This window comes from Mauremys reevesii, linkage group 2 (genome assembly GCF_016161935.1).
Source record: "Mauremys reevesii isolate NIE-2019 linkage group 2, ASM1616193v1, whole genome shotgun sequence".
Lineage (NCBI taxonomy): Eukaryota > Metazoa > Chordata > Testudines > Geoemydidae > Mauremys > Mauremys reevesii.
Window position 1 is genome coordinate 94,933,871 of NC_052624.1, and position 213,687 is coordinate 95,147,557.

The 213,687-nt window shown below is 42.6% G+C and overlaps 3 protein-coding genes across 16 annotated transcripts; 2 read left to right on the top strand and 1 right to left on the bottom strand.

Annotated features, from left to right (window-relative positions):
* The first annotated feature begins 5,612 nt into the window (after nt 1-5,612).
* On the top strand, nt 5,613-53,605 carry STK17A (serine/threonine kinase 17a). The gene is made up of 7 exons (XM_039526476.1): nt 5,613-5,943; nt 23,205-23,417; nt 38,432-38,576; nt 47,681-47,807; nt 49,199-49,247; nt 49,355-49,534; nt 50,547-53,605. Exons 1-7 carry the CDS (start codon nt 5,765-5,767, stop codon nt 50,878-50,880), a joined length of 1,227 nt encoding a protein of 408 aa, XP_039382410.1. The 5' UTR covers nt 5,613-5,764; the 3' UTR covers nt 50,881-53,605.
* A 7,556-nt stretch (nt 53,606-61,161) lies between these two features.
* On the top strand, nt 61,162-194,729 carry BLVRA (biliverdin reductase A). Of its 7 annotated transcripts, none has more exons than XM_039524695.1 (7): nt 61,162-61,225; nt 183,255-183,382; nt 184,970-185,089; nt 186,698-186,795; nt 187,318-187,425; nt 188,570-188,741; nt 191,244-194,729. In XM_039524695.1, exons 1-7 carry the CDS (start codon nt 61,163-61,165, stop codon nt 191,515-191,517), a joined length of 963 nt encoding a protein of 320 aa, XP_039380629.1. In that variant the 5' UTR covers nt 61,162; the 3' UTR covers nt 191,518-194,729. The 7 variants fall into 7 exon arrangements, with proteins under 7 accessions (XP_039380629.1, XP_039380630.1, XP_039380632.1 ...); XM_039524696.1 differs by lacking the exon at nt 61,162-61,225 and adding an exon at nt 90,936-91,059; XM_039524698.1 differs by lacking the exon at nt 61,162-61,225 and adding an exon at nt 128,302-128,347.
* Nucleotides 63,343-129,343, bottom strand: LOC120397945 (cytochrome c oxidase assembly factor 1 homolog). 8 transcript variants are annotated; one of them, XM_039524705.1, is made up of 9 exons: nt 129,092-129,343; nt 102,546-102,653; nt 101,886-102,010; nt 99,606-99,766; nt 99,384-99,486; nt 73,450-73,551; nt 69,466-69,617; nt 67,065-67,135; nt 63,343-63,636 (listed from the first exon to the last, which is right to left on the bottom strand). In XM_039524705.1, the coding sequence occupies exons 6-9, from the start codon at nt 73,541-73,543 to the stop codon at nt 63,540-63,542; spliced, it is 414 nt and encodes a 137-aa protein (XP_039380639.1). In that variant the 5' UTR covers nt 73,544-73,551; nt 99,384-99,486; nt 99,606-99,766; nt 101,886-102,010; nt 102,546-102,653; nt 129,092-129,343; the 3' UTR covers nt 63,343-63,539. The 8 variants fall into 8 exon arrangements, with proteins under 8 accessions (XP_039380639.1, XP_039380643.1, XP_039380642.1 ...); XM_039524709.1 differs by lacking the exons at nt 99,384-99,486; nt 99,606-99,766; nt 101,886-102,010 and adding an exon at nt 87,988-88,081; XM_039524708.1 differs by lacking the exons at nt 99,384-99,486; nt 99,606-99,766; nt 101,886-102,010 and adding an exon at nt 87,988-88,084.
* Nucleotides 194,730-213,687: the final 18,958 nt, after the last annotated feature.

Here is a 213,687-nt window from a genome sequence, read left to right on the forward strand (position 1 = left end):
TTCCTACAGAGAGCTTAGTCACCAGTTCCACAAATTATTCAGTTCAAACACTGTGCCAAATGAGTGGCAGTTTAGATAAAAGCTTCCACGCACGTCAAATAGTAATTCAGGAAGCTGGCAATAATGATGCAAATATGTGCCTAATGCTGCCACTTAATGGATTTGTGCATCTTTGTTTAAACTGCAAAGTGAATGTGAAGACTGACGAAATTGCTACAGTTGTAGCTGATAAAAAACCTAGTTTCCCTGCTGTCCTGAGACTAATGAATCAGCTCAATTTCAACAAAAAACAAAACAAAAAAATCCCACATCATCATAATCATATGGAATTGATTTTCAGATGTGGTGAGCACGCACAGTTCCACCTGAATTTAGTGGGAGCTTTGGGACTCAGGCCTTACATGTTGACAAGATGAATTCAAGAGTACATGGCTGAGGTACCTCAGGTTAGGATAACTATAGTATATCAATTTAGAAGAAATAAAAGAAAACACTTCTGCATACAGCATGTAGTCAGACTAGAATTTATAGTTGCAGAAGAACATACGGTGTTACATACAGTACTATCACTAGATTAAAGAATGAATTTTATTAACATCTGAATAACATGCTGAGTTATATATGCTAGAATAAAGGATACTCAAATATGCTTCAGGTATAAACTGATCACCACATTGGTCAGAGAAGGAATTCTTTCTTTCACACACTGTTCAATTGAATATGTTCAATACTGGAGGAGGAGGATACCCTCATCTGAAGAATTAGTCTACCAGACTGGAAGGACCGACCAGTGGTCTGATCTAGTCAGGCAAATTCTATGTTCCTATACAATATAGCTTGATCCACTTCTTAAGGGCAGAACTAAAAATAGGCTTTCACTTTGGTGCATGCAGACATAAATCTAAAAGGACAGTCTGCTAAACAAAGCTCGAGAGGCATTATCCTCCACTCCACTTCATTCTCTATTGCTTGCAGGCCAAGTACATCTCATAAAAAAGAATGAATTCCTAGAACATCCTACGCTGAAAGGGAAAAAATGTTGAACCATAAGACACTAATGATACCAGCAGAAACGAATGTTTGTCATGCTATCTGAGTGTAACTTAGCATAACAAGAGCTCTCCTCTAAATTATATGTGGATAAAGACTAACAGAGGCAAAAAAAAAAGAGGAATCACACACAAACTTTCTCACTGTGCAGTAACTGTGATCAATCTAAATATATCTATTAGTTAGCTTCTAAATGGATGAAGCTGTGTTCACACAGGCTGAAATTCACCCCTCTGAGGATGGCCAGCACAAAGCTTATTTATTCTACACCATTTGCATGCCACATAAGCCCTATTTTTTAATACTTAAGTGAGACTAAAGTGGCGTATAGGCCCTATGCTGGCCCTCTGCACAAGTATGAATTTCACTTATACGCTACAGTGCAGTTATATACTCCATAGTAGTACATCATGGCTGAGCCATCTACAATATATGCCAGTTGCTAGAGCTATTGTGTAGTGAAGTGGAAGGCAAATTGACTTAGTCAGTCCACAAGACAGTTAAACAAAATGGTTCTTCTGTTCACTGCCTTTCTATTCAGCAGGTAATTCTGATTAATGATGCAGCAAATCCATCTTTCTGTTACTTTAAAACAATGAACTTCAAACAGCCTTCTTTAGGCCTTTCCTACCATATGGTGGAGAAAGAGATAACCAAATTAAAGAATGGCAGGAATTGGAATTTACACATTCGGATGTATTGTATAGGTTTATGAAAGAACTCTGAGGTTTTCTGAATGTTTATCCAAACTGGAAGAAACAGTCTGAATCAAACTATGAAAAACTATATATATATTGGTGTATGTATCATAATGTCTGTAACGACACATAGGTGCTGGGACTACAGGTGTGGGGGGTGCTGCAGCACCCTCCTGGCTTGAAGGCTTTCCATTATATACAGGGTTTACTGTTTGGTTCAATAGTTCTTAGCACCCCCCACTATAAAATTGTTCCAGCACCCCTGTAACTACCCATGTAAAACAGCATATACAGAAAAAACACACACCTGTGTTTTGTACTATATAGAACAAAAGTCGTGAAAGAACCCACTGCATTTGTGAGAGGACAAATATTGACCCTACTCCTCTGGGCAGATTACAATTGAGGTAATTGTATTTTGCTTACCTACATTTCCCTTGCAGTTCCATTTAGAAAACACATGTATTCACTTCCTGTTCTGAATTGTTTTGTGGTGTTCTGTGAACTACTGGACAACTGCTGTTTTGGGCTGGTTTTCACTCCAAATATGGCTGCATTTCAATGACTGATGAATTGATAATTGTGTGTAGTATGTAACTGTTTACATTTGTAAAGTATTTGAGATCTTTCAGGATGAAAGACAAAATATAAATAGCAGATCTACTGATCCGATGGAAAACAATGCTGGGATATGTATGTAAACAGAGTTGGCTAACTAGTTTCATGGGTATTGGTTATCCTAAAATACCACATATAATTTAATAACAGATATTTGGAAATAAAGAATATTAGTGAACTGAATATTAAAGAGTATAGTAGGGACATATTCAACTCTAATTTCTACCTGCTGCATCAATAGTGAACAAAGGGTGTCAACATGGCTCACACTAGATCCTGCCTGCAAAGGACATGTTGGGCAAGGAAGGCAGGGTGGAATATACAATTTACTGTTCTTTAGAAAAGGAACAATATGGACCCTGTCTGCCCTATGCAGCCCACCTTGGCCATATGTGTTGTAATGTGCTCTATTTAGCTCTACCATTGAAGAGATGATGCTTTCATGTTCTGGAGTGGAATGCAGCCACTTGTCTCCAGAAATTAGGTGGAATGAACCTATTACACTGGTACTTTCCTGCTCAACACTGGCTACCTATTAGCTTTTGGGTGCAATTGGAGGGGTTGATTGTGATCTTTGGGACCTTAAATGGTCTAGGACCCTGTTTTCTAGGAAACTGCAACCTGCCTGAGGTGACAATAAGTAAAGCGGGAACATATAGCAAGAATTAACCGTTCATTTCTAGACGTACATGTTTTTGAGGTAGAAGTATTTCGGGGAAATAACACCACATTGTCTGGATGTTAGTTAACACCCTTAATGTGTACTTTCAACCTTAACAACTTCCTAATTAATAGTTAACTCCTAGTTTTTATTGCTTAATAATAATATTCTATCCCAATTACCATTTACACAAAATTCTGTGTAAGATAGGCACAGAAAATGTCAGTCTCTAATACAGCTCTGATTTCTGTTGCTTTTCGATTATTTTATATGTTGTTTTTGTAATTTATTTTTAAAATATTTCATTTTGCAACTCTCACTTGGCATTTGCAAAACTACTCAGTCATCGATTTGCTCACTCACCCTTGAATCATCATTGATCAATGATTGGGGTGGTTTAGAATCTTTTCCTATATGAGGGGCCATTACCTCATTAATCTTTTTTGCTACAGGCTCTGGATATTGGCAGGCAGTAGCAAAGGGTGTCTCTGTGCATTTAACAGAGACAAATGCTTTAGCAGTGTCTATTTTAAATGGTAGTGTCACAGAAGGTTTTTCTTCAAAATGTACCTAAAGCGAAATTGTAGCACTTAGGAGTCGTTAGGTAGGCTAAAAATGACCATTCCTCTAACTTCTTCCAATCATACTCCATTTCTTACCCACTAGACAACCACACTTCCCTCCAGGAGAAAACCCCAGTTTCTATAGAACTAGACAGTGAACTGGGACTGCCCTACCAAGTTAGAACATATTTAGGAGCATAGAAATTCACTTACCAGATCAGTCCAGTAGTCCTTCTAGTCCAGTATCCTACAATATACAGTAACCAAAAGCTTCACAGGAAAGTGCAAGAAACCCATAATGAATGATTATGGAATAACCTGGTCATAGCAAAAATATTTGCCTAACCCCAGAAGTCAGCGGTTTGCTAATAGCTGGAAGAAGGTTTATAACCCCTATATTTTTATCCTATTTAATGTAACTATATATGTTCTCATTATCCATATCAATATCTAATCCTTTTTAAAAAAGCCTGTTAAACTCTTTGTTTCAATGATGTGTGACTGTATCAAGTTAATCATGGATTGTATCGTGAGGAAAAAGTATTTAATATTAATATTAATTGTAATGTATTGCCTTTCAGTATAATTGGCTGTACCCTTGTCTTTGTACTGTGAGGCGAAGTAGAAGCACTCAAATTGCCTATACTAGCCAGTTTGATGTATCTGTATCACATCTTTTTAAACAGTCCTGATGTTTTCAGTCACTCAGTGTATGGAAGTCTTTCCATGATTCTAATATATATATATTTTAAATCTCTGATCCCCTTTTGTTTCTGCTGGAGCACGTACTCCAGTTGATCAAGTCCACTTTATGCCAGTGCAGGATATCTCTCCACCAGCAAAAAGCTGATTGAGGTAGCTCTGCTGCCCCGGTCAAACTGGCATCCAAGGAAGATGGGAGATGGCTTGTCTATTTAGTCTATAAGCTTTTTGGGGCCCTGTTTCCTATTATGCATTTGCACAGTTTAAGTAATAGCTGTAGGTGCTACTGTAATTAATATTTAGCAGTAATATGATATTCTGCCTTAATCCAAGCAGACAGGCCACAGTGAGTGCTAGAATCCACATATGCTGTGAGCTGCTCCTTTACATTAGTGTAGCATTAAAGAATTGCATGGGCTGTATTTGGCCTATTGACCTCAGTTTGACCCTCACATATAGCAAGCATTATGTTGCTGAATTACAGTTCTTAACAATGTTATCATGCAAAGAGGAATGAGTTGGCATATTTATTTTCAATACAGTTCTGGCTTGGTATTTTTGGCCAGGACACAAGCCCTGTTTTTTATAAACACACACACAGGAGTGCACATTCCATAGGTATACACATTACACACACAGCCTGGAGTGCTCAGCATGGAGCAACATTTCCAGCGCCACCAGCCTCTTGATTTTATCCCTAGTCTTGCAATATTTGGTGCTTTGCTTAAAGCCTCAGCTCCCGGAGTCAGGTGATTTCTAGGCTTCATGTTTTCAAGCCTTTCTCAGCAACCATGAAGGCTAAGTATCAAAAAGCAGAAGACAATAAGAACCTGAATTTTATTATAGTTTTCAGCTTTGTGACGTTTTAATCAGTTGAGGATTTGGGGATGTGGCTATGAGGGCCAGGAGAGGACACCAGGACTTTTAACAGGTGCAATTAGCCGCACTGTGATTGCATCTCCTTAGTGCAGGTGCTGCTGTGCCAGGGAGGCAGCTTGTGCAGGAACGGGCGGAGGCTGCTTGGGGGAAACGCAGCATTCTCGTTTGCTTTCATTGTAGTCCCCTGCGTGAACGGGATGAGCCCAGCAGGTGCAGGCGGGAGCCCAGGGCGAGCTGCCAGCCCGGGCTCGGGCCGGCGGCTGGCCTCCAGGCTGCGCGCGCGCACACGCACACACTACCCACCCTGAGCCGAGGCGGCGCGTGCGGGGCCCGGCAGGTGGCGCCGCCAACCGCCACTTCAGCCCGGCCGCTTTTTTTTTGGCGTCGCGGCAGCCACGCCCCCTCTGGCAAAGGTGAGGCGGCGAGGGGCGGGGTCTCGCCTCGCCCCGCCCCCTCCTTTCGGAGCGGCGCGTGTGGCCCGGCTGGCTCCCCGCACAGCTGCCCGCTCGGCTCCACGGCTCGGGTGCTGCTGGCTCGCGCCTCGACGGTTACCCGCGAGGACAAGGGCTGCGCTCGTGCCCCCGCTGCCCGCCATGAGCCCCGAGGAGAAGCCCCCGCCGGGCCGCTCCCGCGGGAGCCGGGCGCCACCGCCGCAGCCTCCCTGTGGCCGGGGCCGCCGGCGGGGCGGCTTCCTGAGCGAGATCCGCACCGCGATCCGCACCGAGCCCTTCCAGGAGCGCTACAGCCTCAGCCCCGGCAGGGAGCTTGGCAGGTAAGCGACGGGCCGCCCGACAGAGCGCCCCGCCCCGCTCCGCTCCGGGGGCGCCCAAGCCCCTTCCCGGCTACGGGGGCAGCCGGGCCCGGTCTGGCGGGCAGCGTCTCTCCCCCCAACGCCCCCGGGGAAGGGGTGAGGTCCCGGTGGGCTCAGGCGCTGCTGCACCCCCCGGCTCCGCTCTGCCCGCGCGGCGGTGCCGGGGCTCTGCCGACTCGCCCCCGATCGGTGCCACTGGCCTGGGCGCAGGTGCGGAAATGCTCCACGGTGCCCAGTTTGGGGCCGCTCCCGCTGGCCCCGCGATTGCCCCTGGTCAGTGTAGACAAGGGCAAGTCGTGTTGGGCGCTGTCAGTGCACGGGAGCCGCTCTGCCGCTCGCCGTTCCGGTGTCCCCGCAAACACGAGCCCATGCAAAACACTTCTCCTTAATTTACCTGGGGGGGGGGATTGTTACCTGAACTAGGTCAAATGTGACACAAGGAAAAAAAGACTATTTAAGGGAAGCAAATGGTTAGAGCAGGGAGGCGAAGGCAGTTCTCCCTCTCCCTCCCCCCCATGCGTTTCTCCTAGCGTGGGATTTTCACCACGCCTCAAAAAGAAAAAAGTTATGAAAAGTTTTATTCTGGAAGGTGACTCTTGAATTGTGTTCCATGTTTGTGGCTCAGCTCTTTTTATATCAAGCTTCCTCAGTGTACACATACATTTTGAACTTGGAGACACCGTCACATTAAAAATAACACTTCTGTCTGCAAGTTTTACCATGTCAGGGTGTTGATCATATATGATGACTGTCACTGAAAGAGATTAGACGGAGAAGTTACTTTCTTTCTTTTTTTTTAGTTGGCTTCATTTGACAGCACTCTGTGTAGTCAATGACACATTTGTTCCTGTATAGTCAGTAATCCTTTTGTTTGCCTGGGTCTTTCACACAGCAATAGGGAAGAGAAACACTTCCTTTGGAGGGAGGCAAAATAGATATGATTGTGATGCAGGAACACGTATAGTTGCTGTTAACTACTTTTTAAAACTCTTAAAATTGTCTAGACTTCAAGTTAACTTTGGCGTTTTAACAAATCCTAATTAATCAGAATGAGATCAGCAAAATATAACAGACTTAAATATCTATATAGGGAGAAGGTTTCTATATAGGTCTCTTTAATGTAGCAAAGAAAGGTATAATAAGATCCAGCAACCGAAGGCTGACGCTAGGTTAATTCGGGCTAGAGATAATGCCTAAATTTTAAGCAGCAGTAATTAACCATTGGAATAGTTTAACAAGGAAAGTGCTGGATTGTCCATCACAGAATCTTAAAATCAAAATCAGGTGTCTTTCCAGAAAGCATGCTCTAGTTCAACCATGAGATAAGGCTTGTGATGTTGGAGTTACATGGTGAAGTTCTTTAGCCTGTGTTATACAGGAAGGTCAGACTAGAAGATGATGATCCAGCCTGGCATAAAAAAATTATTAATTGAAGGTTAATGGGGCTTCATACCTTTTGCCCTGTTAATGGGGGGAGGGGAAGTACTGCAATAAACTTTGTATTGTATAGTTAGGACGAGCAAATCTGAACAAGATGCATTTTTACATAGTCATTTTCTGATCAAAGCTGTACTTTAAGACATTTTTTCCATGACTGCTGTGACTCTATATCTGAGATTTTCATTAACTGATCAAGTTAAAACTAATAATGCCTTTGTGGCTTTTTTTGTTCTGCAATAATCTGCAGAAATTTTGGTTCATACTGTCTCCTTTTCAACTCCACAAAAGTCTCTGAGATCCTTCTTCCTCATAATATAGAGAGATCATATGCTTGAGTTTGTAGATTTAATTTCTTAGCTTAATTCTGAAGATATTTTTTTAAAGTAGTGAAAAAATTTTAATTATTGGATCCTGAATTCAACACTAGCATATTCATAAAGAGGGAATTCTTGCTCACTGCAGAACAAATATAGTGAAATTAAAAGGCTCTTTGCCATTTGTGACCATATTGTTATTAGCATGCTTTATCATCAGTTTTTAAGTTTCATCTGTGTCAGTTCATAAAAGGTGTTTTGGCTCTGAAATGGAATGCTTATTTTTCTTAATGACTTAAGAGTATGGGTTTTTTATAACGCTTGTTAATGTGTCTAACAACAATTCTGCAGACGAATAGCAATCTTAGGGGCAAAAACATCCCTTGTGCACACAAACATGCTCTGTATTTTAATCCTTGTTTTTTTGAAGGGAGAATACATTAGATTTATGTGTTTCAAAAGATTACCTGTTCAGCTACTGGGTCAGGCAGCAGTCCCACCTTGACCAAATACAGTACGTGCTGGAATAAGAAGACTAGTTCAGGAAGAAATACCAAAAGATTTATCTGTTTTTGTGCTGCCTCCTTCAACACACAGATTGGCAAAGTTCAAGAATGAGAATGATTTTACTAATGTGAAGCTTTCCATATTGCAAGTACTGTTGACTTTGAAAGCAAATTTTTATGTTCAGATGTTTTCTGTCATCTTAAAACTACTTGAGCTGATATAGGAGACAGAACTGCATTGCAGACTTTATAGAAACTCCAAATCTTTTTTTGTATTCCCTTGATTGGAATGCTAGTGGCAGTTTGTTCTTTTTATAAAATTACACTAGCATGCAACAGGCGTTTTACTTGAAATCATGGGCACATGTATGGCTTTATTGTTAGCTCAATATTGTTAGCTCCCATCCACACATAAAAATCTCTAGTTTGAGTTAAGTGGGATCTTTGGGCATATCTACGCAATGCATTAGTCCACACCAGAGGGGTATAAATTCTAGTGCACACTAGCACGTCGTGCATTAACTGGCCTGTGTGAACATTGCTGATGTGCAGAAAAAAATCTTTACTGTGCATTAAAGTAGGACTGTTTAAAATGGAACTATATTAATGAATACTGGGGAACTTTTAGTGCATATCATTATACCTATCTGGTGGAGACACACCCTCAGACTTGGGGGTGGTGAGTTAAAGCTCCAACGATGCTGCTGCTGAAACTAGTAATGCAGTGGGGATGCAGCAGGATGAGCTACAACTTATCTGCTAATCAAATCGTTCTGTGCTGGTAATCAGACCTCTGTGGCTTCAGTGATAGTGTGGCAGTGTTTTGAAGTATGGTTGCTCTCACTGGAGGTAGGCTACCTCAAGTGGCGTAACATGAGTCTACTACCTGTTGCAATTAAGACCATTGTAATAGAAATTCCACTGTAAAATGGGGAGCAATATGCTTTTTAATAAGATTTCTTTGTAGAGATGTTAAATGGTTTTATAGCTATTACAGGTCTGAATACTTACTGTTTAGATTTTTGTCTCTAGCCCATTCTGTATTGTGAAACCAAAAGTATATCCAAAAAGGAAACATCAACCTTAATTTTCCTACAGGTTTGCTTTCTTATTTTGTCTAAAGTTCTTTTTAAAGGTTCTGACTTGCAGTGTTGATTTACATAGATCCTACTCTTTTTGTGAGGAAAAGAAGAGTGTAGCATCAGACTAATAGTACTTTTGCAGACAATAATATGCTTATTAAATTTCCAAGCAAATTTATACAATCCTTAAGTTCACTGATGTTTTCGTTAACTGGCCTGGAACTTGCCATGCACCAGATCAAAGCTCATCATCTGCTAATGTCAAAAGCTGTTCTGGCTTCTCAGATTGGTCAAGTGGTGTCCACCTGACACTGTGCTGCTTTCTCATCAGAAAGGCAGTTTATTTTAGTTCTTGCAATTGCCGTCAGAATATAGGTTTTCCCTGACAAAAGATGGAAGACATATGGGACTCTAAAGTTCTATTGATTCCCTCAGTTCACTTTTCTTTTGAATAAAAAGGACATACTGAGTCTCAGTTATCATGAACTGAGAATAACGGGCTGTAAAGAAGCACTAAGCAGGTGGAACAGCGTAATAAGGAAACTTGGTTTCACATTCAGGACATTTCAAACGTAGAGATGTGACTTTATGTGCAGACTGACACAGGCCTTCATGATAGTACCCAGCTGTATAATGAACGTAACCTATCCTTAATGTTGTGAGTCTCAGTTCTTAGTCTGTGATACTGGATGCTTATATGTTTGTGCCCCCCTCCCCCCCGCAATAAGAACTTGTAACTAGAACATATGCTGTATGTTTGCCACTTTTTTGTCTTATGTCTCAGTTACCTGAGACCTTCTTCAGACAAATATAACAGGTGTGGAACAGACTCTGGGGATGTGATGGACAGAGATGGCAATGGAGAGAGAAGTTGCTGGCAATTGGACCCATCCCTTGAAAAGAAATTCTGCCATTAAAACCTCCTTGCTAAAAACAGCCTTCTCTCTTGCCTGTAACAACAGAAAAAGTGTGGAGTGGGAGGAAATGCACGCCAGACAAATAGCACTTGTGATGAATTAATTCTATAGCTAATTTTATGCAGTTCCGTTCCTTTCAGACAATCTCTTTTTAAGCTTTCTAAAAGATGAATATGCTCATAGAAGTCACTATTAATACTGCAACCACAGTAGTGACAGGAGGTTTTGCAGATCACTTTGAGAAAAGATTACTTAAAGTAATGTCAGATTCTCTGCTGCTCCCTAGCAGAACCCATGACAACCCAAAATGTGGGTAAACATATGATGTAAAGCGTTCTTGCTTCATTTGCAATTACTAAGACTTTTTTGTTTCCTTTCTGTAAGCCAGGATGTGTGCCAATTTAAATAATGCTAATGATGGTGGTAGTGTGAAGAAGTGACCTTGGGCTTCTTAGTTGTCTGTTACTTCAGAGGAGAAATCATTTTCAGTTTGAAGTAGGATTTTTATTATGAAGATTGTGGGATAAAACATGAACTGTAGACTAAAAATTAGTTTGCTTTTAAACATGTTCTTTGTCATGTTGGAGTGTGGATGTCTGATTTTTTTTAACTTAATCAGTAATTTATTTCTTACCTAGTATTCTCCCCCAACCCCAATCTGTTCCTCTCTATCTTTAGTCATCACAATTACCCCCCACCCCAATCACATGGTGCCCTGAGCTATCACTTTCTCTTGGTTTGTCCCCTTGTTACTGTATTTTCAACAGTAAATTCACTTGCTTTTCAAGAATTCCCTGTTAAGACTTCAAAGTAAGACTTTGAAGAAAGGGAAAAGGAGGAGAATCCAACTTGGAGCTTGTCCAAACACTTGGTAATATAACACAATGCTTATTTTTTAAAAACCTATCCTGGTATATCTCTCTAAAAGTACAAATTTATATCAAGTTTCATAATATTGAATCAACTTAGATTGCCCAGCATGTTTTTGCTGGATCTTTGCTCTGGAGTTGCCTCACGCATGAATCTTATTAGTTGCATAGTAACTAGTTTTTAAGAATTATATTTGTAAACAGTCTAAATGTCTATGTAACCTGACCCTTTTAATTAAGTGATGCATCGGGTCTCTGTCTAGCCCAACTGTGCTGTACATATGTAGCACACACTGTGTCTTATTTTCCTTCTTTGTGAATAGTGACAAATGTTTTGGTTAATCTGGCATACCAGTATTTATATTAGACTTCCTCTTTGCTTCCAAAACAGCTTTTGTATGCAGGTCTGAGCAGCTTTTTGTGCTTCATGAAATCAGTATCTTGTTTTTCGAGAGAGATGAAGTATGACAAACTACTTTGGTCAAGAGTTGAGTGTGTGCTAAATTGTGAGTGGTATTCACTTTGTGGTAATTTGAGGAAAATGACACGCTGAGATTATACAAATTGTGACTCCAGCAGTCAGTATGTAAATCATGAGGATTAAAACTTTTTACAGGATATTAAAAGGATGTGCTATTAAAGGGTCAGATCCAAACCCAACGGAAGTCTTCCCATTGATTTAATTGATTTTTTGTCTCTGTCACAAATACCATTAGGCCATGCTAGGTTTGTTCCAGCAAAGAACTGATCTTTTGCTGCTGTAAAGGGGCAGCGTCAGCATGGATTATAACTACTTACTGTTGAAAATTAGTTTGCTGCAATACTTCATATTGTAACTGTGGCATTCAGATTTGTCAAGTTTACATGTCTTCATTTTGAGGCAATTTAGAGTCCTTTCCAGTGGTTCTCTAAACAAAGTTGCTGTCATTCATGATCAGAATTTAAACTTGAGAGCAGTTTTTACTTAACCGACTATATGTTTAACTTGTTATGACATTAGCTTTTTAAAAAGAACCATTGTGCATACATTACTTAGCTCTTTAGAATGTGCAGCCTTCTGATGCTCTCCACATGATTCCCATGGTACCCTTCCCTGCCTGTCCTTTGGTTTTTGTTCTTCCTTTTCTTCCCCTACCCCTTCCAAGCATGCTTTTGAGTCCATCTCAGGGTGCTTGGCACATTGTGCAGTATTTATTCTAGGCCCTGAATGGCCAGTTCCAAAGGTGCTGTTTTACAATGATCTTTTAAAAATAGATGTTGGTTTCAATCTTTTAAAATATTCTTAGCATTTTTGTGGGATTTTTTTTGCAATGAAATGCAGTTATGTTATTTTGTAGTTGAGATTTTGTTTCTTGTATAATCAAATTTATTAATGGTTCTATCAAGTAGCTTTGTATTTCCTGACACTCTGCATTTAAAAAACCATAACATTATTTTGACATATATATTAAATATGAAGAAGTTTCTCAAGAAAATACTTTGGGCCTCACAGTGCTTCAAAAACCCACATTGTTACTGTACATGTGCTTTTGTGAACATCTGGTCAGTCCCCTGTATTTCAGTTAATCTTTGCAAATGCTATCTTTGAGGAATAATGATGATAAATATAGCTTAGTAAATCAATGGTTGCAATTCAGATTTTTTTTTGGGGGGGGGAGCCTAAATGTCTGTGGTTTTTTATTTTGTTTCACTAAATTGATTTTGAATTAGCAATCCTGAAACTGAAATACTTTAGTTTTCAGAAGGTACCAGGAGTCCACTGAGCAGCTTGCCTTTACGGTACTGAATAAAGTTTTCATAAAAACAATACTTGATGCTGGAACATAATTGCACAGACCAGTGGTCTTCCTAGCCCAGTATGCAGTCTGAAAGTGATCAGTCCATTCCCAGATGCTTCAGAGAAGTGCAAGAAACTTCATAGTGAACAACACTGGAATAATGTGCCCTATGAGAAGTTTCTGCCAAACTCAGTTTAGAATTGTCTTGTATGCTGAAGAAAGAGGGATTTTTCTTTTTTTAATTGCTTATCATCTAATGCAACCGTAGCTGTTCTCATCCTTTTTACATATCTAATTCATTTTTAAGATCTTACTATATAGTATTTGACTCATCTCACCATAGTGTCTGACCACCCCCCAAGTTTTGTTTGGGGGGGGGGTGGATTTTACCTTCTGCAACTGTAAAGAGTAGCTTGAAACATGGCAGGTTTTTTTTTTTTTTAAACATGTGGGGGTGGGCTGGGGATAGCTAAGATTAAAGCAGTGTGTGTTGCATTTGGTTCCGAAAGCTCAGGGTAGTGTTAATTCTGCTTGTAGGAATTAATTCCATAGATCTAAGTCTATCTCATGACAAAGCTTTCTCTCGTGCTTTCAGTTCTCCTCCTGTTCATAGATAATTTGATATAGGTCATGGTCATGGGGAGAGATGCAGTTTCTCGAGGAACTAGGGTCAGGCCTGTGAGGAGCGGCTGATATTAAGATTGAGACTTTTTGAATTAGATTTTGTATTCATTGGAGCTAGTGTAATGAGTGAAACCCAGAGGTACTGTGATCATAGTGTCAGTTGCTGAGCAGATGGGCTCTTTCTCTTACCAGTTGAAGGTCTTAGGCTGTTTGCCTTTATTTATAGGTAGGATTTGCAATAATCTAATTTGGAAGTCATGAAAACATGATTATTGTGACCAGATCGGTTTGATAGGATAGAGCACAGTATTCTGGCCAGCTGCAAGAGAACATGGGTGTCTTTCACAATCATGGATAGCCAAGAGTACTCCAATGCTATTCACTGACTCTACAATCTTCAGGCAGATACATTTGACCAAGGAAGATGTCTCAAGACCTTGCCTTCTCCAAACATCTTCTCTTTTCTCTCTTGTTTGGGTTTAGTTTCAGCCAGCTGCTCCTCATCCAGGTATTTGGACAGCTGGCAAATAGTAATATTGACATCTGAGGCAAGGGAGAGGTCAGCAATACACAAACAATACCAGCTCTACACCTCAGCCCATATGTCTAACCAGCAACTTCAGACAAGTATTGAATAAGATAGAGGACAGGATTGACCCTTGAAAGCCTTAATAGGAGAGGACTCTGGACATGGAGAAACAATGGTCCAGCTCATCCTTTTTGTGTTTAGTCTTGGAGAAAAGACTAAGTTTCAATGATACCTTGGACAAACAAGTTCCATAGATTAATCATGTTTTTTGTGGAAAAGTATTTTATCTGTTTTTTTTTTTAAAACTTGATACCTTTTATCACATGTCCCCTGGTTCTGTTATGAGAGGTCTGTTTAAATAGGTCTGTTTGACTGCCTATTTAACATTCATTATTTTGTGTATCTCTGCCATCGCTTTTTAATTTGTTTCCTCTATAAATTAAACAGACCCAGTCTTTTCAATCTCTATCCATGCCTCTAATCTTTATCACCTCTTTTTGGATCTCATTTATTTCTTCTGTATCTCTGAAATACAGTGAATTTACACCCTTACCTGGAATACTGTGCCAACATTGACTTATCTAATTGCAAATATGAGAGTGCTCAATGCACAGGGGCAGTCAAAAAAAGCAGATATTTTCATCTGGGTACCCAGAATAACACAATAGTCTTGTTCCAGAGAGGTTAGAGGTAATTTTAAAAGCCACCAATATGTAGAAATAGTTCCTTCTGTTGTGCACTCACTTTCATTAGTCAACAATAAAGGTGCTGCCTATTCATCTAGCTTTGCTAGGTTCCTCTCAGGATTTCTTTAGTCTTCTATAGTCTGTCTTAAAATTATCTTCAAATACTTTATATATCTTCCTATATACCCTCATTTCCAGATTGTTTGTTGGTGAACTGGGGCATCCCACTGTTGTTTTGGGGTTTTTTTTGATAAGGGGAACATTTACTTTCCTTTTTGATGGGTGGTGGTGGTATGTGCTCCATATAACTGAGATCAGAAGATTCTTGCTAACCATATCCTTAGGTCCACACCAACCCCTTTCTCTTTGTGTCCCAAACTGAGGGCAAAAGGGGCAGTGCAAGACTGACCAGCTCTCCAGTTCTTTTCTGCTGCCTGTGGTCTGAGGTGGAACCTCTTCATTAGCTAGGTTCTGCATCTAACTGTAATTAACAGTAGTTTATATTTTTTATAGTTCACATAGTTCTTAATAGGGTTTGGTGGGTCTCTCCCTACCTGAACCCTTCCCCCTCCACATCTCCCCATGGAGTGCCTAGTTATTCCCAAGATCTGCGGGTTCTAAAACTGCGTGTCCTGCCCTCAGGCTTTCCTGGTCAGTGATGACCACCTCAAGTACCTCTACAGCACTGCAGCCCATTTCTGTGGGTGAAAGGAAATTATGTGTGCACAACGTTAATTTCTGCAAAATTCTGCATTGCGCAGTGGTGTAAGAGTGATAAAATAATTTTATGACATTGTAATACCTAATGTGCACATTAAAAATGCCACAGCAATACCTGGGGGGGAGGAGGGCACTGAAACTTGCAGCATTCTCGCAGCTTGGGGCACCGCTAGATCAGCCCATTCCCGGCAGAGAGGGCACTGCTGAGGGCAGGCCTCAACTCCCTCTACCCACCAGGCTCTGCTTCTCTTGCAGCTGGCTGCAGTGATGAGTCTGCCCAGGAACCACTGGATCTGCTGGAGCATTTGGATCTGCCCTGGCACCGCTGCTCTCCTGGCAGTGATCTGCCAAACTAGCTGCATTAGACAGCACCTAGTAACTGGGATCAGAGCAAGGCACACAATGCTCAGCCATGCGCATGCAAACGATCCCCCAGCCCACAGTACTCCACTTCCAAGGAGAGACAGCGGGGTGCCGCCTCCCCAAGCGAGGGGTAGATTGTGGACTTAACATTTAAACGATTAACTGATATAATTTTAATAGTTTAGATGGGGTACTCTTTTAAACGATATTTCCATCTCTATTCTCCGGTAACCTCCAAGTTAGGACAGGTATCAGAGGGGTAGCCATGTTAGTCTGGATCTGTAAAAGCAGCAAAGAGTCCTGTGGCACCTTGTAGACTAACAGACTCTACACCTCTGTAGGGAGTTCCAGAAGCTCACAAAGAGCACGATACCATTCTCCTGGCTCTGAAGGGCAGAAGCGCCCCAAAACCAATGCTAAGTGCAGGAGCTGAACTGTCCCCAGTACAGATGAGAGAATAACAAAAGTAGATTTCTCCTACTCTGATGGTACCAATGCACCATGAAAAGGAGTTGTTGGTACTGAAGACAGCAATGAGATGGCACCACTGACAGCACAGAAAGACAAGCCAGTCTGTTCACTTGCATCAGGGGATATATACGAGGACCCCAAGGACATGTCCATCTATATGGACTTGGAATCCCCAATTCTGTTGGAACCTGTTCTGACCAGGAAGGTCTCCACACCATTGGTCCAGAGCATGCAAAATAGGGAGAGCCACTCACCAGTACAGTCTACCTATTGGGGCATAATAAGGCCTCTGGCACTGACAGCGCCCTCCATAGAATTTGAAACTGCCACTGCTTCTGAAAAGTCAGGTATTGGTAGGAGATCATCACCACTCCCATAGAGACAAAGGATCAGTCCAGACAGAGAACCCAGAGTCTCATAGGCACCATCCTGATTTCATAAGAGCAATTGTGCACATGGAGACCAGTGGTACTCTCCTTCATGGTGACTGTCCCAGTTTCCATTTGACCCCTCAACCTGGCCTTACTGGAGACCATCAGATCCATACATGCAATATCTTGAATCCAGATGATCCCATTGGGTACCTTCGTTCGCAGAGAAGATCTTGGACCGCCTCAAGAACTAGTGGAGGAAGAGGAGGAACTAGATCAGGCAGAACCACCAGCCCTGTTGGGATTGTCATCTTCATCTACAGATGTGATGATTGTACTAGCCTCACCATTACTGCCTAGTGGTAACAGGCAACTTGAAGATTTACTGAGGAGGATTGCAAATGCATTCCATTCCTCATAAATTACTGGACATTTTCCAGAGGACTGGTACCATTAACGAAGCCATCTTAAAATCAGCCAAGACCATCTGGCACACTCCAGCCACTTGTGCCCCCACTCCAAAAAGAATGGAGAAGTACTTTGTGCCATCTAAAAGGCAGAATTTTTATTTATATGCCCTGCTCTGAATTCATTAGTAGTACAAGCTGTTACTGAAAGAAGTAGACAGTGTCTACCCCCCTCTGATAAGGAAGCTAAATACTTAGACCTTTTTGGAAGAAAAATATTTACTTTGAATATACAGGTTCGCATAGCAAATTACCAAACCTTAATGTCAGAATATGATTTTATTAATTATATTAAGTTTGAGGAATTCACTAGTTCCCACAAAAAGAGAGGCTGCAATTCCAAGCACTCATTGAGGGTAAATTGCTAGCCAGATCATCCCTTCAAGCCTCAGTTGATGCAGCAGATATAACATCCTTGATGGCAACTTCTGTGGTCATGCGTTGGGTGTTGTGCTACTGTCCCCCTCCAGGTTCTGACTACCCCAGTCCCAATCGACTGCGTCACAGGCACCACCAGCCAAGACACAATTTTGAAGATTTGATCGAGGGTCTGATCGACCTCCCCCGACAACTAGCGTATATTACACAACCTACCCAGATGTTTGGCCACCGACTATGGCCATTTTACCAAGAGTGGGCATCCATCACCACAGATCACTGGGTAGTGGAGATATAACTAGAATGTCCTATCATCCCCTTCATCTCCATCCCACCTACCCATCTGTCGTCCCCGTCCCTCTTCAGGGACCCTTCTCACAAGCATCTTCTATGACAAGAAGTAAACTTGTACAGCTAGGTACTGTGGGACATGTTCCAGTACAACACGGGGAAGTGGTTCTATTCCCACTACTTCTTGACTCAAAAGAAACATGGAGGATGGAGACCCATTTTAGATCTCAGAAAACTCAACAAATTTATACGTACCCACAATTCAGGATGGTCACGCCGACATCAATAATTCCAGTGCTGGAAGAAGGGGACTGGTTTTCAGCCCTCAACCTACAAGATGCGTATTTTCATATCGCTATACACCCTGCACACAGACGATTCCTACGGTTCACAGTAGGGAGAGACGACTTCCAATACAGAGTGTTACCATTCGGACTCTTGACAGCTCAGCGAGTCTTTACCAAAACCCTGGCTATAGTAGCAGCGCACCTACACAGACAAGGACTTATGATGTTCCCATACTTGGATGATTGTCTCTTGAAGGGTTGCACTAAAGCAGACACTTTTCCATACCTGAAGGTTACAAATAAATGAGAAGAAATCTACTCTACTTACAGTTCAACAACTAGAATTCATCGGAGCTTACCTAGACTCGATAGAAGCCAAAGCTTCATTACTGATGACCAGATTCTCCACAATGACCACTGTCCTGTTGGTAGTCACAATCAGTCTAAGGGGCTCTGCACGCACTTGCCTGTAACTGTTAGGACACACGGCAGCTTCTATCTTTGTGGTCAAGCACGCATGACTACACATGCGCTGTCGCCAGGGATGGCTGAGCACAGTCTACATACCACGCAAGCACAGTCTAAACAGACTCCTGTCACCACCACCAAAAGTCATACAATCACTACAATGGTGGCTAAACCCACACAGTGTGTGTGCGGAGTTCCATTTCACCAAGACCCAGCATCCATCCTGATCATTACAGGTGCCTCACTGATTGGATTGGGTGCACACTTGAACCAACACACAATCCAAGGGAAATGGTCTCCTGCAGAGTCGTTATTACACATCAATCTACTCGAATTACGAGCAGTTCAAAACATGTGCCAACATTTCCTACCGATAAGAAACAAATCGGTAAGAGTAATGACAGACAACGTAGCCTGTATGTTCTACATAAACAGACAAGGAGGTGCTTGATCTCGTTCCCTGTGCACAGAAGCCATAACATTATAGAACTGGGGCATTATCCACAATATTACCATTACTGTGTCGTACCTCCCGGGCCAAAAGAACACGATGGCAGACACGTTGAGCAGACAGTTTTCCCAAGAACATGAATGGGGGTCACCACACATTGATCTGTTTGCAACATCACAAAACTGCAAATGTCCAAGCTTTTGCTCACGAGCAGGACTAGGACCGCAATCACTAGGAGATGCCTTTGTCATTCGGTGGAACACACCCCTCCTGTATGCATTCCCACCGATACCGTTATTATCCAGAGTGATACACGAGATACGGATCGACAGAGCCTGGATCATACTGATGGCTCCGATATGGCCCAGACAGAGGTGGTTTCCATACCTGAACAGCATGGCGCTTTGACCCCGGACACCCTTCCTCTCTGTCAGGATCTTTTCTCTCAGGACGAGGGTCATGTTCTTCACCCGAATCTAGGAAAACTCCACCTGAAGGCCTGGCTCCTCCATGGCTCCATCTCGACAAATTAACCTGTTTGGAAGAGGCTAAAAAGGTGTTGCTAAACAGCAGGAAACTTACCATGTGTACCATTTACCTCCATAAATGAAAGAGGTTCTCTTCATGGTGTCACGCCAGACACATACCGGCACTTACAGCACCAATACATTCGATTTAGGAGTACATGTCGCATTAGAAACACATGAGGCTATCTGTTAGTTCACTTAAGGTGCACCTCGCAGCCATAGCTACTTTTCACAACAAAATACCGGTAGATGCACAAAGGCTGAAAACCGTCTGATTACAAAATGCTTCCTCGCAGATATTCAGAACATGTACCTGAAATCTGCAACCCTACACCAGCATGGGACCTAAAACTAGACCTCGGAGGCCTTACCAGAGCCCCTTTCAAACCACTTGCTACCTGTTCTCTACTACATGTATCAATGAAGATAGCATTCCTGGTGGAGAAATCTTTGGATCCATCTGTGTCTCAGTGGTGCCAGATACTCTGATGAAGAAAAAGAAGATACAATTTATTGCTCTAAAAGAGAGCTAGCTGACGCAGACCATGATCCTGAGTTTTCACCAGATGAGCACCTGGGGAGTGGCTTCTGCCTCTTCCCCTTCTGATGATGCTCCGCAGTTCTGTGACCTGGTGGATCGCATGACATCTGCATTGAATTTACCTTCAGTAGTAGTGGAGGAAACTCCAAGAATAGGATGTCATTACCAATTCTCCATGGTCTGCTGCAGCCTGTTCAGACTGTTAGAGCCACCCCTTCCCCTTGTTAGCCTATTTCCAAGACAGCAGACAAATTATATCAAATACTCTCAGGGGGTAGGGGGGTTGTATTTTCATACACATTCTATATATAATTTGTTGGTGCCTGCTGCCAGCAATGGTTGAGGTCTGGAGAAGCATATTCCATTCCTGCTGATAGAGAGGGGAAAGAAGATTGATTCCCTGGGAAGAAATGTGTTCTCTTCTTCCACTGTTAGTACTAGGGTGGCAAATTATTAAGCAGTTATGACTCACTATCAGTTCCACCTATGGGAAATGATGCTATTGTTTGTACAGGATTTGCCAGATAATAAAAGGATGTTGGCAAATGTGATCCAAATGGAGGGTCAAAATGTGGCTAAGTATGCTCTCAGGGTTTTGTTTGACACCTTGGCCTCTAGTTACTCAGAGGAGACATGCTTGGCTTTGCTCCTCTCTTCTGGCTGTGGATACTAGAATTAAGGTGGAAGATCTCCCCTTTTATAGGGATGGTCTTGTCAGTGAAAAGACATGAATGACTGGAAAAGCTAAAGGATGCAAGATCAATGCTCTGTTCTTTAGGCTTGATTCCTTCTACTCTTTCTTCCCATTATTAGAGACAGTATTATCCATAGACTTCCTTGATTTATTTCTTGTCAAATCACAGAAGACATCAGCAGGCTGTGACTTTCCAGAGCCACCAGAAGAAGTCGTTTTTCAAATCAAGTCCTAAATCTCAACGATCTACTTCCTCCCTGTCATCTTCATTGAACACCAAGCCTCAGATTTGATGTGAGGATTGAGAACCAATCAGCAAGGATCCTTCCCTTCCTCTGTTTGGAGACAGGCTAGTCCATTTTTATCAGCAAATGGAAGTTTATTATGTCCCTGAAATTACAGAAAAGGGCTATTGTATTCAGTATGAGAAACTACGCACTTTCAGTTTCCCCTACCTTTTCATTTTCAGGGAACCCTCTCACAACGCTATTCTACTTTCAGAAGTGCAGAAATTGCTCTGATAGGGGCTATCAGGGAGGTGTCCAAATACCTTGAGAAGTCAGGGGTTTTATTCTAGATACTTCGTAGTACAGGAGAAGAATGCAGGGGGTGGATGGAGGAAGGAGTTTAATCCAATTTTAGATTTTAAGAAACTTGAACAAATGTTTAGATGCTTTGGTTCTGTATGTTAATTCTAGCCTTCATAATCAGTTCATTTTAACTGTGGTTTAGTTTGCGACTCTTAAACAGAAGGATGCATAGTCTCATATTTCTGTCAGACAGTCATCAAAAGTACCTTTGTTTTGTGGTGGCAGGATGCCATTTCCAGTACAAGGTGCTCCCATTTGGCCTGTCCACAGCACCAAGTGTATTGTACAAACTGCCTCTCTGTAGTAGTGGCTCAGCTGAGAAAGCAAGGTATTTTTGTTTACTTATATCATACAGATGATTGACTGTTGAAGGCTGCTGTTGACAAAAATCTATTAAGCCACATCGCTTATACAATCACCCTTTTTTTCAGACCCGGAACTACTACTGAATGTCAAGTTGAATCCGTTGATCTCAACATTTTATTCTTAGGTGCCATATTGGACTCTGAAAAGCCTTTTTACCACAGGACAGGTTTTTTAAATAGTGCAGTATATTTTAAACTTTCAAATATGTCAGAACTCAAAGTAACTTTCTTCCTGAGTCTCATGGGTGCTACTACTTAAGTGAATCTCCTTGAGCATCTTGGAATTAGGCCAGTGCATCATTGGATGTAGAGATTTGGCTCGTTGACCTGAGACCATCTGCAAACGTTAGTCAATATTTCTTGAAACGTTCCGGACTCGCTGATGTGGTAGCGATTCAGAGCTAATGTCCTCAGAGACTTCCAGTTCAGTCCCCCTTCGCCATCAGTGAGGGTAACTTCAGATGTGTCAAACAATGGTTGGGGGGATAGGCACGTCTGAATCATCATACAGTTTGAAGATCACTGGGTTTCTTAGTAGAGGGGCTTGCACATAAACATGTTGGAGTTAAGAGAAACTTTGGCCCTCACGTTGTTCCTCCCTCACATACATGGGAAGGTTGTTCAAACAACAAATGGGGGTGCTCACTCGGTTAATACCATAGAAATATGCGGCCTGTGACGACTTACCAGAATTTGTGGAGTAGCCCCCCCAGCAAAAATTGTTGCGCACCTCTGCTTCAGGGGCTGATGCTAGATTTGATAGAGTAGTTCTTCAGTTTCTATTAAGTTCAGGCTCTGGTTCCTCCAGGCTGTTTTCAGCATTATTTATCAAACTACTCATAAGTGGGAATATGCAGAACTACTCAAAGCAGAAATTAAGGTCAGTTCAGTGTTCTTTGAGCTTGCTCTGCATACTCATACGTCCCCTCTCCCCCATCTTTTTGTTCTGTATTTCTGGCTTGGTGGAGGAAAGAAATGAGGTGGTAGAGGGCACTGTGCCTCCTTATATAGCCTTGCTTCAGAACATTCAGGGATGCTGGGTTTGGGGAGGGGACTAAGAGCACAAGCACTTTAGCAGACACTGCTTGGAGATGGTTCTCCCCGTTAAGCATCTTTGTGCGGCACACTACGTATAAGTGGAATATGCAGAACCATCTTGAAGAACTCTGGTTACAAATAAGTAAACTTCATTTCCTGAAATTGATGGATTTTTTTTTCTACTGAAGGGCTAAATTTTTGTGGATACAATATGGTACAGTTAATAAACTTAAAATATATTCCAGTTTGAGGTGTTACTAGTTCCAGCAGTATCCCCTGTTTTAAATGTAGGGAATATCACTGATACAGGGTAAAAACTCTACATTTGGAACATATTGTAAATGTTCCCACTGTAGTTTCTTTTGAGTTTTCTAAAATATTTAAAATTTGACTAGTGATTTTAATCCTTAAATTAAGGATCATCCATCTGATTTAATATTTTGCTTTAATTCCAGAGGGAAGTTTGCAGTGGTGAAGAAGTGTGTCAAGAAAGATACAGAAAAGGAGTTTGCAGCCAAATTCATGCGAAAAAGAAGAAAGGGCCAAGACTGTCGAATGGAAATAATCCATGAGATAGCTGTCCTTGAGTTGGCACAACGCAACCTTTGGGTCATTAATTTACATGAAGTTTATGAGACTGCAACAGAGATGATCTTAGTTCTGGAATAGTAAGTACTAATCTCATATTGTGGGGTCTTACACTTTTTTCCCGTGTGTGTGTAAGAGACATATTCCCACACTAATTTCCTGAATTATTTGCTGAAAGTGAAAAATCTAAATAATGTGCACCCAAAAGACAAGAATTTTGAAAACTGATATTTCCCTGCTGAGTTGCTATAATCACCTGTTTTTTGGATCTGGACGAAAGAATGATGAATCAGGAATCACAAGTAGTTTGTGGGATCAAGTGACTATTGTGGACTATATCAATTTCCCTAACCTAGTTGAATTTATAATTTATTTGTAATAGGTTACCCTGTTTGTAATATACTTTTAGCTGTGTGGTCATGTGATACATTATTTCATTAGAAAAATGAATATCATGTGAAGACACAAGACAGTAGATTCTCTCTCTCCTGGTAGAAATTGGGGTGGAAGGTGCCAGACATGTGCCTGCATTTTTCCCTGTGCTGACAGCTGCCATTGAGTGCTCCTGCTTATAGCGATGTACTTTTAACCACTGCCTTACAGCATTATTGCAGACAGGTTCCTAGAGAGAGCTGAAACTTCAATTATTTTTCTGTCTCAAGTGGAAATATGAACCTCTTACAGAAAAGATTTATTCATTGGATCTGCAAATCCATTTGGAGTCTCTGCCTCTTTCTTGCTAGTCAGACTGAACTAAAAGCTAGTCTGAAGGAAGAAGTTAGCAATGGCACTGTGCTTCAACTACAGCTTCCAGTTTGTATTCTGCCACTGAAAATACATGGCATCTTGAAGCCCTCCTATTGGAACAGATATTGCTGATGTCTTATTTGTAGTGTGTCTTCGGCACTGGATTGTTCTGCTAATAAGACTTTGGTTTTTTTTTTCCCTGTGCACCAGAGTAGAAGGCAGGTTTTGTGGTTAAGGCCCTAGGCTGGGACTCTGAGATCTGGATTCAATTTCCTGCCCTGCTACAGACTTCAAGTGACTTTCCTAATGTCACACAATTTCTCTGAGCCTTAGTTTCCCTTTCTGTAAATTGGGGGTAAAATATGTGTTTTCCCCGTGCTCCCTAGAAATTTTATCTGTTTAGACTGTAAACCCCTCAATGCTGGGGCTGTTACTACATGTATATACCCCACTTAGCAAAACAGAGTCTAAATCTCCAGTAAATTCTCCATCGGCTACTTTAGTACAAATAATAAAAATGTCTTCTGTTTATGCTCTTCCAGTAGGCTTATTCTAGCTGAACCAATGCTAGCTAAATAACTTGTGGTCTGGCAGTTCAGTCAAAATTTTACTTCTTCTGTCAGACAGTTCTAGCTCCTTATCTCCTTAAACACTAGATCAAGCAGTTTCAAACATAAGAATTCTTTAAAATGAGTCTTGTCACCTTGATGCTCAAGACAACTTCTAGTCTTTAGCTTTCTGGGCAAAAGTGAGAGCAGCTGCTTCAACAATTTTTTAAGATGGCTTGTCTGGCAGGAACAAAAGTCTGTGTTTCAACAGTACCCTATTGAGAGAGAACCTATCAGAAGTGTGGGCGGGGAAGTTCAGGATCAGACCAGTCTGAGTAACTTGAGACTCCTTTCATCTGCCCATTCTTCTTCCCTTTTTTCCACTTCTCTCCCCTCCCCACAAAAAAAAATAAAATAAAAACCAAAGTGTCAAAAGATGAATCTGCAGTGGCTGGAGCCTTTTTAGTCCTGAGTCTTTAATTATGTTAAAATGTCCATAGATCACTGCCAAAAAGGTGATGAAATAAATACTTGTTGCGGCTAAACTGCAAGAGTTATGGTTTCTCCCAAGCCTCTTGTGCCTCTAAATGCTCGTTAAATGACTAGGAGAGAATAGTTATGGTGCTGGCAGTTCCGAAGCCATTTACGTTATCTGTTGTTAGTATAACTCATTGCCTGCCTTGGTGAGAAGCCTGGTGTTCACGTTTCTCAGATTCTTGTTCATAGGCTAGAATGTAGATTATATGAAATTGTGTTCAGGACCTTACGCTTACCCATCCCAATACATCTGAGAAGCCCAATTAAATGGAAGAGAGGCTGTAGAAGATTAATAGGGATTTGTTTTTAAAATAAATAGTACCCTACAGTAGAACCTCAGAGTTACGAACACCAGTTATGAACTGAGTAGTTAACCAGACATCTCATTTGCAATCAGAAGTATGCAATCAGGCACCAACGGAGACCAAAAAAAGCAAATACATACAGTACAGTACTGTGTTAAACATAAACTACTAAAAAAAAGGTAAAGTAGCATTTTTCTACTGCATAGTAAAGTGTCAAACCTGTATTAAGTCAATGTTCAGTTGTAAACTTTTGAAAGAACAACCATGTTTTGTTCAGAATTATGAACATTTCAGAGTTAACAACCTCCATTCCCAAAATGTTCGTAATTCTGAGGTTCTGCTGTAGAATCTCATTATAATAGATATTTTCTAAAAAATGTCAACTCTTTACTTGCACTACAGTATGTAGATTGTCTATGGATTGTAATTGAGTGAGGTATAGAAAATTGGAATGGTGTCTGTATTTAGCTTATTGCCAGTGATACTTAAACAAAATAGCTAGTTTCAAAATTTGAATCCAACAGAGATGTGATGTATACTTAGACATCAAATCCAGAAGTAAACAATTGGGTTTTTTTGTGACACATGTAATACAGAACTACTGGGTTTTTAATAGGAGGAGTTAATACTTCATTACACATACAAAGCACATTTAGGATTGTAAACTACAAAAACACACTTCCACTGACTTCAGCAAATATATCTGGACACTTTTCTAATGTCAGCATGTTCCAGTGGCATGTTGAAACAAAACTGGTCTGAGTGTTAGTAAACTTATGACCTTCTGGATTCAGGGGATTAATAAACATACAGTTTTTCTCTGATGTGATTGATTGCCATGCATTCCATTTGTGTGGCGCTTGCTGCACGCTCTCCGAACATTTTTACCCTAGCAACTCTGGCAGGCCGGCAAACCCTTTTTAGGGCAGAGTACTGTCTCTATACACTCTTGTACAGCATGTAGTGAAATGTGGCACCCCGATCTTAATTGGGGTGGTTGGACACTACAGGGGGTCCCTGGTATACATCGGGGTTGCATTCTTGAAAAGGGCGACGGATACCGAAATGATGGATACTGGGGAATTTTTCCCGATAAGAAATAATGGCCTGCCCTACCTTGCCTCTTCCTGCCCAATTTCTGCCCCCTCCTCTGAATGTGCCCTGTCCCTGCTCCTCCCCCTCCCTCCCAGTGCCTTCCACATACTGGGGAAGAGCTGTTTCGCGGTGTGCAGGAGGCGCTGGGAGGGAGGGAAGGAGTTGATTGGCAGCATACAGGGCCACTGGCGGATGGGAGGCACTGTCAGATGCTGGCTGCCGGTGGCTGCTAAGCACCCAAAGAAAAAAAACACAAAAAGTGAAGCAACGGATATGCGGATCGGGACTGATGTGAATCAGAACATGTTCCCCCACTGATGAGTAACAGATATGTGAAACGAGATGAAAGGGAGACATGTACCAGGAAACCCTTGTACTGCAGTAAATACAAAAAAATCCACAGTATTATATATATGAATAAATCCTTGTATTAAGTGGTGATTTAAATTGTTTTCTGAGGGAAGAATATTTAGGAAATAGTCTCAAAAACAGTGCTATCTCTGTCATCTACTAATACTTTTGCAATGTCTTTGAAGGATGGGAGAGGGAGACTTTGTCCATATCTATAAATCCTTCCTTCCTTAAGTGGTTTTCAACAGCATTTTTTAACGCAAATAACAAGTTAGTTATTTTCATCAAGATATTTATAATGCACTTGTTGACATGATGCATAGGTGCACATTTATGCCTAACATGATTTAAATAGGATGTAATTAGTTTGTCTAATCCAGAAAAAATAGATTTGAGGTGGTATAAATATAAATGTCTAGTCCACTTGCTTTATGGTGGTGGCCAAAGTGTGACCTGTTGCTGCATAGTATTTCAACTTTCACGAGGATCCCAACAAAGTACCTAGTGCAGCTAGCTGTGAACATGTAGCATGAAAAATCTAATATTGTTTCAAGTTTAAAAGTAATAGGGTTCACCATAGTGGAAATAATGGTATACAGTTTTCATATTTCCATGTGGGATCTTCTACCAATGGGTACAAAGTAAACTGACACTCCCTCCTCTGCGGGTCTTTTTTTACGTGGAAAGCAAGGCTATTCTAGCAGTGGATAGTTTGTAAGCTCAAAAGCTTGTCTCTTTCATCAACAGAAGCTGATCCAATAAAATATTACCTCACTCACCTTGTCTCTCTAATATCCTGGGACCAACACAGCTGCAACAACACTGCATGCAAACAGATAGTGACAGCTAGGCTTAACTGCAGCCATTAAGTTCCAGTCAGGAGCTTCAGATTAATCACTGTGTAGCTTACACATCAGAATAGTTTGGCTACGCTGTACCAGAAACAGTAATATTATGACAATTGTATGTTATGTCAGTATGGAAATGAAACTTTCTAATTACAATACTCTGAATTATATGGCTCCTCTGGGTATATCTCTGCTACTTCACATTAGTCTCTCTCTAAACAACTGATTTTCTAGAAAATAATGTATAGAAAATATTTTTTGATATACTAGGTTGTGTTGGCTGTATTTAGACTAAACTTCTCAGACCAAGAACAATCAATATGTGCCTTATGTAGTATGAAGTACAGTCTTAGCACTTCATGAAGAATAAAATGAATTCATGAGACTGTATCTTTTTGCGGTGCAATACACATGAAGACTGTTCTTTGATATTAACCTGTGCATGATATTATGAATTCATTAAAGTTTAATGACAAAATTTGCATTGTTTTAAGACACTGATAGTTACATGACTGTAAAAGATGACATTTTTCTATAATTTGTCCTAAACACACCTGTGAATTCTGGCCTCAAATGCCGTCTTACATTTTTAACTCTATTTTTAAAGAAGTCAAAAGTAAATAAAATATCCCTTGTAGATAAAGTACAAAATTTTTTAAACTTAAAAGGAAATCCACTTTTCTACAAAGTATCTTGTAGAGCTATTTAACATTTGAAACTGCAGATTCCTTTTTTCTTTCTTGTGCTTGCAAGGACTCCAGTAGAAATATAAAATAAGTATGACACTCATGCAGCATGGTATTTAGGTTCCTCCTTATGTAATTTGTGGGAAGAAAATAAATTCAGTACTTTTTTCACTTAAAAACAAGGCATACTGCCATAGAACTGAAAACTTCCTGTGTGCAAAAAATAACCTACTACAATAAGTATGTACTACCTACTATAGAAGGTGACTTTTTTAATTCCAATACAGGGAACAAGGTAACAGTTGCCTCTGATATAGGGGTTCCAAAATGTGGTATGTCTGCCCCTGGGGGTATGAGACACATCTCTGGGGGGTACGTGGGAGAAATTGTGCAACAGTGGATTTTACATATTTATTTATTTAAATTTTCCTAATAGGCTACTCAGGCGAAGCTTTAAAATTCGGTGGGAATTTGTTATATAAAATACGGTAGTTAATTTGCTTCAAGATGTACCAATGAGAACACAGATATACAGAGATGCTGAGGTACAGAGCCCTCACCTCCAGTCACCAAACAGTGTGAGTTCAGTTGTCCAGCAACTATCCAGTCTAACTGAGTTCAGAACTTAGTCAGGGTTTTTTTGGTTGTATATGTCACAGTATAAATAGTGAAATATGGACAGATGGCTAAAGGCAAGTAGTGTTAAGATGAACACATAAAGTATCAGTAATGAGACGGGTAGGGGTACGCGAGCAGATGTTAGATTTCTAAGGGGGTACACAATCAGAAACGTTTGGGAACCTCTGCTCTAATATAATAGGATCATAATGTTCTTCCGCATCCTTAGTGGAAAGTCCAAGCGGAAGAGGAACTATAACATATCTTCACTGGTACTATAAGTTAAGCAGTAGCTGATGCTGCCTCCTTTATCTGATTAGCAAACTACATGAAGTGGCAGTTAAGGTTGAGGCAGGATACATTTCATCCACGCAAAACTTTAAGAATGGAAATAAGTTGTATGTTCTTTTCTACCTTCATACAGTCTACAACAATATTGACAACTAACATGAAAACTACTCCATAAGGGTTTCACTTCTACTTCCAGCAGGAATAGAGAAATGTCGGTTGTGTGTTGGGGGATGGGAATTGATATGACTAATGTGCCAGTCAGCAGTGTCCTGATGTTGGTATTTGGTCCCTGACCAAAATTTAGTTGTTTAGTAAAAATAGCAGGAGTATCTAAAAAGCTATTCTCCCCCCCCCCCCCCCAAGCCCTCAATAGTCTCATGGACGCCTGTAATCTGTCCCTGATTTTTACTAAAAATATCGTGTGTGTGTGTGTGTGTGTGGACAAAGAGAGCGATGCTGGGGCTTGCAGCTGCTCTAGCCCTGCTGTTGTTCCTGTACCAGGGGCTGACCCCTGCTGCTCCAGCGCCGGGAGGATGACCCAATCCCAGCTGCTGCTCTGGTGGGCCTGGGGACTGCTGCCCTAGAAGTAGTCCTGGAGGTCCTAGAAATTCAAATAATCTGTGACAGAATTTTATCCTTAATCATGATAATCTAGACCAGGGATCGGTAACCTCTGGCACGCAGCTCGCCAGGGTAAGCACCCTGGCGGGCCGGGCCAGTTTGTTTACCTGCTGCATTGGCAGGTTCGGCCGATGGCGGCTCCCACTGTCCGCGGTTCGCTGTCTGAGGCCAGTGGGGGAGGCGGGAAGCGGCGCAGGCAGGGGATGTGCTGGCCATGGCTTCCTGCCTCCCGCATTGGCTTGGGACGGCGAACCGCTGCCAGTGGGAGCCGCAATCAGCCGAACCTGCCGACGCGGCAGGTAAACAAACTGGCCTGTCCCGGTGAGATGCGTGCCAGAGGTTGCCGACCCCGATCTAGTCTAATCACCTGCACATCGCAGAACCTCACTCTCCTGTAGTAGGCCTTTATCCTCTGGCTGAGTTACTGAAGACCTTTAATCTTGACTCAAAGACTTTAAAGTTATACCATTTACTCTAGTTCAAACCAGTGGGTGAGCTATGCCCCACGCTGCAGAGGAAGATGAATCCTCTTACTTGATTTTCCTCCCATCAACATTAGAATCAGGTATGGCGATTACATGAGCATCTCCCAGCCGTCTTTCCCAGATTCCTAGTTTAAAGGTCTTTTAATCAATTGTGCCAGTTGTCGGAGAAAAACTCAGTTCTCGCTTTTTTTGTCATCTCAGAAGTCTACTTCTGTCCCTACTCAGATGGAATACGGTCCTCTGTCTGTGAATGCCTCCCAATGGTCAATGCCCTCCTTACAGCACCATTGCCTGAGCAGTCTGTTGATTATCATAATCTTGTCTCGCCTTTGCTCTCATCTAGGGACAGATAGAAAGCCACTGAAGATTACCTGAGCCTCCATTTCTTTAAGCATCTTCCCCAGCCTGGCGCCATCTTCCCTGATGCATCCCAGTGAGAATCTAGCAGTATCACTTATTCCAGTGTGAGGGACAATAAGTGGATTCTTTCCTACTCCCATTAAGGTCCTCTTCAGCCTCAGATCCAAATTCCATATCTTAGCTTCCGGCAGACAGCACACCCTTCAGTTTTCTTTGTCAGCTCTGGCGATAGCCTTGTTGCCCTTCTTAATAGGGAGTCCCAATCACATAGACCTGTCTTTTCCAGGTGTTGGTGTAATTCGCCGGCCTTCCCCATTCTGTTCTTTCTGGCTGCAAGTCATCTTGTCCTCTTCTTAGAGTCATTCTCTGTCCTCCTGGGGCTCCAAACTCTGGCTACCTCCATTGACTCTTCCCCTCTTCTTTTAGGATTAGTCACTCTTCTCTTCTTCCTTGCCTTCCCATCTTCTGTTACTGCTTGTATGTCTCCTTCATTTTGCACCTCAGCAAACCCGTTCCTCAGCTCTATTTCTCCTTCACTAGCCAGTCTTTTTTTCTGCCTTATTCTCATAATCACATGCTTCCACTGGCCACTTTCCTCATCCAGTAGTTTACCCTCACAGTTGAGTTCTTTACATAATTTCATTAATAAAATTACTTAATTGATCAAGACTGAAAATCCGTAATGGCAGATGTGTCAGGGAATGGAGGAAAACAAGACATATGCTTTGATTTTTTTGGCTCACTTTACTCACTAAGGTTCTGGAGCTACTTGGTGAGTTCTGTGCGCTGACCTGCAATTTAGAGTTATGCCATCTTAGCTGTTAAAATCTTGTTGACATTGGATCAGTTATTCATTTTGGAATGTTGACCTGGTGTTACAATTTCCCTTTTGGAAGGCAAGAGCTCTCTTTAGGGTGATGCCTGATCGAACAGGAAACAGGAGCTTGAGGTTGTGCCAATAAACCTTACTGTCTGGTCTGGGCTATGGGGAAGAATGGAGTTCTAGCCCCACAATCCTGCCACTGAAGATACTTGGCCATATCTGTACAGTTTTCTGTCTTGGCAGGGGCTTTTCTCCCCTGGAGAAAAATAGTTGATTTGCAGATTTTTTGCAAGAACAAGACTTAAGGGGGGCGCTCAGCTGGACAGGGATGATCTGATTCCAGTTGATTAATGGGACTAGATCCAAAGTTGAAACAAGTACGTGAATCTCATTTATCTGTATTGTTGATTGTAGGAGGGTACAAAAATCATCTTTAGGAACAGAAACTCGCTAATCTCTCTATTTTGAGGGGGGAGGGAACTACTGAAAAATAGTGGTGGGACAATTCTGGCAATACCTGGAATCCTCAGACTTCCTTGCTCTCTTTCACTCTAGCTTTTATGACTGGATATTTATATGGAAACTGCTGGCCTCATTCAGGCAATAGATGAACATTAGATCTAGCTTCCTTTTTATACTCTTGACCACAAGTGAGTGTTTGGATACTGGCAGAGATAGATGGAGTTGCTCTGGAATGACACACTTTTTCTTCTCTGAGAGGTCACCTACATTGGGTAGTTATCTGCAAGGCTCTGATGGACAGGGTACAACAGACTTCTTTTGTCTCCCTTCCTGTGAATTGAGTGTATGAGCCCACTAACACAAAATGAGATGGTTCGCATTGTGATGCTGTCAATATGCTGATGAAATTGTTTTTCATCTATTTTCTTTGGACCTGGATACTGTGATCATTCAGATTTTTTGCCCCTGCTGACATAGCTGGTTGAAGCTCTGACTGGATAAAATGTGTTGGTGGGCTGTGGGAAGTAACAGAAGTGATGCATGACTTCTCTATTGGCAGAACAAGATCTAATGGATGGAAGACCATTTCAGATTGGAAATAAGATGCAACTTTTTGCAGGTCAACATACTTAGAGATGTAGTCGATTCTTGAAAGCTCTTAAATGAAGATTGGATATCTTTCTGGAAGATAATATCAGAGGGGTAGCCGTGTTAGTCTGGATCTGTAAAAGCGGCAAAGAGTTCTGTGGCACCTTATAGACTAACAAACGTAGTGGAGCATGAGCATTCATGGGTGAATACCGACTTCGTCGGATGCATGTCACGAAATCTCATGCTTCACTACGTTTGTTAGTCTATAAGGTGCTACAGAACTCTTTGCTGCTTTCTGGAAGATACTCAAGTTTAACCATAGATTATTGAGACTGATCATGAATTATTGGGTGAAATTCTATTCCTTTGTTTTGTATGAAATCGAGACTAGCAGATGACAGTGATAATTTCTGTCAATTGCATTGTGATTGTCTATTTCAGTGGTTCTCAAAGTTCTGTACTGGTGACCCCATTCACATAGCAAGCCTCTGAGTGTGGACCCCCCCCTTATAAATGAAAAACACTTTTTAATATGTTTAACACCATTATAAATGCTGGAGGCAAAGCGGGGTTTGGGGTGGAGGCTGACAGCTTGCGACCCCCCCATGAAATAACCTTGTGACTCCCTTAGGGGTCCTGACCCCCAGTTTGAGAACCCCATGTCTATTTAAACTAAGGTTATTTTGCAATCTTGAGGTCATGTTGTATTCTTGGCTGATTCTGGATATCCCTGAATGCTCTCTTTCCTTATGCCATCTCATCAGATACAGACTTCCCCCAATTATATACTTGGCTCCATAATCTCCAGACTACTGCAGTGTGCTGTATGAGGTTACACCTAAGGAACACGCAGTAAATTTAGCTAGTATAGCATGCAGTTGCCTGCTTACTTCTAAGGGTCTGTCTCAAGCACTTATTGCTCAGCAAATCTACAGCATTCCACCATGCTGCGCACTGTCGACGTGGACCCTGCTGCTCTGTACCAAAAATTCTGAAGTGCTCTATGGCTGTTTCAGACTTTTAGTGAGCAGCAGCAGGGTCCACATGGACATTTAGTGGATGGCATGCTGGAGCACTATAGATTTACAGCCAAGCTTGTTGCACAGTGAGTGTTCTTGTAGAGACATATGCTAAGTGATGCGAGGCTCGTGGAGCACAGACTCGTGCGTTGTAGAAACAACATGGGTTTCCAGTTACCTTCCAAGTTAAATTAAAGGTGGCGTTTGGTCTGTTAAAGCTTCTTCTGGATCCTTTGCATCTTACACACTATCTCCTCCTTTGCAACCTCACTCAGGGTGGGATACTTGCATTGATGTTCCCTAAATTTGTAGACTTGAGGCCAAGCATTTCTTAGTGGATTGCCCTGTAATCTTGCATTGCCTTTACTCTCTCTTGTGCAAAAAACCAGAGGAGTTTAACTTTCTGAGTACATTGAGGCATATTTTATTAATTCAGTCTTTTTCTGATGGGATGGATTAAACACAAGATCTCAGTGTATTGTGAGTTAGGAAATGAGTTTAGTCCCTTTTTTACATTATTGTAAATTTTATTAAAATCTGATATAGTACACTGTTAAAATGTGGTGGGCGGAAAAGTAAGCACATTCCTTGGCTGAGTTTAAAGGCAAAAATGTTTTTGATCTGTAGCCACAATCGGTGATACCTTTAAATGTTTAGTTCTTCATTTCTCACTGTTAAACTGACTACATATTTACATTTTAGTAATGATTAGCAATAAGATCTGAAAATTCAGAAAAAGTACTGCTTGGTACTTGCTTTCATAAACAAGGAAGCATAGTAGAGGCAAGTGACTCCAACTGCTATAGCATTAATGTTTTGAAAGACTTGCCTCTTGAGTTGTACTTCCTCTGAGCCTGTTAGTTAGATTACAGGTGTAGCGTTGAAGACATAAGCATCCAAAACTTGTGCTCGTTACTCTTTTTTTTTACTCTATTTAAATTGTATGTATAACACCAGTAGATTCTGCTACACTGCGGTCTATGCTTTGTTTTCCCTTGAGCGTTTCTTGTGGAGGTAGATGAGGGGGTTGGGAGAAGCTCCCAAAACTGTAATTCCATAATGACTCTTCATTCAACAAGCTGCAATTTAAAAGGCATTTAGGTCCTTGAAGAGTAAATTTTGTTGTGATAAACATTTCTGTATGTTAATTGGGTATATGGTACTGTTCTTAATTATTTTTACCAACATTGAGTGGACTTAATATTGCAAAATAAGGTGTAAATCCATCAGTGCTTCTTTAAGTAATGATATTGTGATCTTGTTAATTCTACTTCACTTTACTGCTTTGAAACAATGACTTGCACTGTTTTGTACCAATAGAGCCTTTTTACATAGGAGAATAACTACCTGTCTAAATAAACCAACTTATGGGGTTACACCATGTCTATAGTGTAGACCTTTATAGTTAGGAACTGAGTACGCTTTATCCTTGGGGGGGGGGGGTGTCTTGCTTTAAATAGTGCTTTAAAGTCTGAGTGTAAAAATGTCTTACCTAGTGAAACCAAACACCCTCCCCTCCCCCAAATATATATATATATATATCCTGGAACATTTATTTGTTAAAGACAGTGAAAAGATTATACTGTCAATCTGAAACAAAGCAAAAAGACTTATCTCCTCCCCCACCACCAAAAATAGGATATACAAGATGTCCCCATTTGCTTCCATATCTCAGCAGTGTCTATATAAGTCGTCCTGTGTGTTTAGACCATCTGACTTTTGAAGTATACGCACATATACCTACTGAGAACCATGCATGGATTTCTCAGCTTTGTGTGGCCTACTTAAATTGTAGGAAAAGAAAAGGAAACTTTCTTGTTGGAAGTAAGAATGGGTAAATGTTAATGCTGGATTCAAGCAACTTTATTTTTATTTAGGCGATCTATAACGAATTCATTATACATAGATATATGTATGTGCAAATTGTGTGATGTTATAAATTAGCTATGATAATAATCTGACATTGCTGTAAATTTATTTTAAGCATACTATTGTTTTTGCTTCCAAAAAACTGAACTGCAGTCTAGCTAGGAAATACATAAAACAATGTACTGTAGTGCAGTTGGCACAGCTTGGCATGAATAGTCAGTAGACTTTTGTTGGAGTTCATTATGACATTGTACTTCTAATGACTTGTGACTGAGTTGGCTCATGGCTAGCAGACTGTTTTTGCTTAAGGGCATCGTTATGCTCACTGTGCCATAATGAAACACAAAACAGTCTTGCAAAAATTTCCCCTCTTGTATTTCTGTAAAGGGTCACTAGTTATTTTATTCAACAACACATCACAGTGTGTTTAAATTCTATCCAAATATGTCACCACCATATTCAGAGAGTGAATTGCCTGGAAGAAGTTGTCCTCTTTCTGTCCTCTAAAGAGCAAAAATTAGTATTCAAGAAAAGCTTTGTGTTAATTTTATAAACATTTCTGCTTCATATTTGCAACTGCTCTTTTATAAGACTTCTGAAATTATATAGCGTGTCCAAATTATAAGAGAAAATCCCAGCACATTAGGTTTTCATCAGATACTAAAGACCAGATTTGAACAAGTATTTAGGGACCTAAAGATGGAAATAGGTACCTAGTGTGATTTTTTTCAAAAGCACGTAGGTGCCTAACTTCCATTGTGTTCAACTTTTTAAAAGTATTAGGAATCAGGAGGGGGCTCAGTGTTCAAAAATGTATCTGAAGCACAAATTTTAGCTGGAGTCTTGAACTGCATCTTTACATGAAAATAGTGATAATTTAAAATGTGTTTTAAAATAAATTAGTAACCTCACTTACATGCCTAGCTGAACCTCTGAGGTACTGATCTGCACAAGCAAAATCAGATTTCAAATGTTTTTGTCCATATGGTTGCACTCATAACATTTTTTTGTTAACATAGTTTGCTTGTTTGTACCTTATTTCTACCAATTCTTAAAAAGGTGGAGGGGAGGGGAAGCAGCTCTATAACCAAAGAAAATTTGTAGCAATTGAAAACTTACTCCCCTTATAGTGGGCATGCCCCTCAGTGACTATTCAGGGGTCAAGTCCATTCGGGGAGGACTTGCAGTAAATCAGAGATCTTTCCCAAACATAACAGCAGATGGAGCTGACTTTTCTACTGCAGTGTGCTTACTCTGCTGCAAGACAGCCAAGTAACCTGACCTTTCTTGCTTTATTCCCCAATACATTTTTCTGTCTTTTGATTTGTTTCAATAATAAATGAGTTTCTGGGTTTTGTAACCTTTGTCAACCTTTGAATATTTTTAACCTATAATCCCACTAAAATTCAGCCATAGCCATAGTTTATTCCATCAGATCCTTCTAGTGTTGGCAAAATATGTTGCAAGTCCAGATATTATGAAAAATATGTAGTAGTTCGGCAACTTTGACTCAGGATGTTTGTAGTTTGGTATATAAGGTCCTCAAAACGTAAGGAAAGCCTAGACTCCAAAGGCAGTTCTCAGAAAGTGGTATAATTCTCTTAATTCCCCTCATGCCTTCTCTTCTGCAAATAACAAAACATCGGGAAGGTGCAAGAGCGTAGATTACTAATCATGCCATTTGTATTCCCACTGATGCAGCTATTTGTTGAGTGCTCTGATGCCCTTGGTACAATCAATCTTCATCTCAGAAGTCTGAGGTAGAAGGCATTTTTGATGTTTCTTAGTCTTAACATGTAAGTACTCAACAGTTGAGAAACTGGTGGACATAGTGTATTTGAGCCCATCGCTACAGGTGACCTAGAGATGTGCCATCAAGACTTTCCAGGGAAGGCATTAGGACTGATCAGTTCCTTATGTGTAAAGGCCCAATCCATCTCCCACTGAAGTAACAGAAGCCTCTGTATTGACTTCAAAAGGAAGTTGGCCTAGGCCTTTAATCTTCTGCAAAGCAAAGAAGTAATTTTTGAAAGAGTGGTCTTATGGATGGTGCTGATGAAAGGAAAGGAAATGGTGCACTTCAAAGGGTATGTCTACACTTCAAGCTTGGGGGTGTGAGATTCCTAGCTTGAGAAGACATATTCAAGAGCTAGCTTGCTAAAACTAGAATGTAGCTGTGGGAGCACAAGCAGCCAGAAGGGCTAGCTGCCCTGCGTACGTATCTAGCATCTCTGATAGACACTCATTGCTATTTGCACTGCTGCAGCAGTATTCTATTTTTAGCATGCTAGTTTGACAAGAGCTAGCTCTTGGGTATATCTTGAGCCTGGTGCATCACTGGCATTCCAGATTGCTCAGTCCAGTTGTGCATAAAGATTTTTTTACAGGAAAAAAACATAGAAAATGTCAATGGAGTAGAAGAACAGTGTTGTAAAACAGTAATTCCTTCTTCTTGCGTTCCATTGCTATTACACTGAGAAGACTAGAATTATATGGTATTAAGGATTTGTAAACACTTGACATTTTTACTTGATGTATCAATATGTAATTATCAGGGAAAATGTGAGCCTATGTACAAAGTTCATTCACTCACTCTTGCCATCTTTAAATGCTCAGACGCTATAGTGAGCATGCTGTTTGATATTGAGAGATGGTACCATGCTATTGAGAGAATTTGCTTGCCAAAATTGCTTGCTTTAGGTAAGCAGAACTTCATAAGGCTGATGTGTAAAAGTCATTCATTCTAAAGAACAGTAAATAGTACCATAACCAGAATAGAATGAAGATTTCGACAGTGTCATTTCTTTTGAAATTAAAATAGATTTTTTTCTTCCATAGTGCTGCTGGAGGTGAAATCTTTGACCAGTGTGTGGCAGAAAGGGAAGAAGCCTTCAAAGAAAGAGATGTTAAGCGGCTTATGAGGCAAATTTTAGAAGGAGTTTCATTTTTACACAGAAATAATGTGGTACATCTTGACTTGAAGGTAAGCGTGTTTACTTGTCTCATTGAGTATGTCCACACTGCAATAAAACACCTATGGCTGGCCCGGGTCAGCTGACTTGGACTTGCATGAGGATCCCAGAGCCCAAGGTCCAGCCTGAGCCCAAATGTCTACACTGCAGTTTTATAGCCATGCAGTCTGAGCCCTATGAGCCCAAGTCAGGTGTGACAGGCCTTTGATTGCAATGTAGACCTATCCATAGTTACTTGTTAATATATGCTGACTCAGTGCTATAATGCCTTACTAATGCTAATTTATAAATAAAAACAAAGTGTATATACGTCTATGTACTTCCCAAAGCACAAAATTCACCTTTTGCCTTACATGATAACTTTCTGAAAGTTATGTGCTTATGAAATATGGACCTAAAATTGCTAATATGTTATGCAACCAAACAGATGAAGTTTCTGTCTTGTTGTTAAAAACAAAACTAAGCTTCATGCAGTCTTCCCTCATTAAAGTGGAATTTAAGTATCTTTTCATGCTCTAGTAACATTTTTAAAAAGTAAATTAGCGTTTATAGAGACCTGGGTGACAGTTTGTGCTTTGTGAAATTTGGAAAAAATTGGTTAAGAGATAGTTAAAAATTAGTTGAACACAGCATGCTGTAACTGCACTGAAAATAAATTTACCATTCTACTATTAAGTGCTCACAAAAGGCTGCTAAGCAGCTGTACTTGGATGCATATGGACTGATGCATTGCATTATGATACTGCATTTGACAAATTAGTATTTTAAAAAACTTCAAAAGCCACTTAAGTCAACATTTGCCAACTGTTGCCATTCATTAAGCAGAGATTGAAGTACACCTCTACCCTGATATAATGCTGTCCTCAGGAGCCAAAAAATCTTACCGCGTTATAGGTGAAACTGTGTTATATCAAACTTGCTTTGATCTGCTGGAGTACGCTGTCCCGCTCCCCCCGGAGCGCAACTTTACTGCATTATATCCAAATTCGTGTTATATCGGGTCATGTTCTATCAGGGTAGAGGTGTGTCAACTGTAGTAACTGCTGGCTAAGGCTGACTTCAGGTTGAATAGTTCAACCATGTGATAAAACCTTGATTGAGATTAGGTTTCTTTGGTCAGGAAACTCATTTATGGTTCCCATGGCAATTTATAAGCTGGTACTTTTTCTGCATAGGTAGTATCATTTTGCATTACTATATACAGTCTGGTGCTACCTATTTATAAGAAGACTTATTTTTGTGGGAGTCTTAACTGAGAATTTTCTGAGTTTTCTGCACAATTTTTAATGATGGAATTCATTTTTCAATGATGGAAAGTGTTTTTTGTTTTTGTTGTTTTTCAAAATAAATACCATAGTTACTTGTCTGGTTTTATCGAGACTGTTGTGGTTGTTGAGCAATATAATCTTTAAGTACAGAATGATAAAATGCAGACTGTAAATGCAACTACTTGGCAAATCCGAATGTAGAACTACTATAAAACTACTTCCAGCCTACCCAGAAGTAGCCTAGTTACCTGCATTTATATATTATGCATTCTGATAGGCTTCACTTGTCTACTGTACAGCAAAATCTGATATAATTTGTTCTGGGGATAGCAGCCAAAAATGACAGGGGAGCATGAGAACTCATGAGAAGGTTAGTCAAGGATATTGTTGGGTCCAAGAGATCTTGCCATGTCAGACAAAGAATCTGTCCTGGCATACACTTGAATGAGTACCATGCTCTTTTAAATTCCTAACAGAAAATAATACATTTGATGTTGTTTTTTAACAAAATCAAAAGGAGTCCGGTGGCACCTTAAAGACTAACAGATTTATTTGGGCATAAGCTTTTGTGGGTAAAATACCTCACTTTTTCAGATGCTGGTTTTTTACCCACAAAAGCTTATGCCCAAATAAATCTGTTAGTCTTTAAGGTGCCACCAGACTCCTTGTTGTTTTTTCTGGATACAGACTAACACGGCTACCCCCTGATATTTTGATTTTGTTGACACCTGGCTGATGTGTTGCCTAACCTTTTGTCTCTGGGGAACTGGTTTGAGACTCTCTTTCCCAGACTCAGAACATGTCTTTAGTAATATCCTACAGTAGAATAACTTTAACTTTGCATACAATGTTGCCACACATATTTTACCAGAACAATAATGATCGGTAAATTATGAATGTTCTGATTATTCCTAACAAGGCATACTTTGTATGAAATTTATCATAATCTTGTAAAAGGATTGAACATAGGGGTGTACAGGCTGTCACACATACTAAGTTTTGAAATCTTCTAAAGCAAAGGAAATTTGATGACCTGATCTCAGTGACGTGGATGCAGAAACAGTGAGGCCACGTAATGTGGTTAAAGGTGGAGGCTGCATCTTATTTATTGCCTAACTGGCATAACTACCTCAAACTGGCTGGTACATTTGTTCCAGTGTGGGTCTCAACTGGAACCAGTGCCCTCTAACTCCTCAGCCCAGTCAAGGGACCCTGCTGGATGCCTGAGCCTGACCCACTTCCTCTCTTCCATGCCAGAAGCAGAGTGGTTGAGATGAGGAGTCACAGGCTGTGCACGATAGAGGCATACAAAATTACCATGCAATGTGACTACCCAGCCCCAAATCCCAAGCAGCTACTGGGTTACTTTAGGCTTTCTCACCACCAGCTGCACTGGAACCTGCCATAGTTACAGCAGTTGTAATTTAAATCCCAAATCAGATGCTGGATGGAAGGTGGAAAAAGTCAGTTGGCAATCTGCCATTTTTGCCATATGGGAAAATATGCTTTCAGACCGCAAAACTGGTGAACAGCCTAGTCCCCAGCATCATAGGAAATCCAGCAGACCAGTTTAAGTGTGGAAAAGGTGGAGCTGAACAGGGAGCAGACAATGGCTACCCTACCCAAGTAGCAAACTGTATCATCCACCAGATGGGAGCCAATCACCTGATCCCACTCCACCCCCCCCCATGGAAGTGGGCAGGATGCTCCCTAGAATCTGGCCCAGATGACCTCCCCATACCCTGTGGCACAAGAAAGTGTGGGAGGGGAGGTGGAGAAGACCAGCCTTCAAACAGCGAGGGTGAAGGAATGGTGGGGAACAAAGGGGAGAGGTCATGTGGAGCACTTCTTTAGCTGCTCCCTTTCGAAATCGTTCTCTTCCCCTTGCCACAATCTCCACTGCTCCTGGCCCCACAAAAGCCCCACCCCCAAATGGGGGTGAGCACCATGTAAATCGAACCCAAGTGAACTGGAACTTTTGAGACTTGTCTAATTGTTTATATCTAAGTGAAGCAGCAGCATAAGAATACTTTAAAAATCTCTAGTGTAAACGTCTGCTGATGGTTTGCGAATGCTGAATATTAATTTTTCTGCTATATTCTGTTGCTGCTGATCTTGTTTATCTATACCTTACTGCATTTTGTAAGTAATGCTACCAGCAGATTTAAGTCTTAAACTGAACAACATTGAACGCACAACACCATCCAGAAAACTAGTTTATCAGTTTAAGTAGATGTCTCACAATATTTACTATCAGAGATGCGGCCGTAGGGCTGTTTGATTTTGGCCAATCTGATTTTCTTTCTAAACCTTTATTCAGTTAATCTTTGGGTTTGTGTTTTTCGTCTACAGTCCATTAACTCAAAACTCTAATCCCAAATATAAAATAAGTCATCTGTCCCAACAATCATTCACTGGATACTTCTAGTAATCAGCAACAACTTAAAGAAACAGTTTCCTCGCTGATCTATCTTGTTTTTAGAGTTTTATAAGACTCATAAGGACTGATCATGTGAGTATATTTACACAAGATATACAATCCCTCTGTTATTTTTGCATGTGTAAGCATGATGATTGGCCATACACAATACAATTCGTTATGTCATAATGTGACAAATTATGTAACACCACGATGGGGGTTGTGCGTCTGAACCCATAGTGTGGCCCAATGGCGAGAGTCTGTGGGGCCAGCAATAGGGGAACGTGGGCCCTCCCTGCTCCATTGGGTTTCAACCCAGGGCCCTGTGAATGGCAGCTCAAATGTGTGGCCTAGGACCACAGGCGGATTAGTGAGTAGATAAACAAAAAGCAAGAATGCATCACTTATACATTTTAAGTGTATTTGAATTTTAATCTTCTAATATGCTTCTAGTAAACTCCTCTTTAGCATATTTTGTGAAAGTAATGAAGTCTTACTAACATGGATCCTTTTTACAGTCTAAGTCAAGTCTTTGATGGGGGAAAAGACCAATTTCTGACTCCTTTTTTGGAGAGCCCAATAATGTCTAATTTCATAATATTGGCCAATGAGCTCTAGGTTGGCTTTTAACCTAGCAAGGCAGTGTGTGTGACGATCCATTGACACCTTTTCCTTTGGATGGCAGTGGTTTCCTAAGGGCGTGCAGGATAGTCCATTTTACAAGGTACAGATCTGGAAATCAAACTTGAGTTCCGTTCACTGCTCTGCTCTTGATTACCACGTGCCTTTGAACTCTCTCTTCCTTCATCTCAAAAGTGGGAACAATAAGTTTATCCAGTAATTTAAAACACTCTGAGATTTATTAAGTATTACTCATTTATGTTGGCATTTGGGAGACTTGCTTGCACAGAACTTATTTGGCAAGCAATGTGTCTAACTCCGATGGCCAAAGGGTTAATGAATCTGGCCTAAAATGTTTTCCTTATCCTAACACTAGTTTCATTTCTTTTGTGTGGACCAAACAAAGAGCTTTAGAAAGATCTATCCAGCTTTTTGTGGTGGTTGACACCTCCACACTAGGTCAGACTACGTCCAAAAGAATTAAATCAAAGCAGTTGTCTATATGTGACTGTTATTGTTACAGTTTAGAAGAATTGTCTTCTAAGAATCAAGTTAAACTCCATTCAGACTAGTCTATGGTGCTGACAGCCTCCTTCAGACCATGTCTGTCCCATGATATTTGCAAGACTTCCACTGTGAGAATAAATGCTGTTGCATTTTACACTGTAGAAAAGTCTAACTTTGAGTTGGCTTATCATGGGTTCAGAGTTGCCACATTTCCCTCTTGTCCCACTGAGTAGTTGTCATATTCTGACTTCAGTAGAGGTTTTCGGCCTTTTTTTAAAAAGCAAAATGCAATGATGCTGTATGATTTTATTGACTTGAAACGAGAGTAAGTAAATTGGATCACAAACGTAGAATCAAGCATCACAGCATTGCTGTACTGCTTTTATTTTAATCTGGAGTTGATGCATAGGTTTAGGCTGAAGTTCTTTCACTCCCTCTCCCCTGCACCCCAGTCCGTTTATGTTGAATAAAAGAGCCAGAGTAGTTTATTTTATATTGGTGTTTGGTTGATAAACTTAATCTCTGGGTGTTGGGATGTTTTGGGAGAGGGGAATTGTGAATGGAGAAGCACATGGAAAAAAAGGAGAAAACGTAGGGAAGGAGGAAGAGAACCCAATCTGTGGAGGCGGCGGGAGAAGGGAGTAAGAAATGAAAACATAGGAAAAGATGCACCATTTATCTATAAGAAAGAAATGAGAAAGCAGAGTGAAGTCAGGAAGGAAAAAGGTCAAGAAATCCTCTACATGCAGTACCCTCCTTCATCCCGTTTATCTGCTTTTCCTGTAAGTGCTTGGGCACCTTCTTCTCTGCATAAAATGCCCTCCCCCAAAACCACTAGCAAAATTACTGCAGTCTTCACATCAGTGCTGCAACTCCATTCCTGCTATGCCTACCATAAAGTATCTAATGCAGTGGCTAAGCAAGTGGCCTAGTATAAATGAAAATTAATCAGTCTCTTAGAATGATCAGATAACTACATGAAACTCAAATTCTTAAGCCTGAATGCATCTCTTAGATAAAGGTAAAGCATTATACACATGTTGTAATTATCTCAAAAAACAAGCACTAGAAACTCAAGTTCACAAGGTTAAACTTAAAAGAAATTAAAAAATGTTAAGTTTGAGGCTATGAAGAAGAAATAAATTTTAATCTGGGACTATATGACTATTCGTGTATAATAGTATTTAATTATTTAGTAATAGCAAATTAGCAAATAGTAATGGCATCACTACAGGGTAGAATTAAGGTTATATTGGAACCCTACCTGCATTTCCATTCTTTTAAGCATAACCTGAACTCAGAATTTCTTGAGTTTGCAATGTGTGTGTGTTTACTCTTGAGTGAGTGATATGTAATCCACTTTATTGCCAGTTCAGTGTAGTCTTTAGCTAGGAATATCCTTGTTTTTTCTTTTGAATATTAAAAACTTCATAGATGAATGTGAATCAATTATTTCTAATTATTTGAAGATATATAGTATCAACATTTCAATCTCTGAACTTTTAGGGCCAGATTCACCAGTACACTTTGCTTTACTCTGCTGAAGCAATGCAAAGTGACCAGAACATACTGACTAGTTTTCTCCCAATTCCTGTACTCCATGTTCCCCTCCAGGCTCTAATTTGTACGTTGTTCAGGATTCACTGTTTTCCCTGAGACACCTAGGCTTATCTCTGTTTTGAAAGCGGGATCTTTGCTATGCATACTTCTAGCTTCACTCCCATTGAGCACAATAACGGTCTTCTCTGTAGAAGAATGTTATTCTTCAACCCCTGTCAAAGTAATTTTCAGGTACAAAAAATGGCAAATCAATAACTATTTAATCCTTAATCTTCAAATGTAACCAATGCACTGGATTTCAGAGTTGTAACCATAGGAGAGTTTTGAAGAGTCTGCATTATTCTGTTAAGACCCTTTGGCAATGGTTTGACGGGGTGCGTAATCTATTAAAAGGAGGGTTTGCAGGGGGTTTGGCCATTGGGGAGGGGAGCACTTGGTAGTGCGGGTATTTTTCACCTTGCGCTGGCAAGCTCTTCAGTGGATAAATCTTTTCAAACTCAATCAGTAAGTGCTTTAAATACAGAAAACGAGTTGTGGGGAAATTAGATGAAAGCATCTTGTAGAAAAGAGAATATATATATATAAAATTATTTACATTAAACTTGAATTGTGAATTAAGAGCAGACAAGGTCAAACTCAACACTACTTTATTTGCCTTAAAGAGCTCATACTGGGCTTTGAGAGAGCATCTGACTTCATTAGAAGCCAAGGGTGCCTTTTCAAAAGATTGGGGTTAATTGATATTTCAGTGAGATTTAATTAGAATTATGATTGTTTTTAACTTGTTTTGTGGGTGCATTTCATGCTGTGTAGCACAAATGGTATCTTGAGCAGTATAACTGTATCCTGTTATACTTATTTTGGCAACTATACCTCACTTACTAAAATCCTGATGACTCTTCTTATAAGGCTTACAGTTCTCATGAAACATTGCCAGTAAAAACTTCTCTCACTTAAATGTTGCCTTCTCTATTTTCCCTTTCATATAACAACTCAGTTTCCCACTAGGAGGTATGTCTAAGGCTATGTCTACACTGCAATCAGAGGTGTGGCTATTGCAATGGCTCTCAACCTCTCCAGACTACCCCTTTTAGGACTCTGATTTGTCTTGCATATCCCCGAGTTTCGCTTCACTTGAAAACTACTTGCTTACAAAATCCGACATAGAAATACAAGTGTTACAGCGCACTATTAATGAAAAATTGCTTACTTTCTCATTTTTTACCATATAATTATAAAATGAATCAATTGGAATATAAATATAGTACTTCAATTTCAGTGTATGGTATATAGAGTAGTATAAACAAGTCATAGTCTGTATGATATTTTAGTTTGTACTGACTTTGCTAGTGCTTTTTACGTAGCCTGTTGTAAAAGTAGGCAATATCTAGATGAGCTGATGTACCTCCTGGAAGATCTCTGCATTCACCCAGGGGTACGTGTACCCCTGGCTGAGAACCACTGGGCTATAATCTGTGTAAACACTGCTGAGCCTGCTTTTTTCCTAGCTGGCTTGAATAGCAGTGGCAATGAAACCAAGACAGCATGGGCTGTGCAAGCCTGTATGGGACCCTGGGGTACATACCTGAGTGGCTAGCCCATGCTACTGTGCTGCTGCAGCTTCCCTGTTGTCATTTGAGCTTGCTATGTCAAAGCTAGCGTGTGTACATCTACACGTGTTGCAGCCACACCTCTGATTGTCACGACATGGAGAGCAGTATATTTGTTTTTTTAGTACAAATTAGTACAGAACAAACCAGAATTATAAAACAGGCTCCTGTACAGTACCATAAGCTTCAATGTAACAACCTAGTGCAGGGGTCAGCAACCTACGGCACATGTGCCAAACGTGGCACACGAGCCGATTTTTGACGGCACTTGGGGCGGGCTGAGCCGCTCAGTCCGCCACAGCTCTGGGGTTTCCGCTGGGGTTCTTCATGGTCCCCTAAGACAGACTCCGGTAGTACTCAGATAATATTTTACTATGGAACTTTAATGATTACAAACATAATTTTCAAGGATGACACACAAGGAATTCAGTACTTCCGGAGAAAACACAAGTTTATCCAAGGTTAGCATTTGACTTACATGTTGATTCTTAAAGTAAACAGTCCAAGTGCCTGAAAAATAGGTGTTTTGTTTAACACTTTGTTCTTGTAGATAGTAACAAATTTAAATGTTCTAAAATAAAATGGTTTTTAGTTCTAATATCAAAAGCAGAATTGAGGTCAGTCACAATAGATAAAATTGCTGTATCTCAAAAGCAATGTTAGTCCAAAATAACTAACATGCTTTTTTTATATATTTAGAGTTGAAGACATTGAAATAAAAAATGGCTTAAAATGTCATTGTGTCTTCTAATAAATTAGAGCTCCACAGTAACAAAAGCAAGTACGTGATGGCAAAACTATTGATGGAGTTTCCACATATAGATGGTGTTAAACTGTAGGTACTGTTGTATTTTCATAAATATCCTAGGCTGAGAATGGCCGATGTTTGATTTCTCAGCCATACGGATACATCCTACTGTTGAAGTCTTCTTTTTCCAGTGTAAATCCTTGACTAATGGAGTCTTTAAAAAAAAAAAAAAATCAGGGCTTTTTTTTTTTAAATGTACTGGAAAATGCATCCTCTTTATTTTTGTGCTTAAAACAACAGTGCACTCCTACAATACTATAGTCAAGTGTAGGTTTGAGTGCTTAAAAAGCCTGGTCATTTGTTTGATTCTTTTGTTTTTCAGCCCCAGAATATTCTGTTAACTAGTGATTCTCCTTTGGGAGACATTAAGATAGTTGATTTTGGCCTTTCCAGAATACTGAAAAGCAGTGAAGAGCTAAGAGAAATTATGGGAACTCCTGAATATGTGGGTAAGTACAGTAGAACCTCAGAGTTGCAAACACCAGAATGGCAAACTTACCAGTCAACCACACACCTCATTTTGAACTAGAAGTACGCAATCAGGCATCAGCAGAGATAGAAAAAAAAAAAAGCAAATATGGTACAGTAACTGTGTTAAATGTAAACTACTAAAAAAAATTTTTAAAAGCAGTTTGACAAAGTAAGGAAACTGTTTCTGTGCTTGTTTCATTTAAATTAAGATGGTTAAAAGCAGCATTTTTCTTCTGTATAGTAAAGCTTCAAAGTTCTATTAAGTCAATGTTCAGTTGTAAACTTTTGAAAGAACCACCATAATGTTTTGTTCAGAGTTACAAACGACCTCCATTCCCAAACTGTTCATAACTCTGAGCTGCGTCTTTGGATTTGGATATTGTCTGGATGTAATATTTACAAAAGAAAGGGAAAAACCTTCAACTTTAGACAATCATATAAATTACTCTGTAACAATACAAAAGATGGATGCCTTTACCATTTATACAGGTCCAAATGCTAGAAGATCAAATGTTTCTGTATGGCATCATTAGACATTAAGAAAAGTCCAGTACAAATACAAGGCCATAAGAAAAATCTTAATACATTAAATTATAGCTTTACAATGAAATCACTGGAGCCACTTACACCCTTTGCCCTTAGCGTTTAAAAACTATAACTTGAACTTACACTGTCAGAATTATTTGGAAATAACTTATGTTCTGTGAGTGAAAGAAACATTTGTTTGCTTTGTTTGCAATCTATAATATGAGCTGGGAAATGGGGGGACAATTGACATCTGGCTGTAGAACGAATTTCCTTCTGGGAAAATGGCTTTTCTGCCATGTTCAGTAGTGAGATCCACACTGCTATTGGTAGCATACTCATTAATGCTCTGTTAACTGATCCTGGGCCTGGGCGGTAGAACCACAACGTTGATTTTTAGAACTGTTCACTCCACCACAGAGTTGAGTGTGCTTGCCAAACTGACACGATAGGAGGTAGCTTTGTAAAAGTCTTCTCTTTCCACAGGAGTGGAGCTACCAATGACCACTCACATTCTGAATCATTTTAGTAGCTACTAGGAAAGATTAGCCAGTCTTAGGTATGCAGAGTTTAAAAAAAAAAAAAGTAAAAATCAAATAATCGTAATCTATTATAAATTTTTAAAAAATTTAATTTGGTCCAGATTTTATTTCAAATATTCACGTCATATTCCAGATTATGCAAAATGGGTTGCATTGTTAAGTCTTCGAAATTGCCTAGTTTTGAATTGTAATACTGGCTTGTAAAGTATGACTTTGCATATAAATGAGTAAATATAGATTAGTTCTATTTTGAACAAATAGCGTATATAATAGAATATACTTTATGCTTTTTTTCATAATAGCGCCTGAAATTCTGAGTTATGACCCAATCAGTACAGCAACAGACATGTGGTAAGTGTAGCCTTTAATATTTACAACTTTTACAAAATTGAACTTAAAAAGTCTTTTACCTTTAGGTTTTCTGTTTGGGTTTTTTGTTGTTTTTGTTTTAAATTTAGGAGCATTGGAGTACTAGCATATGTCATGCTAACAGGGATATCGCCTTTCTTGGGAGATGATAAACAAGAAACATTCTTAAATATAGCACAAATGAACATAAATTATTCCGAGGAAGATTTTGACCTTATATCAGAGTCTGCTGTGGATTTCATCAAAACCCTTTTGGTTAAGAAACCTGAGTAAGTTCAGTAAAAAGCAGTCTGTTCCAGAGACTAAATGAGTTCTAAATACTGCTATTGGCTAATGCATTGTCTGAGTCATTTATAGATTAGAGATAGTGTAAATGAAGACCTGCAATAGAACATGGTTAATTTGCACTTCATTATGTATAACCACGTTTTGTGTCTACAAAAAGACACATTTCCCATTTCTCATAAATGAATGCTGTAATGAGTCTTGTATTGCTAAGACTTCATTATTTTTTTTACAAAATTCACTACATAAATTGTAGTAGCAGTAATTTCAATAATTAAAACTGAACTTTACTTGTCAAACTAAATGAATAAAGTAAAATGTATGGTGTAGTATCTTTGCTCTTTTGCATTTGTTCACTGACTACTTTTGCAAAGTTAGTGAGTTTGCAGTTAACTTCTGAGTCTGTGGATTAGTGATGTGTTTTACTGTCTTTTGTTGGGCTGACTGTTATTAAAATATATTTTTACTTGTGAATTGAGCAGATTTGACCTGGTTGCCATTGGGAGGCAAATATGAAGCCCCACAATGCTGCTTCTGTTCTGAAAAGTATCTGTAGTATTTTATTTATTCCTCCCTTTGGCTCAGCAACTGTCTGCATAGTTCCACAGGAAAAACAACAGCAAGCAACATCAAGGATGCAAGTATTTCACAGCTTGGTATAAATCATTGTGTATAATTAGACTGCTGCTCTAAATTTTAGATTTCATAGAATTTCATAGTTAGCAAGGTATGTAAAACAAAGAGATTAGAGGATTTAAAACCCTCAGTTATTTTCCTGGGTGGCTGTTGCTCCTGATTTTTTTTCTTTACAATTGATGGATATTAGCACAGTTTTGTTAGTCAGTTCCATAATTGATTGGTCCAATTTAATGCAAAGTCATATCCCTAGAAGAAACTGGTTAATCTTTCTAGTTCTTATCCAAGGTCTTGAGTTTAGTGTTCCTCTTTTGACACTCCTTCTGACAGTCTTTTGAATGAGCCTTCTTTTCTCCATAGGGAACGGGCAACAGCTGAAGAATGTCTGCAACACCCATGGCTAGCACAAAGTGATATTCCAGACCCTGTGTGCAGCATTAAGAGTACAGCAGATGAGATAAATACTGTCATCCAAAAAGATGGAGATTCTGCCTCTGAAAATTCTACAGATGCTGAGAAAACTGAAGGAGACGAATCAGTAGTGACAGAGGAACTAATTGTAGTGGCTTCGTATACACTGGGACAATGTAGGCAGTCAGAAAAAGAAAAAATAACTGAGCAAAAAGCCATTTCCAAACGATTTAAATTTGAAGAACCGTTGCTGCAAGAAATACCAGGAGAATTCATTTACTGAACTGTATGGGACATTGTAGCTGTAACTTAAAGGGAATCATTCCTACAAAAAAAAGTTCATATCCAAGTGAATCTCGCCTTGATGTGCAACAAACTTTCTAGGTAAAAAGGAAAACGTTGATAAAAGGCAGCTAAGAAAACTATGCCAAGCTTTTAATTTCATAGGATGCTTAAACAAGATTTCCAAGATGGCTGACAGGAGTGCAACAGCAATAATGGCTTACTTTCTGTTAGGGAAAGTGGGGAGTTTATACTGTTCTTGATATGTGATTCATTCAAACGTTGTCTTCAGATAGTAGGGAATACTTACTAGCTGTTCCTGTTCTGGAGAAGCTGATGGTATGAGACAAAAGAAATGCTAAAAGACTCGTTTTTTGATTAATTTTCCATTAGCTGTGAATACACAGGGCCAGATTTGCCTCTGACATTCCTTTTTTACATTGATATAACACAGTGATTTCAGTGGTTCACTGATTAAGAATGGTGTCAGAAGAGTGAGGCCAACTGAATCTACGCTCAATTTTTTTTTTAATTCTGAATTTTGGAGTTGGGGCTCTTCTGGAAGAGTCTTTGTTGTGACGACTTCTCCTTCCTCTGATTGCCATCTGTGGAGGAGAGAGAGTCTGTAGACTCAGTTGACCCCTTTCTGTTTACCCATCAGCTGAGGAAGGAACTCCCCATTACCTGAATAGAATAAATTGAGGTCTGGGAAGCACCTATCCTTCAGATACAGGGTAAGGTGGTATATCTATGATTGGACAAAGAGTAGGATTGGGCAGCTGTATAGATGTGACACAGCTGTCAGTGAGGATGGTCCCTCTTTAGGATAATTTAGGGACCAACTGGGCAGCAAACTTCTGACAGGTTCTGTGACTTACAGATGCCAGGACCTCAGACTGAACCTTTAGTTTTCTGAGATGTTTCAAAATCAATGCAGTTCCAAAGTTCCATTTTTATGTAATTCAAGTTTACTGCTATTATCTCATGTACTGTTAACTGTTCAACTATTTATTTTGTTTCCCCGTTATTCACAATTCCTTGATAATAAATCCTTTATAAAGTTTTCTTGCTATGACACCACAAATAGGAACTCTGTTAAATTAGATTCTTCTTCACTTCCACAATACTCCAATTTTTTTTCTACTCTCATAGAACACAAACCAGCATGTGCTTACCATTTAATTCTTTGGTACTACCAACCCAGAGTTCCCAGTACTAAGTGCTAATCTTGAAAATTCTGTCTTCACACAAAAAAGATAAATGGTAGTTTACTAATAAGCACAAGTAGGTTTCGTTATAAATGTTTGTATGTGCTAGCTGTTAATATGGTTGTAATAAAGCAGGGAAGAGATGCTACAAACATATAGAAGAAAACAGCATGAAAAGCAGTGTGACCTAGAGTGAGAAGCTGTATATGTCTTTACTTAATGGCTCCGAGCCAGCAGTTTGTCTGACTGCTTTCAGCTGAAGCCACATCAGGAAAATTGCATCTATAAACTACTATATTCCATCATACTTAGCTTGCTTTGTCCCTGCTGAATTATAAACTGAATATTCATGTAGATAGGGCAGCATCTTATTCCGTGAAGACCTTTCAGTTAATGTACAGTAGTTGTGTACTCAGAACTGATCCAAACTGAGTAACTTATTCATATTGTAACAGTCAGGTGATTGATTTGTTTGAAGCATTTAGAGTTGTACATTTAGATTACTCCTCCTGCAAACAATACCCATCAAGTTTTTATATCACCAGAGTTAAGTTTTCAAGCAAGATTTTGGATAGCTATGGAAAAACTAATAATAAAAACAAAATTCTAACAAAGGAAGGTTACTTGTGTCCTAGCCTACATTCTAGATTTGTCTTTCTAGACTATGGAAATGACCAGCAGTGGTCAGATTACAGCATGTTATTTGGTGAACTCAGTGCTGATCCCCACCAAACACTGCATGGATTCAGGAGTCGAAGTTCTCTCTCAGTATCTTTTGTCCTTACACTTGGATCACTTGACCAAAGCAGCTGCGTTGGTCAGGATATGTCAACTCTCAAAACTCACATCAAGCACAACTAAAATGACAATTTCTGACCCACACCCATAGTATCCATGGAAATTTAAACTATTTTTTTACACTTCTTTGACTAACACAAACTGAGCAGTAAGAACGAGATGTTTGAACATATGCTTATACTCTAAATCTACACTGTCTAAAATAGAAGATACTAAAGAGGGAACATCTGATTTTGCCATGTTCAGATATCTGAATACCAACTAACAGTTTGTAATTTCAGTTCATGGTATTTCATTACATAATCATTTGATGCAGGACCCTTAAAACTATTTTAATTCCTGTGTGTAACTATACAATAGGCTGGTTAATAGTGGATTTTCAGTAATACAGGTCAAGGGGAGATATTGAGCTGCATACCTGTTGTCCTATGCCTTTTAGTTTCTATTGTATGGTAGTGAAACTTGAAAACATATATTTAAACTAAATGAGTTATAATGTTTGTTACAAGGCCAGCTTCCTTTGAATTGGCTGCTTTGAGATTTCCAAATGTGCTGCATTTTTTGTTAACTTTTTGTGCCTTACGGTGGATTTGTACAATATTTTTTAAAATCATTCTGAATTTGTATAAATATATGTAAAAGTTTATAAGTTTGTAAGTTATAAACAACGCATGTTAAGTTGGTCTATATAATGGAAAAAATAAAGTTTCTATTAATGTATTATTGAAGGGCTGTGAGCCAATTCCAGACACAGCTGAAGCTTTCATAGTTATTTCCATTCCATTATAAATATGTACAGCTGTAACTGAAGGAAAGGATCTATTCAGTTTATTTGGTATTAATAGTGTGTATTTCAGAGACAAGGTACAAATTCGAAAACACTAAGATCTGTAAAATGGAATGGGGAATGCAGCTCCAGTCCAGAGAATCAACTTACTACTTCTACAGGTCAGTGATGTGTTCTCATGCTAAGTATTTCAGCAGCTTCCTAGGGGCACAGGTAACACGGTAATGCCTGGATAAATTTGGTAGCATACCAACCATTTGGCTACCTGGAGGGACCTGTCAGAAGAAGGTGGTGGAAAACAAATAGCTGACTTTTAGAAATTTAGATAATGCTTAGCAATTTTAGGTCTCAGGTATTAGAGACCTGCACTGATATTCTGGTCTGTTCTGCCATATAGTAAGTACTGTGTATGCTATATAATAAACAGTAAAAGGTAATAGTGGCACAAAGGAACTGGAGCATGGCTGGAATAAACCACATAGCAGTGTTAGCTGGTTCGAGAACAGACTTCAGAGATACAGCGCTATGTCTCTACTTGTCTTCTGTAATTTGTACAGAATTATAGCCATTAAACACAGAAAAGACCTAATTAACCATTTTCTGCTGGCCAGTGCAAGATTGTTACACTAAATCTGGTAAGTCCAGGCTTTTAAAATTACTAGCTCTTGGCATATTGTCACCTTCCAACCAAGGGTTCCAACACGTTATAAACATTAGTGAATTTTAGCTTCTTCATAACTCATGAGTTGAGTGAGCCTTGCACCCATTTTATACATAGGGAAAAAGAGCCCAAAGTTAAGTGAATTGCCCATTCTCTCATAAAGACACTGACAGAATTGGAAATAGAACCCAGACTGCCTAACTCATGTACAGGAACTAGGGGTGCTGCTGGACACCCTGGCTTGAAGTGGTTTCCATGATATACAGGGTTTACAGTTTGGTTCAATGGCTCTCAGCACCCCCACTTTATAAATTGTTCCAGCACTCCGGCCTCACTCCCAGTCCTGTGTCTTACTGTCAAGATTTTTTCCACAGTGACTTAGCCAAAGAGGTGTCTATTAGGAGTATGTACTGCGCCTTTAAGAGCATAGCACACACTAGGAAGACCCAGTTGGACGCAGTCAAGTCAGCTTCGTCGGATATCTAGCTAGGAGCACATGACTCTCCTTTCCCTTATGTAACACTGTTTTAGTTCTAATAAAGCCTTACTTCTAAAAGTCCAGACTCTGCTTCCTTCTTATGAATCCACAAAACACTTCATGGTACCAGAGTGAGGACATAAAAGGACCGTGGTGAAGGAATAGAGGGGTCATCTTGGAGATGGAGTAACTAAAAGCTCCCCTGGGGTTGACTCTCTCGATACAGCACATTCTGGAAAAGATTCAAACAGTTTTGATACATATGAATGCGAGCAGCTGGCTTTGGTGAGAAAGAAGATCAGCAGAATACTGCAGTCGTCTTAAACCACGGCAGAACTTGGGGCAATGGATGTCTTTAGCAGCATACAACTAAGTCAGACAGAGAAAGCAAGTTTGACACAATTTTGCAGAAAAAGGAAGAGTATTGCATACCTCAAAAATGAAACGTAAAAGTGTAAATTTTACCTTAGAAGACGAAAGGAGAGTCCCTTGAAAAATTCCTAACAGAGCTGAAGCTAATGAGCCAAACCTACGGCCAGTTAACAGATTCAATTATAAGGGATCAAATTGTAAGAGGAATCAGGTCCAAAGCTGCAAAAAAAACTATTGGAAGATATGACTTACTTTGGCAGAGTCCCAGGTATCCTCAATCCAATGGTCTTGTGAAAAATGGTGAGATAAGGCTCCACCGGACTATAGAGAGAGCAGCACCAATGACTCATGCACTGTCACCTGCAGAGTGTGTTTGGCAGGAGGTTGAGAACAAGACTCCCTAATTTAGTAGTAATCCCTAATGGCAATACTGACTTACTGTACAATAACCAAGATAAGTGTAGAAAAAAAGATGTATTCTGACAGAGGGTCCAGTGTGTTAGAGCCTTTGAAGCCCAGAGATGCTACGTGGATTGATGGTGGTACTTGCTGGGCACAGAGGGCAGTAGTGACTTGTGAGGTTGCCCCATGATCTGATGAAGTACAGACTCCTAAAGGACATCGATTTGGGAGGCACAGGAGACATCTGCAACATCTTAAGAATACAGGAGGATAAGGAGGCAGATATTTTACTGACAGCTACAGGACAAAGCACTGAGAGAACGGCTGGAGGATCCTTCAGATCAACAAACAGAGCAGTCTGCTGATTCAGCTAGTGCAAGGACTGAAGTGGTGCCTTGTAGATCTAAGAAACGGTGCAGAGCACCTGAAAGATTAATTGAGCACTGCTAACAAAGTTGAGTATGTTATGGTATTTGTAAAGAAACAGTTGGTGTATATATGTTAAATTGTTTGGAATTGCTTTTGCTGGAAAGGGGAGGGGTTAGAAGCATGTGCTGGACCTTTATCAGCAGAGCACCTGCTAGGAAGAACCAGCGGGAAGCAGTCAGCTTCACCAGATGCACAGCTAGGAATACATGGCTCTCCTTTTGTCTCATGTAACGCTGTTTTAGTTGTAAACAAGCCTTACTTCTTAGAGTCCAGACTCTGCTGCCTCCTGATGAACCCACAAGACACCACAGCTCCCATGGTGGTTCTTAGAAGATTATTCTGCAGTTTAAAAGGACACTGTCAGATTAAATTGCTCTTCTGTCAACTTTCTCATTCACTATTTCAAGTAATACAAGTGATTAAAAGTACGGGAAAATTCGGTTGGTTTGAGAGGGCTGTCAGTGTAGCTTGTTTCCTGTCTTGTGTGGGGTTCTCAGAGCAACACCAAGGACAAAGCATTTTTTTAAAAAATAGAATGATATATTAAAAACACATAGGGGCAGGGGAACCCAAAACAACTTTAAAAAACCACAGTAAAGTTCATTCTTGTGCTTTCTTTTAGAAGCAGGATTACAAAAGCTACTTCATTTATTACCATGATTTTGACTCTGTGCTGCCTTGATCTCTCACCCTCAAAGGTGTGTATGGTGGTGATGTCTACATAACTACCTCACATCCTTAGAATTGCTGTACAATCCCTGCTCCATGTGCAGGGATTGTACAGTCTCAGTTTCACTATTAGACCTAGTGGCTGATAATCACATCTGAATGCAAGATTGTTGCTTGCATGGGAGGGAATATGGTAGAACAGGTTTCTGTTTAAATGCCCTCTCTCCAAGCATCCCTCGCATAAGGTCAGTCACCTCACGAGCAGTACAGCAGGATCACACTAAGATTTTGCTTGTCTGAAATAGGCATCTGTAATAGTTTGTATCGTTCCTTTGTATGTGCTACTGTGTGTGCATCACTTCTTTTCCATTTCTTCAGATGGTGTGTTCAGCTGTATGGAAAAATTGTTGCTTATGTATGTTAGAGGACTTTGCAATACAGTACAGCACTTACAAATGTTTAACTGACTTAGGGATTAATAAATATGTAATTACAAAAATTCTCCCTCTGTTAGTGTCTGCTAAGCCTAGAAATATTTAGCTCCCCTATTTAGGACCATTATTTTAGAGCTGTACTGAATTAAAATCCATGAAGCTGTAGGGTGTAATTCAATGGAAAAAGTCAAGTTCAAAATATTAAGTGTTGGTGAATTGTGTATAAAATGCATTTGACACATCAGTCTAACATAATAGATCTATTGGATCAGACCTAAACTCTACCTAGTTCAGTATCTTGTCTCCAATAGTGGCCCATAGCAGATGCTTCACAAAAAAATACAGCTAAATGAGTGATAATTTGCTGCCTACATTAGCTCTAATCCTGATCGCTAATAGTTAGATTGGTTTAAACCCTGAGGTTTAATTGACTTTCCAGAATTTGTTAGCAATAACTATGCTCACACACTATATACATATCCATCCTTTTCTGAACCTTATTAAGTTCTTGGTTTCAATGAATTTGTGTGCTTATGAGTTCCACAGTCCAACTATGCATGGGGATAGAAGGGAAGTACTTCCTTTTCTGCTCTGAAGTTGTCACTTTTTTACTGCATTTACTATTCCTGTGTGATAAGCCACACACCGAAGTAACATTTTGATAATGTTCTATTTCTGTAAGATACATAAAATTAGATGCTACATGCTATTCAAGAGGGGGAAAAAACTATAAGGAGGTTAAATAATAAATGACTAGAAGAAACATTGATGATTTTATGATAGGTAATAAACAAGATGAAGTTCCAAAATCATTTATTTGCTACAGTCTACCCATGTAAAATGAGGGGGGGATGGGGATAACTTTTATTCCTTTTCAAAGAATGCTTCCCTACAGGTTTGGGAAACCATGCTGGTAATGAGGCAATTGTCTGCTTGTTTGAGATGCTGAGATTACAGCAGATTTGGTCTTTGCACCTTTGACCCTCCCATGCCACAGTGATTTGCTCCAGGAATGCTCTCTCGGCACTCCAGCCACAACCTTTCACAAGAGACACCTGCATCCCTCTTCTGACTACAGCTTTAGATTACAGCTCCCCTGCAAGTCATTGTACTTAACCTAGCAGGTCTGACTAACATGATCTTTGCTCTCTCGCCAAAGGCTGTGACCAGTGTATACCAGCGGTTATAAGTGACCAAACAGCTTTTTCAAAGCAGAGTATTTTTATTTAAGGGCAAAAGCACCCAAAGAAAACACTAAAAGGTTGTCAACATACCAGAAGTTGTTTTTCTTCCAGGGGGAGGTTGGCAGCTTCAAGTCCTTCCAATCCTTCAGCAGGGTTAGCCTACCTTGGACCAAAGGTCATGTCTGTTGAATCAAAATGATTACCCCTCTGTCAGGTTAAGCTCAGCCTTTTATACCAAAAGCAGTTTGCTGACAGATTTATAAAGAAGAAGCTGAATTAAGATTTTGAAAAACAGCCTGATTCTCTCCTGTCTGACACCCTGTGTAGCAGACATGCCAAACCCATGAAAAAAATACAGAAATTGGGCTTGTCTTTGGTTTAATTGGCTTGTGAGTTGCTTGTTAGGCAGTTTTTGGCTTGCTGCTTGTTGCGTGTTGCTTCTTTTCTTTGATCAGCTCCCGGCAAGCAGGGGAAAGTAGAGGCAAGGGGTGGGGGGAGAGAATCGCGTCCACAGTGGGCCTACTATACACCAGGGAGATCTAGTCACATAGAGTGTTGAGGTTCTTAGGTATGGGCTTATTTTGGCCTTGTTTTGAAATGGGATTAGTTTGATTTTTGGCTTATTGCAGAAGTCAGGGTGAAAGTTGGCAACTGTGCTGTGTAGTCATTTTCACCTGTGCAAAGTGGGTGTAAACATGTTCCAGAGCCACTTTGCACAGATGAAAATAACTATAGAAAAGGTACAAAGCAGTGCAGCACTGGACCCCGTCTGGTGATGGCAGTTTGAGAAAGCTGTGTGGAACAGAAGAGCCATAACTAGCTTACTAGTGATATTAACATAGTGCCTTTAGATCGAGCCTGTGACTGGCACCTCATTGTACAAGTAGTAGGAGGCAGTCCTTGCATTGAAGAGCAGACAAGAGAAAAAGCCAAGAGACAGAGGGTGGAAACCGGTAGGATCAGCCCCGTTTAACACATAGGGAACTAAGTCAGAAATTAAGTGACTTGCCTCATATCACACAAGAAGTCTGTGGCAAAGTTGGGAATTGAACACACATCTCCTGCATCTCAGGCTCATGTCTTAGCTACAAGAATGCCCTTCCTCATCTAGGGATGTGGGCCTGAAAAGGCAGCCATGTTAGACTGCTTAGCATTTATATGGTGCTATATGTGATCAAAGTACCCTATAGACATTGTCATTACAATACTGTAACTCACTAACCCACCTTTGTCCTATGAGTGCAGACATTAATTGCCCACTTCATCTTAAATGGTCTCTTGCAAGGAGCTATTCCTTAGGCTTAACAATCTGTTCCACCTTGTATTTAGCTATGACAAGCTGATGATCTTTCCCAGACCTGAAGAGCTCTGTTAGCTCAAAAGCTTGTCTCTGTCACCAACAGAAGTTGGTCCAATAAAAGGTAGTGTTGGTGTCATTAGGCATGACTCTAGGTAACTCAGGAGGGTGGAAAACCACAGTGTCAATGAAGCCTTTCTGTAGTAGGCCTGAATGAACTAAAGTCACTCCATGTCTGACCAAAGCGCTCCCATGTTTGAACTTTAATCGACCTAACAGGCCAGCAACAGAGAATGGTTATCAGTTGCAACACCTGTACCAGAAGGTAATAATGAGGCCTGCTATAATGAGGCCTGCTTGCTCCTGGCTAAGGGGCAAAATAACAGATCAAAAGAAATAAAACAAGATAACGGTTCAAAGAAGAGTTACTAATGAGCTAGGCTGGTTCCTGCCAAGTATGACTTAACTGCTTAATGTAATTGCTATTGCAAAGTGTATCTGCTACATGGGAATGAAAGGTTGGGGGAGGGGATAGAAGAGGCTTAGTTAAAGTTATGTATAAAAAAGAGAAAAGCTGCTTGTAGCTGGGTGCTTGATCTGAGACAAGTCTGTCTCCTGGCACCGCTTTGAGATCTCAAATAAACTTTTGTCTGCTTCTCCACCTTGGTGTGTTTATTGGAGCGAAGCACACTGGGCAACGAACCGCTGTTGCTGTCCTCGGGCATTCTGCGCCGGCAACAATAGTATTTCATCCATCTAATTTCTCATATCCTGGGGCCAATATGGCTACAACAACACTGCAAATATTAACTAGGCATGTCCTAGTTAAGCAAACAAATATGGATATAAATATTTTATCATCCCAGCCAATTATATTTACAACGAGACAATAAATATTAATACAATTGCTTCTACAAAGAGATAATCTTGACTGTCAGGCTGTCTGTCTTGCTACCTCCCTTCTGCAAAGGTTATAAATTCTTTATTATGGAAGTTAGTAAGATGTTGTGCAGGCATGAGGCAAACCCCCCTAAAGAATAAACCCATCTTAGTAGAACTGATGGGAAAGGGCATCCAGTATTTTGCAAGATGAGGCATTGGTCACTTCTGAACTGTATGGTGACAAAGAGTGGATTTTATTTACCAGACTAGTGATTCTGTCATTTCTAAGTGCAGTTAAAAGATTGTTTTAGAAATAAAAACTAGTCAGTGGCCAAGGACTGGATTAGGTTTGTTTAGCAATTGCTAACACAATATAGTTACGATGCATGGATTATTTAACAAAATGAAGTAGTAAACCTACGATTTCTGCTTCAGATTCTCTTCCTTCATTGTAATGAAAGCCCAAAGGACGGGGTGTCATGCAGGAGTCTTTACTGAGGTTATCTTGTCTTTTAGCAGCTGTTAGCTGTTTCAAGTCTTTCCCCAGTTCTTTTGGCTTCCTCCTAATGCACCTGTGTCCCTCTTTAAATTAGCAGCTGTGGGATGGGCTGTGCCTAATGGAAACCACATGTAGAAATTAACTGATTGGGTATGAAGTCAGGTTCCCTTTTCCCCCCAGTACATGCAGGGGAGAGGAAGCTACTGTATTGCTATGACCCTACTCTACCTCTTTCAAGATCAGCAGGTATGTAAGTTTATGTATACGAATAGATTTGTAATGGGGGAAAGACTGAAAGTAGGGCTTTTAAATGTAATTGAGCCACAGTCCGGTTTGCTCCCAATTATTATACTGCAGTAACTTACCAGTACTTATAGTGTCTCCAAGGCAATCACCATTCCCTGGCTTTTAAAAAAAAGACTTAGAGGAAATAGGGTGTGTGAAGGAATAATACATAAGGCATGGACTATTGAGAGCCCTTAAATGACCATATGTTCATTTATCAGATGAGATGAAGAGGCACCATTAAAATTAAAGGGCAGCATTACCAAAATCTTACAGGGAAATAGAGGGAACTTTGTTTCTAGGAATCCTGATTCCATAAAACAAACTAAGAGGGTTAAAATTCCTAGTGTGTCCTTTATAGCTGTGTGAGAGCCCTTCCTCCAGGGTCCTGGATAACTGAGGGTGGAACCCAGGCACCATGGGGTTAACCTGTTCTGATCCAAGAACAAATAATGGCTCTCCTGAGACTCTTGCGAAGCTGCAGCTGGAACATAGTGTACATCTTGTCACCTTCTCCAAAAAGGGAATTTAAAGGCAATGGGATGATCACAGTGAAGATCTAAAGTACTTAAGCCTGGGATTTTCAAAGGGGCCTACAGTTAGTTGATCAACTCTCAGTGATTTAACTTCCTAAGGCTCCTCTTGGAAAATTCCAGCATGAATGAGCAGAGAATGGTGATAGAAAAAAGTAGAACTGTTCTGTGTGTAAGTACAGGGTATAACCTGAAGTTATACATGGAAATAGAAAGGAACAGTGTAGAATGGGGTTCAGACTGGAGTTTGGTTTCCTAAACCATTTCATTCTAAGAAGACTTCAGTACTCTTCACATGTGTGGCTATGAAAGGGTCAACTGACGGAAAGAGAGGATGCCTCAACTGTTTCAAAATCGCAATACGGTCTTTGGATGGCAATATTTAAATTCTCACATAGTTCTTCAGAGTTTCGACTAGGAAGGATTGTTTTGACTCATTCACTATCACCACTAGTCCTACTGTGTGTCTCAGAAGTGCCAATCTTTTCTTTCCTTCTACTCCTGCACCCTGAAGTGTAGAGGATATCCATCAGTTTTTACCATTTATCTTGGTCTTGTGCTGGTCTGTTCAGGCTTCTGAGTGTCATGCTGATGAATTTATCTTCTTTCTCTACTGTTCTACATAATGTTTCTCTAGGTTACCTCTCTTGCCAGTTGGTATCCATGTTATCACTTCATGTGGAAGCCAAGTTAATGGCATCCTTAAAGCATGTCCTAAATATGTCCATCCTTTTGCCATGTTTGATGCTTTAAGTTGGTGTGTTCTGCTTAGCATATCTGACGATGTAATAAACTCTAATAGATTCTGAACGTCTTCTGTAGGCATTTACTTTGGAATAAGTTGAACTTCTTATCAATTGCTGTGGTAGATTTCCATGTCTCTGTTCCATAGAGTAGGACAGACATGATGCCAGTGTTTGGTTTTGTTTTTTAAATGATGCTGATCATGCTACTTTTTCATAAACTTGAAAAGATTTGAAAGTTGTTTGCTGTGTTTGATGATCGTCGCTTGGCATTTAGCATGGTGTCACTATCACTGGGCGTCTCGCTCCCCAGATAAGTAAAATGACTGACTGACTTCTGGTATTTCTCGGTCTACTTTGACGGTGGTTTTTGAAACATTGATAGCCATTTATTTTGCCTGTAATCTGCCTTCATTACTAAATGAGCCATAGGAGTGGAAATATATATATTTTTTTAAATTGCAAGTCATATTTCATATTTAGTAAATCATATAATAGTAATTTCTCTCTCCAACCTAGGTCTCATTGTCTTTCCTTGTAAAGATAGTTCAGTGAAGGTTAGCCACTGACTTGCATCACCTAAAAAGGGAAAACCACCTATTATTTGGTTTATCTGAAAATCTGACTGGTCGCCTAGACTTAGAAAGCAAATCAGCTGTCCAGATTTGAGGTTCATAATCATAAAGAAATGCAATTTACCAGCAAGAGTCCTTTTAAAAAAAAAAAAATCATAGCAGCACATACAAGATAACAATTTGACACTCTGGAACAGTAATAGTATTGTAAAATCTTTATTTTGGGTTTCTACAATACACACAAATAAAGAATGAAATTAACAATACTAGCACTGAGCTCAGTGCTAGAGAAATAATTGGACTGTAATATTGTCCACTTAACTGTACATTCAGTATTGTCACAAATGGACAATTTCAAAGTAATATGCAACCAATCAATACATCCTCAAGTGGCAGGATGTGCAAAGCAGCTGTCTTTTGGTTTTCACCCCTCCTGTGTGTTGGTGCTCTCCACACACGAATGGTACACTGGAATATTCTGACCATCCCTCAGTTGCAAGGTGACATCTCGGAGACGCCAGCTGATACAAACCAAAAGAGCATTTGACTTTAATTGACCAATTTCATACTGTGGTGATGTCAAGTATAAAAACACTAGGCAGCAAGAACCAAATCATTTAGTGTAATTAAATGGGCTTTAAAAAGTTTTGCAGATGCAAACCTCTAAAAGACGCTTTCCTTGATGGCTTAACAGACCAAGAAACTACATATCATGGTTCTGCAACACTAATAAAATCCTGATAGGGTGATGGAGTGTGCGCTTTAAAAAACAACAACAAAAAAACTTCACCTGTCTTTCCTTTTTACAATCAGCCACTTCTGCCTATCAAGACTGCAATTAGGTAGTCCTTCGCTAATCTCTGGTATTGGATCTAGATCACATTGCTAAAGAATTATCCTAGTTAGGGAGGCTTTGACACCACATTGTTACTGAATGTGAGTGTTGATACAAGTATAGAAGCCCATAGGAGGAGGCAAGTATGCAAAGAGAATTAAAATAACTCATTTAGAGAAAGAAAGCTGTACTTCTGGGATACACAAAGGTGCACCCTCTGCTCTTCAAAGTTCTGCTCCAAGCCCGCTTTCTGAGAGGACTATCAGTGTTTAATCTGCCAGCGACGAATAACTTTTTCTCCTTCAAGTATATGTCCCTATGGTGCGCCACTGTAGGAAGCGCACCCACCTGTACGCTCGTGACTGGAGAATGCAAAGCTGTGTCCCTGGGCCTTTACCGAGCAGACCCTCATGCTTCCATTGGCCTAACTGTGCCCACTGAAGTAGCAGAGCTGTCCAGAAAACAAGAATTCCATTTTGTGAAAACTGCATGAGGTTTCAGAATTTTGTTTCCGTTCCGATGCAGAATAGAACAAAAAGATCTTTCAAATTTTTGACAGAGAGAGAGAAAAACCCAGAATAGCCAGGAGGTTAGAGCACTAATCTGGGATGAATCAGGCATATCAGGGACTTGCGTGGATGTGGAAGACCCAGGTTCAAGTGCCCTAACCACTGGGCTGCTGGCCGCTGGGATTGTTCACTCTCTCTGGGTTTTATCAGAAATTCCATCCTAGGGCTGAGAAACCTTTCTGATGAAAACTAGAACAACAGTAAATTAGGTAAACAGAGAACATTTCTGCAAACGGTTTTGGTTTCAATCTATCAGCATTTTCTGAAAAACATTCTGTCAAAGTTCCTGAGCAGCTCCAGTCAGCAATAGCCATTAAGATAAGTGTGAGTAGTGTCAGGCCAATGCTGATCACTTCTGAAAATCCCACACATACTGTACTACAATTAGGTTGCTGCACCTTTGTATGATGAATCTATAGTCTGGTCACTCCAGGTCCAATTTTCAAATACTCCTATTTTCAAAAGTGACTTTAGACACTGGGGCCTAAGTCTCTTTTTTAAAAGCTCCTACGTGTCTGTAATCTTTAAAAAATAGTACTTAGGAATCTAAGTCACTTTTGAAAATTTGACCTTCAGTGTCTTGTCATTGCTGTTTCTCTTTCCAGATTCTAGACTGTAAAGGCTTGTCTGCCCATTATCAAGAACCATGTCAGGTAATTCACATATAATATAGCTATTCCCAACAATGGCTTATGCTGTTCTGTTTTATGGAGCAGATGAGACCTGTGTTTGAATCACTGTGATCTGGTTCAAGGACACATTCATGTCTCATCTATTACAAAACGGAACTGTGTCAGGAACCAACTATATTGCTCCCATTTGCTTGGCACAAAGGGGCCCAAATGTGGCCAAATACTTGTGTGATCAAGTTTTTACTGGCATAAATGTTTCTGGGAAATACCCAAGTGCAAACTTAAAATGTATGTTTGGAGAGTGAATTTGAAATTTATCTTAGGACTTGTCAAGACGAAGAGTTAGTGTACGGCAAACTGGAGTGTAAACGTCTGTTGCAGCAGCATGCCATACGCTGTCAGTGCGCAGTAGCGAAGTCCGCACGAAAAGTTCCCCAGATCAAAGTGCAGAATCAGGGTCCACGTGGACCATTAGTGCGCTGTAGATTTACAGCCCAGCTTGCTGCGCACTAACTGTCTAAATAAGCCCTTACGTACTTATATGGCCCCATTCACCTAGTATCTGATACGCAGGTCCTATTATCTCCTTTTTACAGATGGGGACTGAGGCACACAGGGAGTAAGTGTCCTATTCAGGGTCACCTGGAGTTCGCGGCAGAGCAGAGATTTAAGCCCAGGTCTCCCAAGTGCTAGGCTAGTACCCTAACCACTAAATTTTATATTTGGTTTCCACAAGAATTTTCAACTATTCTTGGAAGGTCTTATCTAATCATATAACAGAGACAATCCCATAGTGCCATGTGCAACTAAGCAAAAGTGCTTTGGTTTTGGAGATCTAACCACAAGACACAGGGAAAACTGAACTAACAAATGTTTTGTACCAACTTTCAAGAACAAATAAATGGGGAAGTTGTAGATTGTTCAGAAATTCTTCAATCGGCAATAGAAATCAAACTTGCTGAATAAATTATTGGTTCCTATTTATTCTCTCAGTTCTGGAAATCAGTTTGGCCTTGAGAAAGAGGGGGCTGGGGTTTAATAGAGAGAGCCCCACATCCATAACACAGATTAGTATATTGGACTACGAAGAAATTTCCATTTCACCCCAATACAGCCTTTCTTTGAACCAAGAGAGACCATATTAGAAAATGACACAATCCTTAGCTCACCTCACTGGGTACGTCTGTGCTGCCCCTAGGATGGAGCCTCCCAACCCTGCTAAACATACTCCCGGTAGCGGGGCTCAAGCTACCACACTAAAATTAGCACCGTGGACATTGCCACTCAGGTGGCAGCTCTGGCTCTCAAACCCACTTGACCCTCTGGCTCTGAACTCAGGTGGCGAGCCTGCGTCACCTCGAGAGCCACAGCGCCCACAGGGCTGTTTTTAGTGCACTAACTTGAGCTCCACTAGTGCAAGTCTGTTTACCAGTGGTGAAAGGCTCACTCCCAGCTACAGTGTAGACATACCCAGCGTGTCATGGCATTGCTGTGGTCTGAGGACAGGAGAAAATATCACAGGCCTGTTAAAATAACTAAGGACAATCAGTGTTAAACCGGGTGCCCAACTATCTTAGCATTTTCTTTTTGTGTGAAAGGGGAGAAAAAGACTCAGTGGGCCAATTATGCACTCCAGTATACTGGGTTACAGTTAACAGAGGAGCGTTTTCAGCATAAAGTTCAGTCTAATGTCCTCATCCTTTTGTATTCCTCAGATAGTAAATGTAAATTATTTAATAGATATTGTCACTTCCATAATGACAGCATGTGAACACAATATTTCATAAACTCTTCAAAGGCAGATTTCTTATTTCCATAATCTCAGCCATTTTGATGACTATAAACCAAAAATCTGTCCCCGATTCTCCTCCTATCCTGAACACTCCACAAAGTACCCTTTTATTCATACTCACCAGTTAAGGTCTCTTGCTGAATTGGTATGGAGATATCCAGCTGATTTTGTTCCAGATACTGGTATCTTTAACTGCAGATATAAAAGTTAGTTGAACGCTTTCAATGACTGATGTTAGTGAAATGAATGTGTTTATTCCTTCCTTAGTCAATAAGATAAAACTGAATCACTCCCACAATTTTAACACAGATACTTCAGCTTTTCAGCACTTTAGAGAGTTTCATTACAATCACACCCCATTAAAGTTTATCAATTTTGTCATACACAAATCGGTGTTAAAAGTATGTTCTATGTTATGACTGCAACCGTATAAAGAACTAACACCCTTTCTTTGCAAAGCGCTAGGAAATCCATGGATGACAAGTATTACATAAGAGTTTATTAGGACAAATCCAGGCACGAAGGCTGGGATAGTCAGAGCTACACTTCATTAAATTAATGGGAATTGGATATTAAAATCCTGCAGCAGCTTTGAAAATTCTACCATTAAAATACTTTAACTTAATAAATTAGGCTACAGCTGCAGTATTGCGTTTCTGCTAAAACATTCAGCATGGCTGAAGAAAATAAATATGCTTTATGTCTATTCTTGATAGACCATCAAAAATGACATCACCAAGCCTTCTCAAGCAGGTCTAGCTAGCAGGAGTTGGGCATGCTCTGGAGGTGGTACAATAGCTCCTGGCCCATGCAAGACCCTGCTGTAGCAACCCACTGTGGCTGATGAAGGATCATTCACTGGTTTCATATCTCTGATGAAATAATGCTCATCATTTATAGAGGGCACTGAGTGACATGGTGGATAAGAAAGCAGTTGGTTGGTCAGAGGAATGAAATGTGACTTCATCCTGAGTCATTTCAATCTTTGTAACATTTCTTAAAGGTGACTTACAAAGGAAAAAATGAATTGGAGGTTGGTGGATCCCCCCTTCTGATCTATATAAAAGAAGCCTGACATTTTTTGTCTATGCTTTTTATATTAGAAATTCAGCTCTTGCCTGGATGACTCTAAGGGCAACTGGAGAACTAGGAAATTCATAACATTACAGATATCATGCAAGTGGATCCTGATCTAATTGAAAGGGAAAGTAAATTTTATTCAGTCTGTTTAAAACTTGCTGCTTTTTATTTTCTTAACACATTTAACTCAAATGCCCTACAGCCAGCTGGAAGAAGATATTTGTCAAAGATTCAACACCCTGTGCTCCTTTCATTAATGGCTTTGAAAACTCTCCGGATGCATCTGAAACCTCTAGCAAAAGCAGGGAAGACCCGACTAAATACTCTTGACCTTCATTTTTGGTGTTTGGTTTTAAAGCCACTGGCTATCTACACCAGTGGTTCTCAACCAGGGGTACGTGGAGGTCTTCCAGGGGGTATATGAGCTCATTGAAAGATTTGCCTAGTTTTACAACCAACTGCATAAAAAGCACTAGTGAAGTCAGTACAAACTAAAATGTCATCCAGACAATGACTTGTTTATACTGTTTTATCTCCTATACACTGAAATGTAAGTACAATATTTATATTCCAATTGATTTATTTTATAATTATATGGTAAAGAAACCGTAAGCAATTTTTCAGTAATTGTGTTGACATTTTTTTTGTATTTTTATATCTGATTCTGTAAGCAAGTAGTTTTTAAGTGAGGAGAAACTTGGAGGTACGCAGAACAAATTGGACTTCTGAAAGGGGTACAATGGTTTGAAAAGGTTGAGAGCCACTGATCTCCACTGATACAAAGCCCTAGTGCAGACACAGCATAAAAAGTGACCTTTATCAGTCTGGTTTCACTCTGCTTCAAACTAGTACAAGCTGTGCTGGTGCTAGTCACACTTTACAGTTGTGCAACACATCCACACTAGGACTAACCTTTTCAAAAGCACCCTCAGTGACTTATGTACATAAGCTACATTGAAAGTCAATTGGTCTTAGATGCCTAAGTGACGCAACTGCTTTTGAAAATTGTATCCTCTGGCTTTTTTAGTGGCATAGCTATTCCAGTAGCTAAAAACCCCAAGATAGGCAAGGCCGTATGTAAAAATAAAAAACGAGCAGAAAAAAATCCTTTTTGGGTGGGGATGGTGAACCCTTTATCCAGCATAAAGAAGCATCAGTGGGTGCACACACCATTTCTCTCCTGTATGAAACTAATTAGCACAACATAGAGGAGTGAATAGCAAGAATTACTCCTCCACCATATTTCAAATCAAGAGACTTAGATGCCTTTGCCCACTTAGGGTGAGACTTTCAATGAGCACTCATCTATGGGGCCTGTGTGCCTAAATCACTTAATCAACTTTGAAAAATCTCCTCCTCACTCTCCTCTACATCATTATTATACACTTAAAATCCATCTTTGAGAGCCATGTTTCACTGGCAGGCAGGCTCACTGCTCTTACCTGTGCTCTGGCCATGTCAACGCGATTACTCTTGTCTGTCAGTCTGATGTTGTGAACTTTAAGAGGGGGAGCCCCCAGTGCCTCCAAGGCTTCAGGGTCATTCTTGAGCTGCTCCATAGCCAGCTGATAATACTGTGTCCTGGCAAAACTTTCTAGATCAAAGAAACAGACCATTGTGGAAAGAAGTCAATGGGGGGTTGAAAAAAACAAATAAAAGGAGACCTAGGGGGGAGTAAGATACTATGTTTTTTAACCAACTTCTGTTGGTGAAAGACATGAGCTTTTGAGCTATAACTTGAAGAGCTCTGTGTAGCTCAAAAGCTCAACTTTCACTAACAGAAGTTGGTCTAATGAAAGAAATTTACCTCACCCAGCTCGTGTCTCTCCCATATCGGACCAAGACAGCTATAACACTGCAAATAAAAGAAATGACATTCTCCCACCCCCATTTTTACACACACACACAATCCTCCAGAAAAAGAATTCAACTCTATAAATAGTAATTACCAGACATGATTCCTAAATCTGAGACTTTTTTACATTTGTGGATTGCCAAAAAGAGAATCCCAAGTCTGCACTATCACCCGTCTCAATGGCAAACAGTTCTAAATGTGGGGAAAACAACTAGATGGACAACTTCTGACTAAAGATGATGCCAACCCCTAAATCAGAAACGTTGAAGCAGAAGGAAAGTGTTGTTCTGTAGCAAATTTAGGTGAAATAGGCCCTGGATTTAAGACCTTACATGTACAGGACATTTGAAAGAGTGGCATTATGGGCAAGTTTCCATGCTTTTCTGACACTTGTAGAGCAGTAGGAGGTGCATTCAACAACATTCTAAACTTTAAAGGGAATTCTGGAAAACATGTAGGAACTGAGAGAACTTCTTACTTTGCTCTAGGATGGCAGTAGTAGCTGCTACTACAGAACCTGTGTGTTATAGGATTAAGCAAGGTTTAAGCAAAAGTCCCTAAAGCTAAAACACAAGTGGAGGAAACATTAATTTTAAAAGGGTATCATGAAACATATACAGTTGTCACCATCAAAATCAATGTGCTCCCGGCTACTACTTCACAGCATGTGAAGTATCACAGCAAGGAAATACAGAGAAATAGTGTTGCAGCTGAGGTGATAACTGGAAAATATTCTTTCCAATGGTGACCAATGTATAAAATAGAGCTGTCGTGGGGGGAGGGAAGTAGTGGGCCCTCTAGTGCTAGAAAAATCTTGAAGCAAACTTTTCAAGCTGTGCATGCTGAGAGCAGGATTTTCAGATGTTCTCAGCACTGGCCTAGCTTCATTCCCACTGACTTTAATGAGAAGAGGGTTAGACTAACACTGAATACTTTTGAAAATCCCACCCTGAATATCTAGTTCCCACCTTAGATTTAAAACAGAGGACCCAAATCTTTTGTTTGTCCACCTCTTTATATTGCTCTGGGAGTGCAACAGGGTTGGTGGCTGTCCCCAGTTGACAAAGAGGCAGCTTTGCTGGTTTCTAGCCCAAGTTCTCCCATAGCCACTAATGAAGTCTGCAGCTGGCCATTTTCTGAGGGAGGACAGCCTCTGAGGGCCATGGATAGCAGCCAGCCAGGCTGCTTTCAATACTTAGGGGCCATCCCCAGCATAAAGCAGACTCTGAATCGGGAAGCTGCAGCCAGTCCCCCTTCACCCCCTTCATAAGATACCACCTTTCTCAGCTGTGCACAGTAGAGTGGTATCTTATGAATATCTTGCCTGAAGTATTAACATAAAATGCCTAAATGTGTGTGAACTTAGATATCTATAGCATGAACCCAGAGCAGGGGTTTCTAAAGGGCACAACAGTTGGTTATAAGGACTACTGTTTTATCTCTTCACAGAGAGCCTGAAATTGGAGCTCAGTTGTTTGTAGTGACAAGAAACTTCCTGATTATTGTGTCTGAAACTATTTCAGCATGACACAAAACTTAAATGGTGGGAGCAGTGGAAGGGGTTGGGTTGTTTTCTCCCTGGCACTGTCTTCAGGGCTCTGACAAAGCAAAGAGAATCTTGTAGAAAAGGTCCAGAACAGGAACAGTTATACACAGCAGATATACAAGGAAGTGATGTAAACCACTGGGTACAGCAAAGGGAGAAGTCAGAGGATCCTAGATTGAATAGCTACTCAGCTATTCAATGTACAACATGGAGGAAGTCCCAGGACTTCCCTGTGCTTCAGTCATCTTGGCTGTACACATGAAGATGAGGAAGGGGAACCAGAACTTCACTGAATCCACATGATTGGCACTGGTGCTTAGTTCTCCTGGGTTAACAAGCCTTTAAGGTTAGAGAGATGAAACTGTATTAGCTTGTGAGTCAAAGTAGTAGCTTCTGTTTCTGTTGAAGCTAACGAAGGGGGTAACTCTCGTTAAAGGCTGTACTTTAGTAATAAAAAGCCCAATTGGCCTGTAATCAAAATATCAAAAACGTTATATGGCTATCAATATCACACCAAAGCAATGGTCCTTAATAGGCTATGCATATTTCACTTGAACATTTCACCAGACAACGGTTTTAACGATGATCAATAGCCACATAAATTAATTGTATTGTTTTAGCTAAACAATTTGGGAAACTAAGGAGTTTTCACTCACTCTGCTAATGAAAGTAAATCTATTTCAAGGGATGTTAAGAGAAAATATTATTATCCCTGTTAAATCCAGCCTCTCTATTTTAAAACATGTCAGGCTTATCAGTCTGCCTGAGCTTCAGTTCAGAACTCACGTGCATGAGTTGTCTGAAATACAAGCTGGCTTTCCAATGTTGTCCAATTTGTTAAAATATGTCAAAGGGAAGGTTTCACAACTACTGAGGGCTTCAGAAAGGAGTTTGGTCACCTTTCCTGCAAATGTCCTCAGGATCAAGGCTAGGCAAAAAGCGAAATAAACTGATAATAACTACAGTAAAACCTCAGAATTACGAATGGACTAGTAAACTACACACCTCATTTGGAACTGGAAGTACACAATCAGGTGGCAGCAGAGACCAAAAAAAGGCAAGTACAGTACAGTACTGTGTTAAATGTAAACTACTAAAAAAAGGACAAGTTTAAAAAAAAAAAAAACACTCAAGGTAAGGAAACTGTTTCAGTGCTTGTTTCATTTAAATTAAGATTGTTTAAAAGCAGCATTTTTCTTCTGCATAGTAAAGTTTCAAGCCGTATTAAGTCAATGTTCAGTTGTAAACTTTTGAAAGAACAACCATAACCTTTTTGTTCAGAGTTACTAACAACCTCCATTTCTGAACTCTGAGGTTCTATTGTACAAGGGAAAGGCATGAGACCCTGAGGACTAGAGCATTCTAATAAATGGAAACAAAGCCTGTTGCTTCCAGACTATTAAATGTCTGGAAGTCACTAAAAAAGAAAATCAATTGCTTCAACTAATAACGTTAATAATTCTTGGCCAATTAAATCTAGCAAGTAAATCTGTCTGTCACCTAATTGACCGCGTCATCTCTCTAGGCTTCCTTTTAAGGCTCCAATCCTGCAACATGCTGAGCACTCTTAGCTGCTGTTGACTGTCTTCAATACACATTGATGCTCAGCACCTCACAAGATCCATTTTGAGGGAACAGCACCATAAACTGGATGTATTACAAACTGACCAAAATTCTAACAGGTTCACATTTCCCTATTTAAGTGGTGTTTCCCTGCCCCGTCCCCAACAACCATTTTTTTAAATCTAATTGAGAATAGAAACATTAATCTGTTTTTAAATAAATCCTTTTGAGACTAAAGTAACCATGCTTCAGAGAGAACTAGTATTGGAATTAAATAAAGCCAAGCCTACAAAATGAGGGACATTGCACTGGCAGGTGTGATTAATAAAAATCTTTAAGATCTGCTGCTCTTCCCTCCAAACCATGTTTATCAGAATCTGAACTATTCTTATTTGTCAACTGCACAAAGGGGAATGATGTGGAGAGGGCAGAAATAAGGTTGCTAATAGCAACAGGACTTACTTTGCATAAGATAATACATCACAGCACATCCCCCACCACTCAACAGCCCCAGATAAATAGCCATTTGCTGTAGTTTTCTTAAAGAGGCTGGCATTTTTCCCCCTAGGAAGAGAAAAAAAGACACACATTTATTGTATGAGGAAAACTAAGATTAAGATTTTTTTTTCTTTTGCCAAAGTTCTTTTCAATATCCCAGCAAAATAAGCCTGAATGAAATCACTGCATGTAGAAATCAAGCTCCCTGGGGCCCCACAGTACATCCAGCGGAACTCTGTGATGAGAACTGGGCACCTAAGCAGGATAGAATATGTTTATTCACTTCCTTTTGCGATGCCACCACTTCACTAATTGCCAAGAAGAAAATGACCTCCCTGGTGTGGCTGATGGCCAGAAACACAGCATATTGTTCTCACGGCTTACCATACATACTCAGTAATACAGTGCAAGTATTCAGACTTGAGAGGCCAGATTTATCCCTAGTGTAACTTCACTAAAGTAAATATGCTTGCACCGGAGTCAATTTGGCCAGAAGTCTTAAGCTACGCAGCCAAGCTACATCACTGCCAGTACACATAATGTTGCTGAGGTTTGAGTTTGGTGGTGGTTTTTTTTTTTTTTTAAGCCACTGGTAAACAGGAAGATTCTTGCAATCCTGTTCTTCTCTAATCCTTTTCCTTTACCATCCTGCCCATTTGATGAGTCATGGTTGTCGTATCCATCTGAATGACACAGCAGAGTAACAACTACCTCCTAAAGAGTCAACCTAGTAGAAGTTCTATGGCTTGGTTACCAGAGTATTGCTAAACTGTATGGCCAGGAGAATCCTATCAAACACTCTTCCCCAGATCACTCCTTCAGCGCAGGTTGTGGCAGTATGGGCCATAAAGAAGCATCTGAATAGCTGTTTCTTAAAGTGTTTCCATTACAAAAACGGGATAATGGACTATTTAGGGGAGCAGGGGAGAAACAGTCTGAACCTCATTTCAAATGTGAAGCAGTCTTGTTGACTGAAGAGTGTAGATGTCTGGTGTTAGTGTGGGCACTATTACTGGATGTTCTGATAAATTATAAAATTAGTGGTTTTAAAGCTTTCAAGCCCAAACCTTTGCCCTGCTGAAACTGTGCAAACGGACTGCTTAGCTAAAGCTAATAAAGCTGTTTAATGAAGCATAGCACAAAGCCAATTACAGAAATATGATGAGGCAAAGCCACTTAATACATCTTATGAAAATGGTCAGCATATCTCCCAAGAATGCATTAGTCAGACCTTGCTTCATCTGAGGAACCACATTTTAAGAGGGTGGAGTGACAAACAAAGGAACTCTTTCCCATAATGCTACGCACTAGTGTCTGACATCAGCATGATGTCTAGTATGTTCCCTGTCCTGCCTCAGAAATTGATTGTTTGCCTGAATTTCCCTATCATCCCCTGACATTTTCTAGCTGAGGTAAAGGAGGAATTTAATAATTAACCCAGATATCACTTTTGTCTATTGTCTTATGTGCATAAACAACTTTTAACTGTGTATTGTTACATTGTACCATAGCATTTTAAAATCATCTTTGCCAATTAGATCACTACGTTGAAGAGTAATTTCTTACGCGGAAGAACTGTCCTGAAATCAGATTACTACATAATACTTTCATAGCCACAGCACTCTACAAGTCCTCCTATAACATAAATCTTCAGAAGAGCCCTCTGAAGTAGGCAAGTATGATCACCATTTTACAGATGACGCAACTGAGGCAGACAGATCGTGTAACTTGAAGTCCCCATAAGGAACCAGTTTCAGAGCTGAGAACAGTCCCCAGGTCTGCACTCAAACCATTAGAGCATGCCAGCAATCCCAGCCTCTCCATCCTCCAACCCTGCCTATCTCACCTTTCCGTGCAGGCGGTTGCTGACTCTTTCAAAGAGATGATGGATTTTTGTTGGTTTTGACTCCCCTCTTCAACTCTTGTCTTCTTCCCCTGTCATTGCCCCTTTCTCTAGCTCCTCTGCCTGCACAAGTGACCCCCATCTCTTCTTCTTCCTGATCTATCTTTCCCCTAGTCTTGCTCACTTTTCCCCTCAACCTCTCATGCTACTCAAGTACCTCACAGAGAGTGGAGATATTAAAATTCTTCTTGTTGAGATGGTACTAGAGGATTCACAAGGACATACTCTTCTGAAAGGAAAAGCAGAACTTCTCCCAAATATACTACTTAATGCAATTTTCTCCAAGAAATACCTCATGGTGCATGTTTGTGTAACTCACATCTCTTATTATGGCCGACTTGTTGTGCTGCCCAGTTGTTTCCATCAGCCTATTATGATGTTTGCTCAACCAGACGTACAATAAAGCTGTAAACTGGCCAACGCTACCACTATTTTAGAAAAAATCGGTCTTTGATCTGGAAAGCTGATCTTTGTGTAACATGTTGTGACCTGAGGCATTTGTTATGTCCCTTTCAAAACCGTGGCCTAGAAGTGCCAGGCATAATTTTCTTCTTGCAGTGAAATTCAAGGTAATAGTACACAAATGTCTGTGCCCGCTAGGCACAGAGGACAGCTTGCTGAGGAAAACAGACACTGAAATCTAGCACCATTAAGCATCATAGGTAATACACATCAGTCTTGCATAAACCTAACAAAGAGCTGTAGTCAAAGGATCTGCTACTTGCAACCAAAATGTCTGTGGTTCATTAGGCATCACAGTCTGATCAATTCTCAAACAAGTGTGATGGAGAGAGAGAGAGGCATCCATGTCAATTAACAGGATGCTTATTTTATACACCTGCTATAATGTTCACCCTTCTTTACACCCAGTGGGTCTAGTTATACATCTCTGCTAGGTTGCAGTCTACACAAACATTAACATTTTCCCTTTTGTGAACTTCGAGGAAGCAAGAGGCTCAGCTGCTTAAATCTCACTAATCTTTTAAAAGATGAGATGAACTCAATAGTTACTGCAGCCCTCTCAATCACACCATCTATCTGAGGAACTTAAATGCCTCCCATCGGCAGAGTGTCTGAACGCTTCACAATCTTTAATGGATTTATCCTCACAACACCCCTCTAAGGTAGGGAAGTGCTACTTCCCCCATTTTACATATGGGAAACTGAGGCACACAGTCTCGGCCGTCAATTATCAGAGGGGTAGCAGTGTTAGTCTGGATCTGTAAAAAGCAACGAGTCCTGTGGCACCTTAAAGACTAACAGATGTATTGGAACATAAACTTTCGTGGGTGAATACCCACTTCGTCAGATGCATGTGTCGCACAGGATCTATGGGAGAGCAGGGTTTCCCAAATCCTAGCCTAGCACCCTAACCCATCCTCCCACACACATCTTGTCTGCTGTGATGATATATACCTGGGACAGTAAATTACACTAGGAGATTCAAAAGACCAAAGCTATCTAGTTCTTTTTACTCCTGGGGGAATTCTTCACCACTGCTCAGGTGCAGAATTCTTTGCTTCCCTACAGAAAAATATTTGAGGGGCCGCAAAGGGAAGCCACAAAAGTAGTTACTTGCCTGGAGCAGCCGGCAGAGACACAAATCAGCACGGAGGGAGTGGGGGGGGCGTGTATGTGTGGGGAGATGTCAATCACTGCCAAGGATGGGGCTGAGCGGGCGTGTGTCAGAGAGCGAATGAGACAGACTCTGGCTCGCTATTGCATGGAGGGGCAGGGCTTTGAGGTGCGTGGAGGCAGGCTCTGCCTGACGGATCAGCCCGTCTGCTTAGTTGTTCCCATCCTTAGTGAATTCCCCTAGGAGCATAAAACAAGTGTAAAAGTTTTAAGGCTCCTTTACATTGCCAGAGTGGTGTAAAGGAGCCTTACTGTAAATGACAGTATGGCTTTATAAATTGTGAGTTTGATTCTCCAGCCCTCACTTGCTTTTCAGTTGCCTGTGATTAATACTGAGCTAATGGCTGCATATATTTGTTGACTAAAAACTAGAAATAAAGGTTCAAACCTAGCTACATTACTGTTAGACAAAGGGGATTTGGGTATTTCCTCCAATGCTATCCACTCCCATTCTCCATTCGTTGTACTGTAATTTAAGTACATTACCAAAATGATTGAAATTGGTGTGATTATATTGCATTATTTTGACAAATAAAATATGCAGAATTTTGCAATAATGGGTGCAGAATTTTTAATTTTTTTGGCCCAGGATTCTCCCAGGAGAATCTTTAATGCATATGTTAGCAAGTCTCCAATGAGCTGAAAAGAGAATTCTGATCTCTCATTTCCTCAGGCGGAACCAAATTCAGTCAGCTACCATCTACCCTATAAGTGTACTAGACAGTGAGTTTCTTGTGTTAACTGATGGATGGTGCAACCAAGGCACGCACATGCAAACGGGCTTTTGGAGAGAACTTTTCAATAGAAATTCAGGGACTTGTTTGTTGGGCAAACTACATCCTACTATGCCTCTGTTCTGTGGCAAGGGTGTAAATTTCCATGAAATTTTTATTATTTCATTCACCAAGGGTTAATTTCCTTTCCCTAATCAGGATGACTACCTGTGAACTATAGGGTTAGACGATCCCATCAAAACACTTTACACCCTTAAACAAGCAACAACTGGTGACTTTTTAAGTGTGATCTATAAAATGCAAGTGAGAAATAGGATTTTGGGTTCCTGAACATGTATTAAGATATGAATATTAACAAAGACCAATCATCAGGATTGTCGTGCTAGTTCTGCTAGCTATCTGGTTTTTGCTAACATTAATGAGGGGTGTTGGGGGGAGCCATGCTTTGTGGAAAGTAGCAAACAACTTGGGAACCCTGTGGTCTGTAAAGGAATCTCGGAAAGAGAATGTACACATCATTCACAGTACAGGGATAACAGTAACAAGGGGGAAACAATGAGTTTCTGAGCAGTCCCTATAAGCACAGCAACCTGAAGTTAGGACACTGGCAATGAGTATTTTTACTTCCCTGTTACCAGCTATTTTCTATAAAGAGGTCTTCACAGCTAGGGTAAGAATCTATTAGACCACTAATGGGCATGTGAGTCAGCTTGTGAAAAACAAGCGCAGATTTCTTCACAATTGCTATTGAAAAGCACAAGTTCCAAGAAGACTGACACAAAAGGAGGAAGTGAACTACTTTGCAGGAAAAGTCTTTAATTTTAACATCAAGAGGAAAGCTAGGTTGAGATTAATGCACATGAAAGAATACCGAATCTACAGTATCAAAAGAATGGATGTATGGTTCTCACCAGAGAACCAGTCTAAAAGCACAGCCTTCTAATTGCTAGGCAACTTTATTTCACACAGTGAAAATGTAATGTAAAGATATAGGCCCAGGAGGAGGAGGAGGTGGTGGTGGTGGTGATGGTTTGGTTTGAAGCTGAGACTGACTAAGGGCTGGAGTTCTATAGCACTGAAATATAATAAGCCCAGAGTGGTGACAACTGCACAAGTTCATTTCAGCTGTGTCCAATGGTGGAATTCTCTCAAAAGCTACTGTTCTCATGAGACTTTGGCTTGTTTTGAATCTGAGCTGGAGGACCTTAGAGAGAAAGATGTTTGGCTTCAGGGAGTCCCTGACACTTGAGGCAGTTTAGATTTTAGACTCGGAGATATATGCGCCTCTCTGATTATTTATTTAAGACCTTATCTTTCTATCCTCATTGAGGTTGGCCGAACATTCCTCCACAGGTGTGGTAGACAGTAGCAGTGAAACAAAGGGCACTTTCACCAGGTGACGTGTGTGTATAACATGTCTCAGATTACAGTCACTGAAGTGACAAATCTCAGTTCTTTGGGGGCAGTGGCTATCTTTTTTGCAGTTTGTTTCTACAGTTACTAGCACAGTAGAGCTCTGATCCATGCCTGGGGTTCTAGGAACTACTGCAATACAAATATAATAATGGAAGCCATCACACTGAAGACTGAGGGAGCTGCACAAAACCTAAAGTAGTAATTGCTGATTCATTCTCTGACCTGCTCATTGGCCCTATACCTGTGTGGAACACAAGCACAGATGTCCCCTAAATCCAGTCAGCCAGCGGTTTTTTATATTTGGAAACGGTGCTGTTTTAAATGAGCAGAGTGGCACTTGCACTTTCTCTGTGGCCAAATGTTGAGATTTGAAGCATTTGGTGTCTGAAAATCAGGTGACTTATTTAGGTGCCCAAGTATGATCTGAGTGTCTAAATTCAGGCGGCTGAAGTTATGTCCTACGCATATATAATTTTTTTTTTTAAATCCCTCTGCCTCTTCACTTCAGCAAGTCTGAATTAACTTGATCAGGTTACAGATTCAACTTTTGTGAAAACAAGTCACTTAGGTATGAAGGACACAAGATCAGGTAGATGGCTGGGAAACCCCATACATCTCTTCATGTATTTCACTCTTACCAGCTACTGACAAATTCAGCTTACCCAGAAGAATGAGATGGAAATAACTGTCCATGACTCTTGTAAGACAAAACAGTGAGTTGTTTGGTATGTACAAGGCAGTTGGGTCTGATCTGGTTTTTCTCCCAATAAATGTCGGGAGACACAGGGCTTCAGAGATGGTTTGTTAATGCCCACAAAATACTTTCTTCCCCACTGTTGTCACTAAACAGGGGAAGTATAAGTAGATGCAATAGGTCTGCTTCAACAGTAATATTTTAATTCACTGTTTTCCACATATCTTCACTGACACTATGCTAGTGCATTTTGAAATGCAAATGAAGACTTTGCACAAGTTATTTACCTTGAGCAAAAGCTCAATCACTTAAGTTTACAGACAATCAAAATGAAGAGTAACAAAACAAAACCCATCCCTTGTTTATTATTATTTCTTCCCCATCCCATTTCAGGAGGAGTATTTTGACATTTAGAGAGAGATGCTGACTCGACTTTGAAATATTCTCACCAGGATCAGTCCACAGACTCTTCTCTAGAAGCTGAAAAAGCTTCCAAGGGTTAGCTGTCCATCTAACAGGGAGATAAATAGACCCCTATCTGTGAAAGGATTGTGTGCTCTTTCTGGTGAATTTTAGTCTATTTTCTGCCTCTCTCTCTCTCGTTAATTAACTATAAAATCTAGAGCAGCCAACGTAATTATTAAGAATTCATAATAGTCACCCATCCCACTCTCGGCAAATCTTGCAGATATAGCACATCTAGGGAAATGCTTCTAGAGAAGGTGTGTGTTATGCTGTCTCAATCAACTGGCATATCTGCTTTCCTCTTCTTTCCCCTCAGCTTTCTGTATTCACACCATCCCGCATGTAGTCACTCCCTCCCTAGACTACTCTTCTATTCTTCCCCATTGGCTTTCTCCCGTTTCTCAGACTTCTCCTTTCTTCCAGTGCTACCTATCCCCCTTTCCATTGACTGCTGTGCCTTCTGCCCTCTTTACTCCTGCCATGCCCCAGGTTACCCTTCTGTAAAAGGGATTTTGTTTCCCTCAATGGGGACAAGAGGGCCAAAGGACCAAATCCTTCTGGTTTTTCTCCCAAATCCCACTGATACACAAAAGTTCCATCTCTACATTTACAAAGTGCTTTCAGATCCTAGGATGAAAGGCTTATGTACAGATTAGAGCAGGGGGGTCCACCGTTGACATTTCTGAAGATAAATGCATCTACCAGTCACCCATATTGAAACAATATGGCTATATTATATCTTAAAGACCAGAAAATAGGATGTGTTACAGGAGAAGCAGAATAATTATAGCTGTAGTGTGACCCATATTTGCTGCTGTTAGAGAATGGCATTGTAGGTTAATACCTACTAATCTGTCATTAGCAGTCCTAATTGTATGCCTCTGTTTATTAAAAAAACAAAAACAAAAACATTAGTTTAAAGGTGAATTACAAAAGATTTAAAGAGTAAGATTTCAGAACAGGAAGAAAGTACCCGTTGTTGTAGTCAGATTTAAAAATGTAATTGGTATGGGTACTTTTAACAATATTTGAGATGTTTACCTGAGAAGTCTAAGGTGCAGACTTCGTGGTTTCTCTGCAAGCATGAGTGACATCCCAAGAAGCACACTCAAAGCTTTGAAAGAATCATTCTGTTCTAAACTCTTAATTTAATTCCCTAAATGCCCATGAAAACTGAACAGATACCAGCTTGTCAGGCATGTCTATCACAGAACCAGTGAATCATCCCTGCCGCATATTGGCTCTAACAAGAGCTGGTGTCAAAACACAGCTCTCAAATTACCATCGAAAACTTAATTAAGAAAATGGTGATTGTGTTACTTTAGCAACTATCTTGTGCTGTAGATATGAGAGGAAAATACTGCTTCACAGGAGCTTGAGAGAGATGGTCTGTCAAGCAAGGGACACTTTCCGAATGTGATGTGTGCATACATCTTATTTGTCCACAGCTCCCTAGAATATGATCACTGAATCTGCAAGACGAGTGATAATTTAAGAGTTCATAAACCATTTCTGAGTGAGAGATCAAAGAAGCTGCAGTGCCTGGAATGCAATAAGAGCTATTTAGTTCTCAGATCTGCTCACTGACTAGCCATCTGTGTCCAATGTGCTACATACACTGAAAAGTTTCCAAAATTTAAAGGCACTGAGATGCATATCTTTTTAATTCAGCAAATACAATCCCAATATGGAAAAATATATAAACAGAAAAGATTTATAAATTACTGTAAAATGATAAATTTTACAATAAAGAGCAAGAAAGACCTGAAGAAATTAAAAATTACATATTTCTATTAGAGAAGTGCCCAGAAGCACCAACAAAAGATCCTGACTAAAGCTGGTCAGCAACTGTGCAAAGAAACCACTTTTTGTTGGAAAACATGGATTCATCCCAATCAATATGTTTGATGGAAATGTATCTATCTAGACAAACTTCCTGTGAAACACAGGCAAGGGTCTAACAGAACCCTGCCCAGTTTGCTGCTTGAGACCTCAAGGTTTCCAGGGTCCCTGCTATGGAGCCTGGAAGCCCCAATTCAATACTGGCTAAATCTATTAAGGAAACTATAGGATTTAGCAAAAATAGAGCTTAAATATACTGCAATTTAAAAATAAAAATAAGTCTGAAACACCAGCAACATGGCAAGATTAATAGGGAATGTGACATAGAAACACACTACTCTAAGCAGAGAAGCAGGAACACTATCATATACTTACAAAATTCCTCTACAACCTCAGGTTTTTCATTCAGACTGAAGTTGGTAAGTTCATAGACTGAGCTTGTGAGATCAGATGTGGAGGTGAAAGAGGAGCAGGAAAGTGGCAAGGAAACTGCCCCACACCTCTGGCCATTTTTCACACACTCCACATCTGTTGTCAGTACTTTGACTTAATCTAAAGAATGGCATAACTTCACGTATGGACCATGTAAGGAAAAGGGTGTGTTGGTTGCACAAAAGGCAGCTGGTTCTGAGTCAGCTTCTCTCCATAAAAAGGAAACATTTCAGAAATGTATTGTTACATTATTTTTATGACCTTTTCATTTATTCATTGAATCTTAGGTACTTGTGTGGTCTCGAATGCCATAGCATCTAAGCAACTCACAATATACTATACCCCTATGAGTTAACTCCCCATTTGCAGATGGGGAATTGAGACAGAGAGAGACATGGGGTACATCTATATGGCTAGTGGAAGCGAGCCTCCTCCCGCATTGACAGACCCAGATTTGTGGAGCTTCTAGCAATAGCTACGTAGACAACGTTTTTAAGTTGCAACTTGGGCTACAGCTCAGGCTCTGAAGCTTTCCCTCTTCTACCCCCCCACCCCCAAACTATTTTTAGCACTGTAGTGCAAGCACCGCATGCTCAATTCTGTCCTCCCAGGCTCAGAGGCTCTCACAGCTGCTGGCTGTGGAATGTAACCTAAGTGACTTGCTCAAAGTCACACAGGAAGTCTATGCCAGGGGCAAGAAATTGAACCTGGGTCTCCCGAGCCCAATGTGACTACCCTAATCACTAGCCCAGAAGTGGGCAAACTACGTGGCCCAGGGGACTATTCTCCTTGGCCCCTGAGCTCCTGGCCTGGGAGGTTAGCCTCTGGCCCCTCCCCCACTGTCCTCCCTCCCCCGCAGCCTCAGCTCACTGGCCACAGGCACAACGCTCTGGGCAGCGGGGCGGCGAGTTCCTGGGGCAGCGCAGCTGCAGAGCCCAGCCAGACCCGGTGCTCTGTGCTGTGCGGTGCATGGCTGGCTCCAGCCAGGTGGTGCGGCTGTAGCGCCGCCAGCCACCGGTGCTCCAGGCAGTGCGGTAATGGGGAGGGGGGGGGTTGATAGAGGGCAGGGGAGTTTGGGGGGTGGGCAAGGGCCAGGGGTGTGGATAGGAGTGGGGGCGGTCAGAGGGTGGGGAACAGGGGTGTGATGAATGCGGGCAGAGGTTCTGGGGCGGTCAGGAAGAAGGGGTGGTTGGCTGGTGCAGGGGTGCCGGGGCAGTCAGGCAGGAGAGGAGGGGTTGGATGGGGCGGTGGGGGGCAGGTAGGGGCAGGGGATCTGGGGGTGGTCAGGGAGAAGAGGTGGTTGGATGGGGCAGGGGTCCCAAGGGCGAGAAGCAGGGGAGATTGGATGGGGGTGGGGGCGGGGGCTGGGCTAGCCTCCCCTAACCAGCCCTCCATACAATTTCTGAAACCCAATACAGCTCTCAGGCCAAAAAGTTTGCCCGCTCCTTCATTTAGCCCATCCTTCCTCTCCTGAAAAGACACTTACCACCCTGTGAAAGGGGAGCCTTGCTGAACAAAGACAAGTCCACTTTCTACAGTAAAGTTACATTAGGCTAGGCCTGCACAACATGCGGCCCGCGAGCCTCACTGTGCGGCCCACGAGGGGATTCTAAATCCCCCACCCACGGCGCTCTGCGGGCAGCCCAGAGCCCTTTGAATCCTGGCCGCGGCCAGGAAGCAAAGAGCTCTGGGCTGCCAGCAACCGCGGGGAGCCCAGAGCCCTTTGAATCTCGGCCGCGGCCGGGAGTCAAAGCGCTCTGGGCTGCCCGCAGAGATTCCCAGCCGTGGCTGGGATTTAAAGGGCTCAGGGCTCCCCGTGGCTGCGGGCAGCCCAGAGCCATTTCAATCCCGGCATGTGGCCGCTGTTTGCCCCCTCCCCAGACCTCTGCCCCAACTGCCCCCCAGGACCCCCACCCCCACTCTAAAAGCTGCTGCTGCTGCTCCTTGTCCCCCGATTGCTCCCCCCCACGACCCCTGCTCCAACTGCCCCTTGGGACCCCAGCCCCTATCTAAGCCTCCCTTCTCCTTGTCCCCAACTGCCCCTCCTGAGACCCCTCAACTTTCCCCCAGGACCCCACCCTCTACCTGTCCCCTGATAAACCCCTGGGACTCCCATGCCTATCCAACTGCTGCCTGTCCCCTGACTGCCCCCCTGAACCTCTGCCCCATCCAACCCCACCTGCTCCCTGTCCCTTGACTGCCCCCTGGAACTCCCTACCCCTTCTCCAACCCTCAAACCCCCTTACCGTGCCACTCAGACCAGCGTGTCTGGCTCCATGCAGCTCCAGACACATTGCTGCCATGCTCCCCCGTGGAGCCCACAGCCCCCCCACAGCACCTGCCTTCCAGATTTGAACACCTCAGGATTCAGGAGTGCTCAAGCTCAGTTTGGGCAGCTGTTACTTCATTTCTCCCAAATCAAATATACTGATCCACTGTAACTTGCTGTAGAAAAAGCAGGATAAAATTGAGCAAGAAATGCTTATTAGGACTGGAATTGCTATTTTCAACAGCCATTGCCTTTTTGTTTGTTTAAGGAAGACAGTGATATTGCATTGGCAAATTCCCCATAGAAAGAAAGAGTGGAACAAAAGAATAACAAAGGCACCTCAACTTTTCCTCATTTATGGAGGACAGTCTTATAATATGCATCCAGATATCTTCCAATCACACAAGCTGAAAACTGTTCCACTTTACTGCAGCTCCGTAACCATATGGGAACCAATCCTGTCTGTGTTTTGTGCACATCCAAAATTCCTGCTGAATGACCTGCCCTGGGAGCGTTACCAGTGACCCAGGGCTGGGGAGGCAGGAGGTGTGGGGATGGGGGGAGGCACTGGTGAGGGGGAGCCCAGGGCTGGGGCAGCTGCGGGGTGGGGGGAGGGCTGTGGGGGGGGGGGAGGGGGGGCCCCCAGCGCTGGGGTGGCAGGGGGTGTAGGTCAGTGGGGGAAGAGCCCAGGATTGGGCAGCAGGGGGGTACAGGGGGGAGTCCAGGGCTGGGACGGGGGGCAGCCAATTTTTTTTTTGCTTGGGGCAGCAAAAAACCTAGAGCCGACCCTGCCGGGTTCCCCCAGCCGCCAGAGCCCCGAGCCCTTTAATTTGACCCTGAGGGCTCCCAGCCACCTCTTTAGCTGGGAGCCCCCGGTTGATTTAAAATAAAGTATCACCTCCCCACCCCCAACCTTCCCTTTTGGCCCACAACTGTTTTAGTGGGGCGGCGCTGGGGAAGGAGGGTTTGTTTCCACAGGGCTGGACGGCCCTGGGGCGGGGTGTTTCTACGGGGCCGGGAGGTTTTGGCCCTCGGCTGTTTTCTTTGGAGGAATGTGGCCCTCGCCGCTTTACAAGTTGTGCAGGCCTGCATTAGGCAGATGGGGCTGACCCTTAGCTCCTTGATGGAGCTATTACAATTTTAACCCAGCCCAGGATCTGACCCATAATCTAAAGTACTACAGTCCTGTTTCAGGGTCTGCAACCAGCACGGCACATTCCTAAATATTGTTAGTGGGTAAAATTTTTCAAAAGTGGCAAGTGATTGTGGGGCCCCAGTTTGTGGGTGCTCAACCTAAGATATCTTAAAGGAGCCTGATTTTCAGAAAGCACTGAACAGTTTGAAACTAGGCCCTTGACACACCCAAGTCAAGCACCCAAACCTAGTTGCATCCAACTGGGCTAGCTAATAGCCATTGAAATAAGGGGAATAATAAATGCTATAAAACTTCCAAGCATTTGTTTCTTGGGCTTTAAATGTTTGTTCATCATAAATTCCAGTATTTACAAATAAGTTTGTCCATAAGGTGTGTTTTTACTCTGTTCCTAAGTTAGCTGGAAATCATTCCTTTAATTACAGTGGAAGAGACTCATCCCCACAGCCATCCTAAATTGAAGACTGTACAGGAAAGACTTTGTTTTCCAACCATATGAAATAAATATTTCCATATGTATGTTTTCTTATTCATTGTCTCCTGTTCAATCCCATACTGTCATCTCTGCATTCCTGTGGGTGCAGAGAGCTGAGATTGATACCATCACGATAGAAAATTTTGTTTTAAAAGATCTCAAATTAGATATGAAACCATTTGATACACTCACTACAAAAAAGAAGTGTCTGTGTCCCATTAAGTATTACATCTATTTGTGCCTTAGGTAATTCATATGGAGGAGGTAGGGGTTGGGCAGGGAGCTGTTAGGACTCCTGGGTCTTATTCTCAGTACTGGTTCTGACTGACTCACTATGTAGCTCTGGCCAAAACCTTAGCCTTTCTGTGTCTTAGTTCCCACGTGTAGCAACAGGCATACTAATGCTTACTGTTGGGATTGTGAGGCTTCTGTGTACGTAAAGTGCTTTGAGATCCTAGATGGAAATCCTTATAAGTTGTTTAAGTATATAATATACATTATAAAGGGACACAACTGCTTGCTTCAGCAGCAAAATATAATAATTCCCCATGGAGGGGGGAGAGAAATGGGACACCTTGAAAATAAAAATCAAATGGCATGGAGGTGTGTTATTAAAGGAGCAGAATAATTATAGTAGCTGTAGTTTGTACTTATTAAAGAACTGACGAGCCTGTTAACACTTTGTTACTAATCAGTGACTGTTTCTTAATTGTATTCCTCTGTAGACAGGCACAAAGGCGGAGGTGAGGGAAACAGTCACACCTTCTTTTTAAGTCAGTTTGGAAGCTTAATGTTTGTTTTTCATCACTTGGTAATCTGTTTGTGTACTTCCTGCTAGTATCTCTTCCAATTGGTTCTTCCCTAATATAATAGCTCTTATATAGAACCCTTTCATCAGTAGATTTCAAAGCTCTTTACAAAGGATGTCAGTACCAGGAGTCCCATTTTACATATGGGGAAACTGAGGCACATATTGGTGACGTGACTTCCCAAGGTCACCCAGCGGCAGAGCCAAGAGTAGAAACCAACTCTCCCCAGTCCCAATCCAGTGCTCTAACTAGTGGGCATCTCTGCTTTAGCAACATAAGAAATAGCCATATTCAGACATGGTGCAAGTAGGAGCAACTTCATTGAAGCCTCAGTTTATTCCAGTAGAGTTGCATCTGTTTATATCACAGCAGAATTTGTTCCATTGTATCTTGTCGTCTTACTGTCTGAGTTTATGCAGATGACAAAAGAAAATGGGGGTGGGGTGGGGGAAAGCAATTGTTTGCCTGCTTCAAAAAAAAAAAATACATTCTCTAAAGTAGACAGATGCCTTAAAACCAGATCCAGGGCATCAATTCATCTTTTGGGTTCAGCTGAAGCATATAAAACACTCTCAGGCTCTGCTCTAATGGTTTTTGACACTGTCAGGCTCCCTTCAGTGAACTACTGCGTTGTAACCAACTTGACAGCAACTATTGTTCTACATTTATTAATACCGTATGTGATATCTTCAAAATGACATGTTCCAAGGCCAGGCCTCAGCTGTGCTCAGCTCTTGCTGCAACAATGTAAGACAACTGCGCAGGCCTCCTGCTGATAAAAATAAATAAAATTAAAATAACTATTTTTAAGGTGCAACTGCCGTGTCTTTTTAGGTTTCAATTGCTGTTTTGAGGTAATTTCTTCCCAGTGCCTTGAAATTCTGAGCATCTCTTCTTATAAGTTTTTTCTTTTTTGGCTTCTCAAGGCAAGAGTTCTCTTCAGTCCTTTCAGGGTTTGTTGGTATGTTTATTTAAATAAACTCAAGTCCCAGAAATGTGAATCTACAAAATTTAAACTTCAGAATATTTTTACTCTTTTATTTTAATGTAGATGCTTTTCTAGTCCTGCTATAGGGTTTTTTTTTTTTTTTTAAATTCAGTTAACTGTTTACTTTATCAATCTGATGCACATCACAGAACCAGAAGTGTTTGATTAGCAGCGGGGGGGAATCAATAACTTCAAGCATTTGGCAGCTTGGTGTAGAGGAAATCATTTGTGTTCTTGGTTTAAATCAATGACCGTGATTTCTTTGCTGCTCCAACAGGAAATTACAACCTCACTGAACATTTATTTGGATAGTGTCTTCTGCAATACACTTGCACATGTTCAGGGGAATACAATACAGTAACCCTAGTAGTGCTTCTGTGGTGATTTTTTTGTTTGTTTGTTTTTGTTTTTAATTTTAAAGACAATGTATTCTACAAACCATACTACACTTTGGCGCGTAGATCTGCATGCACTTTGTTTTATTATTAATATTCTTCCAAATAATCAAAGTATTAGATAGTCTTCTCAGTTTCTAAAAGCACTATCCAAAGGTGAAGAAAAGCCCTTTAGATAGGATTTAATAACTAGCCAACGAATTACAGTGCATGCAAAGTGTCATCTTTGCAAGTCAGCAAGATGCTCTAGTTTTCCAGAATGTAACTTGCCATCTTCTGTGATGTTAAAAATTTCAGTTGCAATCCTTTCACGCTAGTCAGACCAACTGATGCCAGTGTGAATGAGTAATATTGGTGTTCGCTTGAAGTGTGAGAGAGAAATTTAGCTCTGAAGTGTTAAGTTCAATTTTATGAAAACACCAGTCTCCTCTAGCTGCCCTGTATATATACTAAACACTTAAAACCCTGCTGCGCTTGTCAACATCTTACCCCTACTTCCCATAATGCTCTTCCAAAGAGGTAAAATTGTTGGACTCTATGGTAATAAATAAAGCACCAACACCTATGCTTGACCAATCTCTTAGTTTTTCTTCTAATCAGGTTTCTATCAGCCATTTCCTATTAGGTGCAAAGCTGGCAGACACAATTGCCTCCCCCGTTAAGCCTGTGTTCATCACTTTCCTGCAATGTGACAAGACTGCCAACTCCGAAGTTTGGTATTCCCAGGCAACGCCCAAAACCGAGTACTCTAGCTTGTAGTAAAATAGAATGGGCAGGGCTGGGCTCTCCTTTCACTTCACTCTTCCCATTACTCATGAAAACAACTTTTGACTCTGAGAAATATTTTTATACCCTTGGGAATATTTTCATCTGTTCAATAGGTTGGATCAAGATTAGATAGAATAAAATATTAATTGTTAAACATAGCGCCCCCTCCCCCTCAATTTACTATGCACATTACTGTTTTTTCTTGTTGTTTTTAGCAGCCCTTCTATGCTCACTGTTCTTCTGGCACAAAGTAAAAAATACTCATTTTCAGGTGGTATTTCAAATGTATTATTAGCTACGTCATGGCTGGCCCCTCCTGATGTAACATGCCAGTTCCACTCTGCTTGGAGTACACAAACTGGAAGCAACACACTGCTGTTAATTCCCTATTTTGTTTGTTGTAAATTCTCAGGCCTAAGGCTGGCCTCCCGGATCCCCCTCTAAGATGGTTTAATAGCTTGTAGTAGAAAGGCAGTCATGTTCACCTTATTCCCTCCCTTGGGACTCCAGCCGCTCTAGCTTTTCCAGGCCTTGCCAGCTCCTCCACCATCCAAAGTGAGAGCATCCCTTGCATCTTCTCAGTTTGCTGCATGCGCACATGCACTCGCTCTCTGCAGTGTCCAGCTGCTATCTGACAGAACAAACAGGGGTTCCACACTGAGGAACAGGCCTGGTATCCATTGCTCAGCTGACTCTGTTCTATTAAGTTTGTCAGCGCTAACACACTTACAACGTGCACTTCTCTTTCCCCTTGAGATGTCGCAAGGACAAGGTCATCCTTGCAGGTTGTATAATGCTGGCTGGAACCTTTCAACATCACAGCTAAAAATGTTTTAATTTGTGGGGGGAGGCAAGAGGGAAAATAAATTGCTCATTCCATAAATCTGAACGTGTGGGTTTGGTTTTATGCCTATGACTGATAGACCGAAATTATGATTATATGTAAAAGATAATGAAAACTGTGGAGTGACCGATAGCATTGTGTACACAAAGAGGAGTGGATTTTCTGCCCACAAAAGAGAGGCCACTCTGTTAGACACAGTACAGTGTACACCATAATCAAAGTCTCTTGAAGTGGTGAAGAGTGTGTTTTGTGACTAATGCATTTCACGAGTGTGACGAGCCACTTTCATCATGCAGGTTGACTTTACTAGATAAGTAATTTAAAAAAAAAATAGTTTCCAGAGCATGTACCATTGCCCTATTAAGGCTGTGTTTTTTCTGTATGCAGAAACTGGTTGGGAATCAAAAATGCTGATAAACCTAAAAACTGCACTTTGCTTCAAAACAGAAATTGTGTTTTCTATAACCCATGATCTTCGGGGGGTTTTCTCAGGAGCCAAAACGTGTGTCTCATGTGGTTTGTGTTTACAAAAAAGAAAATATAATTCCATATGGGGAACAGAAAGTAGATTACACTGCAGGAAAGGAGATTTAGTGCTGCATAGTTAAAGTTGATTCAAATGAAAAAATTAGATCAAGAGCTGCATCCTGAGTTTAGGGAAAAACAGATTATCATTTGGCTCAGTTCTCACAGTACAACTGAGGGCCCAATCCTGTAATTGTCACATGGTCCTGATTCTCCTTTCACACCAGGTAGGTAGGGGTGTGTGTGTGTGTGTGTGTGTGTGTGTGTGTGTGTAAATATAATGGCTCTGTTATTCTTGATTTTATACTGGTGGAAGTGAGCACAATCAGATCCTATGTTTGGGAGGGGAGTGTTTGCAGGAGGTGAGCCCTTAGCAATTTATTCAGTTATAATTGGTTATACAATAAAACATTTTAAAAAGCAAAATGTGTTATACGCTGCTCCTGCCACCCTGTGTCTGTCTCTCTCTCTCTCCCTCTTTTTCTTTCTCTCTGCTTCTAACCACTGAGCAAATAATTTGTACTCATTGTTTACATTTACAATATTTATAACTAAGAGCTATATTTTGTCATGCTTACTCCCACTGTGATAGCTCCTTACTCCAGGAGGGCGTCCCATTGTTTTAAATGGGACTCATCACCCAGTAAGGTAAGTCTCTGTGCATGAGAGAGTGGCAGTGTAAGGCTGATATGCAAAAAATGGTAACAGTAAGATAGCAAAGTCTGCCTATAGATATGCAGGGCTCCATTCTCAGTCTGTTCCTGTGTAGAGCCCACGGACGGGGTTGGAAAAGAGGCAAAGTGGGCTTTAAGCTGCGTTTTCCTATTGCCAGTGCCCTGATCCAGTATATTCAGGCTTGGGGTTGCTCCAGCTTGCTCTCTGCTTCTCATGGACGCAGACAGCCAGAATGGAATGCACTGTGGACACACCCCTCCCTAGGCCATTTTGCTTTCCTTCTACTCTCCACCCGACAACCCCCTATGCCAAGGGCTTGGAGTTGGGCTAGCAAGGGCTGTTCGACACTGGCAGGGGAGCTCCCTTAAGTGGAAGGTTTTCCCCAGGGGTATTTTATTGCTTTTTAAGGATCCTTCATACCCAGGGCCGGCTCAGGCTTTTTTGCCGCCCCAAGCGGCGAGGGAGGGAAGGAAAAAAAAAGCCGCAATCGGTGGCTGCTCAACCGCGCCACTTCATTCCTCGGCGGCAATTCAGCGGCAGGTCCTTTCCTCAGAGAGGGACTGAGGGACCCGCCGCCGAAGACCCGGACGTGCTGCCCCTTCCCACTGGCCACCCCAAGCACCTGCTTCGTTCGCTGGTGCCTGGAGCCGTCCCTGTTTATACCAAAAGGTATAGCAGAGGAGAGAATTGGCTCCACAATGTCTGGGTGTCTTGCCTGCCCATAAGTGGCTATTAATCACCATATACAGTGTACAGTATTGCTGAGGTAAGTGGGAAGAAAGCAACAAATCATTTTTAAAGTAGCCAAAAAGCTGCTTTATTTCAAAGGGGAGAGAGGGAAACCATACCCAAATCAGCTCATTAACGGTGATTCAATATGTGCTATTGGTACTTTATGGGACTGAGAGTCTAAGCCAGTACACTGTTGTAAGTAACAACTTGCTCGTTAAAAACTGAGAGGAATGTTTTAATTAATCCCACAGTCATGACAGAAAATTAAATCTTTCCTCCACTATCCAGCAGTTACCAATGCAGTAAGGGTTAATTATCTGGTAGGAAGCAAACCTGGCAGATATAGAATTCCACTCCTCAGGAAATGGATACAATGTCATTTTTGATGGGCCAATCTTCCCTTAGTCCAAATAAGCCACTGATTTAATAAGAAGAATCAAGGGTTTGAGCTCCCTGATGGCTCCTGCTCCCTTGCATTGTGCCTCAGTTTTCTCAGCCAGGACGGTTTGATTTTTAAAATGCTTCAGCTGTACAATTCAAAGCCAAAAGTGGCATCTTATTGCTGGAAAAGGCAATCATGAATGAGAGAGAAGGCTCTGGGATTTGTAGGAAGGGTATCGAATGTTCTCTGACTCCAAAAGAAGGGTTTGGGGACAATCTTTTCAAGTGGTATGCAGGCTTCTGGGGAAGGGAATGTGGGGAGAGGCTAAGAAGAGCACAGAGGATTGCTAACCTCTAGAGCTTCAAGGGAACAGTGAAAGAGCAAGGCTTTATTCAGGTCTGGCTTTAAACACAAGCAAAGTAAGGGGATGGTTTGATCCCCATGCAAAGAGAAAATCATTGGCTATCCTATGATTCCTAGAGTCCCAGAGCCCAGGCAGCAGTGCAAATCTGAATGTCTACAGTGCAATTTTGTAGCCCAAGCCCCATGAGCCCAAATCAGCTGACACAAGCCAGCCGCGGGTGTGTTTATTGCAGTGTAGACTCCCTAGGGTCCCTAGGGATGTTGCCCACACACTGTGGGTCTGATCCTCTGGCATGGCCCAAAAGCACAGAGTGCAAGTCAAGCGGTGTGCAAAGATGATTTAAAGCTCTCCATTGCACTGCCCTAATCCCCATGCTGCTCTAACTTACAAAGGCCTGCAACAGACACAGGGCCAGAAATGCAGCCAAGGATCAGCACAGTATAGGGGTGTCCCGACTATATCCCCTTTTCTGTAGCCATGTCCCCTTCCCTCTGCTGCAATAGTCTTTTTGAAACATTAGACCTACCCTATTTCTATCAAACCAAACTCTAACTAATCAATTGTATTCCTTGCTCTCCGCTTTGTTTTTGACAACAGCGCCTTCTGGTAACAACTTACTCTAGCTCTAAGTAGGTATTTCAACTATTAGTTGTGTCCCACAGTACATATTACATCACCTTTCCTGAGAGACTTGTCTGAACAGTTCCCTTTCTCTTGCTTTATCCCTTTCATAATGTCCTTCACATTCCTCTTTCAATATTTGCTGTTTCTCTTTGTGATGGCATTCAGTCGATGGCATTTAAGAAAAGGTTACATAGCAAAAGGGTTACTCTTGGAGCTGGTTTCCTCCACTCTCCTTGGGAGAAACTATAGTGCACAGCTCTCAGAAAAACTCAAGCAGGCGCTGTTGGTTTGGAGACAGAAGGAGAGATACCAACATACAACAGGTTGTTGTTTTCCCTGAGAGAGCGACAAACTTAGTGAACAAAGAACAAAAATAGACTTCATATCTGGTCTGTTTGGGACTGGGAATACAGATACTTCTATTCTATTAGAACCCGTACCACTTGGCTACTGTGTTCTTTGCTTGCCTAGCTACAAATATTGGGCCCAATACAATGGCCACTGAAGACAATGGTTAAGATTTCCATTCACTTCAATGGGCATTGAATCAGTCCCTTTCTGAGATTTCATTAATTAATGTTTTTGAAGTGCTTTCAGGAGCTCTTTGGATGAAATGTCTGGTTCAAAGCCCTCTGAATTAAATGGGAGTTTTTCCATTCACTCCAACACAGACTTTGGATCAGGCCCTGTAAGAGCCATCTATATAATAAACTTTTGGCGCAGAGGTTGAAGGAACTCTGTGTGAAGCCGGGGGAAGGGGAGGGGAAGGAAGGAAAACCTCCAACCGCCAATGCTCAGATCTGTAAACTTGAAAAGCTTTAATGGGGAAAAAAATTGTATGTCAGGTGGTTGTTGTTTTCCATAAGCATGGTGAAGTAGACTGGGATTATCCCTTACAGAACACAAGCCAAACAAGGCTGAGCAGTTAGTTTAAACTTTGTTTGATGAAAGGTAAATGGCAGAAAAGTCAGTTGTGATCTAGCTGCCATGCAAAAAACTGCATGTTTACACATGCCAGCTCTAATGTGATTTCGTGATCTTAGTGGACTGTGTATTATATTGGTCTATGTCTTACTGTACAGATGTCCCAAGAATCATCAGTATTGCCAACTTCAAGAGATCAAAAATCATGTGTGGTGTTTTTTTGTTTTTGTTTTAAGATTATATTGTGTTTTTTAGGTCAGTCTCTTGATATATTTTTTTAACTCCTCCTGCCCATCCCCAGGTGTGTGCATGTGACAATTAGTGTTCCCCATTCTCCCAAGTGTACTGAATAAGGTGATTTTGGCACCTGTTGCAGGAGCTCTCATCCCCACATCTGCCCGTCTCCTGCCCAGCAATTGATCCTGTCCTTCAGCCCCCCTCAGTTCAAACCCCAGCATCACCACCTCATCAGTTCAGCCCCCTACCCCATCAGCCCCCACTGCCCTCAATTCACCCTCTCAGCACTCACCCCATCTGCTCAGAACCCAGCATCAATACCACTCTTGCACCCCATCAGCCCCCACCACCACCACCCCTCTGCAGCCCCTAGGCCATAGTTCAGCCCTCCAGCCTCCCCTCTACTCCTCTTCACCCTCCCAGGGGGGCTGGTGGGGTCCCCTCTCCCACTTCTGGGGCTCCCACTGTCAGCTCCACATGCAGGGGACACTGACAGCAGGAGCCCCAGCTGCCTGGGGCTGACAGCGATTTCTAAGTAAAACTGAGCCGTGGATGGGGGGGAAAAAAATCCTAACATTTGAGAGTTCTATCGCAAGATCACTCAAGAGGCTTAATTTTACTTTGAATTTATTGTGAGAGATGTGATTTCTATCAGACTTTCCTCCTAAATAAGAGACCTTCCCACACTGGTCAGGGAAACCATTATAAACTAACCCTGCTAGCATTGATAATCTGTGTGTTTAAAACACTGCTGTGCTAGGGATCTGATCCAGAGGCCATAGAGGTCAACTGGAATCTCTCCATTAACATCTATAGGCTCTGCATCAGGACCTATTTGCACTATCTAATTGATTAAATATAAGTAAGGATATGAATCCGTCATGGAGGTCACAGATTCCATGATTTTTGGTGATCTCCGCAACTTCAGCCCTGCGTGTGGGGCCCTGGTTGTCAGCCCCACAAAGTAGAGCGAGGCCCAGGTGGCCGAGTTCCAGCTGTCAGACACTCCCCCTGGGGAGGCAGGGCTCCAGCTGTCAGACACTCCCCCTGGGGAGGCAGGGCTCCAGCTGTCAGCCATCTCCCCCCTCAGGGCAGTGGGGCTTGGACTTCCATGAACTACTATTTATTGACCACAACCTCTCTCTGACTTGTACTAAAAAATAACCATGACGATATCTTAAATATGTTATAAAATAAATACGATCATCTTCTATTGCTACATTAGTCTCCTCCCCAAAACACTACAAATACAGCAAAATGCTGTACAGGTTGCTAGATGCTTAACTTGTGAGGCTATGTTCAATAACTGAAGCATACTGTGTACAGAATAAATTGTACCAACATCCACAATAAGTTTAGCCTAATCCTTTTTATGTCAAAGATTAGGAGAGATAACTAAGTGGTAAAATACCGGATGTTAAAAGGGTGAAACGCTAATAATGTTGAATAAAAGCCTGGTGTACTGTTGATGTTACACAAATAACATAGTTAAAAGAACAGGAAATTGTTAAAGCAGATGGGAAATCTTCCACTGATTATCCAGGTGGGACTAGTACCTCGGAAGTAGCTAATGCAACATCATAATGAATAGTAGAAGTCAGTGCAAGCAGAGACTAGTCTAGTTTCACCAAAAGAGTATGATTAATGCTGGTTGGTGTTTCTCTTAGTATACTTCCTTGAAGTTCTAAGTCTAGAGAAGGCAAGAATTGTTGGGAGATTCCATTTTCACATTTACTGTAAGAATCTGAAATATGAATCTATTCAGGGTGGTCAGAGGTTTCCAGTTAATTCTGAGCAGAAAAGAATAATCCAAAGAAAAAACAAATTTTGCACCAAAGGAGTCTTTGAGCTTGCCCTCCAGATCTGACAGCTTTCAGTTGAATAACAAATTCCTGTTTTTTATGCCCTCCCAAAAAACACAGCAAAACTGGTCCAAAGTTTGCATCTGATCCTCCTCCAACTGACCTCCATTGGGAGTTCTGCCATTGACTTCAATCAAAGCAGGATCAGGCCCTTAAGTCTGGAGAAGAGGGTTGAACCTGTGGCATTGTGTCCTCCTCTCTTTACTGCCACGCTCAGAAAAGCACCTATCTGTGTGGGTGGGGAAGGGCTGTCTCTGCAGTTTCTGGGGGCGCAGGGCTTCCCCAAATGTGTGGGACTTCTCAGAAGTTGAACATTCAGATACTGTTACATGGACTCCCATTCTGCACTCTCAAAACTCAACCCTACACCAAAGAGGATTTTTGGCCCTGTGAAACAGTGGGGATTTGCTGCCACAAGGGATAGGAGAGGGGAAATATCATAAAAATCACTGATCGACTCTGCTAGTGTCCTGGACCTTCTCAGATGTCCTGAGGATCCTCTGGATCTTTGTACATTTGCATGTGCCTCGGAATCCCCTTCTGCACCCAAAGAGATAATCAGCGGGGAACTCCACAAGGCAGCAGAATTTTTCCACTTAGCTCTTCCCCTCCCACAAGTTTTTGAAGCAGGAGGGAACGATTTGGCCCTAATTCTTGTGATCCCTATCACCATGACAGTTAGGTGGCCTAGATACAAGAATTAACAAACTCCTCCCCCTCCCTTCCCTTGGGCCAATTACTTATGCCCTAACCAGAATGGTTTAAACAACATAAATAAGACTAACTGGACAAAAATCTGGGAAGGAGGAGGATGGGACACCTTTAGAAAGAAAATGCAGAGGGGAGACAAGTCAAGGGGCAGAAAGGAGAAGAGATTTTATTCTTCGTCTCTTCCTGTTGTATCTCTTTCCCTTTTTTCCAAACCTCTTTGCAATTCTTCAGCTATCGTTACTACACATAATTCAACAAAACCTAGGCTCTTTCAAGTTACGATGAATTAATGCTTCCCACCACGGCATTACAACCTTTCTGAGGTATGGACAACTGACAGGTTAGCAGCGGTAGTAACCGCAATAACAAAAAGTTAGAAAATACCCTATGTCCACCCACCCACTGCAATGGAATATAAAACTTGTTATAGCTGAGAGCTCAGAGTACAGTGCCTGTGAAAACTGCAACTTCTAGTAAAAGCCTACGTTGTTTGCATTTCCTTTTATATTTGATTGCTGGGTATTTATTAAACAAAGCACTCTCTCAAAGTTGCAATGTTTATATTTAACATTAATAAATTATCAAGACATGATTGCTTCAAAAATCCATTGCCCGAGGTCAAAGCCTAGGAAATGGAAAATGTAATTTCAGAAAAAGATGAGAGCAAGTGCTGAGACATGTGAATTTTTAATCACAGGTTAGTACAAATGACTAACACTTATGTAAGATAATTGCTTTGCTATTTAGACCCGATATTTGTATTTCTGGAGGTAAAGTTCAAACCTTAGAGAAAGCAGAAAGAACATGACTTTCTCTAAAAATCAGAGGGGCTGCTGGATTCTGGAAAAATATTTTACTTTTTTTTTTTTTTCCCCTCCTCATGGGAATGGGGAAAAATCCATTGAGTTTATTTAAAAAAAAAAAAGGGGGGGGGGGAGTAAGGGAAATAATGCTGCATGATAGGTACAAATGGAGACAGACCCAGTAGCACTGCAATAGTTAAAGGATCTGTCCCGTCTAGAACTATATCAACCTTTTGAGTTTTGTCTAGTGTTTACTTACATCACAAAAGAATTGCAGCACTCTAGTACCATCACCTTTATTTGTATTGAAATCTATATAACATAACAGCTCAGGTTTGTTTCATGATGTGTCGACACAGGATTATGTGTAGCTGTGACTCAACATTGCCACTTTGGGTTGCACCATCATGATGAAACAAACTTTGTAAATGTAAAATCAGGATGTTGCACCCATCTCTTGCCCTTCCCCACCCTACCCCCTTTACTGTTATGAGGTTGAGGAAAGCCTTGTTTGTGTATCTCTGTTTGGAAAGGTATGGGGCATAAAGGCCATTTTCTGCCCCTTGTGGGAGGGGCAATTGGTTTGTGGGGGTTCCCACATCACCACTCTAAGTACTCAGCACTGCTTTGTGTGTTGGCAAATTCAGGGAGCATACAATTCATGGACAGCAGGAACAGAGCAGTGGCTGGGGAGCTGGCCTGAGACTCGAGAGACCAGGGTTCAATTTCGTGCCCTGTAACAGACTTCCTTGGGCAAGTCACTTAGCCGCTCATGCCTCAGTACCCAATCTGTAAAATGGGGATAATACTTTCCACCCTCACCAGGGTGTCATGAGGATACATACATACATACATACAAGGTGGTGTGGTGCTCAGGTACAATGGTGATATACCTTAGACAGACATTCCTGTAATCTGTGCTCTTCTCATTCCTCCTGAGACCTAAGCACCAATCAGACCTGCAGAATTTCGAGAGGTCCAGACAAGCCAGCTCTTTGCTGGGTTGTGTAGCACTGCATGTGAGGGCAGATAGGCAATGCCATCAATTTTTTTTACCCACTCCTGTGTATCAGGCCTTTATTAAATCCACCACCTTTAAATAGCAGAAATGGGTGGTGGCCATACCACTTGGCATACTCATAGGAAGCTTCTGTTGGAGGCTGGTGCTGCCCTTCAAGCTATGGAAGCAGGTATAGGCTTAAAAAAAATAAATCAGCTATTCAGTAGCCAATTTTACCTCCAATGTGCTGGAGCAGGGCTGAGGGTCTCCATTTAGTGTATCTGGCCCCTGAATGTTATTGCTGCTCTTAGGAAATACAGCTGTCAGTAGGTTTTCCTGGCTGCAAATATGTGTTCATTAAGGACAGAAAATATTTAATTAAATTTTAATTCATAAAGTGAATACTATGAGGTTAATTATAGCTTTTTAGAGGAAGTGTATGGGATTTGGAGAGATTACCTTCTGGTGTTTTGCACAAAGTGCTGTCTCTTCCGCAAAGCTCTAATTAGCTGGCTTTTTTTTTTTTTTAATAGCCAGTTTCCAAATGATTGCTCAGTAGCTCCCATTTTGTTCTTCATCAGCAGTTTCCCCAGCACAGCTGCTTCAGAAGAGGAATATCCCTCCAGTTTGCATTACAGGGAGAAGACAGATTATTTATTACAAAAGGTGCAAGCTAATGGAAGAGCAAAATGCAGGCCAGCCTAGTTCAACACCTGCAATTGTCTCAAGAGAGGCTACTTCTAAATAAACAAATAAAGGAAACACACCAGAACCGTGAAAAAGAATAGACCCTTTGCAGATATGGGCAAGCAGTTACTCCAAGAGCACAATTCTCTTCTTAAATCTGCAGTGTAGTCTCCAGTCAGGAGCGCCGCCAGCTTTTTTGCTGCCCTAGGTGGCGAAATGCCGCCCCCAACAGAGGCAGCAGAAGGTCCCACCGCCGCGGTTGCCGCCCCCACAAATGTTAGCACCCTAGGCAACCGCCTAGGTCGCCTAATGGGTTGCGCCGGCCCTGTCTCCAGTTGTCTAGTCTGCTTTCCACACGTATGCCAAACTCCAACTGTTGTCAATGGAAGATGAGCGCACATGTGAAGAAAGCAGAATTTTGGAGCTGAGATCTACTGTGTAGCTCTGAATTTTTCCTCTAATCCTTTAGTTGTCTTCAACCCACACTTTTTTTTTTAAGGTTAAAAATTTGACCTATCCTTCAATTGCCTATACTTTAAATCTGGCTACTTTCCAGTAATGTGCTGGATGCCTCAAAGGGTCCGTTCAGCACATCATTAAAGCAAGGTCACAAATACTACCCTAAGAAAGATCTCTGTAAACATATGGAGTAGCTTTTTCTTAGATCCTGACTTCACGCTCTACGCAGGTAATATCACATGCGTCAGGAAAACCTCATTGCATACGGGCACCAGACTACTGAAGTCTGTTTTGCTCCCCGTGTTTTCAACATTACGCTACTGAATGAGTTTTAACAGCAAGTTAACACTGTTGGTTATAAGTGGGTAAAATTTTTCAAAAGTGCAATAGACTCATAGACTTTAAGGTCAGAAGGGACCATTATGATCATCTAGTCTGACCTCCTGAACAATGCAGGCCACAGACTCTCACCCACTCACTCCTGTAACAAACCCCTAACCTATGTTCGAGTTATTGAAGTCCTCAAATTGTGGTTTGAAGACCTCCAGCTGCAGAGAATCCTCCAGCAAGTGACCTGTGCCCCATGCTGCAGAGGAAGGCGAAAAACCTCCAGGGCCTCTGCCAATCTGCCCTGGAGGAAAATTCCTTCCTGACCCCAAATATGGCAATCAGCTAAACCCTGGCATGTGGGCAAGACTCACCAGCCAGCACCCAGGAAAGAATTCTGTGTAGTAACTCAGATCCCATCCTATCACAGACCACTGGGCATACTTACCTTCTGATAATCAAAGATCAGTTGCCAAATTAATTGCCAAAATTAGGCTATCCCATCATACCATCCCCTCCATAAACTTATCGGTGCTTAGATGTGGAAGTCCCATTGATTTTTCAATGACAGCTAGCTACTAAATGCCAAAGCCACTTTGGAAAATTTTAACCACTGTCCCTTAACATAACAACTGCTTTGCTGCCCATGTGATGCTCACCCAGCTGGTGGATCTCTTAATCCATGTGGAGTGCTATCCACATTGCAAAGAGCCACCACAACTGTTGGAATCTCAGTTGAGAGGCCCAACACTGAACAGATAGACACAGAGATACTTTTCATGGCTATAAATAGGCCTCAGACCAGGTAGGAGGCATGTTGCTCAGGTAACGTGGGACAGCAGGCATTGTCACCGCCCAGCCTGTAATAGTTCAGCAGTGAAATGGAAGACTCTCATCCAAAGCTGTTGATCTATCATCCTTCATGAGTACTAAACTTAATTGTGTGCAAAACACACCCTGCCTTATGACTCTTGGTTCAGCAGGGCATATGATGTTCCAGCATACTGTACATTGGTGACATCATATGGAGTGGGAGCTGGTGAAGCTTGAAGTTAAGACTAAGCCAAGGGCTGGGTAAGTTAGCAGCATGCTATATGCCTCTCTCACTCTGGTTATTGGAGGGATTCAACACATTAATGGACTTTTCAAATCCTACATTGTTAAGGGATCCTTCATCTAACCCTGCATATCCGGGAGCCCATGAATGTGCTTGTGTAAAAATGATTTTTTTTCTAGCACTGAACAATGGTTTTAAGCTGCACTTACATTGTGTTAATACATAGGAGTCAATACATTTATGTGCACAATGAGCCATATCTTGTGGCCTTATTCATCCTCATTCAGTTCAGTGGTCTAGCTGTAGGGCTAAGAACAGCATCGTGTGTGCCTCCCTATAAGAGTGGGAGATACAAAAGCACTGCTATGTTTGTAAAGGACCAAAGCTTCACCCTTCTCTTGTCTTGTACGGTTTTTGAAATACAAATGTGACCTGATAGTTTTTTCTGAATATTGGATCAATTTCAAGTGGGTGCATGACAGGCGCAAATAAAAAATAAACAAACCTAAGAAGCATTCTCTAATCACTTCTAACTTTTAAAGAGGTGCCAACACCTCTTGAGAAAACATTCTATTTAGAAAACTTTGCTTATGTTCTCTCATAGTTCTTCCCCTAATTTATTTAATTAATAAATGAAACTTGTATTAGAAAAAACAAACTTGGTTGCTTAGCGATTCAGATCCAGTGGCTTATTCCTTTCACGAAACCTAAATCATGTCCACTGCATCACAGCCATTACCACAACCCCTAATGGTGGATTATAACCCCAAATAGGGAAACAAAGATTCTGCTTTCAGGAGCATTAAAAGGGAAATACCAACAGTGATCTATGTAAGTGTAGAACTGTCTTTAGGAATGTGAATATTTACCTGAGACAGCAGTCTCTGAAGATGAAATGTTGATGTTCAACTACAGAAAGGAATCCGCAGATTTCTGTGGCAATAGGAACTCTTCAAGTTCCAGAACTTTGGTGCCACCTAGTGGAGAGATTTTAAAATATTATTCGTGTCCATCAATTTATCTCCTTTTTTGAACGCAATAAATTAAATACTTCAAATTAGTGTAAATCCAAATGAAGATCACCATCTCTTTTTAAACAGCCATGAGTATATCACAAATAAAAATTAAATAGTCATAGGACAGTACTCTCAGCAGGTTAGTAACAGCAAAAAATATAACTTTCTGAACTGTAAAACAGACTTAGGAATTCTGCACAGGTAGGCACTAATCTTTCCTTCTGTTAAAAGAAACATGCAATATTTAAAAAACTGCTTGTCCATGGGCATTTCCCCTTAATAGAATACCTCCAAAGAAACAGGGCAAAAAATCTTAAAGCTCTCCAGGTTCTTGAGCAGGGGAAAGCTTCATTATAACCAGACCAAGGCATATTAAGCACTTAAATAAGCACTATTTTGTTCTGAGTCCAACTGGTCTTTCTGTCAGAAACTTAATCTCCACATATTAATACACACAGCTTGCAGGCTTGCCATTTATGTCAATCCTAACACAGCAGGAGGATTTTTCAGAGGGATCTGTTCCCTGTAAATTTTAAATCCAAGCCACAAACTGCAGAGTGTGGTTTTACCATGTACATTGCTGAAAAGAAATGTAAGATTAGATAAAACATCTAATCTGAAAGAATCCCAAAGCCTTCTGTATTACATAATTATACTATCCTACAGATCACACTTACATATCAAGCTATAAGGAGACTTGCTAATATAATGTAAAAGATGGACAGTGGGAGTGATTCACTGTCCAGTCAATGGCAGATTGCGCTGAACAAGCCCTTAGAACTGGACAGCGGAAAGAGCACATTACTGACCTTATTAAAAACTGTTTCAGTAGGGCCGAGAGGGGGCAAGCCAAATTGCATGGGATCCAAGGAAGTGTTTAAGGAGCAAAAGTAGAGGCACCAGATCTAGACATTCCTTAAGATGCTTGGAGGCAAAGGGGGGCTGGGGATGAGGCAGTGGATGGATTGGTTGAAGACTGCAGAGAAGGGTTTGATGAAAGAAGCTGACGGTCAGAGGCAAGGAAGGGACAAAAGAAGCAGCAAGAGGTTGACAGACCGGAGAAGGTAGAGCTGAGTGATTACTCCAAGTAATACTGGCCTTTTTGCATCACCGTGGACTTGTGGAGGGGAAACGGTAGCATTACTGTACTGCACATGGAGACTACACAGTTGTACATTGTGGCATCTTGACTAGAGTGGGAAGTTGGGATGGGGAGAGTCAGACTTGCTTTGATTGTAACCTCTTTGAGGCAGGGACTGTCATTTCTTATGCATTTGTACAACACTGAATACAATGGGGTTGGGGCCTTTAGGTGCTACTGGCACATAAATGTAAAATACTAACAAACATGAAAGATACTAGAATCACTGTGGGCTGTATGTGGTGAGTGGGTGATAGTTTATGGCCCAAACAGAAATGTATGTGGTGTGGAAAAGATGGCAGTCAGTGTTTCCAGTTTACAGGCAGAGGTAGGATAGGGACATGAGGTCACACTTAAGGTTTTGTAAATGGCCAGTGTGATCACTTACACTTGCACGTTTATTTCAGCAACTCTATGAAACGCGAGGTAATTTGAATATGGATTTAACTGCTCATTTTCATATTTTAAATGCTTCCTGTTTTTTAAATTGCAACAACCCTTAATACGCACACACTAATGTTAAGTAGCAACTTAATCAATGTTTAAAATAGTCTTGCCTGTAATATTACTGTGTGTTCTGATTATACAACGCAACAGTGACTAGTCCAAAACATGAGTCATAATTAGCCAACTCCACTCCAGTGGAGCTCCACCTACTTACATGAGCTACTTACATATAGCCCAATATATGTAATATTGTTTTTCCATGCAATAAACTAGATTTTATATTTTTTACTATATGGTCTTCTTGAAATCAGTAACATAATACCCTACTCACTAAAATGGTGTAACTAAAAATATAATGAAAATAGCAGCTCACTCAAATCAAAGCCATTCTTACTGCTCTCAGAATAGTATTCATACAACTGAACATGAAAGATGCTAAAAGTGTATCTGAAGTAAATTGCAATTGTCCAATTTTCAGAGTCCTGAGAAGAACAATACATACAGATTCTCCTTTGCAGAACTGCTACCTGATATCGTTGTATGAATAATAAAAATATAGGTATCCCTTTTTTGGCTACATCATCACTTTAAAAAGTGTTTCTTCTTCTAAGAAAATGAATTTAAAAGCCTTCAATGTTAATACAGTTACTTAAAAAGAAACCTTTGTTCCTAAGCAAATGTTTAATATATTTTGATCCAAAGGCAGAGTATTTGCATTAGTGTTCCCACTGGTATATTTGTCCTTTTGTGTCCATGCATTAAGGCTCTGTTTAAAATCTGTCTATGCCCCTAATCTGCTTGGAGAGCTTTTTATGGATGTTTCAAAGCTACACTCAAGCCTATAACAAAGAGGGGGGAGGGAGAAGAGACAGAGAGAAGTGTTATGCATAAATTCAACACAGCCTTCTCTCACAAACACACACAAGTGTCTAAACAACAAGGTGCGGCATTTCCACAGTAAGCAGTTTCTCCAGACAACTGACTTATAATTAGGGCCAGTAAAAGCACCTTGAATCCAGGGTCCAGATGCATTCATTCAAGTCTATCATTGCTGTAATCTATCCATGCTAGAATAAAAAATGCTCTGATTCTTTGATGTGGGTTTGATGGAGACCTGCTAAAGAGCCCAGTGATGCTATATAAGGTTTACATGACATGTGCATAAACCAGATTACCAGTTTCTTCAGTTCAGAATCTTTGCACTTACTTCTATATCTGCAGTGGAGCCATTGCTGGCTTAACAACAACAACAGATGAAATCCTGGCCCCACAGATGTCAATGGCAAAACTCCTATTGGTATGAATAGGGTCAGGATTTCACCCAACATATTCACATCCATACAAAACTAAGATCATAACAAACTTTAACAAATCCCCAGCCACCTTGAGCTACACACTTACCCACTCAATGCAATACTATAGTGAGCAGCAGAGTTGTGACAACAGGGATAGAACTTCCTGCTACCCCATGAACTCAAGGACAGTCTCCCTTAGCTGACAGCAGTTCTGTTAGGAACTGAGTGGGACACTGTTTTCCCACCTCGTGAAAATTTGATATATATATTAAAAAAAAATCCAATCCTGAATCAAATTCATGAAAATTGGGGGGGGGGGAGTAAAAAATCAGTTCAGTCAAACATATTTTGTTTTGATAATTTCAATTTTCTGGTTTGAATACTGACCAATTTTTTTTATTCCAATAAAGTTAAATTTAAAAAAGTCACTTTGAACTGGAATTTTTTCATTTTGAAATGTCAGTGTTTTTGTGGGGTTTTCTCCCCCCCCTTCCGTTCCTCTTCCCACCCCCCCACCCCCCAAATTTCTGGTCAAGTTAGTCACAAAAAGTTTTTGGTTTAAACAAATCAGCATTTTTCAACAAAACACCATTTTGACAAAAAAATTCCCAACCAATTCTAGTTTTGACCCATCTGATATAGGGCAATTTTGGAGGAAAAGATTTAAGGACATGGAAATCTAGGACCAAATTCTCTGCTGGGATAAATGGGCACAAGTCAACTGACTTAAAAAGTTTTGCCCACTTGCCATAGCAGAGAATTTGTCCAACCCAGTCTGGGCAGATGCAGGGATAATATTTCACTCCGAAGGACACATGACAAAGAAATTGTTAAAAACAAAAACACTGATTGTAAAAAATATTAGAGATGGAGTGAAACAAAGTGGCACTGCCGAATGCATAGAGGCCTAAGCAGGTGTTCAACACTGAATAAATAATTCTTATTTCTTTTCAAAGGTACGGTAAATTATACAGGTTGCCATTTCATGCCAAATACAACCTTACAACAGCATGAGTAAATCCATTTCATAATACTGGATACAGACCTTCGAACTAGTCAGCCTAGGAGTGCATTAGTCTCTGGAGTTGTTGTTTCTCCTCTACACAATCATCTTACAAAGAGCTAATGCTTCATTACATGCATACAGAAAAGGATAGGTACCATTTAGTCTAGATTTCCTGAGCATTTAATTCAGGTATTCTTTTAAAACTGACTTGGGGGTTGTGCAGGTCTCAAGAAAATGTAAAAGTATACCCCGCCTTGCTGCACATGCTTCTTATTAATAATGGGAATTGTACTGGGAGGGAAAAATATGCTCTAGCCCTGCCCTGTCCTTTCTGGCATTACTATTTATAATCCTCAGCTCCTCCTGCCAAAAACCTGCACCACCACTCAGTTTCTTTGCAAACTTACTTACTATCTGGGCTTGCATTTCAGAGGCCAAAAAAAAATGCAATGTTGTACAACAGGACCAAAAGTGTTGCAAGGTGGAGACACTGTTGTCCGCTTTTTCTCCCCCCACAGGAACGTCATGTAATGGCTTAAGCCTGGGAGTTGGGAGGTCTGAAGTCTAGTCACTTATTTTCCCAGTCTCTAAAATATTATTTCACAAAGGGGTTTTGAGACTTAGTTAACATCTTTAAAGTGGTTTGAAGTGCCCAGCTGGAAAGTGCACTAGAAGTGCAAAATATTACTAATGATGGAACTATCTCTGTCCTTGCATGACATTTAGGGAGGGTTGATTGTCATTCAGAAGATGACTTTGTTCAACAGCTTTAAAATGTTTTAAAACTCCTACCATTTCAGAATCTTATTACCAAGTACATTACGAAGAGAGAAGGTGTCCTAGTGGTTTTCCCAGGACTGGCTTAAAGTACCATCAAGAATAACCGGAAACTGTACTTTAGTAAAGTTTGGTTGATCACGGACAAAGCTTTTTACCCTTTAGATTTCATTCTAGGTTTGTTTCTCCTTTTTAATGGTGTCATCATTAAGGGCTATTAGAAGTTGCCTCGTGTTTATGATAAAAGTACAGTATGCAGTAATCATAGGAGGCTATTGTTCAAAACACAACGATATACGAACACTTCAAGAATCCCCTGGGCTGTAACTCAGAAGAATGTATTTATTAGCAAACTCTTGTTTTTAAAAGCTTCGAATCAAGACACAGGTCTTTTCAGTGCTAGACCCACTTTACAAACCATAAATTCTGCAGTGTGCTGATGTGAGACTCTGATTCAGTAATAAAATTGTTCAACTACAAAACTCCCCGCCATCCACCTTCACTGATAATCAGAAATCAAGATGAAATAGCTATAGAATGATGCGTGTGTTTCTCTTAAACTGTATCTGTCAGATGTTGAATAAAAGCATCAAGACCTATTTCCAAATCTACCATCTTCTTAATTAGGGAACCTGGCCGCTCAATGTCTGGCTACTCTGCAAAACTGGGCAGTTGAGTACAACAGATATCATGGCAATTAGCCATGTGGTTTCTTTGTGGTGGTTTCCCAGATCTCCCTAATTCTCAAAGCAGAAAACAAACAAGTCATTCAGTTTCAATGATCCAACATTACAGTTAGCCTCCAGCCCACTAAAATACTGTCAGTTATTCTTGTAAAGGGATTTTCATCATACAGGGGAAAACAAAAGGTTATTTCATCCTCTGAAATGCTAGTGTTTATTTGACACTTTCTTTATGTTATAATGAATCTTTCAGTTCTTTTCTCCTCTTGTGCTTTCTCTAATAAAAAGAACCATAAACAGGCTAAGGGAGTTGGGTTTACATCTGTAACTAAATGGGACATAGGAGCTTTCTCTTCTAATACACTCATTGCTTGCCGCCTCAAGCAAAGTCACTTCTGTAAACGAGACTGAATTGCAGAGCAGTTTTAAAACTATTTTAGTGCATAGTAAAATGCTGTCTGCCAAAGGTTTCTTAATGTAAAGCCACCTTGTAATTCATAAAAAAAAAAAAATCACAGAAGTTAGAGGTGGCAAAAACCAACAATTCCAGCTGATTCCCCCCCACCCCAATTATATACTTCATGTTATCAGTACCAGCTTATTCTCCTGATAATTACTACATACTAAGGTGTTCTTCTATACTGTCCCACCGGTGCATGTTCCTTCCCTTCCACTCCACTTAAGAGCTTGTTGTCCACACTAGAGCTTTTGGTTGGGTACCTATAATTTCTGTATAGGCACTCAGATGGGTTTGTTCATAGTCATGGCTCACCAGAGGCTGAGCCTATGAAGAATCGCAACCAAGACAAATGTTTGTCTCCAAGACCAAAGATTAGTTGAGTGTCTACACTAGAATTTATAGACATGCTAGTTAGCTTGAGCTAGCTGATTGGCAATTAACTTTAGTTATAACATCTGGCTAAATAAAAAAAACACACACATAGTGAGTACAGTCTTCACTGCAGTTGGGAGCATGCTTCCTACCTTGAGTAGATACAAACACAAGCTTCACTCTGCTCGAACTAGAGAGTGCTAAAAGCTACACGCTCAGGTTGCTAGCCTGAGCCACTGCCCATGCTGCTCCCAGCAACATTACCATTTTTTAGTGTGCTAACTCCAGCAGAGCTAGTGTGTGTTTTAGTCTACTCCAGTAGGGAAGCCGCTCCCAACTGCAGTGTAGACATACCCACACACACCTAAAGCTGCTAACAAATGTATTGCAGTGGTCTGTTTCTTCAGCAATTCCAGATGAGTTGCTTTCCAGTGGCTTAAGGAATAAATAAATCCTGTACCTTTGTTATTGAGCAGTATAGCTCTATAGATAGGGAGGGCGGGGGTTCATTTTGTTTTGGGTGGTTTTTTTGTTTGTTTTTTAAACATTATGGGAAAAGGGAACTTAAGCTTGTGTTTAGTCATTTCAACATGACAAAAAAAACTCACATGCAATGTGATCTTTTGGGAAAAAAGAGACAGAAGTAAGAAGTCTCTCTCTGAACTAATGGAAAAGATTAACCATTTACTGATCTCCTGACTAGGCCAAGTTCTACATTGTTACCTGCCTGTAATCCCCTCTCCCCCGCTTTCCTCTCCCTCCAGCCATTTTAATGGAGCTGGAAGTAGTTAAGAGCAGATTTTGGCGTATGCAGTTATAAAACACACAGGCCCCTAGAGCTACAGGCCACTTAGTAACAATGACACCACTGTACATGATAAACAATACACAGCATTTGATTCCCAAATTTGGAGGGCTTTTTTTTTTTTGAATCTGTATTGAAAATCTCAAGAAAAAGCTTTGTGATCATCATTACCCGAAGAGTACGATGCCTGGTCTTGAAACATACATCAAAGTGATGAGTAAAAGGTTGGGTTTTTTTTGTTGTTTTTTTTTTTTTACATTTACGGCTTTACACTGATCATAAATATAAAGGGATTTTCAAAGGATTAAAGATTCACTTGCCAGCTGCTGTGCTCTTTTAATAAGCCTCTTAACATCTACACTGACAGAAATGCATGCCCCAGTTTTGCAAAGGAGACTGCCTCTGTCTGTTTCATTGTACTGTTACAATGTCAGGGAAAAGAGTAAATGCAATTTTTGCTGCCCCCTTTCGGGAAATTTCTATAAATAGATTTTCCACGGGCATGGGCAGCAGATAGGGTGACCAGATAGCAACTGTGAAAAATCGGGATGGGGTGGGGGGTAATAGAAGCCTATATAAGAAAAAGACCCAAAAATCAGGACTGTCCCTATAAAAGCGAAGACATCTGGTCATCCTAGCAGCGGAACAATTAGTTCTTTAAACATTACTGAGGCTTTGTCTACACTGCCAATTGAATGACAAAACCTTTGTCGTTCACAGGAGCCTAAAAAAGCCTGCCCCCCCCCCCCCAATAAAATTTGCTGCGGCAAGTGGCAGTGTAAACAGCTCGGTGTCGGCAGGAGTGCTCTCCTGTTGATAACATGAACCCCGCTCGTAGGGGGTGGAAGTATTTTGTCTGCAAAACTTTACACTGCCTGACACAGCCCTGTCGCTAAAAGCTGTGTGGAACTCAGTCAACTTGGGTTCAATTCCTAGCTCTGCCAGAGGCTTCCCATGTGACTTGGACAAATCACTTAATCTGTAAAATGGAAATAACTACACTACTCTTTTCCCATCTTTTGTAAGCTCATTAGGGCAGGGACTCTCTCTCACCATGTGTTGCTATAGCACGTAGCACAATGGACCCTCAATTTTGGATGGGGTCTCTAGGTTCTATAATAAGAAAAAATAAATAACACTCCCTTGAAATGTTAACTAGACAATATTTTAAACTATTTAAAAACAACTACCCACAAATTATGGAACCACCAAGCTACACGCTAAAGTTCACCTATTCAGCCACCCTAAAAGTGGATTTTTGACAGGCTATAGCTATTTCTATGGGATTACTTTTCTGGTCTAGCACTTAAACACGAAATGGTTTGACACCTGTGATTTCATAATTGGAATCAACAAAGTTATGAAAACTAAAAGCAAACATGATATACTTTCTCATTTCAATACCACTGCTCAGCAGCTATAGTCCAAAATCAATACTAAGATTAAAAAATATAGTGGAAAAGAATTAGGCTAGATATTTAATAATTCTTTTCCATATCTACCTTCCTGCCAATTCAGGATTGTTCCCTACCATGTGTTTTCAGGTGTTTTGTCCAGCCTAGTTATAGAAGTTTATATTCATGTCATCTTTAATATACTGCACAATCCAACATGGTCTTGGATGCTATTATGCATAAGGAACTTTAACTTAAACTGTTTATTTTCCTTGTTTCAACTAAAAGACCCAGTAGAACTGGAGCAGCTACTGTATTCATATAGGCTCTGATCCAAGCCTGTTGGAGAAATTGGGAGCCTTTCCATTGATTTTACTGGGCGTTGAAGTGGGCCCATAACAAAATACAGAAAGTGAAGACACTTCATATAAAACCTACACAGGCTTCAGTCAGCAAAGCATAAAGAGGATTAGCTGTCTACAATCCAAAAGCATATTGTACCACATACCTCTGAAACAATTGGCTACCAGCCTTTCATTTGTACAGAGATGAAGAGTCAGATTAATTCCTGGAGCAATGCCACTGAATTCAATGTTACACCAATAATTAATTTGGTCTGGAATCTGCATTATGTTAAAGGCTCACTCAATAGGGTGGAGGGTGAATTCATCAGCAGTGGAGGAAGATATTTACATATTTTTTTCTGTATTTATATAAAATAAAACACTTTCTTTTTAGTTGCAATTTAGCCCTAGAGAGAGATCTATATGGACTGAGTTGAGATTTACAGGTTTTTTACATAGTGCATTTTGTGTGTGTTCACCTTCCTGGGATATTTTATGTCTATTTTCCACTTACAGAAAACAAAAGAGGTGATATTAACTAAAAACATACATTTAAACCTCAACCTTCTATGACTGGAGCAGGTGGGAAGCAGAGTTTTCAAATCTGGGCACCTTTAAGTGGCACAGTTTGAAAACGGGACTTACAAAGACAACTTCAAAGTCATAGTTTTATTATTACAACTCTTGCACAACTGGGCAAAAATTTTGTAAAGTTAAACATTTGTTCTGGATTAAAATTAAGGCCAAGTTATTAAATATACAATAACGCTGAGTATTACTGAAATGCTGACACAATGCTACAGCATCATATACTCAGAGTAATTCTAGTTTTGTTTTAAGACTGTTGAAAGCTGTACAGCATCTGATCTAGGATTACTTTAAGGGTTGTGCTAATTTAAACAGTGCAATTCAAAACAAAAAATGTGGTATAGTAGTTTTAATTCTTCCCACCCTGTTAGATTTATAGCTGACTTTATAAGCAAACCAGACATTGAGCATTCCAGAACCAGACTTTTTTCGCTCACTGCATATCTATGGGAAAGTGTTCACATATAACCACTTTGTTTTAGAGTGTATAAAATGTGCCATAACAGCTGAATAAAAGTAAATGGGCTAATGTTATTAAAACTCCGTAATTTACAGCAGTGCCAATCAATGATTAAACTCTGTTTCTAATGATTCCTCCAATAATCTCACTATATAACCCTCTCAAACTAACTATATTTACCCAAAATTGTAGCCTTTGGAAAGATTTAGGGCCAATCTTATCCCTCAATCACAGAGAAGTCTTGCATCTGAACAAGTGCAGTTCTGCTGTGTGGTATGTGGAAAGCAGAAGCTACTGGTTCTGTTCACCCCTCCAATTCGAGGAGAAGGACACAAATCACAAGGAGGCTACTCCAGCTGTGAGGCTGGACTGGCTCCTCTAAGCTCCATTGCTTGTAGAGGAAGGACTCCTGTCCTCCAGCCCAGAACATTGCAACACACAGCCCAGCTGCTCAGGTTGCTGGCCAGGGCCAGGACTGTCAGTCAACTAGATCATGGAACCAGAGGAATAGGCCAGTGTTCATTACAATAATTTAGCAAATGGAAACAATCAAAAGCTGTGGAGAGTTCAGATTCAGGGACTGTCTTTGAACTGTGTTGCGTTTTCCAGATTTTCAGGGAACCATCCTGCCCTCTGAGCCATGTGCCAACTGTTTGGTCATTAGGTGTATATATTCTTGAAATGCCATTTCTATGCTTTCTAGTTGTGAGGGAACTTTAACAAAGTAAACTTCAGGTCCTGTGGGGCCAAATACTGGCCTGTAAGTGGTTTCTGTCACACTGAAGTCAGAATTTGGTTTACTGATCCAACTTGTGGCCTGAATTTGGCCCACTGAGTATGCACCAACCACCAGTGGCAGCAGTCACCAGACTACATCAGCAGCTGCCACAACCTCCACTGGGAGCCACTGAGCCAGACTCCTAGGGAAGGAGCTGCTGGCAGTAAACCATGAGCTGCTTCAAGGAAAGCTAGGCCATGGGGCGCACAGGGAGAGAGAACTAGAGTGGGTCTTGTTACAGGAAAGGAGGCCAGAGCAAGGACCCTGCCTAGGAAAAGAGGCCCTCTCAGCTGCTCAGGTTGGAGAGTGGCTAAAAAATGGCTGGCTGTGGGGAAGAGTGAAGGGGACTTCTTCCATAGCTGGCAACCCCTTATTAATCAGAGAAAGCAGAGAGAAGGCCTCACTAGCAAGATGTGGCCCACACTATGAAAATGTTTGGGACCCATTGCTATAGGGAACTGAATGCAGGGCTAGCAATCAGGTCTTCAATACTAAACCCACCTCTATAGCTGACTAATTCTGTGACCTTGGAAAACTTATTTTAATGCTGTGTGGCTCAGTGTCACCACCTAAAAAGAGGGGGCAATACTTTACTACAGCACAGGGTTGTCTTATACAGTTTAATTAGTGTTTATATAGTGCTTTGAAAATTCAAGTGTTGAGTGTTGCTATTAGTGTGACTATCTATTATAGTGCATTAGGAATTTAATTCTGTTCTAGAGACCTGTGCAAAAAATGAATGTAAATAGAACAATGTCTAACAGGACAAAGAGCACTGAGAGGGTGTATTGTATGTGAACATCCACCTTTCATCTTAATAATATTAAACTTAGACAACTTATTACTTACCTGCCTTACAGGGTCATGATTCTTAATTAATATGTATAGAGTATGTTAATTTTCTGATAGAAGATGCTTTACAAGCACATATGAGCAATCCAGTGTAAAAATCAATCACACAGATTGCTGGAGGAGTATTTATTTAGTTTCACATTTGAAAGGGGAGGTAGGAGACTAAGGCTGAGGAAACTGTCCATTTTAATCCCACTTGTCCTGCAGGAGGGGAGAATTTGTTTTGGTTTGCTGGGGATTTTTAAATCAGAACTCCAATTTTCAGTGGAATCTACCACGTAGTGCAGGAAATCCCCTGCAAGACAAGAGGAAATTTTAGTGTCTGAGGTGAAATCCTGGCTCCACTGAAGTCAGTAGCAAACATCCCATTGACTCCACTGGGGCCAGGATTTCACCCCAGGGTTGTCCTTGTTCATGCCATCCTATACAGACACTCCCCGACTTATGCAAAAAAACCCACACCACTAGCTTACGGAACTTTTTGCGTAAATCGGGTTTGCGTAACCCAGGGAGTATCTGTAAATGTATGTGGCAATTGATATGTAACCCTTCTTGTGTTGCATGGTTTCCTGCTTACAGTTTGGGTTCAGGAAAAGGTTCATCAGACCGGGGCTAGTGAACCACAATGCAAAGTGAGCTGCTCACCCACAAAGTATTCTTCTAGTACCACGTACATTTATAATCGATAATTCCATTGGGGTAATTAGTTTGGGACTTGAGCCTGCTCCCATTTAAATCAGGAGCAAAACTCTGTGACTTACATGGGAGCAGGACTGAGATATTTGTAGGTGTGTAATTGGAAGCAAGTCCCTTGTTTTTAGTAAAAATGTATATACATCCTGCTAGAGTTCAGCTCACTTACCAAAAACATTTTGAGAGACAAGGTGGGGGAGATATCTTTTTTTTGGACCAACTTCTGTTGGTTAGCTTGTGTCTCTCACCAACAGAAGTTGGTCCAATAAAAGATATTACCTCCCCCACTGTGTGACTCTAATATCCTGGGACTAAGACAGCTACAAATACACTGCATGCAAAAAACATCATAGCAGTTTTAATGGAATCTATACTGAATCCATCAGTGGGGGGAAGGAAATACATTTGGACCTAGACAGCTGACGTGTACTCATACAAAGCCTGGAACACATGCTTGCGTTTCAGAATCGAGGCCCCAGTAGGTATCCACAACAAGAAGCCAACTTGCTGATCCAGTTGCAGCCTCCCAGGACAATCCTTTGGATACCATGATGCTGGAACATTTTCCCATTCTTCAGTAACCAAGCCCCCAGATACACCCATAATACATCCACATTAGACTGAAGAGGTGTGAATTAGTATCACAGTTATTCACACTGACATGAGCCCAGCTGTCTGCTGTTGCCAGTACATCAATGTGCTCCCTGTACTGAACTCAGAGATGCCGAATTTTAGAAGTACCAGTCATTGCAAACTACATTTTAGCAGGCTTTCCAAATACATAACCCAGGAAACACCATATTACAACAGACCAATAGTCCATCTACATGATATCCCGTCTCCCACAGTAGCCTACACCAGGTGTATTGAAGATGTAAAACCCCTAACACTACTAAGTCATTCTGCCCCGCCCCCCAGCAGCTTTCTGTTCTTACTGATGGGAAGCCTTTAATTGTGCCATACAACACACTGCACAATATTGCATTGCTTCAGAAACCGAATGTAAATAAACAGCTGTTATCCCCCTTCTTGTATTGGCAAAGCACCAAAAATAATTGAGTATTTATAGTACCAGCAGACTAATCGTTTTTTTGGGAAGCCAGGATGAAATTGGGGAATTGTATCTCTAATGAAAATACTTATTGATAACCCTTAAGCAAGAATTCCTCCCCCAAAATGCAGCTGAATTCTATGTCCCAAACATCCTTTATAACTGCTGCATGTACAATAGTAGCCAATCATCAGTTAATTACACTGCATTCCTGGTGGAAGCAGAAGGTAGCATAACACCATTGACTGCAATATTTTACTCCTGCTGTAGGGCCAAATGTGGCTCCTATTGAAGTCTATTGGAGTTTTGCTAACAGGATTTGATACTTCAAGAAGCAAAGGAGAATCAGGCCCCCATTATTTCATACTGAGCTACCACTGCATTCCCAGGAGCTAATGATATTTAAGTATTGACATTTCAACAAAATATACATGTTTGGATGCAACAGGAAGATATCTTAGGGTTTTATCCATTATAGTCAATGGGATTTTTGCCTGTGCAAGGACAACATGACTGGAGCCTAAATCTGTAAGCAGAACTCTGATCCCATTCCCCCTCTACCTTGTTACTTTATTTCCAGTTTACAACAGCTTTAAAAGGACAGAAAATCCATATGTGCTGCGGCATTCCCCATTTAATTTGATGAGAGTTTTGAAAATATCTTTAAAGTCCGTATTTTAAACAGGAAAATAAGTCCAGCTTCAACAGTGTGGGAACTGTCTCCCTCTGCAGGTCTAATTTAAAAAAAAATTGCAAGCACCATAAAAGATATTTACACACAAAATACAACTTCACATGTTACACTGCATTCCTGGTGGAAGCAGAAGGTAGCATAACACCATTGACTGCAATATTTTACTCCTGCTGTAGGGCCAAATGTGGCTCCTATTGAAGTCTATTGGAGTTTTGCTAACAGGATTTGATACTTCAAGAAGCAAAGGAGAATCAGGCCCCCATTATTTCATACTGAGCTACCACTGCATTCCCAGGAGCTAATGATATTTAAGTATTGACATTTCAACAAAATATACATGTTTGGATGCAACAGGAAGATATCTTAGGGTTTTATCCATTATAGTCAATGGGATTTTTGCCTGTGCAAGGACAACATGACTGGAGCCTAAATCTGTAAGCAGAACTCTGATCCCATTCCCCCTCTACCTTGTTACTTTATTTCCAGTTTACAACAGCTTTAAAAGGACAGAAAATCCATATGTGCTGCGGCATTCCCCATTTAATTTGATGAGAGTTTTGAAAATATCTTTAAAGTCCGTATTTTAAACAGGAAAATAAGTCCAGCTTCAACAGTGTGGGAACTGTCTCCCTCTGCAGGTCTAATTTAAAAAAAAATTGCAAGCACCATAAAAGATATTTACACACAAAATACAACTTCACATTATATAAGAAAAATCCTACCCCTGCCTTCCAAATCTGATACGTATTTCTCTTCTGGAGATGAACACCTATATTCTTCCGACAATCAAAACTTTTATAACTATTTGTATCGCTGTAGTGCCTAAGGACCTAAATCAGGAGCCAAGATTCAGTGTGCTAGGCACTTCACAAACAAGAGAAACACAAAGACAAGATCTCTGCCTCAGCAATTTTATAATCTAGGACTTTGCCAATAAGCATATGAATAGATCAACAGACAAGGGTGGGGATGAGGTAAGAAAACAAGGCAAGTTGCTTTTTATTAACTGCGCTACTCAAAACACACACACAAATATACTTTGCACTTATACTGTTTTTGTCTAGAAGTTTCATATTTAACCAGATTTCAAGAACTATTTGATAGCAACTATATATCATTCCAAAAATTACCCCATTATAGTATATCACATTTTAGTTTTTCTACATCCAGTATATCAGGAGGTCTCAACCTTCTTCTCTCTTGGGGGCCCCCTAACATGCTATAAAAGCTGCACGGCCCACTTGTGCCACAACAACTGTTTCTCTGCATATAAAAGCCAGAGCCAGCGTTAGGCAGTAGCAAGCAGCGCAATTGCCCAGGGCCCCATGCCATAGGGGGCCCTGCAAAGCTAAGTTGCTCAGGCTTCGACTTCAGCCCTGGGTGGTGGGGCTTGGGGCCCTGGGCTTCAGCCCCATGATGTTGGGCTTTGGCTTTATGCCCTAGGCCCCAGCAAGTCTAATGCTGGCACTGGTTGGTGGACCCCCTGAAATCTGCTCACAGTCCTCCAGGAGGCCCCAGAACCCTGGTTGAGAACCACTGCAATACAGAATAAAAAATGTAAGAGGAAAAAAGTGCGAGTTGAAACAGCTTAAAAAATAAAAAGCCAAAGATGGGTCTAAAAAACCCCACCCATGGGTGAAAATCCACACGCCACTGAAGTTAATAAGAATTTTGTCACTGACTGCAGTGGCTCCAGGATTTCAGCCCATATGAACAGATCGAAACTTCAGAAAAGCGTTAGATTCAAACCTAAATGGTGTAGCTCCAGTCCTTCTCTACACTAAACAAAGTGTCTACCTACACCATTCAAACGTTTTCACACAGTGACCAATCCTGTGAAGTACTGAGGGCTGGGTCCTGAACTATTCAAGTCAATGCATTGACTTAAATAGGTGCAGGATCAAGCCCTGAATACGCTCAGCTCCCACTGAATACACTTCAGTGCCCCAGTCCTGCTCTTATTGAAGTTATTAGCCAAATTTTCACTGATTTCAGTGAGAACAAGATCAGGTCCTTTTACTGAGAATAAAACCTATCTTGGCGCGCACACGCACACACACACAACAGAAGAGTTTTTCCTCTTTGCTCTATTGTTGTGAGAAGTAAGGATCAAATTCAGAGGCTAGTCTAAAAGTCCAGAGTGATCTGCTTGTGTAATGTATACATACTCACACCCCCTTAGATTTAGTCACTCATTTATACATAGTTACCAATGTGTGTTCACACTTCCCCCACCCCTTTCCCATTACTTGTGAATTTGGGTCACAGCATCTGAGTGAGTCTAAGGATATGTCTACATGAGGATAAAAAACCTGCAGCTGGCCCGGGTCAGGTGGCTCGGGCTCAGGCTCCAGGACTGACAAATTGCTGTGTAGATGTTCAGGCTTGGTCTGGAGCCAAGCTCTTGGACTCTCTACCCTTGCAAGACCCCAGGGCTCAGGCTCCAACCAAAGCTCGAAGGTCTACAGAGAATTTTTAGCCCCTCAAGCCTGGGCCATCTGACCCAGGCCAGCTGCGGCTGTGCCGCAGGACTTCTATGGCAGTGTAGGAGTACCCTAAGGGAACAAAAGCTGGCATGAGACAAGTGTAACAAGAAAAGCAATTTTTATTCTGTTTTTACTCTTCAGCATGTAAGTTACACCAGCCTAAATTCCATTACAAGCCATCAAGTCTGTGTCATTATGGTAAGGAAGCTGGAAGAGAAAGGTGTCTAACTTGCACCACCTCTTTAGTTTCCATGTGTGTATTGATAGTGGGGAGGGTTGTATTAGGAGAGCTGGACAAAGAAAAGGAAAGAATGACACCCAGCACCTTAACTTCCATAGGCACACAGGCATTGCCATATTGGATCAGACAAGATCCATCCAGTATCCTGGCCTCTAGACAATGGGCAGCACTAGATGCTTCAGAGGAAGGCATAAGAAAAATGCAGCAGACCCCACCCCCCGTCCATTAAGTCCTATCTTCATCACTAATATTTAGAGTGGCGTAAGTCCTGAGGCATGAGGTTTAATATCCTTTCCAGAATGTATCAATCAGCATTAATTGTAACTCTATATATTCTTGATATCCATATTAATGTCCAATCTCTCTTTTGAATCATGCTAAGTCCTTGGCCTCAGCGACTGCTAAGTTAATTTGATCTAAAACACAGTGGATGGTTAAAATTTGGATCCACCACTTTGACTATGTCTCTTTACACCAGTAGCCTAATTTTTCCTATTCCTATTTTTAAAAACACCCAAATACACTTAAACCACCACATTTATTTGTTTTAAAGTGATACTGCAATGAATGTTTCCAGCCATGGAATACTGATGTGCTAGATGCTGCCGAACACAAAAAACAATGCAGTCTTGTTGGTTTGATTGAATTAGACCATGGAACTCCCAGCCAAAGAACTATGCATCCATTTTTGTCTTTACGATTGCATCCATATATATAACTCATCACCGTGCATGATAAAATGTAAAATTGACTCTGCCTTATGAGATTTGACTGTGTCTCTAATACTTAAGTTGGTCACTGCAGGGACCATGGAGAAATCTTATTTCTCCCATCAACAAGTGTATTGTAGGCAATCGGATTAGGGCAAGGGTGTTTTGCCTTCCTCTGGAGCATTTAATAGGCAGCAGGTTTAAAACAAATAAAAGGAAGTTCTTCTTCACGCAGCGCACAGTCAACTTGTGGAACTCCTTACCTGAGGAGGTTGTGAAGGCTAGGACTATAACAATGTTTAAAAGGGGACTGGATAAATTCATGGTGGCTAAGTCCATAAATGGCTATTAGCTAGGATGGGTAAGAATGGTGTCCCTGGCCTCTGTTCGTCAGAGGATGGAGATGGATGGCAGGAGAGAGATCACTTGATCATTGCCTGTTAGGTTCACTCCCTCTGGGGCACCTGGCATTGGCCACTGTCGGTAGACAGATACTGGGCTAGATGGACCTTTGGTCTGACCCGGTACGGCCGTTCTTATGTTCTTATGTTCTTATTTTTTTTTTTTTTTTGGCTGCTGCCAAAAAACAGGCTAATTTACTGTCTCTCAAAGACCTCTTAAAGCCAACAAGCAAAGAGCACAGGAATGCAAAGGGTTACATGGATCCTCTGGGTCAGATATTTACATTCTAGTTCCCCAGAGTGCCTCATGTAAGCTTTCTACTGAAAGTCTGGCCATTGTTCTCTTTGTGAAATGTTTGTGTGGATAATACGTAAGGAGATAGGTATGTATATATTGAAAATTATGTTCTCGGGGCCTCGTAGTAAAAGGCAGGTCACCTAGAGGTGACATGCCTTAGGATTGGTTCCACTAGACAGGAGATGGGAGATTCTTATCTCCCTAGCTGACCATTGTATGTCTAACAATGCGAGTCTAGCTCCGTACTGAGGCAAACTTTAATGAAGAGATTGCAGGGACTTCTAGAGATGAAATGAACAGGAAAAGGTGAACAGCGCGGGAGGGAGAAGGGGGAGTCTGTTTACAGGCAAAGAACAAAGGACTTGCTTAATATATCTAGGGGTGTAAAAAGATGCCCTGGCATCCTTCAGCTGGGTAGACAAGTTGCCAGCAGGCTTGATCTGATGGAAGGAGGGTCTCAGCCATCCTGGCTGCAAAACACTGTGAAAAGGACTTGGGGGCAGCAGCACTTTAGCAGACAAGAGGGCATCTTGTTAGTTTAAGCTTTAGAAGGAATGTTATGATTTTATTTTATATGAAACCCTTCGTTTCCATTCATCCTACTTGGTATCACTTGAATCTATGCTCTTTGTTAAATAAACATTCTTGTTTTCACTATAAACATCGTCAGGCTGTCAGGAGTGACTCACAACCTTAAGTGCCAATGTCAGGGCAGACTGGGGTTTCTGCCCTGCTTTTTGACAAACTGGTTGTATAGTCTATAATTAGGTTTCACCAACCCAGTGACAAGTGTGTACTCCTAAAGCACTGTAACAGTCTTACCATGGAGTCACAGACGGTCCCCTTGGGCATCCCAATCTAACTTAGCAACCGGGCAAGCTGAACTATAGAATCATAGGACAGGAAGGGACTTCAAGAGGTCATCTAGTTCAGGCCCCTGCACTCATGTCAGGACCATGTATTATCTAGACCAGTGGTTCTCAACAGCCCTGTGGCTAAAACCCAGAGCCCGAGCCCCAGCACCTTCTGCGGGGCTGAAGCCAGGAGCCGCGGTGTTGAAGCCCCGATCCTCAGCGCCCCCCACGGGGCTGAAGCCGGGAGCAGCAAGGCTGAATTCCGGAGCCTCGAGTCCCGGTGCTCCTCACCAGGCAGAAGCCCTGAGCCCATGGGCAGAGTTGAGGGGATACAGGGGAATTGCACCCCTTCCTCCCCTTCCCTCCCCCAAAAAAACTACAGTGAAAGAGCAGGGCAGTCCCAGGGCAGATCCAAACCCCCTTCTTCCTCCACCACCTCCTCTCCCTGCCCCCCCAGCCAGATCAGAGGTGGAAAGCCAGAGCTGGGCAGTGTGGGATGGCTGCTGCTCTGGCTGGTGCCATGGAGCAGGCAGACCCAGCATTCCCTCCTCTGCTGCTGCTGGTGCAGGGGGACGAAGCTGCTCCTCAGCTCCCAGACCCCTTTGCTCACGCAACCGGTGAGAGCCACCTGGGTGGAGGGACCCGGCTCCATGGCTGGCAGAGCCCTTGGGGAACAGGGACCACAGGCGAGCCATCCCAGCCCACAGCCCCTAGCTACACCCTTCCCTACACCCTGAGCTACCCCTCTGCCCCCCACAGCCCCTAGCTACCTCGTCCCTGCACCCTGAGCTACCCTTCCTGCTCACATACAGCCCTAGCTACCCCTCCCTGCACCTGGCCTGAGCTACCCCCTGCTTGCCCACAGCCCCTAGCTACCCCCTCCCTGCCCTCTGAGCTAGCGCCCTGCCCGCACACTGCCCCTCGCTACCCCCTCCCCGCCCCCGGAGCTAACCCCCTGCCCGCACACAGCCCCTAGCTACCCCCTCCCTGCCCCCTGAGCTACCCTTCCTGCTCACATACAGCCCTAGCTACCCCTCCCTGCACCTGGCCTGAGCTACCCCCTGCCTGCCCACAGCCCCTAGCTACCTCGTCCCTGCACCCTGAGCTACCCTTCCTGCTCACATACAGCCCTAGCGACCCCGCCCTGCACCTGGCCTGAGCTACCCCCTGCTTGCTCACAGCCCCTAGCTACCCCCTCCCTGCCCCCTGAGCTACCCCCCTGCCCGCACACAGCCCGTAGCTACCCCTCTCCCTGCACCCTGAGCTGTTTTCAAACTTTTTGAGCTGAGTACTCCACCTTTGAATTATTTTTGGTTCCCCCCCCCGCCCCAACAACTCAGATGGGTGGCCTGCTGAGGTGAGTCAGGGGGTGGAGGCGGCGCTCCCTCCCTGCCGTGTGGAACTGGCTTGAGCCCCACTGGCCCCTGCCTTCCCAGAAGTTAATAGAAGTTAAACTACACCTATGCCCAAGTCTCCCCACCATCCCATGCTGGGCCCTGGAGTTTTTATAGCATGTTGTGGGGAGCCATGTTGTTGAGAACCCCTGATCTAGACCATCTCTAACAAGCGTTTGTCTAATCTGAATTTTAAAATCTTCAATAATGGAGATTCCACAACCTCCCTAGGCAATTTATTCCAGTACTTAACCACCCTGACAGCTAGGAAGTTTTTCCCAATGTCCAACCTAAATCTCCCTTGCTGCAATTTAAACCCATTGCTTCTTGTCCTCTCAAAGGTTAAGGAGAACAATTTTTCTCCCTCCTCCTTGTAACAACCTTTTATGTACTTGAAAACTGTTATGTCCCCTCTCAGTCTTCTCTCCTCCACATTAAACAAACCCATTTTTTTCCCCAATCTTCTCTCATAGGTCATGTTTTCTAAATCTTTAATCATTTTTTGTTGCTCTTCTCTGGAGTTTCTCAAATTTGTCCACACATTTCCTAAAATGTGGTATCCAGAACTAAGCATAATACTCCAGTTGAGGCCTCATCAGCACAGAAAAGAGCGGAAGAATTACTTCGTGTATCTTGTTTACAACACTCCTGCTAATACACCCCAGAATGATGTTTGCTTTTTTTGCAACTGTGTTACACTGTTGACTCATATTTAGCTTGTGATCCACTATGACCCCCAGATCCCTTTCCACAGTACTCCTTCCTAGGCAATCATTTCCCATTTTGTATGTGTGCAACTGATTGTTGCTTCCTAAGTGGAGTACTTTGCATTTGTCCTTATTGAATTTCATCCTACTTCACTTCAGACTAGGGCTGTTAAACGATTAAGAAAAATTAATCACGATTAATCACGAGATTAAAAAATAAATCACAATTAATCATCGTTTTAATCACACTGTTAAACAATAGAATACCATTTATTTAAATATTTTTGGATGTTTTCTACATTTTCAAATATTGATTTCAATTACAAACACTGAGTACAAAGTGTATAGTGCTCACTTTATATTATTATTTTGATTACAAATATTTGCACTGTAAAAAAACAAAGAAACAGTATTTTTCAATCCACCTCATACAAGTACCATAGTGCAATCTCTTAATTGTGAAAGTGCAATTTACAATGTAGATTTTTTTTTATTTTTATTTTTTTTAACATAACAGCACTCGGAAACAAAACAATGTAAAACTACAAGTCAACTCAGTCCTACTTCTTGTTCAGCATGTTCTCTGGAATGGTGGTCAAACCATGAAAGAGCATACAAATGTTTAGCATATCTGGCACATAAATACCTTGTACCACTGGCTACAAAGGTGCCATGGGGCGGAGAGACTGGGGCTGGCAGCCAGCAGGGCCCCCTGCAAGGTTCCAGTTACGGGCGACAGCCTCCTGGGGTGGCGCCTTTGGTGAACGGCTGGGGGTGTCCCATTTTCTCTTTGGGCAATATGGTTACCCTGCAGCTATCAGCCGCCGTGAGAGGAGGGCTTCCCCTCCCTCCCCCCGTAGCTACTACGGCAGTGGGGAACCATTGAGCGGCAGCAGCAAAAGTCACAGACAAGTCACAGCTTCTGTGAATTTTATTGCCGTGACCTGTCCATGACTTTTATTAAAAATAACCATGACAAAATCTTAGCCTTATTTATAGCCTATACACCTAAGCCAGCCAGCCACCTTGAGTTAAGGGAATCACTGTACTTAAGGGTCTCGAATTAGGGACAACAATCAAGTTATAACTAAAGAGAACTGCAGAGAAAACAGGCACCAAATAATGCTGCAATTATCAGACCTCAGGGCTGCTCTACCTTATGTGGGAGGCTAGAACTGGGGGGGTGCAAATGTAAAGCCACTGTCTCCTCCTGGCCCTGTGCTTTCTATGCTGTATCTCTTAAGAGGCAGGGCAGCATTTGTCCTATTGTTTTGAAAAACACCTTTACAAAAACATTCAGGCCAGTAGAACTTTATCACCTGGAAGTTTGTGAAAAGTGAACATGAGAGGCAGGAACAATGTTGCAATGATCTAATTTAAAATTTCAAATATTCACAGAAATCTTTTTGGACTAATTTGCCCAGCCCTTCTATTGCTACAATAACCTGTACAGAAAATGTGTCTTGAAAACAGGCTAGTAAATTGACTATACATGCCACAGTTCTCAACAAATACAACTCTACCCCGATATAACATGACCTGATAGAACGCGGGTTCGCATACAACACGGTAAAGCTCTGACACGCTGCTCTGAGCAGCGTGTTAAGGGTGTCAGGACAGACTGGAGCTGAGGGGTTTGATAAGGGGCCGAGAGTCTCAGGGGCAGTAAGGGGCTCCCCCCTCCCCAGGGTCTGGGGGCTAGGAACTGTGAGAGGGCACTTTTGAGGGCTCCGAAGTCCCAGAGTGGCCCAGGGGATTAGCGGGGGGCCGGGAGCAGCCCACTCTGCTTCCCTCGCCCCGGCCCCAGCCATGTCGCTCAGGGGAGGGGGCTTGGGGGAAGGGATTCCCCCCTGCCCCCCGCACTCACTAGCAGCGGTGGAAGCGGAGCAGCCCGGCCCCAGCCTGCTCCACTCTGCCAGCTCCCAGCTGCAGTGCTCCGCTTCCCACCACAGGTGAGTGCAGGGGGCCGTCCTTTCCCCAACCTCCCTGCACTCACCTGCAGCGGGAACGGAGCGCCATGGCTAGAAGGTGGCAGAGTGGAGCGGGCTGGGGCCGCGCCACTCCGCTTCCCGCTGCCAGTGAGTGTGGAAAGCGTCCTTTCCTCAACCTCCCTGCACCAGGAGGTGGAGCAGCCCAGCCCCAGCCAGCTCCACTCTGCCAGCTCCCAGCCGTGGCGCCCTGCTTCCCGTCGCAGGTGAGTGCAGGGGGGCATCCTTTCCTCAACCTCTCCACACTCACCAACAGCGGAACCATGGCTGGGAGCTGGCAGGGTGGAGCGGACTGGGGCCATGCTGCTATGCTTCCCGCCGCTGCTGGTGAGTGCCTGTCAAGGGGTGGGGAGGGGTGGATAGGGGTCGGAGCAGTCAGGGGACAGGGAGGATGGATAGGGGGTGGGATCCTGTGTGTGATTAGGGATTGGAGTCAGGGAACAAGGAACGAGGGGGGCAAAGCAAGTTTGATAAAACGCGGTCTCACCTATAACACAGTGAGATTTTTTCTCCCCCGAGGACCGTGTTATACCAGGGTAGAGGTGTAATAGGAATACTCTTTTTAGATGTACCATAGATCAGTGGTTCTCAACCAGGGGTCGGGGGCCATGGGCAGATTTCAGGGGGTCGGCCAAGCATGGACAGCATTAGACTCGCTACAGCCCATGGCAGAAAGCCAAAGTCCTGCTGCATGGGACAGCAGCTTGAGCTACCAAGCCCCACCACCCGGGGTTGAAGCCGAAGCCAAAGCCTAAGCAACTTAGCTTCACACTTAGCCTCTGTGGTATGGAGGCCTGGGCAATTGCCCTCGTGCTATCCCCTAACACTGGACCTGGCTTTTATATGCAGAAAAACAATTGTTGTGGCACAGCTGGGAGTTTTTATAGCATGGGGTTGGGGGGGCCTCAGAAAGAAAAAGGTTGACAACCCCTGCCATAGATGATTTAATATTTGCTCCTCTGATAATGAGGTTTTGTTTTGGTTGTGGGCTTTTTTATTTTTACAGTTACAAATGTTATTTTGATGTTTGTACATCTTTCCCTTTGTCATCCACTGGATGATTACCATGGACTCCTGAAGGCTGCTGCTAAAATTTATTTCTAGGCCATTCTAACTGACATTGCTAGACCTAAATCACAGACTTATTTAATATAAATGGTGGACTACTCTATTAAAATGACATGTTCAGCTTCTAGAGAGGGATATGAATTATGAAATAATACCTACAGTAATTACCCATGCAACCTCCTTGAGCAACTCCAGCACTGCAACAGGAAATTAGAAAAAGCTTTAAAATACTGATGAAGGGTTTTATTTTGCTTCTAATCCTGAAAGCTTCTTATCTCCATCTTCCACATTTATTTCTTTTAATACACAATATTCCAAAAAAGAGTTTGTCTAACCCAAAAAAACCAAAATTTATTAAGCTCCTCTAACCTTTTCACCTCCATCTATATATACACATCTATCTCAAGAGGATTTCCAGTTAGGAAATACATGCAACAATTTAAGCTGTTAATGTAATGTAATGTGACAGCTTTTAAAATTTGAAATTAGCATTTATCAAAAAAACCTAGAAAAATAACATGCTGTGATCACTGAACAAGCAATATACACCGTAAACAAGTAAATAAAACAGAAAAAGCAAAGCAGAAGAAGCTAAACAATGGGAACTTTATGATGTACATAAGAGAAATATGCAGGAGGTTTTCATGTTTTTGTGGCACCATGCGTGAAGTGAAAAAATAGCTTTGCTTTTGAGAGATTTTAAAGTTAAAATGGGGAGGGGCAACAGCGAGAGAAAGAAAAGGCAAGCAAAACAAAAGACTCAATAGGTTAGGAAGGAAGGAAGGAATCCCTTGCACCTAAGCATGGACATTGTAGTAGCTTACATATGATGTATAACTGGCTTTAAAAGATTAAACTTGCAGCAGAAAACTGGTCAGTTTGGGATTGGCAGTAGAAATCCCCCTCTAGTGGTCACACTGGGGTTTATAATGAGATGGATCAAATTAAACAGTCATTCTCCCCATTTTTCACTGGAAATTTTCAGAAAGAAAATCATTTTCACTAATGTAACAGAAAAATATATTCCAAGACCCTGATGAATCTCCATTCACACCAGTATAAATCAGGAGTCATTACAATAAAATCAGTGGAGTTACAACAGTGTAAAAGTTGTATGAAATTTGGACCTTTATCCCCGCTTCAATATTTTTGTATTTTTGGTTTCTTGAGTGTTTATTTTTAACTTAACAAATTACCATAGTGGGATAGGTTTTTTTGTTTAATAGTTACTGTCTAAAAATCAACACTACAGGCAAGGTTTTTATTTTAAAAAAATTAAGATTGTCCTGGGAACCTTAATATTTAATTACTTTAAAAAAAATTACTGCCTTATCCTCTCAAAATGCTAGACTAATTGCTGCTAAGGAACGTAGGGCTCTTCTATTGCAATTAAGTTTTTTTATTTTGATGCCACTACTATATGCCAGTTAAATTATCACAATTTACCATCATTTTTTTAAATAATCCCCTTCTTATAAAAAGCCTAATTTCTCTTGAACGATGCCAACGTTTTCCTCTTATTGCAACAAACATCTCTATTTAGGAACAACACACTTCCCATTCACACTATGTACTGTAAACCCGTAAATGCCTTTCACTTTCGTTTTTTAAATTAAGAGTTGCAACGTTTAACAGTGTGAGCGAGACTAAAAAGCAGCATGAGCACAGGTAAACACCACAACTTTTAATTAATATTTTCTCAATATTTAAATTTAAACCATAATTAAATGAGAGGGAAAGAATCATTATAATGCGGGGGGGGGGGGGTAATGAAAACGAGTAAGGAGTTCAGCCTGTCACATAATTTTACACACCTAATGCTGGTCTTAAAGCGCAGGGGCAGTCTGAATGAGGGAGATTTCTAGCGAGTGAGCTATGCACAACTGTCTCCCCAGTTCCTTGGAAAGAAAGACAGTGCATTAATCCCCAAGAGAGACGTGCCACGTCTCACGCATTTGGGAGGAAAGCCTCCCTCCTTTTGACAGAGCAAATCCCTCTCCCAGGGGGGGACAAAGATCTGGCTGCGTGTCCCAGAAAGATATTGACTCATGTGTCCAGACCTGCCCTCATTCAAATTGTCCCCACAACCTGGGACACAGCAACGTGTGTGAGTGAATCTCTGTTCTTCCCATCAAACTAGGGTCTTGGTCAGCAGCAGCTCTGGGCTACCTCCAGCCTCACTGATTCAACCTGTTTTAAAACAGATACATTCACACGCAGACCAGACCTCGCCGCTTCCTTCCTCCCTTTCTACCTGCGAGCGACCAGCGCGGTGAGAGACCCACTCCGCTCCTCCCCTCAGGCGTCCGCCCCAAAAGCCTCCGAGCCAGGGGAGCTGCTGACTCCTTGCACCCCCCTCCCCGTAAGAACGAGCCCCTCGTGCCCTCCCGCGCCTCGGACGCTGCGACTTACAGGAACGGTCGCCGCAGGCAGGAGAGATTCACGCGCTCTCCATGGGAGCCGCCATCTTGTAACCGGGCAGCATAGACAATAACTGTATTGGTAGGGCTCAGCGGCGGGACGCACAGGCAAGGGGCTTGGGGCACTGCCGCCTGCAGGACTCCGCCCGGGGAGGGAGCCGCTGTATAGACCCGCTGCTGCTGCTTCTCACCCAGCCTCTAGCTGCTGGGGAAGGGGAGTCAGCAGTCGGGGGGAGGTTGGGAACTTTCAAGACTCCACGTGGAGGGCGAAGGGACTTTGCTGGGAATTTTTGCTGTGTCAGTCTGTCACCCGCTCTGGGACTGAAGGTGGGAACGAACGAAAACACACACACACACACACACACACACACACACACGATACTGTCTGCTCTGGGGCGTACAGTATGTCAGTCTGTTCCCCATCTTTAGGTATGAGCTAGACAGGAGGATTTTGCTGTGTGCATTGCAGGCTCTCTCTCCCCTTGGGGAGGAGGGAAGAGGATTGTACTGTGTAGATAAAGAAGCAATCGCCTCCTGTGTTTTTAAACTCCCCCTCAGTCAAATGATTGCCACAGTGTGAGAGAACAGACACAGTACATGGCGACTAGATTCCATAACAGTGCATTTATGGTATGGATTTTATTGGGTTAGTTTTTCATGGCTGAGATATTCAACATTTTTGGAATTTCTGGACAGAGTTCAGAGTACATAGGAACCCCCAATCTGTTGCAGTTAAAAACCCTGCAGTCAGAAGAATTAATTTTGGAAAGTTAACCAATTCTGGGCTTTGTATCTTCCCATATTTCTGTTGGGACTTTTAAATGTTTAGACTATCTTTTTAAAAACTGAAACTTGACAAGTGAAGAAAAATGGACAATAGGTGGAAACTGAGATCACATAATATATGTAGCGACACTGGCAGGGCCGGCTCTAGGTTTTTTGCTGTCCCAAGCAAAAAAAATTTTGGCTGCCCCCGTCCCAGCCCTGGGCTCCCCCCCACACCCCCTTGCTGCCCCGGCCCTGGGCTCTTCCCCACACCCCTGCCACCCCAGCGCTGGGCTTCCCCGTTTCCCCCCCCACCAGTGCCCTCCCCCCACCCCCCTGCCGCCCCAGCCCTGGGCGCTCCCCTTCCCCTCCCCACCAGTGCTGCCCCCGCATCTCCTGCTGCCCCAGCACTGGGCTCTCCCCACACACACACCTGCACCCTCCTTCTGCCGCAGCCCTGGGTCACTGGTAACTCGCTCCCAGGGTGGGTCATTCAGCAGGAATTTTGGATGTGCACAGAACACAGACAGGATTGGTTCCCATATGGTTACAGAACTGCAGTAAACTGGAACAGTTTTCAGCTTGTGTGATTGGAGGATATCTGGATGCATATTATAAGACTGTCCTCCATCAATGAGGAAAAGTTGAGGTGCCTTTATTATTCTTTTGTTCCACTCTTTCTTTCTATGGGGAATTTGCCAATGCAATATCACTGTCTTCCTTTTAAACAAACAAACAAACAAACAAAAAAGGCAATTGCTGTTGAAAATAGCAATTCCAGTCCTAATAACCACTGGGAAGCATTTCTTGCTCAGTTTTATTCTACTTTTTCTACAGCAAGTTACAGTGGATCAGTATATTTGATTTGGGAGAAATGAAGTAACAGCTGCCCTTGAGCACTCCTGAATTTTGAGGTGTTCAAATCTGGAAGGCAGGTGCTGGGGGAGGGGGCGGGGGGCTCCGCGGGGGAACACGGCAGCATGTATGCAGCAGCGTGTCTGGCACTGCGCGGAGCCAGACACGCTGGTCTGTGTGGCACGGTAAGGGGGCTGGGGGGTTGGAGAAGGGGTAGGAAGTTCCGGGGGGGGAGGGTTAGATGGGTCAGGGGCTCGGGGGGGCAGTCAGGGGCAGGGACAAGGGGGGTTAGATGGGTCAGGGGCTCGGGGGGGCAGTCAGGGGCAGGGACAAGGGGGGGTTAGAGGGGTCAGGGGCTCGGGGGGCAGTCAGGGGCAGGGACAAGGGGGGGTTAGATGGGTCAGGGGCTCGGGGGGCAGTCAGGGGCAGGGACAAGGGGGGTTAGATGGGTCAGGGGCTCAGGGGGGCAGTCAGGGGACAGCCAGTGGTTGGATAGGCATGGGAGTCCCATGGGTTTGTCAGGGGACAGGTAGGGGGTAGGGTCCTAGGGGGGAAGTTGGGGGGGGTCTCAGGAGGGGGCAGTTGGAGACAAGGAGAAAGGAGGCTTAGTTAGGGGCAGGGGTCCCGGGAGGGGGCAATCAGGGGACACGGACCAGCAGTGCTTAGATAGGGGGTGGGGTCCTGGGAAGGGGTGATTAGGGGCCAGGGAGTGGGGGGGGTTGGATGGGTTGGGGTTTCTGTGGGGAGCAGTTGGAGGGAGTGGATGGTGGCAGGGTGGGGCTTCCCTCCCCGTGGAGTGTCCTGTTTTTTTAATGTTAAAATATGGTTCCCTACCCTTCACAGTGCAACTCTCCACTCACAGCACTGCTGCATGAGGTCCCCCACTTCCTTTCCAGTTGGTAGTGGCCAAGGGAATGCTGGGAAATGTAGTTCTTTCCCTGCTCCAGGCCTGGCTCTATAGGCAGGGAGCTAACCAAGGAACTACAGCTCCCAGAGCCCCCTGCTGGTTCTGCTGCCCCAGCAAATGGGCTGCCCTAAGCAGGTGCTTGCTTTGCTGGTGCTTAGAGCCACCCCGGGACACTGGGCTCCTGCTTATTCTCTTTTCCTTCCATCAGCTCCAAAAGCAAGGAGATATATAGGTTATGTAGCCTAATCTATTGATCTTGCAGGGTTAGACATACATTATAATACAGTGGTTTCTGAGGGGTCAGCCCCTAGATCGGCTACAGTAGAGAGGTTGTAACCAAACTGAGGACCTAAAGGTGCACAAATGAGACAAACACAAATTACTGCTGTTGCTGTGATTAAACTCTTTATTAGCCAGCCAAACAGTAACACACATTGGTGTTGTTTCTCTCTTCTTTGCCAGATGGCAAACTACTCATGCCATCCTTTGTGGCAATACCAGAAAGACAACAGGTGAACATTGCCATGGTTCCTCCTACCATACTTAGACCAGGGAACATCTTTTATCTTATGTTATGCTAATGCCCACTTCATCTTATGCATATTCATAATGGGTTTGATCTCCTTTTCCTTATTTGAATTTCCATACCCCACTTTGTTTGGGTTCCCCACTTTGATAGGTACATTTATGCATTTATGACACAATTATTAGCATTTACACCAATCAGTTTCTATAGCATTATTGCAGTTACATATATTCCTTAAAAATACTTATAGCCCATTTTTGCAGTCTCTTACTTCATACCAGTCAGCTGGCTTATTGCACTTTATCTTTTGGTTTTGACATCATATACCTCTCATTGCTCATGTCAAGCCTCAGCCTAGGTCTTGATTAGTTATCCTAAGCCACCTTACAGGCCCTCAGCCTGCTGGTTTTCTACTTGCATTCCAGCATTAATCAATGTTTACATACTGCGTATATAAGCCACAGTTACAGAATGTTTTTGATCTTATACCAGTGTAAATCAGGAGTAACTCAGTTAAAATCAGTGGAGTTACATCAATATAAAACTAGTGTGAGTGAGAGGAGAGTAAGCCTCCCACTATATAGATTGGCATTTGTTTTCAGGTGGTCTTTTGTGCTATATTTGTTGATGTTACATGCTTACACTCTGGGTGCACCCAAATTCAGTAGTGGCAGTCTTGAATGTTTGCAGTAATAATTATTATATGACACTATTAACCTTCATATGTATATACTGGAAAAATATAAAACTGATTGTATATAATTCTGTTATATATCTACAATCTCCAGTTTTATCTGGTACTGCAACCTACTCAGTTGTTCACTACTGCACAGCTGCCTGAGCTGTGCATTTTATTGTATTTCAACAAACAAATTTTTTAAAGCAGGACAATTCTAGATGTCGGGCCTCTGACTGCCTGTTCATAGCTTTAAAAAACACAATATAAGAATATTAATAAAGGGTCTCTCTGCATACTCACTTCCCCGCTGCCAGAGATGCAGAGTTTAAATAAAATTAAAGTGCCCTGAAGGTCAACAGAATAGCAGGAGACAATTCAGTAGTCCAAGAATCCTCCATAGAGATCACCTGCTACTTGTAATGGTGTTTACTTGCAGTATGGTATTCAGCCACTGTGGCCCAGATCCACAAAGTTACATAGGCACCCAAGTCCCAGCTTTAGGCTCCACTACAATTCACAAAGCTCCGGCTCAGCTGCTGGCTAACACTGAAGGCTCCTCATTCGGTGTCTACATTTCCAGTGTAAAAGTTCTCTGTTGCCTAAGTGTCTGCCTTTTGGCATGTATACTGCTGCCTTGCTTTAGCCACCTGAACACATATCTCCCACCTAAGTCCTAGCATAATCCATGAATAGGAAAAAAGACAGGCAGGCAAATGCCTATCTTCCTTGCTAGGCTCAATCTAATAGGCATGCTCAGAACATGCCTACCACAGCAGGTGCCTTTCAAAATCCATCCACAGCAGGAGGAAGAGGTGATTCCACTTTGGATAAATCATTGGAGCAGGGGGACGTCTGTGGGAGTGGGTGTCCTAATCACACAGCTATAGAATAATTATTTCTTTCTAGTGTTCTCTCACTCTGGCCCACTGACTCTTTAAGTAGTTAATCCAAACTAGAAGAGCTTTAAGAGGAGAGACTGAGGGAATACCACACTTGATTAGACTATCCCATAGCTCAGGGGTTAGCGTACATTTCTGAGAAGTGGGAGACCCCTGTTCAAGTCCTTTCTCCCATCTCAGGCAGAAGGGGGAATTGAACCTGGGTCTTCTCCATCCTAGGCAAGTAATGTACCAATTGGATTAAATGTTACAAGGTGGGCACCAGTGGCAGCACTCACCTCCTCCTCCTGTAGTTATTTGGTGTGGTGTGAGAGAGGTGCTTCATGCCTTCCCATAAGAAATAACTTAGGTGCCTAAATCATCTGACTCTAGGAAAGGGATTCCTGGCTGGGAATCACAGGCAAAAGGAGATAGCCTGGATTTATGTGCCCAGCTCTGTGAGAGGGTGGGGCTTAGGGCACAGGGCACACCCTTCTCATTGGCATTTCCCACTGGCTAGATAGGCAGGTCCTTGTCTAGGGTGCTGGCTTTTGAGGATCTCATTTTAAGGTGCCTCTCTCTCCCCATCCATTGTAGAGGTTGCCTAGGCACCTAACTTAGGCTTAGTGGATGACAACATTGTTCCTGTGATTTTCTAGATAGGCGTTGCAACACTGAGTGTCACAACACTTAAGTGGATCTGGGCCTGTGGGGAACTGCATGTCTCTATGAACAAATACAGACTTCCAGACAGGATTTAATCTCTGCTAAACAAGACAAGAGAGACAAAGACAAACGCACAGCTCGAGTTCCAGTTATGGCTTTAATAACCGCCTCCTGCTTAACCAAACTGTGATTCCATATATCATGACAACTACCAGCCTCTGGATGTCCAATTCTAAGGTCCATCAAGGAGCCCTCATTAATATCTGCTGTCATGGTGGCATATAAAAGGAGATACCATTTTTAAGTAGCCAAATCCAGAATACATAGGGCTTCATAGATTAAAATGAATATATTGAACTACATCTGGAAACCAATAGAGGAGGTGCTTATAGACCCTTAAATAAGTGAGTAACCATATTTTGTACTAGTGGCTGGTTCTGGCCTTTATGCAAAATAGTTACAGTAAAATATATTACACTCACATATAGAAAAAGTAACTGAGTACATACAACAATCCTTCATTTCAAAGAAAGCATTTTAAACCTAGGTCCAATTCAGTTCAGACAAGTATTTTAAAAGTATCAGGACTTCCTAAGCCTAAACAGATCTCAAAAACTCCTGAGAACAGGCATTTCCATGGTATTTTGTTACTTTTCCTGGCTAGAACCCCCAGATCCAGAAACATGCAAAATGGGAACATCACAGAGATAGAAGGAGATAGAACCACCATCCCACCTGTGAAACAATTAGCTAGGCTCCTTAAGTTGTGAGAAGCACCAAGGAAGGAGATAGACTCTCAGGGAGGAAGATCTGGCCCCATCTTGAGAAAGGGATGTTGAGGATTTCACATATTGGACCCCAGAAGGAAATGTTTCGAATATCTAGACTGTGTGGGCTTTTTAAGGGGTCCTGAGCAGAAACGAAAAGTGAGGCAGGGTGCTGCAGAGTAACCCCAGACCACAAGGGGGCACTTAGGAACTAGTGACCCTGTTACAAAGGGAAACTTCTTTTTAAGGAAAGAGCTCCAAACTTTTTCAAATCTCCAAAAAGACAATTAAGTTTCAAATGAAGGTTCAGATCCAATATTAAGCGCTGATCTTGCACACATTTATACACCTACAGTACTTAACTTTACTACTATGAATGCTTGAAGTCAATAAGAGTGTTTACAATAGTCAAGTTAAAGCAGGTGCAAAAATGTTTGTAGGAATGAGGCCTTATTTATCTCTACCCTTTGCCCATCCATATTTTAAATCCAAATGTATCTTCAGCTGTTCCACCACTGTAACTATGAAGCAACCTTACAGTTTGTACAACTGATCAGAATTTAGACTGTGGTGTTTTAGTTACTGTAGAGGAGGATTGTGAAATCATGAGTCTGAGGTTGCAGTAAGCTTTATTTTTCTGAAGTAAGATGACTACTACTCCAGACATTTCCAAGCATCCTCCCTTGCTACCACTTATTGCATCATGCATTTTTAGATCTTTGTCACATAATTGCCACCGGGCTGTTTACTAAGTGATTCAAGTATTTTTAAACCCTTCTTACAGAGCCACTTTCTTTCCTCATATAGCTGGTTGCCAAATCCTTGTTATATATTTCAGTTGTAACTTCTGTTTCTGGCGTGGTGTTCTATTTAGTTTAATGGTACCTGTGTTTGACAGCTTGTTGACATCTCTAGGCCATGATGACAAGTTTTCTCCATTGAGAGGCCTCCAATATCTGTTAATCTAAACTGCAGGCCCTGCAAGGACTGCAGGTGTAAATCAAATCCTAATCACTTCAATAGTGATCACAGCTTTTTACAATACTACTCTGTTGTTGTAGACAGATGGTATGATGGAACGAAAGGGTCACTAGTTACTGCCTGAGAGTTGATTAACACACCTGAAGCTTGCAAGGACTTGCAACACCCACAGGGCTTGAGGAAAAAGGAAAGGGAACAATGAGTGGGAGGAGGAGAACAAGAAAAATGACAAACCGATGAGATGGAAAACAATGAAAAATGCATGAGGGCTAGAAAGAGCTGGAGATAATCCGTCGTATTGGAAACTCTTTGGCCTGGTCTACACTACAGGGTTAGGTCGAATCTAGCCGCATTAGGTCGATTTAAAAATGACTGCGTCCACACAACCAACCCCATTCCGTCGATCTAAAGGGTTCTTAAAATCGACTTCTGTACTCCTCCCCGACGAGGGGAGTAGCGCTAAAATCAACCTTGCTGGGTTGAATTTGGGGTAGTGCGGATGCAAATTGATGGTATTGGCCTCCGGGAGCTATCCCAGAGTGCTCCATTATGACCGCTCTGGACAGCACTTTGAACTCTGATGCACTAGCCAGGTACACAGGAAAAGCCTGGGAACTTTTGAATTTCATTTCCTGTTTGGTCAGCGTGGCGAACTCAGCAGCACTCAGCAGCACAGGTGACCATGCAGCACCCCCAGAGAGGAGGATTTTGTGGATAAGAAAGAGGAGGAGGAGGAGAGTGCACAGCAGGCAAGAGGTGAATCCATTCTCCCCGGCAGCTAGGACCTTTTCATCACCCTGGAGCCAATACCCTCCCAAGGCAAGATCCCCAACCCTGAAGCCGGAGAAGGCACCTTTGGTGAGTACACATTTGTAATTACAGTACAGGGGTTAAAAACAATAATGTTTAATGTTTGATTTGCCCTGAAGAATTGGGATGCATTTGCACCAGTACAGCTACTGAAAAAGTCTTTTCACATGTCTGGGGATGGAGCGGGAATCCTCCAGGGACATCTCCATGAAGCTCTCCTGGAGGTACTCCCAAAGCCTTTGCAGAAGGTTTCTGGGAAGGGCTGCCTTATTTTGTCTTCCACGGTAGGACACTTTACCACGCCAAGCTAGTAGCAAGTAGTCTGGAATCATTGCAGCACAAAGTATGGCTACAAATTGTCCTGGGTTTTGGTCGCATTCAAGCAACATTTGGTCTATATCTTTCTGTGTTAGCCTCAATAGAGTGATATCATTCATGGTCACCTGGTTGAAATAGGGGAATTTTTGTAAGGGAACAGTAAAAGGACCCCGTTCACGCTGGGCTGTTTACGCTTGGCTAAAAGGGATCATCCCGGAGAATAGCCACACAGTGGGCAGGAGGGAAGAAGGGATCATCCCAGAGAATAGCCACACAGTGGGTTGGGGGTAAATGTGTGCTGCACATCCACCCGAAAACCGCAGCCCCTCCTTTTAAATGTGAAACCCAACCCATTGCTTGCTCTGGGAAAGGAGGGCGCTGCAGTTTGAAAACATTCCCACGTGTTATGAAGGCGTAAGATGCCAACCCCGCATACCAAAAGTCTTACCATGGCTGCCTTGAAACCGAATTCTGTTGCTCAGCCGTGTGTGATGTGTCACCATACCGGCAGGCGCTCAATATAAAAGGCAAAATACGACCTTGTACCTAAAGCAAATGTGCTGTCTGCTGTGAATTGCTTGATTCACTGTGAAAGAGTCACCCTTTTGTTCTCAGAAATGTATCATCTTAAATTTTACTCTCCCTTTTTATCTTTCCTCAAGGGCAAATGTTTCTATGCTCCCCTTATCATCTCCATCCCTGAAGTTATTGCAGATTAGAAGGCGACACACTCACGATGACATGTTTTCCAAGCACATGCAGTCCTCCTGCACTGATAGGGAACAGCTTAAAGCATAGAGGCATTCAGTGGCAGAGGCCAGGAAAGAATTAAGTGAGCGCTAAGAGCGGAGGCAGGAGGCGATGCTGAGGCTAATGGAGGAGCAAACGGACATGATGAAGCATCTTTTGGAGCTGCAGGAAAGCCAACAAGAGCACAGACCCTCCACTGCATCCACTATATAACCGCATGGCCTCCCCCAAGTTCCATATCCGCCTCACCCAGATGCCCAAGAACGCGGGGAGGGAGGCTCCGGGCACTCCAGAGGATGCCCCAAGCAACAGAAGGCTATCATTCAAACAGTTTGATTTTTAGTGTGGCTACAATAAACAATGTGGCCTTGTCCTTCCGTCCTCTCCCACCCCACCCGGGCTACACTGTCCATTATTTCATTTTTTTTAAATTAATAAAGAAAGAATGCATGGTTTCAAAACAATAGTTACTTTATTTCGAAGGGGGGAGGGTGGTTGGCTTACAGGGAATTAAAATCAACAAAGGGGGCGGGTTTGCATCAAGGAGAAACACACACAACTGCCACACCAAAGCCTGGCTAGTCATGAAACCGGTTTTCAAAGCCTCTCTGATGCGCAGCGCGCCTTGGTGTGCTCTTCTAATCGCCCTGGTGTCTGGCTGCTCAAAATCGTTGCCACACGATTTGCCTCAACCTCCGACCCTGCAGTAAATGTCTCCGCCTTACTCTCACAGATATTATAGAGCACACAGCAAGCAGCAATAACAATAGGAATGTTGTTTGCGCTGAGGTCTGACCTACTCAGCAAACAGCGCCAGTGAGCTTTTAAACGTCCAGAGGCACATTCTACCACCATTCTGCACTTGCTCAGACTATAGCTGAACTGCTCCTGACTATGGTCCAGGCTGCCTGTGTAAGGCTTCATGAGCCATGGTAGCAAGGGGTAGGCTGGGTCCCCAAGGATAACTATAGGCATTTCAACGTCCCCAAGAGTAATTTTCTGGTCTGGGAAGTAAGCCCTTCTTGCAGCTGCTCGAACAGCCCAGAGTTCCTAAATATGCGAGCGTCATTCACCTTTCCTGGCCATCCCACGTTGATGTCAGTGAAACATCCCTTGTGATCCACCAGTGCTTGCAGCACCATTGAGAAGTATCCCTTGTGGTTCATGTACTGGTTGGCAAGGTGGTCCAGTGCCAAGATGGGGATATGGGTTCCGTCTATCGCCCCACCAGAGTTAGGGAACCCCATTGCAGTAAAGCCATCCAGTATGACCTGCACATTTCCCAGAGTCACTACCCTTGATAACAGAATGTCAATGATTGCATTGGCTACTTGGATCACAGCAGTCCCCACAGTAGACTTGCCCACTCCAAATTGATTCCCAACTGACCGGTAGCAGTCAGGTGTTGCAAGCTTCCACAGGGCTATCGCCACTCGCTTCTCAACTGTCAGGGCAGCTCTCATCTTGGTATTCCTGTGCTTCAGGGTTGGGGAAAGCAACTCACAGAGTTCCAGGAAAGTGGCCTTACGCTTGTGAAAGTTTTGCAGCCACTGTGAATCATCCCATGCCTGCAACACTATGCGGTCCCACCAGTCTGCTTGTTTGCCTGGCCCAGAATCAGCATTCCACTGTATCAAACCAGCCCCACTGCTGCCATGATGTCCCAATTGCCACAGCCTGTGCTTTCAGGAACGTCTGTGTCCATGTCCTCATCATAATCGTCCTCGTGCTGGCGTCTTTTAGCCCAGTTCTGCATATACTCCAGGATAATGCGTGAGGTGTTTACAATGCTCACAACAGCAGTGGTGATGGCGAGTTGAGCGGGCTCCATGCTTGCCATGGTATGGTGTCTGCACGGGTAACCCAGGAAAAAAGGCGCAAAACAATTGCCTGCCATTGCTTTCATGGAGGGAGGGGTGACTGATGACATGTACCCAAAACCACCTGCGACAATGTATTTTGCCCCATCAGGCATTGGGAGCTTAACCCAGAATTCCAATGGGCAGCAGAGACTGTGGGAACTGTGGGATAGCTACCCACAGTGCACGCTCTGTAAGTCGAAGCTAGCCACGGTCGTGAGGACGTACTCCACCGACTTAATGTGCTTAGTGGGGACTGTATAAAATCGATTTCTAAAAATCGACTTCTATAAAATCTACCTAATTTCGTAGTGTAGCCATATCCTTCCTCTGCTCAGTCACAGACAATGGGTGAGAGCCTGAGGCTCTTGAGCTTGTCTATGCACAAAGTTGCACTGCTTTAACTATATTGGTAGAGTTAGTTATACAATCCACCTAGTTTGACACCGTTATACTGGTATAAAAGGTGCTCATATAAGCATGGCTTATTTTGGTATAGAAATGGGAATAAGTTATACTGGTATAGGGCACCTACATACTGATATAATTGCACCAACACTAGGAGTTGTATTGTTTTAACCATTTCAAGAAAAAAAGATTACACCCAAACCAGCTTATCACTACAAAAACTGTTTAGACCAGACCCCCTTTGTACAAAGGGAGTTTTGCCTGAGTTAAGTGGTTTAGAAAGCATGGCTCCAGAAGAGCACATTTAAAGCTTAGCTGGCAGAAGAGATAAGGGAGGCCCAAACTACTCTCTGGTAAGAAAAGATAAAAAAGAAGGCAAGCTTATCATGCTCCTTTGAGCATTAAAATGGTCCCTGATCCCTCCTGCATGATTTCAAAACACAGTCCTTCAGGAAACTAAAGTTGCAAACATATTTCTGAGCCCCATGGAGGATGTTACCTCTACTGCTTCCACTGACTTATGTGGAGTTACTCCAGATTTACTGGACACTGGGGTTAACAAGAACAGAATTTGGCCCTTAGCTAAAAGTCTGTATTCATGGTTCAGATCCTCAAAAGTATTTAGGCACTTAAATCCCATTGATTTCAGAGTTGGATGCTAAATACTTTGAGGATCTGGGCCTAAGGACCCATGTAGTCCTGTAAATATTAATACAAAACACACAAATAATTCAAAAGAAGCAGAGAATAGAATGTTGAACTCAGAAAGTTCCATGGCATTTAGAATCCAACTATTGGTGTTTGGCATTTGGGGCTTTTAGAGCCATCTGACATTTAGCCTGGATCCTCAGTGCACAGTGGGTGGGTTACGAGCCCCAGTGAAAGCGGCATCTGGGCATTAGCCTACAGCCCCAGGTCAGCGGGGGTTGAAAGCACCATTAAACTCAGGTGAGAGGCTTTAATTGTGTGTAGACAGGATGGGGGTTGGGGGCAACACCTGAGTTAACTCAGCAGAGAAGAAATGAGAGACCGGTTAGCGAGGGGAGGGTGACAGTAGGAATGTGAGGGACAGCAGTTTCGGTAGAAAAGGAAAGAAAAGAGAAATAAAGTCTTCCCTCCCCCATCTAGTTATAATGAGAGGTTGTGTCCCACCTCTCCCATGCCTGTCCTAGAAGCAGGGCCGTCCTTAGGATTTATGGTGCCCTAGGCAGGATTATTAAACTGGTGCCCCTGTGCCTGTCTTGCTCTTAGCAACACAAACATAAGCTTACACTGTTGGAAAACTTGCCACATGCATGTTATTAAAACCAGTTTAACTTAATGAAGGACACTGTAATGCTGATGGACTAGCACTAAAGAAGTAGCACTATAGAAAAAATTCTGATTTGACAGAATGATGCAAATAATATAATTTTTTTAATTTGTCAACATTTTATTGGAAATTTCTATGAAGAGGTATTGAAACAAGGATTAGTTTTTAATTAAAAGCATCTTTCTGGCTTTTTTGGCTGCAAAATCAGTAATAATGTCATTGTATGACAAAGACAAAGTGATGTCTTGTTTGATTGCAAGAATAGCAAGACCGGTCAAGTGTTCCTGACTCCTTGTAGAGCGGAGATAGTTTTTAATGAGCTTTAGTTTTGAGAAACTCCGTTCTCCTGGTGCTACTGTTATAGGAATTGTCAGTAGAATACGAGTGGCATTAGGATATATGTCAACAAGTTTGCTGGTATGAGTAAACTGTACAATGTCCATTATCGATTTTGCATGTGGCAACATTGATGACAATGTCCTCAATTCTTCATACAGTTCAAGTCCATTTAAATCAAAACGATCGCCGTGCTTCAGGAGGCTCTCTAGGTCAGGGGTCCACAACGCGGTGCCTGCGGGTGCCATGGCTGAAATGCCGCCGAAATTCGGCGGATGCTCGTCTACTGCCACGGTCCTTCGTCTGGTGACCACTGCTCTCGGTTCTTGCACTTTGTCATTAGTTGCTCTTGTTTTCCTATTTCGTTGAATTTAGTCCCGCTCAGGCCATGTACCAGCTGAGTGAATGGAACCCCAGGCCGACAGCGGGTTGAGTGGCTCAGCCAGGGTATCAGCCCCCGGCCTGCTCAGCCCGCTGCCAGCATGGGGTTCCTTGCGGGGCCCCAGGCCAGCAGTGGGTGCTGAGTGGGGCCGGCGGCCGGGACCCCGGGTGGCAATGGGGCAGTAGCCAGAACCCCAGAGCAGCGTGCCATCGAAAATCAGCTCGCGTGCCACCTTTGGCACGTGTGCCGTAGGTTGCCGACCCCTGCTCTATACATTAGTAAGGAGATGAGCATATTACAGTTGTTGGAGGGCTCTATTTAGCAGTAACAGGGCTATAGGAAAGTCAGTCAACATTTTTTGTTTCTCTGATGAAAACTGGCCCACTCCCTTCCCCATACCAAACTTGTCGCAAATAATTGCCAACAACTTAATTTTCTGTTTTTGGCTAAGATATTGATTTTTAAAAAAAATATATATTGAAATTGAATTCAGGATTGTTAGCAAGCTCTTTTGGCAAACAAAGTTGTTAAATGACAATCTAAATGGCAACTCAGTACTGCTTTCATGCTTGGCTCACCCCCCAGCCTGCTGGTCCAACAGCTGCAGTAGAGGAGGAGATAGGTGGAAAACTGCAGGACCCCAAAATCCACCTCTTGGGGTGCAGAGTGGCAACAGCAGCAGCAAACCCTCATCTCCGATCACATGCCAATGGGCACCACCACCAGCCCAATGACCGTGAAGTTAGCACAGCATCTGATCTCAGGGGCGGGGCACCCATGGAGCCACAGCAGTTCATCCTGCCCTGTGCAGCTCCCCCTGGATGAGATGGATCACTGCCAGCCCAGGGGAGCGATGTGCTCCCAAGCTAGGGTGACCAGATCCAGATGTCCTAATTTTATAGGGCCAGTCCCAATATTTGGGGCTTTTTCTTATATAGGTACCAATTATCCCCACCTAGGGTGACCAGACAGCAAATGTGAAAAATCAGGATGGGGGTGGGGGGAATAGGAGCCTATATAAGAAAAAGACCCAAAAATTGGGACTGTCCCTATAAAATCGGGACATCTGGTCACCCTACAGGTGAGTTCCTTCCCAGAGACCCCAGCAGCCCATCCCTCCCTCAGACTGTGTTGCATTCGGCTCTCTTTAGGACTCAGCAGCCCTGCTCTTACATGCTCCACTGCTTCCCGTCTGTCCGGGCTCACAGCAGAGCAGTGCCCCCAGACCTAGTGGTGCCCTAGGCGGCTGCCTGTTCTGCCTATGGCTAAGGACGGCCCTGCCTACAAGCAGGTTTCCGTGGAACATGCCAGCCTGAGCCAGGCACAGCTGGGCTGAACTGGGTTTGCAGTTCCATAGGTTGTGACACCCCAGCAATAGCACTGCTGGCTTTGCTCAGGTGCCCGTGGACTGGCACCACGGTCTCGGGTGGGCAAGCACAGGTTCTGCAGATGCAGCCTGAGTAAGGCATTGCAGAACTGGGCTTGCACAGGCTACTGTAGAGCGTGCCCGCAGCCAGCCTGGGTCAGGCATTACAGGGCTCAGCTGGGTTTGCACAGGCTCCTCTAGCAGGCACCTGCCCGCACAATGCAGGGCAGGGTTGAGTTTGCTCAGTCGACCGGGAGGATGTGCCAGCCTAGGCTGGGCAGGGCTTGCTCATGCTCCCATTTCCTTCGGCCCCATCAGCTACACCCGCCACGTGCCTTCCCCTCGCACACCGTGTCTCCTCTGCAACTTAAAGGCGCCCCAGAGCGCCGCGGTTTCCAGTAGCCCCCGCTGAAGTGATTCCGCTTGTCCCCGTTCCGCACCGGTGTCTCCCTCACTGCTGGCCCCTAGCCAACATGTCACCCTCTCAGCCCGCCCTTGCTTCTTTCGGGCGCCCGGGAAGGGGGCGGCGCCGCGCTGTCAGCAGGGCTTGTGTAAGGGGAGAGTGAAAGCCGCACGCTGATACGCTGGAGCTGGTTGTGTAAGCAGGATCTGCGGGGAACTACAGAGGGGTAAGCAAAGATCTCGTCCCTCCTCGGTTAACTAAAGAGGGTGGCAGCGTTAATTCAAGCTCGTTAACATCATCAGGATGCTGGGGGTTGTTGCTGGTTGATTATGCCGTCCCTCCACCCTCCCCAAAATGGTTTACCATTGCCACCATATAGTGTGCCATGTTTGGGTTTTTGGATGGGAGGATAGGAGGCTATTCGTGTAGCTCATGCTGCTTATTTTATCCCAGCCACCAAAACTTAGCAATTCAAAGGGCTAAAGCCAGAGCTCTGAACTTTGTAATCCTCATGCACACTGTAAAAAGGAAACCAAAAACCACAGGCTAATTTTAAAAAAGAGTAGAGCGTGAGCTTGGTTAGAAAAACTGTGATCCAGTGCCCCCTGGAAGTGGAAAAGAATATTATCTTTCATAGTAATTAGAAGTTTAAAAGAGTGCATCATACAGGAGTGGAGTGCGATTTAGGAGTTAGAATAGGATGTGGTGAGTCAAATTTCCTGGATTCTATTCCTCTTAGTAGCATCTGACCTTGGCCACAGAGTTGCTGAGCTCCCAGAAATCTCTTGAAGTCAGAGGCAGCTGCAGGTGCTTAGCATAAGTAAAAATCAGACAAATTAACCTTACTGCCTCTATACTTACCCATATGTAAAATGGGGATAATAATACTACCCTGTCTAAGTCTTGTGAGGCTTAACTTATTTTGTGAAGCACTGGGAGATCATCAGATGAAAAGCCATCTAGCTGTGTGAAGTGTGGTTCTTTTATTACATTTTCAAACTTAAGTGGAATGTAGAAAGAATATGCCCAGGCATTTTTATATTGATTTGCACTTTGGTTGACCCTTTCACTCAAGAATCTCAAAGTATGCCACAAAACATTAATAAATGAAGGTTTACAACATGTCTGTGAAGGCAGCTCCCCAATTTACACAGGAAGAAAGTGAGGCTCAGAGACATTAAATACCATGCTTGACATCACATAGGAAGTCTTTGATAGAGTCAGTAACAGAATACAGACCTAGTTCTCAGTCCTATGCTTTAGTCACAAGATCTTCCTCCCCTTTTTTTAAAAATACATTCAATAGCTAAAATTCAAAGACTTCATAAAAATCAGATTTAAATAACTCAATGTAGATAGCAAAAATATGTGCCATTTTGCTTCTACTTTCTATTTAAATTGAGAGAGGTGGTATATCCCCTCACAGTGTGTGCATTCACTACCACCAACATCCATCCCAGGTTACACTGTAAGGCCCTGCCCCTTCAAATGCTTACACACAAGAGTAGCGAGTCCCATTGACTTCAATGAGATTACTCACATGCACAGTTTTGCAGGACTGAGGCCTAAATAATTTTTTTCTGGACTACCTTTGGAAGAAATAGAGGAAAAGTATTTATTTTCTCTGGTTACATAGGTTATGTAGGTGTTATATTCAGAACTTTGATTTTGGGTTGTCGCCTCTTTAGAGGCAGAAAACACAGAGACTGGGAGCCTTTGTGAAATATCCCAAGGGCCAAACTAGATAACTGCGCTTTACCTTAGCAGTTGTCCAAAACTAGATAGCTAATTAGTATTAACTAGGGCCAATAGCTTATTGAACAGATTGCCAACAGGTAAGAAAGGCAGAAGACAGCACTACAATATGAAACTTGTAACACTACTGCACTAGCTCACCTCATTTAGTGCCAGATTAATATCCTGGTGCCAGGAGAGCCAGTGGGCATTGCAGGTGTCCTGTCCTGCTTCTGTATTATAGATGCTAACACTGAACAGCAAAAATACCAAGATTAATAAATATGGGTTTGCATATCTTTCTGGTGTGCTAGATAAATATGATGGAAAAAGGAAATAAATTGACTCTTTATTTCACACATCTAGAATACAGAGTTATAACCCACACAAAGTAAAAAGCAACAGATAATGCATTATAAAATTGTAGCCAGAGAAATAACCAACATAATGAAATATTCAAAGTTACTAAAAATGTTATACAACATGGACTATGTCTAGGGCCCTGCCAAATTCATTGTCCATTTTGGTCAATTTCACAGACATAGGATTTAAAAAACAATAAATGTCATTATTTCAGCTATTTAAATCTGAAATGTCATGGTGGTATAATTGTAAGGGTCCTGGCGCAAAAAGGAGTTGGGGGAGGAGGGTCACAGGGTTATGGTACTGCTACCCTTACTTCTGCACTGCCTCTGGCAACGGCGCTACCTTCAGAGCTGGGGAGCGGTGGCTGCTGGCCGAGATCCCAGCTCTGAAGGCAGCGCCGTCACCAGCAGCAGTGCTGAAGTAAGGATGGTATGGTATTGCCACCCTTGCTTTTGTGATGCTGTCCGCAGAGCTGGGCCCTCAGCCACCCAGCTCTGAAGGCAGCAGTGCTGAAGTAAGGGTGGCATGGTATGGTATTGCTTCCCTTACATCTGTGCTGCTGCTGGCAGGGTGCTGCCTTCAGAGCTGGGTGCCCAGCCAACAGCAGCCGCTCTCTGGCCACCCAGCTCTGAAGGCAGCACAGAAGTAAGAGTGGCAATACCACAACCCCCCCTAAAATAACTTTGCGACCGCCCTCTTGCAACTCCTTTTTGTATCAGGACCCCCAGTTTGAGAAATGCTGGTCTCCCCCATGAAATCTGTGTAGTATAGGGTAAAAGCACACAAAAGACCATATTTCATGGTCCGTGGCATGTTTTTCATGGCCATGAATTTGGTAGTGCCCAAACTATGTCACTCTTTGACATATGTGTAGAGCCGTGGTTCTCAACCCGTGAGCAGCTTGCGGCCCAATCAGCACACAGCTGCGACCCATGTGACAGCCTCAAGGCCATACAGATAGTATATATATTGTGTGGGTGTGGCTCGCATAACACATAGAGAGCTATATATGTGGCACACAATGGCAAATAGGTTGAGAACCACTGGTGTAGAGTGCCAACGTGCTAGAGCTTTTCAACATAACAGTTGTATGAGGTTTTCGCTTTTTTTTTTTTTTTTTTTTTTAACGTGGGCAAAACAATATATTTTTCACTAACTACCTTCCTGGAACTGGCTGAAGTATTTTAGCTGAAAACTTCCCTAAAAGACTCCACCTGAGGCAGACACCCAGCACAGAAAGCTTTAGCCCAAATGATTTAAGTTGTAAGCAACTGCAAACAGGATCTTGTAATGTGAAGAGTCAGGCAACCTTAACCAGAGGCATCACTGCCTATAATATTTATTAATTTACCATTAAAATTGCCTTTACTTTGGGAAAGGGAAACTTCCTTTCCACTTGAGAGCAAGTCTGTTTGGGAACTTGCCCTGTTCATGTTCACGTGTGATTGGTTTCCAAATTAATTTCTTTTTCCTAGACCAGCCCTGGTAACTTCTTAAAGAGATGAATCCAAAGAATGTTTGGGATCAACAGGAGGCTTCAGTAGGGAATTGTTTTAGTACATGCTATTCCTAGAGGAGGGGCAGAGCACATTGCATGGAATCACTAAGGAGAATCTCTTTTCTTTCCTTCTCTCTTTTTCTTACCTTTTCTGCTTATCTTCCTGTTAATTACTACTTTCAAAATTGCATATTGCAGATATGTGTGTTCCACTGTAGCTTAGAAGACCTAAGGCAAATAAAAGTCTATTATTCAGCAATTAAGGATCAAGCCTTAAATTCCAAGGCATGTTGTCAGGCATTAAGGCCCCACATTTACAATTTATTTTTAATGGGTTTTGTAGAAAAAATATGAAACTGACCAATCTGGTCTCATTTTTTGAGTGGAATGAAATTTTTTTAAAAAGGCAAATATAACAAAGAATAAATTAGATTTAAAAATTTTGTTTTTCTAAGAATACAGGGAAAGGAATTTCTATTTTTAAATATATATGTTTTAACCAAATAGTTCAGCCACCCTAAGACATGTTTAATGTGCCCATTACCACGGTAACCAAATTAAGGGTTGCACTTGTCTGTAAAGAACCCTGCCCTCTACCACTTCTTGGCTCAGTTGGTGTTCTGTGTTTAGCTGTTGTTTTCACTTTTAAATAATTCCTTCCTTTCCTCATAGAGGTTTTATTTTTGTTCCTGCTGTTCTCTTCCTCCCCTCTCCCTTTTCCACCCCCATGGATGAAAAGCTAAAGGGAGAATATAAGATTGTTAAAGAAGGAAAGAAAACCCAAGAAACCTAGAATAAGAACAGATGAGCTAAAGGTGCGGTGCAGGATATAAGGTGCTTTATTGACAAACATAGGTCCCAGTCCTCCAAGCTGATCCACTGAAGACCAAGGGGCTCCGTGCCAGGGGCGGCTCTAGAAATTAGGCTGCCCCAGGCAGCGCGGTGTGCTGCACCGCCCTTCCTCCGTCCCGCGGCGGGTCCCCTCTTCCCGCGGCTCCGGTTGAGCTCCCGCGGCAGGTCCACCGGAGCCCCGGGACGAGCGGACCTGCCGCAGGCATGACTGCGGGAGCTCCACCGGAGCCGCGGGAACAGCGAACCTCCCGCGGGCACGGCTGCGGACGGGTCCGGCGGCTCCGCTTGAGCTGCCGCAGTCATGCCTGCGGGAGGTCCAGCCGAGCCGCGGGACGAGCCCCCCTCCGCAGTCATGCCTGCGGCAGGTCCGGTCGTTCGCTCGGTGGACCTCCCGCAGGCATGACTGCGCAGGTCCACCGCCCAGCCTGCCGCCCCCTAGATTAGGCCGCCCTAGGCAACAGCTTGGTTTGCTGGTGCCTAGAGCCGCCCCTGCTCCGTGCAGGCATCTGGTGCGTGGATCCTGTTACAGATCAAAGCTTATTACTGCCATTATTCTGGTATTTAAACAATTTTCCACTGACTCCAGTAGGCATAGGCTCCGATTCCGTGGGTGCTTCATGGATGGAGCACTCATGGGGGCGGGGAAAAATGCCCTCCTATCAGCCCTCCTATCAGCTCCTCTCCGGTGGCCCCACCGATCAGCTCCCCCGCAATCAGCTATTCCATGACGTGCGGGAGGTGCTGGAGAGGGAGGGGGCAGGAAGATGCAGGGTGGGATGAGGCCTTTGAAGAAGGGGTGAAGTGGGGGTGGGGACTAGGGCAATATCAGGGGGAGCACCCCCGAGCACATTAAAAAGTCTACACCTCTGCTAGTAGGACATAGCAATACAGGAATGGGATTGGAGGACTTTTAATTTGGCATTTGGTGGTGGATTTAGAAACCACTCTGGTTTGTTCTTTTACTGTTCATCCAGCTAACTTATTGACATTTTTCAGAAGTACTCACTGCCCACTTAGCTGAAAGAGTGAACAATATGCCTTTATGAATCAGCAGAATTCTTTTGTATGCTCACTCTTAAGGGCACGTGTCAATATGTAGAGGACAGACTTTTCATACGAATTAAATCCCAGGTTCGTAGAAATTAGAGATGGAAAAGGCTAATTAAATCATCACCTCTATGTCCTTATTAATTACTTCTAGAGTGCTGGAAGTCTGTAAGGCTCTTTACAGATAGGTATAAAGACAAACTTTCGTCCACGAAGAGCTCAGATTCTAGTCAGTGGTGAAGTATACACCAAGCATGGTCCAGGAAAACCATGAAAACCAAGAGCTCCAGAATTCTAGGCACCCAAATTCTAGAAATGCATAGCTGTGGAATAAATACATTTTCCTATTTGAATACAGAATAAGGTGGTCCTATGCACTATGCTTTTGTTAAACAGTTATAATTGTTCCCAGGCTCTTTTGAACATTAGCATGTGAATAACATTCATATGATTTTAACACCTGAGCAGACTATGACCCAGTGGGTGGATTATTGCTACTCAGACTAAAAGATTCTGCTTTGGCACTTCAGTGAAGCATAGAAAGTGGCGAATGAGGGGGAAAGATCAGGGCTACAGAATAATGTGTTCTGTGTTAGAATATGCACGCTTCCAATGGTACCCATGTGGTCACCACAGTATTGTCCACTCTCTTACTCCAGTAGCATAACCCTTTTGATGAGTTTCCATTCAGAGAGAACCAAATTCTGTATGTCTTACTCCCTTGAGTAGTCTCATTGTTCTCAGTGAACCTATTTGTGTGAATAAGCCAAGAATGATTTGGCCTATAGTCTATACAGTTGTTTATCTACTATGAATAAAGATTTGGTAGCATTTGGTATGAAGTGTTTTGTACAAGAGCTCAGCCAGATTGTTAAATTGCTGTAGATCAGGTTGTTTGTTTTTTTTAAATGCCAATATGACTCTCAGGTCAGCCCCATAGGTCTCTAAACATGCCAGTGGTGCCATATTACTTGTATTCTTGGGAAATGCACCAGGAGCTTGAATGCCACAAATAGGGTTACACAACTCAGCTGGTATGGAAGTTTTAACATGGTTGAGGCCACTGATTGCAAGTGCTGTAGGGTTGGATGCATTTGTTTGAGCTGTGTTTTCCATGTTCATATTATTTGCAATCACATTTTCAAAGGTGGCCACAGATTTTGTGTGCCTCAGTTCTTAAGCGCCCAACTCAAGGCACCTTAGGCCAGACTTTCAAAAGTGTTGAGCACCCAAAACTCTAATTGAAGACCTCACGAACACAGAACATCCAAAAATCAGGTCTAAGCTGTCTCAGCCAAACATTGAGGTAGCCAATATCTCTGGCCACTGTTGAGAATTTTGGCCTTAAGGCATTATTCATTTGTGATTTGTAACCTTCTTAAATAGCAGTAAGGAATCAATAATCATGATTGGAAGCATATCTTGCATTTGTTATCCTCCATATTAAAGAAAAAACTGCTGGTGCTCTGCTCAGCACAGCATTTTCAAAGGTAAGAAGTATCCCCATCTATGTAGTGGTGGTATTGCTAATGAACCCATAACCTTAGCAGCTCAGGGCTTGGCTACACTTGCAAGTTGCAGCGCTGGTAGAGGCTTTCCAGCGCTGCAATTACACCCTGTCCACACTTGCAGGGCACAACCAGCGCTGCAACTCCCTGGCTGCAGCGCTGGCCGTACACCCAGGTCTGCTTGGGGTATAAGGGTTGCAGCGCTGGTTCTGCAGCGCTGGTCATCAAGTGTGGACACTCACCAGCGCTGTTATTGGCCTCCAGGGTATAAGGAGTATCCCAGAATGCTTTTAACTAAATTATTCCCTTTGTTTTGTTATGCAGCCTCTCTTTGTTTTGTTGTCAATTCGGAGCTCCGGGCTCCGTGCACCGCACCGGGAGCTGCTTATAGCTCCTGTTTGCTGTCATTAATCTGTAACTACTGTCAACAATGAAATGAGATAACCCCTGCAGGGGTTGAGTGTTTGCTTTGCTTGAGAGAAACGGGGGGAGGGGGCAGAGGGGAGTATGTTGGATGCAGTTTGTTTGCAGTTAACAGTAAGGGGGTGGGAAAATTTTCTGATTTTGCACAGTGTCGGTTCCAAAAATCCACTCTCTCTCTCTCCCCCCCGGTCCCTGTCACACTGCCCCACACCCCCCTCTTTTGAAAAGCACGTTGCTGCCACTTGAATGCTGGGATAGCTGCCCATAATTCATCACTCCCAACAGCGCTGCAAATGCTACAAATGTGGCCACACTGCAGCGCTGGTAGCTGTGAGTGTGGCCACACACCAGCGCTGGCCCTGCACAGCTGGATGACCAGCGCTGCAACTACCAGCGCTGCAGATTTGTAAGTGTAGCCATACCCTAAGTGTCAATAAATAAGCTTTGTCACCTTGAATAGTCAGTGGAATGTGGTTTGAAAATAGTATTATTCTAACTTGTGTTCCTGAGCCACTCCTGGTACAACCAGCCTGCTTTAAAATAATAATACTGTACTTGCGATAATGTCAGAAGCAGAGTGTAGTCGAAGAAACCATAAAAACATCTGTCTGCTTTCATAGTCGTCTGCTATAACGATCCCAACAATAACGTTGGGGCTGGATTGTGTCTGGTCTTCTGTCACTTTGCAAGGGGAGAAGAGGAACCGCATCCCTTCCTTTCCATGTATGTCCCTGCTCGGAGGCTGGGGACAATATGGTCCTTTCACTGCCCTAAGCACAAGTTTCTGTGAGGCTGCACCTAAAACAGCACTGCCATGGTCTTGCTCCCTCTGCACTGGGGTGAGAACCTAGGGAAGCATGTGCGGCACCTCTTTGAAGGAAGAGTTGTCTTCCCTTTGTGCTCCCCAGAGCATACCCGAGTGGAGACAATGGCTGTCAGAACAGTTGCTGGGACAGGGCATGGCACCTTAACATTTTTCCCCTGAGAAGCATTTTTTAAATGTGAATGGCTTGATCCTGCAAGGTGGTGATCAACTCCTGGCAGCTGCTGAGTCTCCTCAGCTCCCAGTGAAGCTCAGCACGTTACAGAAATGGACTCGACATTTCCTTTGCCTGGCCCTTAAATCCCTGCTACACCAGGCCACACATTTGTTCAGTCTCTTCCTTTGGGTTTCCATACACGTCTGTCACAAAGACTCTCACTTTTAATCAAAATGGCTGCCACCAACAGGAGGGAAAAAGAGGTGTGTGTGTGTGGGGGGGGGAAGTGCAGTTTACAAGAGATGTATGTCCTGTCTTCCTATTTTCTACCGTTCCGTTTTTTTAAATGCTGTTAGCCTTTCCGACAGCTGGACTGAACTAAACAGGAGTAAACCCTTAAATCCTTATGGCTCATCTTAGGGAAACTCGATTATTCATGAAGTCTGGGAAAAAATGTTAGCCCATATTGTAAGACATGTGCCTGATACAAACAAGGAATGAGGGAGACAGCAAAATAAAGCTGAAGCAGGGGCAGAAATTTCTTTCTTGCTATTACAGGACATGCTGTAAAGGACATGGGAAATGCCTCTGAATGAGTCAGTCAGTCAGCTTTAGCAATAGAGCTGCTAACATTTAGCAGACTGCAGAGGTCGTAGTTTGTTTTAGGTAACAGAAGCTTAACTGGCAAAGACAATTGTGTCTTTAAATAATACCTTGCACTTCTATAGTGCCTTCTGATAAAGCATCTCAAAAGGCTTGAGGAAGGTTTGATTGGTTCAAACAAGATCACCTGGGCCTCTTTCTCTGTTGCTCTTTGTCTTATGTGATCATATATGCCAATATAAAATGGTGGGTGAGGTAATATCTTTTATTGGACCAACTTGTCTTGGGAGAGACAAGCTTTTGAGCCACACAGAGCTCTTCTTCAGTTTGATAGCGCTTTACATCCACTTCGCACTGAAGTAAATGGCTGCACAAGATGCAGGATGGTAGCAAATCAGTCCCTCCATCTGAGGCTCTAAGCACCTTGTACCTAATTTTAAAAGTTCAATAATTGATTAAGCATCACAACTTTTTTGAGTGCTTGCTCATGTTGATTCCATTGTAGGTGTACGTGTGCCCATGTGCGCGATCATTGGAATTTCTGTCTTAGCGGTATTGGTAGAGCCAGCTGTGTCACCCCCTTGAATGCCACGCTCATGCACAGTATATCAGGTGCTGCCAGCCCTACGCCCTCTCAGTTCCTTCTTACCGCCCATGGTGGTCAGTTAGAGCACCTTTCTTTACTTGTGGAGGACTTGCAATTTTTCTTATCTTGGACTCTGTGCCTTTAGGCTTTGTACATAGTTATCTTTAGTGATAAGTATCTGTTTATTGTAGTAGTTAGTGTTAGTAGTTAGGTCCCAGCAGGGACTTTGCCCCCAGTGGGGCATGGCCCAGTCTCTGGGATTTAAGCCCTGAGAATCCTGTAAGAGGCCTATGCCTGCTAGCGACCAACATGGCAGCTGTGTCAAGTGCCTGGGGGAAGCACACATTAAAGAGAGGTGCAGGATTGGTAAAAACTTTCGGCCTCGCACGAAAAAGGAGAGAAACATCAAGCTCAGAGCCCTCCCTATGGAGTCCGCCCTCTGCTTGACGTCCAAGCCGTCCCAGCATGAGTCTCCAAGCACCTCTGCATCGGTGCAAAGTGCACCACCGTCACCAGGGGCCCATGCAGCACCACTCTATGTCGCTGGTGCCAAAGAAGAGGTCTAAGAAGCATGGCTCCCCAACGCCAACAAAAAAGGGCCAGTCGGCAGTAAGCAAAGAGCCTGCCCCGAACTGCCTGCCTACCCCGGAGCCCCACAGTCGGCCCTCTCTGGTCAGGGCCATCAGCCCGGTGAAAGGTCCTTCTCTGACTCCTGTGAGCGGGGCTGGACCGACTCCCCTGCCAGCACCAACACCTTCCAGTGCCCAGACGTCAAAGGAGCACAGGCCTCCACCCACACAACCAGCACTACCGGTGCCGCAGGCTTCAGCTTCGGCACCCCAAGAGGGCAAGCCAGCTAATAAGGCGCCTGAGGGAGCGGTGGAGTGCCGTCAATCCCTCGAGACGATGGCGCACTCTCCACCTCCATATTGCCAGTCACCAGTGCCATCATCGAGATCGGCATGGACTTATCGTCGTTCACCGGCTCCACGGTCGTGGTGGCCATCGTGTTGATGCGGCTCACTGAGAGGGAGGTGCTGCTCCCTCTATTACCGTCGTCCCAGTGCTGATCCTGGTCACTGACACTGTGGGAATGATCTACTTCATGCCTCCGATCTCCTCGGCACCAGACCCGCTCGCCGCACAGTCGGTACCGGTCCCCTCGGGCGGGGCACTGGTCTCCGGTGTCAGTGGTTTCTAGGAAGATCCAGGCCTCAACAGCCCCTATGTGGTCTCCGGAAGGGGGCTTCTCCAGTACCAAGGGCCAGTTCGGCCCATCACCTCAACCTCAGTGGCGAGATTGGGCGTCTGAGCCGGCATTGGTGGCAGCAAGGCAGTGGCCTGATCAGTGGCAATGTTAGAACGCCTGGGGGGTCCCAGTCATGGCGATGCCCCCTTCAATACATTCGTTGGCCGCCACCACAGAACAGTGGCCACCCGGGCCTGGTGGCCGGTGGCTGAGTCTCAAGAGGCTGTGCCTATCCCCAAGCCATCCTCCCCAGCGGAGGAGGAACAGCCCCTCGTCCTCCCCCGACAATGCAATCACGGGCCCTTCTAGTGCCAGCCCATCTGATGACTTTAAGGACCACTAGGCCTTACTGGCGGGTGTCTGACAACCTGGGCCTACAAGTGGAGGAGATGGCTGAACAGGAGGACACTCTATTCAACGTCCTGTCAGCCTTGACCTCTATCCATATCTCACTACCAGTGCATGAAGGGATCCTCAAAATTGCCACAGCCATTTGGCAGACATCCTTCTCCATCCCTCCCACCTCAAAATAGGCCGAGAAAAAGGACTTTGTCCCAACCAAAAGTTTTTAATATCTTTATATCCACCCTCCCTCTGGCTCGCTGGTGGTTCCCACGGCCAGTGAGATGGAGAAGCAGGGGCACTTCAGTTCCAGCCTAAGAAATAAGGAGGCCAAGCGGCTGGACTTGTTTGGAAGAACTTCACTGCAAGTCTACAGTTTCGGCTGGGTACAGGCCCTCCTGGGCCATTATAATGCCAGTTTATGGCACACTCTCCATAAATTTAAGGAGTCCCTCCCACAAGATCAGGCCCAGAAATTCGTCACCCTGGTGCAGGGACCTCAGCGGCTTGCTGTCCCTGTGGATGGCGTGGGATGGAGTGGACTCGGCGGCCAGGTTGGTGGCGTCCACAGTGGTTATGAGGCACAGCTTCTGGCTTCAGACTGCTGGACTCTCTCAGGAGATGCAGACCTCCATTCAGGACCTTCCTTTTGGTGGGAACAAGCTGTATTTTGATCAAACGGATGCGAGGCTGCACGGGATGAATGACAATGAAGCCAACCTCCATTCACTGGGCATCCACATGCCGCAGTCAGTATGTAAGCCATTGCGGCCGCCCCCCACTGCCAAGGTCGTGGCAACCTCATTTCGGATCTGCCAGGAGAAGGGACAGGGACACTACGTTTGGTCGTCGCCGCCCTTCTTCCTCCTGTTCACCTGCATAGCGTAGCCAGGCTAAACATTTGGCAGGGCAGAAGCACTCATGTTGATAGCGCAATCAAGAGCTTTGCCCCAGTCGATTCCCTGGATCCACTGCTACCTTTCTTCAACCGCCTTTTTCCCTACCCCTCACCCTGGCTGCAGATTACGTTGGACCGTTGGGTCCTGGACATAATAGCTGGGGGCAAAGTCAAGCTGGACAGGGCGAGAGTTATCCTCGTGGCCCCTGTGTCACCCTGTCAACACTGGTTTGGCATGCTGTTGGGACTTATTGGTAGCTGTCCCTCTTCCACTGGCTCTTCGACCAGATCTGCTGTCGCAGAACCACGGCAACCTGCGGCATCCAAACCTGGCGGTGCTGCACCTGTCAGCTTGGCTGTTGCATAGCTGAACGTGGATGAAAAAGTATGTTTGGCCAGTGTTCAGCAAGGTTTGTTCGGCAGCAGGAAACCCTCGACCAGGGCAACCTACCTGGCAAAATGGAAAAGATTCAAATATTGGGCCTCAGAACATTAGGGCCAAGCAGGCTTTGCTGCAGGTTATCCTGGACTACTTGCTGCATTTTAAGCTTCAAGGGTTGTCCCTTTCTTCGGTCAAGGTCCACCTGGTGGCCATCTCGATGTTACATCCCCCATCCAGGGTAGGTCCCTTTTCGCCCACCCCATGACCGCAGTTCTTGAAAGGGCTGAAACGCCTATACCCACACGTCCGGGAATCAATCCCACCCTGGGAGCTGAATCTTGTGCTATCTAGGCTCATGGGTCCTCCCTTCGAACCCTTGGCTTCCTGCTCCCTCTTACTCCTCTCCTGGAAGGTTTCTTTCTTGGTCGCTATGACATCAGCCTATTGGGTGTCGGAGTTCAGGGCACTCACTTCGGAACTGCCCTACATGGTCTTCTTCAAGGGCAGAGTTCAGCTGTGCCCACACATGGCATTTTTGCCCAAAGTTGTGACCCAATTTCATACTGCCCAGGATATATTTCTACCTGTCCTCTGTCCCAAGCATCATGCTTTCTACATAGATGGACCGAAGCAGTTCCGTAAGTCGACGCAGCTGTTCATGGCGGTGGCAGATAGAATGAGAGGTCACTCAGTGTCCACTCAGAGAATCTCATCCTGGATCACGGCCTACATCCGCTACTGCTATGAGCTGGCTAAGATTCCCCCGCCAGCAATCGTGATGGCTCACTTGACTAGGGCACAGGCGTCATTGGCAGCCTTCCTGGCACAGGTGCCGATACAAGAGATCTGTTGGGCCGCGACCTGGTTGTTCATCCATATGTTCGCATCACATTATGCACTGACCCAGTAAGTTTGAGAAGATGCTGGCTTTGGCAGAGTACTGCTACAATCTGTGAGGTTGTGAACTCTGAGCCCGTCTCCAAGGAGCTTGTGAGTCACCTACAATGGAATCGACATAAGCAAGCACTCGAAAAAGAAAAAAGTTACCCAACTTTTTGTAACAGTTATTCTTCTAGATGTGTTGCTCATGTTCATTCCATTACCTGCCCCTCTGTCAGAGTTGTCGGCAAGAAGGAACTGAGAGGGCGTAGGGCAGGGGTGAAAGTAACTTAAGGGACTTACTGGTACGCAGGGCTGGGGTCCTGAGCAAGGGAGGGGGCTCAACTGGAAGGAGCGGGGCCTTTAAATCGCCGGGCCCTCTAAATCGCCACCAGAGCCCAATGGTAGCAATAGTTGTGGCCGCAGCTGAGAGCCCGGGGGCTCTGGCAGTGATTTAAAGGGCCAGGGGCTCTGGCTGCTGCTGGGAGCCGAGGATCCTTTTAAATTGCTAGCCTGGGGAAGCTGCCCCCTGCCAGTATGGTCAGCTGTTTACCAGCTCTTGCCAGTATGCCGTACCGGACCAGACCGGTTTACTTTCACCTCTGATATACCAGTACATAAGCGCGACACTGAAGGGGGCAACACAGCCAACCCTATCAATACCGCTAAGGCAAAAATCTTCAGAGACTGTGCATGTGGGCATGCACACACCTACAATGGTGGACATGAACAACACATCTCGAAGAACAACAGTTACAAAAAGCTAAGTAACCATTTTTTCTTGTACTTCTCCTGCTGTGTTAGCTATAGCAGTGGTTCTCAACCATCAGAGGGGTAGCCGTGTTAGTCTGGTTCTGTAGAAGCAGCAAAGAATCCTGTGGCACCTTATAGACTAACAGACGTTTTGCAGCATGAGCTTTCGTGGGTGAATACCCACTTCTTCGGATGCAAGGGGTACGCAGAGATCTTCCAGGGGGTACGTCAGTTCATCTAGGTATTTGCCTAGTTTTACAACAGGCTACATTAAAAGCACTAGTGAAGTCAGTACAAACTAACATTTCATACAGACAATGACTGGTATATACTGCTCTATATCCTATAAACCAAAATGTAAGTACAATATTTATATCCCAGTTGATTTATTTCATAATTATATGGTAAAATGAGAAAGTAAACAATTTTTCAGTGATAGTGTCCTGTGACACTTGTATTTTTATGTCTGATTTTGTAAGCAAGTCGTTTTCAAGTGAAGTGTAAGTTGGGAGTATGCAAGACAAGTGAGACTCCTGAAAGGGGGCCAGTAATCTGGAAAAGTTGAGAGCCACTGAGCTATAGTATCTCCATTTTAGACATCGAGAAACAGAGCCCCACGGACTGAGTAATTTGCCTGAGGTCATACACTAGCTAAGTGTCAGAGCTGAAAATAGCACTTGGCACACCTGACTCCCAGTCCCCTGCTCAAACCACTAGAAAGTGTGTCTTTGCCACCCAGGGAGTGACCAGTTCTCCACAGTGCAGTGCGCCCTCTCTGAGATGGTTTCATAGGAGTCAGCGGGAGCTGAAGGTACTTCAGTGCAATCCCCCAGAGATCTCAGGAGGAATTGCTAGCCAGGGACTTGATCCTGTGAAGTGCAGAGCGACACCTGTGTGGTCCTGTGTGCCTTTGACACCAGGCTTGTGCAGTTAAATCAGTAACGACAGGCGTCCAGTGTGTTTTCCAGCAGAAACATGCGCTGCTGCTGTCCAGCTACAGCAAGGCCCAGTTAATATAAAATATACTTAGTATTGTGTATGACACATGCCCCAAAGCCACATTTTGATTGCTTGTAATTCAGCGTTAGTCAAGTGACTTGCTTCCTGAGTGACCTGCCAAGTTTCAAATTCTAAAATGTGGCCATTTTGGAGTTACCTCGTTACATGCAAATGGGAGGAACAAATTTTAAAACCAGGAGAGGCAGAGTATTTTCCACACGTCTCTAACTTAAAAACAGCCCAACTGATGGCTCAAATTTTCCTTAAGGAAAAGGCCACGTGTGAATTTTCAGTCTGAAAGGAATTTTATATTTTAAAGCAACTTACAAGCAACTGGACATAGAAGTTGACTGGTTTGGTGGTCTTAAATTTAACTCTATTGACAACAGGGGCTATACTCTAATTCTGACATAAATCATATTGCACTCATGTAGATACTTAGTATAAGCATAAAACTGCCAATCTGAATATTCTGGAAAAACTAAAGGGTAATGTTGAATACATTATTTGTTATAAATGACAGTGAAATGCCTATTTAAGTAAAGATTATACCTCGCTATTCTAAATACTAGAAGGATTCAGTGTAATTTGATGTTACAAAAAAACCAAAATAATTAGTAGTAAAATTGCTGCTGAGAAGCCTATATGCAAGCCGTTTAGTTAGTTTGGAGCCCTATCCAATTACGCCATGTTTGGGATGATGATAATATGTAGTGTTTTTCATCAGTAGATCTCAAAGCGCTTTAAAACGAGGTGAGTACCTTTGTTCCCATTTTAGAGATGGGGTAACGGAGGCACTGAGAGATGAAGCGACTTGCCAAATGTCACCCAGTGGACCAGTGGCAGAGTCAAGATTAGAACTCAGGCCTTGAGTCCCAGTCTAGTCCTTCATCCATTAGGCAACACTGCCCCTCTGATTATGATAACTGCTGGATGATCCAGTCTTCATTCTTGCTCTCTCCCCTCTCCTATAAAACACATAGCTATGATTTCAGCTTGGGAATATGTATCTGAGAGATAAAAAGACTTCCTTTAAAAAGTGGAAGTCAAATCCCAGTGAGGCAAATAGAAAGGAGCACAAACACTGCCAACTTAAGTGCAAGAGTGTAATAAGAAAAAGGTAATAACAAAATGTTTTAAAGATGATAAAGTCATTGCGGAGAAACTAAATGGATTCTTTGCTTCAGTCTTCACGGCTGAGGATGTTAGGGAGATTCCCAAACCTGAGCTGGCTTTTGTAGGTGACAAATCTGAGGAACTGTCACAGATTGAAGTGTCACTAGAGGAGGTTTTGGAATTAATTGATAAACTCAACATTAACAAGTCACAAGAGTTCTGAAAGAACTCAAATGTGACTATTAACCAAGGTTTGTAACCTGTCCTTTAAATAATGACTGGAAGTTAGCTAATGTAATGCCAATATTTAAAAAGGGCTCTAGGGGTGATCGTAAGTCTAACCAAATTAGTTGAAACAATAGTAAAGAATAAAATTGTCAGACACATAGAAAAACATAAACTCTTGAGCAATAGTCAACATGGTTTCTGTAAAGGGAAATCGTGTCTTACTAATCTATTAGAGTTCTTTGAAGAGGTCAACAAACATGTGGACAAGGGGGATCCGGTGGACATAGTGTACTTAGATTTCCAGAAAGCCTTTGACAAGGTCCCTCAAGGTCCTTTCATGGATTGAGAACTGGTTAAAGGACAGGGAACAAAGGGTAGGAATTAATGGTAAATTCTCAGAATGGAGAGGTCAGTCCTAGGACCAATCCTATTCAATTTATTCATAAATGATCTGTAAACAGTGAGGTGGCAAAGTTTGCAGATGACACTAAACTACTCAAGATAGTTAAGACCAAAGCAGATTGTGAAGAACTTCAAAAAGATCTCACAAAACTAAGTGATTGGGCAACAAAATGGCAAATGAAATTTAATGTGGATAAATGTAAAGTAATGCACATTGGAAAAAATAACCCCAACTATACATACAACATGATGGGGGCTAATTTAGCGATCTTGGAGTTATCGTGGATAGTTCTCTGAAGATGTCAGTGTGCAGAGGCGGTCAAAAAGCAAACAGGATGTTAGGAATAATTAAAAGGGGATAGAGAATAAGACTGAGAATATATTATTGCCCTTATATAAATCCATGGTCCGCCCCCATCTCGAATACTGTGGACAGAGGTGGTCTCCTCACCTCAACAAAGATATTCTAGCACTAGAAAAGGTTCAGAAAAGAGCAACTAAAATGATTAGGGGTTTAGAGAGGGTCCCATATGAGGAAAGATTAAAGAGGCTAGGACTCTTCAGTTTGGAAAAGAGGAGACTAAGGGGGGACATGATAGAGGTATATAAAATCATGAGTGATGTTGAGAAAGTGGATAAGGAAAAGTTATTTACTTATTCCCATAATACAAGAACTAGGGGTCACCAAATGAAATTAATAGGCAGCAGGTTTAAAACAAATAAAAGGAAGTTCTTCTTCAACAGTCAACTTGTGGAACTCCTTACCTGAGGAGGTTGTGAAGGCTAGGACTATAACAATGTTTAAACTGGATAAATTCATGGTGGCTAAGTCCATAAATGGCTATTAGCCAGGATGGGTAAGAATGGTGTCCCTAGCCTCTGTTCGTCAGAGGATGGAGATGGATGGCAGGAGAGAGATCACTTGATCATTGCCTGTTAGGTTCACTCCCTCAGGGGCACCTGGCATTGGCCACTGTCGGTAGACAGATACTGGGCTAGATGGACCTTTGGTCTGACCCGGTACGGCCTTTCTTATGTTCTTATGTTCTTATGAACAGAAACTGTTAAGGATCAAAATTTCTGCTCCCTTCGTGCAACCTCCCACCTTAGAGGAGGACTGGCAGGCAGTATGCAACATCCATAAAGGAGTGCGACATTGGGTATGCTCCGCTGGAAGCAGTGTGTCTATATAACCTCAGCACACTCCTGTGCCGAAGAGACACAACTGAGCCCTTACATAAATCTTAATGTCACCTGCTGCTTTTACAGGGATTAGAAAAAGGCCAGACATGATCCCTGTCCTGAAGAGTTTGGAATCTGAATGAAACAAAGAGAATAGGAACATGAACAAAGGAAAGTCCATGGCGAACAAAACATTCACTTCCGCATGCTTCTAAAGGTCATACCTGCAGGTTTGGAATTGAGGTTCATTGACCGGTAGATTGGTTGCTGCCCATGCTGTCCCATTCCTATGGTAGAGGACTTCATTCTGCTGGACTTACAACCTGGCATGTTTCACTAGCATTAAATTAACTCCTCCCCCTCCCCAGCCCCCAGAAGTAGGGCTGATAGACCTCTCCAGAAAGTCTGATCTATAAGCATAACTATCTCTAAAAGGATTAGGAGGAAAGTAGCTCTTTAACCGTTTTTAAAGCACCCTACACAAAACAACGTGAATGGAAAGCTGGCTCCACAGGGTTAATCAAATGATACTTGGAATAGAGGCATGGACTTTGACTGCAAGTGGGAATACAAGCTGGCAAAAAAAGAACCATAATGTGAAGCCCAGCTACTTGTGAATATGTACAGACAGAGAGAACGAGAAAGGATAGGAGAAGAGAAAAGTGGTGAATGGGATCCTTTAAGGGGAAGAAGAAATGCTAGGAAGTTCTGCTTCCTTGCTGTCTCCATCTAATTCTAAGCAAAGTAAGTGAATATGAATGGAGTGCTTTAGAGATCATCACATATATTAACCAATTACATAATTTGAACCACTGTGGTTCTGCTACATATGTTATCTATAGAAGCTTGACCGTGTGTGAGAGGGCTGAGGCTACATCTTAAGATATCTAAGGCAGGATTCTGTAAAACAGCAATGACCTAGTAGTACCCTCATGCAGTGCATATAATTACAGCACAGTATTATAATGTCTCATTTGTGTCTCCCATTGCTAGCAAGTCTAATAAGTAAAAATAATTATATACTTATGAAACCTGTTTTGTAGATGCCAGTATCAGGGCTGGCCTCATGCCTAGCTGCAATATGCATGACTTAAATAACACAATACAATTTATGTTTTCAGAATGTGCTTTCAATCCAATATCCCAAATGCTCTGTAGAGAGAGTTTGTCATAAGCTAATGAGAGGAAAGATTTTAAATTGAGATTTTAAAAATGGTGCTTCAGGGGGCAAGGCTGGATAAACCACTGAATATATGGGGTATTCAGAATTTTTTTAGCTATTAGCTAAATAGTCACAGGATTGCAGCACTCTCAGCCAGTACAACCTCTTTCTTTTTACTGAACTTACAGTCCTCATTTGTCCAGTTACAGGAATGTTGTAGTTAAAAATGGAAAAGACCTTTGAAAGAGAATGAAGTACCTCACCTTGCAAGGGCAGAGCTATAGAGTATCTTTAGGCTACATTTCCTAAGCTGGCTGCCTTTTAATAGCACCAGCAAAATGTATGCACTCAATATTGTGCATGGAAAACACACCCTTGTGCCAGTCAGAGAACATTTGTACATGCAACCAGGTAATTGTGCAAATAAGGGCTTCTTTGGGCATTACAGTTACCTGGTGTTGCATATAGAAAATGTCCATTTTCACATACAAATATGAGTCTTGTGCTCACAATGGATGTGCCCGCAATTTGCGTGGCTGCAGTCTAATAAAAAATGTGGTTCATAAGATGCCAGACCTTAAGCAAAAGTATACTAGACAATTAGTACAGAACAGTCTATTTTATAGTACAGGAGAGATCTGTTATTTTAGGGAAGAAAAATAAGTAGCATGAACATATAGCATAAGATATCAGAATTATTTTACCTAATCTGTCCCAGGATGTAGGAGATAGTTATCAGAATATTAATATTGTTTTAAATAAGTCAATAGGAACAGCGAAGAAAGTGGTTTGTGAATTGCAATATGTTCTCTTTTTAACTTTGTTTTTATTCATGTTCTTAATTTTGATAGTTGTGGGAATAATTTGAGCCAATGTAGAACTTCTGTTTCACTCTCTACAGGACTAAACTTGATGGATAATTATTATAACTGTTCCTTTTGGTGCAATTTTGTAGTTCAGCCTATAGCATAGGCTGCTGATGAGGATAAGCATGGCAGTCTGCAGGGGAGCATATAGCTGTACAGTGGAATCATTTTTCTTTTTCATCTTTTACGCTTTCAAAATAGAGTCAATCTAGCCCCTAAACTCAAAATTTCGTGCTCAAATTCTGGGGTGCTCCAAAATTCTGATTTATCCATGCAAATAAGAAAACTAGATTATCTGGCTACTAGATTTGCATGCAAAACTGCAGTTTCCTTGCTCAAGTCTAAATGTTTTAAGGAGCTCAGACTTTACCCAGGCAAATTCAGAGGTTCCTTTTGAAAACTTGTCCTGTTTATATATATATATATATATATATATATATATATATATATATATATATATATATATATATATATATATATATATAATAGCACTTTCTAAAAATAGCATGTGGATATAATGTGGAGTGATGTACGGAAAGGAATGTACTTTTTAAGTATCTTTGTAATCCATGTATAAAATATTTAATTCACTCTATTATTTATATGGCTTCTAAAGGCGCCCTCTTGTGGCTGATTTAACATGTGAAAATGTCTTTAGTTTCTGAAGGTAGCCTAATAGATAAAGGAGTGATGTACCAGAATGAACAAACTGACTTGTATCATTGAATTGTAATCTAACTAGACTTCTACCAAGACGTAAGACATGGTAGCTGACCTAAAGCTTAAAGCTTTATGTAGGCCAACAATGTGAAAACTACATGGGGCTCTAAAATTGAGAGGGATTTGAATAACCCCTATTGTTAGAGTTTTCCTTTTCCCTTTCCTTTCCCCCCCCCCCCACCTTCTCTTTGGCAATTGCCAGTGTTAGTAGTTCTATGAAAGTTGATGAAGACAAAGATTGTCCATCGCTCATTCTAGGTGTCCTGGGGTAGTGGTGGACTTAACTACCTAGTCATTCAAACAAGATACACAAGCTTTATTCTGTGTATACAGGTTCCCTTAATGACAACACTGACATATAAAACTTCACCTGACCCATTTCACCTTAACTCTGAGCCATAACATAAAACAAACTCATTCCCCTACAAATAATTTATATTGGAGTCGTGAGAATGTTTTCACAGAAAACAATTTTAAATTTGATTTTTTTAAATGGAAAAAAAAATCAGATTTCTGACTAACTGCAATCTATTCAAGTACCTTGTCTACTATGCCAAGTATATGGGCCAGGTCCTCAACTGGAGTAAGTTGGCATTGTTCTGTTGACTTCAATAGAACTACGTTGATTTACACCAGTGGAGAATCTGGCCCTTTGTTAGTATGTTTAAGGGGACTCTTCAGCTCTTGGCAGTAAAGTGTTTTGTTCTTTCTTTTGGGGGATTCTCGAAGTAGATCAGTCTGTCACAGAGCTGGGATCCTATGACCTTAAGTGCACCAGAAGACAACAGATATTATCTATCAGATGAGTCAGCTAAGGGCTTTATTTCTTAGTGGAACACATACATGTATGAGTAATCTCACTGATATCAATGTGATTACTTGTGCTTAAAGTTAACCCTCTGTGTATATACATGATCAGGGCTCACGATTAGTTTAACTGAAAGACGACAAAAAATGTTTTCTCTGTTTCTTCAGTTTCTTTATTTTGTGCATTTTAATGTACTAATTGAATAGTTTATCTGAATGTGAAAACTTTGCTGTAGTCAGTTTTCCCTGATGATTGTATGGGATTTTCTACAACAAAAGGGAAGACAAACATTTTTAAAATAATATCTGGCTCTTGTATAGGGCTTTTCAGTAAATTTCACAGTGCTTTACAACGAAGCTCCATATCAGTTGGGGATACTGAGGCACAGAGAGGCAAAGTAACTTGTCCAAAGTCACCCAACAGGCCAGTGGTAGAGCCAGGAATAGAACCCTGGTGTCCTCAGTCCCAATCCAGTGATCTATCCTGTAGGCCACATTGCCTCCCTAAAAAGGAAATCTGGGGTAAACCCCCCAAAATTGGCAGAGGCACTCAGGTGCAGCTGTACTATCTGAAACTGTTTTTAACACATAATATTTTAAAATGACCATTATTATTTTTATTACAGTAGTGGCTGGTTTTTCAGCAGGTCAGTTGCAGAACTTTGGACAACGCCTAGGGCAGTGACCTATCTCTAGAGACCTGCGTGGATACAAAATGTGTATCTGCATCTGATCTGCAAATGTGGTCAGCAGATATCTGCAGATTTGAAGGGCTTTACCTATCTCATTGGTTCCCAAGCCTTTTACTAAGGTGACCCACCAACTGCATTTTGTCTCTTTTTAGTGGCCCACCCGGGGTCCAAATTGGGTGGGGAGGTGTGTTCATAGGCCAGTGTCCTTCGCCACTGCTGCCTCCTCTTTGCCCTGCCGAGGGTGCATTGACAACGTGCAGTAGTACCTTTTGACTCAGGACTACACCCCTAGTACCGTGCAGAAGGAAGGCCGGGGGTAGGGAGTTAGAGAGTGAGCCTGCCCCACACTCAACCCATAATGGCAGCTGCTGTCGGTTGGGGTTGGCCTGGCTCCCCATTCTGGGAGTTATAGCCTGGCAAATGGGATCACAATGCCACTCACTCAGGTTTGGCCTGGCCACCCCTCCATCATGACAGCAGGGCAGCCGGGACAAATCTGAGTAGCATTGCGACTTTGCGCATGGCATTGCAGCGCTAGGTTGCAACATCCAGAGCAGATAGCTGGGCCCAGCCCCAAAGGATAGGAACCGCCACTGTGAGGTGAGTGCAGGGTGGGCTTGCTCTTTAATCCTGCCCCTACGCCCTGCTGGGGCCTCTTCGCCACACTGGGCCTATAACCCATCTAGTACTTTACTACCACCCACTGGTGGAATGGGACCCACCGTTTGGGAAACACTGTCCTATCCACTAGTCCTCTCATGATTTTGACAAGATGCTAAGGTGACAATTTTCCTTTGTATAACATTGTCCAAAAAATGTGTGTGCAGATGCATAGTGCTTCAGTTTCTTGAGGAAAGTAGGAAGGCTATTTGTTTGAAAGTTGCATTAACAATAAGTCAGCAATAAGTGGGAAACAGGAGGTACTTAATTGGAGTCTAAATTATTACATGTTCAGTTACATGAACATGGATGTCTTATACATGTAGATCTCAGAATCTTAAACTCCAGTAGTCTTATTGTTCAGTAGAGAAGAGAGGAGACGTGCCCAGTACATGGATCTAGCAGAGGGTATCAGTCCACGCTGGATTTTACAGTAACATATTTAGAATTTATTCTTCTTGAATTTTGTGGTTCAGACACGAGTCATACAAACTTAGCAGTTTCCTTGTAGTCACAGGAATGGCTGGAGCCTCTGAAAGTTTCTGAATCATTACTGATAACAGAAGTATTGGAGCATAAGCTTTCGTGGGTGAACACCCATTTCGTCAGACACATGGCGTTTTTGTCACTTTTTACAGATCCAGATTGACATGGCTACCCCCTGATACTTGAATCATTACTGTAAATCCTATGACATCAGACTCCCCATAGTACCTGTGAGTTTGGCCAGGAGAAAGAGATTCTATAAGCAGACCCTCTCATGAGTATCCTCTTCCCTTCCCTCAGCCTCTAGTTCATGTCTGTTTCTGCCACAATGTTAATAGGAGTTCTGTGTGTATATTGAAGGGACACTGACATATATGGGTGAAATTTATGTAAACCTGCCCTCTGCCACCCCCCCCACACACTTTGTATTGGGCAGTAAGTGGGTTGGACTCATCCTCTGACAACCCATGAGAAGGCCACGGAGCTTCAGCACAACTTCTCTGTGTGTGCTGCTTCAGCGTATGGGCTGGAATAGCAGCTGCAGCCCCTCGTGGTACTTGCAAGGGTGTTAGGGCCTGCTCCCTGTAATCTTCCAGCACTCTGTGGGCCACCGGTTTGGGAACTGATGGATTCTGGTAGTTCATTCCACTGCTGAGCCCCCTCAACAAAGTGTCTTATTTCGGGATCTCTCACACCTTGCTCTCTGGTTTATCTGAGTTGTCCCAGAGGAACTCAGCTGTCTCAATGTATCATGGATGAAGATGTGGTCATTGATGTAGCGGGTCCTGCCCTGTTGTTTAGCTTTGAAAATCAGGATATGAATAGAGAGCCCATGGAGGAATCAAAACACAAAGGTAATGTGCCCACAGTGGCCAAGCCTATTAGAGAGGTGGGATTCTGCATTCTGTAGGATCCAGAGGCTCTCCATTGCTACCATCTTCAATGCTAGACAGTAAATTTCATTTGCCTACACTGAAAGTGACAAATGCATGAAACTCTAGAACTTGGTCTTTTTTTATTTTGAGAGGTGAAAGATAGCATTTCTTGTCACTGTCTCCACCTGCCTGTTACTCCTTGGTCCAGCCGCAAGCAGAGACCTCACACCACTTTGACAAATGGTGGAGCGTGTCTTTGGTGGAATTAGCATCTCAGCTAATTCTTCTTTGGACTGGCATTGCTTTAGTCCTGCTTGGGTTTAGTTTGATCATTCTGACCTTCAGGCAGGTACTGCTCTATGCAATAGCATTGGTTGATTCTGAAGAGAGGTGCAATTGGTGTATTGCTGGCACCATAGCCGGTGGTGTCTTGCCATCTCTCAAATGCTTGGGGTGCTTATCTACTCTAACTAGAAAGTGTTTGAAGTTGATCCATCACAACATCTCTCCACACACAAATGCAAAATGTGTTTGCAAAAATGGATATAGGTCTTGCACATTTAGGAGAAATGTCTCCTATATGTTTGTTGTTGTTGACTCAACCTGGCTTTGCTTCCATATTATGTGAATGCAGGAAGTGTGTATAAATCAGTTATAAGCAGCCTCTTAGTTAAAGGATGCTGATGTGAAGCTATTGTAAGCAGGGTTGTCTGTCTTCCAGCCAGAATTTATATAAGGCATTTTATTATGCAAAGTACTTCATGGAAGCTTAAAATTACGTTATAAAACTAGTTGAAAAGAGAGATTTTTTGTTAATATACAAATAGATCTATTTGTTAATTTCCTTCTCCTTTCACCCTAGTCAAGGCCTAGTTCTTCCCTTGGATGGCTGTGTGGGCCCTGATTAACTTCCACATAAGTGGTTGTATATCCCAGAGCAGAATTTGGCCCTCTAACTATAAACTTTAGAATCCAGCCATCTAGTGCAAGGCTTCTGCTATTCAATCTTATAACGGGTGGAACATTCATTTAGTCAGCTTCTTGGATTAGGGCAGCATCTCTCATTGCTTTATATTAGTTTTTGAACATTTTCCGCATATGTCTGGACACAGTGATGGTGGAATGGACCTTCATTCTGTATTGAGAATCTAAACTGTCTCAATAGAGAATTGAGGGTATAAGTGGTGGTATGGAAAGAGGGGTTCCAGAGATATGTATTTTTAAGATTGTTTTCCACCCATAAGATCTGCCTAAAATATGAATATTGGAGACAGCTGATGTTTATAATGAGTCATGCTTATTATTCCAAGCATTTAGGCACCTCTTACCATAGTATTACATGTCTTATGATGAGACACTCAAAATCTTAATAATACAGACTGCTGCCTGCAATTTTGCCAGTCAGTTAGAAGACTAGGGTTTAATCAGTTTGGAAGGCCTGGGCAAAGAGGTATATCCATAAACTTTAAACTATTTGCATGTATGTTGTGTAAATAGTCATTAATAGCCAGGAAGGAATAATTTGCTCTGTTTTAAAGGCCATTGTTACAGAACTATCTGTTGACAAACCCGTGCAAGAGCAGTAGTGTGGACTCCAAAGTGTCAAAGCACTCCTATGACAGCTTACAGAAAGGCACATAGTAGAATTGAAGTTTCATGACCTATGAACCGAGTAGATAAAAACATAAATACTCTTGCTGGAAGGATGTATTGTAATACTACTATATTTCTGAGAATTCAGAAGGATAACACACAAGGACCACAAAACAAAGAATAAAAAACAGCTGCGCACGCACACAAACCCCCTTAGGGAAAACATACAAGGGTGTTTCAACAAATGAAAGTTGAAAACCCTTTCGGTGGTCTGGAGAGAAGTTCTGCGTGACTTTTTTATTTTGTGTTTCGTTAACGTATTAAATGTACATTGTGGGGGTGGGCCAGGTGTAAATTAATTTCCTGATTATCTCTTGCTTCCAGAAGTGTTTAGCCATATCGCTAGGGCACGGCAATGGTGGAGCAAGAAACAGATTCTTCACAATGCATGTTACTGTTCAAACAAATTTTTTGGCATCATCTTTCATTCTGCTTTTTATGTAAGTTTAATCTTCGGTTTACTTAAGATTGCTGAGAGCTCTGTACCCCTTATTCAGCAAAGTATTGAGCACATGCCTAACTTGAAGCACATGAATAGTTCCCTATGGGGCTAGTCAGTGGACTTCACTGGGATATTCATGCTTAAATACCTTGCTGCATTGAGGCCTATAAGCAGACCTGCTCTTTTTAAAAAACAAAACAAAAAATTACAAATGCTGTATGGTGGTCCTATATAGTAATAAAAAATGACTACTAGTCAGTTCTGCTTCTGCTTTATCTGCTCCAATTAGATTAGAAGCAGCATTTTTACTACAACTATTGCATAATATTCCATTGTTTCACTGGATTCCTACGATTTACTACAGAGAGAACTGCATTTGATCCCTCTCTGAGGGGAAACTGTAAATGCTGTATTGGAAACTTTGCAGAATTGGATCCGCCTGACTGCCAGGTTCCTAAGAGAAACACAGAGGATTCAGGAATAAATTGAAGTGAGTCATTCTCTTACAGGCACCAGCTGGAAAAGGGTAAATTCCGACACTCAAAAGTTCTGGGCCTGATCTCAGTGATACAAAGTCCTCTTCGTAAAGGTGCCTTAAGACAGGTATAAATGACCTTCATGCTCAGTGTAAGGCCTCTTTATGCTGCCAGAGCAGTGTAATATGGCCATAATGTGAATGATAATCAGATCCTCTGTCTTTAAATGGTAAAATGGAAACAAAAATATGTACATCAGCACTGAAGCTTGAGAGGGTTACTGATTTAATATCAGGCAGGCCCACATATGAAAGCCATATAAAGGGAAATTTGGTCAGAGTGGGAAAATAGTGAGTATTTTGTGGGAAATAGCTGGGAGTGTGAGAGATCTACTGTCAAGTGCACAAAAAGCTAGCTAGCGCTACTAGTCAGATTTTTAAGCTAAATGATCATGTGATAGGTAACCTTATGTGGGAGGTATGCTAATCTGTGATGCTGAAGAAGTGTGAAAGTGATGTGGTAATCATTTTAAAATAGCACATTAAGTAAGATGAGGACGGAAGAACCTCAGGAAGGGGGGCGCATATCCATGTTACATTGGTCCAGTTTACATTAATTGCAAAATCTTTTTTTTTTTTTTTTTGGTCCTGAATTACTCATTTCTACATTAGGAACAAGTAACTAAAAAGCAACATTTGAAAACTGCAGGAAGGAGGTGTAAGACATTTAAATGCCTGACTGTTGCTGAAGGTTCTAAGTATGTCCGGGGAAAATGCACCTGCTGCACTCCTGAACTTTCTAATGATTCAGTGAGGAGGCTTTATGGCTGGAGAAATGAACTTGGGGCAAAGAATTAAGAACATCTGCGTTTTAATCCTATCTTTCCATTGGCTTTGTCTATGATCTTGGGGAAGTCACTTAAAATGGAGAAGAAAACTCACTCACTTTTAAGGTGTTTTGTAAGAATTAGTATTTGCACAGCATTTTGAAGATGTGAAGTGCAACAAGACTGCTAAGTATTACTATTACATCCAAGTAGAATGCACATGTTGTGCTACTAAATTCTCAGGCATGTTCAAATAGAACATGACTTTTCTGCTTCTGAATATTCCTGGTAGCTCCAGCTAGAACAGTGGCTCTCATCCCTTCCAGACTACTATGCCCCTTTCAGGAGACTGATATGTCTTGTGTACCCCCAATTTTCACCTCACTTAAAAACTACTTGCTTACAAAATCAGACATAAAAATACAAAAAAGTATCACAGCACACTATTACTGAAACATTGATTACTTTCTCATTTTTACTATATAATTATAAAATGAATCAATTGGAATATAAATATTGTACTTACATTTCAGTGTATAGTATATAGAGCAGAATAAACAAGTCGTCATCTGTATGAAATTTTAGTTTGTACTGACTTCGCTAGTGTTTTTTATGGAGCCAGTTGTAAAACTAGACAAATATTTAGATGAGTTGATGTACTCCTGGAAGATCTCTGCAGTGGTTGAGAACCACTGAGCTAGAATATGCGTGTTTATACTACTCAATTTCCCATGTATATTCCAGTCCTATGTACCTATTTGCGGCTGAATAAACCAAGCATTTCCCAGTGGGGATGTCGGTGGACATCATGAGCACAGTAAGTGCCTAGAAAGAGCAGCGGAAGAATTGATGGGTAACAGTAGCTCTGCATGGAATAATACAGCCCCCAGCAATTTATCTCAATGAGAGAATTGGATTGTTGTTGATGAAGAACTAACTGAAGATACTGCTACCAGTGAATAAAAAGATTTGTTTTCTTCCTTTCACTTCCCACCATCCCATGTGGTCCCTTCTCCCAATTACGGGAGTCATTTTTAACTCGCTGCAATCCTGCAAGACATCACATTCCATTCTGTAGCCACCATTCTTCTAGTTCAGACAGGACTTCTTTTGCAGGCTGTCAGCGGTGACTGTTAATAGGCCAGAGAGGTTACTGCTGAGCAATGCAAAGTGCTCCTTCCTGAAACCAAGAAAACCAGAGTGAAGCTGCCTTCTGGTTCTAAGAAGGTGATCTCTTCTGCAAACAGAGCTGTTGTTGGTATTGTTGCTGGTGGAGGTCATATTGACAAGCCTATCCTAAAGGCAGGTCGTGCCTATCACAAATACAAGGCAAAGCGAAATTGCTGGCCACGTGTCCGTGGTGTGGCTATGAATCCTGTAGAACATCCCTTTGGTGGTGGTAACCATCAGCATATTGGTAAGCCTTCAACCATCAGGAGAGATGCTCCAGCTGGTCGCAAGGTCGGTCTCATTGCTGCCCGTCGTACTGGTAGACTGCGTGGAACCAAGACCATGCAGGAGAAGGAGAACTAATGTCCCTCAATACAGTTTACACAATAAAAGGTTGCATAGTTCTTTAGTCCCGTTATAACCTTCTTAATAGCCTTTGTCTTTGCCCAGGTCACTTAGCAGAGGAGAAGGAAGGGGAAATAAATTTTTGATGCTGTTAGAAGTATCATCATGTGGTTTATTCTACTTTTTCCCAGTATGGTAGAAGCCAAGGTATGGTAGAATCAGCAATATCACAGTAATCCTTTAACATCAGGCAAAGCTCTTGTCACAATACAAACTAATAAACAACAAAACTAGAGCAGGTACCAAGGTGGGCTGATTTAATCAGAGCGATTTAAAATCACTGATTTTAATCACACTTTAAATCAGCAAGTAGGAAACCAAAGGCATGACTGCCTACCTTGACTTTTACTTTAAATCAGCTGGATCGGTCCACAGTGGCAATGACGCCAGCATCTCTATATTGGTTTTTGGAACCTGCGGTAAATGTTTACTCTTCAGATTATGTTTTTAGATGGTTTCCAAAAGTGTTGATAACCTGCAAAAAGGAATGTTAATATTCTTGTGTAATCAATTTGTGTCTATGTGCTAAATATTGCTAGACTTCAGATAAAATGGCGGGAGTTGGCAACATTGGTTAGTAGGCACTTATATTTATGGATTACATTGCAATTGGTGTTTACATCACCAGATATTTGGGCATTGAAGACGTATTCCTGCATTCAAACTGTATAAAGAAGGACAAGTAAAGTTATGATCTTACAAAGGCGCCTACTTCTGTGTTATGAAAAATGTCTCACCATTACCAGGCGTTACTACCTGCCAGAGCTGATTTTTTTTTTTTTTTGTCTATGAATTTCCTCTCTTCCTTGCTCTGGAAATATCCCAAGGACAAGAATGTATGATTTCTTCCCGCTGAGGGGGAATACTCACTCTGAGAGAGGGCATTCAGGTCATGTTTCCACTATTTTTGCTATGGTGCTACTAATGACTATCCACATATGGGCAGATTCAGGTTCTCAGTTTAAACAAATAGGTCAGAGCATTGATATTTTTGTTCAACCCTATGTTGGACACACCTGGTCCCATGGCAGGTAAATGCCAAAATATCATGAACTTTATTAATAGGTAATTTCATCTGAGAATTTGAATTGACCAATTAACCAAATATAAATCTCATCAGATCAGACTATTTGCTTCTTTACTGCTTGATGAATACAGTGAACTGAGCAGACTGGATTAATTTAAATCACTGTCAATCATGATTTAAATCAGAAGGCAGGAAACTTTCATTTAAATTATCAATTTTAATAGTGTGTTGCATCTGAACTTTTAAAATTATTTTCCTAAAGAGATTCTCATTGATTGGTATCCATTAAAACATGTTGATTTGTAACTAAATATAGCCTTTACACTAAATTTGGTGTTTTTTGCCAACTAGGACGACACATTATATCTATACTCATTCGTTTAAGACTTACTTAAGATAGCTTAACTTACATTTATTCAGATTCTTAATGTTTATCATGTTAGAGAGTGGTGAATGATGCATTTTTTATTTACTAGATTAATTTTTTACTTGTGATTTGAATCAAGCTCTGTTTGGATAGAAATTCAAATTCCATTATACATATACCAAAAAAAGTGCATTCCATATACAAAAAATCAATTTTAAGGGTTTTTTTTTTTGGTTAAATAAAACTACCTTAAAAGTGCTGGATACCTAAGAAAAAAGTTTATCAAAACATATTATTTACTTAAAACTAAATGATTTATTGAACAAAGGAAATGTTAAGTGTAGTTAATAAATTGAACTGATTATGTTTTTGTCACCGTGTCCGTCAAGATTTTAGAACTAGTAGATCTTGTCCTCTCGCCTAGTTTTTATTAATTGGAAGAGGCAAACAAGATTTCTAGGTTTTTTTAATTCCCAATCAGTGTCTCAGCTGTGAAGGAACCACATGGTAAACTGAACTTGTTGAAGGCCATATCTATGCTACAAACTTTGTCAATGCACCTTACATTGACATAAAACCTCCACAGTTAGTATATCACTCATGCATATGCATACTTGGCTTCTTGCATTGGCACTGTGCATACTCACCAACAGTGCTTGTGTCGATGCATGGTGTGGTGCACCATGAGTAGGTATCCCAGTATGCAGCTCGCCATTGTCTGGTGCGCTCTCTTTAGAAAATTATGGCAGTGCATGGCGGGGCAAAACCATGTCATACAGGGGTGACTTCTTTCTCCATCCCATAATTCCATCCATATCCCATAATTTTCACACCTCTCTTAAAAATCCTACAAAACTGTGCAGTACTTCTCACTGTCTGCCATCTCTGGCAGAAGCATGGAGCCCACACAGCTCTGCATTAGTTTCACAAGCAATGCAAACACAGGACAAACTGTCCTCCAGTATTTGCAGATCCGCAGGAAGAATTGCAACAGTGGGGGACATGACAGTTTCATGGAAGACAGATTGCTGTGGGACATAGTGAGAGCCAATTCCAGGTTTTGATGGTGGTCATGGAGCAGCTGCATATGATGGAGCACTGCTTCTGGGCCTGAGAAACAAGCACTGACTGGTGGGATCACATCGCAATGAAAATAGCTTCAGAACTTAAAATATATAAGGCCACATTCCTTGATTTGTGTGCCAAGTTCACCCCAGCCCTCCGGCACAGGGACACTGGAATCAGTGCTGCATGAACAGTTGAGAAGTGATCACACTGTGGAAGTATGCAACACCAGGTGGTAGTGCTACCAGTCAGTGGGAAATCATTCTGGAGTTGGAAAATCCACAATGAGGGCTGTTGTCATGCAAATGTATAGGGACATTAATTGTCTCCTGTTACACAGGACAGTGACTCTTGGTAATATGCAGGACATAGTGGATGGATTTGCAGCAATGGGTTTTCTGAACTGTGGTGGGGTGATATATGGCACGCATATCTCTATTTTGGCACCAGCCCATCTTGACAGAGTACATCAACAGAAAGGGTACTATTCTATGGTTATGCAAGCGTTGATGGCTCACTGGGGATGCTTTACCAACATTAATGTTAACTGGTCAGGGAAGGTGCATGACACTTGTGTCTTTAAGAACACAGGAGTGCATAGAAAGCTGCAAGCAGGGACTTCCTTTCCCTATCAGTGGATTGCCACTGGTGATGTTGAAATGCTAATAGTTATCCTAGGGGACCCAGCCTACCCCTTGCTCCCCTGGCTCATGTGGGCATACACTGACGCCCTTTGAAAGCACCAAGGAAAAGTTCAACCACCAGCAAGGCAGGTGCAGAATGACAATTGAATGTGCTTTTAAGTGGATTGAAGGGATGCTGGCATTCTTTACTCACAAGATTAGAGCTCAGTGAGAAAAATATTCCAGTGGCAATATCTGTCTGTTGTGTCCCGTATAATATCTGTGAGGCAAAGCAGGAGACGTTACCGGTGTGGTGGAGGGCGGAGGTGGAGCGGCTGGTTGCTGATTTTGAACAGCCAGCCCCAAGGGCTATTAAGAGTTCAAGAGTGAAGCTATGTGGCCGAGGGAGGCCTTGAAAGAGCACTTTAACAGTGAGCCACAGTAATGTGGTGGACTGTGCTCTACCTGGCCCTGCAGTTTTGGGGGCTGTTAAGAATTGTGTGGTGCTTGGCGCACATCTATGAATATAACGGTTAATGCACCTATTCATTTTGCAGTGTTTGCTGTTCATTCACAATTATTACGCTCTTTGTCACTGATCCTATGAGTTCTGTCGCCCTGTACAATAACAAACAGTGAGTGCTTTCAGTGCCGCTAGGTATTCTGCAGCATTTGTTGTGAAGTAATAAAGATGAATTTACCAGAAACAGATTATTAGGTACCAAAACCAGTGCAAAAAAATTGCAATTAAAAAACAAATATAATTAAAAAAAAAAAGTTAAATTAACGGAACAGAACTTTAACAAGGGGAAAGAGCATTCATGTTCATTTCAGTTCATTACGGCTACACGTACACCAGCCGTGGCTGTCAAAGGTCAGCATATGTGAAGCTATAGTTTTCCTTACTGTCCCCTGGGGTGGAGCAATAGGGGTAGGAATGCCTACCCTGACGCCATGTGAAATGTTGGGGGTGTAGGGCTAACTCTACTGGAGAATGAAAAGCAGATAACTAGTCTGCCTCTGTTTTGTTGTACCTCTTTTAGTATGGGTGAATTCATGCAAAGTCGATACTCGTGTCCTGCTACATTGGCGTTGGGCACTTCAATTAAACATTGTAAAGGGAAATGCACACACTTACCTTCCCCTGTATCAGGCTCACCCGTGCTTGACTGCCAGGACTGACTAGACTATAGTGGAGTCTCTATCAGATCCTGGCTCGTAGCATAGCCGGACACCCCTGCCCCCGATCGCATGTCCTCCATCCTCCTCCTCACTGTTTAGGGTGGATATCTGTGTCTTGAGCTCCTTGGAGGTATCCATGGTGCTCTCAGAGTGCTGGCGGGGTTTCTGCCAAGTATGGCATGCAGCTTGTTGTAAAAGCAGCAGGTCTGTGGCTCAACAGCAGATTGACAGTTGGCCTCCTGGTCTTCTGATACGCCTGCCACAGTTCCTTCACTTTTACGCAGTTCTGCTGCAGGTCCCTGTTGTACCTCTTCTCCAAGCTGGGCAATCAGGACAAGGTATTACTGCATTGCCATAACAGGCTGCTTACAATGGCAGGAGACATATTTGAGTGTATACACATGCACCGCTAGGTTGACTCAAGGTGACTTATGTCTAGCTAACTTTGTAGTGTAGACCAGCTGAACTTGAGAAAATATTCTCTCTGCACCTGCAGAAGAGGCTACTGCTGTCAAAAGTTGGTTTAGCACTTCAAAAAATTGTAGATCCAGGTGCTTAGCCTTTGACTCCTCTTAAAACTTGGAGGTAATTGTGTAATGCTTAATATTGTTTTTTGTATTTAATTTAAACAATTTAATAGATTTTTAACATAGACTGTCAATTTCAAATTTAATTTTAAATAGTTTTTTAAAATAAACCTGTATTTAATTTAAATTAAAAAACTGGTTTAAATTTAAAAAATTTTTAAAATTCTCATCACTGATTTTTATTCACCTAGGTAGGTACAGAGTGCAGCCATTATGGCAGGGAAACTCTCTTTTGTCACTTCAGCATTTAAAGGAAAACTATACTCATTGGCCCAGAATGAAGGTTTGAAATAATAAGAGAGAACCAGTATCTCGTATTTAAATAAAGGTTTTCCCCTAGCAGTAACTGTGGGGCTCATCCAGATATCTAAGGCAGACAGCTCTATTCCATGGAGTAGAAATTGATGTTATATGTAAATGATGCCCTTTTGTATATTCAAGCCAAAATTCCAATTCCAGCCCCCTTGTCACTAATTCAAAAATTTGGATTAATATCTGGTTACAAAATAAATTGGGGAAAAATCAGAACTATTGGGCAATTTCCTGGTTTTAGTGTAGTGGGACTTTCTCTCAGAGGAATTTCTACAAATAAACTGATGCAAGTACCTAGGTATAAAAGTACTAAGAAATATTAATAAACTAGTGAAGATAGATATGGATCCTGTACTTTCTCAAATAGCTAATTATATAGCTAGAAGGATCCTCTCTCCCCAAGTTTGTGGGGAAGAGTTAACACAATAGAAATCAATATTCTGCCTAGGGTCCTCTAAGTGGGCCACCTGTGTGTGTGTGTGTGTGTATCCATCTGTCTTATTTAAAAAATGTAATAGCATTATTAGAGTTTCCTGCAGGGCCTTGGTTAATGACCACAACTGTAATTTAAAAAAAATCCAACTACCTATAGGTGGGGGGGGGGGAGAGGTTTGGTCTCCGAGACCTACCTCCCAAACCAAAACTACTGTTAAGCATTTATCATGTCACAGATGTCTAACACACTTATACTCACGTTGGTGAAAACTGAGCATATGTTAATGTATCCAGTTCCCCCTGGGGGTGCCCTTGGTTCTTTTTGTCTGATGGAGAAAAACAAAAGTGCCTACTGTGGTGGCTGTGCTAAGGATTTTGGCTATTCTGGCTAAGAGGTAACCATTTCATCCTAACTGTCATGCAAAAGCAGTACTGTCATGCAAAAGCACCTATCTGAGGCAACTCACACTTGCAAATTGGGAAGAACTGGCTGAGCAGAGGCATCATATGGATTTCCCAATTAATCAGTCATGAGGGTGTTTGCCTTCTCTAGCATTAAAGCATCGTGAGGACTTGTCACCCTTAGTGGAGTGGCGGTACTTACAACACTTGCTAACATATCAATTTGGTCCAGATACTGCCCCACCCCTGCCCTACCCCTTCCCCAAGGCTCTGCCTCCTCACTCACTCCATCCCCCTCCCTCGGTCCCTTGCTCTCCCCCACCTTCTCTTACTTTCACCAGGCTGGGGCAGGGGGTTGGGATGCAAGCTCTGGGCTGGGGGGTGGGGCTGAGGGGTTCAAAGTGTTGGAGGGGGCTCAGACGAATGGGAGGGGACTCAGAGCTGGGGCAGGTGGTTGGGGTGCAGGAGGGGATGCAGGCTGTGGGTGAGAGTTTGGGTGCAGGAGGGGGCTCAGGGCAGGGGATTGGAGTGTGGGATGCGGGCTCTGGGTGTGAGTTTGGGTGCAGGAGGGGGCTCAGGGCAGGGGATTGGGGTGTGGGATGCGGGCTCTGGGTGTGAGTTTGGGTGCAGGAGGGGGCTCAGGGCAGGGGATTGGGGTGTGGGATGCGGGCTCTGGGTGTGGGTTTGGGTGCAGGAGGGGGCGCAGGGCTGGGGCAGGGGGTTGGGGTATGGGCGGGAGTGAGGGCTGTAATGATCTCCAAGGGAGTGGTTTTACAAAAGGGGAAGAGTAGGCTTTTGCCTAGAATAGAGCAGTGGTATTTGGACCTGGCTGAGTTAGCAGCCAAAGAAAGAGGAGTTTATCATCGTAGAGAACAATTACATGGTTCTGAAGACATTTGGACGACATTTCTACATACATTTGGATAAAAATATCTTGAGATGGCTCCAAGAATGCCAGACCTCCATTCTACCTAGCCCTTTCTCTTTCCTCCCTATTTAGGTATGTCTTCTATTTTAACACTGTTTCCTCCCCCCCCCCCCACTCTAACGTTTATGCTTATGTAGCATTATATGGTCTTGCAGCTTTGACACATCGTAAAATTGCATAATTCTGGTAGAGATCCCATGAAGCGTGCAGTGTTTGGAAATGTATACAGGCTGTGGGGCATTTGCCTTTTTGTACTTTTCACTGTCTGTTTCTTTATGAAAGCCAATAAAAAAATTAATCACAGAAATAATGGTTTGGACTGATTTCTGCTCTCAGAGATGCATGGTGGCCCCAGTAACATCAGATTTATCTTTCTTTGATTGTTGAACAGTTTCAGGATCTGGTGTGTGAATGGACTGAGAGGAGTAAAATACAAGTAGCAGTAGTGCTGGCATATTAATTCCCTTTATCTATATATAAGTGCAGGCTACATTGGCTGCCTGTTAGTTTCCGGGTGAAGACTGAGGTGTTCTTTTTAACCTCTGAAGCCCTAAAGAGCTAGGGACCTGCTCTGAATGGCTAGTTGCTATGACAACGGGTTGCTTAGTAACAGGATTTGTTACAGGGTTGAAAGCTTCTTTCGTGCCTCTGCCAAATGTGTCTACTTTGGGAGGTCATTAATTTTACATGGGGCAAAATTTGGGAAGATTTTCAAAGGGTAGCTGTAGGTTTCATGTGCAGTATCCTATGCATCTGTAGAAAAATAGTATTTTGTTTCTGCCAGTGAGAGTAGAGGCTCAGCTCCCTCCCTCTCTCCCCTTCTGGATTGAAATATAGTTCACCAGCTAGAGAGGGAAAGGCACTGCTTGGGAGTGAGAAGCCTACAGAGCTTTCAGGAGAGCTTAGCAACCATTGCAAAAAGAGCAGTACTTTTGCTTGCAGATATAAGTGAGATAGGAGATACCTGAAAGCAGTAAAAAATATTAGCAGCCTCGGACACAGTTGCCTTAAAAACAGCTCTCAAAACTACATGGACGCATCATATCCATGCTCTTCACCAGCTGATCTGTTGCCAGAATTCTGCCATCATCACAAAGGTGATTAGCCCTGTCTGCCCACACTATGTAGGGGATACTCTGTGGCTGTATTGAGACACACATTACAGGAGCTTCCTGGATCAGAGGGCAAAATTTGGCCTGAACGTGCAAATATTTTTTTCTTTAGCTGATTTCTCAAATAGAGAAAATATTGTGTTGTGCTGTATCAGTAAATCATAGCTCCCCACTGTTCACCAGTTGTGGGCATTTCTGTGGACTCTACGCTTGCTAGCACAGAATGTATTGTAGGATTTCTGGGCAATATACCATCAACTGAAACTATACCAAGTGATACCCTACCTGCTCTGTCAGAGGACTTGAGTCTCATTTACACTGGCCCTCAAGTGTATGTGTAATTTACACCCACAGTACACGGCTCTGGCAATGGAAAAGGCCGTTATAGGAGCATTAGTGTAAATGCAAATCAGGCCCAGAATTTGTTCGGAGGGAATGTTGATCATTTGAAATGGGTTACGCTGGTGATGGTCTTTCTGACCTCATCTCTCTGTGGGCCAAATAAAACCAAGCCTGGGGCTCAACAGCATCTTTGTTCCCTGGTACATCACATGACACCCTCTGGTAACTGCACATTGCTGTGGTTCTAGTGGAGACTCTTGCAACATCAATCATTTCTTGCTTTATATTAAAGCAAGACGGTATGTCGGAGCACTTCACCAGAGACTACAGTACAGACAGACAATAATAAACATGAAATGAACCATATTGGCAGTGACAGCAATACATAAATAGAGGCGAAAACCCAGATGCAACATACGCAACGTGAGACTCTTTAGTGCCAGTTGATAGAATTTCTTAGTAGCAGTTGACCTCTAGCATTGTCAGTGCAGTTAGAAAATGCAGTCGCAGAAACGGATTGCAATGAGAGCCTGCAGCTGTGCCATGTTTTGCTGTGATCCCATCAGACAAGAGTCATTGAGGAAAAGATGAGATTTTAGGAAAGATTTGAAAGGAAGTAATCATATAGCAGAACTAATCAACAGATCTTATTGCACCAAGGCAAGGAAAAGGGGAGAAGACAGAGCGATGAAATAGAAGAAGCAGAACACGGCGTGAATAAGCTTTATTATCCCCAGGGGGAATACTCAGCCACTCAAAGGCTAAATCATCACAGTGAGTCAAAGGCAAAGCAGGGAATAGAACTGAGCTCTCTCTACTCCTGGTTCAGCACCCTGCCACTGGACCACACTGTCTTCTGCTAATGCTCCTTTATGATAGTAGGGGATACTGCCATTGAAAGTGCTGGTTTTTTCAGTGAGAAGGAAAACTGAGGGCATGACCACTTGTCATTAAAGAGATCATGGTGCTTTTCAGAAGAGTAGAGATGTCACCCTAGTATTCCAGCCAAGTTACAAGTTAGGTCATTACCTTTGGCATCTCTAAAATTCTCCAGCAGTTTCAACTGGAAAAGGGCATCCTTCACTTCCTGTCCTAAAGTTTTTGTGAAACATTCCTGTGCGCTCTTTGTTTCAGTCCAGAGAAAGCTGCATTACAGAGGCTCAGGGAGTGAACCCTGAATGTAGTTTGTGTCAAATATTTTGGGATCAGTCTGGGCAAAGGGTGTTATATAATAAGAAGATCCTTGTCCTCTCTAAGATTTGCCTATCCATTTTGGGGAAAGAACAGCCTTGTACAGTGGATCTGACATACTGGCTGTCAATTACAAGAGTCTTCAGGCCCCAATCCTGTGAGGTGCTGATCGTCCTCAAATCCCATGGACTTCAATAGGATATGAGTGCACTCAGCCTCCAGCAACGCATCAGGGTGTTTTTGGCGAGCTGCCTGGATGCTAAAGTGTGGGTGTATAATGTAGGGGAAGGGGAGCATATTAACAGAATGCATTTTTTCGTAGCCTTATCCATTTTGTTTTGTTCCAGGCTAACAAAATGTTTGGCACTGTGGTGGTGGGGATCGGAATTGCTGGATCTGTGCGCATAAAAGACATGCTGAATCCGATGCCTTCCAGCCCTTCTGAGCACCTGAAACTGTTTGGCTTTGTATCCAGGTTAGATATTTCAGTTATGTGTTTTAATGAGCGTGGTGTAGAGATTATTTTTGCCCCCCACGTACTCTCTCCCCTTTGCATGTATAACTTTTCAGGCTCATCTTAGAAGATACATTTCTCCGATATAATAATTCAAAGGAGGCCTGCTGGGCGCACAGTAAATGCGGTTTATGTGACAGCGCATAGTGTCCATAGGTTAGGTTGATTGATGATTGCAGGAAGCTTTGCAAAGCTCCTCAATGAGATCATTCAGGCAGATCTAGGACTCAGTCCTGAGAGATGCTGAGTGTCTCTAATGAGGTGCTTTGCACCTCAATTCTCACTTAGCTCAGAGAAAGCTGAGGGAGCTCAGAGCCCTGTAAGATCAGGCCTTTAAAAGAGACTCGAAATGTAACCAAATGACTGAACTCTGCTATAGGATGGCACAGGCTTTAAGCAGCTGCACTGATGGGCCAGTGTCTATAAGTAATTCATCTGTAGAACTCTGGTAATGCGACTCTGCTGTAAAATTTGTCTTTGAAGCCAGATGTGGATTTTGAAGAACAAAGCATAATGTAGGCTGTGCAATAAGGTAACCTTTTAGGTGGCAGTATCATTTATTCTCAGCAACCATGTGGCTGAAACTTAAGCAAATCTGCACAACAGTGCTGCTATCTCAGAGCATTCCTTTCAGGCTTTCTGCACAATAGCAACAAAGCACAATGATTTAAAATAGTTATGTGGAACATATGGGGATCTCGGGTTGTGGATGTATTTTCCAGCTATATTTAATCATATCTGTTTGAGACAGAAAAGATCTATTAGGCCATCCATTACATCTCCTTGCCAATGCAACCTTGTTCCTAGGGTGTTTTATCTAGTGCTAGATCTACTATTGAATGACCCAAGCAATACTTGGCTTCCACCACTTCCATTGGGAAACTGTGCCAGTCTAACACAAAATGTTGCTACAGAGGTAATTCTCCTAGCATGTCACTTTGACCATGTCACCCTTCTCTTTATGTCCCTCCATTGGCTTCCCCTTCTCTAGTACATCAAACACAAATGACTCATCTTCACTTTCAAGGGCCTGCATGGCCTGTCCTCATCCTACCTATCATCTCACATACACTATTAAGATGTTGACTCCTGCCTCTTCTCTGGCAATGATGCCAGTCTTCACCACCCAGCTGTTAAATTTTCAAACAAGCATCTATGTGCTTTTTTCTCTGCCGTCCCCCATGTTGGGAGGAGCCCCCTGTAAACATCCTCCTCATCTCTCCTCTTAATCCCTCCTTCAAACTCTCCTTTGCCATGATTCCTACAGTGATTAGGCCACTGGTGTGCTGTGACCACTGTCCATTAAACTGACCGATATTGTCTCACTGTTTTCTTTTGCTCCCTTGTCTGTTTGTATCCACCTGTTGACTCTTGTCTTGTACTTAAGTTGTTTGGCGCAGCAACTATCTTTTTGATCTATCTTTGTACAGCACCTAACACAATGGGATCTTGGTCTATGACTGAGGTTCCAATAATAATTGGGGAGCGTGGCCTGTGGTTGTGATGTTTGTTTGTTTGTTTTTTTATTTTTTTCTGTTGAATAATTAGAAGAACCCTGGGTAATATTAACGAGGTCAAGCAGATTAGTCTGCAAGATGCTCTGGGAAACAAAGAGATCCAGGCGGCCATCATCAGCACTGACAACAAAAGCCATGAGGAGAACGTCAGGTATGTGTCTCTCTTTTTATCTTCTCTGCTTGTTACTTCCTTGCATTAGGCACTGCTATGCAGTGGAACGTGCTGTATCAAAGAATGAATTCGTGTCTAGAAACATTCCTCTTTTTTAGCAATGTAAAATAATCCCCATATTCTCAAAGTAAATGTGACAGTGAGGTTTACCCTCCTGAGGTAAAATGAAATAGGCGCTCTGCTGCATGCATGTATTAGTACTGTTGGATTTACATGTATTTTGCAGGAAATACAAGCACTGGATTCAGAAAATACCACTTCCTTCAATTCCTTCCCCGCCCCTCCCTACCAACTGGTTCCTGACACTCTCATCCATGACATCTTCTCCATAATAACCTGTATTTCTGAAGCACCTACCGAAGGATCTCATAGAGCTTTCCAAACATGAATGAATTAAGCGCCAAAACAACCTTGTGAGATAGGGCAGTGTAACAGGGTCGGACTCACCCCTGCGGCGCCTCCTGCTGGTGACTCCGGGAATTAGCTCTCTGCAGCGCTGGAGCGCCCTCTGCAGGCCAGTGATCCACCTGTCTTCAGGCCCCCCGTGTCCCTCCCTGGACCTGGTGCCCTCTTACATGGAGTGCTGCCCCCTGGCAGTCACCCCTTTCTCTTAGGGTCTCCCCTCCTTAGGGAACCCCCACCCTCTAGCCCCACCTTGCCTCAGTATTGGCTACTACCAATCATTGTCTAGCCCCACACTCTGGGGCAGACTGCAGTATCAGCCTACTCATCACAGGCAAAGGGGCTTGGACCTGCTGCCTTGGCCTGCCCCTGGGCTGCCCTCTGCAACCCCCAGTACCAGTTGGCCCACTGCTAGGCTGCAGCCTGGGGCTGTCTAGGCTGGAGCTCCCCAGCTCCTCAGCCTTTCCCCAGCCCTGCTTCACTCAGGTATCCAGTCTCTAGCTCCCTGCAGCTAGGCCCTTCTCCTTCTGAAGGCAGAGAGAGACTGTTTTGGCTTCTGGCTTCCCTGGCCTTTTATAGGGGCCAGCTGTGGCCTGATTGGGGTGTGGCCCAGCTGCAGCCACTTCCTCAATCAGCCCAGCCTTGAGAGCAGCCGCTCTCAAGCCCTGCCAGGCCACTTTTAAACCCCTCACAGCAGGAGCAGGGTTTCACCCTGCTACAGGCAGTATTCTCCTCATATGGACCTGGGGCATAGAGACTAAATGACTTGCCCAAGGTCATGCAGGAAGTCCGTGGTGGAGGCAGAAATAGACTCCAAATCTGCTAGGCATGTGACTTAACCAGCTTGGGCTGGAGCCTGGGCTCTAGGACCCTGTAAGGTAGGAGGGTCCCAGAGCATGGGCTGCAGCCTGAGTCTGAATGTCTACACTGCAATTAAACAGCCCCTTAGCCCGAACCCTGTGAGCCCAAGTCAGCTGGCACGGGCCAGCCACGAGTGTCTAATCACAGTGTAGACGTACCCTAAGAAAATGCCTTTTATTACCTCCACTCTCGACACATTCATTAATGCTATTCCCACATCCCTAGAGATGGGGTTCGCTGCTAGAGTAAGAAAGAGTTTTTGTTCAGAGGAAGAGCGATGAATAAGGTAGCATCTTTTGAAGACCTGTTTCTCTCTCCTTCTAGGATGTTCTTGGAGGCTGGGAAACATGTCCTTGTCGAATACCCCATGGTACTGTCTGCTAGCACAGCACGTGAGCTCTGGGACATGGCTGAGCAGAAAGGTGATGATCCTTAAAGTCAAAGTTGTAACTAGTTTTGTACAACAACATTAGATTACATCTGTTGTGGTAGTGCCTAAGAATCTCAAACAAGGTGCAGGGCTCCATTATCCGAGGCATAACACAAGGGCAGGGCTTGCTCCACAGAACTCCCAATCTAAGATTTAGGACTTCACCCAAGCTTCATTTTGAAGGCTAGTGCCTCAAATTTCAAGGCACAGTATTACGGTTGGGTCATTCACACAATTCCTATTGAAGTCAATAGCTAAAATGCTGCCGTTGTTTGCTAAAGTTGCTGTAACTGTGGACTGTAGGTGTGGCCCCCTGAGAACAATGAACCAAAATTGGATCCCTAGTGCAATGTCTTGACGATTTGTCTTGGCACCATTCTGCCAGCCACAGATAAGGCTGTTTGAAGTGTGCTCACACTGATGATTGCTAAAAGGTTTACTGCCTAGAAGTGGATTTGGATTCATGCAGAAAGCTTTTACTAATCCCATTTGATCTTCGTTTTCTCAATGACAGGTAAAATCCTCCATGTGGAGCACATTGAACTTTTGACAGAAGAGTACAAGCAGCTGAAAAAGGAGGTGGCTGGGAAGGAGCTTGTGAAAGGAACGTTACATTTCACAGGTCGGTTGTTAAAGAAACTCGGGCTGCCTGTCCTGCTGAGATGCCAGCCACTTCATGCATTCACTCACTCGTGTGAGGGCTTGTTCTGTAGTAGTTTGAGTCATGGAGTCAGGACCCATCCAGAGAGACCTTCAAACAACCGTTTTCCCCTGCTGGCAGTTGCCTGTGTCGGAGAGCGGTTCTGTGGCCTGCTACTCCCTCCCCAGTATCTTTGATGGAGGACAGCAAGCCTGTTCCCCTCTAGTATCTTTGCAGCTGTTGTCTGCTCTCTTTCTGTGTTGGGGTATCAGTGACCTGAGGAAGTCCCTTTAGCCCCCTCATCCTCACCTGGTCTCCAGAGAGGATGGAGAGCTGCTGAAAATCACTCCACTCTCCACTGAGGAACCCCAGGTTCCTCCCCTCTTCTTGTGTTCAAAGAGGTGGGATCGATTAAAGGTTTCATTCCCCCATCCCCTTGTGTGAACCCATATACTAGTGCTCCCCAACATATCCTTAGGGTTTTCCTGAACACTCATTGTATCTATGTCTGTCTTCCTCTCTACCTTCAGATGGGGATCTGGGTGGCAATTATTTTCCCATGCCCTCTTCTGCCCGCCCATCTTCATCAGCTGTAACAGCTGGCTGGGTAGGTTGTTGCTGCCTTTCCCTGTCAATGCTCTGTGCTGCACTCTGTTTGGCTCTTGGAGCCCTCAGCATAGGCAGAGCAGCTCAGGCTGGAAAAGGGGGATAAATAGGCAGCTTCAAACTTCCCACCTGGTCCCAATAGAAGCTCCTAGTGGGTTTCTGGGTCGTTGGCCAAGACTGCAGAAACCGGAGATGGTCCTGGCCTAAACGGGACAGATGGCACACACATGCTATAGTGGGAGAGTTTCCTTGAGTTATCAGTATTTGAGGAGGGCAAGAGAGACTTGAAAGGTTTGTTTATAGAATTCAGCCTTTAAGAATAACAGAAAAGAAGCAGCATATCCTGTTGCGTAGCTCACCAAACAATCCTTTTCAGCAGACTAGATTCACTGGGGTCCCAACCGTCAGACTCCCATCCCAGACTGACCCTCAGAGCTTTCCCCTGGCTGGACTCCATGTAGCTGATTAAGGTGGGGGTTCCTTTCCCACTTCTCAAGTCCTTTCATTCTTATTCCTATAGGTGGTGCCTTGGATGAAGAGCGATCAGGCTTCTCAGCTTTCAGCGGAATTGCCCGCCTGACTTGGCTCGTTGACCTCTTCGGAGACCTCACTGTCACCTCAGCCACTAGAGAGGAACAGAAAGAAAAGAATTATTCCAGAATGACAGCACATTTTCAGACTGCAAACAAGAAGTGAGTAAAGTAATGATACAGGAGCAGATTAGCCATGCTATTTAGGTATCTTCAGCAGGAACTTGGCACCTTCTCTTCTTTGCACCTGTACAGCAACTTTCATGCAAGAATCAAAAAGCACTTTACAGACACTAATGAACTAAGCTTCACAACACTCCTGTGAGGTGGTTAGATATTATTTGCCCCATTATACAGATGGGGAAAACTTAGGTAGGGAGAGTTTACAGGACTTGGCCAAGGTCACACTGTGAATCAATGGCAGAAGTTGGTAATAGTACCCAGGGATTATACTCAAAATCCTTTGCTGTAACCTCAAGACCCAGTTCTTCTGTGTTACATTAATTACTGCTCTTTGAGCCTGTTACCTGAACACACCATATGTCACCCTTCTGTCAGGCGATGTTGTCGGCAACACAGGATGGGTTCAGTGTCTAGGGGTTCCTCTCAGCATTATCAAACAGAACCAACTTGAGACCCAACCCAGTGATGCCACGGCATGACACTGCCATCTCTACAGCTGCTCAATGCTGCTGCTGCCACCTCTGTCACCGTTTGGCAGTGTTGCTGCTTCTGCCACTTCTGCCTTCAGCTGCGATGCCATGTTCTGAGCTTCCTCCGCCTGGCCCTGCCCTAGTGATTTCAGCCCTTAGTGATTTCACTGTTGTCTTGCACTACAACACTGTCCATGCTATCAGGTCTAAGGCTCAGACCCTAAATGAGTTTGTCAGTGTTTTTAGCTGTAGTGATCACTGAGAAGAAACCAGGACTCTCAACTAAGTCTAGTCAGCTCTGTCTTTATACACTAGAGGCAGAGGATCAAATGGCTTTTAGGACCCTTTAAAGAAATCCACACCACCAGGTAGGAACATCTGTCCCCACCCTCTCTGACTTTCACTTGGATTTGACACCTACTTAGCAAGTGATGTTAATTTAGGGTGACCCCTCAATTAGGGCATATTAAATACAGTTCTGATGCCCTTTACTCATACAATCAGCATAACAACATTTCATTACCCCTGTGTCTAAGACTAAAGTAAATTTTAAGTCAGTGTGATGGGTTAGACCCCCCATCTGGGTGCCACCTGATGTACTGGGGTTTCACTCGGCTCCTCCTGCTCCACTGCCTGGATTCCCTCTCCCTGCTTTGCTGAATTAGCTCTCTGGCCTCTTGCAGCACACACACACAGGTATGGCCACACCCAGCTGCAGACACAGACTGAAGTCAGTACTGTGTGTGGGGATTTACCCAGCACTCACTTCCATACCCCCTTTGGGAAATAAACCCAAAATAATATTGTCTTGCACTGTATAGAAAGATCTGCACAGCACAAGCTCATAAAAATTCACCCTCTCCCTTAGTGTGAAGAAAGATGTGCAGAACTTCTTTCTCCCCCACCCAATTAGAAATTGCACAAACTGGGTTTAATAATAAACAAAACAAATGTATTAACTATAAAAGGCAGATTTTAAGTGACTATAAGGGATAGCAAACAGAACAAAGCAGATTACTGAGAAAATAAAGTAAAACATGCATACTAACCTTAAGATCTTAGAAACTGGTTTCAAGAAATAATTCCTCACCTAAATGTTATTTTAGGTAACTTGCAGAGTTTCAGTAGCTGAGAGTTCCAGTTATTTCTTCTTACAGACAGGGCCCCTGTCTCAGTCTGGACTCATCCCTGCTTTTCCCTTCAGGTTCTTTCAGCAGTCCTTCTTGGGTAGGCAATGGAGCAGTGTCCCGATCAATCACCTCCCCAGCCCTTAAAAAGGATTTACCTAAGGCAGGAATCCTTTGTTTGGTCCCCATCCTCCTACAGTGGAAAAGTACCAGGTGACTCCGTTACATGTCTCTCCAGGGTCATAGCAGCCATTATTCACAGGCTGTTCGGAGCGTCCACAGGAAGACTAAGCTCTTTCACAGGCCGTTGTCCTTGCTGATGGGTCATCAGCCCTGTCTGACTTTTTCATTGTTATACCTAAAGGGCTAGTATTAGGTGTCACCCAAAGTAGAACATTTGAAATACACATACATGGTCAATATTCCTAGCTCCAGATAAAAAAAAAAGATACATGCATACAAATTGGATAAACACATTCAGTAGATCACAACCTTTTGAATGATTCCTTGCATGAGCCACCTTGCATAAAGTATATCTTAGTTATGCCATATTTATATCATAACCATATTTCTATGAAAAATATGGAGTGTAATGTAACATCCAGAATAGCCAAAAGTGATCCCTTTGGCAAAGCAGGTCTGTCTTCTGATCACTTAGGCAAAATAGGTGTGTCTATGCAAATTTAGTCTACCCCTGAGGTCTTTTCCCAGTTCACCAAAAGACATTAGGGGAGAGCTTATTCAGGCACTGGCTTACATCTGCATCAAAGTTTTAAAACATTTTAGATGGGCATTTACTGTTAACCAGTGATAGAAAAAATGGAATAACCCTGTGGGTTTATTTCTTCCTAAATGTCCTTTGTTTTTCTACTCTCTCACATTAGACCTCTGACATGGATTGAAGAAAGGGGACCAGGGCTGAGACGTGATAAGAAAATCAACTTCTGTTTCAAAAGTGGCTGCCTGGAGAACCTCCCTGAGGCCCCGAGGTCTGCTGTGGGCCTCTTCATGCAAGATCAGAACCTCTTTGCCAAAAAACTGTTGGGCCAGGTCTCCAAAGAAGAGCTGGCCGCTGAGAAGTGGCGCATCCTGCGGTGCCTGGACCTCGCAGAGGAGATTCAGCAGCACTGTGAACGGCCGGCGAAAATCCATTCCTAAGGCCGCTCTTTATGAGAAAGGGAATGTGGTAGTCAGAGGCTGAGTAGAGCTGCAGCTTAGTGTTACCATAAAGCAGCTTGTTGGCAGTTAACTTCTATTTGATTAGTTCTTATCATTAAAATCCGTGAGGCTTTGCTCAGAAGCTTGGGCCCCACAAGTGTTTTATGCTGTGTGAGATATTTAACATGGCAGAACTGGATGATGCATTGGGCTGTCCCCAGTACATGGCATCTTTCCAGTCAAACTTAAAGCTACCAGGCAAAGAGCATTCAGACGTGTTGCTCCCACAGAAGTCAATGGGAGATTTTGTCATTGACTTCAAGGGGAGCAGGCCCAATGAGACTGCAGAAGTTACAATTTATTAAATATAATTTTAGTTCCTTCTTTTTAATATACCGGTATATGAGAGCAAGAGATTTATAGCACTGTCTAGAATGAGTCATAGAGCTGCTCTACAAGCCTCTCTACCTCCAAAGGTGTTATAGCACCATACGCCTGACCTGCAAAACTTCACATATTCCAGTCTTGTCCCTTCCCTGAGTAGTTGCCCTGAACGATACTTTGTATATGGGCTGTGGGGCAGATTCTGATATTTTACACCAGTGTAAACCAAATCCATTACTTACAATGGCATTTACACTGGTTTAAACACAGAATAAATTAGATCGGAATCTGTCCTCTCACTGGGCATTATGCCGAGATCACTAAACTGATTTCTCTGCTGCCTTATGCCAGGTTGTAACCCAGTTTTCCAGAGGCGAAAGGTTAGTATAATACATTAACCCACTGCATCACCTGCCCCTTTTCAAAACTCTTTCCCCATAACCAGTCCTTGGCTCCTCTGTTTCTGAACATAGTGGCACACTGAGGCATGCCCATAACCCCTATTAATGTTCATGAAAATTCTGCACGTGACTCTGTGTGAGAATGGACCACCCTGAATAAATGAAATGTATTAATTTAATTAATAGAAACTATAAATAATACATTTATAGAAACAGGGACAATATAGTATTGCCAATTATAGGATGGTGTTAGGAAATAGAGCATTGTTGCTATTTGCAAAAATGCTCTCATGCAACTGTGATATTATTTATTTGTTGTTTTTCAGTAGTGCCCAGAGACCCCATGGTGCTAGTTGCTATACAAATACATGGCAAGATTTGGTCCCTGCCATAAAGAAATTGCAGTCCTGAAAAGCACCAAGTCATCAGCATGCATAGAGAAAACACTGAAGCAATACCTTTGTCTCCCTGTATTATATTCTAATTACAACACACAGCTGTTATAATAGCAATAAAGCCCTCTTCAGAATGTATTTTTGTCTCCCGAACATACCTCATGGGAAGCCAGCAGCCCTTGTCTACATTGGCACTGGAGGAATAAACTCCAAAACCAAGTACATATATTGTAAATTATATACAATATAATAAATATAAAATAATGGCCAAATAAAACTTTAACCAAACGCATCTGAACAGCAGATATGGTTCAATTAGAGATTGGGGATGGGTAGGATGGGGTATGTTGTTTGTTTGATTAGTTTTTTTTAATCCAAATCAGCTCAGCCAGACCTAATTAGTAGTATCTTTACTTTAATGTTCTTCTAAGTTGTGCCTGCAAAATATGGGCCTGATCCAATGCCTGTAAAATCAATGGAAAGCCTCCCTTTGATTTCATTGGGCTTTGCATCAGGCCTTAAATATATGTGTGCACAAACAGGAAACGTGCCTGCGGAATATGCATTGTGGAGCCAAATGGGTACTTGAGTACCAAACTGGTCTATTTTGCATTCACAATTACTTCTTTACACATGGACATACTTTGCAGGAGCAAATACAATGCCATCTTTGGAAAGAGGGAAATTTTATCCTCACTAGTTTTATGACAAAGTGTGTGCAGTCCATCCTGATTAAAAATAGAATTAAAATCTTCTGCTATGGATATTCAGCAGTGAACAAAATATTTCTGGTTTTATGACCTCTTCCTGTTTGCTGCAAAAGGAAAAAACGCTGTAGATGCTAGAGTTGATGACTCAGTCCCTCCTTTCCTAATCAGGTCACACTAAGTGTGTTTGAAGCGTTTTGCAGATAATCCTGTTTTAAAAAAAAATGCACACTGCAGGGGGGTGTCTTAGACAAGCTGGAAAAAAAACCTCAACAAGGAGGCAAACAGGTAAAATAGAGCCAACAAACTGTACTTAGCACTGAAGTTGAGTTTTTGTTTAAAAAAAATAACCACCCCACCACACACTAATCTTTGAGTGAGTGAAAGCTTTAAGGTGGGATTTTCAGTGTTGTCCTATCTGTGCTCCCAGTGAAGTCAATGGGAATTTTACCATTAACTTCAATAAGAGCAGAAAGAAACCAGTGCTGAGAAGTTTTGAATGTTCTGCCCTGAACAAGCACTGTTCTGTCTTGCATGTGAATTCATTCTATAGAAGCTCTTCCAGTTATTACCGGCTTATACTGCCAGGTCTATGTGTATGAAATGCTACCCTGCCTACCTTAACTGAAACTTCCCTCACTATGCTATTGGTGTAGTTACACTTGTACACAGGGGCCAAATTGGAAGCTACATGTATCTGAGTCATTTTTTCCAAAGGGATGTGGAGGTGTTAAAATGGAATTCTTCACGTTGCTCTCGAAGAGTGCTGCCTTAGAAATGCGGGATCTCGGTACAGTGACAGCCTTCACGCGTTCATTTCTTGCATGTCACGTTTTTTCCATTTTCTTGAGATGAAGGCAAAAGGCCTTTGATTAAAAAAATATATATAAATAACATCAATGTTTTTTAAAAAGAAAACTTACCTCGCGTGAAAACTGAAGCTGATGGCCTAAAGTGACACTGTCAACCTTAAAATAGTTTTTTTAAGTTGTTTGGTTTTGTTACCTCGCTTTGCTATTAGTGATGCGGTGGAACATTACAACTGAAATCTGATTTCTTGACTTGACTTGCAACTTATTTTTTTGCTACTATTTGTGAAAATGGAGGCAGACTTGTGACCATTCTGGATTACGCATGGCAGTCCAGTGACCTGCCCTTCCACTGCTCTGAGCGTTCCCTTTACTGTGTACTGCAGTGTCTGATGCACTAGAGTTGCTTTGATATCTTCCGAGATGTGAATTTGCTGATGTATTGTGGTGGTTATATCTGCAGGTGTTGATGAATTTGTTGCATTCACATTAATAAAGCTGTTGGAGTTCAGCGTATTCTCTGTAATTTTCATTATCCTTCAAGTTTAACAGCTCCCACTGCTTCCCCAGTAAGGCCCAATCTTCCAAGGTGCTGAGCCACCTCTCAGTACATACTCTGCCCCCTCCCAAAGCTGCCTAAGCTGTCAGGCCTGGAGAAGACAGCTGACAGCTCTGGCCCAATAGGCTGCTGGGATGTGAAGCTCAGCTCACAGCTGTGTTTCATGATTAGAGGAACTACAAAAACCTGAGGTGGCCAAATGGCACCGGGAGATGATCCGGGGACAAGACAGTGGAATAGACCTAAGCCTGCAAAAGAGACTAGGGAGCCCTCCTTCACCTGGATGCACGGGAAGACTGGGATTGTGTGAGTGCCTTGCAGGAAAAGCACCCTGAGATCCCACTGGTCGCAGTGGGAGGAGAAGGCACCTCAGCCCTGCACAAAGGAAGTTCTAACAGAGAGATGACACAAGGGGGCCACAAGGGGCGGGGGATTCAAAACCTGCATCCCAGCTCCTTGCTGTTCTGGGCTGTGACCTGAGGCTGAAAGGTGCTGCCAGCTACCTTCTGTGAGGTTCAGTGCATGCTCAGGCCAATGGCTCTTAGCCCATCAGTCCCCATGACAGCTCCATGTCACATGCACACAGTGTCCATCAGACTCGGCCACCTGGTGCCATTGAGATGCAAAGCTGGGGGAAAAAATGGCAGCCCAGCTCCCAGAGTGCATGCTCCAGCCCCCAGAGAGTGAAGTCATTCAAACAGCAGGGAAGCCACTCGTGGTGTCTTCAAACATCCTGAGCCGGGTGCTCTTGTGCTCTCTGCCATCAATGCCAAACTTGTGCACAAAGGCAGCTAATGAGCCACAAGGTGTCAGGCTGTAGCAAAGGCTCGCAACAGGCAGTGCTGGCCAAGCGACTGCTGCGAGTGGAGCACAGAAGCAGGAGCTCAGTCCAGTGAAGGAGTTGGTCAATGGTGTTCAACAGCCCCTCCCAGGACAGCGCTGAAGTTCATCCAGAAACGCCAGGAGCCAGCAGTCTGCTGCTGATCGCACAGGACAGCAAGAGAGTTCTGAAGGCACTGGGCTTTCCAAGGCCTGAGATCAGCTAATACAAGTTGCTTTAGCTTCCTCTGCAGGTTCTAGCGGGATGTGTTGCTTGTTTAAGAGGACAAAGTACTTTTCCCTCCAGTTCTGAAAGTCACACAGGGTATGGGGTACGATGATAAACAAGACCAAGGCTCACCAGCTAATGGACCTTTAGTGTCCACTAGATAGCACTGGGGTATTACAAAAGGAGAAGGAATGAGGGGGAATGGGAACTAATTCTGGGATCATTAAAGGCAACTGAGGGAAATCTGCCCAAATTCCATTGAAATTCAATTATATTTGTGCATCTTAGTTCCCTAAAATCCCCACAGTTAAGTAACAGCATTGTCAAGCCCAAGCATTCAAAAATCTATCAGATACCGCACAGTGTGCAGTGTTCATCAGAGATGTGGATTGTAATTTGAATATAACTGAAGAATTGCTAGACTTAATGTTACTGAAAGGTACCGAAATGGGACATATTTCAAGGACTGGAAGAGTTCATTGAAATAGCTGTGCTGCCATGGAACAAACTCATATCTTTGGCTACGGACGGTGCGCCATCAATGTGCTCTGAAAACGTTGGTATGGTTGGATTATTGAAGACCAAACTGAACAGCCTCAATATACCAGGAATTAGCTTCACCAGTATACAGTGCATTTTGCACCAAGAAGCCCTGTGTAGTAAAAGTCTACAAATGAAGAAAGTTATGGATGTAGTTGTTAAAACCATAAATGTTATACGTGCAGGAAGGCTGAATCACAGATCGTTCACTTCTTTTCTAGCAAGTATAGACAGTGAATATGGGGAACTTCTGTATCACACTGAAGTTAGATGGCTGAGTCATGGAAATGTTTTGAAGTGTTTTTTTGCACTTAGACAGGAGATTGATTCCTTCATGAAAATAAAAAAACAAGGAGGTTCCTTATTGATTCCACTTTCATCTGCAACCTTGCTTTTCTAACAGATGTAACTGATCACCTGAATGCACTGAACTTGAAGCTTCAGGGTAGAAAACAGGTGATAACTCAGATGTATGGCAGTGTTAAGTCATTCAAAGTCAAGCTTACTTTGTGGGAGAAACAGCTGACTGCTGGCAACTTGGTCCATTTCTCGACTCTGAATTCCTTAGGAAAAGTTGAACCCAAATCCTTGAAAGAATATGCAGATATCATTTCTAATTTACACAAACAGTTTGATGTGTGGTTTAAAGATTTTAAGGCACTTGAACCACATTTTAAACTTTTTTCCATACCATTTGCTGTGGAAATTGACAATGTTGCAGAGGAAATGCAGATGGAGTTAGTGGAGCTTCAGCGTGATACCATTGTCCAGGTTGGTAATAGTGAGATTGAACTCAGCACACTTGAGGAGAAGTAACTGGCCTAGCGCTGTGCTCCACATGTCAGAATCAGCTCCCACATGAGCATTAAAGTCTCCAAGAACAATGAGTTTGTCTTGGTGTGGCACCCCGGTGATGTCCCTGCTGAGATCTTCCTAAAACGCCTCATTGATCTGATCTGTATCAGTCAATGCTGATGCATAAATGCTGATAATGGTGGCATACTGGTCTCTGGACCAGTTTACACAGATCCTAAGTTGGTCATTGACTTCCTTGGGGAGCATGTCAAGCTTGTGGGCAACATGAGACCATATGGCGAACTCTACCCCTATCTGTCTCAGCTCATCCTTGGCCTTGCCAATCCAGTAGTAGGTGTAGCCTGCTCTCACATCCTCAAGCTGGGACTCATCAACAAGTCTGGTTTCACTGAGGGTAGTGATGTCTGTGTTATACCTAGGGCCCTACCAATTTCATGGCCATGAAAAACTGTGAAATAAGCCCTTCCCTGTGAAATCTGATCTCCCTTTGCTGCTGGGGGCTCCTAACTGCAAGTCCCCGCTGGGCTGGAGAGGGACAGGACTTGTCTTTTCCCTGCATGGCTGCTTGCGCTCTCGGGGGAGATTAGACCACCTCAAAGTGCCTCCCCTGCTGCAGGAAGCTCCAGCCCCAGAGGTTCCTGCAGCTGGAGGAGACTTGCGGAGGTGAGTCCGATCTCCCCCTGCTCCTGGAAGCGTCCCAGCCAGCGGGTGCCTAGCTGCGAGTCCCTGCTGGGTTGGGGGGGACAGGACTTGTCCTTCCCTTGCATGGCAGCTCGGAGGGTGGTGGGGGCAGAAGAGGGAGGAGAGTTCAGACTCACCTCCTGGTACCTTTTGGGTTGGGACCCCCAGGGTTACAACACAGTGAAATTTCAGATGTAAACAGCTTAAAAGGTGAAATTGACCAATTTTAAAACCCTCTGACCATTAAATTGATCAAAATGGACCGTGAATTTGGCGGGGCTCTAGTTATACCTCTTCAGTGTTGTGGCAATAAGGGCTGTTCTTCATTCTGGTCCTTGGTCATTGTCAAGAAGGGTTCCGACATTCCATGACCCCAATGTCAACCTGTAAATCTTAGTTTTATTTTCACTGCTTACTTGGCTGACCAGGTAGGAGCAGTAGCCTGACAGGTACTGAAAGGGCAGGCTGTGGGTAGGGTTCCTTTTCAGTCCCCTTTCTCGGGATTAGAGAGAGCAGCGCTGTGCCTAAAAAGGCCTGCTCTGTCACGTCAGGAGGATACAATCTCCATGTGTGCCCTGATCTGTTGACAATGACCATCACCTTAAGGTCGCCTGTGTGCAGAGTTGTGACTAAGGATGGCCAGCAGCATCCTTTACCTGACCCTGTCACCACTTCCCCATCGCCACAGGACTCCGGTGAGTTGATTGGGTTAAATGAGTTAGCTGAACAACCTGCACTATGAATGGATTTAAGTGAGAGAGGTTTGTGCAGAGCCCTTCCCACACTCTCACCCATGCAGCTGTTCCGCACTGGTGCAACAGATGCCACAAGCTTGGCAGCTGATATGGGTGCAGGAGTTGTATTCAGAGTTGTGCTTCTCCTAGATGAGCTACTGACCTGAGCTAAAGAGCATCATCTGCCCATGGATGTAGTGACTGGCCCATGCTTGTGTATATAATGCAGGTCGCCAGCACAAGGCATATACTTCATCACCATCTTCTCCACATCCTCTGCAGCTGAAGACTTTGCTGCGACCCTGGTAGGGAGGGTTAAGAATTACTCACACTTACTCAAGCTGTGACCCAAGACTAGTGGAGGGTCGGAATATCTCATTCTTCCTGTACTGACCTGCCCACTGCCCTCCCATTGTATGGTTATTACCTCAAGAACAGGACATGAATTCAAGTTAGGTCAATCTCCAAACCCAAGACCCTTTAAATCATACTCAGTATGAGCTAACGTCCTGTTTTTGTCATTCCTGTTAATGTCACAATCTGCCTAATAACATTACTGTCTATTGTACCCAATGTAATCTGTGCCATCCTGTCTGATTACTGATGAGTCAGTTATTCACGGAGAAAGGTTAGCACACGCACACAAACCTGTCACTGAAAAAGAAAGCCAGATTACCTTAATTGTCTGAATAACTAATTTTCTGAATAAGAGTTTTATGATCATTGACACATCTGTCTCATGCTAAAGGTGATACACAAGTGAAAGATGATAAAATAATTACTTTTACAAAACGGCTGAGGATCAGGGGAAAGTTCTTGACACAGATCTATTGGGCTGCATAATACTTTCCCTAGGAAAGTCCTTAATGACCCATCTCTTGGAACTTCTAACACAGACTAGAGAATGTATTCATAAATATGCTGTAGAGAATAATTCTGAAGTGCAAGGGCAATCAACTGAACTCATGCATCTTTTCCCTTTCTCTCTCTGAATGATTCAAATTCACTAATTAACATACAATAAACTAATGCATCTTTTCCCTCTCTCTAATTACTAATTAACATACAATTTTCAGTTCTTAAAAGAAACCTCTGTACATCTCTCTTGAATGGCTGAAGCACCCGAAAGTCTGTTGTATATGCTAGTCAGTGCAGCAGGACCATAACGGTAAAAGAGAGCCTCTCTTTGCCCAGCACACTGTGCTGTGCCATCATCTAGGATGGTTTATTCTACAGTAGTTTGGCATAAGAGAACTAAAGGTATGAGACCAGGACGTTAGCACAGGTTCAATGTGTCATGAATTGACAATGTTGTGGGTCAAATACAGCTTTGGTGAAATTAGGTGCAGCTGCATGTAATAGAACTGCCCTTGCTTTACACCAGGGCTAACCTTGACCTTTGTCTTCACTCATCTCTCCTGTCATAACAGGAAACTATTATCCCATGACAACTGTGCTATCATCAGTTATATTGTAAAAAAACAGGGCTCCATTCTGGCACATGGGTCTGACCAATATATGGAGCTTATTCCAGGCTCGGGGCCAAAGACTGTAAACTCTTCATAATGGGGACTTTGGGCCAAGTATACAAAGATACTTAGGTGCCTAGTGGGATTTACAAAGTCACCTAAGTGAGTTAGGTGCCTAACCTGCTTAGGCACTTTTATAAATCCTGCTAGGAATTTATCTACTACTTTAGGCACCTAAATACCTCTCTAAATCTGATCATTTGCCTCCTCTTTATATGTAAAACACATAGCATATGTTGAGCACTGAAATAGGAATAATTAATCATTTCAAATTTCCTTGGCCTAGCTAGATTGTTAGTGATTTCACTTACCTCAGCTCTGTTGTCCATAACAGGGATGACACGGAGAAAGTCTGCACTGCAAAAGGATAGTCAGTAAGGGGGTGCTGTGCCTCACCAAGAATGTCTTTTGCAAACCAAATACACTGACACAGTAAAGAGACACAGCTGAGGCTATATTATGCTTTGGATGCCAGTATTCTGACCTATGGGACTGAAACATGGCTCCTTCCTGTCAAGACTAAAAGAAGCTAGACACCATTCAGATGAAGTGTTTCCAAGTGATTGAAAACATCAGATGGATGAATTCAAAGTTGAATGAAGAGATCGGTTTTCTAACTATGAATGGGTCCCACTCTCTCATACAGTTCCCCAATGCTCTCTAAGGTAGTATGGTCATCTGCTCCAAAAGCCTACCGCCTTCCCGACAAGAATCATCTTTGACGTTGACCCAATGAAAGATGGAAGAGACACCCCCACCCCAAAGACCTAATGCACAATGCCTAGCTGGTGGCAACAGTCACCTTCCCCTTCCAGACATCCTACCCCATAATGTGCCAGATTTGGTTCAAGACAAAATAGCCTAATATCCTCCACAGGCGCATAATATGTTCCGTGGCCTCTATGCTGTCCAAGAAAAAGCATGAGAAGTAACCTAACCTGAACCTTGGCCTAGCTGGGAGATTATCAGAGCTCTCTGGCTGATGCATAATTGGCTACAGAGATTTGGCAAAATTGTTTTAATGGCATGTAGATCCAGTTCTAGTGATGTTAGAGAGATGTCATGTAAATTGCTTAATGGATAATTCATTTGCTCAGCTAAAGGCTTTGCATATTTTTTCTAGAATCTGTGTTATGATCTAAAATGGAATTCCCATTTGGGGGCTCTTTTCTTTGTTTCTAGGGGTGTTCCTACATTGTGGATTATTAGTTTCATGTGCGTGATTTCTTGTGTGTGTGTGTGTGTGTCCAAGTCCATTAACCTAAATCTCCCTTGCTGCAGATTAAGCGTATTACTTCTTGTCGTACCTTCAGTGGAAATGGAGAACAATTGATGGCCGTCCTCTTTCTGATTCACCCAGTTTACACTCTGCAGTAAATCTTAGCCATGGAGTGGCTGCTGCCATACTGGCCATCAAGGTAGCACCCTTTCTTTGGAAATTCAAGACACTACCTATGATACGTCAGTATCTCAGAATATCCTAAGAACATAGTTTGTCATTTCTTAATTCATAAAATAATCACAGTTTAAACGGGCTCTTGTTAGCGCGCTTTTGTTTTTCATCAGCCAAACAAAGATACCCACACTTCATTGTCTTGTACCTCCTGTAGTCGTTCACATCTGTGCAAAGTGCGTGTGAGCTCCTACCATATCAGAAGGGTGCTTCACCACACCTACTTTTCACTCACTTTGAATAAGTGTAAGTGACTGCACAAAGTGCAAGGTGGTGGAGAATCACACGTCATTATGGACATATGGTGTTTATAAACTGTCAGCTCCTTCTTTGACCTGCAGTTTAGGGAAGGAGGGCTCCCCATACTTGGTAGAGGCAGAAGGAGGAGAGGAACCTCTCCTTCTTACAAGCAAGCAGCCTGACTACACCCCCATGCAACTGTTACTATTGCCAGTCCGGAACGCTGGCACCCACAGCTGCAACCAGTAGGGGAAAGAGCTGCTATAGCCTGCTATAAAAGGAGAGAACTTAGAGATGGAAGGGAGGTAGAAAGACCTGGGATAGTGAAGGAGCAATACCTCTGCACCAGGCTGCCTCCAGAAACGCAGCCAAAAGAGACTGATGCAGACCATTAATTATAGGCCAGGAGCCAAGAACTGTCCTGACCAGGGGCCAACCAAAGAAAGCCAGTTAGGAGGCAGTGGAGGCCCTGCAAAAGACCACCTCCAGGACTGGTGACTGCTCCCTCAAGGTCGCACTCAGAGGAAGAAGGTTAGCAACCCACCAAAATGGGAGAAATGGGCCAATATATTATAAGGGACAAATCAAAGGTGCAGGAATAGGTGTGGGGGGTCAAAGGTGTAACAAAGGTGTTTCATGGGGGAACACCATACAGTGAACCCCAAACAATGTTCACTAGTCAGAGAGTCATTGGAAATCTGCCCAGATGCAGAAATTAACCAATACAGCAAATAGATCCTACAATTGCAGAGAGCCTAGTAAATTGATGCCCGCCTGGCAGTTATGGAACAGAGCTGACAAGAGGAGGACCATTCTGGTTTGTGGCAATTTTCAAGGTTTTAATATTTTTTCCTTTCTGCCTTAGAACAAACCCCAAACCTTTCAGTCACAGAAGTCCCTGCTTGGCCTGATTCAGAATGGACTTTTTTTAACTCTTGGATCATGCTAAAGCTGGTGCTACGGGGACCTGAACCAGGGTTATCTATGTACCAGGACAGTACAGTAATCATCCAGCTATAAAGTCAACTGCATGCTTGCTGTGAAATGTTTTGGCTTTGATGAAACAGCAGAGTTCAATGATTATGTTCCAACCAGTCCTGCTCTGGAAACTGAAATCCTCTATTTTTCCCCATGTCATGTATAGCTGAGGCAGTGACCCAGGCTGCTGTGCCAATGTGCCTCAAGCGTGACATGGAGGGGCCATCGCTATAGGGTGGTTGATTTTCCGTACCTATTCAATGCTTGGGTCTCTGCTGACACTGCCAGCTGTCAGTTGCGGTGATGCTTTTATTCTTTGGACAGTTGTTCTCTAAGAACTGGAGCTAAGACTATCAACTCTTTTCACACAGGCCACCAATCAGCCATCAGAGAGTAACCATGTTTGATTACTGAGGACTTGGGCTGGATTAGAAGCAATGAGCCGGAGGGGAAAGGCTCGATCATCTATTACCACTACCCTGAGCCCGCCAGCTGTCAGAGTCTAACTGAGCGTATATTTGATAGAACGATTGGAGCTGCTTTTATTGAAGTGAAGCACAATGTAATTATGATTTTTTCAGTAGTCTCAGTGTTGTACAACACGTCATCCCTACCTCTGGGGGCTATTTAGGAACAGCTCTATGTTGGGGTAGTGCAGAACAGCCCTGCTCTTGAAGAACCTTGGGAAGGAAATTCCTCCTCAAGCTCCTGAGCGTACAGGGGCACCTGCTGCTTACATCCCTTTGTGGTGTGCAGCTTAGTTCCCCTCAATTCCCTGTGCCAGGCCTGCTTTGTGAGTTATTGCAGAGTGGCCACGAATCCTCCTCCTCCTCCCAGCCCCTCCCTGCTCCATTTGAGGTGCTAAGCTCCCCTTCATTCAGGGACTACAACTGTGCCTGACCCTTGAACTGGCCACACAAGATGTATGTTCTCCCACTTCCTCCTCATGTACATATGTGAGGCTCAGGCACCATTTGACGATGTTAGAATTCAGTAGAGATGCTCAAAACATATAAGTAGAACTAGAGATAGATTTAACCCACAAAGTTGGAATACAAACTTTGGAGGCATTTCAGTCTGGAGTTTGGGTTCATGCATTGTAGAGACAAGGATCAGCCATGCAGTCCAGGTCCAGATCCAAATATCTGGGGTGTTCAGTGCAGGGATTTGGTATACACCACAAGATAAACAGGACCAAAGAAATCTGCAGTGGTTTAAATAGGGGTGTAGATGATCCCCCTATTTATTGTTGTATTTATTAGCAGCTTTGGTGGGTTACAGCTGAAAAGCGTTGATGGGGAAGTATGGTTGAGAAGGGATTTTAGTGAAGTCATTTAGGTGGTCTGTTGGGTCAAATCCTGGTCTCCTTGAAGTTCACGGCAAATTTAACTTAAGTGGAATCGTGATCTGACTCATAGTGCACAAATAGGAACTGGTTCCAAGTACTAGTATTGGCATTTTCCAAAACTTCCCAGCTTGGCCTGGGAATGATATGCTGGCCTCTGCTCTGCAGACTCTGTTGTTTTTGTAGATTCCATCAAACCAGTCACGCCAATACTGCCAACAGCTTTTCACACAAGCATTTTGGTTGCCAGGCTCACAGTATGCTGGGCACCGTTTTGTCAAACTGTTTAAAAGCACGCTATTATTTTTAACTAAGTCTTTACGTTCATTGAGCTCTTGTTTTTCCTAGGTTATAAACAAACTTGTTCTCTGATTAAATAATTACACCATAACTGGAAGTCAAGAAGCCTGAACAGGACAACGTTCGAAACCTTGGAGTCAGATTCTCCATGGCCTTGCACCTTGTTTTGTCAATTGCCCTTTTTCGAGGTGGGTGTAAAATGCTATCAGATCAGAATAGCAGCATTTTGAGATTTGCTTTGGTCAGGTCTGAATGAATACGCAGGGTATGAGGGAGTGGAGAATTAGGCCCATTATGTAATGATTTTTGTTGTTAGCGTTGTATTCACTATGCATTTGGAACCCTGTATTCTGACAGGCATGACGCAGAGCGGCTCAAAGCACTTGACGCAGAGCTCACTTGCCAAGAAGAGCTTTGTAAGGTCCCAGGATTGCACCCCTCCACTCTTCTTTGAATGGACCGTTACTGCCATCAGCTGCTTGTTGCTGATCTTCCCTTCCCACTTCAGAGTCACTTCTAAACACTCTCTGCTGCTGTTCATGTTTCACAATGGCTACATATTTTCCATCTAACCTGTGAAATGATGGGCTATTTTAGAAATTACCATCCTTCTGAGAATCACAAAGGACAGACCAAAGCAAAACTAACCCCAAAGCGAAGCTACTTTGAGTAGGAGAAATAGCAGCTGGCACCCAATTGGGATGTGAATATTCTCCCTTTGTGCTGTTCTGTGTGTTCCTGTGCTCCGGAGGTGGGAATTTTTTATATTCTCTTTAAATAAATGTTTGTCTGAGGCAGGGACATTTTCAGTATTTGTGAAAATGGGGAAGTGACATAGCTGGGAGACACTGTGCAAACATCCGTAGGCAGCTCTGCTACCGTGCCTCGGTGTTTACTTGTAATGCTGTCCTCCCCCTACTCCACTTCTGTTTTTTCTCTAGTTCTGAACTTCATCTGCCTATCGTACCAAATTGCACCGTGGGTTTTTTGTTATGTTGACAAACACCTGCTGGAGATTAAATTCAGAACTCATATCTGCTTGTATGAGAAATCGTGTTTCAACCCAGCCAAAATGCTAGTGGCAATTAAATCACTGCAGTACACTGTCCTCAGTAATAAAAAATGAATATATCTAGAATTCAGCCCACTCATTTTACAGGAAAGATGCATGAGCTATATATGTTAAATTCCCTTAGATAAAGCACACACTTTAGGTTTGATTTTGAAATGACCTAGGTTCTGATTTTCCCTTACATTGGTTGTAAACCTGTGTAAATATAGTTATGTCAGTATATAGAGAGGAAAATCAGGCCTTCAGATCCTGCAAGTGATCTGTACTGTGAGGGCCTGACCCTGTGATGTGCTGAGTGCTTTCAACTCACATTTAAGAGGAAGCTGAAAGTGTTGAGCATCTTGCAGAATCCAGACTCCAAGGCCACTTTTTGTGTGATCTACACTAAAAATGCTGGCAACTAGATTTTTCTATCATTTACATAAACTCCTAAATAATAGACTCAGAGTAGCAGGACATTCTTATGGAGGTGTCATAAGTCAGAAGAATATGGGAAACAGGAAATCAGGTGGCAAGAAGCAAATAAAGAATACAAATTTGCGAACAAACCAACCCCTCTAACGTCAACTGGTATCAAGGAAAGTCAAAGGTAAGAGTTGAATTTTCCCCTGGGCTGCTGTGGCTTAGACAACCAGCAAAATACTAGGGTAGCATTTCCAGAGTACATCTAGTACAGTATTAAGAGCCCACCCACTGAACAAGTATAATTTTGTGCTTGCGTCAATCTAGACTACAACATTGGTCCCTAAGACGTTGGTTTATATAACACGTGTGGTCCAAGAGAGAGGTTGCTAGCCAACAATTCAGGAGACCTCAGTTCTGTTCCTGGCTCTACTGCTGAGTGCTGTGTGTGGCTGGACAAATCACTTCACTTCTGTTTCTCCTTTGTCTGTTTTATCTGCTTAGATTATACATTCTTCAGGGGAGGGAGAGGCATGTTTGTACACCCATTGAAATAAGACCTATTATTGGCACTTAGACAAATTCAGATTACAGCTAAAGTGCCCATTTTTAACAACGAGGGTTATTAACCATTGGCACAATTTACTGAGGGTTGAGGTAGATTCTCCATCACTGATTGTTTTAAAATTAAGATTAGATTTTTTTCTGAAAGATGTGTGCTAGCTCAAACAGGAATTAATTTCAGGGAAATCCCCTGGCCTGTGTTAGACAGGAGGTCAGACTAGATAATCACAATAGTCCCTTCTGGCATTAGAGTCTACGAATCTACAGTGCTTGGCACAAGCTCAGGGCCTCTGAGCACTGCTGAAATAAGTAATAATGTTGTCTCATTCACAGCACCAGTAAAGCTATTATAACATAGATGTCTCCACAGAGGCAGACAAATGTGTTAGTTCACAGGCCCTAAACTACAGTCCCTGTATTTAGGGGAGTGACTTTGGTACTTACCAACATATTCCTTCATGTATCCCCAGACCACCCAACCATTTCAGAGAAATATCGAGTGGACAAATATGTATGTAGTTAATCAGATATGCCTAACTGAAATATTCTGAGTTGGGGGACTCAGAACAGAGGCAGACACTCTAGCCTAAATTCTGTTCTCAATTACTTACAAAAATCTCGGGTTTACTCCCGTTAGCCGTGCTGAGTTTATTCAGCAATGGAGAATGTGCTGGATTCTCTATTAGCTCTCTCCTTGCCAACTTCAGCTTGAGGCGGCCAAAATCAAATTCCTCTCTTCCTTCATCGCTGTCCCTGCTGACAGCGCTGCCATCTCCCTGTCACTTGGGGCCTCATCGTAGGTGACACCCTGCCTTTTCTGTAGCTGTGCACATCCAGGCCATGCCCAAACTTTACCACTTTGTTCCTCCAGAACATTTCCAAGATCCAGACTTCTCTTTCTGTCCACATAGCTAAAACTCTCATCCAGGGCCTCACCATCTCCCATCATCCTGACTACTACATCTCTAGCCTTCCTTATGCCCACCTCATCCCAACTGGGTCCATTGCAAGCACTGCTGCTGAGCTAATCTTCCTGTTTCATCATTCAGCCCAGACTACCTCTCTTTCTGAATCACTCCACTGACTCTGCCCTCTCCACCGCCTCTAATTCCAGCTTGCTGGTGTTCACCTTTAGAGCGCTTCAGAATTCTACGTCTTCCTTCTCATTGGTTCTTGTATCTTTTCCCATTGCCCCCACCTCACCCACCCTATTAACCATGTCAGTCTCTGTCACCTGTTTATCCACTTCTCCCACAAGAGTTTTTGTGCTTTCTTACGTGCTGCTCCTTATGTGTGAAACAACCTGCCCAATTTAGTTGGTAAAACCACCATCTTGTACTCCAGCAAATTCCTCAAGACCCACTTCTGCCATGATATCTAAGGAAAATTGCCAACTGATAATGACTAAACAGATGGCCCATAGGGAATTCTGATGTTTGTTTATATATATCTGTCTTTTAAAACCCTTTAACCTGTTTTGGTTAGCATATAGCCAGTCTATGTAACCATATGTTGCTGTCACTGTTGCCCTCATCTTCTGTTTCCCAGCCCCTCTGATTATTTGTTAAATCCACTTTACTTCTGCATTAAATTAGACTAGAAGTTCTTTGACTATTTCTTTCTGTGTTTGTACAGCACCCAGCACAATGGGTCCCTTATCCTAACTGTGGCCTCTGGTTGCTACTTTACTATTAAGAATAAACTGAGTGAATGCGTAGGGTTGTATTGCAACTTTGCTCTTTGCACAAAACTCTGATTTCAGCAGGACTTCTGAATACAGAACAAGGGTAAGCTAGTAACCTTCATCTGGTCTCTGAGAGAGACCGAGCATGATCAAGCCAAGAGACTGATGTGGGAAAGGAAACTAAAAATGGTTTAGATAGGTTGATGGCATCCTGCAGGCCAGCAATATATAGGAGAAGAGAAGGAGGGATACATTTGTCTTCCTTTCAGAAGCTGGCATTATATTTTTGCAATTTTTGAGTTTTATAGTGATGTCAAGAATCAAGGTTTCTGGGGCTTTTTCTTTGTATATACTGTAATTAGTTATATATATTACATGCTACAGGAGTATATACTGTGATGAGCAATCTCTTTATAATATTCCCTAGTGCTCTTTAATGCAGTACTGTTTCAAACAGCACTATGATAAAGCACACTAAGGAACCTTTAGTCCACACTAGCAGGCTCTACATGGACCATCTAGTGTGCAACAGATTAGTTCACTTCAGAAATCATACCCTACAGTCCGCATTATTGCTCTGTGTAGATAACCCTCAGATAGAAGTAATCATTTTCTAGTGTTTTTCCTGTGTTTATTGAATAAACATCAGTTTCATTTTTTATTGGTGATGTTTTATCAGTGTTTATCCATTAAAACAAAAATCAGAAGCCCTAATTATAGTCAGAAGCAATATGAGGAAGTCCTTTTAAAAATGTGGCTCCATTCTGAAAAGTAACTGTGAAAATAGCATTAAAGGCTTCCATGTTTATTGTCCCTCCACAGCTTCCAGATCAAATACGCTCAGTTTAAAAGTTCTAACCGCCAGCAGATTCAAACTAGCCCCTCAGGAAACAGCTGATTCTTTCATTCTTGTCCATAATCACTGCTAATAATAGGGATTTGCAAACCAAATTATACTCTCTGTCAGTGGCCAGTATCACGTGATTCAGAGGAAGGTGCAAGAAACCCATAATGGACAATTATGGCATAACATGCCTAGAGGGGGAGTTTCTTCCTAACTCTCATCAAGTTGTGGATGCATTATGCCCTGAAGCATGAAAGTCTCTTCTTACAAAAAAAAAAAAAAATCCAAGGACTGGTCACCTGCTTTCCTTTGATTGCCTGTTTAGCAAATGATCACCTCTACTGATGCCGATTTCCATTGGGTACTTGTCTATTCTTCATGGCATTTGAAAAGGAGAATCACTTCCTCCTTTTACTATTTAAGTTTATCCAAATGAGTGTCAGAGCACACATACAAATGGTTTGACAAAGGTCTTCAGGCTCAGTTGGCTACATGTAAAAAATCACATGCGAAAATGAGATCTCAGCTTGTTGGCTGGCCAAAAAGAGAGAACTAATCATTAAAAATCACCCAAAACTTTGTGTGCAAGATGCAGAATCAATGTGTTTTACTAGCTCTACAGGCGGTGAAAGTTTGTCTGGGCCAGTGTTTGTTGTCTATGCTTGGCTGTTTTACTGACGTTTATATTTTTGGAAAATGTTTCATGACAAAAAATAGACTACGGTAACCCACTCTATTCGCCTTCCATCTTTTGTCTGTCATTCTAGACATACTGGCTCCAAGAGCTGGTTAAAATTAAAACGAGTGAAATAATAACCCTATGAATAATGATCTCGTCTCTCTTTTGTCTCTCCCCTCCTCTTCCCAATAAAAGGCTCTCTTTTGCCTACAGCATTTATAAAATACCTCTTTTTTTCTTCTAGAAGTGTTAGATTATATTTCACATGAAGCTTTGTTAGACTGCTCTTTCTGTCTGTCTCTTTTACACACACACACACACACACACACACACACACACACACACACACACACACACACACACACACACACGTACGTACGTATCGTATCGTGACTTCTAGTACTTCTGGATTCAGAGACAACAGCAGACACTCTTTGGGTATGCCTATGCTGTAATCAAAGGTGTGGTTGCATGTTGGGTAGACATACCCAGTCTAGCTTTAATCAAGCTAGCATGACTAAAAATAGCTTTAAAGTTGCGGCAGCACCAGGCGGCAGTGTGGGCCAGGAGTGAGAATATGTCTCTGGAATTCTGGGTTTGCTTGACGACCTTTGCTGATGCCCGTGATGCCATCTCTTCACTCTTCACTGCTATTTTTAGCTGTGCAGCCTTGGGTAATGTCTTTGGTTGCAGTGCAGAGATTTCTTTTGTGTAGAAGGAAGGAAAATGTCACCCTCAGCTTGCCTGCTATCTTTTCTTCTTTGAGAAGACTGAGCAAACAGAGATGGGTGGTACTAAGCAAGGATTTCATTGGTTCCCATGTTAGCCTCATGATATTCTACCTGAAAGCCTGGTGCAACCCTTACTAATCTCTTCATTACTGCGTGAAACATTTAGCACCTGCCAGAGTCCACATTGCATAGGAAATGCTTCATGATGGAAATGTAAATACATTTAATGGGAGACTTTGCTAATCCCACAAACCATGTTTAGATCACATATAATAATATAAATATAAATGGAATGGATTTTAGCCACTAACTGCCTTACAGGCTGTGTGATAAGGATGCATCTTTGATCCTACTGAAGACAAAGCCTCAGACATTACTGACACATGATTTTCCTTTGCAGAATCTGTGCTGGTTAGACCCTTCCATGTCATGATCTTCCAGGTGCTTTGTTATGAGGTATATTACATGGGGTAGTGGTGATGGCTTACCCAGGTGTTTGTGGTTTTGAATTGTCAGAAATGAGGTAGTAACCGTGACTCTTTGTAAATAAAGTGGGGGTTTTTATGGGTACAGTTCCTAGGATTTTACAATGTTTTGAAAAAAGACTCAGAGAGTGCATGAATTCATATTGTGATGTTTATTTAGAAACATAGATTTTCCTGAGAAAGAGACAAAAACAGAAGGGGGGAGGGGGAAGAAAGGGAAACAACCCTCCACTAAGTGGGAAAAAGAATAACATCTGGAAAATTCCTCTCTGACTCCAGTATGGCAGCTGGTTTTCTTCCCAAGAGATGCCTTTGTCAGTATAAAAGATTTTCTGTTTGGTCACAAGTTGCTTTAGTAACCTGTTTTCTTTTTACACAGAAAGTAGTTTGAACAAAGAGCAGTTTCTTGTGTGTCTGGCAGTATATTTCTCCAGTAATTCCATGAAGGGTTTGTTCCTACATCTCCGCAAAACAAAACAAAATCACCAACCCACAAACAATTAATATAACCAAACTATGCAGTAGATAGTTGTTGCCGGACAGGTGAAATATGATTTTGTTCTCGGTTTCGTTGTCAGAGAGAGAATTAATTTTTGGTATATGTTGTATGCTTTTAAAAAGTGTATGCTGCTATTGTAGTTTAACAGGTGTGTTGTGAGCAAGAGACGAGAAGTCATTCTTCCACTCTACTCTGCGCTGGTTAGATCTCAGCTGGAGTACTGTGTCCAGTTCTGGGCACCGCATTTCAAGAAAGATGTGGAGAAATTGGAGAGGGTCCAGAGAGGAGCAACAAGAATGATTAAAGGTCTAGAGAACATGACCTATGAAGGAAGGCTGAAAGAATTGGGTCTGTTTAGTTTGGAAAAGAGAAGACTGAGAGGGGACATGATAGCAGTTTTCAGGTATCTAAAAGGGTGTCATCAGGAGGAGGGAGAAAACTTGTTCACCTTAGCCTCTAATGACAGAACAAGAAGCAATGGGCTTAAACTGCAGCAAGTGAGGTTTAGGTTGGACATTAGGAAAAAGTTCCTAAATGTCAGGGTGGTTAACCACTGAAATAAATTGCCTAGGGAGGTTGTGGAATCTCCATCTCTGGAGATATTTAAGAGTAGGTTAGATAAATGTCTATCAGGGGTGGTCTAGACAGTATTTGGTCCTGTCATGAGGGCAGGGGATTGGACTCGATGACCTCTCGAGGTCCCTTCCAGTCCTAGAATCTATGAATCTATGAAAAACATGATATAATATTTATAATGATTAATTATTGTTAATTGGGTCACTTGTTAGAAGGAGGTATTTATTTTTAAGTATTTTGGAGGATCGGATTAGCTTGGTAATATAGTTCTGTTGAAGCATAAGAGTCTTTTTTTTAAAATCTTTTTTCAGTTAAAAATTTAACATAAGCTTGTTCTTTTTGGTTAAAAAGGTAACATAAGTGAAGTTCTTCAGTTCATAAGGACTGACATGAGGCTTGATATTCTTATCCTTGTACCATACTGGACCATGAGGAAGGGGAGTTTTATAATGTATTTTCCAGTTCTTGATGCATTTCTTTGCAGTGTTTTAAAAGCAGAAATTAGAGATTTCTTTTTCAAGATTGTGTCTTTTTTTAGTGGTGGGATATATTAGAATATTATATATTGTTTTTAGTTATTAATAAAGATTCAGTTAAGTTCATACCATTCACTGGCAGCTTTCATCTATGCAATGTGATGCCCAAAAGTTATATGTAAGAATGTAAAGGAGAATATAATCCAAAACTCTGTATATGTAAGGTTAAGGCCCAAATTCAGCAAAGAATGTTTGCACATGCTTAACTTTAAGAATAACTATTCCCATCAGGCAACAGGACACCTTGCATGCTGATACGTTCTGCTGGATGGAGGTCTAATAAATTTTGATTATCCAGTTTGCTTATGCTATATTCTCTGACAAGGGTTTGTCTCCGCACTTCTTTTCAGTTTGTTTTATTATCCACACTAAAATAGACCTAGAGGAAACTCATTATATCAATAACTCAATAGAAGGTGATGTTTCAATGGAGTATTTGGCTTACTTTGTGTGGTAGTACCGCTTGTTCTTTTCTTCTCAAAATGGTTTCTTTTCCCCCAGAGGAATCTTTTGTCTTGTGAACTAATTCTCTTCCCTCTAGGCAATCCTGAAAGAGAGGATATTTGAGGAGATGAGTGTGGAGGGGGAATTTATCCAGTTTGTCTATGGAGAACCTAATAATGGAAATATTGTAATGGATTTTGAAAGGGCTGATACTGTCTCTGCAGCAGCAGGATGAGCTACTACAACATTAGGATTCATCAGAGACTAATGAATTGATGGATAGCTCTGTGTCCCTTCTACTTTGCCAAACAGATCACAGTGGGGAATAGAATGAAGGATAGGAAGACGGACAGGTCCATGAAGCAGCTTCTCTGCTGAGGAAGCTCCTGGGATCTGTCCCAAAGAATGAAAGGCCTGTGAGAGAGAATCGGCTTAGGTTTGAAGGGAGAGGAGGCAGCTCTGGTGATCCAGGCAAAGGAAGGTGAGGCCTGAGTTAGTCCTGTGTGCAGAACCATTCTTAAATGGACCAGGAAAAACAGCCTGAAAAGGGAGCTCTGTGAGCATGTATGTGGGAAACTCAGTCAATAAGCTGAGTTAATCAGGGGGCTGGGTTAGGGCTCATCCATGATCATTGGCCAAAGGAGTGGAAAGCTCTCCCTCAGGACTGTAGCAGGTATGGGTCCAAGTTCCAGCCTGCAGAGGAAAGAGTCTGGGGTCTCTAATTATCATGAGCAT

Coding starts and splice junctions, on each gene's coding strand:
- LOC120397945 (XM_039524703.1), bottom strand. Junction 67,136..69,465: donor TTGACATGGCCAGAGCACAG/GTAAGAGCAGTG, acceptor TTATATCTGCAG/TTAAAGATACCAGTATCTGG. Junction 63,637..67,064: donor TCAGCAAGAGACCTTAACTG/GTGAGTATGAAT, acceptor GGTTTGTATCAG/CTGGCGTCTCCGAGATGTCA.
- BLVRA (XM_039524695.1), top strand. CDS start 61,163: ATGCAGGGGAGAGGAAGCTACTGTATTGCTATGACCCTACTCTACCTC. Junction 185,090..186,697: donor AGCCATGAGGAGAACGTCAG/GTATGTGTCTCT, acceptor CTCTCCTTCTAG/GATGTTCTTGGAGGCTGGGA. Junction 187,426..188,569: donor AGGAACGTTACATTTCACAG/GTCGGTTGTTAA, acceptor TTATTCCTATAG/GTGGTGCCTTGGATGAAGAG.
- STK17A (XM_039526476.1), top strand. CDS start 5,765: ATGAGCCCCGAGGAGAAGCCCCCGCCGGGCCGCTCCCGCGGGAGCCGG. Junction 47,808..49,198: donor GGGAACTCCTGAATATGTGG/GTAAGTACAGTA, acceptor TTTTCATAATAG/CGCCTGAAATTCTGAGTTAT. Junction 49,248..49,354: donor AGTACAGCAACAGACATGTG/GTAAGTGTAGCC, acceptor TTTTAAATTTAG/GAGCATTGGAGTACTAGCAT.